Source organism: Pantherophis guttatus, chromosome 1, assembly GCF_059756535.1.
Source record: "Pantherophis guttatus breed Tessera chromosome 1, ASM5975653v1, whole genome shotgun sequence".
Lineage (NCBI taxonomy): Eukaryota > Metazoa > Chordata > Lepidosauria > Squamata > Colubridae > Pantherophis > Pantherophis guttatus.
Window position 1 is genome coordinate 103,134,401 of NC_142063.1, and position 237,527 is coordinate 103,371,927.

Genomic DNA, 237,527 nt, shown 5'->3' on the forward strand with positions numbered 1-237,527 from the left:
GGAACTCAGAACTTTGAAGGACATCATACTCTCCTGTAGAATTAATATATGTACCTGATACACTCCTGAATGGCCAGAAAGATAAGGAAACGGAAATAAAAAAAGTGTACTCTTCAGAAGTAAAACTTTTCATGCAGGAAGGAAGCTTTGTTGCAAATATTTATATTGGGTCCAGAAAAAAAGTATGTGGCTACTCTCTGCAGATTGTGCAAATAGATTAAGGCAGTGGTTCTTGATCTGTGGTCCACAGACTCCTGCGGGTCACGATGGGGTCACAGGGGATCCGTGAATGCTTGAAGAAATGTTATGATTTAAATTTGAATGAAGTCTTGTTGGTCCATGGCAATGGTCCATAGCAACAAAAGGTATTTAAAGGGGTTCCGTGGGAAGTTTGAAAACCACTGGATTAAGGTTTCCCCCTTTCGGTTGGCAGCTTCATCTGTTAATCATGGATAAATGTGCAGTCGGCAATCAATATTTCCAGTTTCCTTCTCATCCTCATGTTATAATGTTCATTAGTAAGAACACCATAGCGCATGAGCTTTTCTGTTTTAAGAATGATCTTAAATTGGTTCTATTGTTATCTGTCCATCTGGTGGAGGGTATGAGAAGGTCATAGCTAATCTAGGCAATTACTTGTAAATGTATTTCTACTCCATGCAGAATGATTTCCAGGTAGGATTTCCAAGCAAATTGTTGGGCCGTGACTATCTTTCAAGTAGTGCTCCTAGATTGGATTATTTTTCAAAATTACATTTAAATTATGTGCAAGGGCCAAGCTATGTAACAGAATAAGAGAGTTGGGAGGGACCTTGGAGGTCTTCTAGTCCAACTCCCTGCTCAAGCAGGAAACCCTGTACTGTACCATTTCAAACAGTTATCCAATCTCTTCTTAAAAACTTCCAGTGTTGGAGAACCACAACTTTTGGAGGCAAGTCATTCCATTGTTAATTGTTCTAACTATAGCTATACCAGGAATTGGTATTGCGATGGCTTACTTAGATGCAACACTTTCCTTAAGTAGCTTTTTTGCAGTGAAAAAGAGGCTCCTGCATATTTCATGTGATTAAAATGAAAGAAGCCAGTCCTTTTCCCTCTATAATCGCCAAGAGAAGGAAGCAGTGATGTTGGGATGATGATGCAAGTTGAACTGGGATTTTCTGCTTTTTTGTGGTTGTTAGGACTTTCGTCTTATACCTAAGCCTATTTTAAAGCAGAATAGTATTTGCCTACTTCAAAACAACAAAAAAATATGCCACATATAACTGTTCAGTGTTGGGAGACCCATGAAGGGATTTGGGGCTTCATACAATACTGGGGGACCATGTTCATAGTTTCATAGTTTCCCAAGATGAATTTACTTGAGCACAAAATCTAACCGATTTTGTATTCCATTCTCCTCAGATTTCAAAATGCTAACCACCTTGATTTTCTTGCTTAGTTATATAAGTAGCATACAGCTTCTCCTAGCAGACTCCACGAAAGAAACTGATGTTGCAACTTGAAAGCATCATGCAACACATAGGCCCACCTCTGCATTCCAAAATCCCTGCGAAGTTGTAAATGCAATTATGGAACAGGAAAAAAAAATCATAACCGATCTTGAAATTGCAAACTTACTACTGCTTACCCTGCATTTGCAATGCTATACTGTAAGCTGATATTTCCAAATAAGCTTTTCTTAGGTACGCGCAGGATAAGATGTAAGTGATGACAGTAGGTTAGATTGTCCTGTCCCTTTTCCACTCGGTATTGGAGGAGGGAGGTCTGTTTTCCTTCCATGCGTTCCTCTACTATTTCTTTCACCTTGTATTTTTTCTTTCCAGAAAAAAAATCCACGAGAAAGAAATTTGCACTGCACAATGCATTTTTTTCTCCGGTAATTGTACGGAATTCTGTCTAGAAGGCTCCCTAAGAAGAGGCTGAATTCCAAACATCATCGGAGAAATACCCCTGATAAAGCACTCTTGGGGCTTTCCAATGGCACTTCCTTCGCCCACAATTCACTAACACGCGTGGGGCATTTCGCCTGCACGGGCTTTCGGTGCCTCTCGAAAGACGCTGCGAAGCCAGCGTTCCTGAGAGAGACTTCCGCGTGGTTCCTGGCCAGAATCTTCTGTTTCTATATACATTTTCCATTCATATGTTATTCTTAACCGGCACCAGCTTTTCGACCTTGTTTGTCCGGTAGAGGGTAGCAAGTCCTTTATTTGCTCGATTCTGCTATTTTCTATTCTGCGGGCTTTCAAGCCCTGGAAGAAGAACAGAGGGAGGCTCTGAGGGAAGGCAGCCCAGCCGAAAGCTCCTTCCACCACCCAACCCCCCCGCCCCACCGGCTGTAGGAAACCGCTTTCCCAACAGAGGAAAGGCATTTTTTCCCTTGATTCATGTTTATCTTCCTTTTAGGCACTGAATGACTAACGTTTATATTCCTTTCGGCTAAGTCCTGCCTTCTTTCACAGTTAACGCGATTAAAGCCGCCTCGGCTTTAAAAATAATAATAATAAAAAAAGATCCATTCCAGAACATAATGATCCCTCCCGGATTTTATTTACCACCTCTCTCTCTTTCTCTCAAACATACACACAACACACACACATACACGGGCGCGCGCGGTCTTCCTGACGTGGTTGGATTTAAGTCTTGTGGCATTTCCTGCTCCCGAGACTCCTCGAAACAGCTGCTCTGCTTTTTTTTTTTTCGACTGACAACGCTGGGCTCCCCACCCTTCCCAATCTGTTGCTGCTTGAAGTAGAGCTCCCAGGACAGACGAGGAGCTCCGGACCGCGCCTTTGGCGGGCGGGAGACTGAGAGAAAAGATAAAAAAAAAAGAGAGAGAGAGAGAAAGAAAGAAAGAAAAAAAAAAGCCCGGGCTGCTGTTGCGCGTGCTGAGTTGCAGTTTACCTCCCCCGCCCGTCCAGCGCAGCAGCGCGTGGTGGCGGGTGGGTGAGAAAGTGAGTGACAATTTGCAGGGTGGGAGTGGGAAGTCCGAAGCAAGGGGTTCTCTCTACGGAGCGGGTAAGCTGGGAAGTCGCCAGCCCGAGAAAAACGGGCGCCGTTGACCGACCAACCGACCATGAGTGGCTCTACGAGGAGATGCTGCTGGCCGACGAATTTGGGACTATGGTGAGGCGCCGCGGAGCAGAAGGGAGCGGGTGTTTTGGTCGCCGGCAGGAATTGGGACGCGGGGGATCCAGGGCTGCCTCTGCCTGCGCGCCGAGGAGGTAAGGATCGGCCGCAGCAGCAGCAGCAGCAGCAGCAAAGGGCGCCTTTTTTCTTTCCCCTTTTTGTTTGCAAGAGCACAGCTGCTGGGTGCCTGCGCGGGTCTTGCGATGCGCCAAGAAAGGATTCCATTTCTATGGGCTTCCTTCGCGGGTTTAAAAAAACAAAAACAAAAACCCCAACCAACCCCAAAGCCGAGGCTTGTTCCCAGTCTCGCTTTTGGGGAAAGAGGAAGCTGGTGGGAAAGAAAACGTCGAGCTTCGTGAGAAATGAAGTGCGTAGGACACAGTAACAATAGCAACCTTAATTAAGCTCCAGGGCCTCAAACCGATATTTAATACCGCAATAAGGATTAGGGCTTTTTTTTTTTTTTTTTTTTTTGAAAAAGCCGTTTCTCCCAGCCACGGAAATATTAACGCTGTTCCTCATTAGTTAGCGAAAATGGAGGAAGGGGGAAGAATCGGAAAGGTTTGTTTCCGAGATGTGAATGTTACCTGCCCGGGAATTGGAGCACGGAGAGGGGGGGGGAGAAGCGCGATTCACAAAAAATCTCACTCATCGTAATAAAGGCCAGACCTGCACTTTGCTGCAGCCAACACGTGTTCGGTTTTCAAGGCATTAAAACCAGGCCTATAGTACTTTCTGGAATAAAACAAGGCCACAATTTTAAAATACACGATAAAAAAAAAAAAAACCTACGCGCGCATCCCATCCTAATAAGAATTGCTACCTCTGTCCGACTTTGACTTAAAAAAAAAAAGGGGGGGGGTGTTGTTAAATAGCATATTGATAATGGAAGCAATGAGTTTCCTTACAGAATTAAGAGTTTGTAATATAGTCAAAGTGCTTGAATTCATAAGGCCTACAGGAAAAAAGGGTTAACAATAAGAATTTCCCATTTTGGGGTGGTTGTTTTTTTGTGAAAACAAACATGGCATAATGTATTTTTTTTCTTTTTACATAATTGCATGGTTGCTTGCCTTTCTTTTGTCTTCTACAGTGTGTCCTAACAATTTTAGTTTTCTTTTATCAATGGCAGATAATATGAAAGAAATCATTAAGGCTTGCTTATGACTTTTGCATTAAAGCAGCATACATGCAATGTATCCTCTAGATCATTTTGATGAAATTAGGTGATCTTACAGGTTATTTTAAAATGCAAATAGTTTTTCCTTTGATTTGAATGCCACAGCACATTAAAAATAAATCTTCCTTGCGCACTACAATATATTTGAAAATAAATCAGAAGGTCTTGGAATGCAATCCTTGGAAAATAGGAAATAAGTGTTTTAGATCTGAGGGCCAATGTAGCTAATATTTTTGTACACAGTCTGGGCTAGACCTGGATGGCCTGAGAACATTACTATTTTTGCTACATTTTAGGTTTTATTAGTAGGACTGATGGCATGTCAGGAGAAGTTAGTTTTTCACCTAGCAACTGAGCAATTAAGATTCCTAATGAAGTGAAAGGTAGATTTAGTCAGACCTAATTGTTCTTGGCAAGCAGAGCTCTTCTGTAGAGCATGACATGAACAATCTGGTGGGTGATCTTCCTTTCAGTCACTTGTGGTGATACTGGCTGAGAGGGGCTCAAGGGTATGATGGATGGTCTATTTAAATTTAAGTTATACTTTCCTCTGATGTCTTGAGATGCTTCTACAGGAGAGGCTAACAAAGAAAAATGAATTACAGATGGGTTTTTTTGTTCGTCTATTTCCTTGGAAATACTTGATGATTTATAAGATGCTGCTCTTTTTGTGAATGGCAGTTTTGAGTCCTCCAAAACATTTGCTCTTTGCTTATAATTATGATGGCCCAGCATAATCTCTAAGTACCACATGATATGATGTAATGCAGGATCCAATCTGGGTCGGTCACCAGGACCAGAGGTTTAGATTTCTGAGCTTTGTTGTGATATAGTGTAATCTTGCAATGCTGATCGACTGAAGAAGACAAAATCTGAAAACAATTGCACCTTTTTTCTTACTTATGTGTTTGAAGCCTCAACTCCACTTATAACAACTGGAAGCACATAGCCACAAAGGGACAGAATGACAAAAGCAGCCTGGTGGCATTGCGACACAAGACCTGCCTTTTTTCATGTGCATTGTGAAATGACATTGTATGCACATACAAAACAGGTGGCCCTTGTACAACAAATGTACTGCTGCCTTTGTCATTCTGATAAAAGCAGCAACTTCCTGCAGAAGCCCACCAGTGGGTCTTATAGGAGAAAGGACAATGTCTAAAATCCGACATGCTGTTGACTGATAGCTTTCATAGTTCCCAAAACTATAATCAGTAATTTAATGATGGTTTATGAACTCATGAACGCTATTAGATGATTTTTAGCTGAAGGAACTTTTGAGGATAGTCGCACTGTTTTGTACTTAAATCTATTTTTTCTTCTATGAAATTATCAAGGCTATTTTGAAGAAGATCAGTTTCTCAGATGGGTTGAAAATGTCCTGGCCAATGACCCTTTGTCAAAATAATGCCATGTTATGAAATCATCTACTAAATAGATTTTTAAAAGGAATTCGGTTCATTGTTTGATTTATAGAACAAAACCAAATATTAAGTGGATGGCTGAGACTAATGAAGTTTCAAACGGAAAAAAGGACAACACTTATTGTTGGTATAGTACCATAATGAGTAAAATTGAATCATACCTAAGAAAAGGGTGCTGGTGGTGGGCGCCGGTGGCATTGGCTACGAGCTCCCTAAGGAATTGGTGCTCACTGGCTTTGACCACATCAACATGGTAAGGCCTGGGAGGCGCGCGAGTGGGGGTGGGGACAGGCACTCGCACAGCTTGGTGCCTTCGGGCCGCTCGCGTTCTACATACACCCCATGGGAGGGGAGGGGCTTGATGGCGGTGCACGAAGGGAATGTCTCTCTACCGGACTCCCAGTCGTGAGTGTGCAGGCCGCCTGGGGCCTCCTGCACCCCCGAAATAATAAGACCCCCGATAAGGCCAAGCCCTTATTTCGGGGTTCAAAAGAAAATAAGACCCTGTCTTATTTTCGGGGAAACGTAGTAATTAAGGCATCAGATTAAAAACTGGGCGACACAGAGTTCAAGTCTCGCTTCGGCACAAAGCAAGTTGGGTGACTTTGAGCCAGAAAGTTTTTCTAAGCCCTAGAAAGCAGGCAAATCATTTGCCAAAAATTCTTGTCCAGGCAATCACCAGGAGTCAACTCTGAATTGAAGGCAGCAACAACCAAAAGTACAATACATGCTTAGATTGGATTCCTATAGAATAACTCAGAAGGGCAAGAGCAAAGTTTCGGAACTGCACATAAATTCATGTTGGAGGTCTGATGTCATCAGGGCCAAATGGGTTGTAGCATTACAATTCGGCATCTGGGAATTTAAATCAACTTTGTGATCTATCTTTAATTACTGTTAATTCAGTAGAATTAAAAAGCATGGCACCTTCAGCAAAGGAAACAGAAAATAGCAGTAACTGACAGGTTCAAAAACTAGAAAGACAAAATTCTACTATTGTGGAATAGACTTCCATAGCCTGCCTTTGAGAACCTGTGTTTCTAGTAGTTGGTGATTTGCTATTAATTTTTAAACGTGACCACACACAGAGAATAAAAAATATTTATTTTTCATATTTGGATGTTGCTTATTATATTGCAAACTTTGTGTTGGCCTGATAAAGATATTCCTAATATAACATTTGGAATATTTCTTAATACTATCATGGTACTCTTGGCTTTGGTCTGATAGAAAGCTGAATTTAATAGCTTGAGGAGGATTTTCCCTTGGAAATAAATAATCTTCTATTATTTGAATCGGAGGCTTCTGTTCTTGATAGGTATATCCTCTGTACTTGTTCTTCCCTTTGCCTCTGGTTTTCTTTATTTTGGCCAAAACACTATCTAAAATAATATAAAATACAAAAGCAGTTTAGTTTCTTTCAGCTTCTGTCTACTGAGGTGTTTTGTGGGTTTCTGGAAGTAGTTCTGAATAACTATTTTAAAAATGTTGTAATTAGTGTTTTTCTTTTTTCATCTCAGAAGACAGAGTTTCAAGGCAGCCTAAAACCATCACTCTTGACATAACTTAACTTGAATGTTTGTGGTTTCCCCCACACACATTTCTTCTTCAGACTATGTCCAAATACAGTCTCCACCACTTCAACATCAGTCATTTTTGTCTCCATCTGTTTAAAAAAAGATGCTTAGAGTTCCTCTGTGAGAGAGAGGAGTGGATATTTATATGTATGTGTGTATGTACTTATTTAAAAAGTCACATGGTTTAAATGACCTTTGTGTTAGCCTAATAAAGGCACTGCCTATTATATTTGGAATGTTTCTCAACAAGCCTTTATGCAATAGCAAATTATAGCAGCATTATTTATTAAACACTTGTATATCATCACAATCAAAAAGGACTTTCAATGTATAAAAATACAATGTAAAACATAACCTACATAAAAATTAAAAATGAAACAACATTACAAAAATAGAGAATAAAAGATGACAACAACAGCTCAAATCAGGGGAAGGCTCACTACCCAAATACAAATCATCTTTACTCAGGCTTGGAGAGCAACACTATAGGGCAGTATTGGCGAACCTTTTCGGCACTGAGTGCTGAAATGGGAGTGCGCACATGGGGGGGGGGGAAGCTCTGGAAACCAGAAGAGCAGCTCCCCGGCGCTCATGTGTGCGCTGGGAAGCTGAAATTTCCAGTGTGTGCATGCGTGTGGTCACATGGTCTTCCAGTTTCTCGCATACATGTGCATGCGAAGGGCAGCTGAAGAGCAACAGGCGACAGCTGGTGTGCCCAGAGAGATGGCTCTGCATGCCACTACTGGCACACGTGCCATAGGTTCACCATCACGGCTATAGGGGCTTGAGGAAAACCTACAAAGAGGGCCAGCCAAATTGAGGCTATTCCAAATTGAGGCTATTCCATAACATTGGTGCTGAAACAGAAAAGCAGTACTTCTTTGTCTCAGTTTCCCGCTGGTATTAAAAGTCACCAAAATATCAAACAAGACTAGGAAAAGCACACATTCCCCTATCCAGGTCCTAACACAGGTCATCCAGGACAGTAACTGAGGCCATCTCTATCTCAAAACTGGCCTAATTGAAAAAGGTCCATACAATCTGTTTCCTTTAAAAGGCAACAATGTTGATCCACTGCCATCATTTCAGTAACCTTCCCCCAGCAGAGAATGTTGGCACTGGTTGATAGTTGGCAAATGCTACTGCAGGGGTCCCCAACCCCTGGTTCATGGACTGGCACCGGGGCACGGCATGCCAGAAACCAGACTGTGCAAACAAGCGAAGCCCCATCTGCAGCATGCAGGCAGCACATGAAATCACACCCCCTCTGGTCCGTGGAAAAACTCCACGGAACTGGTCCCTGGTGCCCCAAAGGTTGGGGGCTGCTGTGCTACTGGATCTGGGATGGAATCTTCATCCGTTATCAGTTATCACTAGAGACTGTCCATAAGGAATCAAAGCTATAGCAAATTCTAATGACTTAATTTGCAAAATGTGCAAACTAAACACAGCAGCAAGGTGGCAAATCATAAAATTGTTTTTTTCTCCTGCAGATAGTTCATTACCCTAGACAAAGCCACCTAAGTAAGCATGATTCGCCTTATCACCATAATGTCAGGCCAGACATGGGTACGTACCCATGCCTGGTTGGATTTATTTCTAGCTGTCTTCTATCTACCTCCACCATATTAGTGAAGAACAATATTGTGTCATTTTAGCAAAGCTAAATAATGCTTAAAATGTTAATGTAGAAATGCTCATGGCCAACATGATTATCTTGGCTATATCGGTAGAAGAAGTTCTAGGTGATTTTGGTTTAATTTTCATTTCTCTTTATCTTGTGATGCTTATCTGTTCTAATGTTCAGCACTGAATGTGTCTGCTTATATCTTTTCTCCTCTTAAAGAGTTATAGAATTGGCAGGTACCAAAGGTCATCAAGTACAATCCCTTGCAGATTGCAGGATTTACAGTCTCCACTTCATGACTATTCAGCCTTTTGTTTGAAAATCACCAGTGAAAAAGGGAAAAAAAAACATTGTGGTAATCTGTTCCACTGATTCATAGTTTCTACTATCAAAAAAATACTTTACCAATAAATTTATTTTGGAGACATAGGATAGAATCATTCAGACATAGAATATATAATACAATAGTTACTGTAAGTTACGGCTTTTTAGAAGCCTGTAGGCAGGGTGGATTTGATTTAAATCGAGTTGATTTAAATCACAATTTAAATCATGATTTAAATCACTAGTAAAAAGGCTTGATTTAAATCAACTCGATTTAAATCATAATTTTTAAAGAGCAACTGTCATCTCTGCTACTCCTTTGACCCACTGTTGACTCACCGATAGTCCCAGTGTCGCAGAATATACAGCCTCATGCTACATAACTAAGCTCCATTTCATGCTGAATAAACTAAATTATTTATGCATCTTAAATAGAAAACTATCTTATGATAGATTTTTACCCCAAAAGTTTTTTATTAAAATAAATTTGATAAAAATCAAAAAAATCCGATTTAAATAAAAAAAAAATCCAATTTAAATAAAAAAATCTGATTTTTTTGATTTTTTTAAAAAAATCATTGATTTTTATCCACCCTGCCTGTAGGTATGAGTAGGTATAGTCACTGACAACATAAGCCTAGATATCTGATGTGAAAATTAGTTGTTATCATTACAAGGGGATGGATGGAATTTGAAATCATCCATTTTGATCTGACCTAAATTTAATTGTGACTCTAGGCAAAGGGATAGTACTACATCAGAATTAACACCATTGATTTGGAAGGACACAGCAAATGAATATCCCCTCTATTCTTGTAGTTAGTCCACTGATTGATTATGTGCCATCTAATCAGTGTCAACTAACAACATAGATTTTCTTCATGATGATCTGTTCCGAACCTTGCTATTTAAGACTTTCAGGCATGCATCCATCATTATTATAATTGAGTTGGTTGGTTGTTGGTTGTTGTCCTCTTCTGTTTACTGTTATGGATTTTTCCAGGGAGCTAACTCTTTTTAAAATATGTCCAAAAATGCAATCATTTGAGCCCAGTCATTTGTGCCTTGATTGGACTGGTTTGTTCTATGAGCCATTTGTTTTGTTTTATTGTCTATTTCTGGACAGGTTAGGAATTTTCTCCAGTACCAAATTTCAGAAGCGTCATTCTAAATGGAATCATTCCAGTCTTCTTCTTCAAGGTCCAGCTTTCACTACCCTAGAGCAGTGATGGCTAACCTTTTCCAGACCGAGTGCCCAAAGTGTGCGCGCCCAAACCCTCAAAATGCAATGTGTGTGTGGCCCCTGCACATGTGCTCCGCCCCCACGCATGCATGTGTGGCCCCCCCGCATGCGCGGTGGAGCTGAACTGGGATGAGGGCTCATGTGCCCATAGAGAGGGCGCCGTGTACCACCTGTGACATGCATGCCATAGGTTCACCATCACGGCCGTAGAGTGTCCCAGGGAGTACCATTAACTGCATTATTTTATTCTTTGCAGGATTTGAATATTTTTCACAAGGCTTTTGTTACTATTACACCAAGTGCTATTCTGCAAAATATTTTTGCTAGTTTTTTTACTGTTGATTATCAATCTTAAAAAGCAGACACTATCTACTACAGGGGTGTCAAACTCAAGTCCTGGGGGTCGGATTCAGCCCACAGGGTGCTTAGATCTGGCCCACGGGGCTGCCCTGGAAACAGCGAAGGACAGGCCCAAGGTGCCTCTGTCAGTGAAAGCTCCATTTTCGCTGGCAGGGGGTTGCAGGAGCTGTCGCAGACTAAAACAGAGCTCGGGAGCCCGTTTTTGCTGGCAGAGCGCTTGGGCTACCTCGCTACATGAGTGATGTCGAGCTGGCCACGCCCCCTGCCCCCCCAAGGTCAAACAGTCCTGTTGCGGCCCTCAATGAAATCGAGTTTGACACCCCTGATCTAACTATATCAATATCTTCACTGGATTCTATGGCTGTCCTTCGTTTGGTTTTCTTTACAGTTAATTCTAGCCCACTTTGCTCTTTGACTGTACAATTGTAATTTTCAGATCATTTGCATTTTCAGCTACTGTATTGGAGTAGTGTCATCAGTTATTAAACAGGTCTTAACAAAATTCTTCCATTATTTTAAAAAAAGATTAAAGAGAAGGCAAAAAAGGCATCTAGGTTTATTGTACTGCCAAATAGTATGCATTGAAATTATGCATACCATAATGAGAGACTGTCAAAGAAATTAGATAGTCTTGAATTTCATGAAGAATTAGAGAGATGGCAAAGTTGTTGGGGTTTCTTGGCTAGTCCACAGTATCTGATTATGGGAATGTATACATTTCATAGAAGTTTAACCACTATATATAAGTTGTTAACTAAAGGTCTCTGAGCTATTCATGCCAAAATGGCAACAGCCTTGCAGATGCCTATAATCATGGGTCTTAAAATAGGGTTGCAGATGTTTTGTAACGTGGTCTCCCACACTTTTCCTTAGTAAAAAATTACAGTCACAAAAATTGGTATAGTAATATTTACAAATCCAAATTTGTGCTGAAGTGATAGTAATTGCAAATCTATATCATAGAATTACAAAGGTAGAAGGGGCTATTTAGGTCCAAGTTCTGTTAAGTACAAAAATCTAAAAGCATCCAGAGACAGATGGTTGTCTTGAATGTATCAGTGAAGAGGAGCATACCATCTCTCCAGCAAGTTGACTGTTGATGAAAGTAATCGCTATTAGTGTTAGGGCTTTTTTCCTTTAACTTTCAGTTCAAAGCTGGTTTACTGTAACTTTAATCCATTATTACATGCCCTGCATTTTGGAACAAGAAAGAGCAGTTCTTGATCATCTTCTGTGTGACATTCTTTTAAATATTTAAAGAGTGTAATTCTGTCTGTTCCGTCTCATAACTAAACATATACAATTCCTTTAATGTCTCTTTCTAGGACTTGGTTCTAATTTTTTGATTAACCCTAATGACCTTGAATCTTTTTTCAGTTTCTTCAAACCAAAGTGTGGTTCCCAGAACTCCAAAATATTTTTTTTCTTCTTCATCACACTACTGCCTCATATTCAATTTTTAATCAACTATTATTCCAAGATCTCAGCAGATGGCAGCACTTTGCTGATCATAGCTTGTAAGACATGCAGGGCGAGACCAGATCAGTACTTTGATAGAAGACCACCAGGTCTGTAAACCAGGCGGGAATGTAAAAGGAACATCATGGAAGAAGGCAGTGGCAAATCTGCATTACAGTGTTTTCAAGAAGATTGCATGGTTGGGTCCATGTGGTTACCAATTGTTGGACCACACCCTATCCTTTACCTGCACGTTGGGTTTCTGTTTCCTAAGCAAAGCACTTAAATCTGTCTCTGCTTAAATTTCATTCTTTTATTTTCAGTCATTTCTCTAACCTGTTAAAATAGTTCTGGATTTTATTTTATTTTTTCTTCTCGTATATTTAGTATCTTTACTAATTTCCACTTTACCGATGCAGGGCATCAAATAAAATTTTAAAGTAAAATAATTTATTACCTCAAGATGAGTGGTACATGAATTGATGTAAAGAAGATTAACTTTATTCTGCAGTTTTCTTTTGTTGTATATGAACAATTAAATTCATCGTAACATTTCAACTTCTTTTTGATAAAACAAATTATTTTCAGATGAATTGATTTAGAGACATTGAATGAATTGATGGACTATTCTCTGTATTCTTTTATTGTTTCTCACTTTAAAAATGATAAGATGCCCAGAATCTTATTAATCAGGAAACTACCAAATTAAATTAAGACAAAGATGTGTTTAATTTTCTGTACAGCAAACTCTTCCTTTAAGTAAAACAAAATTTCTGTGTTCCTTTCTTGCTGTCTTCTAGTTGTGTTGCATAAATACTATGAGCTGGTCTCCTTTGAAATATTCTTGGAAACATGAATATTTGCATAGGCTTTGATCAGTTATGATCATTTACTTTTGTCCTACCTAGTTGTAAGGAAATAAAAATGACCAGAGTAAAGATGAAAAAAATACATACAAGTATTGTTGGAACTAGTGGAAAAGAGAAAGACTATCTAATTATCAAGGGGGCATGAATCATCTTATTTTGTCTCCCCCACTGACTGCAAAATGATTTTGTAGTTATGTGAAAGATGCCTTTTAGTTATTTACATCTCTTGAGACTAATAAAAAGCCCTCTAATGTTTTATTCATTTACAACCAGGTTATTGCTTCATTGATTGCTGTAACAAAAGGGGCTTTGACATTCTATGGAAGACAGGAATGTATAGGTCTTATTGCAGTTATTATAGGAAAGAATGTATAGGTCTTATTGCCATTCCTGCCCTTTGGAATCATCATCTCTCTACAGAGGTTCTTGTGGCTTTTATCCTTATTGCGGTTTAGGAAACGATTGAAGACCTGGTGGTTCTCCTGTGCCTTGAGGCAGGGTGATTATGAGCCCCTTTTATTCCTTTTGTTTGTTTTGAATATTATGCTCTTCTGGTCAGTTGTATTTTTATGATAAGTAGAAAGGTTACTGATTGTAAGCTTATCCAGAATCATTTGGCAGTTGAGTGGCCTATATATTAAATAAACAATATTAATATTAGATTGATGCCAATGAACTGCTTTTTCTTCTGAATGTCATGCTGGGACTTTTGATTGTGAGGAATTAAGGAAACAGTTTGCACATTTCATTCAATAGATTTCCGAAGCTACTCAGTGCAAAAGCTTGTTATTCAGAGTAAGTGATGTGGGAGAATTAAACCAACAAGATCTCTCCAGAAATGTTTCCCAGATTCCCTGACCTTGAGATCTTGTATGCTTACTTTGTTCATTTTTAATCACTAGGAAGGAAGTAGGATGAGACCCTTCAGAGAAGCATTTTAACATGTTATCAGATATTCAGTAAATCACTGAGATGGAAAAAGCTGCTGTGTCAGATGCTAAAGCCTTAAAGGATGATGTGATAGCACTCTTGGATTTAATAGTGGACCAGCAGGTTCATTTTGATAAGCTATTGGCACAAACATGGCACAGAATAAGTTGCTTGTTTATAAGACTAATCCCTTTTTGATCTCTGGCAAGTTGATCTTAAATAAAACCGACACATAACTGCTTCTGTTGCACACAATACATGATAACAAGGAAGGATGTTACTTGTCTTGTGCTAATGCTGAAACCTGTAAATATATTTGATAAATTTAATATAAAGGGTATCAGAATACAGTAAATAGTGCCCTACAAAAAGGGTGAGCATGGAGGATAGAAGTATAAGTTTGGCAGAAATGTCTTCTCTGTATATTTGTATCCACTCCACTGTTGACTAGGAAAGTCTGTGAAGTAGCTGCACCAAGCTTTAGGAGCATATGACGTTGTCAATGCTTCAAGAAGTTGTCCTTTGTTATCACAGGTATGCATATATATCTCTTGTTTTTTCAGTCCAACCCAAGATTAATAAGGGATGCATCCAGACAGGCTGCAATTCAGTAACTTCTCTCAGGTATTTGTAGAGCTTCCCTTGATGAATGAATGGTTGATGTATCTCTAGAAGGCCTAATGTTACTTACAAAAAGAATTGTGCAGGTAGGAATTCTACAAGACCACAATCCTTTTGCAATCACTTTTTACCTGATTCTGCGTGATGGATATTTGTGGTGCTCCATGGTAGTATGAATGAAGCTGTTTACAAATCAGTAACATAAGCAAAATCAGAAACACTAACAAATTAGAACCTTGGTTTTTCAGAGTTCTGGGTTATATAGAAACTTGTCAATGCTGCAATGTCCCAGTGCAAACGTTTCCCTTCTGTATGAAAGGACTGGAGAGAAGGGGACAGTGAGAATGGTCTATTATTTTCTGTTTGAGCCATTTACTTAATGTTTTCTTGCACATCCAAATAGAAAATCTCTTTCAGATAAAGAAATCTTGGCAGATATCAGTGCTGAAGTCTATCACTAAACAGTGAGTTTTTTCCCCTAGGCCATGTGGCCTTTAATGGTGAAAAAATGTTTTGATATTATTATGTTTATTGTCACAATAACGTGATTCACTCACAGCCCCAGCTTTCCCATTCACGTAAACATGGCATTGCAAAACTGCCCCATTTTTCCTTTGTGAGATCAGAAAAGATTGAGAAAACCCCTGAAAACTCAAGTCACGCTCTTGTGAACTGAATATGAATGAGTGTAATTACATTTTTGTCAGCTGAGAATTATAAAAATGAATCACTGACTGACTCCTGCTACATGAAACTGTAAACCAGAAATATTTTTTTACATAGTCCTATACATTTTGATTGGCTTTTTCCTCATTTCAACATCAAGTGTGCTGGGATTGCATTGAGCAACAATTTTCTGAGTTATTAAATAGTGGCATATACTGTACCTGAGGCAGTCTGCCATCTGCGGCCAGTTTGAAAATGCAGTCCAAAACTCATTTCTTCCCAAAAGGATTGAGAGTCAAATTCTAGAAGAGTTTTCTCAGCCTCCTCAAATGATATAAACGTGAAACGTCTAATTTATCTTTGTACCTGCTACATAAACTACTCATGTAATTGTGATTCAAGCAATTCCAAAACAAAAATGGTTGAATTATGTTGTTCACTTAAATTTATGGGAAAGGTTTGTATGCTCAAAACCTTGTAACAAAAGATTGGCTTTAAAGTATAAGTTTATTGATTTGGAAATTAATAACAATTGCTTACTTTTGGTGAGTGTTCTTGACACTCCTTTAAATAATCTATTGGAGACTTATAACTGACATCATTCTCATGGGCCAGTGAAGCATAAAATCTATTAAATGATTGGTTCCAATTAGCAAAGAAGGCACAAAAATATATTTACTTAGATCTTTTCGACCTCAACTGTGAAAGGTATCAAAGAGGGAATAAAAAGGACAACAAAGAAAGAATCGGCAGCGAGAGTACATGTGAAAGACACCCACACAATATTCCCTCTATTTCTGATGTGCAGGAAAGTGCTGTTGAACTTACTATATTCTGTAAATTGAAAGTGCTGCTGTAAGTGTAAGTGTTATTCATAATAGTACTATCCATATATGAAAGGAAACATCAGTAGCTCAAACAGCTCTATTGAGTGGGAAGAAGTTGAAGAATTTTAGTATAAGGGAGGAGAGAATGGAGTAACAAGACCCAACTAAAAGGAATCCTGGATTCAACCATTCTAACTGTGGTATTTTATTAAGTTCCACTTACTTTATAGAATATCAAATATTACACTGATAAAATTATTGCATATTGGACATTAATACAATTGAGCAAATTCAGAAGTACTTTATGAGAAAACTCTTGCATTCTTCTGTCCATAATGCTACTAGGCTTGGAAGTTCTTGATTTGGATATTTTAGAACTGTGACGCTTGTGGTCAGATCTCGGTATTGTATACAAAATTGTACATAGTAACACTTTACCTGTAAATGACCTTTTTTTAGCTTTTATCGTAATGTAACATGCAAATAACCCCTTTAAACTTAATGTAAACTGCTCTAAACTCGATTGTAAAAAAAAATCAATTTTTGTAACACAGTTATCAAAATCTGGAATATCTTAATATGATTCAATTGTCTCAGTCATTAACTTTCATAGTTTTAATTCTAACTTAACTTCTGGGGATCTCGGTCCATAATTAAAAGGTCCGCAAGGGCATATGTAAGTGCACTGGCATGCCTATCATCCCTGTCACATTTTTATTTTCTTACTTACTTTATTCAAATTTATAATTTTGGTTTGACAAATAAAATAAACAAAATATACTAATATTACCAATATTCTATTTTTATTATTTATGAATATTGGCTTTGATTACCCAGATTATCATAATTATTCAAGAATTTTTATCTTAAATGGAGTTGTTCACAGTGGTTTATAGCCACATATATGATGATGATGCCTTATCTTCAGGAAACTAAAAACAGAAGTAGCAAAAACTTCTTGGGCCTTGGTAGTACAGTGGTCTAAGGCACCCTGTTATTAAGCTGGTTATTAAGACCAGCTGCCTGCAATTACTGCAGGTTCGAATCTCGCCAAGGCTCAAGGTTGACTCAGCCTTCCATCCTTTCTAAGGTAGGTAAATTGAGGACCCAGTTGTGGGGGCAATAAGATGACTTTGTATAAAATATACAAAAGGATGAAGGCTATTGCTGAGCACATTGTAAGCCGCCCTGAGTCTCCGGAGAAGGGCGGCATATAAATCAAAATTAAAAACAAAAACAAAAACAAACATACTATCAAAATGAGGATTGAAGCAATGTCAGAAGTTTGCATAAAAATAAACGTTGAATTTACATTACTTCCATTTGAAACATTCCTGATTGCTTTCATGGTTGTCTGCAAACATGACACTACTAATTTCATCTGACTTTCAGAAAAGTATGAACTTAAAAGAAATAACTCATCTGTTTTTAAATTATTTTCAAAGTCCCTTTTAGGCTACTTAACTGAAACAATTCATATTAAAGGATTGGTATCTGTTGTTTGGAGTTGTTATTGGGGACTGTAGCCTGGGGCCAAATGAGTTGATAAAACACTGGTTCTACACTTTTTTGGGGTGTGTGTGTGTGTAAAGACTTTAGCTATTATCCGTGACATTACATTTATATTGTACATTGGGCCTTTAGTGTTGCTGTTACTGGTCAAGATCTATTTAAATCAAGAATGGTCGAGATCTATTTAAATCAGTGAAATAAGAGAGCATCTGCTAAAGGTTCTCCTATGGCCTAAAAAGGAAACTATCATACAAACTTAGCAACTAGTCAGATGACTTGTTCCTGTTCTTTTAATTAAAAGGGAAGACTTTCTTTATGAGCAGAACTTCATTCTGATTTATCTGTGAGAACATAGTACCAATAGTCGTTTGTGCCACTTGCCTTCCTTGTCAACATTTTCCATTGACAGTTTTTGGATTAGAACTTTTTTCTTCCAAACTCTGCAATTTATTTATACAATCTGTTTTATAGACTGCACATTTATTTGACATAATGCTAAGCAACTCTAGAGAGTTATTTACAGAGGCTGGAATGCAGCACAGTTGACCCTCTGCTAGTAGAAACTCATTTCATAGGGAGCTGCTCGTCCCTGAAGCCTGTGTTTATGTCTATGGGAGGCTCTGCAAGAATATATTAGATATTAGCAGTAAATTCCAGTTATAGCTTTTTGGGGATGATCAGCTGGCTCCAGAGCTCTTTCTATCTGATGACTTGTTGCTGTGCTCTCTTCAAGCCCTATTAAGATGGATATGTAAATCTCAATCAAAGCAAATTGGGTGATCTTCAGAAAACCTGGGCTTAATGTGTTGTGTATTTATGCAAAAATGAATTCCATATGGGGTAAGAAGCTACTAGAAAAGCTGTTAGACTACCCATCATTAATTGAGGTATTCTCAGATACCCCATACCTGCCTGCCTTCCAGGGCACTACAAATGTAAAACATACCCTGATTAGTTCTTGTGTTTCTGAGTGAAAAAAAATAATACTCCAATTAGATTGTGGATTTAAAATTAACATAGTATTGACAGGCACCTTTAACAGGTTGCTTAAAGAAGAGAAAATGTAGCAGCAGACAAAACAGTGATACAGAACTGTTTATCGTGTGCCTTCATGGAGGTGGGTTTTTTTTTTTTAGAAAGCCATGCCTGGTTAGGTAATTTGTACGCACAAACAACTTCTCATTCAGTACTCAGCCAAATTCTAATAATAGAGAATGGTTATCATTAGTTGTGTAATGTAAAACAGAAGATTTATTGCTGCCACCAGTAATTATAAATAGAGCTGGTAACAGTTAATTTTAAGGAGGTTTGATTCATTGTTTATCCCTGGTTAGAGTTGCAATCTTCATCCATGGTTTAACACAAAACAAGTATAATTTGCATAAACCTCTTTAATATAGCCACATAATATAAATGCCCATACTTATAATACACAAAACAAAGTTGAGAAATCCTGTTTTAACCACTAAAGACGATTGACTTACAGAGCCAGTTTGGTGCAGTGCTGGCCTAGAAACCAGGAGGCTGTAAATTTACCCCCCCCCCTCCTTTAAAGATAAAAGCAGCTCAGCTGAACTCATCTCACAGGATGACTGTTCTGGGGAAAATAGGAGGCAGGAAAATTAGGTATGTTTGCTACTTTGAGTTATTTATTTGTGTGTGGGTGATAAAAATCTAATGTAGCCTTAATTTGAGCTGAGACCTGGCTCCACAAGCAGTTTTAGTGCTCTGAGGGCAGATACAAAACAAAACATTTGAAAAATGTTACCATCATAGAACCTCCCACTAACACTTTTCAGGGTTTTTTTGATCACAGGGTGTGGTTTATCTATAGAATGCAGCCCAGACACTACTTTCCTCTGTGTTTTAATAAAACATATTGGAGTTTTCAATTACAGTTTTCATTACAATATCAGCATGTTTCATAAATCCTTGTCTGCATGACTTCCCCAGAATCAGATCAGCTTCATATACTGGAGTTTGTTAGGATTTGAGCCCACAGTGGTAGTCCACGGAACGTGAGGGTAAGTCCAGTTTATATGCCACCATACAATTCTGATCAAAATAGGAAACTACGGGGAGACCAACAATATTGGTATCAAGAGAACTGTGTCTTATGTAAAGCTGCTTAACTTCCTTTTGGATTGCTTAACCATGTAAGTAATTAGAAAATTCTAAACTTGATATCCTTTGGGCCTGTTTCTCCCTCCCCACCATTAACTAACCTTGCTTTGTTCTTCAGAGAGGCTGGGTGTGCTGGAGGAGAATTGAATACTTATTAGGGTGTGGACTTGTAAGCATTGTGTGAGAGAGGACTGATTATGGCACAAAGAAAGGAGGAACATTTTATATGGTTATTTATTTATTTATTTATTTATTTATGTATGTATGTATGTATGTATGTATGTATGTATGTATGTAATTTATATGCCGCCCTTCTCCCGAAGGACTCAGGGCGGCTTACAAAAGAACGGAACAAAAATTACATAAACATTAAAAATCCAATTAAAATTGATTAAAATTATTTAAAAATCACCCCTGCGGATCAGCCCATTTGATGAAAGAGCCACGTCTTCAATCCGCGGCGAAAGGAGAGGAGGTCAGGGGCTGTCCTAAGGCCGGTGACCAGCAAATTACAGAAATGGCACATAGGTAACTATAGACCTCGGGAAGTAGAATAATCTATGAATACAAATTAAGCTTGCCCAATGTTTCATAATACATGAATTTAGAATCTTGTTTGGTTGTTTTCTAAAATGGAGGAAATCCTACTTGATACCATTGGATTACGGTAACAATCTAGGAAAGTCTAAGGAATGGAGGCTTAGATTATGATCTGACTCCTTTGTTTATCTTGGTATAAGAATTCCCAGGGAGCTTTCCGAGTTAGTAAATTTAACCTTACCTCTAGTTTCATGTAAATGAAAGGAGCTCTGGGCAGATAACCTAGAATTCCTATAAGTATTTGATGAAAGATAAATGTGTTTTCAAGATTGATTTACATTTTGAAAAGCCTTTGCATATTTATTCCATCATTGTTTTAAATGTACATGGTGTGGAATACACCTCTAATAGGGACATTCTCCTGAACGGTGGGACCGGCAGCCAGGCATGGGTTACTCTGTTTGATAGCCAATGGGACCAAGTCTGCAAGTTGACAAGCCCCTCTTCCTGTTGCTCCCAGCTTTTCAGACTCAGTCTGATTGGTGACAGATGTGCGTTTTCGAGCTGCTCCTTTACTAGCAAGCTGTTCTGACAATCTAGCATTCCAGCGAGAAGGGCTTTTCAGTCCAACAGCCCTGAAGGCTGCCTCGCAGCATTACCATCGAGGAGGCTCCCAGCTGCTGGTTGAGCCTCCTGTCCAGCATGAGGGGCAATCCAGCCCGACCCCGCCAAAGACCGCCCATTGGGCGTGTGCATTTGGAAAGGAGGTGGCCTGGATCACTCCCTTCTTCCCCAGCGTGAATGGCTTTGGTTGGAGCCCGCTGAAGGCCGCTTGGCGATGCCCCTGCGATCGGCAGGGCATCTATTGGGCACTCCCAGGCTCGACCTGATCGCCTTGCCTTGGGATCAGAGCGGACAAGATCTTGCTTCCCATTCGGATTGCGTGCGCCAGCGAGTGCTGACAGCCTGAACGCCTCGGAACCGGTAAGATCGCTCCATAGATAATGGCCACATTCGGCAAGCCCCGGTCTACCACCACCGGAACGCCTCTCCTTTCTTGAGGTTTGGGAGGCTTCAGTCTAAGCCAGCCTCTTCTAACGGTCCCATAGGCTTTTGCCTGCTCCAGGCCTTCCCACTTCGACCTGGTGGCTTTTAGAGGCCTAGTGTCAACCTCGTCTCTTTCAACATGGCCGCCGTTCCATCCAAACGGCCTGCCAAATGAGGCCAGCAGGTAGTTCCCATTATGGAACCAAGCGCTCTGGCAGAGACAGGCTCCTCAGGCTCCAAGGGCCCTGATCAGGGCGGGGCAACCCACCCTCCATAGCCCAAAGTCCCTAGACAGGCCTCCAAAGCAGAGAGAGGCTTCCAAATGCCATAAGGCAATGGATCGGGCCATTAAGGAGGCTTCCAAACGATCCAGTGGCCTGCAGTTAGTGGCCCAGCCTGAGCTACCTGTTTCTCCCTCCCATCAGGGAGATCCACCAGTTGCCCCTCAGCTGGAGTCCATAGGAACATTGAACATGGTCCCCAGATGTTTCATCAGGCCCGGACTAGCGTCTTAAGGGCACGACCAATTGCCTTTTTGGCCCTCTCCAGGGCCAGGGATCCATGGCCACTCAAGAGGTATACCCGGTGGGCCAACAGAAGTCGTCCACCGAGGCCACGTTTATGCCCACGGTCGCAGGCCTCAGGCAGGAAAAGCAAGAAGAGGCCCAGTGGCCAGCAGATGGCTGACATTATCGCTATGGCTGTTCAGCATGCTATCAGTGCTTCCCTGCAACAACGGATCCGATCCTGGGTTTCTGAGTGTCCTACTTCCCAGGTCAGCCAGGACCTAGAGGGGGCAGGGGACCAGGCCCAAGATTTGGAATACGTGACTGGATCTCAGGGCCAGGGTTCTGTAGCTTATGAGGAGGTTTTGAGGGATCCAGATTTATGGAATGATGAGGACCTGGTTCCTGTCCTTTCTTGGCCTTTTCCGCCCACAATTACTTAGGCCAAGGCCACTACCCGGCTGGGTGTGGTTCCTGCTACCCCTGACCCTGCTCAGGAAGGGTCAGATCCCTCCATCCCCCTTTTCTCCGAGCCCACTGTAGAATCGGAGGAGGTACCAGCCCCCAGATTGTTCTCCGATGTAGTGAATAGGCAATGGTCAGCTCCCATTACAGAGCCCAAACTATCGGCACTGGACCGTCGCCTTTATAATTTGAGCACAGATTTCGACAAGCTGCTCCAGGTTCCCACCATGGATTCTCCAGTGGTGGCCCTATCAGCTCCCCCTGTTCTGACAGGGCCCCCGGAGGAAACCCTCCATCCGGATGACAGGAGAGTGGAGCAGGCACTGGTTAAAGTGCACCAATCGGTGGCCTGGGCCATTAAGGCATCTTCGGCCGCTTCCTTTTTTAACAGGGCTTCCCTGTTATGGCTGAAGCAATTGCAGGACCGCCTTCCCCCCTCAGACACCAGGTCGCAACAAGACCTAAATAAAATTGTTGCGGCTCTTGAGTTCTCGGCGGATGCAACCCTCAATGCTTCCCGGTTTGTCGGCAGTTTGTCAACTATCTCGTCCCGCTGGTTACTTTGGCTGCACCACTGGCATGCTGATGCCAAAAGTAAATGCTGCCTGGCGTCAGCCCCTTATTCGGGTACCACGCTTTTTGGTTCCTCCCTGGATCCCCTGCTAGTGGAGTCCAGGGACAAACGCAAGGTTTTACCGAATGTTTCCCCAGGTTTGATTCCAGACCTAGCCCCTATTTTCGCCCCTTTCGGGGATCTGACACCGGCTTTATGCCACAGAGGCCTCAGCAGCCTTTTCTCCCCAGACAGGGTAGACCTCAGGCCAGGCAAGGAAACCTTGGCCAGAGGTGCCCTCCCAAATGTTCCTTTTGGGGCAGGAGGGGTCGCCCCTTCAGACGCTACTGTTGACGGCTCGTCCATCCCTCCCATTGTTGGCAGACTGGCACTTTTCGCCAGCCAATGGGAGGTCACCACCTGTTCTGCCCCAGCTATGGATCTGTTGTGGCCCATCAGCGGACTTTGCAGATTGTAGCTGATTCCGACAATGAGGAGGCTGGTGTGCTGCACCAGCAGCCTGTGCAGCTGGCACTCGAGTCTGACAGTGAGGAGGCTGGGGAAGATGTGGTGCCAGAGGTAGAGATTCAGCTAGGGCCTTCAGAACCTCCAGAAGCTCCTTTAAGTGAAGAGGACGAAGAGGAGGAGGCTCTTTTCAATGCAGGGGCGCGCAGAGCTGCCAAAAGGCAGGAGTGGCTCCTCAGGAGGAGGTTTCGAGAGTAAGGTTTGGGGCTAATTGGCCACTCCCTTAGCCTATTTAAGGAGGAGCATTACCTCACATGAGCGTTACCTCACGTCAGTAGACCTAATGAAGGCTTATCTCCATGTTCCGGTCCATCCTGCCCACAGAAAGTTCCTCCGTTTCTGCCATGCGGGGCTCGTGGTGGCTCAGTTCGGGTTGATCTCTGTGTCTTCTATTCAGACAGGGCCGTTCTGCAACTGGACCCTACCTTCATTCCAAAGGTTAACACCACGTTCCACAGGACTCATGAGTTGGTCCTCCCCAACTTTTGCCCAGAGCCGGTACACTAGTTGGAACATTTGTGGCATACTTTGGACATCCGGAGGATGGAGGCGCTCTTCATATCCTTCCAGCCTCCCACCATGGGTCATAAAGTTTCTTCCTCTACTCTCGGTCTCTGGATCCGCTCTTGTATCGCTAAAGCCTACGAGGCCCAGGCGCCTCGGTGTATCATCGCCCATTCCACTCGGAGCGCGGCCACCTTGGCGGCTTGGGCTACCCAGGCACCCTTGGAGGAGATTAGTCAAGCGGCCACCTGGATTTCACCTTCCCCTTTTGTCCGCCATTATAAATTGGATGTCTATGCATCGGCGGACGCTGCCTTCAGGTGCAGGGTGCTTCAGAGGGTTCACGCTGGCCAGGATACATCGGCCCAGTAGGCTCCCTCCCTGACAGACATCTGCTTTGGTATGTCCCATGCCTGGCTGCTGGTCCCACTGTTCAGGAGAATGGGCATTGGTCCTACCTGGATGCCCTTTCTCTGCATGGTGGGACCGGCAGCCAGCCCCACCCTTGGCCTTCTGGGCACGTTGGGCAGGGGCTTACTGGGACGACCTCTCATTCCGGTATGAGGGGCATACCTTTGTCTTTGCAGCTCTGCACGTCGGTCTGCCGCATCATCTTCGTCGGAAAGCTGGAAGCAACAGGAAGAGGAGGTGCTTGTCAGCTTGCAGACTCGGTCCCATTGGCTATCAGACAGAGTAAACCCATGCCTGGCTGCCGGTCCCACCATGCAGAGAAAGGGCATCCAGGTAGGACCAATGCCCATTCTGTGGGTTTTTCATTGTGCTAATCAATGTTTCTCAACTTAAAGTTTCCAAGGTTGAGAAATACTGGTGTACATTACAGTTAGCAGTTGAGAGAGGAGGATTTAATTTTTTACTTCTAGGTTTATCACCAAACATTTATCCTAGCCTTGATTACTGCCTAGAGCTGTGATGGCGAACCTATGGCACACGTGCCACAGGTGGCACAGGGAGCCATATTAGTGGGCACGCCAGCTCAGCTCTGGGGCGCATGCGTGCGCCGGCCAGCTGATTTTCGGGCCTTCTGGGCCCACCAGAAGTAGGGAAACAGGCTGTTTCCTGCCTCTGGAGGGCCTGGGGGTGGTGGTGGGGAAGGCCCGTTTTTTTTTCTTACCTGGCTGGGGACAGCAAAAAATGTCACTTCCTGTCCCACCGGGAGTTGGGAAATGGGCTTTTTCAGCCTCTGTAGGGCCTCCAAGGGAGTGGGAAAGGCTGTTTTCGCCGTTCCCAGATACACAGAGAGGATCTGGAACCAGGTATGAAAGAAAAATGGGCCTACCAGGCCATCATGTGCCAGGAGCGGGGGAGGGGGAGGGGGTTGCGCACACATGCACGTGCGTGCGTGACCCTCCCCCGCCCCCCTCTCCTGGCACGCGATGGCAAAAAGGTTAGCCATCACTGGCCTAGAGTAAGGAGTTTCAGAATTCATATGCTTTGAGGAATCAGTGAGTTATTATCTGGCACCTTTGCAAATAGTGGGCTCCAGGGTGGATAAAAATCAATGATTTTTTTTAAAACCCATTTTTAATTAAATCGGATTTTTTTTTATTTTTATCAAATTTATTTTAATAAAATGCTTTTGGACTAAAAATCTATCTAAATATAGTTTTCTATTTAAGATACATCAATAATTTAATTTATTCAGCATGAAATGGAGCTTAGTTATGTAGCATGAGGCTGTATATTCTGCAATATTGGGACTGTTGTTAAGTCAACAGCGGGTCAGGAGCTGCTGCGGGACAGAGATGACAGTTGCTCTTTAAAAATTATGATTTAAATTGAATTGATTTAAATCAAATCTAGCCTGGTGGGCTCCTCATTTGTGTGTTTCTATTATTGTTGAGTTTAAATTCCAAACATGCATACATACATGGCCACACACACATATAAAGGAAAAAAATTCTGAGTATGGATGGAATACTTAATATATATATGGCTACTAAAGGTGGGGCCAGGACTTAAGTTAGAATGTTCCTCCTACTGAAAATATCATCAGAATATTCTGATCTTGTGTACAGATTGAGAGTGGAAGATACTGTATGTGGAATATATACACATGCAGAGACTATGGGATATATACACATGCAGAGGGAGGGAGTGAGGGAGGGAGAAAGAAGGATAATTATAGGGTGGCATGGATGTTGGCAAATTGGAGAATTCCTATGTATAATAAGTATATCAGTCAATCATTTGTAAGTAATTACAAAGTCAGTTTTCAGAAACTGGAATAAGTACCTGCACACACAATTCACTTGTGAGCAAATTTGGCTTATCTCAGAGATGCATAGGATCTGAGCCCAACATTAACTGTTGCTGAGTCCACTTCAACTAAAGAGATGAAGTTATTGGCAAGAAGGAATGAAGTTCGGGAAGGTGAGCTTTAAATGGGTGGAGTGATGATGTAACATGGGTAGAGCCATGTCATGCATTGAGAACATGACAGAATTTATTGTTGTCTTTCTGGGTTTGGTGGAGAGAGATTTAATGACTTTTAACTCTGTTCAGCCTATTGTGCAGGTATGCATTCCAGATTTTGTGCTTCCTGCCCCAGAAGGATGAGAAATTGGAATACAGATAACCCTCGACTTATGACCACAATTGAGCCCAAAATTTCTGTTGCTAAATGAGATAGTTGTTAAGTTAATTTTGCTCCATTTTACAACATTTCTTGCCACAGTTGTTAGATGAATCCCTGCAGTTAAGTTAATTTTTTTTATTTTTATTTTTTTTATTTTTAATTTGATTTATATGCCGCCCTTCTCCGGAGACTCAGGGCGGCTTACAGTGCGTTAAGCAATAGCCTTCATCCTTTTTGTATATTTATACAAAGTCAGCTTATTGCCCCCACAAACTGGGTCCTCATTTTACCCACCTTAGAAAGGATGGAAGGCTGAGTCGACCTTGAGCCTGGTGAGATTCGAACCTGCAGTAATTGCAGGCAGCTGGTGTTAATAACAGGGTGCATTAAACCACTGTATTACCAAGGCTCTTAATAACACTGTTGTTAAGTGAATCTAGCTTCCCCATTGACTTTGCTTGTCAGAAGGCCGCCAAAGGTGATCCCAGGACACTACAACTGTCATAAATATGAACCCATTGCCAAGCATCCAAATTTTGATCACATGACCATGGGGATGCTGCAATGGTCATAAGTGAAAAATGGTCATAAGTCACTTTTTTCAGTGCTGTTGTAAGTTTGAATGGTCACAAAATGAACTGTTGTAAGTTAAGGACTACCTGTAGTTGTGGCTAACAGGTTGTCCATTTATAACATAGGAATAGAGGGAGGATTTGTCTAAGAAACAACATGTTAACAAAATCCCATGTAAAATAGGGTAGATGGAACAACCATACCTAAATCCACAATGTTTGGTATGCTTAGCCATTAAAAATGATTTTTAATGCAGTTTTGCATCTGTTGCTTCCCTGAAAATTAGGAATAACACTGGTCTTTCCATTGAATTTTGTACAAACACACACACAAACACACCAGATTTTCCTCTGTTAGTATGCAGAACATCTCGATTCTTTAAAAGTTGTTAAACTGCCCTCATAGTGTTTAAGGACATTTTATCTATAGATCCAACATTCTTTTAAGTGAAATGATCCTTTATTTACCCTTTATTATGACTCTTATGCCTCTAAGTGGCTTACAAGGAAAATACCCCAAACAAAGTATGTATCACAGTTGTGTATTATTCTCATATAAAAAATATATCATATTTTGGGGACTAGTAAGACGCACCGGTGAATAAGATGCACCAAGATTTCGAAGAGGTAAGCAAGAAAAAAAAAGTTTTCCCCCTTTCTGGCTCCCAGGATACTCTGCAGGCCTTCCAAAGCCTCTGTGTGTCCCGTTTTTGTGAAAAACGGGCCCATTTTTTGCCCATTTTTTGCAAAAATGGCATTTTTACCCTCCCCAGCCCACAGGAGCACTCTGCAAGCCCCCCAAAGCTTCTGTGCATCCTGTTTTTTTGAAAAATGAGCCAGTTTTTTGCAAAAACGGGACACGTAGGGCGAGGCTTCGGGAGGCCAAAAATGGCTGTATTCTGTGTATAAGACGCACCAACATTTCCACCCTCTTTTACAGGGGGAAAAAGTGCATCTTACACTCAAAAGTACAGTAGATATAGTTTACCTATAGGTAACTATAGGTAATAGTTTACCTTCTCCGTCATTCTTCCCAGGGTATCAAACTACTCCTCCGAAAAAGTCAGGTCCTTAAAAGCATCCTTAAGAGGATGCAAATTATAATTCTGGTGGTAGGGTATTCCCCAGAGAAGAGCTATTACAGAAATTGGTAACATTTGAGTCCTTTCTTTCTGTGAAGAAGTATAGATGTGACTTTGGGAATGAGAAAGAAATGAGTTAACCATCAAGGGGAACTTTTTAGAAAAGATTACTTGGTTCTGGCAAAGAGGAGAAAGTTCTTTCTAAGGAAGAAACTCAACATAACCCGACCTTGATTTGTCTGGTATAAGATAGGACAGGGAAGAGCTCTGATAGGTCGTCAAGATTTCATTATTTTGTCTTGTACCAATTAATTGTATTCCTGGATCCTTTGTCATACCTGTTCCTTGACCTTGTCTGTTTCTTGAAAGTCTTTTAAAGTAGCTTTTTACCAATGTCCTGGCTTTAGAAGAAGGAGACGACAGAAAACAAAGTGGCTGGATGGAGTCACTGAAGCAGTCGGCGTGAGCTTAAATGGACTCCAGAGGATGGTAGAGGACAGGAAGGCCTGAAGGAACATTGTCCATGGAGTCGCAATGGGTCGGACACGATTTCGCAACTAACAACAATATGCCATAGCATGGAAGGAAAGAGCAAAGTCTATCATTGAGCTGCCACTGGTTCTTCCATTATCATCCATATTTTGTAGGGGATCACTGTAGAAAAAAAGCTGATTCCATGTGTCTAGAATTTGTTGTAAACTAGGACGTTGGAGCCTTCTCTCTAGCATTCCTAGATGCAGATGGGCTCTATGCAGAATTTCTTTGATCAGTAAATACAGATAGGATCCTTCCAGGGGTGGTATTCACTTACCTTCCCTACCAGTTTGCATCTTCCGCACATGCGCAAGCCTCAAAAATGTCAAAAAATGGGACAGCATGACGTCCACGCGGGTGGGCAGGGCATCCCGCAGTCGCCCCTACCAGTTCGCGCGAACCAGATAGAACCGGTTGAATACAATCTCTGGATCCTTCCTTTCACATGATGCCAATATTGTATTCCATGCATTTTTATTACAAAGACTTTTAACTTCAGATAGTCATACTTGGAATTCTCATACTGTTTGGGAATAATAGCCCATTGCTTTGCTATTTTCTTCCATCTTTAAGCCACAAAGAGTGGATGAATGTTGTTTGAATATAACATTAAAGTCAACTAGAGCACTTTTCTCTAGCTTGACGACCTTGTCTTCTTGATTTAGCATCTGTGGCAGTGAGTGAACAAACTGGGCAACCCGTAGACATTTCAGAAAAAAATCAACAATTTTAAGATGCCTTATGCATATCTATTAATATATATGGTAAATTTTTGAGAATGTCAATTCACCAATTTTTTTTTAGAAAGGGCAGGACAAATTGAAAGAGCCTATCCCTTCAGACAAGATGGCCTTTGTGTTTTAATGAGCAAAAAAGCATTGTGAAAATGTCAAATACTTTATAAATACCAGACCGTGGTTTTTTTCTTTGCTTTGTGGGTAGAATTCTGTGAGGAAAAACTACTTAGAAAAACTTTGAACAAACTATAATATTATTTCTCTTAGTATTCTGTTCTCAGAACTGGTTGAATTTCACAGAGGTCTGAATGAGTGTTTCCTGTCTATTCTGGACTGTATTACAAATTATCACCTTCTGAATTTTTCTTCAATTTTAGAATATGCTGGTCAGCTCTCTCATGGAATTTTGGAACATTCCATAACTGTCAGTCCCACAGATACAATACTATGTTTAGAGATTTTGGATGAAAAACCACACATTTTTGTATTATGTGGGTAAGAACTGTCTGCACAAAAGACAATTGTCTGTCACTTTGAAATGTCAGGCATACTATGACTAAAATAGGCTTTTTGTCATCTTTTTGATAAATACTGCAAACGCTTTTGTTTTTACAGTGTAATTCATTGTGCATGGTGCCACAGAGAGTTGGCTAACCAGAGAACAAAGTGGTTCATGTTCAAGGGATGGATGAAAGCTGATTTTTCTCCTGCTCTGAACAAAGAAAGCTTTAAGAATACTGGAGAAGCTGCTGTGCAATCTGGTTCTCACACAGTTTAAAAGATACTCTAGAGCAGGGGTGTCAAACTCAAGGCCCACGGGCTGGGTCCAGCCCACAGGGTGCTTAGATCTGGCCCATGGGGCTGCCCTGGAAACAGTGAAGGACCGGCCCGTGGTGCCTCTGCCAGCAAAAACGGAGGTTGGGAGGGCAGCGTGCGGCCCTGCCGAGCTTCGTTTTCACTGGCAGACAGTTGCAGGAGGCTGTCACAGCCAGAAACTGAGTTCAGAAACCCGTTTTCGCTGGCACAGTGCTCGGGCCACCACAACACGACTGACATCAAGTTTGCCACCCCCACCCCAGTCCCCCGAGGTCAAACACAACCCTGATGCAGCCCTCAATGAAATCGAGTTTGACACCCATGCTCTAGAGGACCTTGCAGATGGTAGCATTAACCAGCTTCAGCTGATCTTACACAAAACTGATTGGGATTGGACTTGGTTAGTACTTACATGGAAGGCTTTCACAAAATCTATAGAATAGTCTGGAAAAAAATGCATTTTAGAAGAATGTAATGACAAATTGCTTCCATATTGTTGCTAAGAAAGCAACATGGATGAGCCATGTGATCACCAGAAGCTGAGGGTGGCATTGTTTTTTATATCGCCACCAATGTGTTTTGGTATCTTTCAGTTTGAATTAAATGGATCTATTCATTTACCAGAAGAACTATCATACAATATGTTAAATATGTTGGATGTAGAGGGACAGCAGAATTATGTTTTGCATCTCTGTGTGAATTGTTCTTCCTAGACTTGCCCTCTTCCTATTAAGATATATGCCCAGGACATTAATTGCAAAATTAGAATTTAAATACCATGATAGCAAGCAATTTTGTTCTTAGTCTTGTATGAAAAGCCAGACTCTGGTGGTATAAATGAAGAATGATTCTTTATTAAATATTTGAAAACCCAGAAAAGGTTCTGATAAACTTTGATACCAAAGAGCTTGATTCACTTATGTCCTCAACAATCCATTTTTAATTTATATACCATAGACTCTTAGTTGTTAATCATATATTAAGGTTACAAAATGTAAATGGAATTTGCAGTTCCATTCTTCGTGCCTTGCGTTATCATGCTGAATGGTGTGTGTGTGTGTGTGATGTAGCAAGTGTCTGCAATGAACACAATTCATTATTTTCTCGGCTGGATTACTGCAATGCCCTCTACATGGGGCTGCCCTTGGGGTGCACCCAGAGACTTCAACTGGTCCAGAATGCGGCCGCGTGGATTGTTACGGGAGCCTCCCGTTACTCCCATGTAACACCTCTCCTACGTGAGCTGCACTGGTTACCGGTGGCCCTTCGGATCCGCTTCAAGGTGCTGGTCTTGACCTATAAAGCCCTACATGGCATGGGCTTGGGGTACTTGCAGGACCACCTTCTACCGGCCTCGCACCGCCCAGTGCGGTCACATAGGACTGCCCTCCTCCGGGTGCCAATGGTCAGACAATGTCGGCTGGTGGCCCCCAGGATGAGGGCGTTCTCGGTGGCCGCACTGACCCTCTGGAATGAATTACCCACCGGGCTTCGGACGGCCCCCGCCCTCCGCGCTTTCCGCGCTGAACTGAAGACATGGCTTTTTCAGCAAATTCCCTGATTTGTTATGAGATTTTAGTTGTTGGGGTTTTTACATTTGGATGTTTTTAGTTCTATTTATTGTTATATGTGTTTTATACTGTGAGCCGCCCTGAGTCCTACGGGAGAAGGGTGGCATAGAAATCTAAGAAAATAAATAAATAAATAAATAAATAAATAAATAAATAAATAAATAAATAAATAATTTTTAGTATGACACTTTTTTTTACAGAATTATGTAAATTAGGATCTGATGTAGGCTATAACATTTGAACAATGAAAAGAGAAAATAAGAGTTGATGTATCTTAAGCAGGTGGTTGGTGTGAGGATGAAGCGAAAATGTTTTATGTATGCTGAAGCTCTCCATTTTAAAAGCAGGTTCTTGGAAATGAGGTTAAAAAATAATAATCCAGGTTTCTAAAAACAGCAAATGTAGCTTCTTAAGCATAATCTATTTGTAATTGATACTTTGACCCTTGAGGATCAAGGCTCTGTCAGCATAAAATAAAATCAAGAACATTTCATGCTGCGTGATTGTAAGAAGCTCTTTATTATTGTTTACAACAGCATTCTTTTCCTTTTTTTAACCAGTACATATTAATGGTTGACCCAAAACGATGCTCAATTTAATTAGGAATTGGCACAGCAGATCTCAACAAGCGTGACCCCTATATAAAAATATATTTTGCATACCTTCCTAGTTCACTGTAGTCATAAAATACAAAATTGTCTGGGGAATGGAACACCTGGAAAATCTTAATATGAATTTGAGGCCTGAAACTTACATCATCTGCAAAGCCAAATTATGCACCTCCTGCGTGAGCTGCACTGGCTCCCAGTGGTCTTTCAGGTGCGATTCAAGGTGTTGGTTACCACCTTCAGACGCTCCATGGCATAGGACCCAGGTACCTTCGAGACCGACTTCTGCCACCAATAGCCTCCCACCGGCCAGTTCGCTCCCACAGAGAGGGTCTCCTCAGGGTGCCATCAGCCAAGTTATGTCGGCTGGCGACACCCAGGGGGAGGGCCTTCTCTGTGGGAGCCCCTGCCCTGTGGAATGAACTGCCCCCGGAAATGCGTAAGATCTCCAACCTCCGTGTATTTTGCTGTGCCCTCAAGACCCTGTTGTTCCGCCAGGCTGGGCTATCAATGTAATGATTTTTAAATTGGGTGTTTTAAATTTTGAGGTCTTAAATTTGAGCCGAAATTATTTAATAATTTTAATTATTTTTAACTGATGTCTGTCTTTGTGCTTTTAATAGGCTGTACACTGCCCTGAGTCCTTCAGGAGAAGGGCGGTATAGAAATAAAATTTATTTATTTATTTATTTATTTATTTATTTATTTATGTATGTATGTATGTATGTATGTATGTATGTATGTATGTATGTATGTATGTATGTTGTGCAATAAAATGCATTACCCTATGGTAAGAAACTGTAAATTACAAGGTACATTTATCTGCTTGCTTGCTTTAACAGAGCCGAGGTGGCGCAGTGGTTAGGGTGCAGTACTGCAGCTACTTCAGCTGACTGCTAGTTCAGCACATCAGCGGATCAAATCTCACCAGCTCAAGGTTGACTCAGCCTTCCATCCTTCCGAGGTGGGTAAAATGAGGACCCAGATTATTGGGGGCAATATGATATTTAGTATACTGTCTTTGGTGTAAGCCGCCCAGAGTCCTCAGAGAGTGGGCGGCATAGAAATATTATTAATAATAATAATAATAATAATAATAATAATAATAATAATAATAATAATAATAATAATAATGGAATTGTACCTCATCAATGCACAGCCATGAGAACGTTTCTGGCAGCTGAAAAGGCATCAGATGTTTCTTTTATGTTATATCCAGTACTTTTATCAAGGAAAGCAACTAGGGTGGGGCCTATAGATTTGATTACTAAGAGTAATGACAACAAAAATGTGCTTTTATTTCTATAGCAATATAAAGTTATTATCAATGAAATATTTTAAAAAATAAAAACAAAGCCAACATTTTATAACTAGACAAAACTAATGGAGTAGTGGGAAGATACAAGACTTTCCTCTTCCAAAAAGTGAGTCCAGCTAGTTCTCGACTTATGACCATAATTGAGCCCAAAATTTATGTGGCTAAACGAGCCATTTGATAAGTGAGTTTTTCTCCATTTTACAACCAACCTTGCCACGGTTAAATGAACCACTACAGTTGTTAATAACATGGTTATTAAGTGAACCTGGCTTCCCCATTGACTTTGCTTGTCAAAAGATCGCAAAAGGTGATAATATGACCCTGGGACACAGCAACTGTCAAAAATATGAACCAGTTGCCTAGCATCCAAATTTTGATCACATGATCATTGGGGTTTCTGCAGTAGTCGTAAGTGTGAAAAACTCATAAGTCACTTTTTTCAATGTTGTTGTAACTTTGAACGGTCACTAAGTGAATTGTTGTAAGTTGAGGGCTACCTGTATTTCTTGTCCTACTCTTATTATACCTTCCCATTAGGAGAGATAAGATATCTAATACGTTGGAGGCTTCACCATAGAAACCTTGCTATCAGGAGTGGGCAGAAACTAATTTAGGATCCTCTGGTACATTTTCAGCAGATTAGTAGGAAACTGAAACTGATTGAACAACCTTAACAGCAGGAAACATTCTTTCTGCCTCTTAGGTTGCTGAAAAGGAGTAGTTGTAGGATTATGAGAGGATTTAAGGAAATAACATCAAAACCCTGGATAGATGTCTTGCAAAGTGAGTCAAAAGCTCTCCTTTATACTTCATTTCTACAAAATTTTATTTCACATGATTTCAAGGTTCAAAATAATGAAGTCATGTCATTTAAGATGTAACAAGAGTTTTTATTTTTCCTTTTCCGTTCCGATTTTCACAGCAGTATTGTGCTTATGGCAGACGTTTCCACATTTGGTATCCTTTTGATGTGTGGGGACTGCAGCTCCAATAATTTCCCATTAGAATGAAGGTTGGGAACTATGGGAAATATAGTTCTTGCATAGCAGTTGTTTCAAAAGAGATCCCCTATCAAAAGGTTTTGCTTAAATCTACTAATTGGCTACTATGTAAATTATTGTCTGGGCCATTTCAAATGAAGACTTGGGGAGGGTTATTTTATGGCAGGGGTGTCAAATTCAAGGCCTGGGGGCCGGATCCAGCCCACGGGGTGTTTAGATCTGGCCTTCAGGGCTGCCCTGGAAACAGCAAAGGACTGGCCCACAGTGTCTCTTCTAGTGAAAATGGAGCTTGGGAGGGCTGCGTGCAGCCGTCTTGAGCTCTGTTTTCATTAGCAGAGGGTTGCAGGAGGCCATTGCAACTGGAAACGGAGTTCATGAGGGCCATGGGCGGCACTCCCAAGCTCCGTTTTCGCTGGCAGAGGGTTGCAGGAGGCCATTACAGCCAAAAACGGAGCTTGGGAGCCTGTTTTCGCTGGCAGAGAGTTTGAACCACCACAGGCACCTCGACAGGAGTGACATCGAGCTGGCCACGCCCACCCTGTGTCAGGGTTCCCATCAATGAAGACTCCAAGACCAGCAGTTCCTCAAAGTTCCATTTTATTAGAGATGTCATATTGGCACATCTGGGAAAACCCGAATCTGAAAGCTCCCGGGTTTTCCACACCCAAAGGAAAGTCGAAGTCCCTTCCCCTGCACCCACATGTCCATCACATGGTCCAATCAATCCACCATCCCAACTGGAGATGCCTCCCAATCACGCCATTCCAAGTGCAGGCTGAACGTCCTTGACTCTCAGAGAAAAGAATGTTATGGCTAAATATTTCTACCAACTCCATGCAAACCTCCTCCCAGTTTCCCACAGACTGTATATGGCAGTCCTGAAAATCCAAAAGAAAAGATGGCCTCCAGGGCTGACACCCTGGCCACACCCATCTTGGCCCCCCAAGGTCAAACACAACTCTGGTGCGGTCCTCAATGAAATTGAGTTTGACACCCCTGTTCTATGAGTTGGGACTTAGTCTTCCTCCAGTGAGCTGTTTTACAGAATAAGAATCATCCATCTGCAACACTGCTATGGATAAAATACTTTCCAAAGTAACAGCTACTTTAAAAGCTATTTGGGTTATATGCCTTGAACCCAGGGGAGGATTTTATTTTGTGGTATGTAGAAGGTAACTAGAACAGGGTCACATACATGTATGTGGAGTTACAGTAAGATAAAATATGAAAAAGGATGCTTGGAGCAATGATGAAATGAAAGAGACTATGGATGAGGAAAAAAATGTAAACAATAATTTAAAAATTACTGCTGCAAAAATACATGTTTTATAATGTGAATTGTGAGAAAAAGATAACTGAAAATGTAGTTAAATAGAGGGAACAATAGATATAATTAAATTTTGTCAAAAGTGAAAATAATTGTAGTCTATTTCTGTTTAATTGATTATATGAAAGTGAGAATGAGTTTTAAAAAAGTTGCTTACAGCCAGAATGGGATAATGTGGGGCAAAGTTTCTTGTTGAAAGAAACTGATTTTGAGCACCTGCATTAGTTACATAAATTCAGTTGCTAGGTGCTCAGGAATGTATCCAGTAACTGATATATTAATGAGGGCAGACAAGTAGCAATGTCAGTTAACAACCAACATTCTTCAGGGTTTCTCTGAAATGTAATCTCCTTGTGTCAGTATGTTTATAGAGTATTCAAACTAACAAATACCCAATTGCTTGCATTCCAAAATTCTGGAGTGAGTGAGTCTGCTGTCTGTCTCTCATCTCTCTCTCTCTCTCTCTCATCTGTCTCTGTCTCTGTCTCTGTCTCTGATCTCTCTCATTTTAGCCATTGTCTATCTACTGCAGGATAAAGACCTTTTCCGGATGCTTCACCAATATGGTCCTGATCTTTCTTTTGCTAATTGGGTTTGCAGTGCTTGCTGATGTCATTGATCTATCTTGTTTTAGGACTCTTAACATACATACATACATACACACACACATTCATTCATTCTGGGCAGCCAAATCTGTAATTTTGGCCATCATATATTGAAATTCAGTTTCATTGAATGGATGGTAGCCATGTACATTTGATGGTATATTGTGATCATATCATCCCCCTGGAGAGTAGTGTAGAGAGTAGAGACCCTGAAATATACTCCTGAGACAGCAGGATGCTATATTGACATTAGACAGAATAGTTGATCTCTTCATTTAGGTAGGAATTATTTTGATTTAGTGTTTGCATAATTATTTTGATTTACTGTTTGGATAAGGTTTGCAGGAAATATACTTTCTGTGTGTCTGTTTCGAAAGCTACAGAATGTAAGTTCCAATATTTTGAGATCATATAAATGCTTTGATGGAAGACAAGTTACAGTAATGGGACTTGTCCCTCTGACCTCAGTTTTGTCTGGAGTCGAATCATTATCTTTTTCTCCTATTTCTTCTCACATTTTTCTTCCTTACCCCAATCTCATTCTAACAATGAAATGAAAAGGCATAAATTATACTACAAAAAATTTGGGCTGGGTTGGCTTTTCTTATTAAACTTCACTAAATATCAGTTTCCTTATATATGTATTGCCCTGGACATAGTTATCTGTTGAATGGTTCTCATCGTGGTTTTTATATTAGTTATAGGGTAGGTACCGTATTAGTTAAAGGGTAGGTACCGTATTTTTCAGAGTATAAGACATACCCTTTCCCCCAAAAAAGAGACTGAAAATCTGGATGCGTCTTATACCCCAAATGTAGCCCTGCCCAGCCTCACAAACGGAGATTTCAGAGGCTGAAAGAAGCTTCAGAAAAAAAGCCTCAGAAACGAAGCATCAGAAAAAAAGCCTCTGAAAGGCTTTTATCTAAAATAATATGGCAAGCAACAACAGAAGAATCAGTAAAGGTTCTAACCAAACTATGCTAACAAATCTGGAGAATGACACATTAACCAACAGATCGGAAGAGGTTAATCTATATACCAATACCAAAGAAAGGAGATTGTACAAAGTACAGATAGTCCTTCAGAATAAAAGCCTCTGAAAGAAGCTTCAGAAAAAAAGCCTCCAAACAGAGCTTCAGAAAAAAAGCCTTTTTCTGAAGCTCTGTTTCGGAGGCTTTCAGAGGCAGAAAAAAGCAAGGCACAGAGCTCACAACCAGCTGATTGGGATATTCCGGAGGCCGATCCACCCACCAATCAGCTTTTTTCTTATTTTCTTGCAACTGGCCACCTGTTTAATTTTCTGAGAAATAAACTGCTGTTGTTCCTATTTTCTGCATTTTTTGCCTTTTTTTTCAATGTCCCTTTTCGAGTTGCCTTGTACCACAGCCACCACTGCTGCTGTTTCTCAGGAGACAGGAGCACGGTCTCATAGGAAAAACACATTTAAAAGAAATAAGGAAGGTTGTCTAAAGGGCTGTGAGGTATTTCTTGGAGGAAATGAAGTGTGAAACCAGTTTGAAACTTTGGACTTTAAAAAAAAAGGCAGGAAACTCTGTTTTTGCATGCATGTGGCAGTATTCTCTTCTTTCTCGGAAGATTTATTGATGGTATATGCTTCTTTACTTCGGTCTCCAGTTAAGTTTTATTGTTTCCTACAGAGAATCGAGCATAACTAAATTTAATTTAAAGTTGGGGAGATTTTATACCATTTTAAATCAAATTTGTATATTTATTTTCCAAGATAAAGCCTGGAAAACTACCAAACATCTTTAAATTCCAGAACAGAGATTGAAAATCTTTGCTCAATTCAGAATGGAACACAGAGTACTCTCTTTTTTTGTAAACAGCCCAGCATTTTACTGACTCATTTCTATTCCACAATACCAATTATCCTTTCAATCTTTATGTGAGTAACCTAGACACTGTGTAACATTTGAGCTGGGTCTATTATCTTTTCCAATATCCAGCACTTTAGTTCTGTGCTGAAAGAAAAACATCTATCCTGCGAATGATGCTTGAACTCACCGTGGGGCCTTTTAATATGAAGACTTCTTAAACAGCTTAAATGGCTGCCATTTAGGGAAGAGTGAGGGGTTCAGTGCCCAGATAAATCACAATTGGCAGTAATTTGAGCATAAGTTGTCTGCAATGTTTTCTGCATTGTGCAGAACCTGTGATTCTTAGACCTGATTCTTGCTAGAACAGACTGTTCAAAAATAAACAATTAAACCTTACAATCACTAAGCGATGCAGACCTTTCTAATCCAATTCAGGTCTTTCTAAACCGGGAGATCATGAGTTCCAGTCCTACCTTAGGCACAAAGCCATCTGGGTGACTTAGGGCCAGTCACTTTCTCCCAGCTCTAAGAAAGGTCATTTCTGAAATTACTTCTGAAAAACCTTGCCAAGAAAACTGCAGCATCTTATCCAGGCATTCTCTGAGAATTAGACACTCACTTTCATTTTTCTTGTGTGTGGTTTTTAAATTTTTTTTTATTGATGTACACTGCCTAAGGTCACAATTTATGAGTTGGGCAGAATAATAATTCTTTAAATCAAAATGAAATAAATTAAGATTGTCATTAACAACAATAAGAAAAACATAACTTGGAGCAAATCTTTTATGTATTTTAAGCAGATGCATCGTTATTTTTGTCCTCAATTATGCAAATAGTTTTAGGGATTTTTAAAATTTATATATTAAGTTCAGGAAGATTTGAATACGTATTCAGTCTTCCTAAACATAATATGCAAATCAGAAATCATTAAACAATGGCAAAGTTGTAGCTTTAAAAAACACAGACTTTCTGTTTTTACATTCTCTGTTTTTTCTTCAATGGTTCATATTGAGCAATAGAAGTGCCATATGCATCACTCAGATGTATTTGTGGTAACTCTTTTGTTCCTTATTAGCCAGAGGTTTTAGTTACATATTTGTTTTCTATGCCAGTTTCCAGTAGCAGATTAAAAAAAATGCCTCGAATTTTAATGAGTGGTTTATATTGTAATTGTTACTAGGCTGCATTGAAACTATCTAACCTCAAAGGCAGTTAAATATAGAGATGAGGAAAGAATGGTGATCTTCCTTGTGCTGTCTAGTACCCAGAGTTGTATTTTGGGACACAGACATAACTGGAAGTAAGATAGGACCCTGTGTTTATTTTTTTAACTGAGATCTTGAAATGCATTTTCCAGGAACTGATGGGAAAAAAATCCTTTTCATTCTACTATGTATCATAGAGTGATTTGCCAGCAAATTGAGATCTAATTTCTGCTCAGTGCTTTTTCTCCCCTGCAGATTATTTAATTTCACAATTCTCTTCAAAGTTCTGATGAGTTAGTAGTTATTTATGAAACATGTTTGAAAGAGGTATGTTTTTTTCATAATTTGTATTAAAGATTTTATTATAGTAGTAAAAGAAATACAAACTAAAGTCAGAAAAAATAAAGTATAAAAAGTTTAAGGAAAGAAAAAGAAAGTAAAATAAGAAAACCTATGTAAAGAAGTGAATTCCAAATTTCTCTAAGACTGTTTCTACTAGTACTTTCCTTTTGTCAGATAACAGATAATAGATAATCTTAAATGAATTGAATAAGTACTCTTATGCTGATTGAATCATATATCATACTAATCAGTGGTGAGTTGCCCCTGTTTGCACCGGTTCTATAGAACCGATAGTAAAACCTGGCGGGAGGCTCCACCCACCGATCCCAACATCATCAAAACACTTCTGCGCTTGTGCAGAAGAGCGTGTGCGCTGCCCCGCTGCGAACCGGTAGTAAAGGTAAGTAGAACCCACCCATCCATGGATGAATAAATGATTAGCTACCTCACAAAACTTTAATGCATAAATCATAGATACCAAATCATTGGATTGCATTTGTAATTGTATTTTCTCTTATCAACTCTGCTGTCATATAGATTTATACATTGTATTAACCCAAAGCTAAACCAATCACTTCGTAACTTACCACAATGTTGAGCTCAGATACTCTGCCTGAAACTCTCTACTCCAAATTAGATGATCAGAGTACCTGGAAAAGAGGTGGTTGGTCATTGCTACTCTGACTTTTAGTGAGCCCTTTGTTTATTTAATTGATTGGCATTTTATTTTATCATTTCTTTTAGATGAGGCTCTCCTCTCATTTTATTTTACAACAACCTATGAGGTAGGAATTAGGGTAATATATTTTACTTGGCCCAAAGCATCCTAATGATAAATTACATCTATCATCTGTATTGGCATTGGGATTTGGCTTAAAAAGTAATGGAAAGTTTGCATACTTTAAGAAAAAATTAAGTGCTAAACTAAATTTGGCAATGCTCTTTTTCACTAGTCAGGATAATGATTAGAATTCTTCAAAAATCATTAAGCAGTCTTCAATAGACTTTGGATCAGTACTGTATTAATATGTAAGTTTATGGCATAAGCATAAGTAGCTTAACTGGAACAAATTCAAAAAGGAACCAAAATCACAATGAGAGAATGCTGATAAACAGAGTTAATGAAAGAGGCCAAAATCTGGGTAAATAAACTCTACTTCAGTGGAATACTAAGTGAAGAAGTAGTAAAACAGCACTGTTTTCATTCAGTTCCTTAGTTTTCATATAAAAATCACAGAATGTCACCTTCTGAAATCCTAAAATAGTGATAATCAAAATATTCTTCCATTTTAGAATTAATTGTTATATTTGGGATTTTTAGAAATTTGGACAACCATCATATAGCAACAAAGATGATATGGGAAAATACAACTCTTTGCTGTCATTTAGTGATATTTTGTAAAGTGGATATAGTAGACCTCTCCTGGAAAGACAAACACATGTAGAAACAATCCCAAAATATATGTGGAGTAAGATATAATGTTAAGTGAAGTTTGTGTTGCTTGATTCCTCACTTTCTATAACAATAATAACTTCATATTAAGTTGATGGGGGGGTGGTTCTTAATAGTTTTAAATTGATTTTAAACTGTTTTAATTTGGACTTTTAATTTCATATTGTTTTAATGTGCAATTGTGCATTTTATTGTTGTGAGCCGCCCTGAGTCCATTGGAGATAGGGCGGCATATAAATCGCATTAAACTTAAACTTAAACTTAAAGTTCATTCTTTTTAAAAAAAGACCTACTATGTAGACATAAACTGTTATTATATTTGATGTTTCTCCAATTCACAGCTACCTTCAAGGATACAACCATTATTTTTAATGTTACATATATAGAGAATTTTTTTTTGTACATATTTTAATTTCTAAAAAGAAAGGAAACTTATCAAAATGTAGAAGTTGAATTGAAATGTATATTTTATAATATCTGTTTGATGGAACTGCTTTCTCCAAACAAGGACCTCTAATAGATTGAATTTAAGTTTTTTAATCAAATTTATAGCCATCATCTTACCAGAGGTGACCAAAGAATCAGTAAGAACAGTAAATAAAAACGTACAAAGTAAAAACTTTATTATCATGAAAATACAATACACAGGGGAGGGAGGACAGAAATAGTCACCCTAACAATGGAACCATCTGAACAGAGCCTATGCTGTAATAGTTTGAAGAATTGTGGAATTCTGTACAGTTTGGAAGCTGTGATGAAAGTGGAAGTAACTGGGAAACCAAATATGATGAAAGCCTATGCATTATGAATGCAGTTGCACATGTCATGGTACAAGGACTGCTTAATTTAAAAACTGGAGTCTGTGAATTCTAGTCCCGCCTTCTTCATGAAAGCCAGCTTTGTGATTAGGCTAGTCACACTCTCTCAGCCCAACCTATCTCACACGATTGTTTTTGGGAAAATAGGAGAAAGAAGTGGTATTATATATGTTTGCCACCTTGAGTTATTTATAAAAGTAATAAAGATGGGATAAAAAAATTAATAATCATTTTTCAATATTTATATCCTTAGTACATAAAACACAAAATGATTTATAGAGAAAAATGGGAAGAACCAAAGTGTTGTATTTTTTTTTCCCATTAGTTTTTATCTTTCTCTGTCTTCCTTAAATTCCAAAGTTCCCATAAAGAGTTTTAAGAATCTCAGTGGAATTCATGATGAAGCTGACTTTTAAACTGCTAGAAAGAGTCATGGGTAGAATCCCAGCCTTCTCATTGCTTTGCATCAAATATAGCAACCCCATATGTCTAGAAACACTGGTCTACAACCTATATTAAGAGACTGCAGAAGGCAATTTTTCTTTCCTGTGTCAAGAACTAGTACAGTGACTTTTGCACTGTACATTTAAGTGGTACAGGAAAAAGTGAGCATTGCCCTAACAGCACTAAAAGCATCTGCAACCAAGAGAATATGGGCAGGTCTGAGTGCTAAATTTTATGTAACACTGCTTCAACCCATGTTTTACTCGTGCTATAGGAGATACCTTTCAACTTACTTGGACCACAGCTCTTTGTAGAACAGATTGGGGGCTTTGAAATATTTATCTTAAAAGCACAGTGTGAACTAACAAACCATAAAATCATTTTGGAAATACATGACATAGCAGCTGCTAAAGCAGAACCTTTAATTATTAATACAGTAAAACAATTAACCTTATTTCACCAAGAAAATGCACAAACCCAAGTAAAAAACCTACAGAGCAAGACCTATCTGCCCGACACACATACTTCTTTTGACATAATTCCTCATGAAATAACAGGCCTGGTATTCTCTGGCTGTGGAATTCTGGGAGTTGAAGTCCATACCTCTTAAACTTGCCAAGGTTGAGAAACATTGCTGTAGACATAAACACAAACGATGCAAAGAATTGCCAAGTTGTAACTTTGGTTTATGGAGAAATCATAGTTACTTTGTTCAGTTTAGTTTTGAAAGGTGTCCTGGAAATTTCCAGATGACATCAAAACAGTCTTCCATTCAAGGGAAGAGGAAATGGTAGTCCTTGTCTGGATGCAAAAAGTTTGACTAAAATATTAAGAACTATGTTGTTGTAAAGGCTCATTTAAGTTTTTTATGAAGATGGCCTTGATTAATCTCTATTCTGAGAAAATTTAGTTTGTGCTATTATATATTTCAAGTAATTTGTTTCAGATTTTTTTTTAGTGTTCTCTATCTTTTAGATCACCACATTTGTTTAATAGTTCAGTCACCCAGAAGAAAATTTACTTACAACAGTTAATTTCTAAATAAGTTCATCAGGTCCAAATAACTGACATTGTAGCCTTTAGTACTTTAAAATAGAAGTTAACTTCAGGAATATCTGCAAGTTAATAATTCATCAAAGAAAACTATTGAAAGTCTTATTTTAGGTTAAAGTTACAGTAAACAAAAAGTAAAGAGATCCTGTTATTACTGTGGGACGGATTGCTACTATATTAGTTTTCGAATATAAATAAAAAGAAGAGGTAAGAAATTACTTTCTCTGAGCAAATTTTAGATTGCTTTCTGTAATAGGAACTTTTGTTAAAAGGAAAATTGTGGCAACAGGTTATATATGTTGATGTTATAAAAAGACCCGATATTCGTATCTTAATATAATAAATGCAAATCTTACGATAATTAAAAGATTTTGCTAAGCAGGATTTTATATTGTAATTGTCAAGGATTTATTTAATGGTATCGTGCAAGTTTTCTTATAGTATAAAGTTGAAAAGAGTGTAAAGGAATTACTTACATAGATGCCAAATAGAATAATGTAGTTGCTTGAGGGGAAAAAATAAATTTATTTGGAAGATATCTAAAATGGTTCAAAAGCTTGTAAAATTACTAAATTTATGACCAGAAAATAGTTGTAAGCTAAAATTCTGAGGAACCTTACAATAAAAGAATAATACATGAAATCTCCATTAGTTTGGGTATTCTTGTCTTACTCAGAAACTATCACTCACATTCCTAGGTATAGTCCTATCTTTAAGTAAATTATACGGTTTGTTCTCTTTTTAATGTTTTTATTTAGAACAGAGATATATATTTCAGAAGAGATAATATGTGTAGATGGGCAGATTGTATAAATTACGTTATACAATTAATGTTCAATATAACATTAATAAGACATGCATTTACATTGCATTGATTTCATGTTATTTAAAAAATGTGACTTTTTGAATTTAATAGCAAAACCTCCACTATATTATTGTTTATAATGATTAAAAAGGGAAGAAAAGGGGAAAAGTAGAAAAATCCATAATACAATATAAAAGCTTAATTTATGACTTTCCCCTTGTTTGTCCTCCAGCCAATTTACATATTCTAAGCATTTGTATTTATTAATGTTTGTTCTCCACAAAAGTTAGTTTTCTACTCTATAATGGGAAGAAAGACAAATGATTAGAGGGTCATGCTATAAAGACTTAATAGTTCTGATGGCTCTGTCCATTTTGAAAGAATGCATATGAGGCTTAGTGTCAGTAGTGTGAATATGTCACTGGAAATAACCTATTTAAACAGAGATTTTGTTTAGAATAGTACATTCATTAGCAGCAACACTGAAATTAATCACTTTTGTAAATTGCAGTAAGATGTGTCAAAGGTTTTACAGCCCTAAATTCTAGAATATATTAGAGATGACTGATTCACTGTCTCTTAATCCATAGTTGTGAAGATTAGAAATGTGCAACAGATTTATAAGGTTCAATTCCTCTTTCCCTATTGTCCTATTATTGATACCTATTATTAATACATTCTGTTTGTTCTATTATTCTATTCTATTTGTCCAAATTTAAATTACCGTATTTTTCGGACACTTTTTTCCTCCCCAAAAAGAGGGTGAAAATCTGGGTGCATTTTATAGTCCGAATGTAGTCCTGCCCACCTGCCAGCCTCCAATCTTTGGCTTCTGCCTCCCATTTACCTCCTTGCAGCAAGCAGCAAACAGTTTCAGCTTCAGCACAGCCTGATTAGTACAAGCAGTTGATTGTTGGTTGGATCAGCCTCCGAACCCTCAGCTGTTTTAGGCTGCAGGGATTGCCATTGCCTATTGCTGTGCGGCCCTCCTTCAAGCAGGCAAATTGCTGGGAGGCAGGTTTTTTTTTTTCCTTGTGCTAATCAGGCTGAAAACGAAACTAAAGCAGGCTGTTTGCTGTTTGCTGCAAGGCAAATTGCTGGGAAGCAGAGGCAGAGTTATTGTGAGTGTTTTATGAGTCTTATTTTCTTGTGTCCTTTTGCTGTAAAATTTCTGTCTAGAATCAACAATTAGCTGGAATTTAAAAAGCATCTCATTAACTTAATTAAACTGTTACCTGAAAGAAAATAAAGAAAGGAGAAAAAAGCTTTACATCTTACAGATTGCGTGCTGAATAACTTACTAATTCTGATTACAATACCAATCTGTGCAAAGAAAAAAACTTAGAACAGTTACAAACTGGTAAAATTTCATATTATTTCCCATATCCATGCACTAGCGTATATCTTGTTTTCCTTCCCAAAAAAGGTAGGTGTGTCTTATAGTCTGGAGAGTCTTATACTCCGAAAAATACGGTATGTTTACTATATGTAGGAATCGTAGCTTGAAATACGGGTTTCAATATAGTTCACTGTATCCAAAGAAACAATGCACTAATTTTAACCTTAAAGATAGAAAAGATGAAGAGATGGGCTAAGAACATGCTGTTAAAGTTGGAGGGAAAGATGGCTCTACGAAAAACACATGATCAGTTGCTAAGAACAAAGAGAAAGAGAGTGTTTCATAATTACAAGTTAGATAGACAAGCTGAAGAAAGAGCTTTTTGCAAAGCCTACAAACAGTCTCTCAGATTATATTAAAAACAAAGAATATAATAGGTATATCCTGAGCAGGAAAAAGAAAGGACTTCAGGAAGTTTGAAATTACTTGAGTCTTCTGCCAAGAGGAAAGGTGAGAGAGAGAAAAGGGAATTGCTGCTTCGCTCATGGCTCTCCTTTGCAAGACCTGCAACAGGACAAAGCAGGTTCAGAACCATGGCTAGTATTATTGGAAGTGGCCAAGGCTGGGTTTCAGTACTGTGGAGAGCAGACCTTCAGCTGAAATACAAAAGACTGACCTGATGGAATTGACAATATATTGTTGGCTTGCCAGCAAAGTCTTTCTGAAAATTAATGCCCTTTTGTATTGTCTCTGGCTTCTTCTGGATGACAGTGATAGTTAGTGAGAAAAGGAGCAGATTAGAGAATGCTTCTGGAAAACTTTCTACTTAACTGCAGTAGAATGAAGGCAGCAACATTCCTTAGGACGGGTGGGCAAATGTGGCCCTTTTACAACCTGTGGACTTCAACTCCCAGAATTCCTGAGACAGCCAAGCTGTCTCAGGAATTCTGGGAGTTGAAGTCCACAGGTTGTAAAAGGGCCACATTTGCCCACCCCTGCTTTAGGAGATTATATAAACATGATACAGGATATGAGATAGAAGAACCAATCCAGAAAGACAGAAATTATTTTTTCTATCACTATCATATAAACCTTACTTTTTGCAGGTCTTTTTTCCTAGGCCTCAACATTCATTAAATATCTCCCAGATGACTTTGGGTTCACTGTGAACATCTTGTTCTCCAGTGAGGCTGTGGCATCGTCCAGACATGGGTTGCTACAGTTGGATCTGCCTAGAGCAGTGGTTCTCAACCTTCCTAATGCCGCGACCCTTTAATACAGTTCCTCATGTTGTGGTGACCTCCAACCATAAAATTATTCCTAAAACCATTGAAAATATGAGTTTTCCGATAGTCTTAGGTGACCCCTGTGAAAGGATCGTTCGACCCCCAAAGGGGTCGCGACCCACAGGTTGTGAACCACTGGCCTAGAGACTGAGTCATTTTCAAGATTGGCCTTTTTTTTTTCTTTTCAGTTCTCTCGATTAGGCACTTCAGTGGTTCTGTTATGTGAACGTTAATAATACGGTGGGTATAGCCAGATATACATTATCAGGTAATTGAATTTTTCTCTAGGAATTTCCATATAATTATCAGGGGAAAGTGTGACTTTTCCTTAATTCAGTCAGTGATGGGGACATTTAAAACAATAACTCTTAATACTGCTTTTGTTCCTGGCAATTCTGCGAACTTCCTGATTTGGCTGCTTTCCCTGGAACAAAACGAAGACTTTTGAGCCAAAGTCTTTGGGTAAATGCCGATGTAAAAGTTCCTAGTTCAATAGGACACATAAATAGAACACTCTTCTGCTTGTATACCAAGGAGACATTTCTGAACATGAATATCACATTACTTATTTCACTAAGTAATTGTAGTACTTTATGGAAAATATATGACTGCGTTTTTGTTACATTGTGATAATATAAATAATGTCTATATAGCTTCATAGTTATAGTACTTAGTTCAACTAAATGATGTTGCTTAGAGTTAGCATGTTCTTTTTCTTTGTTTGGCCCGATGTTTACATTCACTGTTAGTTCTATAAAGTTATTTCTATTCCCCACATTTTAACACGTGGTTCAGAAAAGCCAAAACGTCGTATGCTACACAAAAACCAGACTGTATTTTTATCACAGATTGGTTAATTCTACAAACTATGCATAACAGAACCAGGTAACTAAAGAAGACCCAATAAATAATATAAATAAATTATAGATGAAGAGCTTTAAGGTTTGCTCAGAAGTAGATGTGTTTTCATTTGCTAGGAAGTGCCTGTTAACCTTCTTAAGCCTTTATGCCATATACATTCTTAACCCATAGAAGTAGCAAGGATGGCAGTCTGCATCGTGGATTGGTGCTATGTCATGATTACATTTGAATATAGCCCAGAAATCTGAGCTTGTACAAATTAGGGCTCTAAAAATATAGGCTGTAATTAGGCATTATCACTAGCTAGTTATACTCTGTCTTAATTTGTTTTGGGACTCCAGTCGGCTCTGTTTATCTGTCAAACCCAATTATAACGAGAATGGTAGCACATTTTAAGGCTTAACATATTTTATTTTGAAATATGTTAGTCTTAAAGGATGCTACTACAAGGATGCTTGAAGTGCTGCAGTGAGCTCAGAACAAAACAACATGATGCTTCCTGTGCTTCAGAAATCCTTAAGCTGAGATTGCTGTAATTGTTAATGTTACTGTTGGATCTGCTCTTTGTCCATTAGAAAAGTCCATTAGAAAAAAACAAAAACGTGAGTATAATTTATAACTACCAATCCGTTTGTATTGGTATTCATTATTCATTCTTTGCTTATATTTTTGTAAAAATGTTTCTCAAGCTGTGTCTAGCCTGATCAGTATAGTATTTATGCAGACTTCTCTTTCAATTTATGCATGCATGCATTTTTGTACACATGCGCACATAATGATGTAATTGCAAAAATAGAACCCATTCAAGGAAACACAAAATTTTAAAATGTGAAAAATTTAAACATTTTAAAATCAGCATTCAGCCCATATGAATTTTTATTGCCGACCCTAAACAACAACACATAAGTTACAAGTTGAAATGAAATGGTATGATATATACTACATGATTTAGCAAGTAGTCATTAAAATGTTTTGGGGAACTAGGAATATGTTTGTATGGACTTTCACAATCTGCTGCTTTCTAAATATGTTGGGATTACATCTTTAAATTCTTAGCCATTGTGGCCATTGACTGGGACTTAAGGAATGGTGGCCTCCAAATGCCTGAAATGTTCTAGCTAGGGAAGACTGCAAGAGAGTTTGGAAGGATGTGGCTTTGCAATTATTGTCTCATAAGCTTTTGATTTTCCAGTTGACCCATTTAAAACATTCTGAACTAATGAATAATAAATGACCATACAAATATAATGTCACATTTTAGAAAGATTCAGGATGGTGGGCAAATAGTAGCTGATTTATACCCTGCTTTTCTGAAAATAAGACATCCCCTGATAATAAGCCCAATCGGGCTTTTGAGCGCATGCACTAAAATAAGGCCTCCCTGAAAACATTTAAACCCAGAACTGAAAATCACGTAAGACGGCAAGAGGAGTCCCATCTTGCAGCACACACCCCAAAATAATAAGACCTCCCCGAAAATAAGGCCAAGCGCTTATTTTGGGATTTAAAAAAATATAAGACAGGGTCTTATTTTCAGGGAAACATGGTAATTATTAGATGAAGTACAGTTTATTGTTGGACTAGGCATTTATTATTTTGGTTTCAGTTCAGTTTTAACACTTGGTTGAATGCCTAGTTTCTCTTTTTTATATGTATTGTAGTCAGTTTGGTTCTTACATAATATTCAGACTTCACCCAAATATATTGTAAAATTCTGGGCAAATTCTGGGTTGTTAAATTACACTTATAGAATTACAGACAAACTGAGATAGATGCGAAGAAAAGAGTGGGAATGAATGGTGGAAATTTCAGAAAAAATACTTGCCTTAAGGGATACCACATTGAAGAAAGTAAGGATCTGTTCTTTGTCACCTCAAAGCACAGCATACAGAATAAAGATTTTAATTTACATAAAGGCACAGACTGATTAAACAGTAAGAAAAATGTTACTGTTTGATCATGGAAACCAGTTTCCGTGTGAGAGGTACTACACTTCACTCTGTTCAACAAGAGCCATCTCCTAGGGGTGCATTAATTTAGGTCCTAAAAAGCACTGAGCAGATGGCTTCCCTCATGGGCATGGACTGACATTCAGGATTAATATAATAAAGAGCAGGAATATCTAGCTGCTCCCTAAAACTCCCATTGTCTTTTTAATCTGGGAGAGGCTAGCTGACCTTTCTGATTTCTTTAAAAACAACAACTTAGCCTCTTTCCATAGAAAGCCAGTTACGGTTTCAGGATATCCTTTCTGTGCAGATTAGCTGTGAACATTCTCGGTGAATTTCCACTTTGGTCGGTATTTAAAAATGTTCAATTAATGTTCTGTAGATGCTTCTGTCAGTGAGAACATCCCCTGGCTTTCTGAAGGGGATGTTCACATTATCTGATTTTTAAATTTCAAAATATAATAACACATATGTTCTCTAGTAAAAAGAAAAAGCTTCTGTACAAGTGTACAGAAAATGCTTCAACAACTTGACTGTCCCATCTTCCCTTTCAAAATAAATAAAAATTAGTATAAATCCTTGGTAGTATATTTGTAGCTTATAAGGCGGGGGGGAGAGATAAATTCAATTATATTTCTAGAGTTGGTAGCTTACTTATATATTATTTTACTGTTTACATGATTGACAAAGGATAAATTTTATTACATTTTATACATGTCTCTTTCAGTGTCTTAATAGAGTTTCTGAAAAAAGTTCCCAGTCTGGAGGAAAGCAAGGATTTGAATAGTAGTGTGTTAAATAGCCATCAAGCTTCAAATTTTACTTCACAACTTTTCACAGAATTTCAAATGTTCACCGTGTGCTTGCTGGTGATTAATGAAAATACCACAGAATATGCACTGTAAAAGTAGAGAAATCCCTCCTCTCCAAGAAGTGGAACTCTCACAAACCCCTGCATACACCTACATCACTCTTCTCTATACAGGTAGTCCTTGCTTACCAACCACAGTTGGGGCTGGTAATTTGGTTTTAAAATGAAATTGCATTAAGTGAAATCACAACTGTGCTTACAATGTCACTTCAATTTCCTTTGTTTTATAAGCCTATGAAGGTCATAAAAGGGAGGATTGGTTACCAAGTTACTTTCTCATTACTGTTGTGACTGAACAGTTGCTGAACAAGGCTGTTATTTAAACAAGGACTATCTGTATACCAATCTGATAAGGCTTCACAGTTCTTTGTGGCAATCAAGTTGCCAGGGACCAAAATCTCCAGTAAAAAAACATTACTAGAAATTGGCAGAGACGGAAGAGTCATGGCTCCCTTCCAAAAATATATTGCTAGACTTTTTCCTCAATTAAGGCAGAATTGAAGTGATATTTGATACGTTAAAAAGGAAGGTGGGTTGTTTTTCTACACAGTGTTCCTAAGAGCAGTGCTTTGTCATCATGTATTGTTCCCGGGGTTTCACAGCACAAAGTGTGCAGCAGCCACTTGAGTTGCTTTGGAAAGTGTGAAACAAAATTGAATGAGTTTTAAGTCTGAGAACCTGCAGATCATGACCAAAGAAGCTAAAGTTACAGATGCCTAGATTTGGAAGGCTGAGAGCTCCACATGGAACTTGTAGATCTGCATGGCATCAAAAAAAAAGTGGAAGGCCTCAGGAAAAAATTAGAAAGTAGGCAGATCCATTGAAACAACTCCTCCATCTTTTTATATTCTATGCCCTTTTTCAAGTTTATTTCCCCACCCCCTGAAAATCACAACGTTTAATTTTAATAGGATCGTGATAGCACCAAGGAAGGCATTAGAACTAAACAAAATGCTTGCAGATTAGTACTACAGATATCAGAATCCTTACAGCTGAATACTATTTCCAAAATTTCCCGTTTTCTTTGTAGCAAATTGAAAAACCTTTTAAACCAAACTCATAGGCTTTGCTTAAGAGTTAAACTTCTCTTTTCTGGCCTTCTGCATAGTGTCACTTGTAAGGATAAATGGTGTTTATTTTAAAGGATAGACATGTAAAATAGTCCCTTGCCGGGGAAGAGACAAGAAAAGATGATCTGTGATTCATTATTAGCAACATTCCAGGGCTACTTAAACACCAATTCATCTGGCATCACGGTGCAAAAGAGCATTTTTTCTTGTTGCTGAAGGCTAACAGAGCCACTTGTGAACTGTAGCAAGAGGAGACAGGCATTAATTATTGCTATAAATAATTCTAAAAGAAACAAAACAGATTTGTGCCAGAAAACCAATTTTTGTCCAGCTTACTACTTGGCATCTGTTGGTCAGATGGTGAAAGCTATAGAACAAGGCCTCGATTCAAGGGACTGCTTCAGCAAACAAAGAAACAAACCAGAAAAGTATCATTGGATGATGGTGGTAACTACATTTGCCACCCTCCTTTCAATGGGATTTAGATGTGAGCATTGGCTCCAGGTTGGACTTCACTCGGGGGTACATGAAAACTACTCAATGACAAGAAACCAAAAATTGCATATGTAATACTTGGGTTCTCTCCTTTCATCTTTACTACTTCTTCCAAGCTTCCTGGGATAATCTTCATCAAAGATTTACTTGAGTATTTTCATTTAGGTTGAATGAAGATTTGAACTCCTGCTGGATAACCAACCTACAAACTCTTCCTTGAGTAAATCTTTCCCAAAGCCCAGCTCAGTTTTCCATGTATCTCTGCTTACTTGACAACCCAGGACTGTTAAACTCATGGCTTATCTAGGAACTAGGCATAACACAATCTTTCTCTGCCACCTCTGTCTTCAATACTTCTGAACTCCAGCATGAAATACTGTAACTGTGCCAGTACTAGGACAAATAAATATTTAAACTCATTCCTTTAGAGTCAACTCTGGAATTTCCTTTAGCATTTTTGTATTTTGAATTGTATCTGTCTAATTCTGTAATGGAAAGGATGCTACAAGAGATTAAAATAGATCCTATCCTTTTACTAATGCAGGGTGGTACTCAGTAGCTTGTCATTTGACATTTTTGAGAAATGGGGCAGTGAAGCATAATCTATTGAGCCGGTATCTGTCAACCCTTTGCTAGCTCCCCTCCCCTAGTCAACACATCACTGATATAAATTAGCCATTATCCTGATGAAATGCCTTGCAGCCAGATTTTTTCTAGGCTTTTGGATATTATGTATTAGAGGGATATCGAAGATAATAATATATAAGCAGGAATATGTTCCTTGGTTATATGTGACATTACAATCCAATGTAATATCATATAATATAATTGCAACATGTAAATTCAACTATTTGAAAGCTCAAGGTAAATTACACAGGTCTTTCTCCCTATCCTTTTATTCCCTCGGTAACAACTCTGTGAGTCGATTGCACTGAAAGAGCGACTGGTCCAAAATCATCATGTGAAATTCATGGAGCAGTAGGGACTTGAATATTATCCTTATACCAACCCCTGTGTGATTAGATCAGGAATCTAGGCAGAAGTACCTGCTGTAGTTCAGATGGACACCAAATAAATGGGATCTTAATTAAAAAACTATTGAACTAGGAATAGAATGGCAGCCCATGGGACATTAGGCTTATGTTGGCCTAAAATTTGTAGTGAATGATACTAATTTAGATACATATTAAGATTCCTGAAAGTTGAATTCTTTGATCATGACTCACTTATTCAATAGTCTTCTCCCAAACTGGTCAATTACATAGGCAGCCTAGATGCTTAGTAATGGCAGAAAAATTTAATTCTCAATCAAAATCTATAATAATACTTTATCAAAATATAATCACAGTTTAAATTGGATCTATGTCATCCTTTTCAAAGGTTGCAAGTTAATAAAGACTGGTTTGTTCCTTTTTTGACTTTGGGAGATAGAGAAAATAATGCAAACATCTTTATTTCAACTTACCAGATGTTATTCTTATCCACTCCTATTTTCTTTTAATGTTGCATTATTTTCTTTGTTATATTGGATGGCATACTGTCAGCCCTACTAAATGGACCAGACCAGGAAATCAACTCCACAGGAAATCTGAAACTGCTTTTATCAAGATTATAGTAATATTATATAATATTACAGACAGACACATAAAACATCTCAAACCCTATTGTCTAGGTAATAGTTCCTACATAGAGGTAGTCCTTGACTGTCACTTAACAACGGTTTAACAAATTTTGAGCTCAGTTGTGGTCATAGGTTGAGGACTACCTGTAATTTTAGGTTACCTTCCTTACTTTCTCTGAATAGAATAGAATAGAATTTTTATTGGCCAAGTGTGATTGGAATTTGTCTTGGTGCATACGCTCTCACTGTACATAAAATAAAAGATACGTTCATCAAGAATCAAAGTACAACCAGGGGTGAAATGCTCCCGGTTTGGACCGGCTCGGGCAAGTAGGTAGCGATGATGGCCGGTGGTTCGGAGAACAGGTAGCAATGGCAGCTGGAGGCTCCGCCCACCCGCCTACCCGCCCCATTCCCCGGACTCGGGGAATGCACCATTCCTGGACTCCTACTGCTCACCTTTCTCCCACGGCTGGCTGTCAGGGAAGGCAAGCACCCGAAAGCAGCGGAGTCACTCACTCTCCTTGAATGAGCCGCCCTGGTCCATGCGCCGGCTGCGCAAGTGCACACCCAACCTGCTGCTGAATTAAATAAACGATGTGTGCTTGCGCAGCTGGCGCGTGGACCAGAGCGGCACTTTATTTCAACATTTCAATATGATTATTTGGTTATATCAACTTAATTTGAACTCTACTCATCAATTTATAAACTTTCCTGAAAAGACAATATATGTATTAATGAAATACAATGAAGAATATATAATTTTGTGTTCAGTCACATATTACGTGACATCTCATAAACTTAAAATGTCTTTCTTACTTTGAAGATCTTCGTGTGTCAAATCTAGTAGCACTAGTGAGAAGAACCAGGGCAGGAAGAGACAAAGAACCTGTTCTAGCTGGATATTTCTAGACAATTGTCTATATATATGTGCATTGCCATTCTGATGAAAAGCATGAATGCATAGTCTTGCCCATTTTTTTTCAATAATAAATCTTTGGGGCCAGATTCTCTTTCTCCCCCTACTTGCTCTTCTTTGTTTCATTATGAAAGTATGTGGGTGTGTATGGGGTGTGTATGTCTATAGTAAACAGACAAGTTGGCTTTCTTAGTTTAGTTGCTGAGGTTTGAAATGGAATAACATAGGAAAGAGCTGCCATTTAGTCTTCATAACATGGGTGTCTCTTTAGAAGACTTAAAGATTTTATTCCTTGATAAATAAACTTCTTATAAGAGCCTCAAGTCAAAACCCTTCACTGCCCCCCCACCCCATACAGTTCTTAGAACAGCACATTGTGGAAATGTAATATTGACTCACTCCTAGAAGGCAAAGAGCGTTGTGAACTACTGTGTAGATAAGCGATACAGTAATAAAGTGAAATGTGTACACTGACTTAGGATGTCAGATCCATCTGCGGTCATTGAGCACATCAGTGTCACATGAGTTCAATTTGCGAATTCCTGCTGGCTTCCTCATTGTCTTTGCTTGTCAGAAGCCAGCTCTGAAGTTCACAAAAGGTGATTACATGACTATATGACACTGCAACCATTGTAAATGTGTGCTGGTTACCAAGTGCCCAAATTGTAATCACATGACCATGAGGTTGTTTAGACCGCTGCAACTTTGAAGACTGGTCATAAGTCTCCTTTTTCAGTAATATTGTAACTTCACATAGTTACTGGATGAGCAATCAGAAAGTTAGTATTTAGGGATAGGAATCTATATATATAAAAGCAAAAACCACGCACGCTGTAATCACGAAATCTTCAGAACTGTAAAGCCTACAAACTTGAAATTTGCCACATATGTTCCTCTTGGCTTCTAGGTGCTCACTAAGAAAGAATTTTTCGAAATGACCATCAGAGCATTAGTATTTCTTAAATTATTATTAACATGCTCTGATGCTAAGGAGTTCTACTCCCCCTTCTCACCTGAAAAGAAATCTGTTCGAATGCAAAACACAAGCAGAGGAGAGGAATTTCACTTTCAGTTTTACTTTCACAGCAGGAAGCAGCTTTAATACAGAACACTTGAGCTAAGCCACAGCCAGGCTCCTTCCTGTCTCCTTGCTCACAGCAAATACTGTTTCACTTTCCAAACAGCCCTCTGATGCTAAGGAGTTCTACTCCCCCTCCCCACCTCAAAAGAAATCTGTTCCAAATGCAAAACACAAGCTGAGAAGAGTTTCACTTTCAGTCTTACTTTCACAGCAGCAAGCAGGGGATAGGATAGGGGAGACTTCTGTGGGGCAAGGCTTAGGGAGAGAAGGGGAATATGATAGAGCCATTTTGAGACATCTATAGCAATACAAGTTTTTCTCTTTCAGTAAACAGATTTCATCAAAAATAGCTTTTTGCATTTGTGAGCGAATGCATTGCAGGAGGATTTTTGTCATTTCGGGGGGGGTTGGATGGGGGGGATTCTGTTCTTGTTCAAGAATGTCTCCCTTTTTTAAAAAAGAAAAAATCTGAATTTTACTGCCTAAAAATTTGATGGAAAATTTCAGAATGTCATTTGTGCATTACTTTGCAAAAAAGGAGCAATCGTTCGAGAACTTGCTTAGCACAACCTATAAATGAAGTCTGTTTTATTCCAGCTCTGATCAATATATATTGTTCAGTTTTTCCCTTCAGGCACTATTTTACTCTATATATTTTTTCTGAGTCTTTTATGACTTTTTATAACTGTCATAAAAAGAATAAAAATGATAGAATTACTGCCATAAAATTGAATATCAGAGCTGCTGCAAGAGCAATAACAGAACAAGAAAACTAAAAGAATACAACCTCTTTATTATAGCATCAGGACTAATGAAAGGTTAATTTTTAAGAAAGGAGATTGAGAATTGCTAAGAAGATAGGCCATCCTCTCTAATTCTTTGATAAATAATTTGTAGGTACAAAAGCAATGATTTTTGGATGAAGGAACAACATATTTATGAAGCGCCACCTTTGTAAAACAAAAACCTTAAATGCTGTATATTCCTACATTTTTCATGCCTGCTTAGTTACACTTACTTCCTAAATTTTTAAAAAAGATAATTAAACAGTGGCACTTCTTTCACTAATTGCTGTATTTTGGCTTGCTTATAAACAATAGTATACTTTATTAATTTTTGCTGCAACACTACCACTTTATTTGGACAAAATATTGTTTCTGCCTCAGAAACAAGAAATATGTATAACAAAATAGAAAAGTAAATGCATTACCATACAGAAGCTTGGAACTGACAGGAGAACAAGTTAATACCAGTTTCCTAATTGAGTATCATTTTGACAGATAATACTAATTGTCTCTTTTTTTATCATAATGACTTAGTTGCCAGGAGATGCAGCTTCTGTATCTCAGTCTTACGTATGAAAAATAATACACAAATATATACCCTTGTGTGTCAAAATAATTAATTAAAACTTTTTATTATGTACTGGAGAGGCAGAGAGGTCATCTGTATTCATTCAAGCTGTACTTTATATTCACTTATTATTCATGTATTGCCTTCTATGTGTCATTGCAGCATAATTGGGTTCATATAGTGCATTAAGCCATGTTTGCCTAAGCATGTTTTATTGAATAAACTGGACACACTCCATGGGTAAAATTCCATAGTGGGCTGGGTTCATACCATACACTGAAATAAAATCAAATTATTTTAGGATTTATCATTATGTTTGAACTGAATCTCTGAGTCAACACTTTGAACTGTGGGAAGAGTTCAGGATGAGTAACTGAACACTGGCAATATCTTTAAATTAACATAGCAAGTATGTAAGTTCAACCAAAAATGTTAATTTGGGGGGAATTGCTAGATTAGTACGTTCTGGGAGGCTGGAGAGAGCAATGTGACTAAATTATCTCTCACCCAAGTGAATTTCAGTAGCCTCCTTCAGGCAAGCATCTTAATTATGGGAGTTGAAATCTGTTGCAATGAAGGTACTTCAAGCCCTAACAGGTATTTAGCATTTTGTCAGACTGATATTGTCAAGTGAAGGCAGTGTTGGGTTCTGCTGTTATTTGCAGTTGTGTTTATGTTTCTTTAAATAGTTGGTGAATCCATTTGCTTTTCCCAAAGCCAAAAAGAAATGTGAATAAGAGGGCTCCTGGTTCAGATAGAAAGCATATGTTTTGTTTTCAGGCATAATCTAACATCTTTGCAAGAATACGCCTTGCTACGGTTCTGGGATTCTTTTTGATTAAGAGCCTTTGAAACAGATAAAAACTTTACTGATACTTACTTATTCCCTAGGGCTGAGTACCTTGATCACGAAAATATTTTACTTCAACTCTCAATAATCCCAGCCATCATTACAAGTGATGAGGTATGCTGGTAATACAGTAGGATCACAAATTACCCATCACTAACTAACTAACTACATATGCAAACACACTGTTTCAGGTAAAAAATCGTCTCTAAAGTCCTAGTAATTTGTGTATTCAGAAACCAATAAACAACTGTACCATTTTCCCCAAAATAAGACATCCCCTCATAATAAGCCCAATCGGGCTTTTGAATGCATGGCAAATAAGGCCAACCGCTTAAATATAAGACAAGGTCTTATTTTCAGGGAAACACAGTATTTTAAACCATGAATTGTACATAACACTGAACCATATCGTGGCTTTCAGATTACAATGGCTGTGTTCACACATTGGGTAAACATATATTTCAGTAAAGGATCCTTGTTAAGAACAGTAGGAAAAAACCACCATCTATTCCCATCCATCCTAATAACAGGGAACATTACCTTTGGTTCATGTGTGAAACTAGAACCTTACTGTTAAGTATTGCAAAATATTAATAAGTTGATTCCAGGGAGTGTTACTATGCACAAGGAGGAGTAGCCACGTTTATGTCTGATTGCGTAATGAATAATTATTCTGTGGAAATCTGACATAATTAGAACAAATAACCCAGGAACATAACTGGAAGAACAAGTTGGAGAACATGGTTGCAAGAAACAGATCCTAGGCCCATTTAAATGGTTGCATTACAAAAAGGATGAAAGAAAGCCAAGCAAGAAGTATTTATAGTTTTTTTTAAAAAAATGTAGTGCTGCTTTAACGCTCATATTTTTGAAAGAAGGCTAGAGCATCTCTGCTTTTAAATGTGTGGCAATAATCTTGAAAGCCAGGAGTAGACAGGGAGGGAGGGTTGGAGAAAAGGAAGGGAAGGAAGGAAGGAAACAAACAAGGAAGGAAGGAAACCTAAACAATATGAGGCTGATGTAACGATTTTATTGGGGAGTCTGGCTTACTCTTTATGGGTTTTCCGTATTATTTATCCAGTACCTGAAGATGAAAACTTTACAAGTGATGCTCCATTGCTTAGATTAGTTATTCTCTTGGTACCAACAGGCAAACTAAGAGATAGGCGTTCAAAGACTTGCAAAAATAATATTTACAGAGTCAAGTGGTTCTAGCTATAAATTAACAAGTTGATTTTACAGCATTTTTTTTAGTACAGCCAAGTTCATGGACACTGTGTACATGACAAGGTCATGGCTAAGTGATGCATTTTCACTTGAAACTCTTTTGAAAGGCATTTTTCCCCTATTAATCAGGCTGCCTTCTATGATTTTAGTCAGTCTTTCTCTCTTCAATTGCCAGTTTAAAAAAAAAGATGCACCCCTACTTCTGCTTTCATCCCTTCCTGCGTTATGCTTTCCATAATGCTTTCAAATCCCAACTGTGTGCAAGCAGTACTTCTTTATTTATGAGCCCTAATTTTAAAAATCCCATATAGTGATTACAATCTTGCTAACAGGGTGGTCAGGTATAAATGAATGATGGAAGTAAGCATTTTTGCTTGCTAATGGGGGAAGGAAATTAACTTCGACTGCATTCTTCTTTCAGTTAGTTGGCTTTAGCTATATAATTCTTTCCCCCACCCGCAAAGGGAGAAATATAATTATGGGTATTTTCAAAAATAAAAATAAACTCTGTATGCCTATTAATCTGGGTTTGTAAACGTTGTCAGCATACTAACTCAGGGTTTACAGGAATTGACTCACGTGGTTGGGGAGGCTTTGTGCACTACAGGTAGTCCTTGATTTATAGCCATTCGTTTAATGACAGACAATGCTGGAAAAAAAGTGGCTTATTATTGATCCTTATGACTATTGCAGCATCCCCTGCAGTAAGATTATAAAAATGCAGGTGTTTGGCAACTGGCATTTATTTATGATGGTTGCAGCATCCCAGGGTCATGTGGTCACCATTTACAACCTTCCAAGGGGCTTCTGACAAGCAGAATTGATGGTGAAAGCTGGATTCACTTAACCCTATGATTTGCTTAACAACCACTGCAGAAAAAGTTGTACAATTGAGCACGATTCACTTAACCACACCACTTAGCAGTGGAAGTTCCGGTTCCAATTGCGGTTGTAACTGAATGACTACTTGTATGCAGGAATTGCACTGCAGTTTAATACGATAGGAGAGATGATAGCATGGGGATATAGAAGAAAATTAATTTAAAAAACAGTATTAAATTAACCAGAGTTAATTAATACTGTTCAGCCATTGCACCAAGATGGGGGTTGAGCTCAACACAAGTATATCTGGGGTGACAATGTTATGCCACCTTCGTTCTGTAAAGTGATTTTATTATTATTTTATTTTTTAATTGTATATTGTCATGAGATGCCCAGGTTATTTTGTAAAAGATGGGCAGCTATATAAATCTTTTCAAAGAAATAAATACATTCACATAGCTTTTTCAAGTGATTAAAAGATGCATGTTGGGTGGACTCTGGTCTACTTAAAAAAGAAAATTCCTCACAGCATTAAGAGTAATTTTTAAATATCATTGTGAAAATACAGTTTAAAATCAAATTATTCAGAGTATTACTTGATTGCTTTCATTGTGATCTGTTTCTGGTTTTTCACCATTAAATGGAGTGAGATGATTCAGCAGGTTCCAAATATATTACATGATTCTGAGGGTTTTATGATTTAGCAACCTGTATACGTAGCAGCCTGTATATGTTATCTCCTTCCATTGAACCTCTCACTGAAAGAAAGCAAGAAATAGAGGGAAAGGGAAGCATCAAGCTAGAACCTGGGAGACTGTGAGTTCTAGTTCAGGGGTGTCAAACTTGCGTCGTCACGGTGGCATTGCGTGACATATTGGGACTTTTTTCCCCTTCGCTAAACCAGGTGTGGACGTGGCCAGCACCTGGTGCATCCAGCCCGCAGGCCACGCGTTTGACAGCCTTGTTCTAGTTCTTCCTTAAGCACAAAAGCCAGTCAATGGGCCAGTCAATTTGTCACAGCCCTAATGAGGAGGCAATGGCAAACCACTTATGAAAGTGTTTTGCTTAAAAAACTGCAGAGACTTGTCCATGCCATCTTTGAGAATCAGACACAATTGAACAGAAGAAGAAAAAAGGGAGTGGGGTTTATGATTCAGCCACATGCATATGCTATCTCCTTCCATTGAGCATCTCACCCAAATAAAAGTAGTTCCCAAAAGGATTCAGAACTCTCTCACCTCTGATTACTGAAAAGTAATGTTGTCATTTTAAAGCAGATGAAGGAAGTTTGGCCTGTATGTGGCCATGTACATATTAGTAATGCTTCATACTAATAATGCTACTAAATACTAGTTCATACTAGTAATAGTAGTAAATCATGACTAATAAGATGAACAGAGACTTCTGCATTTGCTCATCCTTCCATTCTTTTGTCACAGACAAACAAAGTAAAGAGTGAAAGCTTCTGCTTCCGTGTTACAGATCCAAAACAGTTAATGCCCAATAAACTGGGCCTGGTGGCTCAGCAGACTAAAAAAAGCATTGTGATTAACACCAGCTGTCTGCAATTACTGTAAGTTCGAATCTCTCCAAGGCTCAAGGTTGACTCAGCCTTCCATCCTTTCTAAGGTAGGTAAATTGAGGACCCAGTTTGTGGGGGCAATAAGCTGATTTTGTATAAATATACAAAAGGATGAAGGCTATTGCTTAACGCATTGTAAGCCGCCCTGAGTCTCCAGAGAAGGGCAGCATATAAATCAAATTAAAAAACAAAAACAAAAACTGGGATTAATTTTAAGCATTTTGGGCAAAGGGGTGGCATATTTTTCCTTTTATTAATTGGGGTACAAAGGTCTGCAATAGATAGGACCTCATGCATGTGGATAAGAGCGTGTCCAGGATTGGCTGGATAGCCATTTTCTTTGCTTTACCATTTTGCATTCAGCTTTTAGGATGATATGTCACTATGGTAATTTTCATGATGCCAGCTTTAGGTGGGATGCTGGAAAATCATATTGCTGATTCTTAGTGTTGCAATCTAGAGATCTTATGCAGAGGTGTGAGTTTTCCACTTCTTGCTATAACTGCCATTACAGTTTCATTCACTGAGTCATTATTATGATTATGCTTTGGTGCACAGTCAGTCTGATCTTTAGTCAGGATTTGGAAATTTTAGACATCTGTCGAGTCTTTTCCAATGGCCTGGGTTAACAGATGTTGTTTGATAGTGTTAAAAATGTTGTCACAGGATGTCAGCTCTTCCAAGTAATGCTGCCCTTTGCAATTGACAGATCATGATTTTGTCAGTTCCGATGGTGCTTCGGTTGTTTTGAGGTTGCACCCAAGGTACCTAGTATTATTGGTACCATTTTTGCTTTCTTTTGCCACAGTCATTCTACTTCTATTTGCAGGTGTTTTGTTATCTTCTCCAATTCTTCCTCTACTTTTCTGCTGTCTCCAGGTGCTCCCTTATCCAAACATTGTCTTTCTTATCGACACTGGTCAAGTCTGGAGTGTTATATGTCAGGTGCTTCTCTGTTTGAATTCTTAGGTTCTACAGCACTTTAATTTCTTCGTTTTCTGTTATTTTTTCTGTTTTGTGAACCATCAATTCTTGCATGTAGGCAAATGGTATTTCTTGCAGATATTCCAATATAACATTGCTGCTTATTATTATTTTTATTATTGTACACAGCAATGAGATGTCACAGCTGCCAGTTTTGTAGCTGGTGTTGGCCTCCATTTGCATCAAATTATCTCAAGAAAGGAGGAAGATGAGGGTTTTTCCATCATATCATTTTACTTTTTATATCACTTACACTCCTGCTTCCTATTTTCACTTCAACAGCATCTCTGTGAAGTGAGTTGGGCTAAGAGAGAGTAACTGTCACACAGACAGCTTTCAAGCCTAAGGGAGGCCTTGAACTCACAGTATCCTAGCCTCTAGGCCTCTACCAGATTTGCTAAATCTACACCAGATTTACTAAATAAATCCCTCCCGAGAGAAGGTCAAGATCTCCTTGATAAATACTGGGCGTTCCAACAAATGCAGAGAACACATGAAACCAGCAATAGTCTGCATATGTAACCAGCCTCATTCTTGTTGCAAACAAGGTCAATATTTTTCCATCTGATAGTTAGATTAGCAAAATATAAAATGGAGAAGTGAATTTGTTTATGAAATCTTATCCATCCATTAACTTGCTTTTTGTATGCTCTGAAAGAGTAAAAGAATACAATTATCCCATTTATTTATTTTAACTAAATAGCTTTATCAGGAGTAGGATGGAGGAAATATATCTCATAGGTTTGCTAGACTAAAATGTGATTGTCTAGATTGTAGCTTTTTAGTGCATTTTAAAAACCATTTTGTGACTTGGTGCTTTAAAGCATGTAAATGGGTTAAATCACGTAAACTATAAATAAAAGCCAGCCAATTATTCCTGCTGTTGAGCTGAACGGAAGCCTGGGTGTTAAATTTAGTTTGAGATTGGCTTTCTATAACAGAACATTTTTGAGAGAAGTTGAAGCTGAAATGGTAGCTGCCTAGGTCTGTTTTTGCAGAATAGTGTTACTTATCCAAACTAGGTAACATCATCAGCACTGATGATGTTAACTAGCTTGGGTAATGAAACATCTGCAAAAAAACAACCAAGCTCAGAGAGCACCAAGGACCCCTCATTTCAACTCTGGGCTACACATATTCTTTATTGGTAGAATAGTGTCTTTCTCCAACGCGCAGTTTGGAGAATCCAAAGCTTCGGGTAGTTCAGTAGTTGGGTAGCCTACACTGAGTGTGCTCCTTTAAGAGATTTCTCTTCAGACACGCCCACTTGCTCAACAGAGTCCCAGTTTAGTTCACTCAGTTGAGCCTGTGACACTGTCTGAAAATTTCTCTGATTTCTACTTGAACTATTCCAGAAACTTTGGATTCTCCAACTCCAGTCCTCTTTCCTTCGATAATTTTGGCCGGGGGGTGAGTCTGCCTGCTGCTTCAGGCAAGCTGTCAGTGTCTTCCCATCTTACTGAAGCCTGACCTATTGACTACCCTCTTTAAACAGCCGCAGGCGTGTGTGGTAGAATCAGCCTTGACCACACTGCCGCTCTCACCGTCTGGACTGAATCTCACCTTGGCGGCTTGAGATTGACGCCCTGCGCTCAGCGGCGTCTCTCTCCCTCTCACTCTAATTGCCTTGAGAGCTTCCGGGCGTCCGGATCACTTCTGAGTGATCGCACGCCATCGCCCTCGCGGGGATCGTTACAGCCTCCTCCCCCACGGACGCCACATCACCGGAGTGATCCTCGAGCGCCGGAGCGCCCCTCGTGCGCCCCTTATTTGCCGGAGCGCTCTCCATCGATCTAGGCAGCCGGGGAAGCGCTTCTGAGCCTTCGGCTGTTCTCCCTCGGCGTTCCAGTTTGCCAGGGGATCTAGGCGGCGACGCTTGAACTGCCTTTCAAAGCGCGCGCCTTTTTTTCTGCTCGCCTCAGCGCTGGGAGCTGCGATCAGCGCAGCTCGCGCTCCTCGGCTTTTCCCCCTCCCCCCACAAGGACTCTCCTTGCCGCTTGGACTCTGGTCAGCCTAAAACAATCGCCAGCTCAAGGTTCTTTTAAAGGGGAACAGCCCTCCTATCCTTTACTGTCGCCCTCGCTCTGCAGCCCTGCTCGGCGCCATTTCTGGGCCTGAAGGGAAAAGACTTCCAACGGCTGTCAAATTCTGCCTGGTGACAGCCTCACGCATGCGCAGTGATTCCTAGAGGCCGATCCTCTAGTTTTCTGACATTGGGTGACCTAACTAGCCTGTCTCTTTGGAGCAATCGGCTAGTTGCACTACTTCTATACCCCCCCCCCCAAACCTCTATTCCTGGAACTTACCTGCTAGCCCTTGGCTATGTTCATTTAATCCGTGGTTCTTCAACAGGTTCCTGTAAAAAAAAAAAAAAAAGATAACCAGTAACTATTCCTCTGTACCTATCTACATAACCACATAAATTAAATACTTACTGGATCTTCATCTTCCTCCTTTCTAAAAAAAAAAAAAAAAAGGGGGGGGGGGGAAACAAAGGTCACAACATGGCAGAACGTGCTCTCTCATCCAACCTGGAGGACAACAACAGCTCTCACGAGCGCATTCATGACCAGGCCAAGCAACGTAAACGCTCCCGTAAACGCGCTTCACATTCCTCTTCGTCAGCTGCTCCACGCTCTAAAAAGACAAAGCACTCATCAGCTGCAGACAAGGATGCCTCCAGGAGACACAAGGCTCTGGAGCGTCAGTTTGAGAAAGCGCGCAGCCAGTCAACACAAGCTGCCTGCGCACACTTACCAGCTCCGCTCTCGCCCGTTGTCGAAGCTACGGTCCAGCCCGTCCATCAGGCTCCTCAACAACCTCTGCATCCGTTGTATCAAACGCCAAACATGGAAGTTTTCCCTGAGCCGATGTCGACACACTGCATGGAACCGGTGGACCTCTCGCGCACTGCTATTCTCCCTCGGCGGTCTCAACCGGAAGCAACCTTTACTCCCACGGCTGTGGGTTTGCGCGCCTCGGAGGCAGCCCCTCCACCCTTTCAGTATGATATCCAGCAGATCATCTCTGACACGGTCACCCTGACACTGGCAGCAACTTCTCAACATGCTGCACCATATGGGGCTTGGCCTCAGCCACGATTTCCTCCTCCTCCTCCTCTGTCCCGGGACTCTCAACAGGCCCCTGTCCAGTATCAGGCTATGACGCATGGGTCCGATCCGTATCTGGACCATGGTCACCACGAGGAGTCGTCTTCGGAGGAGGGAGAGTGCGACCCATCGGATATGGACTTATCTGATGACGCCGATATGCCGCCCGAAAGGCCAGCCTTCTCTGGGCTCTTTAGACCCTCGTTATTCAAATCGCTCCTGCGCAAGGCCAAGTTGGCCATGAATATGGCAGACCCAGCCCCTCAGGCTGATCAGCCTGGTACCTCTCAACAACATGAAGCCTTGTTTACGGCACCTAAGGCGGAGGCGGACTTTATTCCGTGTCCACAACTTTTCTCTGAGGTGGTCCAGCGATCCTGGTCCACGCCTTCCTCCTTACCCGCCCCTTCGGGACTAGACAAGAAACTTTATTGTTCGGCGCCTAGTCTCCAAGATCTTCTTCAGTTACCAACTGTAGACGCGCCAGTGGCCAATCTGACGGCTTCCTCTGTAATTTCCAACGACGTCGCCGACGGTTTGCGCTCTGAGGACCGGAAAGCCGAGTTTAACTTCCGGCGTACTCACAATGCGGCCGCCTGGGCGGTTAGGGCAGCTACCTCGGCTTCCTTCTTCAGCCGTGCCTGCTTGATCTGGCTCCGCCAACTTCACGAGCGCCTTCCCCCTGCGGATTCCCGCCTCCGCCAAGATGTCAACAAGCTGGTGGCGGCTACTGAATATACGGCAGATGCTTCGCTCAACGCCGCAAAGTTCGCTTCACGCGCCCTGGCATCGTCCGTCACATCTCGTCGTGTATTATGGCTTAAAAATTGGAGAGCTGATGCCAAGTCTAGGTGGCGCCTCGCCTCGACTCCGTATAAGGGTTCCCGCCTTTTTGGTGAAGCCTTAGACCCCATCCTTGTCGAGGACAAGGATAAACGGAAGGTGATGCCATCCTCGTATAAGAGGGCAGATCGTAGAACATCGTCCTACTCCACCAGGCAGCCCTTTCGGAATGACGCCGGACCTTCTGGGTCCTTCTCCTCAAGGCCCTATTCTCAAGGATTCGACCGTTCCTTTGATAGACCCGCCTTCAGAGACCGTGGTCGAAAGGCCCCAGCGCCCAAACGGCCTTTTCGAGGTACGGGCTCCCGTACCTTTAGAAGAGGGAAGTGACTACATCCATCTTCCCATTGGCGGCCGTCTGACTCATTTTCTTCCCCAGTGGGAGATCTCGACAACGGACGCCTGGGTGCTCCAGACAATTCGTCTGGGCCTTACCCTGGAGTTTCGCTCCAGACCTCCCTCACACTTTGTCCAATGCCCTATTTCTCCCAACCTGGACAAGCGCCAGCTCATGGAGGCAGAAATACATCACCTGCTTCAAATCCAAGCCATCGAACCGGTTCCCCACCATCATCGCGGGACCGGCTTCTATTCAATTTTCTTCCTGGTCCCCAAATTGTCCGGGGGTCACAGGGGCATCCTAGACCTCAAGAGGCTGAACGAATTTATCGTATACCATCAGTTCAAAATGGAGTCCCTCCGATCGATTCTGGCTTCCATTCGACCAACGGACTGGATGACCTCTATCGATTTGAAAGAAGCGTACCTCCACGTACCCATACGGCTGTCCCATCGTCGTTTTCTACGCTTCGCCTACAACAACAGGCATTACCAATACAGAGCAATGCCCTTCGGCCTCTTCTCCGCCCCAAGGACCTTTACAAAGCTCCTGGCAGCAGTGGCGGCCCATCTACGTCAACATCCGGTCCGGCTCCACTGCTACTTGGACGATATCCTAGTGCTCTCCCCTTCTCCGGCCCGGGCATCCCGAGACCTAGAAGTGGTGTGTCGCTGCCTTCGTCATCATGGCTTCTCCCTCAACATTCCGAAGAGCCAACTGCAGCCCACTACTCGCATCCTTCACCTAGGGACAATAATAGATTCCGTAAGGGGCCAGGTGTTCCTGTCAACGGACCGGTGTTCCAGTCTCCAGTCATTAACATCTCAGGTCCTCTCCTCTCGGAAGGTGACCTTGCTGCTCCTGTCCCGCCTGCTCGGCAAAATGATTTCCTGCCTGTCTGTCGTCCCTTGGGCGAGATTCCATTCACGCCAGCTCCAATGGTTCCTCCTCCCTTTTCAGAGAGCCAGGAGAAGCAACTCTTCCACACAAGTTTCCCTCCCGCCAGAGGTCTCAAGGTCTCTCCTCTGGTGGTCCTCCCAGAGCCTGCATCAGGGCAGCTACTTCCAGAATCTACAGCGCCTGATAGTGACAACGGACGCCAGCCTGACGGGATGGGGAGGTCATCTTTTATCCCACGTTGCCCAGGGAACGTGGTCAGCAGAGGAGAGCCTCAACGGGATCAATTGGTTGGAACTCCGTGCGATCCGCCTCTCCCTCCAACGGTTCCAGCGGATTGTGTCGGGGCACCATGTCCTGATACGCACGGACAATGTAACAGCAAAGGCGCACGTGAACCGCCAGGGGGGGACTCGCTCGGGTCCATTGATGGAGGAAACGACCCTACTGCTGATCTGGGCGGAGACGCACGTCCTGTCCCTTGTGGCGGAGCACATCGCCGGGACCACGAACATCACAGCGGACTGGCTCAGCAGGCAACACTTGGACCATGCCGAGTGGCGACTTCACCCAGATCTGTTCGCCGAGATCATCCGCAAATTCGGCACGCCTCTAATCAATCTATTTGCCAGCCGCGACAACACTCACCTCCCCAGGTTCTTCTCCCGGTACCAGTGCCCTCAGGCGGAGGGAGTCGACGCCCTCGCCTCTCCCTGGCCCAGGGGTCTCCTCTATGCTTTTCCCCCTCTACCGCTCCTTCCTCGTCTGATCCGCAGGATAATAGCAGACAGGGCAGACATTGTTCTGGTCGCACCCCACTGGCCTCGGAGGTCCTGGTTTGCGGATCTGCTGGACTTGTCGGTGGCTCGGCCGTGGAGGATTCCAGCGGACAGGATCATCCTCAGCCAGGGGGTCATTCTGCACCCAGACCCGCAGTGGTTGCAGTTGACCGCCTGGCGCTTGAACGGATCTTGCTAAGGAGAGCCAACGTGCCTAGCAATGCGATCCCCACGATTCAGGCGTCACGACGGCCGTCAACATGCCGCATTTATAACGCAACCTGGAACTCCTTCTGCTCCTGGTGTGCTAAATCCCACCTGGATCCAACGTCTGCTTCTGTCCCCGAAGTGCTGGGATTCCTTCAGCGGGGCATGGACAAGCACCTTGCGCCTAACACTCTTCGTCGCCAAGTTGCTGCACTTAGTACGGTCCTTTCGACTTCTGCAAAGCTTCCTCTCTCCCAAGACCCTACGATTCGCGACTTTCTGCGAGGGGCATCCAACCTGCGCCTTCCTGTTATACATCGATACCCGACCTGGGATTTGACTCTGGTCCTTCAGGCCCTCATGCACCCTCCATTTGAGCCTCTCGCCTCCATCAGCCTCCGCTTTCTGACTCTTAAGGTGGCGTTTCTGGTCGCGATTACTTCAGCTCGCCGTGTATCCGAACTAGCTGCACTGTCTGTGAGAAGCGACCTTTGTGTCTTCCATACAAATCGCGTGGTATTAAGACTAGACCCCTCATTCCTGCCTAAAGTAAATTCCACATTCCATCGAGCCCAGGAATTAATCCTTCCGGACTTCTGCCCCGATCCTCGACATCCTCGGGAAGCAGACTGGCACCTCTTAGATGTCCGACGGGCCCTGCGCAGATATATTAAACGAACACAGCATTTCTGGAAATCAGAATCGCTCTTCGTTTCCTTTCTGCCCTCTTCCATGGGCCGGAAGGTATCCTCCACAACCATTGGGAGGTGGATTAAGTCCTGCATCTCCAAGGCTTATTCAGCTCGGAACAGACCAATTCCGCAGAGGATTCTTCCACATTCTACCAGGAGCGCCGCCACAACGGCCGCCTGGGCCACTAATGCCTCCATCTCTGACATCTGCAGAGCGGCCACCTGGTCATCCTTGAATCCCTTCATCCGGCACTACAAGGTGGACTCCTTTGCCTCGGCGGAGGCATCCTTTGGCCGTCGGGTGCTCCAAGCTGTATGCAACTCTTCAGACGATGCGCAGCAGCCCGTCACCCTCCCTGTATAAACTTGCTTGGGTAAATCCCGAAGCTTTGGATTCTCCAAGCTGCGCGTTGGAGAACGGACGTTGCTTACCTGAACGTCCCTTCTCGACGCGCAGCTGGAGAATCCAACCCACGCAGCTTGGCTGCTGAACCTTTCTTCTTTACGCTCTACTGCTCCTTACTTCGTGAACAAAACTGGGACTCTGTTGAGCAAGTGGGCGTGTCTGAAGAGAAATCTCTTAAAGGAGCACACTCAGTGTAGGCTACCCAACTACTGAACTACCCGAAGCTTTGGATTCTCCAGCTGCGCGTCGAGAAGGGACGTTCAGGTAAGCAACGTCCGTTTTGATACGCAATTGCTGAGGATACTTGCAATAAGAGTTTGCAGCCCAATCAGATTCAGCATTGAACTGTATAATCACATGTCATCTCAGTTTTGATAAATGTAGTGCTGTTTTTCTGATTCTACTTAAGATTTATTTGAAATCGCACCAAAGCTGGTATTTTCATTTCAGTGATGCATTTGTATTAAGATTACCAGATCTAGCATTTCAGAAATTTAGGGAGCCACTAGGCGGCAGAAGAGCAGGAGACTTCTGTTTTTCTCTGGAAATAGTTCCAAATTTGAGGCTAAGTGGTTTCGCCATTTTTAGGAACTCTTGCCTCATTCTTCCTCCCACATCTCAGGCTTCAGTTATCTGACCTATCATCTTCAAACGGCTTTTGGAAATTGGAAACCGTGGCAGTGTAAAAGTCTAGCAAGTTGTATCAATTTTAAAGCAAGATCCAAAGCTAAAACCAAATGACTCCATTTCTTTTTACCCCAAACTGCTGGAACAGAAGAACTCCAATCACCTGTTCAAACACCTGAAACCTGCAGCCACATATCTGGGTGATGGGGGCATTTTCTGGGTCTAGAAATGGATTCTTAAAAACTATTTAGAAACCGGTGATTCCTGCCAGTGAATTCAGTGTTGTCAGCCAGACTTAAGAGTTGTGTATATATTCTACCATCATATCATGTCCAGATAGTTTGAAACTGTAATCCTGTTATTAACTATACACTATAAAATGAAATAAATATGATTACTGCTTATTACAGAAGAAGTGAAGCATATTAATAATAATGCAGAAAGCAGCCGTTATTTTGAGAAATGCTTGGTCTGCGTGCAAACCACGTTATTAGACCTACTTTTATGAAATACTCAAATAAAGTACCCAGAAATGGTCTTATTGAATAAAACATATTCACGTTTTATTAAATAAATTTTAAGATGCAAAAATGAAATACAACATTAGAGGTGTTGAAAGAAAGTGGTATGATTTTTTTTAACAGGGAAATCCTATTCATGTTATACAAGCAAGCCCCATTTAATTTTAGGAGTTGTATCTCCAAATAATTAAGAATGAAATTGAACTGTCGTAGCCTTGTTAACTCAGTAGGACTTCTTTCTTTATAGAATTAGTTTTTTTAACCAGGATACATTAGGGGGTATGTTATTCTACCATTTGCTTAACTATTGTTCATCAAGCTGCAATTGAATGGGTTTTTTCAACTCTCAGAAACATAAAACATAATTTTCAAACTACAGCAGTGAGTTCACTCATTTCACAAGTCAAAATCAAATGAAAGGCATTATATCACAATGTAATTTGTGAAACCAGCAATTAACTAATCAAGGGGAAAATTATTTCTGAAGAACCATAGTTGTGTTCAGCACTAAACTATAATGAAATTAGCTTAGATTTTAGGTTGTATGTTAATATGGTTGCTTGTTCCTTCTTACTCTCTGTACTGAATATAGTTTTGAATATATTCTTGTTTGCTTTGCATTTTGTTCTTTTTTCCCTTTTCTATCTTGTTTGAGTGTATCTAAACCAATCTGGTTACAAATAGACATTGAATATTGTAATAATTAAAAGAATCCTAAGACATTTTGCCTAAACTTTAAATCTGGAACATGAGGAGGAGATTGAAGAGTGAGACTAATGTCTAAATCCTCTTTGTTTTGCTAGTATGACATTTTGATTGCAAGACAAGCTGAGTTCTTTCCCCACTAAACAATCAGAGGCTGAACAATGAGCTCTTCTTAATGAAGGGAGCCTTCATCTTTATATAATTAATAGAATATATTGAGTATTTTGTGAAATGAGCACTATGAAGAATGGGTCATTTTAGATCCTAGCTTTTCCAGACTCCATAAAAAGGGCAGCAAAACGGGGTGCTCTTGCCTCCTGGAATCTGACTTTGCCCATGAGGGAACTTCTGACTTGTTGAGAAGACTCCTTAATCCTTACATCCACACAGCAGTAATGTTCTGTAAAATTAAATGGTTTAAAGTCTCCCCACCGCCCATCCCTGTAATATGGTTCTTATACAAAAAGACCAGAGTCCCCTGGCTCTCTTCTGTGTTGCCAGAGCTTCCTGTCCTTGTGTTTTTGACTGCTGAGTGCCAACCCACTAAATTACTCAGAGCAAATGTGGTGGCTGAAAAGGTCTGTCGGGGTTATGTGAGTGCAGAGGTTAGGAACCCACACTTTGCAGTTTACTGAATACTTGGTTCCAGAATTGGCAGTACAAAAGGGTTTTTTTTGGAAAATGGATTTACCATTCATAATGGCATAGCGCTGGGATATTTGAGTGACTTCCTTTCCCAGGTTGGATCTACCCATATCCCATCAGATCTGACAGGAAAGGTGTTTTACAAGTCCTATTCACTAAAGAATGTAACCTGATGGCAGGGCCGGATTTTCCTATAGGCTAACTAGGCTTCAGCCTAGGGCCTCAAGATCAAGAGGGGCCTACATTCAAATTGTTAGCAAAATTAAAATTACACTTTCACTATAGGTGAAAGGGCCTCATAAGTGGAATAGCCTAGGGCCTCTTTTCATCTAAATCCGGCCCTGCCTGATGGGGACCCAAGAAGAGTCTCTTTTCTGCCTGGATAATCCGACCTTTGGAATTTCATTCCTGGTCAGTGAAAAACTCATGATAGATTGATATTGTATATATATTGTAGTACCTGCAGCAAGATTACAGGTAGTTCTCGACTTACATCAGTTCACTTAGTGACCATTCAAAGTTACAATAGCACGGAAAAAACTGACTTATGACCATTTTTCACACTTTTGACCATTGCAGCATCCCCATGGTCACACGATTTACACTCGGATGCTTGTCAGCTGACTCACATTTATGATGGTTGCCATGTCCCAGAGTCATGTGATCACCTTTTGCAACCTTCTGACAAGCAGTCAATAGGGAAACCAGATTTACTTAACAATCGTATTACTAATTTTCCAAGGGAATATTCCATCGCTGGTTATAGGGGGTGAGGTGTTGCCCCATGTTGATAGGGCGCGCAACTTAGGCATCCTCCTGGATTCACGGCTGACTCTGGAAGAGCATGTTACGACTGTGACCAGGGGGGCATTTGCCCAGATTTGTCTGGTGCGCCAGTTATGCCCCTACCTGGACCGTGATGCCCTACACACAGTCACTCATGCGCTCGTCACCTCCTGGATCAACTACTGCAATGCTCTCTACATGGGGCTGCCCCTGAAGACCACTTGGAGGTTTCAGCTGGTGCAGAATGCGGCCGCGCGGGTAGTGATGGGAGTGTCCCGACACTCTCATGTTACACCCCTCCTGCGGGACCTGCAATGGCTACCAGTTGTCCTCCGGGTGAGATTCAAGGTGCTGGTAATCACCTATAAAGCCCTACATGGCTTAGGCCTGGGGTATTTGGCGGACCATCTGCGGCCAGTGGCAGCTCCCCATCTCCCGGTGTGTTTCCACAGGGAGGGCCTCTTTGGGGTGCCGTCGGCCAGACAATGTCGGCTGGGGACCCCTAGGGTGTGGGCCTTCTCTGTGGGCGCACCTACCCTGGGGAATCAGCTCCCCTTGGGGCTTCAGGTGGCCCCTGACCTTCGCTCTTTCCGCCGTGGCCTTAAAACATGGCTATTTCGCCTGGCGGCTTAGACTGAAGAGGTTTTAGAGGGGATTTTAATGGTTTTTATAGTTTTATTGGGTTTTTTAAAAAAAAAAAATTGAACTTTTATTGTTGTGAGCCGCCCTGAGTCCTTTCGGAGATAGGGCGGCATATAAGTCCAAATAATAATAAATAAATAAATAAATAAATAAATAAATAAATAAATAAATAAATAAATAAATAAATAAATAAATAAATAAATAATTTTTTAACAACTTCAACGATTCCCTTAACAAATGTGGCAAGAAAGGTCGTAAAATGGGACAAAACTCACTTAACAAATTTCTCAGTTAGAAAATACATTAAGATTGTAGCAATAAGCTTATAGTTATCTGTTAAGAAAGTAGAAAGTCATTTATATATTTATTAACCTTAGGTTTTTTGGGGGGGTTGCACTTTTTTCTTTTCTTTTTATCTGTATTTTATAAAATGAAAATTCTTAATGAACATTATTCTACCTGGAACTTAAAGTGGCTTCTACTATTCTGGCCTTTAGGGAGAGTGCCATCATGCTTGGGAGTTTGGTAGGACTGATGAGCCTTTTCAGTGGTTATAATGAATGGGATGTTTGACTTGCATTCATCTGCCGTATTTTATGTTTTTTATTTGAGTTTTAATAGTATATACAATTCTATGTTTTACTATATTTAGTCTTCTTGTTGTTTTTAATAGTTGTGAGCTGCTCAGTGACAGCTGTGAGATGGGAGGCTATACATATGAAATAGAATAAATAAAATAATAGTAAACAAACCACATTAAGGCTCTGGGCAGGACTGTAACCCAGTTATGCTTTCTTTCAGTCTATGGAGATAAAAAGAAGTTCCCCACCATCATACACAGCAGTTCACAGTTTTTGGAATCTTTAAGATCCTTTCATTGGGAATTCTGAATTACGATAGAAGATTGTATTTCAGAGAAGAAATTAATGATAATTGTAACTTCTCTTCTTGCCATCCATGTTGAAATGATTAGCTGGTGGTTATATACCGGTAATATAATCTTGTTGTGCCCCTTCAGATTAACCTTTCCCATTTGCCTTTTAAGAGCCACTCAAAAGACATATGAAAGGTCTGTGAATTTTTACAAAATTTAATAAAATGATTGAATGAGAGAGCAGTAGTTTAATACAGGAAGTTTGCGATTTTTGGCCCAGCTCCCATTCTAGAACCTAAGAGAAACCGTGGGAGCATCAAGGAAGAGAAGAAAATTATTATTCCATTGACATTACCACCCAGTCAATCTTTCAGTAATTGATCCTACATGATCCTACCTTTTCTGTATGATTTCTTCATTTTATCACATGAGAGCATTGTGGTTGATACACATATGAAACAGCAAACACATTGCCCCCAAATAGTTATGATAAAAAAAGGAGCATATGGAAGATAATCTGTTACTTTTAAAACGGAAAGTTGGCTTAGCTCGGCAATGTCATTTTTATAAATCCCATGATAAAAAAATAAGATCTGAAATGTCTGGAACACATTAGGTTTATTGTCAGTTTTTTGGAACAGCTTAGCAAAAGGCGGTTTGAATTATCTTCTGTTTCCTGCCTTTACACTTTTAAGAGTCTCTCTGTTGTGTACACAATAATAAAAGACTGTGAAACGTTTGGTTGCTCTTTTGTATTTCTGTTGGTAAAACTATGAGTACTGATATTGTTAGATCTCCACCTTTAAAGATTAATAAATTTTATGAAACATTTTTTTTGTGTTTACTTGAAAGCACATTAATTCTTCTGATTTGTATTTTGAAGATAAGCCTGTTTTTTTAAAGAAATTCATTTTTATCTCTAGTGTAATTTAGCAATATATGTTCCGTTACAAAAATTGCACCTGTAAGAAGAGTATTATTCTATAGCTCATGATTTTTAACCATTCCCAACATCCTATACATTCAGTATTAAATTTATGTATTGTTGACTATCTGCTATATTGTTAATGGTAAATACACTGCAGCAAAAATTGTGAGAAGGAAAATATATTTCCCAGACTTTTTTGTTTTGTTTCTTTGTATTAAGACAGGAAAACTAGCATAAATAATCCTTAATGTATAGTCTTATAAATTAGATATTAACCGATAATTATTTGGTTAATTGGTTCTGATTAGATCTAGCTGGACTGGCCTTCCAGGGGTCTCTAAGATGGTAATAGCAGCAATAGAAAAACCCACACCCATACACAGAGAAAAATTAAAATATTAGAAGGAAAAAAGCAAATACAAGAAAAGTATCTTCATTGCTCCTTATGTGGGTAGCAGGCATGGATCAAATAGTGTACTTTAAATTAAACCTGCCTGACCAAAATTAATTTTAGGCTGCATTTGGTTGAATAGTTGAGATGTGGGTTTTTTTTTTTTTTGGTTGGTTTTTTTTTGGGGGGGGAGGCAACTGGACTTTCTTGTTTTTTCTTTGAAGATGTTTTGCTTCTCATCCAAAAAGCTTCTTCAGCTCTGACTGAATGTCCCCACCATCCAGTCAAAGCTTCTTAGATGAGAAGCGAAACACCTTCAAAGAAAAAAACAAGAAAGTCCAGCTGCCTCCTGAAAAAGCACCTTTGGGACAACCATGTTCTGGGTGACCGAGAATCTATATAGGCTTTTAGTTGAGATGTAATACTGGCTTATTAAAATAAATAAAAATGTTAAACTCCATCATTGGTTATCATACTTATTTGTTCTGTATTTAAAAACGCAGTTGTATTAATTTAAGAACAGATTGATTTAAGCAAGAAAAAATAAATAAAACAGCAAAATCCCCAATATGATATTTAGGCTACATGTGATTGTTTTTGTCTCTTAATTTCAGAAAACCCCTACAGCACATGCCATGAAGGAAGAAAACTTTTTTCGGCGAAAGTTCTCACTCTGTCCTGCTGCATCTACTCCTCAGAAAATTGATCCTCGCAAGATGACCCGGAACTTGTTTTTTGGGGCTGATAATGAGATCTATCCCATTAGCCCAGGTGAGCATGTTCCAGTAGATTTTAAAATGTGTTAAAATACAATGGAGATGAGAAATGAGAAATCAAGACCTTTGAGCAGTTATTGTAATTTGCAATAGTAGTTCTGGAAGAGTTTCCAACTCCTGCTGGCACCAATAAAACACATTTTCTTTCCTAACTTGCTCAAAAAATATTGGCGAGAAATAAGACTAGTTTTGGATTTGGAAGGATTTGTGCATAAGCTCCAGCTTCTGATATGGACGAGATAGGCCTGGCCATGTTTTCAGGAACTTACTGCTGTGTTTTTTGATCTATCATCTTGAGCCACGGTTTTTATACATACTTCTGTTTGGTGAACTTTGGAATGCAAGTGAGAAACTCAGTAGATCTGAGAAGCCTAACCTTTGCATATCCATCCTGTTGATTATTGTTAAGAATTGTGTCAGTATACATTCTTGCAAAATCAGAAGTGCTTAACTCAGGCTTGGATATCCTATGACCATCCAGATATGTGTAGTTTGGGCTCCTGTCATCCTTGATCAGGGTGGATAAAAATCAATGATTTTTTTTAAAAAATAAAAAAAAAATCAGATTTTTTTGATTTAAATCGGATTTTTTTTATTTTTATCAAATTTATTTTAATAAAAAACTTTTGGGGTAAAAATCTATCGTAAGATAGTTTTCTATTTAAGATACATAAATACTTTAGTTTATTCAGCATGAAATGGAGCTTAGTTATGTAGCATGAGGCTGTATATTCTGCAACACTGGGACTATTGGTGAGTCAACAGTGGGTCAAAGGAGTAGCAGAGATGACAGTTGCTCTTTAAAAATTATGATTTAAATCGAGTTGATTTAAATCAAGCCTTTTTACTAGTGATTTAAATCATGATTTAAATTGTGATTTAAATCAACTCGATTTAAATCAAATCTACCCTGTCCTTGATCCATTAATTATACTGGGCAGGTTTATAGGAACAGAAGTTGTGTTTTTTTTTTTTTATTTGATTTATATGCCGCCCTTCTCCGGAGACTCAGGGCGGCTTACAATGCGTTAAGCAACAGCCTTCATACTTTTGTATATTTATACAAAGTCAGCTTATTGCCCCCACAAACTGGATCCTCAATTTACCTACCTTAGAAGGGATGGAAGGCTGAGTCAACCTTGAGCCTGGTGAGATTTAAACTTACAGTAATTGCAGACAGCTGGTGTTAATCACAATGCTATTAGTCTGCTGAGCCACCAGGCCCTGGTGTCTGTTGTTTGTGTATCTGTTTAGAACATTTATATATCTACCAAACACAAACAATTAGATTTTGGGCATAGAAGAAATAGTAAAGCAAAACTATAGGGAAAATAACATACCATTAAAACCACCTAAAAGAGTAAAACAATAACCAGAACTATACTGTAAAACATCTGAGGCAGTGGTGAAATGTAAAATTTGTTACTACTGGTTCTGTGGGCATGGCTTGGTGGGGGGTAATGTGACTGGGTGGGCATGTCCAACTTTTTTTTTTTTACTTTTAAAAGTAAAAGAGGTTGTAAAAAAATGCTTTTAAAAGGCTATGATGATCCCAGCTGAGCCGCGTGATCATCAGAGGCTTTTTTTTTTTACTTTTAAATGCATTTTTTCATCTGAAGAAAAAATGCTTTTAAAAGTAAAAAAAAAAAAGTCTCTGATTGCGTGGCTCAGCTGGGCATGGGGGGTGGGCGGGGATTTTTGCTACCGGTTCTCCGAACCATCCGCCGTCATCTACCGGATCAGGCGATCTGGTCGAACCGGGAGCATTTCACCCCTGAGCTGGGGTTTCTGCTCATCCTGACCCAAAGCAACGGGGGAAATTAATGTGTGTTCTTTAAAAATAATGGTTAAATTTGAATCCTTATTAAAAGAAAGGGAGGACTTGGAATAAAGAATTGGAAGAGGTATGGAAGAAGAAGCAGAACATTAGATCTAGGAAAAGGGGAACATTTTCTTTTATGTACACTGAGAGCGTATGTACCAAGACAAATTCCTTGTGTGTCCAATCACATTGGCCAATAAAGAATTCTATTCTATTCTATTCTATTCTATTCTATTCTATTCTATTCTATTCTATTCTATTCTATTCTATTCTATTCTATTCTATATGTTCTTCTTCTGAGCTATCATTAAAAATTGGAATCTACAAGAAGTTGGATAAAGCAAGGAAAGAAAGCAGATGATTTTTGCTTCAGGAATTAATTTATCTGTTAAAAATGAATCACATGTATAGCCAGAAAACTATATTAGAATTTTGATTTGTATTTATTTGTGTGATGCTAGTTAAGCCTTATTGTCTCCTGATTTTTATTTTTCTGTATAAAGGTAGGAACTGCATATTCGTGAAGTCATAATTTTTCTGTAGAATCTTGTAATCTGATGTAATTAGTTGGATTGTACTCAAATCTCCTTAAAAAATTATTTTTCATTTGTAGCACACCCTTACTATGTTGTGGTCTCCTTTTAGTATTCATTTTGCATTGTCTTGTGGCTTTTGTGTTTAGTTGTTGTCTTTGGTCAAGACAACTCAATATTTATATATTTCAATAGTAAAACTTTATATTTTAATAACTAAATGTGATATTTATTACAGTTTATCTTTTATTTCTCTTTTTAAATTAAAGTTGGATTTTGTTTATCTCTTATGAAGTTAATTTCCCAAGAGGAGAAAGATCTGAAACCTCTTGACAAATGTCACTGAGATACATGGCCACGAAACTGCATTGTAAAAATTATTTTGTTTTTCTGCTTTTAGCTTTTACTCACTACAGACACAATATGCATTGTGAGACCATTTTCTCTCTGAAACATTGGGTTTAACAGAAAGATGTTAAGCAGTACTTCTCTGGAAAATAAATAATGACAGTAAGAACTACCAAGTTGCTAATCTAAAGCAGAAGGGAAGGCAGCTTGAAAAGATCAAGAGGATGGCTGGGAAAGGAGGTTTGAGATTTCTAGTCCCAGTCATTCTAAGAAGTTAAATTTATATGCTACCAGACTCCCAGCTATTCTGAGCAGTTTACAGTTACTAAAAACATTTAAAAACAAATAATAATACAAAAGTAGTATTTGTATTCCCTAAATTGTTGCTCTGTATACCTGTTGAATATCACCTTTTATAATAGCCTCCTACCTAATATGAACAAAGCTTATAGTGGTGGGAGAATTCCAGAAATCAAAATCCAATATTTTTGGAAGAAATATGGTTGGAAAAAAATATCTGCTTCCTTTTCTGTATTATATAACCCTAAGGTGTAGTTATATCTGATTTTGATTTCTTTAAAAACACAGTATATACTTGAGCAGTTCTCAAAGTTTTTTTTTATGAATGTTGTGTTTCAGGAAAAGACATGGAAGGAAATAGTTTGCCCATGCTGAAGGATGAGATTCCTCAGACACCAAACTCTGCTAATAAGGTAATGATAATTACAGAGAATTCTTGCTTTTTAACCTTGGATTAAGATGACCTGTGAATGGATAAAATGTCTGATACTATACAGAGAATTTCCTATGTTTGTAACTAAATTCTTGTTGTATACTAGAGACAAGTAAAAGATTCACTAATTTGTATCATTCTTGGGTTTGATTATTTACTCTGACATTCAAGGTTATCTGATCATCAATTCAAAACACAGTACAAACAGTCAGTCCTTGGCTTAGAACTGACCACTTAGTGACTGTTTGAAGTTACAAGGGACATCCCCAGGACTACTTATGACCCAGATTCAAAGTTCTGACACACACAAACACCCCATGCAGTAACATGTGTATGACGATGCCTTGAACTAGGCAATAGAACAATAAAGTAGCTATTTTAAACTCTTCACAGGTGGGTCTGGTTGTTCTAGCCTAACATGGCCTGTATTTGCAGCCATTTGCAGTGTCCCACGGTCACGTGATCACAACTTGTAATGGGGTGTCGTCCCATTCCTCCCCCCCACCCCCCTGGAAATCTGCATTTGCTTCCAGTTTTGGACAAAAACCGTGCATTATGGACAATGGATTCACTTAATAATTGCATAACAACTGCTGTAAAAAATGTCATAAAATCAGATGTGGTTATATGGTGACCAATTTAATGACCAGCAAGACCTATGACTGTAATTTCAGGCTCAATTATAGTCATAAGTCAAGGACTACCTGTAGAAGTGCATCTATTTTCCCAGCTATAAAGGTTTGTCATGCTCTCTAGAGCAGGAAAAAATGTTTGCAATAGTGAGCTTCAAAAGCATCTCCTTGGGGATCATTTTAATTTGAAATACTTGATTTAGTTTGACCCTGGTTATTAGAATTGCCCAGACAATTGGGGAAAAGCTACTAAGCCTATGCAGGTATTCATTGTGGTGAACCAGTTTGGATGAGCTTCATTCATCAAATCAAACGCACAAAGGATTGAAATAGGACAATTCATACACATTCTGCACTTGGAGTTTAATGTCCAAATCATTCCAACTTAAATTAAGTCCTGTTCAGAGAGTCATTCTGAATTAAATTTCACTTGCACACCTGACGCAGGTAGAGAGAACATCTCTCTCCATATTCATATGCTACCTTAACTTCAAATCATTATTTCATGTTCATGATTTGGAGGTTTCTGTAACCATAGTATAATTGTTTGTGTGTTCAAATTCTACACTATAAATGGCTTTGTTGCTGGTTACAATTCAGTGTTGGGTGTTCAGCACCGATTTCCTGATTATTACTGTTGCTATGAGGGGATAATCTTACAGCCAGTTACTCCCCACGCCTAGCTGCAGTGTTTTGTCACTATTTCCTGGATCTTTGTTTAAAGGATAAATTGATTGTGGCTATTCTTGATATATAAGCTAGAAACCAATCTGCCCTGGAATTGGTTGGGTTTGCACTAGTTTCACACACAAAGAAGACAGACGCATGTGTTGTTTGTATGTGTAATATTTCCACTAAATCATGCTCTGATCTTTTGAGGAAGTTGCTCTGCTTTTTAAAATGCCACAAGAAAATTTCTCCTACATACCTAAAAAAGCTTAAACAAACTTTAATTTTGCATAATGGAAATTATCTGCATTAGGGGCACATAGTCTCCATTCCCCAAAAGCTTTGAATTCAGCTCCACCTTTGAATCTCTCCAAGTTTAAACTAAACTGTAATTTTCAGGTAGAAGAAGGGAAAATAAGTTTAGGAAGAAAAGAGAAAGTAATAAAATGGAGAATATAAGAGATTTGATTTATGTTAAATTAAATGTAAACTAAATTTAGTCAAATACATGCGATTTAACAATAGCAATAGCACTTAGACTTATATACTGCTTCATAGTGCTTTACAGCCCTCTCTAAGCGACTTACAGAGTCAGCATATTGCCCCCGACAATCTGGGTCCTCATTTTACCCATCTCGGAAGGATGGAAGGCTGAGTCAACCCTGAGCCGGTGAAGATTGAACTCCTGGCAGTCAGCAGAGTTTTTCTTTTTCTTTTAAAAGCCTCTGACGATCCCTTGCCTGATCGGCAGAGGCTTTTAAAAGCATTTTTTTCGGCCGAAGAGGTTGTAGAAAAAATGGTTTTAAAAGTAAAAATATTTTATTTATATCCTACCTTTATTATTTTTATAAGTAACTCAAGGTGTAGAATGTACGTAATATTTGACTGCTCTGCTTCTGAACCTTGAAAAGAAAAGTTTCATCATCAGGCGGGCTCACCATCCAGCATGAAATGACAATCAAAGGCAAAGAACAGAGGAAACGTTCCTGCCCCAGCATAAACCAACCAATTGGAAAGGGGACATTTCTGTGAGATGCAATTAAGTGCCTCGTGGGCTGGATTGCTCTGCTTGTGGCAGCAGAGGTGGAAAAGCACTATTTCTGACACAAAGGCAGAAGAATTGGAAGTTGTCTGCCTTCTTGGCAGGCTAGCTGGGCTGAGAATTATGTCATTCAGTCCTGTTCTTCTGAAACAATAGATGATTTATCTCCATGCTAGGGCAAAGTATGGATCAGCCCAAACTTCCTGTACACCCAATGAATGGAATTTCCATTATGGGAATCAAAGGCTGAAGCAAATGGCTATAGCATGTTGTCATCTCACTAAAGAAATGGCAACTGCTTATATAGCTTTTCTGAAAATTGATGCCTGACAAACTCCAGAGGAATGTTTTTTTTTAGAGGTGAGAATTCATATAAGTCCTGGGTGGGTGATTGATTGGTTGGTTGTGTCAGGTTCCGGTGTATAAAGAAAACTCCACACACACAAATGATGATTTGAATCCTTTACCAGCACGAACTAACATCCATAAATCAATACAGAAAGATTTTGTTGGAGCTAATGCTTTGTGCTCCCCACCACCTTATAAAGCTTTATAACCCAGGTGACCCTTAACCAGGCTCCTCCCCACTCATTAATCATTGTTCCCTTAGATACTGCAATTAGGCATTACTCCTGCGCGCTCCCAGCTCGCTGGCTACTCCTCCAGATTAGCCATCATTACAACTGTTTCCAAACCTCTCCGTGACTCTCAGTCTCTCAGCCTCCCCCAACAGCTGCTCAGTCAGCAGCTCCCAGCTGCACTTGCTGTCCAGTCCATTCAGAAAGATTGCTGCCAGGCCGGGAGATGACAAAGGGGCAGGCAAGGAGGGATCTTCACATTGTGGCCAGGAGGTAAGCTGAGGAGCCAGGATGCCATGGGAGCTGCCGCTCTGCCAGAACCTACACACACACCAGAATGGCAGCCCCGACACGCAACTGTGCGTTGGGGCTGACATGCGGCCCCCCTACCAGGAAGTCAGGACCTGGAACACAAACAGCAGAGTGAGCTCAAGCCCGGGCTATCCTCTCCCCTGGTTTTTCTGGATTTCGTCGATGGATTGCTATGGTTAGTCTGGGGGCGTTCATGTCTTCACTGGGTATCCAGGAGGCTTCTGAGAGTGGATACCCTTTCCATACTACCATATATTGGAGTCTTCCTCTGTGCCATCTCATTTCTAAGATATCTTCCACCTCAAATTGCAGTCCCCCCCCCTCCATAACAGGCAGTGGTGGTCCCCTTAATGCAGAGATGCAGACTGGCTTGAGTAGGCTGCTGTGGAACACAGGATGGGTCTTCCCTAGCAGCCGGGGCAGGCGAAGATGTACTGTCACTGGATTTATCACCCAGACAACAGGCAAGGGCCCTATGTATTTAGGTACAAGTTTCTTACCAGGGAGGTTTAGCCTCAGGTACTTGGTGGACAGGTACACCATTTGACCCACTTTGAACATAGGCTGTGGCCTTTGTTTTTTGTCCGCCTGCCATTTGTACCTTGCCACCGCATGATTTAATGCCTCTTTAACTTTGCACACGCCCTTCGGTCTGTCCATTCCTTTACTCCGCTACCCACTGGGGCAGTTTTAGGGCATTCTGGTATTGGGACAAATTCTCGGCCCGTTGCAACCTGGAACGGGGTTTCAGGTTGCCGTACTGCTATGGATAGCATTATTGTACGCTACCTCAGCAAAGGGGAGTAAATCCGCCCAATCGGTCTGTTGATGTTTGATATAACATCATAGATACCGCGCCACCATGGCGTTAGTCCTCTCTGCAGCCCCATTGGTCGCAGGGTGAAACGCCGAGCTTAGCCCCTGGGATGACCCGATTCTGGTCAGGAAATCTTGCCAGAATCCGGCAGTAAATTGCACTCCCCTATCCTAAATCACCCTCGGGGGGGCACCGTGGAAACAATAGATATGGACTATGAATAACTTGGCCAACTTTTTTGCAGAGGGGAGATCGGGACAAGCTACGAAATCAGCCTGTTTTGAAAATAAATCTATTATGATCCAGATGACTGTATTCCATAGCTATCTGCTCCCACGGTTGTGCTGGATTTGCCACTGTCTGCAACAGGCCTGGTGGCTTGCCTGGTTGGGGTTTCATGGTAGCACACACCACACAGCTCCGTATGTAGTCCTTAATGTCCCTTTTCATTTGAGGCCACCAGAACTGGCGGTTGGTGAGGTGCAAAGTCTTTAAGTACCCGAAATGTCCGGCAGTGCGTGCATCATGACAACGTTTTAACACCTCCAACCGCACCTCCCGGGGCACATACAGTTTTGACCCCTTCCAAGCAAAACCATCCCTCTGAGTTAATAGGGAATGGTTTTCCTGGTACCAGTGGTCCCCTGGTAATGCAGACTGGATGGCCTGAGGGATGGGGCCACCGGGTGTTTGGTAGGTTACAGTCTGCGAATGGTGGGTGTTTATTGTTTGCACCTCCTCACGGGCACTTTCATATTATGGCTTCCTGGACAGGGCATCAGCCAATAAGTTTTTCCCCCCAGGTATATATTTCAGGGTGAAATGAAAACGCCTGAAATACAAGGCCCATCCCACCTGTTTTGGCGACAGCTGTCGAGGTTGTTGCAGGGCCTCCAAATTCTTGCGGTCTGACCACACTTCAAGTGGCACAACCCCATCCTCCAAGAGATGCTGCCAAGTCATCAATGCCCATCGAACCGCAAAGGCCTCCTTCTTCCAGATCAGCCAGTTACGTTCTGTCTCTGTTAATTTCCGGGAGGTATATATGCATGGCTGCAGCACTCTGTCCTCGTTCTTTTGTAACAGGATTGCAGCTACGGCAACGTCACTAGCGTCAGCTGGCACCACGAAAGGTTTTGCTGGATCTGGGTGTCGGAGGACTGGTTTGTTTGCAAAAAGCGCCTTTAGGCATTCAAATGGTTAGTGGGTGGGTGGGTCAGTGGGTCGGTAGGTGGATGGATGGATGGATGGATTATGACAGCAAGTTGTACTGATGTAATAATAACTTGGTAAGTCTGCAGTCCACATTCCACTAGGTTGATATTTCCATGATGGAACAAGGAGAAATAACAATAATTGACTGTGCCACTGAAGTGTCTAGTCCCTGTTCGCCATAACAAAACTTGCAGTGGCTAATAGTTGAATGGAAGGGACAGTTCTGCCATGGACTATGGTAATTGGAGTATGGAAAGCTGATTTCTGACTTCCAAAGACAATTCTATTCAATCTAAAACGTCTTCACAACCAGCATTTTCACTTAGGCTGCCAAGTGAGTGGTTTGGCCTTACCCTAAAAATGAGAGTCAGAATATATTAATTATTGTAGTTGTTCACCTTCTTTGCCAGCATTGTTGGAAAGGAGAGCAAAGCTAGACAAACTGGAACAAAATGACCTTGCAGTTGTGCCTCTTTCCTCAGTAAATTGTGGGAACAGAATGCAAATAACAACAACTGCAGCTCAGCATGAATATTGATATTTGTTTATATTTATGAGTTAACAATGTCTGTCTGTGCACTGCATTTGCCCCAATATCTGCTATCAAGCCAAGTCAGATGTTGTTGGCAACTTATTCTGTTAATAGAGAATCTAGGCAAGTATGATTTTAAGAACAAAATGTTTATCATCTCTCCCTGAGTCCTGGTTTTTAGAGGCCAAACATTATAGGAACATTTGAGGTTATCAAAGCATGATTATCTTTGTTATGTGTGTGCTGCATAAATATTGTATGTGTAAATCTTTGGCCTGGATTTTCTGTCCATAGAACTGCTTCTATCTAAAAGTAAATGTTTTTATTGCCTTGTTTTTATCTCCATTTATTTCTAAAGATGACTTTCAAATGTAATGTCAATCCACAATAGCTTTAAGCAGGCCAGGTCACTTGCGGATTTCAGAGGCATTATTAGAAAATAAAAAATAGTAGATGGCTATAGTCCAATGTTTTGTTTGGAAATGTGTTTCCTCCCCCACCCCCACGTCAAAGATAAAAATGAGATACTATTGAGAAGGGATGTTAAGCAGAATTGTTATAATCTTAAAATGACGTTATTCATCAAAATATAGGTAGTCCTCAACTTCACTTAATGAACATTCAAAGTTACAGCAGCACTGGAAGAAAGTGACTTATAACAATTTTTCACAATTATGACATATGTAGCAGCCCCATGATCATGTGATCAAAATTAAGATGCCTGGCAACTGGTTCATACTTACGACCACTACTGTGTCCCAAGGTCATGTGATGATCTTTTGACAAACAAAATCAATGGGGAAGATTTACTTAACCATGTTACTAATTTATCAACTGTAGTGATTCACTTAACAACTATGACAAGAAAGGTCATAAAATGGGGCAAAACTCAGTTAACAAATATCTCAATTACAAATATAAATTTTGGGTTCAATTATGATTATAGGTCAAGGACTACCTGTAATATTTTGGATATTTATTGAAAACTTGAGGGCAATTGTCCAAAAAATAATTAGATGTCTGTCCTACTATATTGGAGATATGTACTGTTATTTATTTATTTATTTATTTATTTATTAGATTTCTATACCGCCCTACTCCCGAAGGACTCAGGGCGGTGCACAGCCAAACAATAAAAACACATACAATACAAAATTTAAAAAATAGAATAAAATCAAATTAAATAATTTTGGCCCCGACAAATTTAAAACCCCAAACTTTTAAAACCAATTTAAAATTGAATATATAAATACTAAAAAATATTTAAAATTTTAAAAATCTTTTATAAAAGAGGGGGAAAATTAGGCCAGGCCGGCCTGGTGAAATAGTAAGGTCTTTAAGGCGCGGCGGAAGGTGCGCAGATCCGGGATCCTCCGTATCTCTGGGGGGAGCTCGTTCCAGATAGTAGGTGCCCCCACAGAGAAGGCTCTCCCCCTGGGGGCCGCCAGTCGGCATTGTTTGGCTGACGGCACCCGGAGGAGCCCCTCTCTATGGGAGCGTACCGGCCGGTGGGAGGCTATTGGTGGTAGTAGGCGGTCCCGCAAGTACCCGGGTCCTAAGCCATGGAGCGCTTTAAAGGTGGTAACCAAAACCTTGAAGCGCACCCGGAAGACCACCGGGAGCCAGTGCAGCTCGCGCAGGAGAGGTGTTACATGGGAACGCCATGTCGCTCCCATTACCACCCGCGCGGCCGCACTCTGCGCCAGTTGGAGCCTCCGGGTGCTCCTCAAGGGGAGCCCCATGTAGAGAGCGTTGCAATAGTCCAGGCGGGAGGTGACAAGGGCATGAGTGACCGTGCGTAAAGAGTCCCGATCCAGAAAGGGACGCAACTGGCGAATCAGGCGAACCTGATGAAAAATCCTCCCGGTCACGGCCGTCAAGTGCTCTTCTAAAGACAGCCGTGAGTCCAGGAGGACGCCCAAGTTGCGAGCCCTCTCCGTGGGGGCCAATGATTCGCCCCCAATAGTCAGTGATGGCGTCAACTGACTATATCGGGACGTGGGAAACCACAGCCACTCAGTCTTGGATGGGTTGAGCCTGAGCCTGTTCCTCCCCATCCAGATCCGTACGGCCTCCAGGCACCGGGACATCACTTCAAGGGCATCGTTGGGGTGATCCGGGGTGGAGATGTACAGCTGGGTGTCGTCAGCGTACTGATGGTACTCCACCCCGAAACCACGGATGATCTCGCCCAGCGGCTTCACATAAATGTTGAACAGGAGAGGCGAGAGGACCGACCCTTGCGGCACCCCACATATGAGGGGCCTCGGGGTCGACCTCTGTCCCCCTGTCAACACAGACTGCGACCGGTCAGAGAGAAAGGAGGAGAACCACCGCAACACAGTGCCTCCCACCCCCAACTCTTCCAACCGGTGCAGCATGATACCATGGTCGATGGTATCAAAAGCCGCTGAGAGATCTAACAGGACCAGGACAGAGGAGCACCCCCTGTCCCGAGCCCTCCAGAGATCATCAACCAACGCGACCAATGCCGTTTCCGTGCTGTACCCGGGCCTGAAGCCCGACTGGAACGGATCCAGATACGTCGTTTCATCCAGGTGCTGGGGGAGCTGTTGCGCGACCACACTCTCAACAACCTTCGCAACAAAGCGAAGATTGGAGACCGGACGATAATTTACCAACATTGCCGGGTCCAGGGAAGGCTTCTTGAGGAGAGGCCTCACCACCGCCTCTTTCAAGGCGGCGGGAAAGTCACCCTCACTCAGCGAAGCGTTTATAATCCCCTGGAGCCAGCCTCGTGTCACTTCCCGGGAAGCCAGTACTAACCAGGAAGGACACGGGTCCAATAAACAAGTGGTCGCGTTCAGTCTACCCAGAATCCTGTCCACGTCCTCAGGGGTCACAGGATCAAACTCATCCCAGATAACATTCTCAAGACCTGCCCCTGTCTCTCCCCCTGAGACTACCCAGTCGGAGTCCAAATCTTCCCGAATCTGAGTGATTTTGTCATACAGATACTGAACAAAATCCTCGGCTCTACCCTCCAAGGGGTCCTCCCGCGCTTCCTGGTGGAGCAGGGAGCGGGTCACCCTAAAGAGGGCGGCCGGGCGATTATCTGATGACGCAATAAGAGCAGCAAAATAACTACATTTCGCTGCTTTTATCGCCACTAAGTAATTCCTAATGTGGGATCTTACTAGTGTCCGGTCAGATTCAAGAAGACTGGCCCTCCAACTACTCTCTAGGCGTCTTTTCCGGCGCTTCAACTCCCTCAGCTCCTCGGTAAACCAAGGAGCCAATTGAGATCGGCGCCGGGTCAGAGGCCGCAAAGGCACGACCCGATCCAGAGCACCAGCAGCCGCCCTATCCCAGGCGGCCACCAGGTCTCCAGTCGAGGCGTGTGCCAGAACCTCAGGAAATGGCCCAAGCTCCGTCTGGAATCTGTCAGGTTCCATCAGGCGCCTGGGGCGGAACCATCTGACCGGCTCCGCCTCCCTGCGGCGGGGTGCAGCGGTTTGAAAGTCGAGACGAAGGAGAGAGTGATCTGACCATGACAAGGGTTCAGTAACTATATCCCCTATATCAAGATCCCTCAACCACTGTCCAGAGACAAAAACCAGATCCAGCGTGTTTCCCCCTGTGTGGGTAGGGCCATGAATTAACTGGGTCAGGTCCATAGCTGTCATGGAAGCCATGAACTCCCGAGCCATCTCTGACGTCTCACCCACGGACGGCAGGTTGAAATCCCCCATAACCATAAGCTTAGGGGTATCAACCGCCACCGCGGCGATGACGTTGAGTAGCTCGGGCAGGGCTGTTGCCACGTGGCAGGGAGCCAGGTACGTGATCAGCAAACCCATCTGAACCCCATGACCCCATTTCACAAAAAGGGATTCACAGCCGGCCGTCTGAGGAACAGTGGCCTCCCTCGGTCTCAGACCTTCTTTAATGATAACCGCTACCCCCCCGCCCCTCCCCTGTGACCTCGGCTGATGGAATGCTTGGAAACCTGGCGGGCACATTTCAACGAGGGGAACCCCCCCCTCCTGGCCCAACCAGGTCTCCGTAATACCTGCCAGGTCCGCACCCCCCTCCTGAACAAGATCACAGATGAGGGGGGCTTTATTTACTACGGACCTGGCATTGCACAGCATCAGCCGAAGGCCTGGGTCCTGAGGGTCTATGCAACCTGAGGAGCGAGTAGAGCCTTGGGGGCCGGAGCACGCCACCGCTCGTAGACAGCGAGTGCGCACTCCCCTAACACGATATGGCCCCCTGCTCCCGCCATATCTACCCCTCCCACCTATAGTACTGATGTTCAAAAAACTATCCGGACAAGCTCTAACCCCCCCCTCGATCCCGGGCCCTCCATCCCCCACACCACGCTTCACTGCCAGACCCGACCCTCCCCCTTGTGGGTTATCCCCCATACCCACAGCCCGAATTCCAATCTGACCCTCCCCCTCCCTAGGACCCCTTAAAAATTTGACTAAAATTTTTGTTAAAAAACCCCTCAATCCCCTCGTTTTCACATGCCACCTCTCTGGGTCCCAAAACCCTTCCTTGAGGTGGGCCCTCGATAGTGAGGAGGGCCACATCTGCGAGAAGGGGGAATCTCGCAGCGCAAGAAGATCTGCAGTCGTATACATCTCCAAAATGCAGCGATGGAGGCCCAAAGCTCAGACAGGGGACTTCACAAAAGATGTAACACAGCCAATTGTTCATCGATGTGCTGTTGGTGTCTCAACTGTCCTCCCACAACAGCAGGAGGGTCCTAAATTATCTCCTCCAATGGGGGCGACCTCCGGCCCGCCCTCTCACAGCGGAACCCCACGGGGCCGTAGATTGAAAAAGTTCTCCCACAGACAAGAGCCATGATGTAATAGAGGACCCCTCAACAGTTGCATCAATTTGGCTGACCATGGTCGGAAGAAAGATTTATCAGTCTATCAGTCAGTCTATGAGTCACGCCAGGGGTGAAGATGGAAAATCCTTGGCAAAGTCTTATACTCAAGATCATATTCGAGTAAGTCCCGATGAAAAAAAGGAAATGGCATGCTAACACACATACTTTGGTTATATTTGTGGTGTTTTTGGTATTGGTTGGTTTAATATTCTTCATACTGTGAATCAGTTTTTAGTAATAAGACCTAAAAATATTAATGTGTTGTTAACAAATTGGAATCTATTTATAAAAAGTGTGGCTACGTCACTCCTTGCAAAAGAGATTGTTATGTGTTTTTGGAAAAAGACTTGTGTTTCTGATACCAAAGATAGACTTGATGAAAATATACACAGTCTCGATCAGTGCAATAGAAAGAGTGGACAATATAATTTCATGTGGTTACAATTTGTTCCTTAAAAACTATATTGTAATAATTTGTATGTGTTGATAGATGCATACATACATATACATATACATATACATATACATATACATATACATATACATATACATATACATACATACACACACACACACACACACACACACACACACACACAAACTGTGCTTTGAATTTTTTCTCCTGACATTTCTAAAAATATGGTTTTTGTTGTAGTAGTGCTCCGTCCTCTCCCCATGGTGGAAAGATGAGGGGAGGAGGGAGAACATTTACATGGATAGGTAATCCTTGAGTTACAACTGCAATTGAGCTGGCAATTATAGTCAAAAGAATAACAGTCGTAGATATGGTCACATGACTTTAGGGGTGGCATTGTAACTTCAGAACTGGGTCATAAGTCGCTTTTGGGGGCTCAGTTATAATTTTGACTGGTCACTAAGAGATCAGTTATAAGTTGATATATTAAATCATCAGTAATCATCATCATCATCATCGTTGTCATCATGCATTTAGAGACAGGATGGCAGTTGTGGCAGGGAATAAACTTACCAGTTTAACATCTGGTAAATGAGGTTTTTGTGACATCTGTTGTGAATATTTTCTAAATAAGAAGCTCTTTCCCATGGTAGCCATTTCAGAGTGCCCATATTCTCTCAGTGTTTCAATATTACAAATGTTCCTACCAACCCACTTAGTTCATCATCATAAAAAAGCTCTTTTCTAAAACGATTTCATATTTATCTAATTCCTGTCTTTTCTTTTTTCTTCTTTTGATAGACTGAGCACAAATTTTGCAATGGGTCTGATAAGGAGTGTATATCTCCTACTGGAAGAAATAACAAGAAGGAAACATTAAAGGTAGATGGGAGAAGATTAAGCTGCATCTTTTGTTCCACGTTGATTGGCAGATGATAGATAGATGGATGGAGGTATGGATGGATGGATAGATAGACAGACAGGCAGACAGACAAACGGACCACTCTTAAGATGTCATAGGCCAGGGGTGCCCAAACTTGGCTCCTTGAAGAGTGATGGACTTCAACTCCCACAATTCCCCAGCCAGCATGTGCTATAAATATGAGCAAGTTGCTGACTGGGGAATTCTGGGAGTTGAAGTCCACCACTCTTCAAGGAGCCAAGTTTGAACACCCCTGCCATAGGCAAACAAATATACATCATTCTACTATATACATCATGCTGAAAACTGCTTCCAAAATAGCCTTGTCAGCTAATGTCCCCTAATGTCTAAAATAGCCTTGCGTTTATTATTCTCAAATTTTCATAATTGTGATTTGATTATTTATTTGATTCAAGTTTTGATTCTGCATGTTCTAGACTTTGCTATATATCCCCAAAATGAGTTGAAATAGTTTTGCATAGCAAATTGCCTTGTTCACCTAGATTAATGAATCAAGTTTTTCCAGTCTTTATAGGATCTTAAGAAGGTGCTTTTTCTATCCGTATTATCTGAGTGGGAAATTTCAGGAATTGAATTTAAGATCTCTTGTAAGCGTTAAGCTATAACTTCTAGCATCCCTCCTAGCATCCGTAATCTTTGGCCTCACTGCTAGGTTACTGGGACTTGTAGTTTCACAATATCTGGAAGGCCAGTATTTCCTGTCACCACCAAGCCATAGTCCCCTTTATTTTTTAATGTTGTTGCAGCCATGTGCACACACTACTGTATATGGCTCTTCAGAACTCCTTCAGAATATCAATATGAGAGCAGGTATTTTTGTTACTAAAACTATCTGCATAATATACACAGTAAAGCTATTTGTAGGGTCATGAACCTTGTTTGATACTGTGTGTGTGTGTGTGTGTGTGTGTGTGTGTGTGTGTGTGTGTGCATGCCATGATGACAGTTATAGCTATTGTCTAAAGATTAATTTTGACTGATGGATCCAATATTTACATAATTCAACTTTCAGATTTCTGATAGATTCTTCAAATTTAAAACATTTATTTTCAAAATTATTTCTTAATAATGAAAATTTATCACACTCTTCTCTTGAAGACACAGGCTAGCATATGTACTCCTGTTTACCTTTCTCCAAATCCTATGAGGAGTTGTTAGGTTGTATGAATGAGTAACAGGTCAATTGTTCTTGGTTGGAGTAGCTATAAAACTGTAATGAGTCGAATACAAAAATAAAAACATTTTACAGACAAAGAGGAGAATGATGGAACCCAGTTGCTGTTGTATTTAATGCAAAAAATTTCCAGCAAGTTGTTTCTGGGGGCAGAGGAATGCCATTTAAATGGGGGACATAGCCTTGGTTTTTTCCCCTTTTTGCGAGGAGTAGAAAGAGAAAAAAAATGTTCCTGACTGATATTTTATCTCTATGATATAATAGGTCCAGAAAAAAAACTACAGGCAGGAGAAGAAAAAAGCCACCAAGCAGCTCTTTAGTGCTTTGAAAGATCCCCGTGTGGTCATTATGGCAGATTGGTTGAAGGTAATTTGATGCAAAATGTCATTTTAAGAATATGTAGCTAAGGAGTTGAATAGTTTTTAGAATTGTACATTATAATTCATCCACTGCTTTCTACCCAGAATTTATTTACTGCTTTAAAACAGCCCTCTTGGGAAACAAGCAGTATATTTAAAGTCATAGCCAAGATAGAGGTCATGTCCAAGGTTTTTTTGTGGCAAAACAGGAGTTGAAGAACAGTTTAAAAGAAGGAAGAATATCATCAGTGCAGGGGTGAAATCCAGCAGTTTCTGACAGATTCTGGAGAACTGGTAGCGGAAATTTTGAGTAGTTTGGAGAACCGGCAAATACCACCTCTGACTGGCCCCAGAGTGGGGTGGGAATGGAAATTTTGCAATATCCTTCCCCCAGGAGTGGGGAGGGAATGGGGATTTTGCAGTATCCTTCCCCTGGAGTGGGGTGGGAATGGAGATTTTGCAATATCCTGCCCCTGCCACACCCACCAAGCCACACCACGCCCATCAAGCCATGCCCACAGAACCGGTAGTAAAAAAATTTGGATTTCACCACTGCATCAGTGGGACTGGTAGCATCTTTGAATTGTTTAACAAAGATCATCTTTGCTTTTGTATGGCTTATTCCCATCTTTTCCTTTTTTTAAAAAAAAACACCGAACAATTTATTTGGTTGGTTGTGCCTATATTCCATTCCAATCATTAATCAACTCTGAGCAGTTTACAGTTCTACCATATACACACACTATAAATAACAAAAATAGCCAACAGTAATATCTACCTGAGAGTCAATTTGGTATAGTATTAAGGCAACAAGTTAGAAACTTGGGAGACTGAATTCTAGTCCCATCCTAGGCACAATCCCAGCTGGGTGACCTTGGGCCACTCCTTGTCTCTCAGCCCTAGGAAGCAAACAGTGGCAAATCACTTCTGAAAAAGCTTGCCAAGAAAATTGCATGGATTTGGCCAGGCAATCCCCAGGAGCCAAGAATAACACAAAGGCACAGATACACACATTCATTTAGGCCAGTGGTGAGAGACTGTAGGAATTCAAGGGAGCACTTCTTGTTTAAATATGACTGTGATTTGGGGTTGAGGATAAACACTTGAATCTAAGAGCAAAGGGAAAATTTCTTTATTAGCTTTTTAAGAGATAACCTCTCCAATTTCTTCTCAGAAAGTTTAACTGGAAGTTTGGTTTAAACCTCAAAAATATTTAATGCAGTTAAACTAAATAAGACACTTGGAATAACTGAATGTAGAATGAAAGTTTTGTTCTGCACCATTAAAAACTTGTTTTATTGGTTTAGAGTATTTCTTCTTATTCTTGTTTTCCAGATACGTGGCACTCTGAAGAGCTGGACTAAACTGTGGTGTGTACTGAAACCTGGAGTACTCCTAATCTATAAAACTCCAAAGACTGGACAGTGGGTGGGCACCATTTTGCTTCATTCCTGTGAACTCATCGAGAGACCTTCCAAAAAGGATGGCTTCTGTTTCAAACTTTTCCATCCTTTGGACCAGTCCATTTGGGCTGTGAAGGTAAGAAGAATGCTCATCTGAACAGATTGTATCAGGCTTCCTTGCAGGAAACCAGAAGGGCCCCACCAACATGCACAAAAATTACTGAGGGCTATTGAGGTTTCAATCATCTTTGGGTATAGCAACCAGTTTGTTTAATGAGCCAATCCTACAAGGTGTAGTATATGTGTGCCCCATTAATAATATAAGGTAAGATAAGCTTTATTGTCATTTTTTTTCTATGATCACACTAGCACATGTTAAGAAATGAAATTCTGATTTCCAGCTCTCAAAAGAAAATAAGATGAGATGTTGAAAGTCCACCCAAGTTAAACGCACTATCTGGAATGAAATGCTTTAACCAGGTTTCCACTGCAATGATGACACAGCAGTTTCTCTGTAACAGTTTGTTATTAACTCTAGCTTCATGTAATCCATTTGTGACTTTGTTGTGAGTTTTCGTCATCAGTCTATTTGTGCCTATTGTAATTCAATATCCTATATATTGCAATTTTATTATTGAGAATTTAGCAGCTAAATAAATTTTTAAAGGAATAGCTTGGGGTTTTAAATTTTGAACAAAATTGCCTCTCTAAATATATTTCTTTCCAGTCCTTATTTAGTTTAGTCAAATACTATTTTCTTTCAATTTTTTTCAAAGGTGAGACTTTCAGTGACATTTACTAGGTAGAATATTATGTTCTTACACTTACTTTGTTGTGACACGGCCAACGGGCATGCAAATGTCCTTCATTGCATGATTCTCCTTTCAGCAGTTTGCAACCTCCCAGATTTGACTTAAATCCAAGGAAATAAATCATGTGGTAACTTCTCACATTAGGTGTTTACAATTATAAAAGTGTAAACATCCAGCTCAAGGGTGATAGAACAATGTGTACCAGAAAACAATAATGCCAGCAGTAGTTTTCTTCAATAACAAAGACAAAAAATATCAGTGGAATATCGTAGAATTACTCAGAAGAACACAGAAAAACTAAAACCTATTTCACAGTGGAAAACTTTGGGAATCTTCCAAAGCAGTTTTCAGCTCAGCATTACTTCTTTTAGAGGATTTCCACACAAGAATTATAAGTTGGAAAACAGTGGGATACCACTGGACCTCTGGGATACCAGAGTAGTCAAATTGTATCTGCCTCAGTATATTTGAAAGCACAGTAAATGTGGTATTTTTTTCCATTGTGATTCTGTGGAATTTTTGTGTGAACCATTTGCCTATTTACAGGGCTCTTGCCTCATCAAACCTACTGGCTGCTGGGACCAAGGATTGGTACTGGCCATATCTGATATTAAATTAATTGTAAAGAGTATAAAATAATGGATATCTCTGAGTGAGACATGTGCAAGATGAGGCATAAAAAGAACACATAAAGATACATAAATGTGTTGGGTTTGGGTGAATATGACCTCTTTTAGTGTTGGAACCAAAAAACTAGAGAAATATAGAAAGAACCTAGTGTATCAAGTAGCTTAACAACTAGTGTATAAAAATCTGATTAATTTAATAAGGAAGTTATGTACTATCAAATACAAAATAGTGGAATGGTCCCTGCTCCATATAAAATCTGTCTTGTCCATTCATATGATATTGTGGGGCTTCAAAAACAACTGATTAAGATTTGATTGAGCTTCTGCTTCAGAGGAAATGATGAAGTGACTTCTGGACTTCCTTACTCCTGCCTCTAGAACAGTAGTGTCAAACTCAATTTGAGGGCTGCATCAGAGTTGTGTGTGACCTTAGGGGACCAGGTGGGCATGACCAGTTTGGGCGTGGCCAGCTCAACGTCACTTGGCTTGCGATGGCCTCCTGCAGCCCTCTGCCAGCGAAAACGGAGCTCAGGAGCTCTGTTTTCGCTGCAGGATGCCATCGTGGCCGAAAAGCTTGGGGGACTGCATGTGCCCCCCCCCCCCGAGCTCCATTTTCACTGGCAGAGGCACTGCAGGCCGGTCCTTCACTGTTTCCACGGTGGGCCCACGGGCCAGATCTAAGTGGCCTGATCCGGCCCACAGCCTTGAATTTGACACCCCCGTTCTAGAATCAGAACACTGTGCACCTTGGTTACAGACCTCAATCTCTGCTCAGTCACAGAAATTCCGTCACAAAAGAAGATAAAGTGAGGAAATAAGGAAAATGGGGTCAGGGTTCTCCTGCTGATCAGCTAGAAGTCCCTTCCTCTTCTCCCTTCCTTGTTCATTGAAATCACAGGAGACAGCCACGAGAGCACTTGTAGTGGCACAAAAGTTCAAGAGAAGCTACAAGGGATTTGACAACTGGCTGTAGAAAAGTGCCCTGTGACTGGAGTGGGGAGTTTCTCAAATTCCTTGTATAAAGATAGGGAAGACAGGGCAGGTAGCATTGGGTGACTTCACACCAGTGCTGGGTTGCTCCTGGTTCTGCCCGGTTCTATGGAACCGGTAGTAAAATCGGCGGGAGGGTCCGCCCACCTGCCCAAAGTCATAAATGATGATCTGCGTGCAGCCATATTACAAACCAATAGTAAAGGTAAGTAAAACCCACCCCTGCTTCACACTAAATTATAATAGATTTTGGTTGATGTTCATATACAGATATTGCGATTGGTAGATGCAGCTAATGACAAAGTATAATGTGTATTCCCAATCAGTTGCGGCTTATGGAACAAACCATCATTAAGCAAATTATGATTAATGTAGTATGTAGATGTAGGCCAACGCAGTCTATATCTGAAACGTAGAGAAAAACCATGGATATTTGTCAGCAGAAAACCAACAATTGAAGTTCTGTATGGAACTAAACGTTTCACCACAATAGTACCATTTATATGAATGCAGTCAGGTTTTATAGGGTAAAATCCCACGCTAATAGCAGCTTTCTGAAGGCTGTGGAAATATTCCCAGCCCCTTGTGATTCTCTGAAACAGTTTCTTCAGCAGAAATGCCACATTGGATTTCACCCCTGATCCATAACTTGAGCATTTTAGGTAGTCTCTCGTTTTTATCAGAATTTAACATGACATTTCCTCCCTCCCCCCCCCCCCCCGATTCAGTCAGTCTTATCTAATAGAAAGCCATCTCTGTTACAATAATACCTTTGACATTATGCAGGCCCAATGGCCTGTGTTACTTCTATTTATATATAGGCATTTACTAGGATGCTAGTAAATATGATTTGCGTCCAGGGTGTGATTAATGAGAGTGGCCTTGCCAACTCTGGGAAGGTGTGGAAATTAATACGTGCCTTAGTCTTCCAGAGGAGTGTCCCTGAAGTACGCACACTTGTATGGGGCACATCGATAAAAGTAACAAATCAGCAGGCTGGCAGCAGAGACCCTGTGAGGAGGATTTTCACTTTAGATTAATGTGTCGCTGCTCATTCAGGCTCCAGAGACTTTCTGTGAGCAGGAGATCTTTGGCTTCATAGCATTGTGCAGTTTTTCTCACTGGAAATCTGTCAGAATGGAATGAAATTCTTCTGACTGACCTGCCCCACTCCCGCCCCTCCCAAATAGTATCTTTTATGTCAAAAACATTGTTAGGAAATAAACTTCATTGGTAAATTTAAACTCTTAGATTAAAATGAAAATCATACTGTTACTGTTCATGTAGGAGTATTAAATTCTAAAATGCCTCTGTTCCAGTGGTGGGTTAAATTGGAGAGATAGTGACTGAACTTGCAAATTGCGCTATCAATATTGATTAAACCAAGTTTTTGGACTTCCACATGCTAAACTACGAATTGTAGTTTGCAAACCACATTGGCAAAGTTTACATAAGCAAAGCACATTGTGTACATATAGCTTGTGAGTTACATAAAGCTGTATGGAGGTGGGATAGTTTGAGCCAGGCCTTATTAGCCCAAATCCAAGGGTTTGTTGTTTGCCATACTCCATAAAACCCAATCAAATGAAGATCTTGATTTTGCAGTTTGTGGATGGAATGATGAGGCACCAAATATGGTAATAAAGAAGAGTTGATAGGGAAATGATCTGAATTGTTGAAGCTGTATATTTTCTGACCTACTTTTTAATGACTTAATGACATTTCTGGCAGAGAATGAGTGCATTATGTATTTGCCCTTCCCAGCAAAGGCCAGGCAGGTGTGTGTGTGTGTTTGCACGCTGTCTTTTACTGGATGGTTTTGTGAAAGAAACTAAAGCTATCTCTATGGTAACATAAGAGATAATTTGAACAAGAGTTGCAAAGTTCATCCCTCAACAGTATAGTGGCTTGTAATGCTATTGCTGACATTAATAAGATCTGACAGCTTGCCTTGTGATTTTCCTCTTTCCTTAGTTATAATGTAGGAGCTGAGTGTAGGAAACATTCAGTGATTTCTTGATATGATTTTTTTTAAGGAATGTGGCAGGGGAAGAATGATGCTGACATTTTAAAAATGAGATAAATAAGGGCTTGAAGTCACTTCTGTGTAGGCAATAGTTAGAATGAATTTATCTGTTAAATGCATGAACAATCAAGTACAATAAGCTATTGTAGCTTTCTAACCTATTCAGCTCCTTGAAGAACCTAAGTATAAGTACTATTGAACTCAGTGGAATTTGCTTGGAATTAAAAATGAGTAATCTCAAGTGTCCCTGATGTTATAGAGAACAGTTCTTTCATTCCTTATTTTTGATGGTGACTGGTGATGATTGATTTGGTGTCTAATACATCTGGAGAACACTAGATTACCTGCCCTATCATATCCCAGTTCCACCATGAAATTGCTATTAGCATTCCAGCTGTAGTAATAGAGTAAGGATTTGGCTAATGTACTGTATGTGAGTTATTTTTTCGTATTGTAAAGGCAGGAATATCAAGTCCAATGCAAGTGGCCAAGACCAAAGAAGAGGGGAGGCAAGAACAGATTCTAGTAAGGAAGTTTTAATGCTTATTTGAGGTAAATACAGAATTTTGGAAACTGTAAGAGGAATTTCCCACCTTGCTTTATAGTGAGTTAATTAAGGGAGAAGCTCAGTGAGTGATTTGAACACTTTTCTCCAGATTTCTTGGCACCTGGACTAAGTTGCCAGCCAATGGCTGACTCACCCTCTGTCTCTTGATTGTTGCTGTCTACTCTCTCTTCCATTTCTTTCCCAGCTTCTCCACAATCTCTCACCAGGAGAAATGCCAAGTATAATGATTTATGAAATTAAGAAAATTTGCCTTGAAGAATGGTTAAAAGGCAAGTAGTAAAATGGAATATTGGCTTCCTCAAGTTAAAATTGCTGGCTTGCTGCACATAGACAAATAGTAGAATTGCATTTCTGTCATGTGCCATAAATAGATGATGTTGCTTTCCATAAAAGTGAATGAGAGAGTACAGCATTCACTTTGCATTCAAAAGTGAATGAGAGAGTACCCGGAAGCTAGAGAGAGAGAGTCGCCATGTGCGAATAGGCAGCAATATAAATTCCCTAAATAAATAAAAATAAATAAATAAATTTCAAGTAAATCTAGTGTTAACATTAAAAAGACAGTGAGTTGACAATTTTAAACTCAGATACAATATTATGCATAACAGCAAGGAGGAGTCTTTTTAGATAAGATCCATAGATTATCACCCTGCATTAAACCAGGGATGGTCCACAGGATGAATGACAGTTCTCATTGTCTTTTATTACCCTTGGTCATATTGGCTGCTTGTCTTGAGTTCAGCCACCTTTGGAAGGGCACGTGTATTAATCCTTGCTTTAAAGAAAATACTAAGAGCCATTGCTGCAAATAATCTTTGGGATTAAAACATAGATTTGCTACATTCATACATTCATACAGTGACAGGAACTTACACAGTGTTGAAATGAAGCCTGATGCTTATCTGGCTTTTTTCTTCCTAGCCACTGGGTGAGCAAAAATTTTTCAAACCATATTAATGGGATTGTGTGGGAATCCAAATGTTGCCATAATGAAACATTGACTATATGTTTACTGCTTGGTGGGCTTTGCCCTTTGGAGTGAATGATAGGCATGTTTTTCTATTATATGGTTTTTCAATTATATTGGGACTCTCATCAGCAAGAGGAAAATGAAGGGAATAAATAAATTTCTAGGGAAGAGAAGAGAAAAGATTGTGGATGGTCGAACCTATAGGTTGTAAAGGTATGCAGGCATGCAACACACCCACGTAAATTAAAAACAAAATAGTAACCTTCAAAAAAAAGGAATGTAGTTGTATTGCATGCATGGCAGACACTTACTTACTTACTTTGATTAATAATTTCCAGCTGACCTCAGGCTGCCTGGACAGGGACTGCCAAAGGGCTGGATGTGGCGCCCGGGTGGGGTGGGGGACTGTAAAATGCCCAGGTCTGAATTAGGCCAGGATAACTGCTCTGTGGAGGTGCATCTGTACCAGTGGTGGGTTCCTCCCTGTTCGGCCCGGTTCCGCCGAGCCGGTAGTGGTGACGATATGATGTCACCGAAACGGTTCTGCCCCTCCACCCCCCGCGTTATTCTTACCTTTTATTTGGCCCCACCCCCTAATCTATTGCTGCCTCCTGAGTCCCAGCTGATGGCTAGAGAAAAAAAAAACTGTTTAAACTCTTGCTGGGGGGCTTCAAAGGGCCGCCCTACAGCTGATCAGCTGATCAGTGTTAAAAGAAAACAAATGAGTAGACCAGTGCCTGAAAAATAAATGGGTAGATCGGTACAGTTCTGCAAGCAGTTAAAAGCCTGGTAGACCAGTACCTCTGCTAAATCCTAAAGAATTGTCATATGATCATCAAGCCATGCCCATAAAATAAGCCACACCCACAGAACCAGTAGTAAAAATTGTAGAACCCACCCCTGATCTGTACCTAGTGAACAATGGTTGAATAGGCTCATCTACCCCTCTTAGATTTTGTGGGGCTTAGAATAATGCTGCCATACAAACTCCTACCGTGTTTTCCCGAAAATAAGCCCTCCCCAAAAATATTTAAACGCATGCGCAGCCAGTCCCCGCCATTTCCTCTGGTTAGGGTTAGGGAGACAGAGCTGGAAATCAAGTAAGATGGCAAGAGGAGCCCCATCTTGCTCCACGCACCCCAAAATAATAAGACCTCCCCGAAAATAAGGCCAAGCGCTTATTTCAGGGTTCAAAAAAATATAAGACAAGGTCTTATTTTCGTGGAAACATGGTATTTATAATACAGTCCTTTATTGCATTTAAAACAAGAAACATAAATAACATTTGGATGTACTTGGAACAACTTGAAACATATTTTGATGGACAGTTAGGCTGAAAATGAAACCATTCATTAAAATATCTATTACTATACTGAAGCAGAACAAAAGAAGGTGGAATTCAAAACTGGCATATACAGGTAGTCTTCGACTTATAACAATTCATTTAGTGACCATTCAAAATTACAACGGCACTGAAAAGAGAGACTTATGACCATTTTTCACTTATGACTATTACAACATCTCCATGGTCATGTGATTTATATTCGAATGGTTGACAATTGACTCACATTTATGATAGTTGGAATGTCCCGGGATCATGTGATCACCTTTTGCGAACTTCCGACAAGCAAAGTCAATGGGGAAGCCAGATTCACTTAACAACCATGTTACTAATTTAACAAATGCAATGATTCACTTAACAACTGTGGCAAGAACAATCGTATAATGGGGCAAACTCACTTAACAAATGTTTCACTTAGCAACATAAATTTTAGGCTCAGTTGTGGTCATAACGTGAGGACTTCCTAGTTTCAAAATAGGAAACTACATTCCATCTCCAACATTAGCATGGATTTAAGATTGCTTCCAACCTAACTATATTCTCTCACATTGTGTATTCTGTAAGGCTGATTTCAATTAATCTATCCATGAAGTGGCAGAAGAATGAGGAAAGTCTGGATCCTAAAGGGTTACCATGATAACTACTCAGTGTCCTTTTACATTATGCATTAACTAGAAATAACCAGTGCAGCAGTTTTTATGAGTTCAAGGTATGATCAAATAAAAACATTAAGGATTCTTCAAACTACTGTAGAGTTAATGGTTATACAGTCCTTTCTAGTCTTCAGAATCAGAGCTCTTATGTTGAGTATTCTTCAGAAACTGATAGATTTCCAGTTTTCAAGAGGAAATGCTACAAAAATAATTGGACACCTTTCTTTGTTGCACAATTTTTCTGACCTCATCATATGGTTTTCATTATCTTCAACTGAATACTTTCATTGTTCATTAGCTGTTTTGCTTACGTTATGTGCAGTAATTGAAAGTTTATTTTCAAAGATTCCTGATTTATTTTAGGTGAGAAATGGGTTTAGTGACATGAGAGGTGTAGAATTGTTCTCTGCTCTTGGACAGTTGATTGCCACATGCTGATCCATCTTGAAAAATCATCAGTATAAAAGATAGAAAACACTTATGATGAGTGGTGTTTACACAAAGATGCTGAGAACACAGCCTCCTACCTGCCTCTTTCTTGCATGTTTATTCATGTAATGTACACTTGTTTTTTGATCCTTGGCCAGGAGTTGGGGACCCCTGGTCTAGGGCATTCTCCAAGGTTGCAATCATAAGTCAGGTCCAAACCGCCCAGATCACTATCATATAAAATTAATGTTTATACAAGATATGTGACTGAAGAGCCTTTATGAATATCTGCTGCTATAGGTTTGTGTGTTTTGTAAAAGGGAATGGGCATTTTACACTTAAAACTATTTTTATATTTGTATAGAAACATGAGCAATTGATTCCATATTCTATTATATCGAAATAATTAAATTTTGGTATCTTGCCATGTTCTCCCGATAGGCTGTGGAATGGTCCAAGAATGGGTTGATACAGTTGGATCTGCCTGGAGAGTGAATCATAATTTTCTTTGCCACACCTCCATGTACCTCTGTCAGCCCCAGTTTTTCGACTCAGTCTACTGACAGACACATTTGGCAGTTGCTCCAATACATCCATTCCTGGATCATTCCATCTGCTTCAGGTTTTTCCCTCTGATTGCCTTACAGGATCAACCTTGGTGTGCTGGCTAACTCAGCTTCAGCTGAGAACTCCGCCCCCGCTGCCCTTGAGTCCCTCGAGACCTGACTCAAACGCCTTAGCCTACAAGCCCCGCAGCGAGCTCACCAAGGATCTACTCCTCCTACCAAACATATTTTGCTGATAATTTTAACCTTCGTTAATTCCATTTTGTGATTGCTTGATCATTTCCCAATAAGGTGTTAGTCACTGCTCCATTTTAAATATAATAGGCATGTCTGATGATACTGTATACTAATTATCAATTTAAAAAAATAGCAATCATGTTTCCCAGATGTTGGACTATGTCTATTGCTGTTCCAGCTTACAGACAAAGGATGATTGTTTAACTTTCACTTATTTGAAACCTAAAAAGAATAACATTGAAAATGCCAAGTAAAGAAGATAACATTGAAATATACATTTCATGCTAAAGAAATTTTTTTTTCATTTCACAAATTGTTCCAGGGTCCAAAGGGAGAGAATGTAGGGTCAATCACTCAACCTCTTCCAAGCAGCTACTTGATCTTCAGGGCAGCTTCTGAATCAGACGGTGAGTTTTGTTCTTTCTTCGTTGGCTGACATAATTTATCACCTTCCCACAACCCAGGAAAGTTTTTGCAATTACATTCAATTACATTGAAATCTCCAATATATTCAAGCAGTTGTAATTTTGAAAGATGAATAAATTACAATCTTGTTATATAAGTAGGTTACACTGGGATACAAAGGACTTGTTTTCATCATCTAGGCTGCAACAGACACAAGCTTTGTGTTGTCTAAATTGGAAGATAGGTGAAAGCAGCTGAAGTGCATTTTCACTGTAAAGTTAATCTAAAATAGGGAAAAGAACTAGCCACATTCTGTTACCATTTCCCACCCTTCATTCCTCTTCGCTTACTGCCCATCGTAGAGAACAGAAAATGCTAGTGTTTGCTGTTGCCATAAATATCAGATTTTATGATTCCTTATTACAAAGGGAGATTTTGCTAACCCACAACATATTATCTTTGTGCATCATATGCAAACCATGATTCCTTTCTTTGTATAAGTTGTTGCAAAAGCAACTTTTGAGTGAGAACATGGATCTGCCCAAGTGTTTTTCCCCAGTGTTGTGACATTTATTTTGATTTTTGATACGCTTTTAGCTAGTCAGTGCTGAAGTGGCACTAATTCCCTGCAATATACATTCTTCCTCTCTGCCTCTTTTTACAATTGTTATTCAGAGAGATCATGGTTTCATTGTACTGCTAAACAACAGGTGTTTCAAAATGGAAAGGAATGGAAGTTCAAGCATATGAAAGCATGCACTAATTGTTTTGGTTTTAAACTTAATTATTATATACAACCACAAACATTTAAAAAGGCTGAATTTGGAGCAGACAGCCACAGGGGTATCAGATGGCCGCAAACAGCTTCTATGTCTTGTACAATTAACACATTTTATTTTAGTGTTTGATTTCCGTTCATGCATTAAATACAGTGGTTTCCTCAATTTACTCTAGTTTGGATGCTATTGAGCATGAACTGAGTTTTTAAAAAAATACTGTACTGTGATTCATCTTTGAATCTTTGCTGTGATTTACATGAAGGGAGATTCCATTGTAGAACCTGCTTTAGTCTACAACCTTTTTTGTTACATTTTTAAAAATACCGGTTGTTTACATTATGAGTTGAATCAAAATATATTACAGTACTATATTCTGTTCGAATTGTTTAACATATGAAATATTATCTATAAGTAAACTTAATTGCTCTTGTTGAAATATAATTTCATATTCAGCTATGTGTCTAATAAGTACATTTACAAGTGTATTTTTCTGTAAACTAGAAACCATAAATGTGGAATGGTAACATATTTGCAAAGAAGCTGTTATATAATTAAAAGGCTTCTGCTAATTTTTTCATCGATGCTTTGAATCAAGCAGTGTTTCTTCTGTGATCATCCATTTAATCTCTAATGTTTATAACTTTCTCAGGCAGTGCTTTTTTTCATAGGGAAGAGATCTTCATTTCCTATAATAATTCACATTTCAGAAAAAAACCAAAATGCTTTCCTTCCATTCTAACAAATCAATTGTCTTTTAGATCACTCACATTAAGTGAAATAATATTATTTTTGTTTTATTGGCTTTTAATTTTATAATCAGAATGTCAACTGAACTACATATGTATTGACCTGAAATCAGATTTTTATTTTGTTACAAATGATAGGTTGGGCTACATTTCTGTTGCCAGTTAACAGCATAGCTCCCTGCATGCTGATACCAAAACGTCTTATTGAACTAAATGTGAGGTCACAGGATACTGGTAGTCCTTGAGTTATGACTGCTCATTTAACAACCATTTGAAATGACAGTGTCCTCTGAAAGAGTGCTTTACAACTTGTAAAGTATTTCCAACCTTTGTAAAATGTCATGCTGTCAACCCCACATGATCTGGGTGATTGGTAACCTGTTTGCACTTACAACTGGTTGGCAAGTGCCCCACAATTATATGATTGCCATTTGCAATCATGTCTGCCAGCTTCTCCAGAAAGTCAATAGGAGTTGGAGCCCTATTGGTAGATGTAGACAGAAGCAGGCAGGATCATCTGTTCCTTCTCTTTTTGATAGTTTATTTTTCTTCCTTGATATAAACTCTCTTTCTCCAACCGGACAAGATCAGCTGGTTTGCTGTGAATTAAACGATTCTACCCTCAGTCACTATTTAAGTCAATTTCCAAAATTCTTCTGAATTGGGACACTGAGCTCCCATCCTTTGGAAATCCTGAACTGCTAGAGGATTTTCTAAGACCTTGATTGATTTAATTAGAGATGAAAATTGTCTTTTCAGTTTAGCAAAAATGAATACAAAATTTGTGGGGATAAACAAGGTTTTCAGACTTCTTGGTTTTTTAATTACTACCCTAAATTTTGTGAGGAAATCCTTACTGAATACTTTTCTTCTGGTGCTTTAAATTCTGTTTTGTTTCTCTTCCCAAGACAGCTACAAGACATAATTAATTTTGGAAAGATAGTAGTGCACAGAATGATAAGGTATTTCAAATATTGCTCCCAAGTCTGCCCATGGAAAAGAAATGAAAACCAACCAGTCCCTCAGGCTTTTGAGGCAATTGAGTAGATCCGTGGCTGCCTATCAATCTAAATCTTAAAAGCTATTATCTCCTTCAGATTCACTTTAACAGTCGTTCTGTTTTAACTTGAATTACAAATCAAGGTACTTCATAATTCTTGGTAATTCTGCCAGAGACTAGATGCAGGTTTTTTTTCCTAAGGACTTTCATCCTAATGCCACCTTGGGAAAAAAAAACTGAAATAATTAGTCATATAATTCTTTTTTGACTAAGGTGATTGGGTTGACCTGTTTTATTGCCAGTAGCCTAAAGGCTTCATCTTCATTGTTAGGAGTTGGATGTAATAAACCTTATGAAATCAAGAAGCAGCTGTTTTTATTTATCTCCCTACTTGGACCTCCATGTCCTTGAAACTTCCCCTCCCTAATAGAAACTGAATTTTTCTATGAAGTGGCAGATTGAGTGATATACAACTATTTTCACATTTCTGTCTTGTCTTTCCTCCAGCCTAACAATTCACTTTTTAAAAACCACAGAGTTGCCAAAGGTTTGCTTCCTTTCTCTAAGCCACCAATCTCTTTATCCCATGAGCATTTTATGTCATGTCTCCTATGGCTTGTTGTTACTGCATTTCTCAATAGATGAGGCATTATGGAACTACAATCCAACAATACATAAATGACATTGTCCATTCAGATGTGAGATGTGTTAAATGTGTAAAAGAGAATAGGTTAAGACCAACTTATAGCATAAGCGTCTTCATTTTATTCCAAATTGATTCTTGTTAGAAATTGCTCTCAAGAAAGTAGTCATGGGCATATGCTTGCAGCCTCAGTTTGCTTTTATGATTCAACAAAGTTTTGGATCCAGTTGCCTTGGGTCTCTTAAATCACTGTGAAAACTGTATTGGAGAAAGAATTGTGAGGCCGAAATTGTGGATCTAAAACTGTATTATCTTCAGCCATTAAATTCTATACAAGATTTTCAACATTCATTGGGTTGTGAATCTCTACTATTTGTTACTGATGTTATTGATGCCATTACTATGCATTATTCTGATACAGAGTAAATGTGTTTGCATAGAAACACAGAGACATTTACCCAATGTTCTCAAAGGCCAACTATTCAATTAGCTTATTTAAGTATTAATATCTTTATGTACAATGTTTCAAAATATACACAAATGTGTACACATAAATTAAGCAGAATACAATTCTTCAATAAGGATAATGAAAACAGTGTCCTGTTAAAACATGAACTTGCCTTATTCACCTTATTCAATTGCAAGAAATATCATTTCTAAAATTAAAATATTGATTCTTTTAATAATAGATCCAATACTGAGCAGTGATTTCCTACCAAGGAATCTCAAATGGTATTTAAAAGCTAGCAACGTTTAGTGAACATTGGACTATTGTCAGTGTAAGTTTATACCAGAATAATGATCATGAACAGGTTGAAAGGTGCTGTTGTTTTTGGACAATAGAAATTATAACCAAATCAGATCAAATCAATAAATAATCTTGCAGTACTACAGCTATTGTTATAATAGAGATACAGCTCCATCTATAGGAGACAAGATGGTACTACTGCATATAAGCTACCTTTTCTCAACTCAACCCTGCTTTGAATCAGAGCTGGGACACCAAGATATAGAAACAGAAAGAACACTCCTACAGGGAGAGTTTGAGCAATCCTCCTCCCAATTTGCTGCAGAGATCAGGGAGGCCTTCAAATAAGGAGCTATCTGTGGCAAGACTGGACAGGTAACAACAGAAGGACAAGATAGGCAGCTTTATCTTGTCTTGAGAGACTTGAACTTAAATATCCTTTCCTGTTCTGTCCTCCATGCTGCTTAATCCTCATGAGATTGAGACTGATCACTGATTATCTCAGCCTGTGCTTTCTCTGATGTACTGCCTTGAGAATCCAAAGAGTGAGAGTTTCTTTTTGTTGAGTTATTAGAGAAGTAGTTTAGCTAATTGTAATTAATCAATTTAATTACATTTAATTAATTAATTAATTGTAAGCTAATTAGGTAAAACCAACGCTCTTTTTGTGTTGGTTTCCCCCCACCCCCCTTGTTTTGGCCTAATTTATGTTACTGAGCCAGGTAATAGACAATATGTGTACCTTCTTTTATCCAGCAGCTGCATTGAAGACTTTTTTTCTCGGTCTTTCTTACTAAGAAATTTTGACCGGGAGCTTCATTTTTTAGGCTTTTGATTCTATCCAAACCTTGAATGTGCTTCTAAAGTATTAGATATATCATGAAACCAGAGCTGTGGTAAGAATCCATTATCAGGAGAAAGTGTCAAATTTTCTTTATGATGCACCAGCAACATTAAGTCTGATGGATATCTCCTATATAATTTAAGTACTAATTCTGGGTATTTCCAAATTTTACACATATGCAAAATGTGCCAGTTTGGAAATAGAATAGTTTAAATGCCGGCTTTCTATTTAATATATTTTTATTCACATCATATGTACCTATCCCAGCAATTTTTCATTTTGGTTACATTTCTTTAAAAAGCATCTACTCTGTTTTTCTGTAGGTAAATCTAGAATTTCTTAAACTTTCTGCAAGGCTAAGTGTGCTCCATATCATTATCCTTATTCTACTTTTGCCATTAATTGGTAGATTTTTTTAAAGGCTTCTTTTATGACTCACAACAAGTTTAGGAATTTTGATGGAGGTTAAACAAAGCCTAATGGCAGCATTTTTATTTAACAGAGCTGATTTCACATCTTTTTCTCCCTGCCCATACCCTTCTTTTTGGTTTTGGTAAAGTTTAGCTTAATTTTTTAATGGTGTGAATTGAATATTTGCTCTCAGTGTTCACTGGTAGAGAATTATGTTTGACCTTCATTTTTATTCTTTGTTGATAGAGTGTTATTCATCACATTTTCTTCAAAGGAAAAAAAAAGTAGGCTAAATTTTCATTAGTTTGGTGTTGCCAGTGTGAAATTGGAAACAGTCATTGTTGTGCATTGCCTACTTTGACTGCTTTGCTTCTGTTTCATAGGTCGATGCTGGTTAGATGCCCTGGAATTGGCCTTGCGGTGCTCCAGCCTCTTTAGGCTAAGTGCTTCTAAGCAAGCGAAAGATGGAGATCTGAATTGCTCAAATGATTCTTCACACGCTGGGCTGTACAACTTGCTCCACACAGCGACAGTCTCAGATCAGGAACTTTTCCAGTAAGAATGAGCTTCTTTCAACTTATATATTCTGAAGTTGGAAATGCTTCCTACATGGAAGTGGTTTTTTCTCTCTCATCACTATTAAAAAGAAAAATGAAAGGATACATAGGATAGACTTGGGGCAGGAAAGTCAGCTGCATCGCTGCTTCTCCATATTATAAATTTCCAGAATTTTCTATTGGGAAATTTTTAGCAAATTGCACCAAAATGTTATGCATGTATAATCAAAAGTGATGCTTCTAGCAAAGAATTCATATATTTGTCACCTTAGATGGAATCCATTTAGTTTCTTCCACTAATAAAATTGCTTCTGGCACTAGAACGTGAACGAAATGTATGATCACGTAAACAATATACTTTGTTATATTTTTTGTATTGTCTGTAATAATCTTAGAACATACCATCCACTTGCTGCTTTGGAATCAGTTCTGGATTGTGTATTCATCCCCCATTTCCCAGGTCTGCATTGCCCATGCTAGCAAGAATTGATAATGGCCATTTGTTTAGATCAGGCAATTAATTTTCCCCCATGGCCCCACAGAAAACTGGGACTGTTGTGGAGGGCCAAACTAATAGGGCTACTGCTGCCACCACCACCGTGGCCATTGCCGCAGGCCGCACAAATAGCCAAGGGACGGATGTGGTTCGTGGGCCATAGAATGCCCAGATCTCATGTAGGGTAGGGTAGGGTAGGGTAGGGTAGGGTAGGGTAGGGTAGGGTAGAATAGAATAGAATAGAATAGAATAGAATAGAATAGAATAGAATAGAATAGAATAGAATAGAATAGAATTCTTTATTGGCCAAGTGCGATTGGACACACAAGGAATTTGTCTTGGTTCATACGTTTTCGGTGTACATAAAAGAAAAGATACATTCATCAAGAATCATAAGGTACAACACTTTAAATGGCTATAAAAACATTTCAGGAATAAATTAGGAGAGGCTAAGGCTTTCAATCTAAAATAGCACCACATTCAAAAGCATCTTTCTTCCGAATCTTAGTGATTGAGGAATGACAGTAGAGAATTACTTTTGCTTTTGTCTCCTTTTTCTGGATTCTCTGAAGTAACTTGCTTGGCCACTTTGGACGCCGACCTCTTTGGTCTGATGTAGTTATGCATCTGCAGCATTCAAATAAACCTTCTCAATATAATCCAGAAAGTGAATGTTCAGACATCTGATCTTCCAGAATATCTAACCATTCTAGATGTATCAATTAAGGTATCGTGCTGGGATAAATCCTCCAGTTAAATAACGTCTCCTTAAGAAAGTAAGCTAATTAAGCTGACATGATCTCATTATTAGGTCACTTAATTACACTTAATGCTTTTTCAGATTATTTAAACTAGTCTTGAAGAGAAGAATTGCAGACATGATGATTTAAAGAATCAGTCGTTCATTGTTGAATCATTTTGCTCCTCAGTGTTTATTGCACTTCTGTGCTGGCTGATTACTTTTTCTCAGTTATGACTGTTTTGATTGAGAAATGGAGATTAATGCACCCCGTCTCTAATTGTTATTATTGCATACATATAGTGCCCAGTCCAAATGGTTTAAAAATTTCCCTAATAATGAAAGTTTCCTATTGATGAATCCTGCTGCCAGCTAATAAAGGGATACTTTCCACAGCATTTTGATTTCATAGTTTGGATTATGTCTTACTACATCTATTTTATGATTCTAAATTACCTTATTTCATAATCTTATCATAAGGTGCTAGATCAGTTATGGTTAATCTTTTTGGCAGTGAGTGCCAAAACTGGAGTGTGCCAGAGCACCGGAACCCGGAAGAGAGCAGCTGGCCAGTGCGCATACACACCAGACCAGCTGTCCGGCGCACATGCACACAATGGAACCTGGAAGAGAACAGCTGGCCGGTGCGTGTGCCCACAGAGAGGGCTCTGCGTACCATCTCTGCTACATGTTGACACGCTGTCAAAGACTTAATTGGCAATTAGCTTTGCAAGGCCACACGGAGCACAGAGTCAAAATGGAGCGTCAGAATTTAAACCGACCAGAACAAACAAAGTTGCTTCCTGCAAAGACTCATGTCCCTCCACCTTTATGTCTTATGGGAGAGGCCAGTCATCTCCAAGCCTTACTCCCAAGTTGCTCCTTTTGTCTTAACTGTTCTTGCCTTCTGGCAGCTCTATGCATGCGCGCACTGGGAATAGGCTCCCTCTGTTCCTCTGCCTCGCTGACGTCAGACTCTGGAGGCTTGGGAGTCAGCACATAACTTCCACTGGCCCCATCTTTGCCTCTGACGCAGAGCCCTTGTCCGAGCCTTCTCCAGACTCCAGGACTGGCCCATGTTCCTCCCCAGCCTACTCATTGTCCGATTCTGCTGCCAGCTCCGCAGGCTGCCGGCAGACCACAAGAAGCAGGTGGAAGTTCTAAAATAAGGATGTTTGGTCAATAGATTGCCATGGAGACAGTCTTCTGAAATAGGGGGTGTGCCTATATATTCTGTGTTGTGTTCATATTCTGAGAGATACTTCCTTCAAATTCTGGCAACATGTTGTATAGCTATAATAATTAAGGAGGATCTGGATAAAGATTTTATTTTTTTCTCTGTCGTTCTATTCCAATTATAGCAATTTTTCTTTATTGTGAAATGCAAAGATTTCTCTGAGCCTAAAGAATCAGTCATCAGCCATCTTTTGCAGATGAAAGAAATGTAAATATGTTGAAGGAAATGGCAAGCACTTTTCCGTCTAATGATTAATAGCTTGAGTTAAGAGCTAAGAAGTACGCAGTTCCACTCTTAATATTGGTTATGAAACCTGTCAATAGTCCTAGAGACAAATAAAGTAGGATTGGATTTCAGAAGTTGTTCTGCCAGCTTATGAAAGCAGACCTGAAATACGATCTCTGTGTCTTATGTAAATTTGCTACTCAGCATAGCATGCAGATTTACCATGGATTTTCATGTAACTCATGTTGGAATCAACTCCATCTAGAAGTTGAGAAATTCAGGTGTTATCTTCTTACATCTTAGGAAAAGCTGAGAGACGATGATTTGACATATTAACTTAAATGAGATGCATACTGTATGATTAAGAAAATCAAGCTTAAACTTAGACAATAAAAGGGTTTTAACGATTGAAGGACATGACCTACAGGCAGGTTGGCATGCCTTCCTATGGGATAAATGTAATAAGGCACACTCATATTTTTACCGACATCAAATAAGAGAAGCATTGATATGGACATGAGGAAACATTATATGAAATTGCCAAACAGGGTTTCACCAATGGAGGCAACGATTTATCCGAATACATTAGATAAAAAAAAAAATGACAAGATATAAAGAATTATTAGATAGCCAGGGGAAGCTTAAATCAAATGAAGAATTAAAAAAACAGGGTATAATTATAGACTGGTGGCCATATCTACAAACACAGTCGAGATATAGAAAAGATACAGAAGAATATGGAATTCAAGGGGTACCACAACAATTGGATAGAATATTGATAGGCAAGGAAGAAAAATCTATAACAAAAGCATATAAATACCTATTAGAGGTAGAAATGGAAAAAGAAATAGTGAAGGGTCCAATGATAGCATGGGCACAAAATGTAGGCCGTAATATAAATTTAGAGGAATGGAAAAAATTATGGAACAAAAACTAAATTAACATTGTCGATCGCATATAAAGAAAATCAGTACAAAATGTTTTATAGGTGGTATTTGACACTGGCGAGATTGGCTAAAATGTACACAAATATGAAACCGGACTGCTAGAAGTGTAAATATAAGGACGGAACATTATATCACATGTGGTGGCAATGCCTCAAAGCAAAGAAATATTGGGAACAGATAAGGAGATGGTTACAGGAGATAACAGGGGAACAAATTTAATTTAAACCTGAATTATTTTTATTAGGAATAATTAATCAAAAGATAAAGAAGCAACTCCAACATATCATTTTACTTATAGTAACATCAGCACGAATTGTTTATGTCCAATGTTGGAAACTTGAAAATATACCAGCCAACGAGAGGATTATTCATAAGATATTAGAATGTGCCGAGATGTATAAGCTCACCTTAGAAATAAAAGGCAAGGAAGAAACAGAATTTTACAAGGTTTGGGATAAGTGGTATAAGTGGTTAGAACAGAGAAACAAAAACGTATAGAAATAAATGTAGATAACTATAAGAGACACATGACGCAGTACTGTTAAAAAATGCTTATTGTTATGTAAATTGGAAAAATGGAAAATAAAAATTAAAAAAAGAAAATCAAGTTTACCATATCCTGCATATTGGAATGCATATTCCTTCTCTATTATTTTCTCCATATATTGTTACTTTGCACAGTATTATCATGAAAAATATGTTCTCTAAAAAAGTTAAAAATATAGGAATTTTTAAAAATCTTGATTGCATGTCCAGAAAGCAGTAAATCAGTCTATGACCTGGACCAACATGCCCATAAATATTCCACTTTTCCTTAAACTGTAGTTTGTGTGGTCTTGAAAGAGAGATAATCTTACTACACTTGATTTTTATTATTGAAATACATTGCTATTTTTTTTTAAAAAAAGAATAAATTCTAAATTGCTCCTAGTCAATGTTTTCATGTGCATATATTTTGTGTTTATTCATGAGATTTTATGTTAGGTGAAGATACGAAGTTTCCCATCATTATTTCTTTTTCTGACTAGAGAGAATCCATTAAGAAAGAAAGATGCAATAATTTTTGGCTGGAAAATGTTAGGAGTGCCCATCTATAAATACACAAAGCCATTATCCACTGTAATTCTTTTCTGAGATGCATCAAAAGTAAAGGCCAACTCAGCTAATATAAATAGAAGTAGGTCCATTGAACTACTGTAAATATATAGCTTGGCTTAAAGTCAGAAGTCACTATATTTGATCAGTGTGTGACTGTAAACCTTCATAGCAAAGCCTTTCAGACTCGGGGGTGGCTTTTATGAAAGCAATCTTACCAATTGCATGTTTTCAGGAGTGATTAATCTTTTTCCATTTGTGGCTTTGGCTTAGCAAACAGTGGAGTTAAATAATGGGGTAACCAGCACTCACAATTTTCTGTTCTTTATGCTTGGATGTTGGTATCGAATGGTCTGATCAAGCTTGAATACAAAGCAGGGCTAGTCCAGCAAGAGGGAGATGGCAATGAGGAAAAGAATGGTCAGATATAGATGGTTACTAAAAGAAAGGTTTATATTTAGCTTCACATTCACAAATGGTCCTTGTTCTGTTTCGTTTTATGGTGCTTTATTTCCATGTGCCACAATTTACTAAATTTCATTTATGGCCCAGATTCTCAAATGAGAGTGGCTTTGGCTCCTGATCTTTTGAGTAGATGATGTATTTATAATGGTTAAAGGATCTTAGGCTCAAGTGACCACCATTTGTGGCGTTCCCAGCCAACTTCCAACAGGCAAAGTCAAGGGAGGAGCCAGATTTGTTCAACAACTGTAGTGATTCAATTTAACAACCACAGCAAAAAAAAGTTCATAATATTGGGCATGATTCACATCCATCTTGCTTAGTTCTGCTCCTAGTTTTGGTTAAGGACTAATGCCCAGGAGGGGTAGGATGGGGGAATGACTTTGTTGTATTAACCAAAATATAAGATATCCTTAGCCAGATTTTTCTCAAGGAATTTTCTCCAGGGAATATTTGCTGTAATGCTCAGTCCCACTTCTCGACTGAATAAACCTTTTATTTTTCAGAGGTTACAAATGTTTTGAAATTAAAACTTCATTTTAACCATCTATTTATTTCAGTCTTAATGATTCAGCTCTGGAAAACCATCACTTGGAGAACGATGCTTTTTCAGACAAATCTGAACGAGATAACCTAGAAGAGTCTGAAAATGAATTGCATGAGAATAGTCGGAAGACAAATGAGAGTGAGAGTGATCAATCTGAAATCCATGGGGAGTTGTCTCAGGAAAAGAAAGGGACGACCTACCTAGAACAGAACTATGAAGAATTTGGAGAGGTAATTACTCATTTAATTTATCTACTCACATTGTTTGCCTTGTGTTTGTCATTAATGCATTCTCTTGCTACAGAAAATTGTTCTATATTACAGGTAGTCCTGAGTTTCTGACCTCTCATTCAACTATTGTTCAAAGTTATGACGGTGCTGAATGAGTGGTGGTTATGACCATTTCTCAAAAGTTCTGGCCATGCCAGCACCCTTGCACCCTTGCAGGTTATGATTTCCAACCTTTCCTGCTGATTTCAAACAAGTGAAGTCAATGGGAATAAGTCTCCCCCACCAGTGCACTTTCACTCAGCGCATCTTCACTCATACCATGCCTCATCAGCAATCTGCACACTCTCGCTCAACCAAGGAATAGAACAGTGGCTTACAGAACAGCAGACACCACTCCTTCTCCAAATAGCATGATTTAAATGCTGGTTTGGAGAGAGAATGGGACTTCACTTGGAGAAGAAATGGGATGTGGAACTTGGAGAACAGCACGAAGCAATGAAGGTCTGCAGGGAGCATAGACTAATTTAAAGATTAGCATCAATTTATTTCCTCAGACACAGATGAAAAAGAGCAGGGAAACTACAGGTAGTCCTTGACTTACAACCACAATTGAGGTTTCTTTTGCTAAGCAAGACAGTTGTTAAGTGAGTTTTGCCCCATTTTATGACTTTCTTGCTACAGTTGTTAAGTGAATCACTGCAGTTGTTAAGTTAGTAATGGTTGTTAAGTGAATCTGGCTTCCTCATTGACTGCTAGTCAGAGGACTGCAAAAGGTGATATGGGAAACCGCAACCATCATAAATGCATGTCAGTTGCCAAGCATACAAATTTTGATCACATGACCATGGAGATACTGCAGTGGTCATAAGTCACTTTTTTTCAGTGCAGTTGTAACTTTTGAATGGTCACTAAACAAATGGTTGTAAATTGAGGACTACTTGTACTCTTTCAACCCCTTTGAGAAAATATAATCCCAGTTTTCTTAAAAATCTAACTTTTTAGATATGTATCCATGGCAATCATACCTATCCTGAATAAAGTTTTAAGAAGAATTCATTAAAGAATATTGAAATATATAAATATGTATGCCTTCCTCTACAGGTTTAAGCTTCTGGTATTTAAATTAGGTAGTTGACTTCCTTATCATTCATATACAGATTACCCTAGGTGTAACAATTCTGTTAAATTGATGGAGTAGTGACATATTAAGAGTGGTGGGAAAATAGGCACATATTTATCTTAAAAGTCTCCTTTTGTACAAAAAGGACTTGATTTTACGCTCCATTTAGATGTGCATGTGTGTGTTGGTATGGAATACCAAGATGTATGGCTCAATAAAAACGCAAATGCAGCTGGTGTAAGTTCTGGCAGTTATCAGTTTACACCATACCTTACAGCAATATTATGGGCATCTGTGTCTGAAATTTCCATTATCTTTGGCTGATCAAGATGGATAATCAAAATCAATAAGAGAAAGAAAGATTTCATTCTCACTGCAGACATGTTTCCTTTTATCAAAGTAAGTTCTGCTGTTTGGCGCATGGCACACTGCTTAAATACCTGCAGTGAATTTGCTCAGGGAGCGGCACTTTGCAGATCAATATTGGTGCAAGAGATGTGCAGGCTTGTTTCAGTCAGGCTGGCTGCTTGAAGCTGTATGATTCCTAGAAGCAGGCTTGGATCCAAACTTCAGCTTCTTTTGCAACAACAACAACAAAAAAAGTAGAACAAGAAGAGCCTTCTTCAACAATGTCATCCCTTTAGATATACTGGATTTTAGATCCCATAATCTGTAGCCCAGCAGTTCTTAAGAACACCTGGCTGAAGTCCAACTCTATGGAAGGCACCAGATTAGGGAAGACTGGGACAGATGTCTTGGAACTGCCCTGTTGTCACGGCTAAGGTTGTAGCACTTTGGGTGAATAAAACAAATTGCTCACTTACAGTTTCTAGCAAATCTTCTTGCTCTAAAAACTCACTTTTATTACTAATGTTGGACTCTTTCTTCAATAATGTATGTTTCTGTTGAGTTTTATGGCTGGTGATAAAAAAAAGCATCCTACTTGAAGGATGCCTGGATTTGCATAACTTATTCTAGGTTATAGGTAGTTCTCAACTGAAGATCATTCACTTAACAAACGTTCATAGTTATGATGGGCTTCAAAAAAGCTACCTAGGACCCATCCTTGAAGTTACGACTGCTACTGCCACCCCCATCACATGATTGCATTTTGGGCATTTGGCAACCAACTGCCATTTATAACTGGTTACACCATTCCTGGTCATGTGATCACAATTTGCAATGTTTTTTGTCAGTTTGTGGCAGAAAACGGCAAAAAAATTCCCATTGGATATCCTGGATTCACTTAATTATACTGTGGTTCGCTTAACATCTAAATATTTCACTTGACTGTGATGATTCATAAAAATAGTCATAAAATTAAGCTTGATCACGTGCCTCAATTGCAACAATTTATGACCAAAATTCCGGGTGCATTGTGGTCATAGGTCAAGGACTACCGCTATATGTTCAGCCACTTAGAATCAATTTCTGGATTCTCACAGCAAACCTGTCCAGACAAGATTGCTGATCTATGAATCAAAATGTTAGCAGAATATTTAAGAATTCACATAAACAAAGGATAACATTGTATTATGAGCTGATGTCATAATACAGAAGGCATCTTTCAAGGATGCTAACTCTTCCACTTTGAGGAATTCTTATTCAGTAGTGATATGAGAGCAGGAAGGGAACATATTCGACTGATGCTAAATTGTCCCTTTTAATTTCTTGCTTTCCCTTTAACAAAGCTTCAATCTTAACTAAAAATTTTCCTCATCAGACAGGTGAATGCTCTCAAACAGAAACGGTGTCTGACGAAAATAAGAGTTTGATGTGGATTCTTCTGAAGCAGCTACGTCCAGGCATGGATTTATCCCGTGTGGTTTTGCCCACTTTTATCCTAGAGCCACGCTCCTTCCTCAACAAACTCTCTGATTATTACTACCATGCTGATCTACTTTCCCAGTAAGTAGCAGCTTTATAGCTGGAAAATGTGTATCTATGAAATGATGTGTAGGAGTACCCATGTGGCTAGAATTCCTAAAGGAAATAAATCCTGACTGTTCTTTGGAAGGACAGATACTGAAGCTGAAGCTCACATAGTTTGGTCACCAATTGAGAAAGGCGGACTCATTGGAAAAGACTGATGTTGGGAAAGATTGAAGGCAAAAGGAGAATGGGGTCACAGTAGATGAGATGGTTAGATAGTGTCCTCAACTCACTGGCCATGGATTTGGGCAGCCTCCTGGATACAGTGGAGGAGAGGGGAGCCTAGCATGCTGTGGTCCATGGGGTTTGCAAAGAGTTGGACATGATTCAGCAACTGAACAAGAAATGGCTACAACTGGGGTATTTGTATATTTAAAAGAAACCATGCCAGCTATGTGTCCTGGTGATCTTTAGACAAAAATGGTTTATTATGAGAACAATGGGAAATGTAATGGGAAAAGGGGAAAATATCTTCAGTGTTATTGATTGATAAATCAGCACTTAATTGCATGTCCATTGCTACAGTGAAATATATTCAGATTTATGACACATTAAAAATAGCATGGAGAAATATAAATTCTGAAATATTTTAGGTATAGTGATTCTTTCCTTCAGTAAAACACAAGATCAACTATTTGTATTCTATTTCTTGTTTTAAAAGGAAACATTAACAAGTAAATAACTATTCAGTCTTGTAAATACAGTATCAAAAGTCATCAGTTAAAAATACAGTAAACCTATCAAAGACTTCTATTCAAGACCAAAATGCCAAGTTGGTTAGTAAATAGAAAATGCATTTATAATAAATAAAATAATGAAAATAATAGATGTAACCTTATTTTAGCTCCAAATATGCATTTATCACAAATCCCATAGCCAAGTTCTTTCTCAACCAACATAGCAACCCTTTTATATAGTGGTATCATAGAATCTTCGACACATTCCAAAGAATAATTTCTTAAAAAATAAACTGATAATAATTCATGAGATCATTACATCTCCTGAGATTTCCATGAAATCTTTCAAAATCTCATATGAAAATGCAAAATCTTTCAAAATTTGGCAATCTGGAAAGATCTTCATCAAATAATAAAAATATTCAATGTTGTTATTTAATGTTATTAACATGGTTATTGTATAGGATATAAAGAATCAGTATATGCACAAATTATGGAGCAAATTTTCTTGTATAAAATGAAGCATCATCTAAAATAATAGTTTAATGTGCAAGATAAGCGGACAGGCTTACAAGAAACAGAGTGAGCATTCACATTTTCTGTTTCTAGATTTTTAAAAATACTTAGTTATTTTAAGAGGCAAATGAATAAAGTATCTAAATATTCCTGTGATCGAATCTCTTACAAATGTCAGAGACAACATTTATACATGTTCTTTTTTGTAGAACTCAAAAAGAATTCTGCAAAAAAAGAAAAACGGATTAGTTCCAGAATACCGGGATAGGTGGGTTATGGTTTGATCCACGGTCTCTCTTATCTAATGGTGGAACTAATCAAATCTCAGAAATTCAGAGGTATCCGGACATTTAAACATTTACTATCTAAGAACTCCTCTGTGAATTCTGTAGTTGTGCATTGAAAATGTGATTGCTCACATCTCTTAACTTGTCACTACGAATATTTGAAAGAGGCACTTGAAATTTGCCATATTTTGCTCTTTTCATTTTTTTGTTCTATTTTGTTCTGCAGTTTTGTGTCCAATCTTACTTCATGATAATTTTGATTTATCTATTACATTTATATGCCATCCATCTCATAATCAAGCAACTCTATAAATTTAATAATTTTTTTAAAAATGAAAATAATAATACCTTTTGTGCCAATAAAGCCTGCAGCTCATATCACCCATATGAAGAAATAACAACTGAAATGGTCATTTTAATTCTTCCTGCAGAGCTGCTCTTGAAGAAGATCCATACTGTCGAATCAAGCAAGTCTTGAGATGGTACCTATCAGGCTTTTATAAAAAGCCAAAGGTATGACAGTGTAGTACAGTGTTCCTTTCTTTATGCTGGATCAAAAGAATTGTGAACTGTATTAAAGATTTACAAATGTTCAAGAATGTTATTAGGGATCAGCCATGGAATTTTCAAGGTACCATCACCACCATTTTAAAGGAAGTCCTTAAACACCATTTCTTTGCTTAAGAATTCCCCTGAATAAATTTTATTCCCTATCCAATTTACATCTGGAATTCAACTGGATTTAAACATTTTAGAGTTTTATTCTTGTAGGGTTATCCTTTTAAAAAATGTCTACTTATTCAAGAGCTATCTTGGGATGGGTTTAGGCCTATAAAATGACATTGGAATATTTAAATCACAACTAAGTAAAAATAGAAGGGTATACTAAATGTGTGAAGTGGCCTTGAATGTGCATGGTGCTCTCAGGCTGCATCTTATCTCATAGACCGAAATCCATTTTGGCCATAAGCAACAAATCTTGTATTAGAATAAGTGACCTTAGATGGTAAGGTGAAAGGCTAGCTCAGAGTTGGAGCACATGCCTTTTATATAGAAGATAATAATTATGTGTGGTTTATCCTTACATGAATTTGGAAAATATGTGTTGGAAAACCTTGAGAGAGAGCTGCTATCAGTTTTGTCTTGGAGAGACTGGGTAGAAAACAACTTTTTATCTTCCTAGAAGGACGATCTGCACTGCTATCTGAATTAAAAAGATGCTTCCAAGGGGATTAGAATGCAGAATCTGTATAGATCTGCGGTTAAATTGCCCAGTGATAGCCAAGACCAGTGACACTCAATTCTTATCTCCACTTAGTATTTGATTCCTCATGCTCTTTCTTGGACCAATTTACCTCATGAACTTTTATTATGAAACTGTATGAATGATTTTCAGTCGCACGTTCAGAAACCCATTTCAGTACATTCATTTGGGAAAATAAACTCTGGTCTAATGTTATTAAATTCCTGTCTTCCAGGGAATAAAAAAGCCATACAATCCCATTTTGGGAGAGACTTTCCGTTGCTGTTGGTTTCATCCACAGACAAATAGTCACACATTTTACATAGCAGAACAGGTAAATCTGAGGCTTCCTTCTATACCAGCACTCTTTAGCTATAGAGCAAAAACTTTATACATGCTTTTTTTCTTTATTGCCTTCCATTGCAGGTTTCTCATCATCCTCCAGTATCGGCCTTTCATGTCAGTAATAGGAAGGATGGGTTTTGTATTACTGGCAGCATTCTAGCCAAATCAAAATTTTATGGTAAGACATCAGACAGACAGATCTAGTTCATGCATGTTGGTAAACCACCATGTGGTTTGCTTGATTTTGACTTAATGTGACATATAACCAACCTCTTAGGGCAACTAGGCCATTTCAAGTTGTTCCTCAAATCATAATTGAAGAGAAATCCTGGCTAGCATTAAATGTGAATGCAGTGGAGAAGAATTATGATAGGTATAACCACGGTTTGCCTTTTTTCAAAGCCAAAATCAACTTTGATGCCAGTGTATGTAGAAATGAAGCATATTGCTAAATTTTAACATGTAGAGGTTCTTTTGTATGCATAGACATATTGCAATTTGTTCTTAGAGGAAAAATATTGAGAGTTACTTTTCACACATCCCTTAAACAAAAATAATAAAAAATGGGTATATTGTATCATAAAAAGTTGTTTTTTCTGAACCTAGATAAGTTGCATCTCTTATTTCCCTTGTCGAATTTTAAGACGGACAGTCATGCCATTTGTATTCACCTCTTTCTACAGGTAATTCACTTTCGGCATTATTGGACGGTGAAGCTAAACTCACATTTCTAAGTTCTGGGGAAGAGTATGTCATTACAATGCCATATGCACACTGTAAAGGTGGGATATTGCTGGGATTTGGGTGGGGGGGATTGTATCTGCTGTGTCCTTTCCTGTCTTGGATTCCATTTCTTCCTTAAAAAGATCCCCATTAAGATTTTCTAGCTATAGTGCATAGGAAATTAGGAAGAGATAGGAGTCTTGTTTTTTTTTTAAAAAAAACCAACAACTATAAAATGCAAAGCCTTGGCGCCTACCAGCTATGCTTAATTGCAAAAATGGTAAAAACAAATCTGAATTCTTTGGAATAATGTGATGCACTCATCAAGACTGTGCAAAAAATTCGTCTAGGATGGAAATTACATCTGTTGAAATGTATTCTACAAAATTATTTTAAAAACACAGTAGTTTGGGGATTTACTTATACATGTCCAAATGCAGTGCAATTGAGTTTGTGCAAATTGGGAAATTTAACATCAAGTTGTAAATATGCTATTTCCAAAGAATTGGTTACAGTATACAAATTAAGATACCGAAAGTTTGTTTATGACAATGCCATGCTGCCATCAAAAAATACATATTGAGCTATAGAGGCAGCAAGGATTGAATTTGAATTGAATATTTCTTGCTTTGTGATATCAGGAAAATCCCTCCCTGGGAGTGTAGCAGTGATGGGTTCAGGGATCTGAAATTATCCTGCATTCTACAGACTGAAGGAGATAAACTTTCTGCCTGTTGCTGCTATATGAATGGTAGCAGTTCTTGTTTATGCTTTGCTTGAATGTGCTGAACAACAGGACCAAGTTTCATTTTACTGCAACCCCTTTTTTTTTATTAAATCAGGATTTTTACATTTTCCTTTGGTGTAAGTCATAATGAATGAACAGGGCTGCCTTTATAGATTGATATATGTAGTCTCTGCATAATTGATACTCTGTTAATAGTTGTAATTTTTTTTTCCTGTTTCTAGGAATTCTGTATGGTACCATGACAATGGAGCTTGGAGGAAAAGTTACTATTGATTGTGAAAAAAGCAATTATCGGGCAGAACTGGAATTCAAATTAAAGGTATTGGACACTCTGTTCCATTTTCAGCTTGCCTCCAACATTCCAGTTCCAATTTTATCTCCTTCTGTGAATTTCACAGGGATGGTTTTAAAAATCATCCCAATGCTTTCTCAATAATAATGTTGATTTTGGTTTTTATTTATTGTTTTATTGTAATTTTATGGATGTTTTCATTTTTATGCCTTTGTATAGCCTACTAATAATTACTATGACCCCCAAGAGTCTCTTTGACTACCAGTAATGGGCCTTAAATTCATTATAGAATATGAATACGCACTCACACAAGGGTTTCCCATGGTTGGTGCACATTTGCACCAACCAGTATGCAGATAAAATTTGACTGGTCTTTGAAGTGCATACTAAAATAATCAAATTAGTACTTCATGTCACTAGCCGAAATGTTTGTCTGTTTGATCTATGTTTTGGTATCAGGAACAATATAGACTTAATTTTCCCTGGAATTCTAGAGAAATTATATTTTAGTTACCTATCTAGACACATTTGTGTTCTCGGCCAATTTATCACTCTTTCTGGACTGAAATAGTTTTTTCTTCCCTTTACATTCCTTAGCCATTTTTTGGTGGCAGCACAAGCATTAATCAAATTTCAGGGAAGATTAAATCAGGAGAAGAAGTGCTGGCAAATCTTGATGGACACTGGGTAAGAAATCATAATATTCTTTAATGACAGTTTTAAAATGCATATATGAATTGAAGAGCTGCCATTGGAATGCTGTGTTCCATGATGCTTCCAAGAGAACTCAATTTAAAAGAAAAATAAGTGGAATAAAATTGCATCAAACAGCTTTATAGGTGTAGATATATCTGCTCGTTGTCTTTGCTAGCCCGAATTCTGAAATCTTAACTTTGGTTTCAATGTGATAAATGAACATCAACCAAAATCCAGCGTGGGAGTGAGTTGTAATAATTCACACGCTTCCTGGAAGGTCAGCACAGATCTTGAACACTTCAGCTTCCCAAGTAACTTGGTTGTTAAGTGAATCTGGTTTCCTTGTTGACTTTGCTTGTCAGATGGTCACAAAAGGAGATCACATGATATGGGATACTGCAACTGTCATAAATATGAACCAGTTATCAAGCATCTGAATTTAAATCACATGGCCATGGGGATGCTGCAACGGTCATAAATATAAAAAGCTGTCATAAGTCACTTTTTTTAGTGCCATTGTAACTTTGAATGGTCACTAAGCAAACCATTGTAAGTCGAGGACTACCTGTAACCATACTTTCAATTGCACCAAGAAACCTATTGGGAGCCATGCCACTTATGAAGCAAAGGTGTAATTGGAGCATCCCAAGGTGTGCCTATAATAGTTCAAACTGCTGGATTCTGGACCAATTGCAGCTTTTGGATGGGTTACTGGGACTTCCTGAATTGCTGTTGCTAAGTAATGCAGTGATGTAACATCACACTTCATAACCTACATTGCTTAGCAAAGCATTCCCAGCTCCAACTGCAGTCATAACTTGAGAACTACCACAATGGGGTTTTTTTGTAATGAATAACCCAGATATGTGACACCAAGTATCTGGGATTTATCAAAATAATATAAGATAGGCTCTTGTCCCAAATATGTAATCATTTATAATTCATCAGTGGAGGAAATAATGATGTAGGGAAAAATAAGGGAAAAAATTATCTGTCAATAGAGAAGAATGGAATTCTTTTCCTTAGTTCTTAATCCTGTCCCAAGATATCTCCTGCTTGTTTGAAACTGGCGCTAAATTGTTTTTGTCTTTTTCAGGATGGTGAAGTATATATAAATGATCTGAAAAATGGCAGTACAGATGTTTTTTGGAATCCGACCAGTGAAGTCCGAAAACAAAGACTGAAACGTCACATTGTCTTGTTTGAAGAACAGACAGAATTTGAATCTGAGAGGTAAGATAGGCAGCCTGATGTCAGAGGGTGACGGGAAAGAATATGACTACCCTTGATTGCATTTTGGGCAATGTAGTTTTATAAAAATTGATTTGTGTCTAATTATATTACCGGTAGATTATGATTTGGTATTTTGAACATGATTCAGAAAAAATTAAACTTATGGTGGTTTCTCTACTCCTGTTGCAGTGGAAATGTTTTGAACCTTGGCCACATATAGATACAGATTTCTTCCTTTTTTATTGGACTAATATGTAGTACCATAATCCTTCTGCTAGGTTTATTACAAATGGAATTATTCCTTCATTTATCAATAGGGTTATGTTTATTATTTATTTTATTAATTGTATAAGATTGCCTAAGATTATAGTGACTCTGGACGGCACACAGTAAAATCAACCCTAAAATACTTCTTAAAAACCCAAACACCTGGAGGAAAAACACATTCAAAACAAATAAAACATACAGAGCCGACCTATCACTCTTAACCCAAGGCCTAGGCGAAGAGCCAAGATTTCATAGCTCTTTCAAGTGGGGTCAAGGTGAAGGCCAGTGTCTCTAGAGGAAGATTGTGTACCAAGGAGCAGATGCTGTGATAAAGAAGGTACACTTCCTGAGTCCCATCAAAGTTCACTGGAAAGGATCTGGAACATGTCAACTCTTGATTGTATAGGTTGGTCAGAAACTATAGAAGACAGATGGTTCTTTAGGTAACAATTTTCAATACCATAGAAATACTTATATAATTTACGGGTGTTCACCAAGTATTACTTGGAATGCTGCATCCAGTTTTGATCGCTATGATGTAAAAAAGATATTGAGACTCTAGAAAAAGAGGGCAGAGAAGAGCAACAAAGATGATTAGGGGACTGGAGGCTAAAACTTATAAAGAATGGTTGCTGGAATTGGGTGTGTCTAGTTTAATGGAAAGAAGGACTAGGGATGACATGATAGTAGTGTTCCGATATTGTTCTGTCCCCGCCTCACACACACACACAAACAGACAGCCGGGGGTTAAATAAACTGGCAGACAACCAAATTCTTTCAATAAGAGGATTGGCAGCAACCCAGTCGCTGCTTGCCAAGACTTTACTCATAAACAAAATACACACAGTTCAAGAATTGTCAAGTCCAGTCCGTAATTAAATCCAAGGCAGATAATGTTGTTTCCAAAGATGCAATATGACTCGATAGTAGTTAGTTTTGTCCATCACAGAGTCTGAATGGCCACCTCACCCCCTTTTATACCCTGTGGGGTGTGGTCCAGTGACTCAGCTTAATCTCTGGCACGCCTCTTTTTCTGTTGCGCGCGCTTATCTCTGCGACGCTGCCGAGGATCCAGCCAAGACTCATCTCCCTCATTACTATCCACCTGTGGCTGCGTGGACGTGCTTGGCCCCGGGCCTATTTCTTGACCTTCGGCAGATACCGAAGGCATTGCCAGAGAGGAGGGTCCTGGAGAGGGAGGCCTTGCCAACTCCTCTCCTTCACTCTCGGAGTCCTCTCCTGCCGATGACACAGGCTCAGGTAACGGAGCCACAACAGATATCTCAGGGGTTGCCACAAAGAAGAGGGAGTTGAGTTATTCTCCAAAGCACCTGAAGGCAGGACAATAAACAGTGGATGAAAACTAACCAAGGAGAGAAGCAACCTAGAACTAAAGAGAAATAAAGATAGCTCTTTATAATCTGTAGCTGGGCTGGAACTATAGGAACCAGTTGTAAATACCATGCATTCAATCCTGTTGTATCTTTGTATAGTTGCAGAATGATTAGTTGTTAACTGAAGACTTCCTCTATGCATCCTCTGGCATTTCAGAAGGTTCAATAACATTACTTAACCAGGTTTCCAGGTCTCTTTCGTTTCCACTGAACTGTATGGCTATGCTGACCTGACTAACTTAATGGTTGACTGTTTTCAGACTCTGGCAGCATGTAACCAGTGCAATCAGCAAAGAAGACCAGCACAAGGCCACTCAAGAAAAGTATGTGTTGGAAGAGGAACAGAGACACGTAGCACGAGAACGGAAGGAAAATGGAACAGAGTGGAAGCCCTTACTTTTCTGGCACAATGCTACCACAAATGAATGGCACTACAAATATGAAGAGTGAGTGACTTCTAATTTTCAAATTGTGTTCCATGTTCAAGAATTTGATGGACTTTTGTGATAGTCTTTCAACAACCAAAAAGGTTCACTTGAATGCAGCCAGTTTTCAACCCCTAGAGCTTTTGTCTCTTGATCAAAGTGCCTTTTTTTTTTTGGTTAAATCAAGTTTCACAATCTGAAAAATATTGAAAAGCCATGAGTTAGAGCATGTGATGATTAAAAGTTGCCTGTCTAGGTATATTTTATATACATATCTAAGCCAGAGGCATGCTATGAATAGTGAGGAAAGGCAAAAAAAGGTGGAATCCTCATCACACTATAATCTCCAACTATAACAATTAAATTACTATAAAATGATTTATAGCCGTTAATCTTGAGTAGTCCTACCTGTGAACTTGCTTAGGATTTTGCTGATTTTCTTAAACAACTCTCTTTTCTTCTTGTTCTTTCCTTTATGTGATGATATTCTTGATTATTCTTGATTGAGATATTTGTGCCTCGCTTTGGGAAACTGTCTTCTTAAATTTTCATAAGACTGTTACATCATCCCATTGATTCTCCAGTTGTCTTTAACTTGAATCTGTTCCTTGCATGTAACTTACATTCAGATTACATTCTCTTTGAAGCAGGGGTGAAATGCTCCCGGTTCGGACTGGATCGCCTGATCCGGTAGCGATGGCAGCGGGTGGTTCGGAGAACCAGTAGCAAAAATCCCTGGGCCCCCCCATGCCCAGCTGAGCCGCACGATCATCAGAGGCTTTTTTTTTTTTACTTTTAAAAGCATTTTTTCTACAACCTCTTCCGACGAAAAAAATGCCTTTAAAAGTAAAAAAAAAGCTTCTGATGATCGCGCGGCTCAGCTGGGATTGTCAGAGGCTTTTGAAAGCATTTTTTTCTGCAACCTCTTGGCCGAAGAGGTGGTAAAAAAAATGTTGACAATCCCAGCTGAATTGCCTGATCGGCAGAGGCTTTTCAAAGCATTAGAAAAAATGCTTTGAAAAGTTTAAAAAAAAAAAAGTTGGCCACGCCCCGCCAGTCACATTTCACAACCCCCCCACCAAGCCACGCCCACAGAACCGGTAGTAACAAATTTTACATTTCACCCCTGCTTTGAAGCATATACTCTAAATTTATAACATGGTTTATTCCACAGTCTATTCCTGGAAGTATCCTTAATAACTAGATGGCACTTTGCCATCATAATTTCCTAATGACGTATAAGGAGTTCTCGACCTGTAACAGTTCATTTTGTGACCGTTTGAAGTTACAACATCAATGAAAAAAGTGATTAATGACCGTTTTTCACACTTATGACGACCATTGTAGCATTCCCATCGTCACGTGAATTACATTTGGATGCTTGACAACTGACTTATATTTATGACGGTTGCAGTGTCCCGGAGTCATGTGATGATCTCCTTTTGTGACCGTCTGACAAACAAATTTAATGAGGAGACCAGAATCACTTAACAACCGGGTTATTAATTTAACAGCTGCAGTGATTCACTTAACAAATGTGGCAAGAAAAATGATAACATGGGGCAAAACGTGCTTAACAAATGTATCACTTAGCAACATGAATTTGGGGCTCAATTGTGGTTGTAAGTTGAGGACTACCTGTAGTCAGTTTAATTCCAATATTGTTTATCTAAGAATACCAAGTTGTAGAGTCTGAATTTATATTGTTTGAAGCTGGAGTTGGCAAAGAAATGAGAAATTCTATTTTTAACCCATCTCCTGCATGATTATGTTTATCCAATCCAAATTTTTGTGTAATCACAGATTCCACTATTTCTTCAGTTTTGCAATCCAGTGAACCATTAGTAGTATTTTGTTCTTTTTAGATACTGCATTTATCATCTCTTGCAATAATACTTTATAATTGATCAGTGGCTTTTACCATTTCCTCTGTTGTAGGTGCCTAATTTATATAACATTGATATGACTTGATCGCCACAACTTTGAATTAATATTATGCTGTTGCTTATTGAGTTACAATTAATCATGTATTTAATGATGCCTTTTTTGAGTAACATAGTTACTCATTTCTTTATATGGTCTTATGCCCTAAAGATCACTCATCTGGTTTAAAGTGATCTTCATTAATGAGTTCAGTAAAGAGCACATGTATTACTGATTGTAATCTGATGAATTTTTTAAAGCTTCCTTTTTGTTAAAGTTTAAGGCCTTGGGATCCTTTGAATGATATTGCCCAGTATGAGAAGGACGGCGTACTTCAAACCATGCAGAGGCACTTACCCAACAGAATGTCAACTCACAAGAACATGTGCATCAGTAACCAAGTTGCACGACACAAGGTAATTAGTAACTAGCTCTGCTGGCAGTGTGCAGTGTGCATTTTCCACAATGTTTGGAAAATTAAAGTACCGTATTTTTCATTCCATAAGACACACTCCCCCACCCCAAAGGGGGTGGAAATGTCTGTGCATCTTATGGAGCGAAAAATATGGGCTGCAGCGGCGGGGTCCTTTTACAGTGCTGAACCCCACCTCTTCTGTCTTTGTCATTGCCTGTTTTCCTCCTCTAAACCTAAGTGTGTCTTACGGTCAGGTGCGTCTTTTAGTGTGAAAAATACGGTACTTTTCTCCAGTCTGCTTCCAGAATGGCGAAAAGCCAAATAAGATTGTCATTCCACAACCAATTCACCATGAGTCCATTCTGAAGCAAAAGTGGAATACTGTGGAATAACATAGTCGCAACATAAATGCAAGAAGAATGGCAGTTAGTATAGTACCAATAAGTAGTTGATATGCAGGAGTTTAAAACTGGTATATTTACGTGGCTTATTGGGGAAAAAAATTCTCTCCACACCTTTGAAGCTTCACCAGAATAAATTGGGAAAAGATTTGTACAACTTAAGGTGGTGAGTGGGTACAAAACTTGAAATACAAAGAAAAATTTAAAGAGAAAATATTTCAAGATCTGCAAATATTGATACCTTAGAAAAACAAAAATGGAAGAAAGAAAAATGAAACTGGGTATCCTGCAGGGAAGGTTAGCTATAATCCTTTTTAAAATATTAGACATTTAATCAGGCTGTGTGGTAACATGTTTATTTATTTATTTATTTTATTTATTAATTTAATTTATATACCGCCCTTCTCCCAGAAGGACTCAGGGCGGTGTACAGCCAGAATAAAACACACAGATATAAATTTTTTAAAAAATTTAAGAAATATTAAATAGTTTGGCCCATATCTAATTAAAATAAAACTACCCGTTGTTGCAAGCTTGTTGTTGCAAGCTTCCTCTTATAATGCTTCCATTGTCCAAGTGTATATTTCTAGTGCCATAATGTAGCAATGCTCAACAGCCCATCAAGAAAACTTTTATTTCAGCTCATAATTTGACAAGCAATCTCCAGTAGCAGGTCAGTCCAAACGTGCACTAATTCTTAAATTCTATAGCATACCTAAAGTCTCTACTGTGGCTTGTATCTTATGAGCTGCTTGGTATTTCTTTACAGAGTAGACACCGCAAAGCCAGTGATCAACCCTCCAACAACAGCCAGAATACCGAAAGTAGCTGTTCAACGCCCGAGTCTGTGCAGGAACTCTCAGATGATGAAGGCAAGTACTGTATTTTGCGGTTTGTAATATTGCCGATTTATCTTCAAACTTGCGGGCCGCAGGCCAGATGCGTCATGCGCTGGCCATGCCCACCCCTGTTTTAGCGAAGGGGAAAAAAGTCATGTTACGTCATGTGACAAAAACGTGACTCCACGAGTTTGATATTTCCTACAGAGAAGGGATTTTTTTTTTTAAAAAAAAAGGAAAAATGTATCAGATTCCTTTCTTTTTTCCGAATCACATTGTGAAATCCTATCACTTAATTCATCATTTCACGCAGGCCTTGGAAGCCCATGTACTCAATGTGGGAAGGAAACCAGCAACTTGAAGGAAATTCACACTGCTGTCTTATCACTCCAGAGAGCCCAGCAGGACATACATAAGTATGATATTTCATTAGGAATGCAATGCTTTGTATGTGTTAAAAAAAAATCAGTTGTGGAGATTCTCATTCACTTGCAAAATGGCTGCCGAGATAGATTTAGCCAAGAACAAACCATTTTACCTTGAGTATTTTGGACAATTTCAAGCAAAGCCCTGGTAACAGCTACCCACCATGGCCCATCTATGGATTTTAAAAAAATAATTCAAGTGAAAAAAAACTGTGTGAGGCAGAGAGAGCCTGGCAGATATCAAAAGAAATGTTCACAGCAGGTGCTCTATTATGTGCCCAAGGAATGAAAATAGTTGGCACAAAATCCTAAACTGTGGTTTATACCGTATTTTTTGGAGTATATAAGACACACTTTTTTCCCTCCTAAAAGAGGCTGAAAATTTGGGTGCATCTTATACTCCGAATGTAATCCCATGCGGTGCCCAAAATGGCTACCCGGAACAGCTGCTGCCTTCTCTTACCCCTTCCGCGCTTTGCTTGCTTTAGTCACTGGAGCTCTCTCCGAGGATCAGCTGTGCTTTTGAAGCTGTTTTTCAGCCCCAACATGAGTGAAGCGCTTTGCCCGCTTTTCTAATTGCTGCTCCCTCCGACAATCAGCTGTGCTTTAAAAGCACAGCCGCAACCAGCATCAACCTCAAAACCAGCGAGCAAACTAATGTGCTAGGACTAGCTAGATGGATACCTGGTAGGCAGAATCTTTTTTTCCCTATGTTCCTCCCCAAAAACTAAGGTACGTCTTATACTCCAGTGAATCTTATACTCCGAAAAATACGGTAATTCTCACTGGCAAGGGTTCATACAACCTGTGAACCATAAACAAAAGCATAGATTGCCTGAGCATGTTATATGAACCCCAGTCAAATAGAAGTGCTTTTAGAAGCACTTTGGGGAGGGGGCAGCCTATTTAACTTTGCTGCAAAGATTAGAGTTGTTGAATAGAGCAAACCATTGAAGGTGTGACATTATTTTAGGTCCTTTTTTTAAAAAGAGGGGGGAAAGTATGTGTCTAGGCTTTAATTCTGTATGGATGCTTTGCTTTTTGTGTAGGATATGTATCTGTCAGTGACCATTGATGATTTGAATAGTAATGGCTTGATTTTTCTTTTCTCTTCCAGAAACCTCACTGCGCTAAGCAAGGCATCTTTCTACAGGAGGGGCTCACCCCCAAATCTTGTGGACTCTCGCTGTTGGTTTCTTCTCTGCATCTTTCTAACCTGTCAGCTCTTCATTAATTATGTCTTCAAATAAAACACTGCATTGGGCAGCAATAAAAGTGAGGAGCTGTAGAAAAGGGGAAACTTAATTACAAGGGGCCCTTTGAGACACCAAGCACTTTAATACACAACCAGGAGTGGAAGGAAGAGAGAGAGGAGAGAGAAAGAGAGAGAGTTTAGGCAGGGAACCTGCATAGTTTTGTTCTTATGATCAATGTCATTGCCTTTTTCCATGTACATTCACAAGGACCTCTTTACCTGTATGGGCCTTAATGCTAAAGCCAAATGTAGCTTTAATTGTGCAATTTTGTTTTCTATGTCTTGTCATTTTTCTGACGCAGTTAAGCGTTACCAGCCAGTATTGGTACATCCTTTGAAGCATTGTATGCATCTACTTCTTTTGTAAAATGGTTCCCACTGACTTGTTTTATATCTCTTCTCTTGTTGAGGGAGTACATTTTAGCATCCTTTAAAATGTCTTCTGGAATCAGTTAATTTGCATACATTAAGCAAGCGTGTGAAAATTCAGCCAATGGGTATAGACAGCACAGTTTCTTCTGGTGTGTGCTGTCACATCTAAAATCCCTACGAATAGCACATCACATTCCACAAATATGTGCAATTTCTTATAGCCTGCCACTTTTAGAAAATTGGAGGCCTTCAAGGTACAATTAGCTGATGCCCTAAATTATGTCAGTGAGCCAAATAGGCCTGTGTCAGATTTTTGTTTTGTTTTTTAAAATTTGGGCTGCAAAAAATCCAGATGTTTTTCTGAAAAGCAGCCAAAATACAGAAAACCTCTATTCATCTGGATTTTGCAGCCTACATAAGATAGCTGTCACACACACATGCGCACGCACACACACACACAATGATTGAGACATAAGTGTTATAGAAAAGAATGCCTCTGAACTGTATCATTATTTTGAGATGAGCATGTAAGCACTGTGTCTATAGGTAATTTTGTATGTCACAAAATCCCTAAGGTACTGGGATTCACCAGGATTCCCTTTTGCCACCCAGAGACATTTTAAAAATCTATTGAAGCACACAAGACAGATACCCGAACACTTGCAAATCACTGCTTCTACATATTTCTAAAGTGATTACTTGCAATCAATTTGTTCGGCTTCCCTGTATTTTCTATCAAAGAAGATGGCTAGTACAGTATTACATAATATCCCACTATCCTGCATAGGGCTGACTGACTGATTGAAGGCATCTTCAAATCTTGTGTGCACTTAGGTACATTTATAGTAAGGGTTTGCCACTGCATCCTCCGAATCTGTTGATAGTCTTCCTATTTTTACACCATTTTTAAAAGATTTGCAATATTTTATGTAGAAATGCAGCCAGTACTAAGCTTTTCTTTTCTGGCCTGAAGTAATTCCAAGTGGTAAGTACTGCTATATATATATATAGCAGTATATATATATATATATATCTGTATGTATGTATGTATACAGCCTTAAAATATTTAGTGGTGTTGCCAGTCTGGGCTAACTTTCAATGTAAATGTTTCCAGATTTTTAACTATGTTCTTTGTGATGTTCCCGTGTTAGGGGACAATTTGTGCTTGACACATTTAAATAAATTACATAATTTTCATTATAGCTTTGTATGGCTGAATCATTGTACATGGATCATGTCTTTATGTTCTTCTACTCAACACCTTATTTGAGACACTTTAAAATCAAATGGAAAATCCTGGGCACATCACACGGATGCTGTCTGCTACCGGTAGAATTAAGCAACGAATGCAACTCCTCATTCTGAAGAGTTTCATTTTCTAGCAGCTGTGTTACCGTATACAGAGTGCGTCCAGGTTAAAAAAAATGAAACCTACCATTAGTTTTAAAGTTTGTGTGATTTTTGGCTGCTTTATTCCAAGTAATAGAATTAGGGGTCACATGCTACTGTGGTCAAACTATCCACCCCAGACAGAAACTTTGCATTCCGTTCTATCAGAATGACATCAAGTTTGGCAGCACTGCATGATGCAATCGCACCCTGTAGGCTGCAATGTATGAAACAAGTCATCCACTGAGCTAACTCCTAGTCTGCTGAATTATGGTTTTGTGAATGAGCCACAAAGGCTAGATTCATTGAATGTTGTACAGGTAAGATTCAACTTACAACCACAGTTGGAACCAGAATTTCCATTATTTTCTGAGACACTTTTGCTATGGTTGTTAAGCAAATCACTGCACCTTTTAAATGAATCACATGGACATTAAGGAAATCCGGCTTACCCCATTGACTTTACTTGTCAGAAGCCATCTGGGAAGATCAGAAATGGGAATCACATGGTCCCGGAATGTTGCAACCATTGTAAAGACATGCTGGTCACCAAATGCCTGAATTTTCATCACCAGTGTAAGGATTGGATTGTTGTAAGCATGAGGACAAAATCACTTTTTTCAATGTCACCGTAACTGAATGGCACTAAATCAATGGTTGTAAATTGAGGATTATCTGTAAAACCAAATAAACCCCTTCAGAAATGGATAGTGTTTGAAAAGGTTGATTTCTCTCTTGAAAAGAGAGCTGCAAATAGAATGTGATGGTCTGAGTTAAAACTTTATTGAAGAAAGTTTATAACAGATAATAACTAGTTATTGGTTGGGACAATTGTTCAGATCTATGTACATTTTTAAAAAAATGAATGCTGCTGATAAGTGTCAGATCCAAATTTGCTTCCATCTTTTGTGTTGTATCATCTTTTGTGGTCTTCCAGGTGCGATTCAAGGTGTTGGTCACCACCTTTAAAGCGCTCCATGGCATGGGACCCAGGTACCTTCGAGACCGACTTCTGCCACCAATAGCCTCCCACCGGCCAGTTCACTCCCACAGAGAGGGTCTCCTCAGGGTGCCATCGGCCAAGTTATGTCGGCTGGCGACACCCAGGGGAAGGGCCTTCTCTGTGGGAGCCCCTGCCCTGTGGAATGAACTGCCCCTGGAAATGCGTAAGATCTCCGACCTCCGGGTATTTCGTTGTGCACTCAAGACCCTGTTGTTTCGCCAGGCTGGGCTATCAACAATCTTAAATTGGGTTTTAAATTCCTGCGGTTTTTAAATTGAGCCGAATTCATTTAATAATTTTAAACTATTTTAACTGATGTTGTCTTGTGTTTTTAATAGGCTGTACACTGCCCTGAGTCCTTCGGGAGAAGGGCGGTATAGAAATAAAATTATTCTATTCTTATATGTCTATTTTGTTTATTCTACTTATCAATACTGGGTGAAGCTATCCAGCTTAAGTATCATCGGTATGATGATGATACATAGTGGTAAATCTTTACCTTGTGATGATGTAAGAGTGATTTTCCAGCTCTTAGAGGCTGTGCTTAACACTAAGAAGGCTGAGTGGGTGTGCGTTTTAAAGCCCCTTGGATCCAGTGACTTTCCATCATTAACCTTGAGTTACACTGTCCCATTCAGAGTTGGTGCCCAATCTGGGGGTTCTCTTGGATTCCTGCTCCTACCTGAGAAGCTGGTAGCAGCCATGACCAGGAGAGGTTTGCACAAATGTATCAGTGGTGGGTTTCAACCAGTGTTACAACCAGTTCTCAGTAATTTTTGCTGCATTTGAACCCAAACTTTTGGCAAAGCTTCCAATGTTATTGTTGTTAGTGGTTGTAGTAGTAATATGAATACTAGCAAGAATAGGAATAGAACAGAATAACAGAGTTGGAAGGGACCTTGGAGGTCTTCTAGTCTAACCCCCTGCTTAGGCAGGATACCCTATACCCATGATGGCAAACCTATGGCATGTGTGCCAGAGGTGGCATGCAGAGCCCTCTGTGGGCATGTGTGCTGTTGCCAGCTGCTCTTCAGGTTTCCGGCACATGTGTGCGCCAGAGCGTCTGAAATCCGAAGACACTTGGGCAGCGCGCATGCACGTGCCAAAAACCCAAAGACCAGGTGGCCTGTGTGGGCATGTGCACCAGCCAGCTGGTCTTCAGGTTTCTGGCACTCTGGTGTGTGCATTCCAATTTGGGCACTCGGTGCCGAAAAGGTTTGCCATCCCTGCCGTATACCATTTCAGACAAATGGTTTATCTTCTTTAAAGCTTCCAGTGTTGGAGCATTCACAACTTCTGGAGGCAAGTTGTTCCACTGATTACTTGTTCTGACTCACGAAATTTTGCCTTATTTCTAAGTTGCTTCTCTCCTTAATTAGTTTCCACCCATTGCTTCTTGTCCTACCCTCAGGTGCTTTGGAGAATAGCTCGACTCCCTCTTCTTTGTGGCAGCCCCTGAGATATCCGAACACTACTATCATGTCACCCCAGTCCTTCTTTTCATGAAACTAGACATACCCGATTCCAGCAACTGTTCTTTATATGTTTTGGCCTCCACTCCCCTAATCATCTTGGTTGCTCTTCTCTGCACAGTAGCAGCAGCAGTAGCATATTTTATTCCTTCTTTCCTAGTCGGGTATGCTTTTATCTGCCTGAAGCAGGGGTGAAATCCAGCAGGTTCTGACAGGTTCTGGAGAAACGGTAGTGGAAATTTTGAGTTGTTCGGAGAACTGGAAAATACCACCTCTGGCTGGCCCCAGAATGGGGTGGGAATGGAGATTTTGCAATATCCTTTCCTGGGGGTGGGAATGGAGATTTTGCAGTATCCTTCTGGAGTGGGGTGGAAATGGAGATTTTGCAGTATCCTGCAGTATTACACCCACAGAACCGGTAGTAAAAAAAAATTGGATTGCACCACTGGCCTGAAGGTTACCAAAACGGCCTCTCCAACCACCACGGCGTTTATTCCAAAGCCCTCCCAGATTGGATAAGCTTTTCTCCCCAGGGCGTACCCCTTTGTTAAGCCGGCGAGAGATCATTCCCTTCCCCTACCTTCACCCCAACTCAACCACACAGAACCGCAAGGCATTTAAAAGACCAAGCCCCGCGCTCTAAGGGTAAACAACCCGGCTCTGGGCCACCCGAGGGCGCTGCAAAGAGCCCGGAGCTGCCACAAATGAAAAGCGATTCTCCGATCTGAAGGCGAGCATGCTCGCTTGAGCTCCAGACGACGATCCTCGGCGATCCAGGCGCTTTTTTTGGCTGTTAACCCGGAAGGAGACGCGCTTTTCGGTAGCTCTCCGGCGGCTGCTCGGTGAGTCGGCTGGCTTGCACTGGAGATGGCTACGTTTTTTGGGGAGGTGGTCGCACCGCCGTCGCGCGCCGGCCTGGATGACGAAGAGGAGCCCTCAGAAGAGCGCGAAGAGGCTCAGGAGGATCGTGAGATTCGGCTGGCGCTGGAGAAGAAAAGGTGGCGAGCAGGAGGGACCCGCGAGCGAGAAAAAATTGGGGGAAGGGAGCGGTGGGGACGGACCCTTCGCTTCCGAGCACGTTCGGAATATGGCATTTCTTTTTTTTAAAGGTTGGCGCGGAGGGAAGGGGCGCCGCTCCCGCAAAACGCGGACACTGTAGCCGAAAGGGATGCAATAGCTCACGTGGATCTGGAATCACTGTTAGTTGATTTAGACCAGGGTTTCTTAAAGCGGGATTTCCCCCAAGAGCCTTTCAGGGGTCCGCGAGATCAAAATTATTTGGCAGTCTATGTTGGGAAATGAAATATTTAAATAATACAATAATAAATACCAGTGGTGGGTTTCAACATTTTTTTACTACCGGTTCTGTGGGTGTGGCATGGCTTGGTGAGCGCAGAGGAAGGATACTGTAAAATCTCCATTCCCACCCCACTCCAGGGGAAGGATACTATAAAATCTTCATTCCCATCCCACTCTAGGGGAAGGTTACTGCAAAATTCCCATTTCCTCCTTATCAGCTGGGACTTGGGAGGCAGAGAATAGATGTGGGCGGGGCCAGTCAGAATTTTTAGTACCGGTTCTCCAAACTACTCAAAATTTCCGCTACCAGTTCTCCAGAACTGGTCAGAACCTGCTGAAGCCCACCTCTGATAAATACCGATATTACAATCCCATCAAATCGTCCTGAGAAGTGGGGTAGCATCAGCAAATGCGCCCGTTTTCATTTTTATTACGGTAAGCATTGACTACAATCCATGCAAACGATCGTTCTTTTGGGGTTCCCCCATATTTTATTTAAAAATATGGGAAGGGGACGTGGGAGCAAGAAAGTTTAAGAAGTTTCAGTCTAGTAACTTGATGGGTGGAGATTGCAAAATGTGATAGTCAGGAGCTGGGCAAACGGGGTTTGTGCAATATGCTAAGCTTCAAAAAAGCAGCCAGCATTATCGTTCACCCAAGTTTAGCATGGGATGTGAATGTAGTAATAATAATTTGTAGGGCAAACGTAGATGAAGTGCCTCTTAGACTAAGTTTTGAGTATGATATTTGATTGGGTCAATAAATATATGAGTTATAAACTTCGTAATATAACATGTAAATGTACAATGGAGTGGGCAGTGAAATAGTTTTTTAGCACAATACTTACATTATTCCTTTTTTTTTTTTTTTGCAAAGAAAAACCCATCTCGCCTGGATATCCTTAGTGCCTGGCCTGATTCAATTAAAATGAGCTTTTATGCATTCTCATTAACTCTGGAAGGCCACTTGTGGTCATTAGAAATGTGGGAGAAATGTCAACATTGCTTTTTTTTAAAAAAATGATCCTCTTATTTCAATACTAAAAATTAAGCACAAAAAAGCTCCCCTCTCTAATAGAAGTAAAAGCTGCTTCATTAGGTGAAGTGATTTGCAGTAGAGAAACAGATGTGACAGATTTTTCCTTTCTCTTGTTTCTGTTTCCTGTGGGGTGTTCCATAGGTATTTTTAAAACACAGTTACTATTACAGTAACCACATTGTGTAGCAGAAAAGACACCAAAAACCCTAACAAACAAAAAACCTGGGGCTTCATAGAGCTGCATGTAGGTTTTGTTTTCATTATATGCTTATTTCTTTATTATAGTTGATTTTTAATCCAGCCTTCTTCGCTTTTACAACATATTGAACCATTCAGTATGCATTCTGGATTCATGCAACACATTAAGCTTACCTGTAGTTTACCCAGTCTGTATTCATGATCTCATGAGAATGCAGCTGTATTGTTTTCAGTGGTTAGTATTTTTTTTATTTCCTTGGGCAAAATCATTTTCCCCAAGAAATTACTTCCCAGGAATCATTTCTTGGGAAAGCAGCCTAAAAGCTGCTCTTTGTATCAATGAGTGGAGAGTGAAAGCATTTTTAGTCAGTAGTACTGTTATGGACGCTTAGAGGTTTTCTTTGTATTTAGTCCAGAGGTGGGTTTCAGCAGGTTCTGACCAGTTCTGGAGAACCGGTAATGGAAATTTTGAGTAGTTCGGAGAACCGGTAGTAAAAATTCTGACTGGCCCTGCCCCCATCTATTCTCTGCCTCCCAAATCCCAGCTGATTGGGAGGAAATGGGGATTTTGCAGTAACCTTCCCCTGGATTGGCGACGGAATAGAGATTTTACAGTGTCCTTTCCCTGGAGTGGGGTGGGAATGGAAATTTTACAGTATCCTTCCCCTGCCACGCCCACCAAGCCACACCCACAGAACCGGTAGTAAAAAATTTTGAAACCCACCACTGATTTAGTCCATTGCGATTGTGTGATGTGCAAATTGAGAACAGTAGAAGGTAGAAATTTGGTAGTTTGCAGATGTTTCATTACCCAATTAGATAACATCTTCAGTGTTGTAGAAACGTCTGCAAGAAAACAACTAAGCTCAGAACACCAAAGATTCCACACTACAAATCGCTTTTTTAGTAACTCAAGTTTTCTTTTCTGTAGCCTTTTGTTCAGGTCTTTTTAATCGTGTCCTTTTTCTGATACTTAGAGACGTTTGTATCACTTGGAACACCTCAAATATATCAGCAGAAGAAAAGTTTCCCTGCTCAAAGTTTATCTTGGGTGTTGGAGGCAATGCAGTAGGTGAGTAGTGCAAGATGGCCGTTCTTTCTTTCAGCACTGAAGTACAGGTAATCCTCGACTTACAAGAATTCATTTAGTGATCATTCGAAGTTACAACGACACTGAAAAAAGTGACTTGACTGTTTTTATGAACATTGCAGCATCCCCAAGATCATGTGATCAAAATTCAGATGCTTGACAACTGACTCATATTTATGACGGTGGCAGTGTCCCGGGGTCATGTGGTCATCTTTTGCAACCTGACCAGCAAAGTCAGTGGGGAAACCGGATTCATTTAACAACCGTGTTACTAACTCAACAACTGCAGTGATTCACTTAACAACTGTGGCAGGAAAGGTCGTAAAATGGGGCAAAATTCATTTTAACACATGTTTCACTTAGTAATAGAAATTTTGGGCTCAATTGTGGTCATAAGTTGAGGACTACCTGTAGCTTGTGGGATCTTGTTGGTTGGTTTCTATCAACTGAAATAATTTGTGGTTCGTGGTCTCTGTGCAAATTTAAATGCAGTGCTTAGTTTTGCTGCTAATGATTGCTAATGTAGAATCAGAACAGTCTAGTGATTCATCTAATAAATCTCATTTGGTCCACAGCATTCTTGTCTTCATTTATTTTGAATTCTGGAAGCTGGGAGCTGGTTGGATCTGCCCAGTTATGGAATGAGTGGTGCAGAACATCAAAAGTAACAAATCTTCTTCCAAAAGATTCATACTGTTGCTTTTATCGGTCAGTTTCAGATCCCACAGTAAGTAGTATCTTTTACTATTTGGGGGTGGAGGCAGAGAAGTTCAATCAAAACTTTCAAAATTATTTTAAAAAGTAAAATTAAAACAAGTCATGCTCAATTCCTGGTGATTTCTTAACACATCTGTGTAGATTTTTTTGACGTCTGGAAGAGGGTTGCTATTTTTTTTTTAATTTCCCAGTCTGTCCTACAGTCTTGGGTTTCCATTGTAGCCACCCCTTCAAATACTAACCAGATTTGACCCTACTGAGCTTTAAAACTGAAACAAGTTTTTCATCCTTCTGAGACTTCAAGTTAATAATCGTTCTTTGCTTTTAGCTTCTGTGCCACACAAAGGTTTATATACAATTTGCATAGTTATTCAGTTACTTCTGCCTTTCCATTTTTAAAAACAAAGCAGGAGAGTTTAAAATTAGAATACCATTAATTAAACATTAATGCACTCCTACACATTTATATTAATGGCAGCTTGAGAGTGGAGACTTTTTAGATGCAGGAATTTCTAACTGAGAATTCTTTATGGGAACATAAGTAGTTGCTGTCCATACTAACTTCAGGTGTCATATCTATCTGCAGTGCTGTTTGTACTCCAGTTATAGTCTCTTTCAATTACCTCAGGTGTCAGTGAAAAAGAATTGTGCAGCAATGATTAAGGATGTGCCGGTTGGAATATTTGTTCAAATTCAGTACAGATCATCCTCGACTTACAACCATTCATTTAGTGAATGGTAGAAGTTACTGCGGCACTGAAAAAAACTGACAACCATTTTTTACACTTAATGGCTGTTACAGCATCTCTAGGATCATGTGATCAAAATTCAGATGCTTGGCAACTGGCATCTATGTATGACGGTTGCATTGTCCTGGGTTTACCTTCAATATGATTACCTTTTGCAACTTTTTGACAAGCAAAGTCAATGGGAAAGCCAGATTCACTTAACAACCGTGTTAGTAACCTAACAACTGCAGTGATTCACTTAATAACTGTGGCAGGAAAGATTATACAACGAACAAAACTCACAACTGTCTTGCTTAGCAATGAAAATTTTGGGCTCAATTGTGGTCATAAGTTAAGGACTACCTGTATAATATGCAGCACAAGCATATATAAATTCACTTAGTAGGTTATTCTCAACTGAATGAGATTTACTTCCAAAGAAATACCGAAAAGATTGCAGCTTGTGGTGATCCAAAGGGCTGGGTGTGTATGTGTCTTGTGGCCTGCCAGCGGCCAGCAGAGCTGGCAGCAGATTCGGACAGTGAGGAGGTTGTGGAGGAACATGGGCCAGTCCTGGAGTCTGGGGAAGGCTTGGACAAGGGCTCTGCATCAGAGGCAGAGAGGGGGCCAGGGCCATCTGGTAGTTATGTGCTGCCTTCAGAGCCTCCGGAATCTGATATCAGTGTGGCAGAAGAACAGTGTGAGCCTGTTCCCAGTGTGCGCATGCGCAGAGCTGCCAGAAGGCAAGAACAATTAAGGAAAAAAAAAAGGGTGACCCGGGAGTAAGGCTTAGAGATGATTGGCCCCTCCCATAAGACATAAAAGAGCAAATGAACGTGAGCCTTTGCAGGAAGCAATTAGTTCATATAGTCAATTCAAGTTCTGAGAAGTCTATTTGACTCTTTGCTCTGGCTTTGCAACACTAATTGACAATTGGGTCTCTGGCAGCGTTTCAAGGGAGATAAAGGTGGAGGCTTATCAACATTACCCTGAAAGACTGTGTCAACTCGAGCAGACATCTGTCGGAATCTTCAGACTGTTTGTGAATCATTACGGGCTGTGAATCACCAGAGTTCACAGCCGTCTCAATAAAAGAGGTGTTTTGGGACTATGATTGTGATTTATGCTTTTTCAGGTAGCCTAGGTCACAACAGTGTGTGATTTGTTGCATTAGACCAGGGGTCACCAACCAGAACCATTTGGACCCATTTCCCACAGAAAAGAAAACAGCCACAAAACCCATCCCGTGCCTGACTATTTCCTGAGCAGCCACAAAACTAGCATATGTAGTTGAATTAAACACTGTTTTCTTCTGAAACTTTTCTTTTCTTGGATTTATCCATGGTTGGCCTACTGGGGGTTGAAAAGCTCAATAAATTGTGTGCCAGCGGGTGTCACACATTGGTGGTTGTGACGCATATTTTGAGCGACACAGAGCCGCAGCAGAGGAATGAAAAAGCCACATGAGGCTCCAGAGCCACAGGTTGTTGACCCCTGCATTAGACATTCATGACTCTTTCACTAAAATTTATATATTTCTCATCCTTTTCAGATTTTACTGTGCCAGTGCAATTGTTATGTGGCTGAAGACCAACAGTTTCAATGGCTTGAAAAGGTAATAGGGGGGAAATAGCATAGACAAGGCCAGGGTCAACTCACCAAGTGTTGTGGCCCGCCAGCGGCCTGCACAGATCATGGCTGATCCCGACAAAGAGGAGGCTGGTATGGTGCTGCGTCAGCAGCCTACGCAGCCAGCGCTCGCGTCGGACAGCGAGGAGGCTGAAGAGGATGTGGTGCCAGAGGCAGAGACTCAGCCAGGGCCTTCAGAACCTCCAGAGGTTCTTTCAAGTGGAGAGAGCGAAGTGGAGGAGCCTCTCCTCAATGCTCGAGCACGCAGGGCTGCCAAAAGGCAGGAGTGGCTATTCAGGAGGAGGAGGTCTACTCAAGAGTAGGTCTTGAGGATAATTGGCCACTCCCTTAGCCTACTTAAGTCGCACGCAGCTAGTGCTTTCTTGCTGGAAACAACTTGTATTTATGAACAGAGTATTTTGGTTTATCATATCTTGTTTTCTGGGCTGGTTGCCAACCTTTGCCGGTCTTGTTTATTCTTGTTACTTAATAAATTTGATAAGGACCGTTGGTGTGTATCAATATCCTCGGAAATCCGGAGCTGGGGCAGAACACCAAGCCCCTTCCCTTTCTGAATGCATATTTGATTATGTTTTGGATAAAGCAGATCATGAATTGGAGGCTGCATTTATCTAGCTGACTTCATTTAACATACATTCTATCAACCTTAAAAGAAAGGAAAGAGGCATTATTTGGGGGTTGTATAGCGATTCAGATTTGAAAGCAAAAAGATGCTTTGGAGTGCATATCCCAAAGGTGCTTTTTTCAGAGGCAACTAGACTTTCTTGTTCTTTCTTTTGAAGACATTTCAAATATAAATGCAAGGAATATAAATCCTTCCATTCCCCACCATCCAGTCAGAGCCGAAGCAGCTTCTTGGATGAGAAGTGAAACGTCTTCAAAAGAAAAAAAAGTCCAGTTGCCTCATGAAAAAAGCACCTTTGGGACAACCATGACCTGGATGGCTGAGATTTTCCATAGACTTTCGGAGTGCATATGTACTGTATTTTCAGAAAGCACATATGTGCAGCTATCTCTCTTCCTGGCATTGCAAGGCTCGACGGCTATTCAGGGATCCTGGGAATAGTCATGCTTGGTTTAAATTACAGTTGGGGAGAAGTATTATTGCCTGTGCAATGGTGTGTGCTCCATAGCCCCCTTTTTTCCTTAAAATTTGAACCATGCACAGTCCCACTTCACCACATATAACTATTAACATTAAAAATCAGATTCAAATCATTAGGGGGCAGAGGCAGAATCATTAGCAGCTCCCAGTATCTTGGTCTGGCAAGAATAGGTGTGCCCTAGCTCATCTCTGGAGGGATTATTCAGCAATGTTGGTGTTTTTAATCTTCCTTTTAGGTTTTCGGATGCCTGCAGCAGATTGATTTGCAAGTCCTGGTTCTTTCAGCGTGTCCTGTAACAGATTATAAAACCACTGAGTCTACTCTGACTCTCCCTTCACCTTTCCTGAAAGCATTGAAGACAAGAGAGTTCAAAGATAAAGTTTATTGCTCTCTTCTAGAACAACCAAACATTATACGGGATCTCCCAGCAGCAGGTATTTCATACCATATTTATGCACATTATATCTAGTTAATTAGTTAATTTTTAGTGGTATAAAATTTGATGGGGTAACAATAATGTCAGATCCTTTCATATTTTAGCTTGTGCATTTCCTGTGCTAATAGAATGTCTAGCTTTTTTTCCCCCAAGCAATGCAAATTATAAATAAAGGTATTATAATTTACCCTAGGAAGTCTTACTGAATCACTGGACTTTTAATTCTTATAGATATTTATTTATTTATTTACTTTTACTTACAAAAATGCTGGTGACTCCCCTGGATTATTGTTTCAGAGATTTCCTTATCATTTTTTTCAATGCCAGTGGCAGAGCTTCTAATGTACTTGAAAAGTTCTTAAAAAATTCAGTGAGGTATTCAGACAGGTATCTGCTTAAACGTTGCCCATGTTGAATTGTCTAGCACAGTCAAACATCAGGAGTTAACCACTGGAAATATTTTATGATGTTTTGTGTCACATCATAAAATGTTTTATGGTAATTTTTATGTCATAAAATGATTTATAAAATTTGCCAAATTTCAATTCCATGGGTCCTAGATTTTGAATGTATTGTGTAAATCAGCCCCTTTGAGGTATCTTAGTTCAAAACTAGTGATTTAGCTCACTAAATTTTATTAGCTTCACCCCCAGCTTGTAATGGGTGAGATACAGTTCATTTTAACAATAGAACTGATCCTTTCTTTGGTTCTCAAACATGTATTAGATATTAGCGTTCCAAGTTAAAAGTAACAATTTGTGTATTAAAGTAAAATAATCATTGAGCTGAGATCCCTTTCTAGGGTAAAATGGAAGATACATGCTACAGTCTAATAAATTGGTAGTTTGCTGTTATTCAAAGAACGTATTAATTATTTTCCTCTCTTTTCCATTTAGTTCTTAGTTACTGCCAAGTGTGGCAAATCCCAGCAATATTTTATCTATGTTACACTGATATACTCCAACTGGACTTAGTAACTATTGAAACCTTCAAACCTGTCTTATCATCCAAAATTCTAAAAAGTTTAGTGGAGGTAAGATTTAATAATAACATTGAATACCAAAGAGATGGGTGAATTGTTGTGTTCTGCTTAGAACCTTGCCTTTGGGGAGATGGGCAGCTATATACATTTGATTAATAAATAACACCAAGTCTTTTCAATTACACTTGCATTTACATGAATTTAAACAGATAAAGGTAAAGGTTCCCCTCGCACATATGTGCTAGTCATTCCCGACTCTAGGGGGCAGTGCTCATCTCTGTTTCAAAGCCGGAGAGCCAGCGCTGTCCGAAGATGTCTCTGTGGTCATGTGGTCGGCATGACTAAACGCCAAAGGCGCACGGAACGCTGTTACCTTCCCACCAAAGGTGGTCCCTATTTTTCTACTTGCATTTTTTACGTGCTTTCAAACTGCTAGGTTGGCAGAAGCTGGGACAAGTAACGGAAGCTCACCCTGTTACGCGGCACTAGGGATTCAAACCACTGAACTACCGACCTTTTGATCGACAAGCTCGGCTTCTTAGCCACTGAGCCACCGCATCCCTGATTTTTAAACAGATACATGCTAGTAAATTTCAAACATGTGCATTCTTTAATCCAGTGGTGGACCTACTTTTTTTAAAAAAGGGAAAGAGTGTGGGTGCAGAAGCCAGAATTCTGCAAGAAGATTGAAACTGAATAAAAAGATCAGAGATCACACTGAAGTGAGTGGTCCCATGGGAAAGTGGCAGAATCAGATGGAGATATAAGATTTCCAGCCTGAAGAATGTCATTCTTGGTCACCTTCCCAGTACATCTCAGGACATCCTCCACTGCCCGCACACAGCATCCTGAGGCAGGTTGTGAGGGAAAATACACATTGCAGAACATATCAATAAGACATCCTCGAAAGTTTTTTCAGTTGCGGGAGGATAATGGATTACAGGCAGAAATGGTTAGTGATCCATCCTTTCACTGCGCAGTTTGCTCCAGGCCCAACAAGGTTAGTTTTTCTGACCAAGATCAGTTAAGAGGCTGCTATCTGCTGTGACAATAATTTAGTGCATTATGGTTATCTGAATGCTGTTAGATTAAATTTTATTTTATTAAATCAACATGTAATCTTAGATTCTCTGGAGATGCTCATAGCAAGTGAATAAGGTTGCTAACACTCAAATAACTGGCCATGAAAGAAAATTATATTTCCTACTTGCACCAAACAATCTTCTCCTTATATGCATGGGAGCGTTAACATGCTCACACAAGTGCCTAAGAATGTTATTGGCCAACTTTAGAAATAAATTTAAAAAACATTTTGTGGGAGAGTTGTGTGGTTTGTGGAGAGGTTGGACTGCAAATAAACATACCCCTGCTGCAATTGTGCCTATCCTTATTTGACAGAAATGTAGTGCAGATTTTTGCATCTGACTAGATCAATGTTTTTCAAAATTGGCAACTTTAAGAAATGTGGACTCCCAGAATCCCCCAGCCTTCAAGTTTGAAAAACTCTGGACTAGATATATACAAGAATGCCCAATTAAAATGTTGATGTTTATAGTAGATTTAAAAACATTCAGTTGTATGTTCAGTTAAATTGTTTTCTTCTGCTGCTGCTGTCTTAATTCAGTAAATTATAAAAAGATGAAACAAAAACAGTTGATTGTAGAGTTTTATGTGCTGCATTTCACAAATGCTTCACTTACATGTGGTTTGTTTTATATGTAGGTGTATACTTTTCCCCCAACAATTATATAGTGAAACCCCTTCAGATGTTGCTCTAACTTTATTTTTATTTTGTTTTTCCCAGGATATTTCAAGAAGCACAGAAATATTGACAAAATTGGTGACACCTAATGACATTCATAACATCTACACTTAAAAATGACTTGTGATCCTTTAATATTTGACTAAGATTCTGTATTTGTAAACTGCAGCTACTTTGGAACACAGCTACTTTGGAACACAGGACTCTTCATAAGTGTGGCATGCACTATTTTTTGTATCACTGGTCATTTGGGGGAAGGTTAGACTGATTTAAAAAATTAAAATATGATCTTTTTATTTTACACAAGTGGAAGAATATATATATTTTCTTAAGGATATTTTATGTATTTTGTTTCCTATCCACAAGTTACAACACTGTTACCACTAGACATATTGCTGCAACAATTGTGATAGATTTGAGGGAAAAAAGCAAAGGGGGCAGAACAGTTTCTTAAAATCAGTGGTAACTACTCAAGCATGGTGAGAGGGAAAAATGCACACAGTAGAAACAGCATGAATATGAGAAAGCAGATGGTGTTAGATGATTGAGTCAGAAAAACATTAAGGAAGCTTGAACAAAAGGTAGGGTTTTGGAAAAAGAATTCTCGGGATTGGTGGAAAGAGAAATGATGTTGCTGAAAATACTAATTTTACAGGGGTCGTAATTACAGTGTATATGTTCACACAAAGAGCAGTTATATTACATAGGTTTTGTTGAGCTTGACAGCGACTTTTTTAATACAAATCTCCACTTAAAAATCTCCACTTAAAAAAGTTAAACTGCAACATTTAGCTGATAATAGTAACACACTCTTCGCAAACAGGTGTTTAAGCCACTACAATGGGTATAAAGCCTGCAAGGTGATTCTACTAAAAACTGTCATTATTGGACACTGCAGTTAATAACACGGTTGTTAAGTGAATCTGATTTCCCCATTGACTTTGCTTGTCAGAAGGTCGCAAAAGGGGATCACATGATCCTGGGATATTTCAACTCTCATAAATGTGAGTCAGTTTTCAAGCATTCCTATGTAAATCACGTGACCATAGGGATGCTTCAACGGTCATAAATGTAAAAAATGGTCATAAGTCACTTTTTATCAGTACTGTTGTAACTTCGGTTACTAAATGCACTGTTGTAAGCCGAGGACTACCTGTATTATCCCATTCACCTTCCCAATATAGTTTAGAAGAGTAGAATAGATAGAATTTGGGAAAACTTCAGGACTGAGGAGGTAACTTAAATACGTTTATTGTCCATTTTTCTGTGGCTGAAAGTATATGTAGAAATACTGAAACATTTAAATAATGCAACCATCACAATGCTAAAAAATGCATACTGGATTTTAGCCTTTCAAAATGGCAGCCGAGGGAAGGTGAGGTACCTCTTTTAGAGAGTCCTTGCCTTGCCTGTTTGTGGGATGGTAGCAACCAGATTCTAAGTAATGCATTGTGTGAATCCAGAAAAATACATTAATTGGATATCCAGGCATAAGTGGGTACAGATGCTGCACCTACAGGGCCACAATGCTCAAATAGGGCAATCCATACTAACATTGGCATTTGAAGCCTCAGGATTTCCCAGAAGCCACCACCTGAATTAAGCTTCATGTGTTCAGGTATGATCAGATATAGTGACCAGCTATAGAGCTGTAGATTTACAGGGGTGTCAAACTGATGGACCGTGGGCTGGATGTGTCATGCGCATCCACGAAGCGCAGCTCCACATAGGGAAAAAAGTCACGATACGGCAACGTGATGCTGTGAGTTTGACACCCGTGATTTAAAACAAAGGTAGCTGCTCATGAATACTTAAAATTGTGCCTTCTATGGTGCTGCAGACAATAGTGTTGATAATTGTTTGTACAATACTCCATGTTTTTGTCCATGTTTCTGCTGGCCACACACAGCAGAAATCCTGGAAACTTTCCTTCTACCATACTGTAGCTGAGAAAGGGTGTTGTGATTGTGAGGGTGGACAGTGGGCCATAATGATCAGGATGATCCCTGAATGGCAGACCATGTTGGAGAGTGGACTCTTCAAGTAAGAGTCCTGTTTACATTCAGTTGGAGAAGAGTGAAGCCATCAACTGGCTATGTTTGCATAGTGTGGTTATTCAAGTTCACCATGGTTTGATATTAACTATGGTTCATAAGTCAACCATAAACAGTTGAGTCACTCTGCCTGGATGTATGTAACCTACTACACTAAAATGCGATAGACTAGTTTATGGTTCAGTACATTGTGAGAGCTCAGTTTTTGCACAATTCACTAAGCCATAAATCATAGCTAATGGACTTGTGTTTGAGCCAAATCTGGAAAAATCATGAAATCCTTCTGTAAGATGCGTATGATCCGTATGTTTAGCATGTTGCATAAAGCTTGGTTGGTGGCTTATGTTGTATGAACAGAGCGGGTGAATTTGAATAACATGCTAAACTAAAATATGAATGGTTTTTGTTTACGTATGTTAGTGTAGTTCAGTCAACCAGGGTTAAAACAATCATGGTTAGCAAGTTGCCCAAACTCAGTCACTATGATGTGCTTGTGGATGTGCTGTATGTATTCAGAAAATGAAGGTGTGGGGAATTTTGTCCTACAAACATTTTAACTTCCTGCTACTACAGTTGTGCAGATGTGAGGTGATTCACATTTCCTGAGAGCTGCTGGATCATCTGAAGGGGAGCTGGTGTTCTTTGAACACTTATTCTCCACCAGCTTAGTCCAAATGGAAGTAATGTTTTTCTGCCCTTAGATTGAGCCTAAAAGAGTCAGTTAAGTATAATGCTTAAAGCACCAGGCTAAAAACCAGGAAACCCAGCCTTAAGACACAAAGGAGGCTGAGTGACCTTGGGCCAGTCACTTTCTTTCAGCCCTAAAAAGCAGGCAATGGCAAACCACCGTAGAGACTTGTCTGGACTTGTCTAGGTAGTTTATCAGAAATCAACAATGACTTGAAGACTGGGGACACAAAGAATTCTAAGTCTAAAGGTAATGGGCCAAGAGAAATTGGACCCCTGGATTAGACCAGGGCTCTGCAACCTTAAACACTCAAAGAGCCATTTGGACTAGTTTCCCACAGAAAAGAAAACCCTGGGAGCCACAAAACCCTTTTGACATCTAAAATGAAGATAATACTGCATATATCATTTTTTACCTTTATGCTATGTATAAAAAAACTATAGCGTGTTGCATTTATGAAATCAATAAATTGCTACAGAGAAAACAAATTTTTATTTCTGTGTGCAACAAAAACATTTTGAACTCCGAAAAAAAAAGATGGGTTGAAATCATGTGCCAGCGGGTGTTGTACATTGGCGGTTGTGACACATATTTTGAGTGACAGGGAGCCACAGCAGAGGGATGAAAGAGCCACATGTGGCTCCAGAGCTGCGGGTTGCAGACCCCTGGATTAGACTTCGAACAGAAAGGGGCAAAGGGGGATAAATAAAATGATGGGGATGCTGTGCCACCCAATCTGCATCGACTTTTAGCGGTCAGTCTTATCAGAAAGTCAAAAAGTTAGCAGATGTAGACTCAGAATCTGGATAAGAGAGATCCTCACAGAATACTAGGCTAAACAGGACAGTCGAAGAAGGAAAAAAACAAACGAAAGAAGGCGGTGAAAAACCGTTTCCGCCTTTCTTGAAGTAAAGGAGCTCCAGTAACTTTCCGTAAATCAATCTATGGCACGTCTTAAATCTAACAGCAGGAGGGGTGGCTTCTTTAGCGGAGGAGGAGGAGGAGAGCCTCTGATTTCTTTAGTGGGCGGAGTCAAAAAAGTTTTACCCCCAACACCTCCTCCTCCCCACCCCCCTCACCCCACCCCCCTGGTCTTTTGCGTCTCGCGGAAGCTGCGAAATTGGGGAGGGCTGCGCGTGCGTTTGCTTTTGTTGGGAGCAGAGGGTGAACTTCAGGGCTCTTCAGTCGCTTTTCACGAGCGGGGATTCCCGGTGACGCCTGGTAGGGAGTGGAGAGCTTAACCTATCCCGTCACAAGACACAAGACACACACACACACACACACACCACCTTCCGTGTGAAAAGAAGAGCTGGGCTGTGATAGCCGCGACCATTGAAATGGCGGAGGCGACGGTGGTGGTGATGATGGCGTGGTTGGCCTCCTTGACTTTGCTGCGGAAGGTAAGCCGAAGGTGCAGAATAAAAGGCGGGAAAAGCTCCGGGTTGCTTTGCGGAGCGCCTCCTCGGCCGCGTCGGGGAGCGAAGAGGAGAAGGGGGGGAATGCCTAAGGAAGGGGCCGCGCGGGACCAGCCGGTTTCATTGATTCCGCCGGCGCCGAGTTGTGCAGTGGAAGGAAGGAGAAGAGGAAAGTCCGTCCAAAGTTGCAATCCTTCACACACACACACACACACAAAACCTCATTCCCCCCCCCCACAAAAAAAATTCCTGAAGATCCCCAGGGTAGAGAAGGGCTGCCAGGGAAAAGGGCGGCCAGAGGCTTCTCTCTCTCTCTCTCTCCTGGATTGCGACCTTTGGCACGTCGGGGTGTCAACTTTGCAGGGGTTTTTGCTTGGTCTTTCTTTCTTTCTTTCTTTCTTTCTTTCTTTCTTTCTTTCTTTCTTTCTTTCTTTCTTTCTTTCTTTCTTTCTTTCTTTCTTTCTTTCTTTCTCTCTCTTTCTCTCTCTCTCTCCTTTTTTCTTTTTTGAGGTCGCAGTTAGAAAGGAAGTTCAAGGAGTTGTGAAATCGGCAGGCCAGTCGGATTTTGCCACTCCCGCAACTTTTTTTTTGTTTTGTTTTGCTCTTCCATAGGTAACAGTTTAGCTGCCGATTACATTGTGTCACTTCGCAGATCGCAAGAGGGACGAGATTAAAACAGCTAGATAAAAAAAAAAAATTGAGAGGGAGCCCGAGGGGCGTGGCCTAGCCCCGTTTCTGGTTCTAACAGGTTTTGCAGGTTTTTCTTTTGGGTGCTCCTTTCAGGATGGCTGCGGTGGGATGAAGCCGATCTTAGCCTTTTCCCAACTGGTTTCCCTTCTGAAACTCACAAGGTTTCCTCCAGCCATGTTTTTTTTTTTAAAGTGGTTTACATCTGTACAGGTAGTCCTCGACTTACGACCACAAGGGAGCCCATCATTTCTGTTAAGTGAAATATTTGTGGTGTGAGTTTTGCCCTGTTTTACGACCTTCCTTTGTTGTCGTTAAGTGGAACAACCTGATTGTTAAGTGGATTGGCTTTCCCCATTAACTTTCCTTGTCCAAAGATTGCAAAAGGTGATTGCATGTCCCTTGGGACACAGCAACAGTTATAAGTAGGAACCAGTTGCCAAGCAATCTGAATTTTGATCACATCATGGGGATGCTACAAAGGTCATAAGTGTGAAAAATGGTGTCAGTTTTAACTTTGAATCGTCACTACATGAACTGTTGTAAATTGAGGACTACCTGTACTGAAAATATTTACTGTTATCCGTGATTTGTGAGGTAAAAGGACATCTTGGGTTTAAGGCATTTCAGTCCATTCCACAGATTATTCACTCCAAAGAGATGCTCCCCAGAGATATGATCTGGTTTATGTAACTGATTTATTGAATGAACTCCAATTGGCTGAGTTTATGCAACACACAAAGCAAACCGCTTTTTGATGGATAGCATGTAGTGTGAACTCCTGCATTTTAATTCAGAGTGTCTATTCCATGGTAATAAAAGTTCGATTAAAAATATAATGGAAAGTGCTGTGCTTCTAATCTGGCTCTTTAGTTTCCCCAACCTGGTGCCTTCCAAATATTTTAGAACTACAGTTGTCAGACCATATCTAAAGCACAAAGGTAAACTGGCATTGTGCATGTGGGGAGTGAAGGAACACCCATGGAAGTAATAAGGAAATAAATGAGCGAGGTGATTCACGTTTCTTGTAAATCAGAGTGTTTATAACCAGGCAATACTTTTAACAAAATGTACTCAAAAAGTTTAGACAAAATGTTGACTTCTCTTCAGAATTTTGAATTTTGATCCTTTTTGAACTTTTTGCTGAAAACAAATCATTTGATTTTTGATTTATGACTTTGATTATTAGAAAAGCTGCATTATGGAAAGAAGGGAGCCATGATCCTGAGGGGATAAAGAATAAAATACATTTTGAACTGCTGTAAAAAAGATTGGAAGTTGCTCCTTTATATCTTTTATTCCCCTTTTCTTTTTTCTTCTTTTCTGTCCTTGTTCTTTCTTTCTTTCTTATTTATCACTTTGGTTGTTTCTTTAAATTTGTATTGTTCTTATTCTGTAAAAAAAATTCAATAAAAATTAGAAAGGATTTAGGATTTTAAAAAAAAGAACCAGGAAAAATATTTTGATGTTAAAGAACAATCAAAATTGAGTGTAAGTTTAAAGTAGAATGCAGTGGACTTTTTTGGATTAGGCTCAATTCTGATAAGATTCTGCCTTGGACTTCTGAGAATGCATAAAGGCTGTTCTCCTGGGGAGAAATACAATAATTATATAGAATGATGCAGTTGTTTGATAGGCAAAAAGCACAAACGAGTTTTATATCAACAGTGCTGAAATCTTCATTTTTTGCACTAGATAAAAACTACCATTTGCATTTCTGTGGTTAAGAAGACTATTCTCAACTGATTCACATCTTCTCGTGCTATAATAAAATTAATCTTCCAATTTGAGGGGCATGCTTCTAAAAAAGCAAACTATATTCTCATATGGGAAAAAGGGAAACACTAAATTCTGAAAACATTGCACAGATGAAAAAATTGGGAATTTTATTAATGCAAATCAAAATTTCATTTTTCTAAGAGCTCCTCATCAAGTTTGAATTTTTAGCACAGTTAAACACAGCTGAGTTTAAATAGCATATATATGTTTCCTCTACTAGTTTCAGAGTTCAAAGACAGGTTCTGCTATTCTACTGGAATGTTTACTTAACTGTGCTCACAGTCCTACCAAGTACGAATATAGTTCTATGTTTTATATTTTGCTAATTCTGTGAGCTAATTCAAGATGATGGAAGTCAGAGGCTACTTTGCAAAGATTTTTTGTTTTTTTTTTAAAGAGGAGAATGACAGAGACCATGATCAGGAGAGGGAGAATTTCTGTATATGCATGAAATGTAAAAGTTCTATACTTAAGTTCAATAGAAAGCATTTATGTAATGTACCACCACTCCATTACAACTAGTATTAACTAATTGATAGTTAGAAATCCTGCATATTACAAATGATTATATACACAATCTGTGAAATCACAGCTACTGGTTCTTTATAGTTAGTGTTGGCCTTCATTCACATTCATTTCTTTCCAAAGAATGTAGGGAATATAATGTATTGATGTGGTATATGTGCAGATCCACGTAGTGTGGCCTTTTGTAATTGACAGAAACGTTTTCAATATGCAGATTTTCTAAATGCCATTCAAGGCTTCGGGGCATGGCAATGTATCAATAACCACCACTTCCAGTTTATGCCATAACCTTCAATTTTGATTTTTGGACCTTGATCCTTTGTGATGTTCCCCAATTCTTTTGTCATCTATTCTACTATCCCCTGGTATTGCCACATCGATTCTCCACACTTTCTTCTTTCTAATTACAATTAAATCTAATGTGTCATGTGCCAAGGATTTATCTGTTTGTATTAAGGATTATGATTGGTCACAGAGTTAGCCAGATGTTCAGACTGGATTTGGCATTTTTGTCCATTTTTTTTTGAGTCCTTCCCAAAGACCCAGGTTAGGCAGGTGTTGTTGTTACTATACAGTAAATTCTGGTGGAATCCACAATCCAAGGTCAATAAAAACAGTAAAAAACATACAACACAGATATAGCCCAGGCTAGAACAACTGTAGGAATAACACACACACACACACACACACATACACACACCAGCTCCATAAACACATTAATCTGAGGCCTGAAATCACCTTTGTCTGAATCTTTGATTCAGCCTGGATCATGTTAAATTCCTGTGACAAATATGAACTAAATAATATAAATACCTAACTTTTGTTTCCAAAAAAACCCACCACCACCACCACCACCATAGAATTAAGGTGGGGTTATAGGCCATTCATATTAATTATTAGCTAAACTTCGTATTTTCCAATATAGTGATTTTTGCCTTATGAACAAAACCAGTGTAATTGAATGCTTGTTTATTATTTGCAGTTTTCCAAATATGAGATGCTTCTTTGATATGGGTTTCATGGCTAAGAGACAGATCCGATGGTAGATAAGGCAGAGAGATGCCATCCCTCATTTGAAGAGATCTCAAAGACTCAGAACTCAAAGAATTTAGGGAGCTAGAATAGCAATACAGGTAATCCTCGGCTTACGACCACAATTGAGCCCAAAATTTATGTCGCTAAGTGAGAAATTTGTTAAGTGAGTTTTGTTCCATTTTATGACTTTTTTGCCACATTTGTTAAGTGAATCACTGCAGTTCTTAAATTAGTAACACGGTTGTTAAGTGAATCCCCATTGACTTTGCTGGTCAGAAGGTTGCAAAAAGGTGATCACATGACCTCGGGACACTGCAACCGTCATAAATATGAACCAATTGTCAAGCATACAAATGTAAATCACATGACCATGGAGATGCTGCAATGGTCATAAGTCACTTTTTTCAACGCCGTTGTAACTTTGAACAGTCACTAATTGAACTGTTGTAAATCAAGGACTACCTGTGGTGATATTATCTGGGAAAGAAAGGCTGTAAAATTTTCTATTGGTTTCCTACAAGTTCATTAACTTGCCTGATGCACAAGCTGAGAAAAGGCCTGTAGCTTGAGATGGCAGAGACAGAAAAGTTGGCACAAGAAGAAAATGAACCTACACACATAAACACACAGTAAATAATTTCTGTTTGAAAAAGCTGAGATTGAAAATCAGACTCACTGGCTATATTTGCTTATCATGATAGGTTAATGCAGGAATGCAAAGCTTTTCATTTATTAAATGTATACAAAGGATCCATAAACTTGATATGACAAAGCAATAAAGTGAAATAGACAACACTTAAAATATGAAATCTACTCGCCACGGGACAAAAGTTACACTAATATCAAAGAAATGGTGGAATAGAATCATTACAGAAAGGATACAAAAGGGGGGACAAAATGAAACATGAATGACAAATATTAAAATAAATTTAAAATTATTATTTTATAATAATTAAATTGTTGAATTGTTCCGCAGCAGTTGTCCTGCTACTCTTCAGTTTTTAAGTACTTAGATCCTTCTCAGTGAGAGGACCTACATATAAATGCAATAAATAAATAATAGATTCCTAATTTTGTGCTTTATGAAAAAATTCATAAACTGTCAACACCAAGGAAGAAAGAGGATAGGGTGTCTTGAATATGCAATTCAGTTATGTAATTTAATTCTGTTGTTTAACATTATGACTAACCCAAGTGAATGCAATGGTTTGCTTTCTTTGTATAGTGACAGAAAATAATTATCTTGATGTGAACCAATTAAGATTTAGAGTGCAATTCTATGACTATATTGGGAATTATTTCTGAATAAGAGTTGTTACCACTGCAGCGACTTCATGTCTTCAGTCTTTTGAAATAGTGTCTGTCTTCTCACTATTGATGTACAACAGCAAGTAACTTAGAGTTTGAGGAAGTTTTGCCCTTTATGATTGTTGTTAGCTTATTATATTGGTTCTGATTAAGCCTCAGAGTTTTAAAACAAAGTTAAATTTCTTTTATATTGTTTTGATTTATTTATGCAATTGTTTTAAAATATGTTACACTTGGCAAATATAAATTAATGCTTATTGTTTATCTGTGTGCTACTCATGATAGATCAAAGGCTATTCATACCGTATGCCCAACTGAAGTTTGATGAAGCTTCATGTACAAGTAGGAGATAGCAGGATTAAAATTTAAATTAGCAGATACAGTAGTTGCATTTTTAGCCAAAGGAAAAAAATTCTAAAGAATAGAAAAGTGATTCAGCAAGCTATTAGAACCTTTTCTCTCTGACATACTGCACCATTTTATTTTGATTTGAAGAGACCGTATGTGGAGAATAACCATACAAGAACCTTTTTCTTTCAAAGTATTCAGTGAATCTAGTCATTCCACCACGCATTCTGTTACTTATGAAGGAAATATAAGGTTTTATTTTCTATCTCAGCTTTTCTTGATTAAAATAATGATCTCCAACTACTTTATGATTTTTATACATTTCAGGTTCTGATGCATTATAGGGAAATATGCTCCACTGACTTATTTCAGTAATGTCTGCTTGGACTGGCATTATTCTAACACCATGTAATGTTCCTTTACAAATACAAATTGGCTGCATCTCTTTATTCACTAGATTTGAACTGCCAGACCTATTTTACTTGATGCTACGATTCATTCCAGTTTCCATCTGTTGCCATATATTTAAAGTTAGGTGTTGTACTTTAAAAGTTATCCGGATCCTTTCCTGTGTAAGCAATTTGAGAGTTCCAATTTTATATTGCTAACTAGAACCATGACGTGTTGGATCATCTTTTCAGAGATATTTCCTTACTTAAACAGAGAAACAGAATGCCCATGAACAGGCAAGAAAGCAGTAGGAGCATGAGCAACTTCCAACTTCCTTCCAGCTTCCCCATTGACTTTGTTTTTGGGAAACTGGGAGAGAGTGTTGGAAGTTTCAATCACATGATTGAGGTGATGCTGTAGTAAGTATAATTTTGTGAATACAACTGGTGTGAAGAGCCTTGAAATTTCAATTACACAGAAGTAATTAGTCCCAGATTTTATACACATTGTTTAACTCAGAGGTTTTCAAACTTGGCAGCTTTAAGACTTGTGACCTTCAACTCCCAGAATTCTTCAGCCAGCATTCTGGAAGCTGAAGTCGACAAGTCTTAAAGCTGCCAAGTTTGGGGACCCTTGCCTTAACTTAACAGAATTGAGGTACCTTGATTCAAAACACTTTGCACAGTGATGCACCGTTTGGCCTAATTGAAGGTTACCAACAGACAAAAAGATAGGAGAATTTTAGTAGTATATAGATAGATAATTCCCCAGATCTTGGCTGAATCATTATTGGTTGAATTGGAGTAACATCTTTATTAGGGACCAATTAAAATCCCACAGATATTCAAGCAAGATTTTAAGTTTTGCACTATTTGTCAGACAAAATGCTATAGAAAGCAAGAAATAGGAAGAGAGAAGAAAGTCTAAATATTAGGCTAGTTTTTCCCCCCCAACCGTAGGGCCTACATTAGGACTAGTTTCAAGATGAATATTATTCTCTTGGTGTTTTATCGAATTGTAGGTATTGGTGTCAGATTATCCTAGTGTTCAGAGACAAAAATATCTGGCACCTGAGTTCCGGGGAAAAATTTTTTTCCTCATCAAGTAATATAACCATTGTGGTTTTTAAAAGTTATTTTTCAAGCTTCGAAAGAATTCTGATTTGTGAAATGGTTTTTGGAGTTCCTTTTGTTTCATCTTAAAAGCTATGAAAAACTCCTGATGTCTCAAAAGTTGCTTGAATTGTAGACTTTCTACTCTTCAAGTAGAATGGCTTTTGGAGTCTTATGGCATAAGATTCCACAGGCAGTATTCCTTAAATATTAAATGCCATGAAGCAGTAGTGGAAGATGGTGATTTGTTCATGTTCATGAACTCCAGTTCATGTTCATGAAATTCCCCAAAACATCTAGTTGGCCACTGTGGGGCAGAGAATTGTAGAGAGTGAGGAAGAAGACCTTAACAGAGATAGGTCAGGAGGAAAGTGAAGGAAATTGTATTTTATTCTGAGCCTGTGACATGGACAAGTTACTCATAGCATGTTACAGGTTGGATTCATCATGATTTAAATTACTAGTAAAAAGGCTTGATTTAAATCAACTCGATTTAAATCATAATTTTTAAAGAGCAACTGTCATCTGTGCTACTCTTCTGACCCGCTGTTGACTTATCGACAGTCCCAATGTTGCAGAATATACAGCCTCATGCTACATAACTAAGCTCCATTTCATGCTGAAGAAACTAAATTAATTTATGTATCTTAAATAGAAAAGTATCTTTAGATAGATTTTTACTCCAAAAGCATTTTATTAAAGTAAATTTGATAAAGATCAAAAAAGTCGGATTTAAATTTTAAAAATCAGATTTTTTTAAAAAAATTTTTTTTTAAATCATTGATTTTTATCCATCCTGGCATGTTATACTCATTCCATGAGAAGGACTATATAATATTGATTCTCCCCCTGCCACACACACACACACACACACACACACACACACACACACACACACACAAAGATCAAATTTTATTTTCTTTTGATAATAGAATTTGAATTTAGTTTATCTTGACAGCTTTACAGTTTGGTTTGACTGTGCAGGTTCGTGCATGATTAAGACAAGATAATATTGCTGGAAAAGTGCAATGAATAGAAGAAACCTCTCCCTTTCCAAACCCCCTAGGTCGAATCTCCACCACTGTGGGCTGACTGCAATTCTGGAGAATTCCCATATTCTGGGATTTGTTGCAAACGCTGTCCTGCAGGTAAGTTCTCATAATAAGATGATAGTACGATTTTATATTCCGGTGAAAGAAATTGGGGCTGTCTTTTTTGAAAGAACACAGAAGCTACTGTAAAACAATTAGTGTCAGTAGGTGGTGTCTTTGAATCTAAAAAAACCTTTCTCATTTTAGGTTATTCTATACAGTTAGTCCTCGACATATGATCATAATTGAGCCCAAAATTTCTGTTGTTAAGTGAGACATTTGTTAAGTGAGCTTTGCCCCATTTTATGCCTCAGCTAAATTTTTTCTTGCCTCAGTTGTTAAATGAATCACTGCAGTTGATAAGTTAGTAACTCGGTTGTTAAGTGAATCTGGCTTCCCCATTGACTTTGCTTGTCAGAGGGTCGCAACATGACCCTGGGACATGGCAATGGTCATAAATATGAACTAGTTGCCAAGTATCTGAATTTTGATCACATGATCATGGGGATGCTACAAAGGTCGTAAGTGTGAAAAATGGTGTAAGTCACTTTTTTTCAGTGCCATTGTAACTTTGAACGGTCACTAAATGAACTGTTGTAAGTCGAGGACTACCTGTATTTGTTGGTTTGCAGTGTCTAATATTGCCAGCCAGCTATGAATTCTGATAATTGTAGTTCTATTTTGCCGGGCATGTGACATACTAAAGAAAGAGGGTCCCCTGAATAGAACATTCTGGATGGGTATTACATGGATGTATTAATGTTTTCTTTGCAATAATATGGAAATCATTTGCCATTATCACTTCCTGAAATGTTCTTTGACTTTCAAGCCTAGCATTTAGTCGTGAGGTTCTGGTGTATTCTCATTCAAGTTCTAACCTGGTCTGATCCTGTTTAGCTACTGCTACTTTTCTCTCTCTCTTTTTTTTTTTTTTTGCTTTAAAGATTGTCCAAGGTCACTAAGTGTTGTCACCTATTTAAAAAATAAAAATGGGTAATCATTTTAAGGAGCAAATAAAGAATAGGGAGAGATGGGCATCCTTATACTCTGGTCTGAAGCCTAGAATTAATTCTTGAATCAATTAAATTAATTCTGGAATGAAAAGCAAACTGAAGGAAAATTGTGTCAAACAATGGAGGGTGTAAATTTTATTTACATCCCTTCTACAATTGATTTTATTTTCAAACTATGAAATCTAGCCCTTGCACAGTTAATGAAAATATACACAGCCTGACCTGGCCATTTTTATTCGCTTTTTGACCATTTATGCCCCCAATTTCTTGAGGTACGACAACTATGAAATTTGAATGGAATTTTTTTCTCTTAACAAAGTCCATATACCATGTCTTGAAAAATGTTCTCTCCACCATGATCTTGCTATTTACAGTATCCTTTTTCCTGTTGTGTAATCTGAAATGGGTGTGCTTCCTCAATAAAATAACTAGGGTGGCAGTTTGCCAGAAGTAGTTCCTTTGACAAAACTAGATACATTTTAAAAGAGATAGAAGGTACTGGAAGTCACATAGACTTCTGCATTTTTTTCCAACTACTTCATTTTATCCCACTTTTTCTCCAAAGAAGAGAGTCTATCTTCCCACCCCTTAGCCTTTTAAGTCCTGTAAGGCAATTTCTTACATCTTATCAATGTTTCACAGCCTAAAATCTCTTTATGGATAGTCCACCAAATCATTTTAGGCAGAACAGGGGTGTTGGGAACTGGGCCATGCAAGCAGCAGGAGAGTGCAAAGCTTTATTTGTACATGTGCAGGATATAGGTTGTGCATGTGAAATCTTTCCCCCTCCCTCCCTCCACTACCAGTCCATGTAGCCAAAAAGGTTGAGAAAGTTTAGGGCTGCTATAGAATACTGGCTTTAAAAAATCCTGGTACCAATCAAATGTATTCCAATTTGCAAAAATGTCTTTGCTGACTGACAGGATGATTAATTCTTTGCTTCCTCTGAGTGATTTTGCAAGCTTGATTGTGCAACAGCATCTATCAAAAATACATGCCCAAAGCTTAGTATGTGTACCTGGTCAGCCCATCTCTTTTATAGGGGGTGGATAATAGTCATCACTGGGCTTCCAGTAAGACTTCGTGATGTGCTGTTAGTGAAGGCATTAAGATATATATAGTTTGCTTCTGATCGCTTGTATGGATGAATTCCAATGTGTCCCAGAATCAGAGACCAGAATCAGCAATGGCATAGCAGTTAAAGATTTCTTAAAAAGCAAATCTAGTGAGATTTTGATGTCCCTGGGTGAAAATCTCATACATCTCATGCAAGGGTAATAAAATGGATTTTATTAATTCATTTTTAATACGTGTTTATAGAACTTAATTTGGAGTGCTCATTTTTACTATTTAGGGGTATTGTCATCATGCCGTACTTCCTCTGCCAACAGTCGTAGTATAATTGTTGTAAGAAACTTTGGGAATATCCTGATTCAAGCAAAATATTATTTGGGGGATGAAAAGTCATTTGCTGTGTTCAGTTGTGATCATCTCTAATAGAAAACAGAAAGAAACCTGTATTTTATATCCTTTGTATTTCAGGTGATAATTGTTGGATGATTTTGACCACAAATGTAAATGATTTTGTTAGCTCTGCTTGGCGGCTTAATTACACAAGACTTAAACAGCAGAACAATGCAGAGTTTAAATGTGAAGTGATTTATCAATCAATAATTAATTCATATTAGTTCAGATATAAGTCCCATGATTCCAGTGTGAAAGTTCTTCATTAGTTGGCAGTCTTGTAACATGCAGTTGGAAAACAGTTGGTGGTATAAGCATATGACATGCACAAGCCAAAAGTGTATAGCTACATATATTCAAATACTAACTTTCATTTGCTATCCCATATCATAGGTAGCCGTGTTGAAGAATTCTGTACTGTTCCACATACACAGGGAAAATGTGAACACTGTATAGACGGAGAAAATTATACTGAACATGACAATGGTTTAGAGCACTGCTTACCGTGTATTGACTGCAAACCTGGTAAGTACATTTTGGACACTATTCCTGAATTGCGCTACTTTTCAGCATCAGATTTTATAAGATTCTGCCACAATCTTATAGTGTATTACAGTAATGGCCAAAATTGTGGAAACCTTTTGGGAAAAGTGTATTTTCTAAAACTAGCTAATAACACCACTTTTTTGGGAGTAGTACTATAAAATTATATATCAATGGAAAGATAATTTAATCAAGAATGTAATGCAATAACTTTTATGAAGAATTTGCTATTAGAATAGCAGTTACAGTATAAAGAAGAAAAGTGAGATACGTAGAAAAAATGAGATATACAAAAATTATCATGTCAGTTAATACTTAATTGGATAACCTTTAGCATGAATTATGGCCTCACAATGTCTTCCCATGGAGTGAACCAAGTTTTTTAATTCTGCAGCTGTTATAATATGAAACCAAGATTCATTGAATGATTGCTTCTATTAACTGGGTTTTATTGCTGGGTCGCTTCTGACTAACAAGTTTCTTAAGTTGGCTCCATAGATTTTCAATTGGTTTAAGATCTGGGCTATTCCCAGGCCATTCCAGCAGTAGAATATGATTATCTTGAAACTCCAAAAAAATAAAATAAAAATGGTGTTATTAGCCATCAAACCTCAAAAATATAGTTTTCCCAAAAGGCCACAATTTTGGCCACTACTGTATATATCGTAGAATTTTGCTAGCCTTTTACCACATTACCTCCTCATTCCTACTTTGTTTAAACTGAGTAAGGGTTACTTTGAGTACTTTTTTGTTGTCCAAAGTCACCTGATCTTGGCAGTAAACTTTATTTTTCATAGGCTTCTCTTCCCCGCCCCTTTCTTCCTTGCCTGGTGGGCAGTTGTATAGCATCTGCCTGAGGTCTGAATTCATCTATTTGCACAGGGCTTCTGAAATTAAGCTGTAATTAAGCCAATCACCCAGAAAGGTAGCCAGTTGCCTTTACTTGGATTTATTCAAGTAGAAGTTAGACATTAGTTTGAATTCCTGCGCTGAATTGGTGAAGTAAATCGGAGTCCCCAACCCCCAGTCCATGGACTGGCATCAGTCCACAGCATGCAAGCAACCAGGCCCTGTAAACAAGCGAAGCCCCATCTGTGGGATACAGGCAGCATGCGAAACCATGCCCTCCCTGATTCATGAAAAAGCCTCTTTCTACAGAACCAGTTCTTGGTGCCCAAAAGGTTGAGGGGCTACTAATCTAAATGACCTCTTCCATCTCTGATTCTAAGCTAAAGACTGTGTTTAGGAACCTGACCAGTGGTGGGTTGGTCCCAGTTTGCACCGGTTCACAAGAACCGGTAGTAAAAATTTGTAGTAGTTCGGAGAACCGGTAATAACATTGGCTGGCCACGTTCCCAAACTGGTCCCCCACCCACCTCATCAGAGGCTTTTTAAAAAACTTTTAAAAGCATTTTTTCTACAACCTCTTCGGCCGAAAAAATGCTTTTAAAAGTAAAAAAAAAAAGCCTCTGATGATCGCGTGGCTCAGCTAGAATCGTTAGAAGCTTTCAAAAGCATTTTTAAATGCTTTTTAAATGCTTTTTACAACCGAAGAGGTTGTAAAAAAAAATGCCTTTAAAAGCCTCTGGCCCATTCCGTGACTGGAACAAGCTTAGCAAAAAAAATTAGGTGTGGCGCAGGAAAAAAAGACAGGAAGTTGATACATCACACATGTAACAGACATTATAAAAGCATTAAAGGAACATACAGAATTTTTTAATTTGAACAGATGAACTTTGAAATGGAACGTTTATGGACAGACAGAAAAAGGAAGAAAAGGAGGAAATAAAGTAATAAATTTTAAATGTAACTAAATTGAAACGTAAAGGTTAAAAGCCTAAAGGTATACATGTTTTTTGGATAAAAACAGAAAGGCTTCTGGAGTAATAAAAATAGAAAATAAGAGTTAGCAATTAAAATAGAGGATGATATATAGGTGGTTAAAACAATAAAGAAGAGTATATATTACTGTGAGACAACTTTAAGAAAAATTTATTACTTGATGTAACATGTTTTAATTTTAATTTGCAAAAAAATGTTAGATTGATGACTATGCTGGATTAAGGTTTTATTGAACGAACTATCAGACACACAGATATTAGCGACAAATTGTGATTTAATTTAATATATGATGGAAATGATTATGATTATGAAATATATTGAGAACTAATTTGAAAGACTGCGCTGGAAACTGACATAAAATAGATAATTATATGTTAAGGGGAAGTTAAAATAAGAGGGATGGATACCAACTAGATAAGAGTTTGAGACTCGGAGGAAATATGTTGGAAACTAGTTCAAACGCTGGAAATCAGCCACTTACAGGAGAGTTGGAGGAGACTATGCTGGAAATCAGCCAAACAAGAGTGGGAGCCCTGGAGGGGACTATGCTGGAAATCAGCCAAACATAATATGCTGGAAAATAAGCCAATAAAATGCTGGAAATCAGCCAAACAAACAGGAGGAGAGTTGGAGGAGACTATGCTGGAAATCAGCCAAACAAAATATGCTGGAAATTAGCCAATAACGGTGGTAGGCTTGGAGGAGATTATATTGAAATTAGCCAAAAATAGTTGGTGCTCTGGAGAAGAATATGCTGGGAATCAGCCAAACAGAGTATGTTGGATAATAGCCAAATAATAGAGGGAGGTATGGTGTGATAAATCTGTGTAACATGAAAAGTGTAATAGATGATAAGTTGGATAAAATCAAAGATAAATTGATAAAGTTTAAGATATTAAGAATCGAGGAAAGGGTCAAGATATTAAGAATTAGATGGAATTTTATCTTATAAAGTGTAATAAAATGGAGTGGTATGGAATCTGAAATTAAGATTTATGGTGATAAAATTGTAGGGTAAATAATTAGAATAAGAGGTTAGAATATTGTTAAAAAAAATTTTTTTTGATGCTGATGGTAAAAGATATAAGGTGAAGAAGAACAAGATATAATTAAGATTGATATATAGATATAAAAATGAGTGAAAGTTAATTTGAAATTAAAATTGTATTGATATAATGGAATTGCTTAGATGAAGATGTTAGAATTTATGTTAAAACTTGCTTTTTTATGTTTTGAATTTTCATTTGTAAAAGATATAATGGGAAATTGTGAATGGAGCTTGTTAAACAAATGTAGGCGTGGTAACCATCTATGGACTGGATCGAGACTCTGCTCCTGAAAATCATATTTTATGTTTAAGTTTGAAAAAAAATAAAAAAAAATATTTACAAAAAAAAAGCCACTGGCGATCCCAGCTGAGTTGCCTAATCGTCAGTGGCTTTTAAAAGCATTTTTTTCTGCAACCTCTTAAAGTTGTAGAAAAAATCCTTTTAAAAGTAAGGGGGGAAAAAAAGTTGGCCACGCCCACCCAGTTACATTACCCCCCTACCAAGCCATGCCCACAAAATAAGCCACGCCCACAGAACTGGTAGTAAAAAAATTTAGAACCCACCCCTGAACCTGACGGCTTAGTTTCCCATTGTCTCAAACTTCACTTTTCCTTGCCCCAAAGCTACTCCTGCAATTCATTCATAATCTTCGTCCTTTTCTATTTTGTTTCATTTTTAGTATCTCCTGTAGAGTTTGATAAAGAATAGTGTGTATATTTCTGTTTCTTTAGAAAGAAAAAATTGTCCATGTTGATAAGGTTAGGAAATTCTGTTTCAGGTTACAAAATGATAGCACCTTGCACCAGGGAGAAGAATACTGAATGTCAGTGCAATGATGGCTATTTCTGCCCTCAAGGCTGTGAGGAGTGTGTGAAATGCAAGATACGGTATGTACAGTAATATACTTATAGTGCAGTTACCTTTTATGATAGAGAGTATGTTTCACACATATAAACACTTGCAATAGATTGATTGAATTTAAGGTAAGTTGATATTTATAAGTCATATCCATTCATTCATTTTGCTGGGCTAATAAGACCCTCCAATTGAAACCAACTCTGAGCAATTTACAACTCCCATCTTTGTAACTCAGATTTAAAAGAACAGCATAAACAATATAAACAGTTGATCCAATAGTTTATGAAAAATAATATGTAAAATTTACGTTCAAACATAGGTAGTTGTTGTTTTTTAAGCAAAATCCAATATCTTTAATGATGCAATATAGCAGGAATTGGTATATAATCTTTTCTGGGCAAAACCCACTGCCTTTGAGCTGTATGCCAAGAATTCCAGAATTAAATGTTGGTTTAATTGATTTATACCGTGGGATTACTCTCCATGTTTAATTTCTACTTCTGCTACATTAAAAAAAACCCTTCAGTAGCTGCATCTGTAAAAACTCTAAAGTTGTACCTCAGGCTACTTTGCTTTGGAATATCAAGTTGTACATTTAATTCATAAATGTACAACGTATGCTATTTCCTAAAGCTTTTGTATAGCTCAATCTATTAATTTTGTGTAGCTCAGCCTATTAACTTTTGGATAAGTGTGCTAAAATTGGCCCCAGTGATGTTAGAACTAGATAACATGGCAGGAATGGCATATTTAAAAATTATTGGCTATCTTATTTGCAGTATTCACTTTTGCACATGTGGTTCTGTCACATTCCACAAAATCTTCTTTTGCTGCAGATTTAACAATAGTTGGGGACTCTTGATTTAATGTAGCACTTTGAGAGTGTCGCCTTTAGATGTGCAAGGACTACAGTCCAGATAATTCCTAGTCATCAAGGCCCAACATTTTGGAATTCATAGTGCCAGCGCAGTAGGGTTGCATTCTTTTGCCATGAATTTCCTGCATTCTGTTTTACTTCTACTTGCTTGTTGGTTTTGTTTCGTTTTTAATAGTGTTGTTCTTTCCTGCCTTGCTTAATCACCACACCAAATTGCTGCAGTCTACATCATTTGGTCACAAATCTTTGCACGTGTATGTTTAAGGGACAAATAGAAGTTCAGAAGACAGTAAAAATAAGGATTAGTAGGGAAATTGGGCAATGTATTTGATAAACAATCTTATTCATTTACTGAAGTCATTTGGTAATTTTTTTTTGAAACTAAACAAATAGCAAAACACCAAGCAACAAAAATATTTTATCTGGAAATGTCCTGGTATTGAGTATGATACTTGTTTTTATCATATATGGAATGCCACCACCTCAACATCTCAAAAAAAGAATTGAGAGGGTTGCAGTTTGTTTTGCTTGCTAAAGACTTAAAACAGTCTTTAAGTTAGCAGTCTAATTCAAGTTTTACCAGAAGTGATAATTTCCTGCTACAAGAATGAGAGTGGAGAATAAGTTAGGCGCACTTCCAGACAAAACACTTAACTCCTGCAGATACCATTTTTATTTTCTAAGAAAGCTTAAGGCATTCCTTTGGAGACCAGAGATATTTTTGGAGATGATGATGATGATGATGATGATGATGATGATGATGATGGAGTGACATTTTTCTTTAAAGCAGGTCAGCTTTCCTTGTTTTTAACAAAATTGAAATTAAAATTAAACATTTAAAAAAACTTGGCAGGGATCAAAGGAGGTGACTGTAGACACATTGGCTCTTTTGGATGCCACATTGGGCACTACTGATTTTCATGAGGAACTGAAACTTAACTGTTTCAGATAGTTTACATGTATTTCCCAATACTGTAAGAGAAGAACCTTAGTAAATTATAATGGCAAAAAATAACAGGAGTCTGGTGGCATCTTTTCCATCTAATAAAAATGTCTTAGATAAAAGAGGTGCTACCAGACTCCTGATTATTATCAATAAAGTGACAACTAATTGTCATTAGTTCAGACTATAGCTTCCCCACACAAAAATGTTTTCTTCCTGTGTTTTGTATCCGCTCCTCATCTTGTTAAAGAAACTGAAATAAAATCTTAGAAAAATTCAAATTCTCAATGTTTAATTGAATAAGTCATATTCAGAGCTCAGAACTGGGATTCTGAAATATTTTAACTCATATGTTTTGGAAAGTTAATAAAGATTCCTGAGACTGTCCCTTTCATTTCTAGATCTTATATATTTTTGATTGGATATTTATAAAATATATATTTTATAAATCTAAATCAGGTGATCCCTAGATTGCAGGGTGGGCAATCTCAGCTGCAGGAGGCCCCTCTGAAAATATGTGGCTGAAATTTAGTTAAAATGGCCAAATTTGGGTGGTGTTTAACAAAATTACCCTCCCCAAGTTCTAAAAATAGACTGAAAATTTATTTGGGGCCCACAATTGATGGAGGTGGTGGTACTTGTCGTTGAGTCTTTTTTTCCCCCTATCCCTATCCTTAAAAATAGACTTCAAAAATTTGGGCCCACATCTTGTATGAATTTTCTAGATTTCTGGAAAATATTGGTACTGAATTGTAGCTCCAGATCTCAAACATTACCATTCTTGATTTGTATAAAAAGCTGTAATAGGCAAAATAACAGTACTATAATCAGCTGATCTGCCTGTTAGACCAGTGTGACTTTTCATCATTTCATTTATGGTATATTTGCCATTGGAGGCAATTTTGGGGAGGGAGGAATTTGTTTAATGAACATACCTAATTTTTACCAATGTCCCATCACAAGTTGGGTAAGGTTTGTAAGGCCTTTTGAATTATTCTGTGGAAAATTCCACTTCTTCTTCGACCTCCAGCAGTTAGTCTCACTGTGATTTAGAATGGGCATAATCATTTCATACAGTTTTATCCTAAAATAAGTTAAATTAAGTTTTTGTAAACAACAAATAATAAAATTAGAACTATATCAGTTTCTGTAAAATTTGGCATATTTCAACCCTTCGGTTCTCAAGGTTGCCTGCAAAATTTATCCCATTTTGTTAAAGAAAACTAAATTGTATAAGTATTTATATTTTTTGCATGCTAGATTGTAGAAGAAAAACAACTTGATGTACTCTTACTCCAGAGCTCATTGATTTTTCAAAAGTCCCAGGCAGCTCTGTTAGTTTTCATATAATAGATAGATATGACTTCTTAAATAAACAATCTACCTTTTTAAAAAAAATTCTAGGTGTCCTGAAGGACAGGTGATTATGGAAAACTGCAGTGCCACAACAGATATGAAATGCGGACCACCATATCCAGGTTAATATTATAACTTCAAACAATCATAGACCAAATTGTTGTAAGTCAAGGACTACCTTTATTTTTATTTAATGACAATTTAGCATTATATTGTAATTCAAACAATGGGAAGGCTGCAAAACCAGTATCAAGTGATTTTATTTTGCAGTTGTCCATGTTGAAGGAGAGGGACTTCATGCAGGACAGAAGTGTGAGGTCCCCACCTAATGACTGGACAGCTGGGACTGTTGTCATTAAACAATATGGTCAATGTTTCATTTAAGGACTTCTTTGTTTATCAATGAAAATTCCAGCCCCAATTAGGGTCATAACCCAAACACTAGTTGCCGTCTATTTTGGAAAAATACCAGGCTGAGAGGTTAATCTGGTACATGAAAAGAGTATGGCTAGGATATTTTTCCTTCCCAGAATTAGTACATTAGTACTGTTTTGTCTCTGTTGGGAGTAAGGAAGCTGATACCCTAACCCTAAACCCCAACAAGCCTTAGTATGATCAGTAGCAAAAGATTATGGGAGATACAAGTCAAATGATTTGGAGGACACCAGATTATCTCCTGTATGGATGTGGGCATGCATTCTCACTCCAGAAATGAAACTCAATATCGGAGGATATTTTGTAAGTTTCTGTAAAGCTCTGGCTAATTTTGTTCCCCAAAGCAGTTGTCTGGATTCGCTTTTTATGCTAAATCATGATTTGCAATATTATGTTTCTCTGAATAAACAAGAATATACTTGGTATTTGCAACATGTTTAGTCACCACCTTTAAAGCGCTCCATGGCATAGGACCTAGTTATCTTCAAGACCGCCTGCTGCTACCGATGACCTCCCACCGACCTATGTGCTCCCACAGAAAGGGCCTCCTCAGGGTGCCATCAGCCAAACAATGTAGGCTGGTGACCCCCGGGGGGGGGCTTCTCTGTGGGGGCACCTACCCTCTGGAATCAGCTGCCCCCAGAGATAAGGAGAATTCAAGACCTCGGTGTCTTCCGCCGTGCCCTTAAAACTTTCTTTTTCCAGCAAGGCGGGCTGGCTTAACATTTTTTAAAAAACATTTTTAACTGGTTTGTCATTTTAAATTGGGGCCAAATTAATATATATCCTTTTAATTGTTTTTAATGTTTGTATTGTATGTTTTTAGCTGGCTGTACACCGCCCTGAGTCCCTCGGGAGAAGGTGCGGTATATAAATTCGAAATAAAATAAAAATAAATAAAATAAATAGTTTTCAAACTAAGGGCAGGGTTCATATAGCTGTACCATTATCTATAAATCTAACCTCCATTCTTGGCATGTTATGAGTGCATATGTAGAAGAGTCTTGTTATCTTTAATTTATTTAAAGGTTTCCTATTTTTTTTTTCTTTTAGAAGCTTCAGATTCCTCATTTGTTTACATCGTGATTGGTGGTTTAATTGCACTGGTTTTGTTGGTGTTCTTTATGTTGATATGTTGCATCATATATAAACGGAGAAAATCCAATTCTGCAATGAAGAAAGGTAATTTCCTGATGTATCGGTGAATATGAAATAATTTGCTAGCTAATATTAAATGAACCAAAGTACAGAAAAATTGGGAGACCCAAAGCAGGAAACAGTGCTAATTTGTGAGTTGGATTTGCACATTGTAGTTTGCTTAACAAAGGTTGGTTGAATAAATATCAATTGGATGTTCAGATTGCACTAAAATATAAATCATAGCATATAAAACATAATAGCTGGATTCACACAACATGCTAAGCCAATTGGAGAAATGTGCATATTTGCTGGAGGTCTATGGATATATGAGGTTGAAGCATTTTCATGTAAATTACAAACTGGAAGCTAAAAATGCTTGTTTCAAACCTTGATTATTAGAATGGATATGTTAACATGAAGTAAATCTTTCTTTTAAAGACTCCTCACCCATGGGACAAAGATTGCTTATTTCCTCTTACCCAAGGGTGTCAAACTCAAGGCCCAGGGGACGGATCCGGCCCACAGGGTGCTTAGATCTGGGCCACCCTGGAAGCAGCGAAGGACCAGCACATGATGCCTCTGCCAGCAAAACGGCGGCCCTTCCGAGCTCCATTTTCACTGGCAGAGGGTGGCAGGAGGCTGTCACAACTGAAAACAGAGCTTGGGAGCCCGTTTTCGTTGGCAGAGCGCTCGAGACATCACAGGCACCCCCCACACAAGTGACGTCGAGCTGGCCATACCACCCTGGCCACGCCCACCCCAGCCCCATGAGGTCAAACACAATCCTGATGTGGCCCTCAATAAAATCGAGTTTGACACCCCGGCTCTTACCCATTACCTTCCTTTGTGCCAACCCATGGTCCATTGCATAACGTTGCAATCCTGTCCAAAGTTCCTGCAGAATGCAGGATCAGAAATCCTCAACTTACAACCACAGTTGAGCCCAAAATTTATGTTGCTAAGTTAAGTGAGTTTTGCCCCACTTTACGACCTTTCTTGCCACAGTTGTTAAGTGAATCACTGCAGCTGTTAAATTAGTAACGCAGTTGTTAAGTGAATCTGGCTTCCCCATTGGCTTTGCTTGCCAGAAGGTCACAAAAGAGGATCACCTGACCCCAGGACACTGCAACTGCCATAAATATGAACCAGTTATCAGCCATCCGAGTATAAAATCTATGACCATGGGGATGCTGCAGTGGCCATAAGTGTGAAAAATAATCATAAGTCATTTCAATGCTGTTGTAACTTTGGACGGTCACTAAATGAACTGTTGTAAGTTGAGGACTACCTGTAATTTCTACTAGGAATTCCATCGCTAAACAACACAGTCATAAGGCACAACATCAGGGGCTCACCCCAACTTATGAGTGTAGTCCTAGTGACCTTTATTAGGTGAATCCCATCAGGCTGCAGTATTCAACAGTCATGTGATCACTATTTGCAACATCCTGCCAGCTTCCCCATTGATTTTACTTGTTGGAAACATGCAGTGAAGTTCACAAATGGCAATCGCATGATCGGAGGAATGCTGTAATGATTGCAGTTATGAGGACCTGTCATAAATCCCCCTCATTCAGCACCATTGTAACCAAACAGTTCCTGAATGACTGAATGTTAAGTGAGGACTACCTGCATACTAACATTTTTTTTCTATACCTTTCTCCCCAGAAAATAAAGAATCCAGAGACCATTTGGTAAGTATTCGTGTACTTAACTTTTAAGGGAATATGACTAGTGTTCTTAGCTTGCTTCTGTCCAGCCAAAATGATGAGAAGTTCACAAGAACCAACATAACCAGCTTTCTTCTCAGTTGTTAGTTTCATAAAACTGAATAGTTACTGAGAAGACATCAAAATTTTATTTTCCTGTGCAACAATCAAGGGCAATTAGTGATGCACTTGAGAAAAACACTCTTATTTTTCATCTTCATTGCAAGCTGCATCTTCAACAGGTTCTAATACCACATGAACCTCTAGCTTTCTTTGTGCCCCACCAGTGTACTCTCCCTCCAGGTTAATTTTTAATGTCACATGGGGATAACCAGAACATTAGCACTCAAATGCTTCTACTGTCACAATACCAATTAGACCCCCAAATAAGTATTGTTTTGCCATTGATAAAATCCTGTATGGCTTAGCTCCATATTATTTTAGGATCCATCTGCTCCAGGTGAAATCTGCCTAGCCTATGCATTTGGGTAGGAAGCAGTTGCTTAGGAACCCACCTCTGCAAAGAGTAAAGGAAAAAGGATATGTAGGCAAGACTTCTCTGGAGTTGTCCCTCTATTTTGGAACATTGTAATCCAGGTCAGTAATGAAGTCCCCATTGTGCCCCTAAGGTCAAAAATTATGAGTACTCCCTAGATTACGCCGGAAGCCACAGCCGTCCCGATATAGCCAGCTGGTGCCATCGCTGGCTATTGGGGTGAGTTACTGGCCCCCATGGAGAGGGCTTGCAACTTGGGCATCCTCGTGGACGCACGGCTGTCTTTAGAAGAGCATATGATGGCCGTGGCCAGGGGGGCTTTTTATCAGGTTCGCCTGATTCGCCAGTTGCATCCCTTTCTGGATCGGGACTCCTTACGCACGGTCACTCAGGCACTCGTCACCTCCCGCCTGGACTACTGTAATGCTCTCTACATGGGGCTCCCCTTGAGGAGCACCCGGAGGCTCCAACTGGTACAGAATATGGCCACGCGGGGGATTATGGGATGGGGCGCTCCCATGTGACACCCCTCCTGCGCGAGCTGCACTGGTTCCCAGTGGTCTTCCGAGTGCGCTTCAAGGTGTTGGTTACCACCTTTAAAGCGCTCCATGGCTTAGGGCCTGGGTACTTACGGGACCGCCTTCTGCCACCGATAGCCTCCCACCGGCCAGTATGCTCCCACAGAGAGGGACTCCTCAGGGTGCCGTCGGCCAGGCAATGTCGGCTGGCGACCCCCAGGGGGAGGGCCTTCTCTGTGGCAGCACCTGTCCTCTGGAACGACCTGCCCCTGGAGATACATAGGATCCCAGATCTCCGTGCTTTTCGCCATGCCCTTAAAACTTTTTTATTTCATCAGGCCGGGCTGGCTTAACCCCCCCCCTTTAGATATTTTTAATTGTTAATTGATTTTAGTTGGGGTGTTTTACATTTATTGGGCCAAAATTTGTTTAATTCTTTTTTTAAAAATTTAAATTTTGTATGTGATGTTTTTATTTTTGGCTGTTCACCGCCCTGAGTCCAGTGGGAGAAGGGCGGTATAAAAATCTAATAAAATAAAATAAATAAATAGGTGGAACAGAATTTAACTATTGTATTTTGTGGACTATAAGACGCCCCTGACTATAAAACACACCTAAATTTAGAGGAGGAAAACAACAAAAAAAGGTTTTTGGCCTCCCCTCACCTCATTTTTGGGGCTTTTCCAGCCTTTTTTCAGCCCGTTTTCGAGACTTTTTTTGGCCTGTTTTCAAGGCTTTTTTTGGCCCGGTTTTTCGTGCCGGAAAAAAACCCCACAAAAGAGCTGAAAATGGGGCATGCGGAGGCCAAAAAAAATGGCTGGTGGATGGGCGGGGCTTTGGCAATATTCGGTCTATAGGATGCAGAGATATTTTCACCCCCTTTTGGAAGACAAAAATTGCACCTTATAGTCCGAAAAATACAGTAAATTAAACGGAGAGGCATTTTTGATGTGTAACATTGTAGTATTAACATTCATCTCCCTTTGAACATTTCTAGAAATACAGAGTTTTTTTTAAAATACAATTACTATTTCCTACCAAAAGGGTTATTTTTTTATTTTGCAGATACCTGATAACAATGAGAATGTAAACTCTACAACTGAAGCCACTGCTGCTTCTCAGGACAGACTGCCTGAAACTGAGGAGAGAGAGAATTTGGAGATGGGCAGAAGGGAACAAGACTATGTCCTCCCAAATACGCCATCTGTGTCATCATCAGTTGAGGTTGCTTGTTCAAATGGGCAGTCCAGTGGAAGGAATGATGTAGGTATTTTTCAGTAGAAAATTGCTAAATAATTAGTAGTTACTACTGCTGTGTGGGTTCTTCCATAGCAGAACAGTTTGAAATAGTATGTGTTCACTTACAGTGCGGCCTTTTATGAATATATTAGGCCTGTGTGAGACAACTCTGCTTTGTTTTGAGAAAACATTAGGTGCCACAGAAACAACACAGTTCTCCACAAAGTGGTTTGTGCTGTTTTTGTGGTCTCTTCCGGTGGATGGCCTGAAGAAGCTTCTCTGCATAAGCAGCATATGTGGACAAATCTCTTTAAACTATTGAAACTGCTGGATGAAGCCTTAGAAATGAGGCAAAGTAGCATCATTAGTTACTTCCAATTTTAGATGGAAATTAGTAGAATTAGGTGGAAATTTAAAGCAGATTTAAAAAGATGGTTCACACAGACATTCACTGAAGGAAAGCAACCCTTGAAGTTTTGTACAACCATAAAAACATGTAAAATAGGTTAGAGGAAGATCATTATAATATAACAGGTAGAGAGTTTCATCTAAAAATACAAAGTGGAACTTGCAGTACTTTGAAATAGCAGCAGAGGGCGGAATATAGTAACATATAGTAAAAGGACCTGCTTAAATAATAGGGTTCTAACAATAGATGTTGAAGGATTTAGATGCTTTTGTCTTGCAAAGCTATTTGCCACACTAGGAATTTGCTGTGTTTCCGTGGCTGGAAATAACTGGATACAGGCAGACATTAAGCAGTAAAAAAAACGCTAACTGCTTGCCTTGATCTGCTATGTTGACTCCTAGCTAAAAAGGTTCAGAAAGGAAATCCAAACCTAAACAGTTTTTATAGCATGTGCCAATATCATGACTAAGATCAGTTTTGTCAGTTCCTGAGCAACTTTATGGGAAGAGATACTTCCTGAGGTATTCTAGCCTCAAAATGGCCACCAAACCTCAAAGTCAATTTCCATGTTTCTCTTTAGGAGAACTGTGATATTAGTAGCAACATTTGCATCCTTCATACACAGTTATTATTTTAAAACTACCATTTTGTGTTGCATTGCCCTGGCCCCAGCATCTTCTGCAACTCCCATTAAGGATTCGTTCAGAATTATCCAGCAGACTGCAAACTAATTCCACACCATTAATTATTTCACAAGAAAAAAATACCAACATTTCAGAAGAACGTTCTTGCTTCACTCTCTTCCCCTCCATGGTTACCTGGAAAGACGCATCTATTTTCACAACATAGGATTTGCATGCTATTTTGGATTAGCTGCATAAACTTGCAGCTAACTTATTGCACAAACTTTCTTACTGGGTGCCAGGGAGATAGTCATAATTAAAATTTCTATTAAGCAAAGAAGGTGACTTTTAAGTTAACAAGTTTATCAGTAGTTTCTCACTTACAGATCTGGTCAACAAGTAATACTAAACTATCATGTGGGTTTTTCATACCGGCTTTTACGGCTGCTATCAGTGTAGTGGCAATGAGCTTCCAGGCTAACAGGCTGTGATCTAATTGATATCCTGATGTTTTGCCAGCAACTGTGTCTGGCATTTTCAGAGGCAAAGTAATCTGATGTATGGTGTACTTCTTGTCAAGTCACAGGCAGCTGCGCAGGAATTGAATGCGCTCACTTTACTTCTGAAGATGCTAGTCACAGTTGCTGGCAAAATGTCAGGATATCAGATAATTAGACCACAGCCTGTTATCCTGGACGTTCATTGCTATGATGTGATTTGTTTGCTTTCAACTTAGCATGTGATACATGATTTGTACTTTTTCTCTCTCTTTTTTCTAGTAGTGTCAAAAACAGAATGGAATCATCTTATGTTGAAGTTTAAGGTTTAAGTAGAATCTGAGAAACAGAAAAGGTTGCTTAAAATTTGTCAGGTGCACTTTGGAATCCATTGAATAAATTTCACTATGTTTCTCTGATTATCTGTTTAATCTGTAAAAAAAAAAACAATTTGCTGTGTTGAGTCAAATTTTATGTTTTTTTTAATACTTTGAATTACAACAGATCATTCTTTTTAAAACATTTTCAGGTACAGAGCTCTAACAAACCTGCAGTAAGGATTAAAACTTCTCGTAAGGAAAGTGAGTAGTTCAAGTAACTGTTTTACAGATTATCGACCAATAAATCATATTGAACATTTGTAACCCAAGTGCAAAAATATATGTTAACATTGACAGTTAAATTACATTTTCAATTGTTGATAAAATCTCCTAAATCAAATAAACAGCAAAAGAAGCCTCTTGAGCAAGTATGTAAATGATGTACTTATTGGACATCATATTAAGAGTGACATGATTCTGTTCTGAGTGCAAGAGGATACTTAATGTCTCAATCATCTTCTTGAAATATTCTTGAAGTATTAATTCCATCCAATATTTTTTAAACTGTTCATGCTACTAATTGGATTCTCAGTTCCTATAAATCATGAGTCCCCAGTCCCCGGATTGTGGCCCACTACTGGGCCGTGAGCTGTTTGGAGCTGGGCTGCAGAAGTGGTGGGTGATTGCACATATGTGTGCATGCTCTCCATTTGCACAAGTGGCAAACATGTCTGCCGCTCACGCAATGTAGATGCGTGCACTTGCTAGTGTCTCACGCAGAACCATCCACTCTCCCCCTCTCGCTGCTGGTCCGCAAAGCCAGAAAGGTTGAGGAACTGTGCCATCTGTACAACTCTGCTCATAGGATGTCCTCACTGTTGCATTATTATTATTTTTTACTTCTCCTATATTTCCCCATAAAAAGCTGTTTTAGAAGCCTGAGGATCTTCCAGAATAGTGGAGATTGTTGTTGGGAACTAAATGAGGAAGTTGAAATTTGTATTCAGTTTGCCTCTTTTTAGAGAACAGATCATGATGATGATGATGATGATACTTGTAGTGTAGAAATTGACATAAGGGCTGAATGCTGAGAATTCTACACATAGAAGCAATGAGAGGCAAGGAGGCTTTTCACTGAGATGGAATACTAGCCTCAATTAGCATCCTGCCTTGTGTATGTAGAGATAAAGCAGGACACTCACATAGTGCATTCTCTGCTTTTTGCTGTGTAGTGGAATGTTCTGTGGATCTGTGTGTGCGCTGCAGCTGCTGCTCTTGTTCAATAATCTCAGCCAAATTTATGGCTGCACATTCCTAACTATAATAGAGTTACGGTAATTTGTAGCATCTATTAATTGCAAATTATAATTGCAATTTAGGGTGAGAATTCACCTTAATAATCATGTAGTTTATTTTGATAAAGCTATTTGACCTGAAATATATAATTCCAAATAACTCAATGTGAAAATAAATATTTGGTGCTGGAACATTACTTTAAGAATGGGAAGAAAAATTGTTCTGTTAATTTTGTAAGTTCTGAAAAGGGTTTTGATATTTGAATAGCATTTGTCTTCTCTCTTGCTAAGAAAGATACTTTTATTCTAACGAGCTAATATCCCGTTAGTGCATTTTTAAAATGAGTTTGGGATAAACTCACTTAACAAATGTTTCACTTAGCAACATAAAATTTGGGTTCAATTGTGGTCATATCTCAAGGACTACTTGTACTTTTCTTTTTTTTTTTAAAGAAGGAATGCATGCTTTTGAAAATTAGGAAGTTCAGCCAATGCAGCCGAAAGCCAAATATATACATTGAAGAAAAATGTGACTTGTACTGAAGGTCATTTGAATTGCAATATAAGTATATAAGCATATGAACCGTGTAAAATTCTTTGTTTTTAATCTAACATATATTTTTATTGCATTGCAGCATTGGAGAAGGTTTATTTTCAAACAAAGGACATAGTGGGATCAGATTACTGGAATACATTTATGAGGAAATGCGGCTTATCACACAATGACATACAGACCATAAAACATGATTATGCTCAACATTTTGATGAACAGCAGTATCAGATGTTAAGAACTTTGCGAGACAGGAATGGAGTTGTTGTTGCTTTTGATAAAATATTTGCCAGCCTGCAAGAAATGGACCTTAATGGTATTTATGAAAATCTAATAAATGAACTAAAAAGCAAAGATTTAATAATAAAGGAGACTGAAGACTAATTTAGCTTTTCTTTCTTTATTTTTGACTATGCAAAAACCGGACAGAAAAGAATCTGTCTTTTTATGCATCAATTTATTTTAGTGCATGTTCCCTTGGCTGAGGATGTGTAAACTGACAACACAGTTGTTGAAAAAAAATATGGATCCCATTTGGGAAATGAAATGCTGCATATCCGAGTGGATAAACTTTGTGCAACATATAAACTTCACAATGGATAATGCAGGAACCAGTAAGAGCTTGGTCAGTGTTTGGAAATTACAGGTTTTTGTGTGATTCTGTACTGTCCTTTATAAAAATGCTATTGTGACCAAAATTCAGTATTCAATATTACGTGAACTGCTAACATACAGCAGGCTGAAGCTGGATATAATAGTTTTCTACGGAATCAAGATCATGTAACCTGTTGGATAAGTGGAATTTGACTGTATAAAACTTCTTGAAATATAATCCACTGGAATCAGGCTGGAACTGTGTTCGCATTTGCTACTATAGTATGAAATGACTGATGGATTGTAATATTTCATTTATGATCTTATATACAAAGAGATACCGAATGTGTGCAGTGTCATACTCTGTAACTTTTTGTACCTATTTTCTAATAAAAAAATTAATTCTGATTCCTTTATTGTGTATGTCAATGGGAAACAGGCCAGGGAATGAAATGAAATTTGAGTGGAGCAAGGAATAATTTAAAATAGTATGGATAGCACATGAAACTCTGGTTTGTTGAATAAACTGTAGTGATCTGCATAGTCACCATTGGCTTCCCATCTTATGCTACTATGAAAACAAACCAGATTATTGCTTAGTGTAAATCTTGTCATCTATTAAATTTATTACTAGGACACAATTTCATTCTTATACACTAAGCACCATACATTTGTTAGTTTTTATAATTACTCTTAATTTTGGAAGACAATTATACCAATTACAAAAAAAAATGAAAAGTTTTAGAATATTATACCATATATGGGATATTATTTGGGTCCAATTGTATCATAACACTGACAGATGTTCTGCCAGCAGAATAAATTATTATGCCTACTAAAACTATCCTGAATGCTTGGGTGAAACCCCTGAATCAGAATTGAGAGGTGATAGAAAAAAACCCTATAACTTGCACTGAATACAGGTAATTCTTGACTTACAACAATTCAGTTAGTGACCATTCAAAGATACAATGGCATTGAAAAAGGGTATTTATGACCGTTTTTCACTTGCAGCATCCCTTGGTCACGTGATGAAAATTCAGATGCTTGGCAACTGATTCATATTTATGATGGTTGCAGTGACCTGGAGTCATGTGATCACCTTTTGCGACCACCTAATAAGCAAAATCAATAGAGAAGCCAGATTCACTTAGCAACCTTGTTACTAACTTAACAATTGCAGTGAGTGACAGAATTTTGGGGTTCAATTATGGTTGTAAGTCAAGGACTACCTGCATAAGAAATATGCTTGCTTAAAGCTACCTACTAGACCAGTGATGCTGAGTACTTTTGGTGCTGAGTACTCAAAGTGCACGCATGCGCGCATGCATGTGAGGTGGCAAACCCCCAAAATGCAATGCGAGCACCCCTTGCACATGCACACACATCCCTCTTGCATGCACCCTGCCCCCGTTGCCCCGTTTTGGCTTCCAGGTTGGTGCAGGAGGCTTTCCAGGCCCAAAACAATCATAAATGACATATATCATAAATGCTATGAGAATATTGAAAAATAATATTACTAAAGATGGGAGAATGGAAGGAAAATATTTTAAGGTGCACAAATTCTGGTAGAAAATAGTAGAGCTAAGTGTTACAAGAAATGTTTGTCCAAAGAAACAAGCAGTTAAGATACCAGGCTAGAAAGTAAGCTTCTGTGAATTCAAGTCCTGCCTTAGCAATGAAAGCCAACTGAGTGATTTAGGGCCAGTCACTCTCTCAACCCAATTTCAGTATCAGGATTCTTGTTCTGAGGAAAATAAGAAGGTGTGTTGGGTATGTTCGCTGTCTTGAATTATTTCTGAAAATAATAAAGATGGGATATAAGTAAATGAATATATAATATAAGAGTTTGAAAGAAAATGTTTATAAAATGTGTACTGTTGGTATTTGATTCTAGATCCGTGATGGCGAACCTATGGCACGGGTGCCACAGGTGGCACACAGAGCCGTATCAGTGGGCACGCGAGCATTGCTGTAGATCAGCTCCAGCGCGCATGTGTGCACCGGCCAGCTGATTTTTGGGCCTTTCAGTCCCACCGGAATTTGGGAAATGGGCTGTTTCCGGCCTTAGGAGGGCCTCCGGGGGTGTGGGGAAGGCTGTTTTCGCCCTCCCCAGGCTCCTAGAAAGCCTCTGGAGCCTGGGGAGGGTGAAAAACGGGCCTACTGGGCCCACTGTGCCATCACGTGCTAAAAGCGGGAGGGCGCACACGCGCAGGGCGCATTGAATTATGGGTGTAGGCACACACGTGGACGACCTCGCTGCGCTCCCCCACTTTTGGCACGCGACGGCAAAAAGGTTAGCCATCACTGCTCTAGATAGACTGGGATTTCGAAGAAGTGTTGGAAATGCAACCAAATTCCAAATACATTCAATCATATGTGGTGATCTTTTAAATATGTTAAATCATATTGGACAAATATATTGACAATGCAGAAAATATTTAAAACATAAATATTAATGAAACCTGAAGCTTAACATCTAAATATTACGGACAAACCAATCAAAAAACAGTTTGGGACTATATATTTACTTGGTGACCACTGCGAGGATTGTATATGATAAGCATTGGAAGGAAAGGGAGATGCTGACAGTCAAAGAGTGGATTTTAAAATTGACTGAAGTAGCAGAGATGGCAAAATTAACTGCTCTGATTAGAAACAATAGTTTAGATAAATTTATAAGACACTGGAAATCGTTTGTGGATTTTCTACCTGTTAAATACAATGACAAATGGTTAACAGAGATTTGAAGATTAGTTTTAATTTTGGGGTAACCTATTGACTGTTTATATATATACACACACACAGTCTTAACACACATCTCTCTCTCTCTCTGTGTATAGATTTCCACATCAGGGATATTTGTTTATATAATTAGATTTTTGTTAAATACAGATGGAAAAGTTTATAATTATTTGTAGAGCCCATTATTTATTTATTTATTTATGCAATTTATATGCTGCCCTTCTCCCGAAGGACTCAGGATGCTTACAAGAAGGAAGAAAAATTACATAAACAACAAATCAATTTAAAATTAGTTAAAATTAATTAAAAATTAATTATAATTATTAAAAAATCACCCCGACGGATTCAGCCCATTTGGTGAAAAAGCCACGTCTTCAATTCGCAGCGGAAGGAGAGGAGGTCAGAGACTGTCCTGAGGCCAGTGGGCAGCCCATTCCAGAGGGTCGGCGCTCCCACAGAGAACGCTCTCTCAGCCGACATTGTCTGGCTGACGGCACCCTAAGGAGGCTTGCTCTGTGAGAGCGCACCGGACAATGGGAGGATGGCAGGAGATGATCCTGCAGATACCCTGGGCCTAAGCCTTGTAGGGCTTTATAGGTGAGCACCAGCACCTTGAAATGAACCCGAAGAACCACTGGTAGCCAGTGCAGCTCGCACAGGAGAGGTGTCACACCGGAGTATCGAGAAGCCCCCGTAACAACCCGCGTGGTCGCATTCTGGACTAACTGTAGCCTTCAGGTGCATCCCAAGGGCAGCCCCATTATGAAAGGGAAGGGAATATATTAGATTTTTGATGTATCTTTCAGCATTCAGCAAGGGTGGATTTTTTTATAGATTTAATGTTAGATGTAATTCATATGGGGGGGCTTTATATACATGGTTTTTCTTTTTGTTGTTAGTATTAGATATTTGTCAATATTTTCTTTGTATTTTCTTTTGTATTGCTCTTTATATTTTAGGCAATAAACAAACATATTTGAATGAGGAAAAAATTATGTAAGAGTGTTTCTGTTTGTTTCCTATATGCAAATCAAAGCTGGATACATCAGGAGAAGCAAAAAACATGATTACTATGGAATGGCATGTTTATTTTATTTTTATTTTATTATTTGATTTATATGCCGCCCTTCTCCGGGACTCAGGGCAGCTTACAATGCGCTAAGCAATTTATGTGTGTCTGTAAAACAATGGGATTCGAAAATGAATAGGTGCTGAATGACTATAGGCTGAATACAAAGGTGAATGACCAATATTTTAAAAGAAATATACTGAGATGTATGAACATATAGATCATAAAGGGGATGATGAAGAAAGCTGAGCTTGGATGGAGCTGATGAGATCCTGAAACAAAGCTGGGTAAGGAGTAAGGATAGAAGTACAATAAATGGTTCTGCAGTAAATTAGTCTTAACATTCTTCTACTAATCTCACACCTTCAATTTTTCAGGCTTAATATTTCTCGCTCTTTTCTTACTCATCATAACAAAATGAAAGTGTGATACAGCAGTATGGATTTCAAAAGTTAGAGGGAGAATAACAACATGGAGTTCCAGGTGTGGTAAAACTGGTTGCAGACTTAAATGGCTTTGATTCGACCAGGACTATGTTCACACAACACATGGAAACAAACTAGCCAGCCACCTTCTAGTCTAGTATATTATGTAAACATAGCTTGTATGGCTAGTTTATGGTTCAGTGTGTCATCCAAGCCTATAACACTGGATTAATGAATGTTTTTTTAATGAAATGTTTATGCCACCAATTTTATTCTGGATCACAATTATATTAAGAATGGATAAATATGTTGAGCAAACACAGACTTAATATTTTGCAGGTTTCAGATTATATCTTAATAACAAACATGTGGTCTAGGTAAGCAGAAGTGCTATTTTAATCTTTGCTGTGGTTGAGAAGGTTCCTGTAAAATATAGCTGAATCCCAACAATTCCCCTTAAAGTCAGAACAGAATGCCGGGGTAAGCTTAAACTTGTAATAAATTGCAAATGTAAAAATTATGCGGAAGAAAATTTAAAGTGTTACACAGAAAAGCATAAAATAATAAACAAATTCTTTGTGCCTAAAAGTAGGTTTCTTCTTCTATGTTTTGGGCTATGTGCTTGTAGCCCCAGGCGGTGTACATATGTATTTACTGTATTATTCTTCGGAGACTCAGGGCGGCTTACAATGCGTTAAGCAATAGCCTTCATACTTTTGTATATTTATACAAAGTCAGCTTATTGCCCCCACAAACTGGGTCCTCAATTTACCTACCTTAGAAAGGATGGAAGGCTGAGTCAACCTTGAGCCTGGTGAGATTCAATCTTACTTTAATTGCAGACAGCTGGTGTTAAATTACAGAGCTCTGTCTGTTGAGCTATCCAGGCTCCCTATTGATCTCATCATTACTGATGAGATTTGCCATCTATTTATCATATAAATTGTTATTTTTATATTGCTTGTATTGTGAGCTGCCTAGAGACAGATTGAAGTTGGATGATGGTTCAATCAGTCAAAAAAAAATTGTAAATACTGATAAACAGAAATCCAGGCTGTCTTTATTTATAAAACTCTGGTAAATTAAGGTATATCATCATAAAAAGTTCTTTAAGAAAAGGAAAATCTACTTATTGGAAAATAGCTTCATCTTTGGGAGGGAAATCTGCAGACTTGATTTACTCAGTTACTAGGCATCTGAACGAATTTTAATAATATAACAAATCACCATTAGTTAATTGCAAAAAGCAACGTTACTCCAAACAGTTTATATTCTGTGATGATACCTTTAACATCAACAGCATCAAACAACATCTGTCTATCCCCAGTCCTTGGGATAACAAATTGTCTAAACATCTGGCTGACTATGACCAATAATAATAATAATAATAATAATAATAATAATAATAATAATAATAATAATAATGAAAACAAAGATAACACCAACAGCAAAAGGTGCTATGGAAGCAGTTCCAAACATCTGGTTCTCCACTTGAACACCATCAGCATTGATAAAATCACCATCAGTCAATTGCTAAAGGCAGCCTTAACATGGAACAGCTTTCATCCTAAAATGATACCTGTAATATTATTAAACAACATCTGCTTATCTTAGTCCTTCCGAAGGACTCAGATGGAGAAAAACATTTGGCTAACTGTGTGACCTAATCATAATATTTTTTTAAAAACTAAGTAGAGAGCATAAAGGAATATCAATTGAGCTTGAATACCCCAAAATACAAAGCAAACGTCTTTAAAACCTAGGCTGCTGTAGGTTTTAAGTTCTCTCTAAAGGAATAGTGGAATATTGAACAATTAACCAATAAAAACAGACAAACGAGATCCTATAAAAGCTAACAAACCAAGCCAATTTGCGCCTGTAATGGTGGATCCATTTATTTACAGCCTTTATTATTATTATTTTTTACATTTTTTTTTTTTACATTTACAGCATTTATTTATTATCCTCGAAAAACTCCTGGCTTGCAACAAGTGTCATATCTGACTACTGGGTACTGATGCACTTTTTTTGCGTGTGCCCCCTCCGCGCGTATTATTGCAAGCATTACCCTTTTGCCTTTTCAAGATTGCATTGTCAGGTTACCTTGCGCCCACCAGAAGTGACGATCAGAGGTGGAGCTATGCTTCCGGAAACGGTCTCGGTTGCATCATCTTGTCAGGCAGGGCAGCGTCTGACAAGAGACGGAGGAGGAGGAAGAATGGCAGCAGCCGGTAAGCTTCCACCTTTGGGTTCCCCTTTCTAAATAAAACGGGGCTGAGAATCAAGAAATGCCCCGGAGTTCCATTCTCAGGCCATATGGAAAAGGCGTCGCGAGGCCATTAAGACTGAAGCTGGGCTGAGAGCTCTGGCTTGACCGCCCGGCTCAGGTGCTTTGGCGCTACAATTTGTGCTACCGCATCATTAGAGGCATATGGGCTGCAGGTAATGTGTGCTGCGACCGGGCAGCGAGTAAAGGGACTACGTCTCTATTGATTTCAGAGACGGAAACTTAAATCGATAGGCTCTGTAATATTCTGTCTTAAAGATAGCTCTTTTTTTTTTTGCGTGCCCCCCCCCCCCAAAGTGAATTTATAAGGTTGAAGGATGTAGTAGTGGATTGCCATTGCAGAATAGCAATTGTACCGCCACTGATTTTAAGCAAGATTTTTTGGGGCGATGGGTGGTGGTGGATCTCTTTCACTTTTGTTTTCCTTTTCTTCGCGGCGAAGTCGTAGTAAATGCATAAAAATCCTCCCGTTGAGTAAATCGAAAGTCAGTAGCCGACGAGATTGCCTTTGGGAATCCTATAAAAGCAGGGCATATATATATATATAGGCATTATTTTATGGCTTGGCTTCTCGACAACGAACCTTATCCATTTACAGTTGTTGATATCTTGAAAGAGCGATGGAAGTCTCTTACAAGGTGAAGCCAAGTCATAGCTCTTCATAGCTATAAAATGTGTAAGTTTTACAAATCCAAGGAGCAGTCATGTTCTGTGGCTATACAGTCCAAATCTTTTAATGTTTTTGATAGGAGTATTTGGTTTGTTTTTTTTAAATGAAGATCAAATTTGTATATATTATTCTAAATGCATTTTCATATCACCTTGGTGATGAATGTACTTATAAAAACACTGTGTCCTAAATTAAAAAAAAGAAAAATCTCAGGAGATGATTTTTGTTTCTTAGCTGGAAAAAGCTTTAATTTTAAGAATAGGTCACAAGGTCAGCTTGATATATTACAAACTAGAGCTTGCTCAATTGTTTATACAAATACTTAAGATTATGAAATTGCTTCAGTATACTTTTCTGACATAGACATTTATTAAACAGATATAGGCTACATTTAATGTTAAGCTGACATGTATGTTTGTTGGTTAGATGTAACTATTTAACTATTGAGATTATGCGCGAAACAGAATTTACAATATTCTTAAAACCAATGTTAGTATCATTCAGATCCTATAGTGATGAAGGACTACCATACACCTTGTTACAAGCAGTGATAGTAATATTGTACATCATAGGTTTCACCATGTGATTGGTGAGAAATGTCTCGACTAAACAATTGCCAATTAATAAAATAATAAGGATTTTAGCAGACACACAAGAAAACCCAACCCGTTGAAAGCCTGAAATGTTAAATAAAATTACTTAAAATCAGGGCCACTCACTCTTATCAAAATGTCTTTCTGTATAAATACACGTGCTCAGGACTGATTCCTAAGGATCTGATATACATTTGAAACTTTATTTACAGGTGTTTTGTTTAAATAACTAATGTTTTCCCTTTGCATTTATATTTTATAATCAAGTAAACATACAGTTAATGCCCTTAAATTTAAACCTAACCATTTCTTTGTAAACATATAATTAAGCCTTAGAGAAAATCTACAGGGCATTAATTAAAAATGAAAGGAGTTATCAGTTGCATTCCATAAAATATATGTAAGTGAACTATTAGATAGCAAATTGAGAAATGCAAGTATTGTTGATATCCTAGATCATTTATATTTCAAGCAGTTGCCTGACTTCCCTCTTTAGTTAGAAATGTGCCCTTTTTGCATGACTTCATTTAGAATGATCCCTTGTTCTAGAAATAGCAATGTCTCTATTTTGTGCATGATAGTGTTACACTAGAATAGATATAAAACTAGATTTAAATAATTCACAAAGAGCTGTGAAAGAATCTAATGTGCCAAATATTATACAAGATTGTTTCTGGCTGTACATAGATCCCATTCCTAATATCAAGGGTTCATGTTGAGTACTTTTGCTTTATTAATACATTAATTTAATCACATAAGGATCCATTTATGAACCCCTTCATAAGTGCATAAAAGAGAGAAGGCCAGCTAGTTTGGGTAAAAACAAAAGGACATAGCATTTCGTATTGTGGTTGTGTTGGGAAATACCAGCTAGGCGGGGAGGAGGGGTCAACCGAGTAACTAGCCTTGAGTCCTTGCGCAACTAAGTCCTTTGGGTCAAGAAATTCTTGTAATATAGATAAAATATATTAAAGTAGCTGACTTGAATCTTTTACGAGTAGATTTGGTTGTTTCCGCCTTGACAGGTTGTTCCTATTGTAATAACCTAGCAGGGCTGTGAAAACAATCTGAAGTGGTACTTTTGAATATATTATTAAGACGTAAGGAAAATAATGTAGAACATTAATTTTAAAAGAAGGGATTATTTTTATTATTTTTCCTCCTTGTGAAGGAAGAATGACTGTTGCATACACAGAAAATGATCCTGTTATGATTGCATGTAAATGAAATGGCAGCCACTTCATCTTGATTGCCAAGTGACCTCAAAGAACAATGCTGCAACTGAAGCACCTCTTGGAATAATCTGCCCAGCCATAATAATAATCCTTTCACTATTGGGGCAAAAGAGCTTAATGTACTTATTGGGGACATAGTGTATTGTAGTATTGCAACAAAATTCTATAACATCATTAGACTGTCTTAAAAAGCTGTGTGTACATTGTTTGGAAGACACAACTTAGATATCTTTGAAGATATAACTTAGACTTCGGAGCAGAAAACAGGACCTCTTTAAAGCTGCAAATAGATCTAGTTCTCTTTGCTGGATGAAGTCCATTTCCTTTGCTGGAGTAAACTGATTTTCTAGATACTGTATGTTTCAGTAAGGTTTCAGCCCAGATTTAGTATTGGGATAGCTTTGGTTACGTTTATAGATGACCTGTGGCAGAGCTGTGATGGAATGGTGCTTCCATCCTTGCGCTCCTTGATCTCTTACCAGCTTTTAATACCATCAGCTATGGTATCCATGGGCTGGGGATCAGAGGCACTGATCTGTGGTGGTTCTTTTCCTTTCTTTGGGGCCAGTTCCAGGAAGTCTTGGTTGCAAGGGGAAATCACTCCTTTGTCGCATTCCACAGGGTTTTACTCTCTTCTCACCTTTTCAACATTTACCTGAAAACATTGGATCAGGTCATATGGGTTTGGATGGGGAGGAACCATCTCTGACTCAATCCTACTAAGTCTTATTGTTTGCATTTTCCCATTCAAAAGGGGTGCACACTCTGGGAGTCTTCCTGGACTCATAGGACAGGTGGAAGTGGAGGCTGAGAAGGCTCAGTTATATCCTTTTGTAGACTGAGAGGCGTTCCAGATAGTCATTCATGCCCTGGTCATCTCATGGGTTGACTACTGCATGTTGTATGGAGCTGCCCTTGAAGACTACCCAGAAGTTTCAGGTGCTACAGAATACAACGTGGGCAATCCTATGCCCGTATAAAACCTCTGCTTTGTGAGCTGCTTGCCTGTTTGCTTCAGGTGCAATTCAATGTGTTGGTTGTCACCTATAAAGCCCTTCATGGGATAGGGCTTGGTTACTTAAGTGACCTCCTATCTCCCATAGTCACATTGACCTCCCTGGTCAATTCAGTCTAGCAAGATTGATGCACTCTGGATCCCTTCAATTAAACAGCCATTTTAATGTCAGAAGCATAGCTTTTCTGTAGCGGCACCTTTCTTTTAGGATGAGGTTCCCCCTCCCCGAGTTCTGGTGGCCCTCATCTTGCTGATGGGGTTCTTTGCCAGACCTTTGGTGAGGTTGAGTGAAGCCCTGTTTGGATTGTATGGGTTTCTTTCATTTCTTTTTGGGTTTTGTCCTCCTTTATTCTTGTATTTGTGTCTCTTACTAGTCTTTTTTTTTTCTTGCTTGTAATGTTTATACTTCTGAGGCACTCAGGGTTGTTGGGAATCAGGCGGCATATAAATTAAATAGCTAGCATTTCTCTAATTACTTTTTGGGCCAATTTTATTGATGAATGATACAGTATAATATCCAGTAGAGTGGGATTTTATAACAATTTTATTTTATTTTATTGTGTGTTTTTAATTCTGGCTGTTCACCGCCCTGAGTCCTTCGGGAGAGGGGGCGGTATAAAAATTTAATAAATAAATAAATAAATAAATAAAACAATCTTGTCATTTTTGCCTTCAAGCACTAAATTTGCGCTGATAATGCTTTCAACAATTCTTACACCATAAATGAGGTACACTAGATGCAAAGGGAAGGGGGGATTTGTTTAATTTTAATACTTGTGTAGAAATTATTTCTTTACCTTTTATAGCTTATTGATTTTACTGGTTTCCTTGGTTGTTGCGAACCATCCATTCTATGCTTGCTTAATTAATTAATTAATTAGAGGTGGGAGAAAAGTTGAACTGATAGACACTTCTTTGGTAGGTTTGTTACTAATATAGCCCTGGGGGCAGGGGTGAAATGCTTCCAGTTCGGACCAGATCGCCTGATCCAGTAGTGATGGCAGCGAGTGGTTCGGAGAACCGGTAGGAAAAATCCCTGCGCCCCCCCCTCCATGCCCAGCTGAGCCACACGATCTTTTTTTTTTAACTTTTAAAAGCATTTTTTCTACCACCTCTTCCAACAAAAAAATGCTTTTAAAAGTAAAAAAAAAAGCCTCTGATGATCGCACGGCTCAGCTGGGATCATCTGAGGCTTTTCAAAGCATTTTTTTCTGCAACCTCTTGGCCGAAGAGGTGGTAAAAAAAAATGCTTTGAAAAGTCTCTGACAATCCCAGCTGAGTTGCCTGATTGGCAGAGAGGCTTTTTAAAAAATACCTCTCTGCTGATCAGGCAACTCAGCTGGGATCATCAGAGAGGTATTTTTTAGATCCCAGCTGAGTTGCCTGATCTGCAGAGGCTTTTCAAAGCATTAGAAAAATGCTTTGAAAAGTTTAAAAAAAAAAGTTGGCCACGCCCACCCAGTCACATTACCCCCCCCACCAAGCCACGCCTACAGAACCGATAGTAACAAATTTTACATTTCACCCCTGCCTGGGGGAGATAAGAGTCAAACAAATCTGGAGGGCAAATAGGATATTTCTGTAGATTTCTTTCTGTGGAAAGAAAAAGATAGGTGTAACCACAAATTGCCAGTCCCATCACAGTAGCTGCTGAATTCTAGGTCTGAAAAGACTAATTAGTTTCTTGTCTTTACACACACTTTGTTCTTTTCTCTTTTTTTCTTTTCTTTTGCAGTATTCAGCATGCATCTGCTATCCATTTGCCTTTAGAGATGCCTTTGAGAAAGAATGCAAGCAATTCAACTTGTATGGATTGCACCACCTGGAAACCAATTGTAGTGTGGTTTTGCTGGGTTGATTGGGTAATGAGGCCAAATGCAGAACTGCCAGCATGCAAGCCTTGGGCCTTTTAAATTAATAAGTGTTAGCCAACATGGAGAGGATGAAAATGTAGGGGAACATTAGCAATTTAGTCTTGTATATTTGTGAGGTGGGAAGAGGGATGTGTGTTTAGACATAAATCCGAGAGGCTGAGTCAGTTTCTTGGATGATAAATGAGCATTGATTAGCTGATGGCAAGCACTTTTCCCCTCCTTTTTCCCATCCTGTTAATCCTTTTATTTGGGGTGGAATTTGGGCAACTGAATGGAACTGAGCATTTACTGGCCGGGGGTGCCCTTCCTGACTCCTACTTAGAGTTTGCAGCAGATATTTTCTCTTTGCATCCTGATAGAGAAACATCTGCTGCTGCCTAGGATTGAACTCTCAACCTTCCAAGTGGGGGGTGAGCGTTTTCACTTCTAGGCCACCATGCTGCTCCAGTTGATGGCAAGCACTGATTGGTTGAAATTCTTTGTAACTTCTATAGAATTTCAAACAGATTTGTTCAATGTATCTGGATGTCTGACTAGATCTCAGGTACTTTTTTAGCTGCATTTAGAAGATTTGGAAGAAAGGTAAGTTCAAAATCTGAAATTGTTCTGTAACAGGTCTGTGTTAGCACAAACTCCACTCCCCCTCCTTAGATAAACTTTAAATATTTGTACTTAAAAAACTTTCCTGGCTTTAATTAAATTAATTTGAAACTATGATAACAGGATGAACAGGTATCACCCAGAAGACTTTTGGTTATTAAGAAGATGAACATTATCTAACATCTGCCCTATGGGTCACCTACAGTAATTACTCTGCAAAATCCTTTTTTGGAACTACCCACTCCATTTAATTATAGATGTAATCTTGTTTTTCTAGATTTTGCGGTACAGATATTCCATGCTACCGAATGATCTTGCGCTGAGTGATACCTGGTATTTTAAAGCCCCATTTGACTGTATATACAGTATGAGGGTTAAAATTCTGTAGAGGTATGTGCACTCCTTGGTTTTGATGGCAGCTGTAATCAATTTCCATCATTAGGCATTGCAGTCATAAGGCATGATGTCACCTGACTGCATTGCTTAGTAATGACAATCCCAGCAGTTCCCAGGTTTTGATCCAAGTGAGGATGCTGTAGAGTATTATGCTCCTCTCCCCCCCCCCACACACACACGGCAAGACTTTTACAGGTGTTTACTCACCCCCTCCAAAAAAAAGCAGGTCCTCAGAAAGCACCTCTATTGCACAGGTCCTGATTCCAAGCTCAGCACAGCAAGAGTCACTGGGTAACTGAGTCCAATGGGTGCACATGAAATCCAGGAAAGCAGCTTTGCTGGCTGAGGAATTCTGGGAGTTGAAGTCCACAAGTCGTAAAGTTTCCAAGGTTGGAGACCCCTGGTCTAGCTGACAGGCATTGTGCCTGTCTCCTCTGCAATACGTATCCTTGGATCAGGAGGAGATGTGCACTTCACCTCCTCCTCATTGGCAGATGCTGCCTGTCCTTGCCTGGAGCCCCCTGGCCAACTTGCTGCAGCTGTGGCTTGCCTCCTTCAGCCTCATCCTCATCCTATGGCTCCTCCGATTGACCCAGCTGAGGCTGCTCCATCAGGCTAGCATTCTCTGAGCCCCGATCCTTACCAATACTCTGCTCCACACTTTCCTCTGCAGATTCAAACTCACCCTCCTCCTCTGAACTTGCAGCTGGAGAAGCGCCTGGGGGAGGATTCATGAGAGTAAGGGAAGAGGCACTAAAACTGCATCCTGAGCAAAGAGTCTGATGGGTGAGAGCTGTAGGCAGACAGGCAGGTGCTGTGGCAGGTGCTATGGAGTACAAGGTCCCCATGCCCTTTGGGGGCTCTTTGGAAGAAAAAGCAGTGGGGAGCAGGAACGAATTGTGATCTCGCTGGCTTCCCCATTGACTTTGCTTGTTGGAAGCCAACAGGGAAAGTTACAAAGGGTAATCCTTTAACTATGGTACATTGCAATCATTATAATTGTGAGCTGATTGCCAAGTACCCAAATTGTGATAACATGACTGCAGGGACAATGTGATGACCACAACTTTGAAGAGCCGGTTGTAAATCTCATTCAGTGCTGTTGTAACTTTGAACAGACTCTAAACAGGTACTTGTAACCCGAGGAGTACTTGTATGTAGCCTCTCTAAAGACATTTGAAGATTTAATTATTTCAGGTCAAAAATCAGCCTGAGCACATTTAACTGGATAGTAAAGAATCGGAAGTAAATGTGAGTGAGAATAAATGGAATATTTAGTAAATAATTCAGCTCTGAGCAAGGAATAAGAAAACAGTATGTCATGTTCCTTTAGTTTAATATGAATAGATGTGATATTTATGTATGCAGTGATACTGCCTCTTTGGCTGTGAATGTAAATGACTCGAAGCAAGTATTACATAGATTGCATGATACAATGAGAGGCATGGGTCTGAAAATAAATGCATTAAAAAACAAAGATACTGTATGTGACAGAAAAAAATGAAATAAAACATTGCAAATTACACAAAGTAGTGAAAAACTAAAGCAAGTAGCTGAAGCTGTATATTTTGGTAGAATGTTTACTACAAAAGGGAGAATGGATGAAGAAATTTTAAGAGTTAATGCTGGTAGATAGATAGTGGATAGTATGTCTATTGAAACTCAAATACTTTGGCCACCTAATGAGAAGGAAGGACTCATTGGAGAAGAACCTAATGCTGGGAAAGATTGAGGGCAAAAGAAGAAAGGGATGACAGAGAACAAGGTAGCTGGATGGAGTCACTGAAGCAGTTGGCGTGACCTTAAATGGATAGTAGAGGACAGGAAGGCCTGGAGGAACATTATGTTACGATGGGTCGGACGTGACTTCGCAACTAACAACAACAACAAATGTCTATTCAAAAGAATGAATGTCAAAAGAAGCAAAAATGGCACATTTATATGGAAATGAGAATTGGATATGTTAAAACATAAATGTAAGATGGAAGCAGTGGGAAAAGAGTGCAATTAGAAAAGAGGGACAAGAATAAATGGCTGCTGAGTGACTAAACTGAATTTAGAACTGAGCAACAGGTATGAAAGAAGTACACTGAAATGGTTTGATCATATAAAGAGATTGACTGAGGAACACATGGCAGAAGAACGATATGAAGGAAGATTGGACAGGTCAAGTGGAAGGGACAGATCAAAAATGTGGTTGGGTGATGAGATTCTGAAAAAGAGGTGAAAAGTTTGAAGAACAAAAGGCCATGTGTGATGTGGAGGATGGATATCATGGAAGCAAGGATGGTTTGCAAAAATAGTATGTGAATGGTATTGAATTTAGCTAATTTTCTTTTTTTTTTTAAAAAAAAAAACCCATTCCTCAGTTTCCCCCTAGTATTCCTTACTCCTTTTCTGTGCTTTACATAATGTTGCTTATTCTAAGTATTGCATGATGATTAGTTATTCACGTCCAATATTTTTATAAAGATAAAATTTCTTCAGATGTTTTCTTTCAAGCCTTTAGATGAGTCCAATTAAATTAAATTAAATCCATAATTTCCCCCTAATTTATTAATATATAGTAGAAGACATATCCTTATTTTGTATATTGTTTCTTTGAAACAGATCTTCATGCAAAATCATAATTATTCACACACAATTCAATTGATGCATATTGTACTAGAAATCTGAAGTTACTAGCTTTTTTATCCACACGCACTGCTTCCTGAAAGGAAAGATTAATTTGATTTCATCTAGTTTTCCTTCTTGGATGCCTGGAGGTGACCCACTTCTTCAAATAACTAGCTTAAAGAGGCAGGGTGGCACAGTAGCTAGAATGCAGTATTGCAGGCTGCATTCCCACTGCCAGGAGTTCGATCCTGACTGATTGACTCAGTCTTTCATCCTTCTGAGGTTGGTAAAATGAGGACCCAGATTGTTGGGGGCCAATATGCTGACTCTGTAAACCACTGAGAGAATGCTGTGAAGCGGTATATAAGTCTAACTGCTATTGCTATTAACAGTTACTTCCAAAGCTAAAGCTTTCCAGCCCTTTTTCCCATTTCCTGCTTGTTTTTTTCTTCTTGCTTTTCATTTTTGCATCATTTCCCCAGGGTGTGCTGCAAAATTCATGTAGAGTAATGCTTTATTTCTGGATACTTTCAAGCAGTGAGATCTGACCGCTTGCTGTTTGCCTCTATCTTTGCAGCTTCTGACTACACTGATATTCTGAGCATTAGTGAAGAGGAACACAGGCTGAAGGCTCTGAATGAGTATCTCAGCACCCGTAGTTATATCCAGGGCTTCACATTTTCACATGCAGATGTGGAAGTGTTCAGGCAGTTTTCGGGCCCACCTGTGGATCAACATTTCCATGTTGTTCGTTGGTTCAGGCACATAGAAGCAATCTATGATGGCAGCTTTGAAAAACATACCTCCTGTAAACTCCAGACAAGTAAGTAACCATAGGGAGTTAATGACTTGCTATTTGCTTATCACTTTTGTTTAAAGCATCTGTCAAGAATCATTTGGTCACTTTGATTTATATGAGGTCTTGCATTTAGTAGCCAGAGGCAGCTGCAGCATGTTAACCAGAACAAATGTGTAGGAATGTGCATGTATGTGTGTGTATGTGTATATATATATATATATATCCTCTCATTTTCTCTAGAACAGCCATGGCCAGAGTTTGCCTGATTAACTTTGGCTGAATCTGGATATGGGCTGAGTCGTCCTCACTTTTTAAATCATCATCTGACACAAAGAAAGTCAGTTGATTAATTGTTTTCCATGACTTGCTTCCTCATATTTTAAAGGAAAGAAAACACTTCGGATCTATTAATATAGGACAGTTTCATGGTTGTTTACTCTTAGAAGAAGACAGGAAGGAGAAACACAGTAGGAAGGCCCATGATATGTGCTGATGTTTATCTTTGACATTGCCAAACTATTACTAATAAAGGAGACTATTTGTAGCTCAGGGTTGAAATGAGAAGTCCTTGGTACTCCCTGAACTTGCTTGTTTTCTTGCAGACATTTCATTACCTTAACTAGTCTAGCACTGATGATGTTACCTGGTTAGGGTAAGAAAACCAGCAAGCTCAGAGAGCACCAAGGACCACTCAAAAGTATTACTGTTGGGATCAGCAAAATATACCATCAACAGCAGATTTAAGCTTTTCAAATGGAGATACATATATACACACTTGATTTCATTTATAAAGAAAGAAGGGAAAAGAAAAATAATCAAAATGAACAAAAAAACAAGAAAACACAAAAGCTTATTAAACTACAGTTTAAAAATATGGATTGCATTCATATCTTGCTTTCATTCAGTGCTCCTTCCTATTTCATTTAGTTTAGTTTTATTTATTTTATTTAGTTTAGTCTTGTTTAGTTTTATTAAATTTCCCCCAAAACATCAATCCTATGAGATAAAAACACAAAAACATACAACTATTTTAAACACAGCTCTAAAGCCTGACCAAACAGAATAATGTTGATTAGTGTTTTTATTACATTAATAGGAAGTTTTGACCTGTATAGAGCAAATGTCAAAACTACTAGTTTAGTTGTAATAACTGACATGGCACAAATGTAAGACAGTCAAGATCTTCCTGTGCTACAAGCTCCATTCTGTGATTTCTGTAGTTTATAGTTAGATTCTTTCTGAATACAACCATATTAAGTAAGCCGCCCTGAGTCTCCGGAGAAAGGCGGCATATAAATTAAAGCGCAAAAAAAAAAAAAAAAAATTAGTCATCTAAACCAGTGTTTCTCAGCCTTGGCGCCTTTAAGATGTGTGGACTTCAACTCCCAGAATTCCACAACCAGGTATTTTTAGCATGCTGGCTATGGAATTGTGGGAGTTGAAGTCTTCACATCTTAAAGGTGCCAAGGCTGAGAAACACTGATTTGGATATATACATCTGTCTTTGTGAGTTTCCAAGACTATCCTTCCGTTTGCTATTGCAGTTATTTATTTTCTCTCAAAGCCAGATGAGCTCAAACCACAACTGCTTCCTATATGTAACATTTTTTTCTAAAAACTAGATTGTGTAATCATGACAAATTTTATCCAAGTCTGCAACTGTATTTGCTAAAAAGGGTAGTGAGATGTATTAATTGATTTATCAGGTAATGTCATTATAGAACTCAGTAATTTTTCTTTTTTACCGACCTTTGTTATAAAACTAGATGAAATCTTAAAATGTGATGTGGGCCCCAGTATATTCCCTGACTTTTTCACATTTAGGGTCTTGCCTGATCAAAATTCCTTTTATACCGGTAGATGCTGCTAAGGTTGTTCCAGAGTAACATCATCCAAACAGATTCTTAGGGCTCTTCGGATTCAGAGGTTATGTGCACAAGAAAGGAAAGAGTTTGTCATAATCTCTGATTATGTTAGAGATTTTTCTTAGGATAAATGTGTAAGGATTTTATTAGATGTCTGTAATTAATGTTCCTGTTTCTCTCAAGAAGCTGCAGGCCAAGGCCTAATTATGATTGCATTAGAATATACTTACTCAAGAAATGTTCCATGAGTTTCAAAAATGTCCAATTTTAGAATGCAAGCCAAAGGCAAGCTGGCATGACTATAAAACATTGATATTTCTGCTGATTATGTTGATCAAGAATTTGTACTTCATCACTGGGTATGTCCTTGACATAAGCATCCTGAAACAGTTTCAGTGCTATGATTTTTTTTTTCTTTATCCGGTCTGGAGGTACATAGGACAAGACAGACATTTCAAAACACAGAAGTCCTTGCAGAGATTAATTGTATCAGGAATGTTTGTTAAACATCTGTTCTCTGTAGCTGAGATCTATGTAGCAACATGGCCACCTTGGCAGGGCAAAGAAGGCCTTTCGCTTGTTTCTCCCAAGATGGTGTAATAACCATCTGTGCCATCTATTGACGCACTTCGGGATATGGGGGTTTTGAAAGAAATTTGTGTTGTGGCCCGCCAGCAGCTGATTCGGACAGTGAGGAGGTTGGGGAGGAACATGGGCCAATCCTAGAATCTGGGGAAAGCTCTGATGAGGGCTCTGCATCGGAAGCAGAGAAGGGGCCAGGGCCAGTTGCCAGTTATCAACAGCCTTCAGAGTCAGACATCAGTGAGGCAGACAAACAGCTAGAGCCTGTTCCCAGTGTGCGCATGCACAGAGTTGCCAGACAAAGGGAACAGCTAAAGAACAAGGGTCGACTTGGGAGTAAGGCCACAGGTAGACGATGAATGGCCCCTCCCAGAGGGAATAAAAGAGGAGCGAAAGGGGAGTGGAGTTTGCAGGAGAGAATTAGTTTGCCTAATTGGTTTGTGACTCTCCGAGGCTCCTTGCCAAGTTTTGAAGATATCGGCTTGACAGCTCTCCAAGTCAGATAAGGTCTGTGACTGTAAATTCTCCCTTGAAAGACCTTGCTAAAGGTGAATGAGAGGAATTCACTGTTTGTTTAATAAAAGGGGATTTGATGGGACCAGGATTCTGCTTCATGCTTCTTGGGGAAGCCTAGGTCAGAACAATTTGGTATAGAATGGAAAGGTGCTGTTTAAAGAAGTACTCAGAAAACAAAATGAAGCACCCGACCTCAGAATATTCCTAAATCCTTGGCTGGATCTGGATTACCATTTTAGATTTATTTTGCATTGCCTTTGTTCTGTCTGTCTCTCTTTTTATACTCATGTGCTTTATTGCAGGGGTCTCCAACCTTGGCAACTTTAAGCCTGGCGGCCTTCAACTCCCAGAATTCCCTGGCTGGCTGGGGAATTCTGGGAGTTGAAGGCCGCCAGGTTTAAAGTTGCCAAGGTTGGAGACCCCTGCTTTATTGCATCCACTTTTTGCCTTTAAGACTAGAAATTTTATTAAGGAGTCTATCTGAATGGCAGAGCATACTTTGCACACTGAGGAGTAATGCTAGGAACCACTTAAGTTTGTAACCATGGAGAGCCATGATCATTACCAATATATTGTGCTAGATGGATCAGTGATCTTGTTCAACATTTAGAGTGTGTAAATCATCCACATCCAGCTCAGATTTGCTGTATGATTTGAAGAGTCAATTTGATTAGAATTAATGATGTGTTACAGCCCATTAAACCTTCACATTGATTCAGAGTTAGTAGTTTCAATTCAATACATCGACTTCAGTATTGCCACAAACCTTTAAACTAAAGCTTGCGCAGCCCTGTTAAAAACAGAGCACTTTGTTAAGAGTGAAAATTTGTGTGTGAGAAAAATTGTATTTTTTTAATTTGAATTCATTATAAAGTGACTGTAGGGAAAACGCAAGTGAACCTCCAGTTTGATTTCTAATGAATTAAACATGTATCTGCTGTTTTTCAGCTTAAGGAAAGTGTAAAATTCCTTAACCAAAAACTGTAACTTAGTAGATACAAATAATCAAGATAGAAAAATAATTATATGAGAAGTAGGTGAACAGTTTTATACAAGGCTTCATTAAATAAAGAAGCTGTTTTAAAAAGTAGTATAATTTGAGAGCTCCATTATGCATTTATAAATTCATAGATGTTTCAAATTACAATTCTGCTTTTTGTCCTGCAGAATTCAGTGTAACAATAATATCAGAAAATCCTGAAAGGAACATAGATCTCTGGTAGAGTGGTGGAAGCTCTGTACAGCTTTCAGAGATGCTTGTGTGAATTCAATTCCACTGTCCTAATGAATGGGAAATTCCTTTTGGGTGGCTATGGAGATTCTCAGTCATCCAGGTTATCGTTGCCCCAAAGGTGCTTTTTTCAAGAGGCAATGGGACTTTGCAGTTTTTCTTTGAAAACATTTTGCTTCTCATTCAAGAAGCTTCTTCAGCTCATGAAGAAGATGAAGAAGCTTATTGGATGAGAAGCAAAACGTCTTCGAAGAAAAACCAGAAAGTCCAGTTGCCTCTTGAAAAAGCACATTTCGGACGTCCTTTTGGGTGGGGCAGCTCAAGAGGCAAGTGATGTCATGGTGTCATATCTGCAGAAAATGAATTGATTGTGGGTTGTGAAATGTGAAGCCTTTGTTCTGTGGCTTGTACAAAGAATATATAGGGAATAGGGCCAACATAGGCAGAATGTTTTTTTTAAAAAAAAAAATATTTAGGAGGAAATTCTTATAAATAAAATGAAATCGGAAGTCTGTCCCAAAATCAATTCAGATGTTCCTTAATTACATTTTTGGAGACAGAAAAAAACTTTGTCATAATCCCATGAACATCACCAGCAAAAGATGTTTTGTAATGTAGCTTCCTTTGTGATTGCTTATAGTGAGATGTGTGGAAGGAGGAAATCTGACCTATGGAAAATAAAAACAGAAAGAAGCAGGTATCCACCAAGCCCATCTGTGTCTCCGTGTAAGAGATTAAGAGTTGAGATCAGCAGATATGCATTTTTGCTGTAATGTGATGATAGAGATTGAGGCAGATATATGAAAAAGCCTCTGTCTCTAGATAGGATGGGTTTGGATTTCATATTGGTCTGTTTCTATTTCTTAACTGAGGATCACCTGGCACTTTGTGACTCATAAATGTGGGGTACAGATTCACTTTTTTGTATTTTTCTTTTGAATTATTTCTTCTTTGGATCACTCAAGGACTTTTCAGTATTTGCCTTCCTTTTCTGTTACACTGTCTGCTGAAGTTAATGAGGATATATTTTATCCCTTGTTTTTCTCCTAAATACTTTTCTCTCATTTCTCAGCTGTTAAAATTTCAGGTAGAAAACTAAAATCAATCAACCCATTAATTCTGAAATGGTTAGGGTTAGGGTTGTTTATTTAGAAGGAGTGGTTATTTAATATAAATAGCATGAAAAGCGTTGCTTATTTCTACTATCAGTCTTAAAATAAGTTTCACCTATTGGTGGATACAGTGCGGGAATTTATAGTATAGTATTGCTTTATTTTGGTTTTGGGAGAGTAGCATTTTAAAGCTTTGTATTTTTAGATTTATCTCTTTTTATTCGTTCAGCTCTTTAAGCGGGTCTCTGGTATTGATTACTGTATTTCAATATGATTTAAATCTAAATGAGGTTTGAATACATCAATACAATTTAATTACTGAGGGAGATTTAGTTTCATGTCCAGCTTCATCCTCAAAAACTGGACAACTTTGGGTCTTTGTGGTGAGGTGAAAAAGTTGGTAGAGACAGTGCCATGTTTACTGCCCTATGCTCTTGCAGGAAAGGTGGGATATAATTCTTTTTCTTTTATTCATTTCATTTTTGCCTTTCATTTTAAAGAAAGTCTGTATGTTAATTGAAAAAGAAAAATGTGCGTAAATTATAATTGTTCCCTGACATGTAGAATAATATCACTCTTCTAATTTCTTAGTATAATTCTTTTTACAGGTACCATCACGCTTCATAAACCATAATTCCTGATAAACAGTTAAATCCCAAAAGCTTTAGTGCACAATTCAACATTACATTAGCATCTTTAACATATAAAGATTTTCTCATAAACGTGCTAGCATCCATTAATACACTTTCTCCAAACATACAAAATGATCACATGACCCTGTCATGTAGGTTGCTGAGCCCTGAAATGTTTTATATCTCCAGCATAGAAGAAAATCGGATGTCCATCCTTTCAAATACATTCTTTGGGGAGCCCAATACACCGACATGCATGTTTTTTTTTTTATGAACCAACCTTAAGAGCTGAGGTGGCGCAGTGGTTAGGGTGCAGTACTGCAGCTACTTCAGCTGACTGCTAGTTCAGCGGATCAAATCTCACTGGCTCAAGGTTGACTCAGCCTTCCATCCTTCCGAGGTGGGTAAAATGAGGACCCAGATTGTTAGGGGGCAATATGCTATTTAGTATACTGTCTTTGGTGTAAGCCGCCCAGAGTCCTCGGAGAGTGGGCGGCATAGAAATATGACTAATAAAATAATAATAATAATAATAATAATAATAATAATAATAATAATAATAATAATAATAATAATAATAATAATAATAATAATTAAAAAATAATGTCAGTTTTGTAGATATTATCTTAACATTTTTAAAAACAGGAATCCATTATGGGGGTTTTAACGTAAACTGGGTCTTTTCAGCATCCCTTTTGAAATGTCTAATGACAGAATAAGACTTCCTTGAAAGTTTTCTTGTAACACTATTTTCTGATAACACTGTTGCTTGATCATTCATATGAAATTATATATTCCTTTGCAGGTAAAAACAAACGTACTCAACCTCACTGGGCGCCACCCCAAGGGACAGCTCAACCCAAACTCTGCCTATACAACAGTCTCACTCGTAATAAGGTGAACTTATTTTTCTTTCTTTTCTTTCATCTCTGGATAACATATTCCTCACATCATTTTGAGGTGTAGTAGTTTTCTAGGCTTGTAAATCATTGTTGAAACAGCAATACCCTGACATTGCTGTGGAATCAATAGTGTTACTTTGATTCAAAGTTGTTATTTTCAAGCTTAATAAATTCAGCAGCTTTCATTCATTGCCACATGTGCTATTTCGTTGTAGGATGTGTTTCAACCCCAAAATGGCAACAGGGTCAAATGGTATTGCTGCGGCCCGACAGTGTATGATGCTTCCCATATGGGGCACGCAAGGTAAAGTAGGGTTTCTTTTTACAGCTGAACAAATATGTTATGTATGACATTGTTCATTTTGTAGCCTTTCAATCTGCCCTATTTCGTTATCTGTTGATTAAGAAACGCATGAAAAAAAATCAGTCCTTTTTGTTTGCACATTTCCTAACATATGATTATTATAAGAAAGCTGTTTTATATATTATTCTCAGTAAGACATACATTTCTGCATACTTGTTTGGAAATAGCACATATACAAAATTAACTTATTTTTTTAATTATTTTAGATCATACATTTCATTCGATATCCTGAGAAGAGTTTTAAAAGACTACTTCAAATATGATGTCTTCTATTGTATGAATGTTACAGATATAGATGATAAGGTAAATGAAAATCCCTTAATTCAGTTGATTTCTGAAATGAGACTTCTTGCTAAGGCTAAGGGGATGGTTAATTGCATTTTAAAAGGGATGCAGTGGCTAAGATGCTGAGCTTGTCGATCAAAAGGGACGCAGTTCAGCAGTTCAAATCCCTAGTGCCACGTAACAGAGTGAGCTACTGTTATTTGTCCCAGCTTCTGCCAACCTAGCAGTTCGAAAGCACATAAAAAATACAAGTAGAAAAATAGGGACGACCTTTGGTGGGAAGGTAACAGTATTCCGTGCGCCTTTGCTGTTTAGTCATGCCGGCCACATGACCAGGGAGACGTCTTCGGACAATGCTGGCTCTTCAGCTTTAAAACGGAGATGAACACCACTCCCTAGAGTCGGGAACGACTAGCACATATGTGCAAGGGGAACCTTTACCTTTACCTAATTGCATTTTAACAATATTTCTCACTAATTGAAAGTTTATTCTTACGATAGACAGCACCAAGAATACATACAGTAGCTTTAAAGAGGTAATATAAACAAAAGTCTACCTGAAGTAGTTTTCTGTTTGATCATCAAAAGATGACAGTGGGAGTGGCATAAGATGGAAAGATGATGAAAATGTGTATGTTCACCTGTGATGGTTCTGTCTTCATGTATAAGTTTGCTTCTTAGCCATACTTCGTTTTTTCTTTTAGATCATAAAAAGAGCAAGGCAGAACTACCTCTTTGAGCAATACTTGGAGCAGAGGCCAACACCAACGCAGCTGCTTGAAAATGTTAAACTAGCTTCTATGGTAAGCTCATGGTCTGTCTTCTCTCCCCACTTTCCCTAGTGCAAGAAAGAATGGGACAATGGGTGAGTGAGAATCTTCATCCAAAGAGTAAATTCCTAGGAGCTGTTGCTGGAGTAAATTGGGCCAATGATTAGCTGAGAAGAGCTTAGTGTGAGTTATAAAGCAATGTAGAGTTTGACCAAACTAGTGACCTGAATTTGGGCTTGTTCCAACTAGGGTGAGAGTTAAACAAAGGAGCAGATTGAAGCGACTGGCTTTTCTCTGCCAGAATGACAAGCCAGCTAATTTTGCTGAGAACAAGAAAAATAAGTGATTTAGGATAAGGTAATCAGCTGCATTGGGCTTATGTTTGCTCATCTCAAACAGAAACTTTCTCCTAGCTAGTGTAAAATCATTATAAAACATTCAAATTGCTTTCTTTTCTTGGTTGAAATTCAGTTCAGTCCAATAAGCTATCATTTAGTTCTTATAGTGGGAGGGGGAAGTTAATACGCTTATTTTAAAAAGAAATAATAATTTACCATGAAATTAAACTTACTTTGTGTGATTTGATTTGAAAAGTCATTTATCCATTGTAGAGACTGACTGTTTAGCCGGCAATTAAAGAAACAAGCAAACTTCCGGTTGGCGCCGCGGGGATCCAGACGGGGAAATAGCGGGCTCTTAGGAGCCCCACAAAGATCCCTTCTGCCAAGCCCCCGCCAGCAGGTCTTCGAACCTCCCCTGTCCTGTAGGGACAGGGGGCATGGAGAGGGACCCCTCAGTCGGCTGAGAGGAACGGGCAGGTTCCTTGGGGCCGGAGGCTTACCCTTTGCGCTGGCGGCGGCAAAGCGGCAGCCATGGCGGCTGCCCTGAAACCGCAGCAACCGGAACACAAGAATGCGCAGGAGGAGAAGCAGAGAACAGAGCCGGGAGTTTGTTTGCTGGGTGAGTGACCATCAGCCCAGGCGGGAACTGCCCATGGATTCTGGATTAAGATGAGTCTTTGCCCCAGCCTTAACAGCGGTTGTGAACTATCGGGGCATAAAGGCAAAAGACCTGTTGGAGATAAAAAAAACGTGAAATAATGATTTTTCGGAAATGGCTGCATTACAGTGTTGGATATGTTTTTTTTTTTCTTTGTATGGAAAAATGAGATTGGACTATGTTAGAGAGAGAGGAAGGAGAAGGGTAAATAACTATGCTTTTAAAAATAAAGAAAAAAAAAAGACAAACGGAGTGAAAGTGTGAATTTCAGACTGACTATTTGTTACTGATTTACAGACTGCCTACTTGTTACATAAAGGGAGAAACTTTGTTACTTGTTTCTTTAAACTTGACTAATTGGGGGGGGGGGGAGAAAGACTCAGATTAAGAGAGCCTGATTCTGGATAGACAAATCTGTTTATTGGAGGATTTATTGAAGATCAGAAGGAAGAAATTAAATGGAACAATGAAAACTGAACTAACAGACGTGGCAATAAGAGAAGGGTGTGGCAGCACAAGAAGGACATGATGATACCATATATGGAATAGCCCAGAACTAATTTAAAAAAAAAAAGTTGGAACTTTGATGGTATTAAAATGGAGAAGAAATATATTTGGACAGATTGGAGAAAGGAATATTGGAACATACTATGTAACAAGACAACAAATTATTATATTTTGATTTAAATAGATATAATAGTTTTTGGATGAATGAACAGAGTTAGGAGACATTTCTTTTTTTTTTCTTATTATATCATCTCTATTTCCCTTTTCTATCTTTTTATTTCTTTTTGTTTTTCCTCTTTAAATTTTTTTTTTAATCCACTTGATTTTTTTTCTTTCTTTTTTCCTTTGTTTTGATATATTTCTATCCTCTTCCCTTTTATTATTATTATTATTATTATTATTATTATTATTATTATTATTATTGCTGTATTATGATTATTGTCACTATTTTAAGGTAATTACATTATTACTGTCACTATTTCCTGTTTTCTATAATTATTACTTTTATATAAACATATAAATAACTTGATTAAGAAATGTTTGAAGGAAGAATGAGTTTTGGATGTTCTAATGCTTTTTTGAATTTTAAATCTTTAACAAGTAATATTTATAGATTTAATAATCTGGAAGAAAATGTTTTTTTTCTTTAAGGTGTTGGATGTTAAAAGAATTATTCATAGATTTAATAAGCATAGAAAAATGAATTTTAAATGGTTTTAAAATGATGTTTGTATTGAAATATGAAATAAGCAAGTAACGGGAGAAAATTTAGGAGAAAATAAGAGATAAGATATTTGTTGAATTTTTTTTTTTTTTTTAAATTAGCAAAAGATACGGAGGAGAATAGATTGAAAATACCATTGGTGATATACTTTGAAGTAATTTGAAGCTAAATAATTGAATAAGAGATCTTGGAGTGGAGGAAAATATAAAGCAAGATTCTGGTGATCAGTGAAAGAAAAGCTGAGACCCAGTCTTACAAATAGGGTAGGAGTGGAGGAAAGCATCATACTGGAGAACAGTGAATGCAAACTGGGAACCAGTTAAAAATAAAAATAGGAGTTAGGAGCGGAGGAAATATGCACTGGAAAGCAATTAAAGCAAAGCTGTGAACCAGCCAAAATACAGTTAGGAGCGGAGGAAAGCATACGCTGGCTAACAGTTAAAGCAAAACTGTAAACTAGCAAAAAATAAAAAGGTAGGTGTGGAGGAGACTATACCTGGGGATCAAGTGAAATAAAGTTGTGAACCAGTTAAAAATAGGGGTAGGAGTGGAAGAAAGCATTGCTGGAAGGCAACCATCTGAGTTGTGAACCAGTTTTACATTACATTTAGGAGGAGTAAAGGAGAAGGTTGGTATGCAGTTACAATTATACTGTGAACCAGCCAAAATAATTAAGGTAAGGAGTGGAGGAAGTATTGCTGGAAAGCAGCTGATTAAGATGTGAACCAGCTCAAAAATAAACCTAGGAGGAAGTGGAAGAGACATTATTGGAGAATAGTAATTGAACTGTGAACCAGTTAAATAAATGGATAAAGGAATATTGGAAATTATAACTGGGAAATAGATATTTAAACCATGAATCAGATAAACAGCTGGTCTAATAGAATTTGAGAATAAATTTGAAGTATTAAGGTAAAATATTTTGGAAGTAATAAAATATAGAAAGAAATGTTGATTTATTTCAAATGATTTTAAGAGAGGAGGAAAATATTTTTTGTCAAGAATTGGATATCTGTTGTCATTTAAGAGAGATAAAATATTGTTTTGAGGCAATGGGTCTTAGGATTGAGGAATATACATGAAATATTAATTGTTAAAATGATAAAGATTTAGAATGGTGTTTATTGTTTAGAATTTTGAGTGTTATAGTAGAATGATAAATGTTTAGAATAAGAATTTTGTGTTTTTATTATTATTATTATTATTCTTTTTTTTTATTCTGAAAGATTTTAAAATTTGGAACAAAATTGATTGAGGGAATGTGAATAATTGTACTTATTTTAAGCCAGACCAAAACCCTGCTCTAAAAAGATGTATTTTATGTTTTATGCTAAAAAAAGAAAAAGAAATGGAAAAAAAAAAAAAGAAACAAGCAAGATGGGGAAAACAGAGAATCAGCCTGTTGTTCTCCACCTGGTATTCTAACAGGACCAAGTGGTTGGTTTCCATTCTGCCTTGCAAGGACTAGCATCAGTGACCGAGGATAAAGCCCGGACGTTAGACTCCAGTGTCATGGGAAAGCAATGAGATTGTCTCATAAGAGGGATCTCTTAGAACAGGGGTCTCCAACCTTGGCAACCTTAAGACTTGTGGACTTCAACTCCAAGAGTTCCTCAGCCAGCAAAGCTAGATAGTTGTTGATTCCATTTTATTCCTTCTTTTTCTTTCCCTGCTCTTCCCTTTCACACCCTTTAATTCTTTGAGGATTTCATCCTTTTCTGCTGTAACTGATCCTTCAGAGCCTGCAAAATACTTAGCCCTGACGTTGAGAAGTGCCAAGGCTTTGCTGTTCAGTGCTTCCGTCATCACCTTCTCTCCTTGCTAACATGCCCTATTAAGAGTTGCAGAGTTTTTGGATTAGAAGGGAAAACACTAGACAGTTATATAGGTAGCGCCTAAGTCCTTCAATCATGTGCTTTTCCCATGATCACGTAACAGCAACCAATAATCCTGCAAAAAGATGTGCGTGTTTTAAGTAGCTACTGATTTTGGCTCAGGTTCCAAAGCATCGTTTCCACTTGGAATCCAAATCACTGCATAGCTCTATTTCTTATAGCCAGATCCTAATATGCTCTTACCTCTCAATGCTCCCCAGCCAGTCTGAAAACACCTCTTTTGGTCCAAGGTTTGATTTCAGCTCCCCTTTCCTTTTGCTTTACCTTGAGGTTGATTTGTGCTGCCACCCTCTCCTCCGCTGCCAATGAAATGTAAATCTCTGCATTTGTTTGCCTTCAGCTCCTCCCTTAATCATTGCCATAAACATTGCAAAATCATTTTTCGAAAGGAGTTTGGAAATTCAGTAAATGATGAAATGGAAATGTACAGATATTCATCATTTGCATACTTTATTCGGAAGATCCACTTCTGTAGTGTAATTGTTTAATGAAGAACTTTGGAGAACTCAGAAACTGACAGGCAAAATCTTCTGTAACATTTTAGTTGGTCTTTTTTTGTGTGTGTTAAATTTATATTTACCGACAAAGAAATTAAGAAAATGAATAAATATTTTTCAACACAGAAATAGTTTGTCGCAAAAGCAACTGCCTGCGAAGGCTCCTGGATTGGGGCTAAAAGGCGAAAGCAGAAGCAGTATGCTCCGTCCCATATTCGGGTAGACCAGGTTACCCTGACAGACCAGTCTCACTGGGAAAAAACATTTACTTCGTCCTTACGTAGGGATGACCCAATTAATAATTTTTATATATATATTTTTTCCTGCATTGGCCAGCCTGGCTGTGATTATTACTATAATATGATGTTAATGAGAAATTTCACTTTCTTCTAAAATTCTAATGACTTTCTTACTTAAAGCATGTTTGCTTACATAATAGTTTTATTTTTAGCATTTTACCCCTATAACTAATGGATAGGGTTAGGGAGATAGATAGTCACGGCCTCTTGGAGGAGAGAGGTTGAATGCTGCAAAAGAACAATGCGAAAGATCACAACCGAAAGGGAGCAAGACCTTCTCCTCTTCAGTTTACACATCCATGTTCCTTGTTTGCATGCACGCACACACACACAAACAAAGAGGGAGTGGGAGAGAGAGAAAGAATGTAAGGAGGCTTTTAATAGCTACTTTTAAATCTCTCTTTTTTTCCCGTGCTCATGATTATTTGTGCTCCAATAGAAATATTCACCTGGTTTTGTTTATGTTTTCCACCCATGTTTTTTATTCAGCTTTTTTCAGCAAAGTTGGAAGAAACTTCTGATCCTGATAAGAAACAGATGCTGGAAAGGATGCAAAATTCAGTGAGAGCTGCTCTGGAACCACTAGAGAATGGCCTTCAGAAGAAGCTCTCTGAGGGAGAAGTCAATAAATATGCTGAGGTTGGTACACTTTTTTGAAACAGGTTGAGAGTCATTTCAGTCATTGCCTTCTGATACATTACCACACACAAAGCACACGTACACACATCATTCATATACATACATACACACATTCTCAGTCACTCATTCATTTTCCAAAGCAAGGTTCCCCTGAAATGTCTTTCCCATGAATCTTGAAGAGAATTTGAGCATGGGCCTCTGGGGAATTTGTAAGAATTGTGGAAATTGTGCGTCATGATGAACAGCTTGTGTTAAATAACATTTATTTTTCAGACTTTGTTGCAAGAAGCAAAGGATACAATTTCTGAGTGGCTGGACACTAAGTTGGGTAGTCAAGTGACTGATAACTCTATATTTTCCAAACTTCCCAAATTTTGGGAAGAAGAACATCATAAAGATATGGCAGCTCTCAATGTAAGTAGACGTGCTTATTCAACAAAACTTAAAAGGACACTTCTGAATGGTCAAATTTCCTCTTCAAATTTCCTCTTCTTTTCAAGACTAGAAAGCAAATGTGTCATATACATATATGTATATGTTAAAAGTTTCAATTTAGAAACAATTTCAAATATTAAAATGATAAACTGAGATCTTTAGGCAAAATCCTCAGAAAGTTTGTTTGTAGTACTATGTTCCATTTGTTCCCATCTAGAAGATCAAAATTATAATTAGATTAATATCAAGAATCATTTGTGTTTCATCAACAGTTGGAGCAATGTTAGTTTCTATTTTAGCTTGAAGGATATTTTTCAGGTTTAGCTTTTGGCAGTTAGATATTTCTTGATTTCACTAAACAAAATAATAGCCCAAGAACAGTAGGTCTGTTGAGAGCAGTTCCTATCTGTTTTTAAATTGGGTTTAATTAAGATTTTCCTATCAAGTTTTATTATTATGCTACTATATCATTTTAATTGTAAAGCGGAATATATTTTGAGATTTTGGAAAGAGAAAAGGTTTGGTTTTTTCCCCCCCAGGTATTACCTCCAGATGTTTTAACTCGTGTAAGTGAATATGTACCAGAAATTGTAGACTTTGTTCAGAAGATTGTAGATAATGGATATGGGTGAGTATAACGTGACATTTTCCCACTCATCTCTGTAATATAAGGAAAGTGCTGAGAGTAATAGTTTGAGTATCTGATAAGTAATTCACTGGGTTCCCTATAAAGGAATATTTCCAATGTCCTTTTTATCTAAGACAGGCTAACATTTCTCTACATTATATAACAAAGAATTACAATAAGGATTTTTTTCCAGCTATTTTACAAGTGCTCATGAATTAATTTTATCCAGTTTTCCCAGCCTGATGTTTTCAGATGAGTTGTCTACAGAGATTCTCAATCATCCAGGTCATGATTGTCCCACAAGTGCTTTTCAAAAGGCAACTGGATTTTCATGGTTCTTTTCCTTGAAAAACATTTTGCTTCTCCTTCAAGAAGCTGCTTCAGTTCTGACTGAATAGTGGGGAATGGAAGTATTTATATTCTTTGCAGTCATCTGGTAGTTAGTACTCTGAAGGTCGGTGTTTAGTTCTCTGAGAGTCATTGAAGCCACTTGGAGGTTTATCTGTACTCTCAGGGTCACCTGAATCAGAGTGCAAATGGGTGTGGAACCTTCTTGAGACTGCTGAAAGGACTGAATCTACACCCATTTGTACTCTGATTCTTCTTGGATGAGAAGCAAAATGTTTTTCAAGGAAAAATAAAAACCAAGAAAGTCCAATTGCATTTTGAAAAGCACCTTTGGGACTTTCAGATAAGCTGAGCTACAATTCCAAACATCAACCCCCCAGCATAGCCTAACTTTCTTGAATTCTATATTAAAATCAGCCATGCAAAAGTGCTGAAGAATGTTGTTTACATTAAACAGGATCAACATTCCTGTTTACTGAAACTCGTTTTGCCTTCTAGTTATGTATCCAATGGATCTGTTTATTTTGATACACTAAAATTCGATGCATCTGAGAAACACACCTATGCAAAATTGGTCCCTGAAGCTGTAGGAGATCAAAAAGCATTACAGGAGGGCGAAGGTAATTTAACTTCATTAAATATGTTTCCAGAGAATATTTGGAGACAATGATAAAGTTACTGATTCTTACCATTCCTTCTTCTGCTTCTCCTAGGTGACCTGAGTATCTCCGTGGATCGTTTAAATGAAAAGCGATCGCCAAATGATTTTGCTTTGTGGAAGTCCTCCAAGCCAGGAGAGCCTTCATGGGATTCTCCTTGGGGCAAAGTAAGGATAGCTGAGATTGAGCAATTATTTGTGTGTTCAGGAGGCACAGCTACTCCCTTGGGAGAGGAGAAAGCTTTTTTTTTTTTTAATATTTCTACAATGCAATTTCTGTAACCAGGCAAAGCAGGGACATTTACTGTGTGCCCCTCCTTGTACATGATTTTCACTTACCAGTATACAGCAAAATCCTTGGATTTAGAGCATTATTATTGCCTATGCCATCCACTTGAAACAGTGAGATGGATGGCATTTAAATTTAATAAATAAATAAATAAAATATCGTTGTTAGTTGTGAAGTTGTGTCCGATCGATCGTGACCCCATGGACAATGTTCCTCCAGGCCTTCTGTCCTCTACCATCCCCCGGGGTTCATTTAGGCTCATGCCTACTGCTTCAGTGACTCCATCCAGCCATCTCGTTCTCTGTCGTCGTCCTCTTCTTTTGCCCTCAATCTTTCCCAGCATTAGGTTCTTCTCCAGTGAGTCCTTCCTTCTCATTAGGTGGCCAAATAAAATATTATGCATATGCATCTTAATCCTTATATAATGGTATCTTGGTACTCAACTGCTTTGAAACTCATTGAATTTGGTACTCAATGCATTTTGACACAAAAATTTTGTCCTGGTACTCATCATTTTGTTTGATACTCAATGCATAAGCTAGAATTTGTCAATGTCAGCTGCCTTGTGACTCCGTATCTTATTCTTTATGGGAAAATTTTGTTTGGTACTCATCGTTTTGGGTACCCATCACTCCTCTCAGAACCAATTAACAATGAATATCGAGGTACCACTAAATAAATTTGTAATAAATAACAGTGCCTAACAATTACATCCATTATTAATTTTATAAATTCAGGAAACACAGGTAATCCTCAATTTATGACCACAATTGAGCCCAAAATTGATGTTGCTAAGTGAGACATTTGTTAAGTGAATTTTGCCTCATTTTATGACTTTTCTTGCCACAGTTGTTAAGTGAATCACTGCAGCTGTTAAATTAGTAACATAGTTGTTAAGTGAATCTGGCTTCCCCCATTGGCTTTGCTTGTCAGAAGGTCACGAAAGGTGATCTCATGACTCTAGGACACTGCAACTTTATAAATATGAACCAGTTGCCAAGTATCTCAATTTTGATCACCTTAACATGGGGATGCTGCAACGGTTGTAAGTGTGAAAAACGGTCTTAAGTAACTTTTTTCCAGTGATGATGTAACTTCGAATGGTCACTAAATGAACTGTTGTAAGTCAAGGACTACCTGTACAGCTGTATAAGGCGCTAGTTCATAAAGCATTTAAACAACCTTTTGGTTTTTCAGCTGCGATGTTTACCTAATCAGCACAAATCAGGTTCTCAGATTAAAATTATCTAGTATTGCTGTGAAATAATGACCCTAGAAAGATACAATTTGGAATATTTAGCCTCTGTGACCCAATAATTTTATAGATGAGGTTTATTTGCTTACTTTTTTTAAACAGCATTCCCATCTGAACTGTTATAACCTGAACCTTGAATCTTGTTATCTTTGGCCTTACAGCTGTTTTAGCAGACTTCTTCAGTTTTTGCAGTTTCAGGTTGCAATTATATATTCCGTTCATCCTAATCTTTTTCTAAGCCACCAGCTGATTGGAGGCTTTAGAGCAGGGGTGAAATCTACTTACCTTCCCTACCGGTTCAGAAATGCGTGCGCATGCGTCATGTGCAATTTTGGATTCTCTGTGCAAAGCCTGTGCATATGCAGAGGGTCAAAAACAGGTTAAAACCAGGAAGTAATGACGTCCGGGTGGGTGGGCGGAGCCTCACGCTGCTGCCGCTACCGGTTTTCTGAACCACGCACCGCCACCGCTACCGGTTCTCCCAAACCGGTGCGAACCGATAGCATTTCACCCCTGCTTTAGAGATATTTCTCTGCTAATGTCTTTAATTCCTAAACAAAAGGCAAATATATCCTGCGGTTTGAAAGATATCACCTTAAACAAGTTATGAGCCCATCGTCATTCCGTACTTCTCCAGAATTCACTGACTGAGCTAAATCATTTAATGAATATAGTGCATGTTAGCCTTTAGTATTAAATCATCAAGGTGGTGAGGGTTAATTAGTTACCACCCTGTATTAATAGGGACGTCCAGGATGGCATATTGAATGTTCTGCAATGGCTGGATCCATTTTAGGAGACTCTATGGACATTCACGGAGGAGGTTTTGATCTTCGTTTCCCCCACCATGACAATGAGTTGGCACAATCTGAGGTAAGTGGTGTGAGGCACTAAACCAATAGTTCTCAACCTTTCTTCCCCCCCCCCCCAAAAAATCCTGTAAAGGTAAAGGTTCCCCTCGCACATATGTGTTAGTCATTCCCAACACTAGGGGGCGGTACTCATCTCCGTTTCAAAGCTGAAGAGCCAGCACTGTCCCAAGACAGTGGTCTTGTGGCCAGCATGGTTAAATGCCAAAGGCGCACAGAGCGCTGTTACCTTCCCACCAAAGTGGTCCTTACTTTTCTACTTGCATTTTTTACGTGCTTTCGAACTGCTAGGTTGGCAGAAGCTGGGACAAATAACAGGAGCTCACTCCATTACACGGCACTAGGGATTCGAACCGCTGAATTGCCGACCTTTCGATTGACAAGCTCAGCGTCTTAGCCACTGAGCCACTCCCTCCCTATATCCTGTATATCTCTGTAAAAAAAAAAAAGCTGGGCCTGACCAAGATGGGAACAAAAATAGTTTTTCCCTAGTACAATTATATGTATATACATAATATATGTATTATATACCACACTGGTTATAAAACGAGTCAGTCATGTCACCAACCCTATTGCTATGGACACAATTTTTCTGAACATGAGAGTAACTCTCAGTTTTCAGCAAAACCATCATAAAACATGATCATGTGGCTACGAGTTACTGCAAATGGCCATAAATGCTGCTCTATTTCCAAAGGCCCAAAGTTCATCATGTGACAGTAGAGAGGGCCCAACCGTCAGAAGTTTGAATCTGGGTCATAAATCCCACTTTTTGGATCAGTTGTAACTGGTTGCTAAGTGCTGGCTGATATTTTTTTTTTATGTTTCTTATGTTTTGATTATTATTAGCTACCTAGAATCATGGTATATAAGATGGGCATTCATAATTTTCCTAAATAAATGTTATTAACTAATCCTCATTAGTTATCATTAAAATGTTCTTTTATTGCTTCCTATCTTATTATAGATATCTTTATTTTTTATTCTTACAACGTAGATCACTCTTTTTTTAATGTTGCTGCAATCTAATGGGGGTTCATATTATAATATACTTCTTTGGTCTCATTGATTTTGTAGGCATACTTCGACAATGATCACTGGGTGCGCTATTTTCTACACACTGGGCATTTGACAATTGCTGGCTGTAAAATGTCCAAATCTTTGAAAAACTTTATTACAATAAAAGATGCATTGAAACAGTATACAGGTAAGATCTATTAATTGAAAAACATTTCATTTTTGGTGGGTACAATGGCGCTAACCCTTGCTGAGCTTATGTCCATTGTCTTTGGCTAAAAACGGTCTAATTGGCATTTAAGATTATTTCTTTTATTCTGTAATTAGTATTTTGGAGTTGTTTTTTTTTAAGTAGCTATGTATGGATAGCCTAAATGGCCTCTGTCAGCTATGATTCCCTGCTGTGCAGCATTTTTTCATTTGTTTCTTTAAAACTCTCAACAGCACGGCAGTTAAGGCTGATTTTTCTTATGCATTCGTGGAAGGATACTCTAGATTATTCAAAGAACACCATGGAGTCCGCTATCCAGTATGAGAAATTCATAAACGTAAGTTATTTTCCTTTTTTCTCATTGTTCTGTTGTGCAGATGTTGGAACATACTCCTGAAAAATTCCAGGTGTTCTTTTGTTCCTTTCTTCATATGCAAGATTGTGGCACAAAATCATAAGGTAGGCCTACACGCCCTGATCCACCAAACCAAAATCAGGCCACTATTCATATGTGGTAGTCATTCATGGGTTCAATAGTTTTGTTGTCTGTCAAAAACAACAAAAAGGGAGTAGTGAGGTTAGGGGGTCAGAATTTCAGAGGATGTTTTACAGGCTCGTAAATCACAAATGGAGTGGGCCCAGTTCACAAGGTAGCATAAGCATCTATAGGTAATCCTTACGTAACAACCATTTGTTCAGTGACCATTCAAACTCAAATGAGCTACCTCCCGGAATACGGCTGATCCCGGATCTCCGCACTTTCTGTAAGGCTCTGAAAACGTTTTTATTTCAGCAAGCCGGCCTGGCCTGAATAGGTTTTATGGGTTAGTTTTTTAATTGTATAGCTTGGGGTTTTAAATTGGGAGGCCGATTAATTTAATTTATTTTTAGTTATCTTAACTTTTATATTGTATGTTATTTTAATTTTCGGCTGTTCAACGCCCTGAGTCCCTTCGGGGAGAAGGGCGGGATATAAATTCAATAAATAATGATAATAATAATAATAATAATAATAATAATAATAATAATAATAATAATAATAATAATTTTCTTGCTGCTTATCTTCAATTCGTGCATCACCAGGTATTGCAATGTCAATGAACCTGGTGATGCACGAATTGAAGATAAGCAGCAAGAAAAAATCACAAAGTACCGGGACTTACAAATTGAAGTTGAGCGACTGTGGAAAAAGAAATCGTGTGTTGTCCCGATTGTAATTGGAGCCCTCGGAGCAATACCCAAAGGGCTACCCCGCTATTTAGAAATTCTAAATTTGCCAGACTTGAACATTTTGACTCTACAAAAAACCACCTTACTCGGAACAGCTTACATCCTCCGAGGATACCTTAACAGTTCCTCGGTCCTTGGTTAGGACTCGAGCTGCTGAGCTATTAACCAGCCTCAAAGGCTGTGAATCTCACTAAAGATTAACCAATAAATAATAATAATAATAATAATAATAATAATAATAATAATAATAATAATAATAATAATAATAAAAAAAAAAAAACAACTATGATGGTGCTGAACAAGGGGGACTTATGACAAGTCCTTGTAGTTGCAGCCAATGGAATATCCCTACAGTCATGTGATTGTCCTCTGGGTGTTGGGCAACTGGTTTACAATCACAACTTGCACTGTCCTCTAGTCACATAATCACATTTGCGACCTTCACTAGCGTCTTCTGACAAGTAAAGTCAATGGGGAAGCTGACAGGAAATTGCACATAGCGACCACTTGACGTTGCACTGAATGAAAGCAATCAGAAGTGCTGGGATTGCCACTGCTAAGTGGCACGGTTGCATGATGTTGTGCTTTGCAACCACATTGCTTAGCAATGGAAATTCTAACTATTGTTAACCAAGGATTACCTGTACTACTAGCAATGATTATGAAAAAAAATGACATTGCATGTCACCATTTGCCTAACCTCACCCTCATGCCAGTGTCGTGAATGACAGGTAATGACAGCAATACCTTGTAAGCAACTAGGACTGATTAATTATTGGAAGAAACCAAGGAGAATCCTACCAACTTCCTTTGTCCTGGCATAGACTGAAAACTTGATGGTTGCCACTTAACTTTCTGGGTTAATTCAAGTGACAATATCCTCCAAGATTGATCTGTATTATAGTGGAGAGGGGTTTCCTTAAAAGGCTAATTAGAAATAAAAAACTTGTAAAGGCCTGTTTTCTTAGTTTATTGTTAGCATGCCAATAAACAATTTAAATCAATATACAAAGCATGATGAAGGTAGGGAAAGAAGTAAAACTTTCAAATCATCTCCCTCTTTGGTAGGGTATGTTCCACCATGTTCTGCAAAAACATTTTTAAGGGGACACACACACACACACACACACACACACACACACACACACACACACACACACTCACACACACCTTGATAGCAGGCGATGAAATTTTGCTTTTCTTGCTGGGTTAGTCCTGTTTTAAACCAAAAATGAGTATGGAAATAAATATCTGAACAGTATACTTTGTAACAAATTTGGGGCTCTTTCCTTTCCCTTTTTAGGAGTTCTTTTTAAATGTAAAGGATATCCTTCGAGCTCCTGCTGATGTGACAAGCCAGTATGAAAAATGGGAAAACCAGGAAATTGAACTGAATAAAAGGTGAGCTAACCATTTTTCTTTCTCTCTTTATGAATAGACCTCTGTATATCTGTGTCAATGTCTGTTTTTCAAACTGGCATTTCCATTTAGAGCAGACAGGGTACATTCCTTAAAGACTTCCTCCTTGAAATTCAATTACTTGTTAATTCACATACCAAACCAGGGCATTCATAGCACCAATCCCAGGTCCTTGCACATACCTTCTTAACTGATTTCATCTTCTGTTTAGTGCTTGGCATAGTTTCCTACATGCCAGTCTATGTTAGTGCATTTCGCAGTCAGTTCTTTTGGTTAAGTGTGCTACCATTTCATTACTTATTATTGCCTAGAATGTCAAACAAATGCTACCGTAAAATTCATAAGTAGGAAAAAGAACCAATGCCTCTTTCATACGCTTTTCAAGAGAGCTGGTTTTTCCTGATAAAGTAAACTGGTTATGACCTTTAGATTTAAACATTGTTTTTCATCTTCTGGCCCATTCTTTCCTTGATTTGATAAAAATTAAAAGAAACAAGAGAAGGCCATCCAAAGAAGTGGGAGAAGAGCCTAGATCAGGGATCTCACACATGCAGCCAACTGGCCACAATCATCCAGATCATTTTCTTGAGACTGCAGTTTTCAACACTTTGTGGTTGCTGAGATCATCACGGTCCACCAAGGTCCGGTAGCTGAATGCTGCACAGATGCACAAGCTGAGCCATAGGAAGCATTACAGAGAGAAGAGTGGCATGGCAGCGTGGTAGTTCATCTTGGCTGACTCTTAGCACGAGCAGAGCCTGATTGGCTGGGTTGTGCACTTGATGCCCCAGAGCCCTTTCATACCTACAGGGCCACCCTGGGAACCGTTGCCCCACCCTGATGCTCTGGGCTGAAACTGCTTCTAAGATAGTGTCAAGTTGTCTGGACAGCAAAGGCTGTCCAAGGAAAGGCATGGAGAGGGAAAGGCATGGAGAGGCTACTCTGCCATGGGGGTCTCTCTGCCAGGCAAGGAATAGGAGAAACAAGCAAGCAAGCAAGATCTTTCTGCTGCTAGACACGGAGAAGAAAAAAGAACAGGAAAAAGATAAAAATAGCAATAGCGCTTTGATTTTTATACCACTTCACAGTGCTTTACAGCCCTCTCTAAGCGGTTTACAGAGTCAGCATATTGCCCCCAATAATCTGGATCCTCATTTTACCCACCTCGGAAGGATGGAAGGCCGAGTCAACCTTGGGCCGGTGAGAATCAAACTACCGAACTACAGGCAGCTGTCAGGCAGCAGTCGTAGCCTGCAGTACTGCATTCTCACCATTGCGCCACCACACAAATATCTCTCTAAGCAAGGAGGGAGAAAAGAACGGGGAGAAAAAGCAACATTTGACCTATGCTAATTTGTTTCCTAAATTATGTCATTCCAGTCATGATCTTAAAATAGTACGTACCAATCAAGTCACAAAACCAAATATTATTCAGGTTAATCAAAAATGCTAACAGCTAGGTGGGTGGATAAACCTATAAGATTTCAGTATGAGGAGCCTCAGGTGAGCAAACTAGGCCTTTGTGCAGCCTTTGTATCAATTTGAGTTTGAGGCCTTGTCCTAGACCAGCAGCATCCAAAATCAGGTAGAAGATCCACTCATTCACATGCCTCACTTTTCTTTCAGCTGGGCAGAAATTAGCCTTGCTATTATCTGGGTACTCTCAGCACTCAGGGACCTACAACAGACTTCCTTTTCCCCTTCTTTCAGAATGAATTCTTCGGCGATGATTAGTTGTTTTAGGTTCTGCTGCAAAAGCAAAAACAGTGTCTTTCTCCCACACAAGCATGGTGAAAATTACAACCATTGGCCATTTGCCATAGTCTGCTAGAGGCACAAAACCAATGCTAAAAGTAATTCAGATGCTGCAAAGTCCCCAAACTGATTTTGACAGCAGTTTTCGCTATGCAGGTGAAACAGTTTTATATAACAATTTATAGTTATTTTAGCCCCCTGAAGAGCAAAGTACATTGAAGCCTCACCTTGGATTCCTGGAACTCTGTTCCACTCTTGGCTGGCTTCCAGATTGCATTTTTATTTATATTGGTCATAAAGATATTAAACTTGTTTGGCCTCCAGAGTTGGAGGCACGCAGTCATAAGAGGCATTCATTCTTTATCAGATAAACTATCTGAAGTAGAATTGTACAATGCAAGATGGAAACATTTTTGTTCAGAAACCCCTCATTGTGTTGGGATGTAATAATCATGGTTTACCATGATAGGAACAATCATAGTCTTGCTCTCCAGATTTGTAAACTTCTTCCTTCTTTTTCCATGCTCTGATAAGACGGAAGGCTTCTCCTGTTTTTGATTAACCCAACTGATGTATCATTCAAACCTGGAAAACTGCAACTAATCTAATCCAGAGGCCCCCAAACTTTTGGGCACCAAGGACCGGTTCTGTAGAGAAGTTTTTCCCCAGACCGGAGGGGGCGTGGTTTTGCATGCTGCCTGCATCTCATGGATGGGGATTTGCTTGTTTGGTGGTCCGGTATCTGGCATGCCACGGACTGGTGCCAGTTCATGGACCAGGGGTTAGGGACCCCTGATCTAATTTATATGGCCAATGGTGACTAGCCAGTTTCAAAACCTAGTATTTAAAGCCAGCTTGCTTTTATCTACCAGACTTAAGATCAATCTCAAATGTACAATTCAGGCAATATTCAGGCAATATTCTAGCATGCCAGAACAAATAATGGGTTAGTGTTAGATAATGTTAGATAATGTAGTATGGCTGCCTTTCAGAAGTTTTTGTCATTTGGCTTATGAGTCAAGAATGCTATACAGGTAATTCGTAGGTTATGAAAGCAATTCAGAGTGGACTTGCCACGGCTAAACAACAGTCATAAAGAGCAGTGTCATGTGACTGTGCTACATAGCATTGGTAGTTCCAGCAGTCTTGCTTGTTGTCTTTAAGCAAGGACCATTCAGGTCGTTAAGTGAGGATCTCGTGTGATTGCGACTTCTAACTTCCTATATGTTTCTCCATTGACTTGGCTTTTGGAAAGCCAGCAGGGAACATCAGAAATTGCAATCATGTGACCATGAATCACTGCAACATCATAATCAGCGCCCAGATTGTGAACCAGTGGGGGAAGAAGGACACTGCAACAGCTGAAACTCAAGGATTGGTCATAACTATGATTCATTCAGCACCATCATAAGTTTGAACAGTTGCTGAACCAGTGGTTGTTAAACAAGGACCTTCTGTAGCCATTGGTTAGGGAGGGCAGTTACATGTGTTGTTGTAATATGTCATCTCAGCGCTTTATTTTTAATAGGCTTTTTTCTTTTTCTTTTTTTCCATTCTGGGCCCTCGTTGTAATTTCCCTGTTCTACCCCTAATTTATATCTTAGAATTCTTCATAAATCTGTTTGTGCCTCCCTTACCCCGAATAATTCCTTGCAGAAACCGAAGTAGATACAAACTCAGTATTTTAATTACAAGGGTATGGGCTGATATTTCTAGCTGCTGCTAAAAGGTTTATATCCTTTCATGTAAACACAGGAGGAGGAGATCTAAATAAAGTAAAAGTGTTATTTTGCACAAATCTTCAGTCATGTTTTGGTTTTTACAATAGAGCTGTGATGGCGAACCTACGGCACGCGTGCCACAGGTGGCATGCGGAGCCATATTAGTGGGCACACCAGCTCAGCTCTGGGGTGCATGCGCATGCTGGCCAGCTGATTTTCGGGCCTTCTGGGCCCACCAGGCTGTTTCCTGCCTCTGGAGGTCCTGGGGGGGGGAGGCCGGTTTTTCTTTCTTATCTGGCTCCAGATCCTCTCTGTGTATCTGGGAAGGACGAAAACAGCCTTTCCCACTCCCTTGGAGGCCCTAGGAGGCTGAAAGGGCCCATTTCCCGACTCCCGGTGGGACAGGAAGTGACGTTTTTTGCTGTCCCCAGCCTCCAGAGACTGCTAGAGAGGCTCCTAGAGACTCCTAGAGAGGCTCTGGAGGCTGGGGACAGCAAAAAATGTCACTTCCTGTTCCACCGGGAATTGGGAAATGGACCATTTCAGGCCTTTGGAGGGCCTCCGAGAGAGTGAGAAAGGCTGTTTTCGCCCTTCCCCGATAAATAGAGAGGATCTGGAACCAGGTAAGAAAGAAAAACAAACCTATCAGGCCATCATGTGCCAGGAGCAGGGGGGGGGGGTTGCGCGAGAGCACATGCGTGCGCAACCCTCCCCCGCCCCCCTCTCCTGGCACGCGATGGCAAAAAGGTTAGCCATCACTGCACTAGAGTATCAAAATTCTAAAAGTAACATTCTGATAAAACTATATATCACAAATAAAAGTTAGTATTATAAGGTATGGTAACTATACCATAGTGCATTTCCATATAATATCGGTTGCTTTAATTCTAGGTGGGAAATCTTTTTCTTCTTGAGGAACCTAGTAAAACAACACAAGCTCTGTCTTGCTATTCATGGAATCCACAGTTCTGGCTGCTGCCTGCAAGGGCCTCTCATTCTATGGAACTGGAATACCAAACGCCACACCCACCAGGAGCACATTGGAATGCAAAATGCATGGTTCCAGGCCAAAAACTTGCTCCTTTACAGTATTCTAGTTTTCAAGAGAAAAAGCAGAGTTTAAGGGGAGCTCTGGTTGTCCCTTAAAAATTATCCTTTCAACCCAAAGGGAAAAAAAAGTCTGAAGAGATTGTTTCAGTGATGTTCCAGTATCACTGGCCATGCCCCGTGCAACCTCCAAGCCAGGAAATTTGTTCACAACTGCATTATATCACTTTGGCTTGCTCAATATCTTATAAAAATGTTGTACTTCAGTCTGAATCTTTCAAACTTGCTGCAGAACAACTGCAAATGATTTGCCTAACCTAATGTATCTAAGATCTAAACATAGTTGGGTATGTGTGATAGGGTTCTCAATGTCAACTCTCTGGACTCTTTCTCTCTCTCTCTCTCATCCCCTCCTCCCCCTTTTAAAAAAAAAATACCTTAAAGTCAGTATTGACTCTTGGCAACCACTCCCTGCAGTTTTTTGGCAAGGTTTTATGGAAATGGTTTGCCATTGCCTCTTTCCTAGGGCTGAGAGTGACTGGCCCAAGATCACTAGCTCCTTTGTGTCTCCTGGTTTCTAACCTGATGCTTTAAACACTGCACCAGACTGACTATCTTTGACCATAACAAGCAAATACTGAGAACCACAAAGTATTGCTGGAGAAGATAAAGGCCTGTCTAGTCGTTTTTTCGGTAGCCAATTAGATATCTATGAGGATCTCATGTTTCAGAAGGGCATGGGTGTAATAACTTCCTCCATGCTATTTCATACAAGTAGTACTGAATGCTATCTTTGATCCAAAAGGCAGAATACAGATATTATATAATTTATTATTCTTTCACGTAATCCAGGTTGATAATAATCAGCATAATATAAGGAAGCTAATCCCACACTTAAGATATGCATTTGAAGAAATATTTTTGTGTTTGTTCAGTGAATCTTCCATTTCTTTGATTTGGATTATTCTATGTACTAGGTATGAGAAAATAAAATAATTTCCTTTCTGTAAATTATCTCCACCCATACATAATTCTACATGCCTCCATTTCACATCATCACATTTTTTTCTAAAGTAAATAGGCTCAAATATTTTAACATTTCTATATAGGGGAGCTGCTTAGCTTCTTGATAATACTAGTTTCTCCTTTCTGCATTCTCCAGTTTTATAGTGTCCCTTTTGAGATTTTTGCAATCAATACAGTCAGTCACAATATTGTAAAAATGATTACAATGATTACTTTAATAAAACATAATAGTATTGTCAGCTTTACTTATCTCTCTTTTCTAATGGTCCTTTACATGGAATTTACCTTTTTCACAGTTGCTTCAGACTAAGTCGATTTTATTGACTTATCCATCACAGGATCTCTTTCTTGATCAGATCCCACTGATGTACAAAGGGAATTAGCTTTTTTTTTAACATAGTGTGTAACATTTAATATTTGCCAATTTAATATATATTCATCCAATTGAGAGAAATTATGTTAGACTAAGCTTCCAGTTTCTTCAATTAGTACCAAAATCTTTCTATTCAAATGGTTTAAGGGTGATGTAAAGATTTTTGTCTTAATTTCTTTTCTTGTCTAGTTTTTATGATAAGAAAGAAGCTGTCCATGAAGCATTGTGTGATAACATTGATACGCGTACAGTCTTGGAAGAGCTGCGATCATTGGTCAGTCAGTGTAATTCCTACATTGCCACAAAGAAGACTGCCCGACAGAAGCCAAATAGAACGTTGCTAGAAAATATAAGCATTTATCTTACCCACATATTCACGGTATGGGAATTTGAACAAAGCTTTCAAATTTGGCCATGTATTGTTTATTAAGGATGTATGTTAGTGGTTTGTTTTTTTTTATGATTTGGATTAGAACTTTTAATTCGATTTGATTTGATCTGATTTGATTTGTTGTAATTTAGAATACAATTGGAAATTACTTACATGAAATGAAATATGAGTTTTGGGGTTTGAATGACTAAAAAAGTCTGCTTTCTAAAAATTATTAAATGCCTTAAGGTTAATTAGTACTGCTTGCTTGTTTGCTTACTTACTTACCTACCAAATATTTTATGATGCAGTAACCAAAAACTGACTCAGTCTATACTTTATTAAATCAGTAATAAGGTTAAATACATAAATAATTAAAGTATTAACCTTGACAATCATCAGGCAATACTATTTCAGGAGTAATTAAAATTTGCATTATGCCTGAAAGTGCTACAGAACACAGCCTTCTTCCCCCAGCAGGAACTTCTTGGAGAAGTTCTGCTTAGAGAAAGGATATCCAGTCCTCTGCAGGAGCTTTTCTTAGGAAAAGTCTATAGAGGAGAGAAGAAATAGATAAAGATAATGCCATCTCACTATACCAAATAGTTGATATTTATATTACATATTTATACATATTTATATTATTGTTCCACTGTATGTGTAGAATATGAAATCAGGCATGCTAACTCAAATTGTATTCACATTATTTTTGATTGAAATGTTTAACATTTAAATGCTACCTGCTAGTAAGTGTGAATCTATATGTTCAGATTTGTATACATTTCCTTTGCATAGGTCTTTGGTGCAATAGAAAATGAGGAGGGAATTGGTTTCCCAGTTGGAAGAAATGGTCATGCATTAAATGTAAGTGGAAAGCATATTTTGCTGATCTTGTAGCTATTCATGATTTTTAAAGATTGGATTAGACATTGAAGCAAGCTTTTAAGAACATAGCAGTGGTGGTGGTAATAATAATTGGAGTAATACTGTATTTTTATCCTCCCTTTTATTTGATTTTGTTTTGTTACACATGCACATACATAGGACAGGGAGTTCTTCCTGCCATTTAACAGGAAATAGCAACCAATGGACACAGAATTTTTAAAAGAAAGGAATATTAAAGACATAATTGATAGAAGAGCATGTACACATACATCGACACACATATATTATTCTTTGAAATAGCGTGCTTGTATTATATAACGTTAGGTAAATTTATATTTTTTCTCCTCCCATTGTTTAATCACATATTTTAAATGTGAGCGCATTCAGTGATAAAAGAAAACAAATCAGATATAATGGTAGAGATGTGAAGATCACGAAATTTTGTTCTAGATTAAGGTTGGCAGAAAATGTTTTTTAACTTGTTTAGGAAGATGATGTATTCTATTTAAAAGACCAAGCACTTTGTTAAAGCCGCAGTGCTTTTTACTAGTTACACTTCATTCAACATTTTAGGTAACAACTAAGCAACCCATGGCCCATTGGCTCATTATTTCAGGGAAGTTTCCTTTCCAGATTCCTCAATGCTTTCAACAATGGCAGAGTTTCTAACATACTGCCTTAACTGGAAAAGTTGGGATACTTTCAGAGATTTCTGCCTTGAGAATAATCCATGTTGAACTATATAGCACAGTCAAACATTAGGAAATGACAGGAAATATTTTATAACACTTTTATATTATGCCATAAAATGTTTTATAAAATTTGCTAAATTTTAATTCCATGGAAATTATGGATTCTGGATTTTGGGTGCATTCTGTAAGCTCATTTGTGGTGCCTTGGTTCACAAATTGTTGCCCTACAGTGCACCATTTTGCCCAGTTAATTTGATTACAGTATATGAATTAACCTTTTAAAAAAGGCAGATGTGTGCAGAAAATGGCACTAAATCTAGCAACAGAAAGGAATCAAATTGTACAAATTGAAATTCCTGAGTATGTGCTACAATAAGACCAATGTAAACCAATGTAGCCTGGATATAATTATCACTGAAGAAATTAGTGAATACCAAAATGGTATTTGTCAATTCATGGCAGTACGACTATCTTTTGTTTATCAATGTAACATCCGACTGATACTGGTATTGTGAATAATGGGATCATGAGAAAGCTGCTTTTGTTCATGTAACAGCCTTGTTCAAATAAACAATTTTATTCCAAGTACTTACAGACACAAGAGACCTGCATTAGTCAATCACAGGATTTTTTTTTTTTTTTTTTTTTTTTTTTTTAATTTGATTTATATGCCGCCCTTCTCCGAAGACTCAGGGCGGCTTACAATGTGCTCAGCAATAGCCTTCATCCTTTTGTATATTTATACAAAGTCAGCTTATTGCCCCCACAAACTGGGTCCTCATTTCACCTACCTTAGAAAGGATGGAAGGCTGAGTCAACCTTGAGCCTTGGCGAGATTCGAACCCTGCAGTAATTGCAGGCAGCTGGTCTTAAGCAGCTTAATAACAGGGTGCCTTAAACCCTAGTACTACCAAGGCTCTTTATCAGATGTTATCAAAAGATAAGAGCCATTGCTTGAAATGGGAGGAGGGGCACGGTGGAGTTCTTCTTTTGGACCGTGCTCTGTCACATATATTTTGTCTTTTCCAAAACAAAGACTAATATTTAAAAGGGATCCAGTCTTCTGACATGCCTGAGTGCCTTGCATTGTGTTGTCTATCTATGGAACAGGTAGTCCTTGACCTACGGTACTACTGTTCATTTAGTGACCATTTGAACTTACAACGGCACTGAAAAAAGTTACTTGTAACCATTTTCCAAAATTATGACCATTGCAGCATTCCTGTGGTCATGTGATCAAAATTCAGATGCTTGGCAACTGGTTCATATTTATGATGGTTGCAGTATCTTGTGGTCATGTGATCACTTTTTGCTCCCTTCTAACAAAGTCAATGGGGGAACTAGATTCACTTAACAGTCTTGTTACTAACTTAATAACTGCAGTGATTCACTTAACAACTGTGGCAAAAGAAGTCGTAAAATGAGGCAAAACTCACTGTCCTGCTTAGAAACAGAAATTTTGGTCTCAGTTGTGGTCATTAAGTCGAGGACTACTGGTATAAAACTCAGGTATAAGAGCTCCTTTGCTTCATTTATTCACCTCATTCAGATAATGGTTTTACAAATCGACCTAGTTTGGAAGAAAATGGGTAAAAGTAGCTTAGGAAAGAAATAATATTTAAAGTGCCTTTTTTTTTTATGCTGCAGCTTGAATCTACAGTAATGCCGTATCTTCATGTTTTATCTGAGTTCAGAGAAGGGGTAAGGCAAATTGCCAGGGAAAAAAAAGGTGAGATTTTTCTGGTTATAAATAGACATCTATACAAATTGTATGCCACTCTTACAAAAGGGAATCCTTTCTTTGTTTCCACATACAACTAACAATTCAGTCCCTTGTGCAAAATGTGCAAATAGACAAGAGCCCTTTCAGTCACAAGGTGAACATGTTTTCGAAGTGACACTCTGCATTTATATTCAGGCTTATTTCAGTTTGCTATTTAGAAATAACTCTACATTTTTATTGCACGGTGGTGCGTTTACTGATGACTGCATGAAATTTTATTATTTTAAAGCATACTTGTGAAGAAAAAAAAAGGTTTACCATGTTTCCCCACTCCCTGCTGTACTTCTTTGGGTTGTCCAGATTCTATAGCCTGCTGCACAAAGCATATTTTTATGATTGAGACACAATATCAAGGCAAAGAATCTTAACTAATATGACTTTTCCTTCTCCTGCTTCTAGGCATTGTAGAGCTTAATAATTTACATGTGGAAATCTCATTTTGAGATCATTAGTGTTGTAGCAAAGATTCATGCACCACTGATCTTTTGTTTTTAATCCAGAAGAGTTTAACTAAAATATTATATGTAAATAAAACATTTTTATTTATTGAACAAAAACAGCAGAAACTGGAAACTTTGGGAGTATAGTGACTGTTCTTAGCAAAGACTTTATTTGGTTTTTGAATGTTTAGTTGATAACTGAGATGGAAGAAAATGCCTCAAATAAATTATAATATCAGGACATTGAGAAGCATTTAAAGGAAAAAACAACACTTGTTGCAAAATATCAGTGTGATATGGTTTGGAGATAAGGGACTTCAATTCACCTATTGGCTCCTGAACCCTTTGCTTCTGTGGACAAAAGCAGTTCCAATTATGTATTTTTAAAAGAGCATATAATGTTTTCTTGTGGTTTATTTGGTGCAATTTTAAACATATTTAGTCGTTAAGAATTGAGAGAATTTAAGTGGAAGGAAATCTATTTAAGATTGCAGTTTTAGTCAATTTCACTGGAATAATTAAAGTTTATTTATGCAGGGGGTTAAGTTGTATAATTGTAGGGATGTTCCCAAATTCAGTCAATTCTGGCTCTTGAAATGCAGGATTAAGTATGATTCTTTGCTGAGATATGAAAAAATTGCTGCCAATGAGAAAATGCTGCACAGAACTAAAAAAAACCCAAACAACTAATATATATAATGAGGCATCTCCTGTAAAGTTTCAGTCATTCCATTTCTCAGATTGCGTAGTATACATTGTTTCCTCAAATGCTCGTTCCTTTAAAACAAACACAAAAAAATTTAGCAAGATCATATCATGAAGAAAACCCACTGAATCGTTAAAAAAAGGTCTTTACTTTGATGTATATCCAGCTGACCAGAGAAAATATTTTACTTAAATTTCAACATTTTCATTGTTCTTGTAGTGTTTGAAGTTCTGCAGCTTTGCGATTCACTTCGAGATGATATCCTTCCAGAGCATGGAGTTCGGTTTGAAGATCATGAAGGTAAAGAATTGCCTGACCTTTGTCTTGACTTCTCTTTTCAGTTGCTAATATGAAACACTACAGTAGCAATCAAACTTGATTCCTGACAGTTTATAAGGATGATAGACTGGATAGGCTGTAGTAACGACATACATAAAAGCATTTAAAATATCTTTTTTTATTTTCTCCTAGGACTTCCAACTGTGGTCAAGCTGGTAGACAGAGACACTTTGCTAAAAGAAAGAGAAGAAAAGGAAAAGGTTCTACATTTTATTCTTTGAATTATTTTTATATACATGTAATTTAATTTAGAATAATCCATCATTTATGCATGAGCTTGCAACAGAAATGTAGTCAGGTATCTCTACTTGTTTATTATTATTTATTATTCATTATTTATTAAATTTATATGCCGCCCCTCTCCGGAGACTCAGGGCGGCTCACAATACATTAAAAAAAAAGAAAAAACATTCTAAAAACATTTAAAAGATTAAAAAACATTAAAAACCTTAGAACGCATTCACACCATTTATGGCCGGATCTCGCCAGATCACAAAGCGAGATCAATGGCCCCAGGCCTGCCGGAAAAGCCAGGTCTTCACAGCTTTTCGGAAGGCCAGTAGGGTGGGGATGGTCCGGACCTCAGGAGGTAACTGGTTCCAGAGAGCTGGGGCAGCCACAGAGAAGGCCCTCTCCCACGGGCCCGCCAGCCGGCATTGTTTAGCTGACGGGACCCGGAGGAGACCAACTCTGTGGGATCTTACCGGTCGCTGGGAGCTATGCGGTAGAAGGCGGTCTCGAAGATAACCTGGCCCTGAGCCATGTAGGGCTTTAAAGGTAATAACCAACACCTTGAATTGTGCCCGGAGACCAATAGGGAGCCAGTGCAGCTCGCGGAGAATTGATGTAATATGGGTGTATCTAGGTGCACCCACAACAGCTTGCGTGGCTGCTTTCTGGACCAGCTGCAGTCTCTGAACACTTTTCAAGGGTAGCCCCATGTAGAGCGCATTGCAATAATCTAACTGTGAGGTGACAAGGGCATGAGTGACTATGAGGAGCGCCTCCTGATCCAAATAGGGTCACAATTGGTGCACCAGGCGAACCTGTGCAAAGGTCCCCCTAGCCACAGCTGTCAGATGTTGCTCTAATCTTAGCTGTGAGTCTAGGACACCCAAATTGCGAGCCTGTTCTGAGGGGGACAATTTCTCCCCCCCAGAACCAAGGATGGACAAGCAACATAGTCTTTAGGAGGCAATACCCACAGCCACTCGGTCTGGGTTAAGTCTGAGCCTGTTGACTCCCATCCAGACCCTGACAGCCTCCAGACACCGGCACATCACATCCACTGCATCACTGAATTGACACGGGGTAGAGATATACAGCTGGGTATCATCAGCATATTGCTGATATCTCACCCTGTATCGTCGAATGATCTCACCAGCGGCTTCATGTAGATGTTAAATAGGGGAAAGAGGACCGAGCCCTGAGGCAACCCGCAAATGAGGGGCCTAGGGGTCGACCTCTGTCCTCCCACCAACACCGACTGTGACCGACCAGAGAGATAGGAGGAGAACCATCGTAACACGGTGCCACCCACTCCCAACTCCCTTAGTCATCCCAGAAGGATACCATGGTCAATGGTATCGAAAGCCGCTGAGAGGTCAAGTAGCACCAAGATGGAGGAATGACCCCCATCTCGGGCTCGCCAGAGATCATTCATCAGTGTTACCAAAGCAGTTTCTGTGCTGTAGCCAGGCCTGAAGCCTGACTCAAAAGGGTCCAGATAATCTGTTTCATCCAATGACCGCAGGAGCTGAAGTGCCACCACTTTCTCTACAACCTTTCCTACAAAGGGTAGGTTGGAGACTGGACGAAAGTTCTTTAATTCTGCTGGATCCAGGGAAGGCTTCTTGAGGAGGGGCCTTACAACTGCTTCCTTTAAGGGCTGCGGGAAAGACCCCTCCCTCAAGGACGCGTTAACTAAAGCCTGGATCCAGCCTCGTGTCATCTCCTTGCTGGCCGAAACCAGCCAGGAGGGGCACGGGTCCAATAAACAGGTGGAGGAACTCATCGCCCCTACAGCCTTGTCCACTTCCTCAGGAGTCACTGGCTCAAACTCCTCCCACACAATAGGACTAAGACCCGCCCCTGTCATCTCGGTCAGTATTGCCCAATCAGAGTCCAGGTCCATCCGAATCTGGGCGATTTTATCTGACAGAAACTGTACAAATTCCTCAGCTCTACCCTGCAAGGGCTCCTCCGTTCCCCCAATATTAAGGAGGGAGCGAGTTACCCTAAACAGGGCGGCTGGGCGAGAATCAGCAGATGCAATAAGAACGGAAAAATATGAACATTTTGCCGCCCGTATCGCCACTAAGTCAGTCCTAACAAAGGCTTTTAAAAGTGTTCGGTCGGATTCAGATTTACTGGTCCTCCAGCGTCGCTCTAGACGTCTCTTCTGGCGCTTCATCTCCCGGAGCTCCTCAATAAACCAGGGAGCTTTCCTGGATCCGCTGCCATTGAGAGGCCGAAAAGGCACAATCCGATCCAATGCCCCAGATGCCGCGTTATGCCAGGCAGCCACTAGGGTTTCAGCTGGACTATGGTCAAGGGAGTCAGGTATCTCCCCAAACTCCTTCTGAAACCCTTCAGGGTCCATTAGGCGTCTGGGGCGGAACCACTTAATTGGCTCCGCCTCCCTGCGATGGAGGAGTGGCATCTTAAAGTCCAGTCTCAACAGGAAATGATCTGACCACAACAAGGACGATATCTCTATAAGTTTATCTATGAGTACAAATTTTACTAGGGATTTGTGGGCTAATCCATACATTCTATTTGCTAGAGCAAGAAAATGCCCCCTTAATCTACTTATGACATTATGAGGGCTATGCCCTCATAATTTTATCCCCATTTCATTCCTTATGTGCTGCTACTATAATTGAATTCATCTATCTTATAGCCGATTGTCCTCTTCTTTTTCCTTCCACCATTCCCAGCATTTATAGACTTCTCCAGAAAGCTACGTCCATGTGATATTCTCACCAATTCCAACCCATTTTAATCCTTTGATCTCTAAAATGACAATGTGCAGTCAACTAATTTAATCTTTTACTGTGTTTTCTCATGTTCATGCTTCTTCCAGTTCATGTTCCCCTGCAATTCAATCTTTGCCACTTCAAATTTGCTTTTCCTTCAAGATGAGACATTGGTACTCCAAAAGATCCTCAACATTTCCTCTGCCACAAGTATATTATCACTTTTTCTTGGAAAAACATGGGACCGCTGCCTTCTCCCATGTGAGATGATGTTTTTGCTGTTGTCATTAGAGTGATCATTCACCTCCAGTATCTTCCTATATCATCATTGCTACCCCAGTATAGCTGTTTATTTAGATTGAGCAGGTAGATCATGAATATACCCTCTGCTGTAATGATGCAGAATAATCAGACTTGAAGGATGGGGAATATATGCATACAGTACAGTGATTTTAATACTATTTTTAAAATAGTAATCATTCTTTATTATGATTTCGCCTAGATTGAAGAAGAAAAAAAGAAGAAAAAACAAGAAGCAGCTAAGAAGAAACAAGAACAAGAGGTAAATAACCTATATTGTGAACTGAATGGTGGGCAGTGATATCAGAGTCACTACAGACTTTGAAGATAATTTTGTTTCCAGTGTTCAAGTCATTCTACAGTGTAAAGACTTTTGTGCTTTCATATAGCATGCTTGTGATATTAACATGAACATCTATTTCTATCTGAAGTGTTGATCAAAGTTTATTTTTAGCCAAAGGTTGGGTATGTTTATTACAATGTGAGCAACAAAAAATGTGGCAATGGTACAGGTACTCCTATTTCCCCCCACAATTAGGACCAGAACTTCCATTGCTAAGTGATGCAGATGTTAAGTGAGGCACACCTAATTTTATAACCTTTTTTTGCCTCAGTCATTAAGCAAATCACCACAGTTGTTAAACAAATCATAGTTGTTAAGTAAATCTAGTTTCCCCGTTGATTTTGCTTGTCGGAAGCCCATAGGAAGGGTGCAAATGGCAATCATGTGACCCCAGGACACTGCAAGTGTCATTAAATATATGTGCCAAAGCACCCAAATTTTGAACATGTGACCACAGGGACACTGTGGCAGTCATAAAGGCGAGGACTAGTCATAAATTAGTTTTTTCAATACCATTGTAACCTTGAACGGTCTTTAGAATTGTTATAATTCAAGGACTGTTACGTTATTAATTTATTCCCGAATTATAATATCTTAATTATAATATCTGTAAAATATCTTTATTTTACAGGCAGCAAAACTTGCAAAAATGAAAGTTCCACCTGGAGAGATGTTTAAATCTGAGCATGACAAGTATTCCAAATTTGATGAAAATGTAAGAATACTGTAACTTTTTTAAAAAAAACCACAAACACTTGATTCAGGATTCAGGAATGAGGGAAACACCTGGTAAAATGCTGTAATAAGAATGATATAATAAACCTTTCAAATGTTTAAAGTGCTTAACAAATGTAATTAGTTATAAACCTTATAATGCAGCAATTTTGTAAGATAAAATTTTGTAAGCACCAATGTTATTCACCATATGTCAAGAGTGGCCAAAAGTGGCTTGTTCAAGGCCATCCCCATGATCATTTCATTCATATAAGTATTTGAAACTGAACCTCTTCACTCATTTACATTGAATTAATATTTTCTAGGGGCTCCCAACCCATGATATGGAAGGCAAAGAACTCAGCAAAGGACAGATGAAGAAATTAAAGAAAATGTATGAAGCACAAGAAAAACTGTACAAGGAATTTCTTCAAATGAATCAAAATGGAGTTGCAAACTGAAAATAAAATTTGGACAGTATTTTTCCTAAACAAATGCAAAAGTTGGGTAACATCAGTGGAAGTAACAAGTTGTTTCTGCACGTACCATACTGTGTTGACATATATAATCTAGTTGCAGATATCAATAAAACTTTTGTTACAATAATATTATCCATGTAACGTTTATGCAACACAATCAAGAATAACTAAGAACCAACAAAAACCTAATTTAGTTTTAATCAGAAAATTCACTTATTTCTAAACTAATTTGTGAATTAGAACATACTCAGAAGGAAAAATGTCTAAAAATTTATCTTTAGGAAAACATGCACAAAATATGTGTGCTAGAATAACTTCATTATATTAGGAAACATACTAAAAACATTACGTTATTAAGATGTGCTTTTCAGGTAGGCTTGTTTTGTAAAGGAAAACTGATAAATGACTGGTATTATGTCAAAATTAGAAAAATGAGAAACTCAGTCAATGTATAAAACAAATTAATCTTTCCCTGGAATGAAATAATTAATAATAATGAATGACATGATCAGTTGAATAATGTTATTGTTTAGTGCAAAATCTAATTTCATATTTTTTTCAGAAATAGATACCAGTTTATTTTCTGTAACTCACTCCAAGACTGTAACAATTTGCACATCTTTTTGCAGATTAATAGATTAATAAAACAAGTCATTAAGTAGAAACCAAGAGTGCTAAAGAGCAAGTTGCAAGGAATTGAAACATTATTGCAAAAACTGTTCTTAAAACATAGACTCAGAAGCATAGATCCATTTTTTTGCTGTAATTATAGCATTTGTACATAATTTTCAGATTGTTGTTATAACCTATGACCAACCTAGAATAAATTCCCACCCAACTCTACCAAGTGTTAAGGTTGTTTTGGTCCTATTGAAATTACTTTATAACTCAATAAAATCTCACAGGTCACTCTGATTTTTACAAACTAAAGTCAACATTTCAACAAAATCTACATTTATTCTTGAAAAGTTCCACCTGATTTGCTGCCTGCCTATTAGGACTCTTCTAGTACAATATTAAATTAGGGTAATTTAAATACTTTGCAATAATAACAAATGTGCAGAAAATGGCATTTTCACCTTGTGCACCAATTGTTGAGTCATTCATGCTTAGTCACTTCCCATTTGGATTACTGCAATGTGCTTTGAAGACCTCTCAGAAGCTACAAATCATCCAGAACGCAGCCAGGTCAGATAAGATAGGCACACTTCAGGTTCCTTCCCTGAAATCTTGCCACCTATTAGGACCCTGGAAGCATTCCTTTTCAATTATTGTCCATACCTTATGGAACGCTATCTCCCCTGATGATTCACCAGGCCCCCACACTTCTAGTCTTTCAGAAGGCCATCAAGACCTGGCTTTTTACACAGGCAATGAAAATATTTAGAGTTTGATATGAAGCTTTCCAAGAGGATGATTGACTTGCCAATTTTGTTTCGATTTTATGGTTTCAGATTTTATGGTTTTATAGTTCTTGTTTTTTTTGTTGAGAGTTACCCAGGGTTGTGTTTTAAACATGTAAATCTTTTAAC

General features: G+C 39.1%; 4 protein-coding genes across 11 annotated transcripts; all 4 read left to right on the forward strand.

Moving 5' to 3' along the window:
- Positions 1–2,579: 2,579 nt before the first annotated feature.
- OSBPL5 (oxysterol binding protein like 5) lies at positions 2,580–135,670 on the forward strand. 7 transcript variants are annotated; one of them, XM_060687723.2, is made up of 24 exons: positions 2,719–3,126; positions 33,370–33,491; positions 34,549–34,628; positions 77,054–77,210; positions 80,558–80,631; positions 92,532–92,612; positions 94,112–94,213; positions 95,542–95,745; positions 105,154–105,238; positions 110,791–110,962; positions 116,726–116,942; positions 119,786–119,970; positions 121,906–121,987; positions 122,953–123,051; positions 123,144–123,240; positions 123,746–123,844; positions 124,755–124,852; positions 125,423–125,512; positions 126,618–126,754; positions 128,676–128,861; positions 131,041–131,179; positions 132,349–132,451; positions 132,732–132,834; positions 133,961–135,670. In XM_060687723.2, exons 3-24 carry the CDS (start codon positions 34,617–34,619, stop codon positions 134,091–134,093), a joined length of 2,655 nt encoding a protein of 884 aa, XP_060543706.2. In that variant the 5' UTR covers positions 2,719–3,126; positions 33,370–33,491; positions 34,549–34,616; the 3' UTR covers positions 134,094–135,670. The 7 variants fall into 7 exon arrangements, with proteins under 7 accessions (XP_034272809.2, XP_034272807.2, XP_087736032.1 ...); XM_060687722.2 differs by having other exon boundaries at positions 3,095–3,224; XM_087879906.1 differs by lacking the exon at positions 34,549–34,628 and having other exon boundaries at positions 2,599–3,126.
- A 3,213-nt stretch (positions 135,671–138,883) lies between these two features.
- On the forward strand, positions 138,884–149,646 carry PSMG1 (proteasome assembly chaperone 1). Its single transcript, XM_034416913.3, has 7 exons — positions 138,884–139,332; positions 141,847–141,941; positions 142,535–142,686; positions 144,957–145,019; positions 146,396–146,594; positions 147,493–147,629; positions 149,383–149,646. Exons 1-7 carry the CDS (start codon positions 139,202–139,204, stop codon positions 149,452–149,454), a joined length of 849 nt encoding a protein of 282 aa, XP_034272804.1. The 5' UTR covers positions 138,884–139,201; the 3' UTR covers positions 149,455–149,646.
- Positions 149,647–153,128: 3,482 nt separating this feature from the next.
- LOC117665245 (tumor necrosis factor receptor superfamily member 10B-like) lies at positions 153,129–181,950 on the forward strand. The gene is made up of 10 exons (XM_034416912.3): positions 153,129–153,482; positions 161,748–161,829; positions 164,643–164,774; positions 168,462–168,570; positions 171,766–171,839; positions 173,206–173,334; positions 174,961–174,986; positions 177,081–177,278; positions 179,313–179,364; positions 181,034–181,950. The coding sequence occupies exons 1-10, from the start codon at positions 153,420–153,422 to the stop codon at positions 181,330–181,332; spliced, it is 1,164 nt and encodes a 387-aa protein (XP_034272803.1). The 5' UTR covers positions 153,129–153,419; the 3' UTR covers positions 181,333–181,950.
- Positions 181,951–187,822: 5,872 nt separating this feature from the next.
- Positions 187,823–236,838, forward strand: CARS1 (cysteinyl-tRNA synthetase 1). Of its 2 annotated transcripts, XM_034416903.3 has the most exons (23): positions 187,823–188,012; positions 197,645–197,890; positions 204,610–204,701; positions 204,922–205,010; positions 205,277–205,373; positions 206,060–206,158; positions 211,536–211,685; positions 211,959–212,099; positions 212,660–212,748; positions 213,595–213,716; positions 213,810–213,922; positions 216,043–216,171; positions 217,245–217,374; positions 217,629–217,732; positions 219,929–220,026; positions 226,156–226,345; positions 227,132–227,200; positions 229,561–229,642; positions 231,062–231,142; positions 231,314–231,381; positions 234,662–234,721; positions 235,434–235,517; positions 235,843–236,838. In XM_034416903.3, the coding sequence occupies exons 1-23, from the start codon at positions 187,922–187,924 to the stop codon at positions 235,975–235,977; spliced, it is 2,559 nt and encodes an 852-aa protein (XP_034272794.3). In that variant the 5' UTR covers positions 187,823–187,921; the 3' UTR covers positions 235,978–236,838. The 2 variants fall into 2 exon arrangements, with proteins under 2 accessions (XP_034272794.3, XP_034272795.2); XM_034416904.3 differs by lacking the exon at positions 197,645–197,890 and having other exon boundaries at positions 187,903–188,012.
- The last annotated feature ends 689 nt before the right edge of the window (positions 236,839–237,527 follow it).

Coding starts and splice junctions, on each gene's coding strand:
- PSMG1 (XM_034416913.3), top strand. CDS start 139,202: ATGGCTACGTTTTTTGGGGAGGTGGTCGCACCGCCGTCGCGCGCCGGC. Junction 141,942..142,534: donor TGTTGGAGGCAATGCAGTAG/GTGAGTAGTGCA, acceptor TTTGGTCCACAG/CATTCTTGTCTTCATTTATT. Junction 147,630..149,382: donor TTCTAAAAAGTTTAGTGGAG/GTAAGATTTAAT, acceptor TGTTTTTCCCAG/GATATTTCAAGAAGCACAGA.
- OSBPL5 (XM_034416916.3), top strand. CDS start 3,097: ATGCTGCTGGCCGACGAATTTGGGACTATG. Junction 116,943..119,785: donor ACTATGAAGAATTTGGAGAG/GTAATTACTCAT, acceptor TTTCCTCATCAG/ACAGGTGAATGCTCTCAAAC. Junction 123,052..123,143: donor CATTTTACATAGCAGAACAG/GTAAATCTGAGG, acceptor CTTCCATTGCAG/GTTTCTCATCATCCTCCAGT.
- CARS1 (XM_034416903.3), top strand. CDS start 187,922: ATGCTTCCGGAAACGGTCTCGGTTGCATCATCTTGTCAGGCAGGGCAG. Junction 206,159..211,535: donor ATGTTAAACTAGCTTCTATG/GTAAGCTCATGG, acceptor TTTTTTATTCAG/CTTTTTTCAGCAAAGTTGGA. Junction 213,717..213,809: donor AGCATTACAGGAGGGCGAAG/GTAATTTAACTT, acceptor TGCTTCTCCTAG/GTGACCTGAGTATCTCCGTG.
- LOC117665245 (XM_034416912.3), top strand. CDS start 153,420: ATGGCGGAGGCGACGGTGGTGGTGATGATGGCGTGGTTGGCCTCCTTG. Junction 164,775..168,461: donor GTGTATTGACTGCAAACCTG/GTAAGTACATTT, acceptor ATTCTGTTTCAG/GTTACAAAATGATAGCACCT. Junction 173,335..174,960: donor CAATTCTGCAATGAAGAAAG/GTAATTTCCTGA, acceptor CTTTCTCCCCAG/AAAATAAAGAATCCAGAGAC.